The following is a 240,881-nucleotide window of genomic DNA, read 5'->3' on the forward strand; positions in this document are numbered from 1 at the left end:
TTAAAGATATCAGGACAAAGAAAGCAGGAAAGAGCAGAGCTGAACAGTTAAGATTTGAGGCAAGTCTTGATAAGGGACAACCTGCAACGCCAAGAAAACTAGAAGGGAGAACAGTATAGCAGACAGACTTAGCTTGTATTTACCTCCTGAAACAGAATAATAGATGCTACTTCTGTGTTGTGACTACATGAATTCAGCCAAGTTTAATTGTGCTGTTGAAGAATCTAATAGGTCAGGTGCATTCTGGGCACAATAGTTTCTTTAAGACTGCTCACTCATTACTGCTAATTGACAGGTTGTGAAAACTGAATTACAACACAAGATTTTTGTAGACACAAAAGTGGAAAAAGAATCTGAGGACTGACATACAGATCAGTGCTAAGGCAGACTATGTTCATTAGCATTCTCCCAAGCCTCTGGGTGCTCAAAGACAGAAGAATTTGCTTCCATGCATTTCTTCAGCAAGAAGAAGGATGCATCACTACCGATATATACATTATATGTATATATAATGCCTTTGCTTTCCATCCAGGGAATTCTAATCCCAAAGATAGAACCCTGGAGCTAGAGAAATGAGCAGTCACTTTGAAGTTAACCTTTTAGTCAGGGTTAGACAGAGTCAAAATTCTTCATTGCTTTTTTTTTTTTTAAAGAGGTAGCACAATATTTCATGTTTGCACCACTGAATTTAAGTGTATATATGTATATATTTTGCTATTAAATGTTTTGGTTTTTTACATACTGAAGTAGTAAAGAGGCTGGAATTTAGGACATGGGTATTCTTGTGTTGTGGAAATATTTTGTGAGCAATTTCTACCTCTAAGAACTTTCTCTAAAAGGCAAGAGTCTTCCTTCTTAAAATCTTGTTCTTATTCAGCTTTCACAGTTAAGCATGAATATTAAACATTTTTGATTTGCAGTAGTTTCTAGTTGCCAGCATCTCCCAACAGTATTTAATTGTCTGGTTTCAGAATCCCTTCCTTCTTTTGCTGTTCCCCCTTTTTCTGGCACGTTTTCACAGTGTATTTCCAACAGAAAATCTATGTCCCAATGCAGATCATATACAACTGCCCCCACACAAAGTGATTTCACTGTGAACACATCAAACTTCAAAGATAAAGTAGAAATGCTGGCATTTGATTTACACTCATGCTAGTGACACAGATAGCAAACACTAGTACAAGGCTACCACTCTTAGAAATATTTTCCTGCTAAAGACTATGCTTTTGAAGGCAATGTAATCTCTAGCTTCTAAAGGTAAGTTGTATTTAAAAGAATCACAGCTGCATTTCCATTTACTAAAACCTCTATTCAGTTATATCCAGGATCTTTTTGCATTGCATCTTTTCCTCAGTAGTCATTGTGGCCTGAAAGCCCTACATGCTCAGATTCACCTTGAGCCCACAGTTAGTAAGATGCACAGAAGCTAATAAACGTGCAAACATACCCACATGGTCAACCCTTTTTAGTTCCTCACCCCAAGAAATATTTGGCTGTGCTGACAACTGACTTCAAATTCAAAATTACTTCCTTACAATGGCACCGGTACACCTATTTTCCACACCTATTCTCTATTGCCTCTCATGAAACTGTGCAAACAGTGGCAAAAAGTTATTCTTCAGGTTATTTTTTCTCACCAAAATAAATATATTTTCAACCCTACCAAATTCCAGTGGTATGAAAGGAGACCCCATCAGCTGTCAGGTAATAAGGTTGTAAGGTGTATCACAACAGCCACATACACATGAGTTGCTGCATCTAACTTAACTTACAAGGTACCAGAAAAATCATGAACATGCTTCTAAATGCAGTGAATATTCATTGAGAGCCTTCCAGAAATACCACTGCTTATGTGGTGCCGGTGGACCTCAGACAAATGATCCTGCTTATGTATATTCTGCCTAATGGTGTAGGATTTTTTGCAATGCTTTGTTTTATTGTGAAGGATCCAAGGCTACTTATGCATTACTGCCAAGAGGGTTTTTTTAAAAAAACTTGTCTTAGATTAACTAAAATTGTATTATGTTTCTTTCAGTAGCTATAGCTCTTGGTTTGCTTAGCAGGATAGCCAAAGAAAATGTAACGGTGTTCAGAAAAACAGATGTTTTAGGGGAACAACTACTTGAACAAAGCTTTTGAGGAAGAAATACCAAATTATTTCAACTTTCTGATTTGATTTTGAGGTGCTAGAAGTAGTTAATTTTAGTAATGGTAAAAATGACCCATATATTCTAAATGTAATGAACATAACACAAAAAAATGATAAAGCTGAATAAAAGTAGGGGACAAAATAACATGATTCAGTGTTTTTGAGATAAAACTGTTCTACTGGTGTTTTAAATTTCAATTTTTCATTCTGAATTGGAGCGAATGCAACAGCCATTTGAATCCAATCAACAGGTCTTTTAGGCCATTTTTTAGGCTTTTTAGGCTGTCAACAGTGCCATTATGTAGCTCAGCCTCTTTGCAAGAGGAACAGTGACAGTTAGGAAAACATTCAGAGAGAAGAAAAACAGGAAAGGTCAATCATATCTGCTATCAAAGCTGTCAGGTTTTAACTATAATCTTGTCAGATTAAAATCTGCAGACTGATTCCCAATACCAGCACAATAGATTGTTACTAAATTCATCTGCAAAGATTAAACATCTTGCTGTTATTCAAAGATTGAGATTGTGAAAGCTTTTATCTATAAATAAAGTGTGGAACAGTATCTTTCAATTCCTTCTCCTAGCCAGAACAAAAGCACAGAAATAGAGAAGTAGGTCTTATTGTAACTAACTAAAAATAAAACCAAAAAAAAAAACAAACCAAAAACAAAAAAACCCCTCAGTTGATCCACATTTCCCATGTCATTTAATTTATAAGGTTTTATCTAAGTATTGGAAATCATACTATTTTGGGCAGCAATCATATCTACAAAAAGCTAAAATCCAAGAAAACATTTTATAAACAAAATGTAAAGCCTTTTCAATTCAATTCAATGCCTTGGAATTAGAGAAAATTACAGCTTTTTCTCTGTTGCACTAAATGCATTCTCTATGGTCAGTTTCTTTTTACCTACACCTTAATGCTTTGAGCATACAAAACACATTTGGAAACATTTTTTTGCAAATACAAACAGGCATTTGCACACAAATGATACAATCCCACCCGTTGCAACAGCCATGCTCATAAAGGGATTTAATTACCTTATGCCCCGGTCATGCGGCTATAATTTTGACCCAGTGGGGAATTTAACAGAATAAAAGTATGACATTCAGACTGATTTGCATTAAGTTAAAACTGAAGAACAACGTTAAGGAAGTATGGGTCACCACTCTGTTCAGCACAACTAAAACAGCATGCCTGTAACATTGGAAACTGGTTATCAGCTGGGTTTCTATATGCTCAAGTATCAGGAAGTACCTGATAATAATATAGAAATGGGAAGAAAAGCCAAAAAGAAATCTTCCATCGTGTTGTGCATCTATACAAACAATGGCAAATAAGATCTAGAAATTTTACACTTAAAATACAGGTCTTCACTGCAGTTATGAGACTTGACCTCAGGCAGACAGAAACCTAGGAAGCATAAGGACCAGGGATCAGCATGGAGCTTATAGAAAAACGCCATCTAAGACTGCCATCTTGCCCCGCAGCAGGTTATGTTGGCTGAATTCTGACCTAATTTTCCAGAAGTAAGGATTTATCATTCACTGCTAGTAACACAGGGAATATGCAAGATATTGCATATTGCACAGACTTGAGAATGAAGGACACCACAGGGACTATTTAAATGTGTCTAATGAGTTAATACTCATTTGAAACTTTGTATTACGCAACCAATTGCTGATCATTGTTAATTTAAAAAGATACTGAGAGCCAGAAAGATTCTGCAAGAGATGATTTTATGTTCTGCAGAGAGCGCTGCCAAGCCACACAGCCAAATAAATGAACCGACAGTCCACGTCATTGAGACCTGCTTCCTGCTTTTACAGACTGTTCAAAAACAGTCTAGATCAGGAGGATCTGTGGAACATCTGCACGGGCCACTGTCACAGACCACAAAACACCATCCACAGTGTAATGAACTTAAAACCTATAGTACAATTTGAAAACCAAACAGAATATTACACAGGAAAAGTACAGGAGTGAGAACACTGACAGTGGTAGCATCCTGCAGTAAGAAAATTTGTTATGAGACTGGACTGTCTACAACACGTACAGGACAGAGAAGGGCAAAAAAGCCAACCAATCACCACGTTAGCCTGGAGCACATGAATGGTGTACCACACCCTGATACCTGAGGAGACTTAACATAATGAAAGAAGTGCATCTTGTCTGAACACCAGGAATAACAAATGTACAGTGCTCAAGACAAAGGAAAAAGCCCTAATGTTCAGTTATAAATAAAACATTCCACTCCAAAGTGAAATGAAAAGTTCCCATCGCCTGAAATCGATTCAGTACACAGATGTTAAGACCCAGAAACTGAAGAAAGGAGGCATTGGATTCCTTAGATCTCAGCAATTGCCTTACATGCCTTCCAGCGAATACTAAACCTCACTGGTAGAAACATTTGTAAGCAGAGAATTAAGTTTGAAGACTGAGCTTCAAGTTGCTTAATACCTGTGCTGGAAACTAGTCTGTGTGGCAGTGTGTTATACAGTCTTTGCTCAAAGCTGTTAAAGGCTTGCATAATAAATATTTTCAACTTTTACAAATGTGTGATACAGTATGAATCAATAAACCCAACTTATTACAAAACCTGTCTGTTTGCAAGTGTTTAACGATATGTTTGAAAATCATTCAATTTGTAAAAGGTTCCCCTCTGCCATCATACTGATTGCAGAGGTTGTTTCTTATGTTGAAAGTTATTTTGAACTACATGAAAATATATTGGAAAAGTATCACATGGAACATTGACTCCTGTGGGGGATAGCCTTGTCACAGTTTAGAGGTATTACCTCACAGACTTACACATATCAGATCTCAAAATTGGATGAAATCTGAATTGCTGGGTTGCTCAACAGAACGAAGATTAAGGTACTACTTAAAAAAAAAATAAAATAAACCAAACAAATTCTGAGCTAAAACTAAGCCTATTTTAAACAGAAGAATGTCACACCCTAGAAATATAATAATATAGGCCAAATATGCCTATATTGACTAATATTCATAGTTACTAACTTTATACTGATGATGTGTGTAATTAGCAAGGAGGCAATCCAATTTGAAAACTATTTTCTTCATGTCAGCCAGAAGTGAAGTACTGCAACTTTGCTATGATGGTAATGTTAATATTTTTGACATTTGCATAACCATCCCTGTACTGCTATTTCTTCTGACAGGAGAATGTAAACATGTTAGCCTACTGGTTGTATTCATGTTCTTCACATTATGCTCAGTCTAAACTTGTCTTTAAAAGACAAACATAGCGAGTTTCACCAGCCTGCAACTCGTTGCTCTTACATTAAGACAATGTAAGTACTGAAGGTAAGGAACAAGTATTTAGCCAAAATACCAGATCTGTGTTCTAGCTTCCTTGGGCTCCTTCCCTTTGCAATACTGCATTTTTCTGTACCTTCACCTTTGTGCAATTTGCATTGCTGGGCTTCCATGTTTATACTAGTTCTGATCACATTACATGTGAAAATGGGATTCTGAGACAGTAAGCGCATGCAAGATTATTGGCAGTTTAAGTTTATAACATATGCTGAGCTTCTAAAGGTAATATCGTAGGCAGTAGGAGCATTTTACGTCTTTGCTCTAATAGTGGCCAATCCAATACGCAAAACCAGTCGAGAATTTGTTTTTAACTGTCCAAATATTGAGTCCACAATTCTGCCATTTTATGCATCTGTCTAACTAATAGGTCAAACTATTTGGACATCCAGGAATTTAGGTGAGAAATGAAGATTCAGTATATCTAAATAACCTACTTCAGTTCAGTATGGATAGCTGCTGTCAAGCATAAGGTATAACACATAGTGGGGAAGTAAAGCACATATGCTCAGTTGCCTAAAAGGGACCTCACATCGACTTTCCCTTTTAATAACACCATCAAATTAGGTGTTGTAAGATGCTCTTTTGCCAGGCTGGTCCTGACCATCCTGGGAAACCCTCTGTAAAATGAAGGTCATCTATCTATATAAACATGTCCATAAGTGAAATTCATTTCTCTTCGAGGGAAGTTCAGAACCTTTAATCTATCTGCCAATATCTGTACCTATAACGAAAAGAGATGCATGTGTATACAGAATCAGCCAGTGTCTCAAAACAGTTATTTGTATCCCCCAAACTATCCAACTTAAATGTTTACTCCAGAAGTGATCTCTCTGTACTTTGTAAACAGACAGTAGATACTATGCATCACTTCTGATTTGACTTCCTTGTGTTAACAGTATTGAAAAACCCTTTCAATTAAAAGTATATGAGGCAGCAAAGACAGATTTGATCATATATGGCACTACATGGCCAAATACCTAAGTAAATACTGAATAGGTTCGTTGACATTCCTTTTAGCTTTTGAGACCTAGGACTATTAGTCACTGCTTTATTATGGTGAAGAGCTGATGTTAAACCAGATTGCTACAAAAATAATGTATCCAGAATATTTTTTAAATGTTTTTGCATTGCATTATTTTGCAACTGACCTAATAGCAGAACTACGAGAAATATTATATGTCAGGTATTTTGATTATAAGAAAGTTAAGGGAAATGCATTAAATCACCTATTCATCTTTTCTACATAAGACAGTAAAATCATATGAAAAGCACAGAATTGTTATCAGTACCATTTTTTGTCCTCTAAATAAAGCTTTTTATAACAGAAAATGTGACATTTTATTCGATTTTGAACAGAATGCATCGAAGTATCAGGTTAGCAATTGCACGTATTCATCAAGCCATCACATTTGTCCGGGTTTTGTACATGCAATAAGCCACCACCAGATGTCAGCGTGAACTTGCTGCAAAATAAAATGAACCGGTTAGTTTCTGTTTACGGCTCGATACAAAGCCATAAAGTAGGTCATGAAGTCCGATGTTCCTTAAGGGAAACGTTAACTTAAGAGACTGATTTTGTAACTGGTTCAGGAGCAGGGCCGTATGGTTGCCACAACTAAATTTGTTAAACTAAATTTAGAATTACAAAGAAATTCCACATTCATATCCTTAATGTTTTATATATATAAAATTTTATACATATAAAATGTATTTTATATGCATAAAATGTATTTTATGCATATAAAATGAATCACTTTATTCAGCTTCAGCTAACAAAAAGCCAAGCTCCCAGCTTTGTAGAATCTGGTATATGTACTGCAATCACTACTCATAAGCCTGCTGCTGCTGCTGCTGCTACTGAATTTACCAGGGTTTTATTTAAATAAGGAGTAACATAAGGAGCTAACTGTATTTTAAGAGCTTTATAATAAAGTAATTCCTACAAAATTCAGACTTGCATCATTATGACAGAGATACCTGAAAAACATGGCTTATTACTCCTAATATTCAAGCCTTAACCTTTCTGAAGACTGCCCACAAATTATTTATCATTAGATTTTTTCTAGTGGCTGATTCATTAAAATTATGGGGAAAAAACCCCAAAACCAATACCACAAACCACCAAACAAGCAGAAAGCTGCAAGCACTTGAGACTTTTTTGGCAACTGCCAGGTATCTGAGAACTTCTCTCCTGATTCAGTTAAGTGTGTCTTCCTTTTGCTTACTTTGCTTATTGCCATGAGGACACATGCCTTATTAAAAAGCCTTTGACCTGTTTTTCCTTTCTGAATTCTTGTGCTTATTTGTAGAAGCAGGCAGGTCTGAACACCAAATATGAAAGTCCCCCATGCAGGAACACTGGTACTGCAATCTAGACTTTTACACTGCTTTTCAAAGCAAGTTATGAAATTGATTCACACGTGGTAATAAGTTGTTTTGAATTTGCAGAATAGGTAATGAAACATTTTTGGACATAGGTTTTAAGACACATTCCTGTATTTAAGAGGAGATAGATTGAAGGGAATAGTAGTGAATAATTTTAAATTAATACTTTTGTCCCAAACAATGTAAGTAGGAGATTCATGCTATTAGTTTGATTGCAGCTGAGGGTAAAAGCAAAGTGTGCTGCAAATAGAATGGAGATCAGAATAAATTCTATCCTTTGATGTTCCCCTACAGTTTTAGCCTGGGCAGGCTATATTACTACCCTTTTATCATTTTCCCTTACCTATACATGGAGGTGAAACTTGGTTTTCATTTTCAGAAAAGACTTGGGCATCTGCAGATAAAATATACTGCATATTGTCAGCTGCATTTGTTGTGCATGCAATCAGAAATCAACAGCCTAGAATCTCACTAGATTTTCAGATCAGATCTTCCTATGAGATTTTTGCCACCTGTATTGAAAATTAACTGACCATGGAGTTCATAGCCTTAACAGTTTCCTTAAGCAGATTGTTGTACTGATATTTCCTCCATTCTCTCTTGTTCCATTGAAATGACTGTTACAGGCAGTTGGGTGTTGTTAAATTAAGTTTTAAGTCCTTTAGCAAAGACAGTATCTGAATTTATATAGCACCTGACAACCTTAAACACTAGGCATTAGTGTTGGCTGAAAGATTTAAATCTGAAATGTAAAAACATCTGAAAAAGATGTTACAAGCCTGCTCCAAAGGGCAGGTTCTATAGTCTTTAACTCGAAGAACACGTTAACGTGTGCAAGAGCACTGCACTAGTTTACCTAAGTTACAGTAGTTGGCCATACCTAAGCAAAACTATTTGAAGCAAATGGTGCTCCTTTGAGCTACACTGTTTAACCTTTGTATCATTTCTGCTGCCAAGGCCATTACTGTAGATATTCAGGAAACAATAGGGAAGAGACAACAAATTCTTCAAATTGCAAATAAAATAACTTCTATCAAGAAGCAAGACAATTCACAGTACATTTCTGTAACTTGTCTACCTGGTAGATCAAGTCAGCAGTGAACTGCAAAAAAAATAAAGAATGAGGGAGGCAGACAAACTACTGACAAACTTAAAACCAAAGGATTTAAAACCTTCTTTTAATTGTCTAAGTCACCTGGATTATTTTTGCTACAAATAGTTATCAGCAATAAAAGGACAAATTTCACAGAATCTAAATTGAGTTTTATACCTTGAGATAATGTTTGTTTTCAATAGGTAACTTAAAGTTGAACAAGTGCAAAAAAGAAGCTGCTGCAGAGAAGCACATTTCACCAGTATTGCCGATTGCAACCATTATGCACACATCATTTGTATTCCCAGGAAACTTGAACTTGGCTTTAAATTGACCTTACTTCTAGAGTAAAACTTTGGTGGTAAGAAAGCCTTATTAGTTTTGCATATTAGTCCAATTAAATTGACAACTGTCAGCTCCAACACAAATATGACAGCTAATGACCTTCCCTCCAAACAAACCGAGATTGTTTTTAAGGAAAGAATTCTTGAATCCGTAGCCTGAAAGACAAAACAGTGAGACAAGCAAGAAAGCTGTGAATCAGGAACACCAAATATACAAAACATTTTTAAATGTTTTTTTCTGTTTTAAAACTTCTCATATGTTTTTTAATTATCTCATGCCTCCTGTTAGAGACACCTGTTTGTACATTCTCAGAGCAACTATTCAAAAGCAATTTCTCTCTATTGAAGCCACACTCCTCGCAATATTGACAAGGTCAGTGAGGTCCACAGGAAGTCATCTGCTGAGTAAGTGCTAGTCATGCAATTTACAGCTGCTTGGATGAGTGGTTTTAATTTACAGCACATTTTTTCAAGTTGCTAACCTGTTTTAAGGAAAAACACCTGAATTATTCCCATCTTTTTTTTTTTTTTTTATCCTCTCCATAAGTGAGAATGTTACCCAGATTTTTAATGCCAGATACAAACAGGATTGTGTTTTTATATACCTCAAGTAGTGCCCACTTCACATAATTACAGCCACTTCTCATTTCTGTCACACCCAATATGAGATGAAGAGATAAGATATCACAGCTCTGAAAGTAGTTCAGGGACATAATTGAACGACTGTTAATGCTGCTGCACAGAAAGGATCTCGTTAATCATTTGGTTACAGAATAGATCATGGCTCTTTAAAAATACTTATAGTGGACATTAGAACACTGTTCTCTGCCAGTTACCCTGCCCTGTTTCACAGAGGTTTTACATCAACAACTTTAAAAGTTGACAAGGGGAAGAAAGAAAGTCAAAGGATATCAAAAAAGTGATTTGTTCTCCTAAGCAAATAAAATGTTGTGTGCACAAATACATTCCTGTACAGTGCCTGGAAACACATCACAGAAGGGTTCTCTAATAAAGTGATCATATTATTCATTAACTATTATATATATATTATTCATTTAAAAACTATTCCAGCATACTGCTCTGTGGTATGTTCTCAGCCTGCTCTGCTGCAGTTAAGAAAAAGGTCCAAGGTTCATAGGGGAGGGCTTGTAAGCAGCTCACAAACAACATGCTTGAAATTCCTTTCTTTTGTAGCAGGAGTGCAAAACTACAGTTGAATAATTAAGCTATTGAACCAGGATTTATGCCAAAAAGACTAATTTGTAAGCTGTGCCCAAAGTGTCTGGGTTTGAAGTGATTTGCATATTTCTTCCTCTGTTATTCTAGGAATGCTATGGGAAACTTGCTACCCCAGGTCTCAGCAGTAGGTTTCTCATGCATACCTTTCCAAACTTGTCTTTGAACACATGAAAGTAAGGAGTATGACAAGCATCAATGCTATATTTGTATAGCTTATGAATATAGGTATTCATGAAACAGGAAGTTAACTTGAAATTTCTCACAATGTACAATGAGATTCTATTTATCTGGGTTACATTAAAAATTAATCTTAATGATTTATGCAAAAGCATAAGGGCTGTGATAAACATAAGAAATGAAAGCCAGCCAAATGTTTGTTTGCTAAGATAAAGAGCAGACTTTATAGCTGTGAATTAGGAAATAGTGATGACACTGCACAGAATGCAGGGCAGCCCTGGGCATTCCCCTGCACATACTTGTTTAGTACTTTAGTACAAAGCCAGCTCTTGTAGCTGGAACTGAGCAAAAAATAGAATTTGTCTGTGACACTTCAGTATTCACATTATATTCCTTATTTCGTTGCATAATAAATTCATTAATTTAATCATGGGAAGTCATTAAGCTATTAACTTAAATCTCTCATCCATATGAAATTGCTTTTAAATGCTAGTTTAAGGAATGCACATAAATTATGGCAGAAGAGTTCACTTAGATCAAGTCAAACGATAGTGAATGGGAAAACTAATGCAATGCAGTGGGTATTCAGGTTCAGTAACAGAGACAAGCGAACAAGCTAGGCACTAAAGACACTGCTAGATATAACATTTTTTACTGCAATGTACACATCCAGATGTATTTTCTTCCTGGGTCTGACACTTTATGGGTTGGGGTTTTTTTGTTTCTGTCATACTTATTTCTGGTATGAGCCATTATGTTTGTATCACTTACCATGACCAAAGCAGAATCCTTTGGAAAGAAAGAGGAAAAAGGCTCCTTTGCTAAGAGGCAACTGAGCATGCCTAATGGAAAAAGGGCTCAGGACACTGCAGGCTATACAGCTGTATCAGAGGCCCTACTGGCATTCAGTGCTGCCTCACTGCACTTGCCTGCCAAGCACCAGAGACAGTGAACCTCTCCAGTACCCATGAGTGTGGTGGGGAATGCATACAGTCACCTTTGGCAAGCCCCTGAGACATGCTGAAAGAGACCCCTGCCATCACTCCTATTCACTATAAACTTTATTGTGCTGTAACAAACCCTTCTACCAACCACCAATCATCAAGCAGGATGGAATCCAGGACAATATCCTTGACCTCAAAGCATAGCACCTTTAAGGCAATCTGCTTATAACTAATGTAAATATAGCTCATTAACTTGTTAAAAATGAGAAAGCTTCTATCTCTGCATTTAAACCACTGCTTGAACATTTCAATTTTTCCTGGTACCCTTGGTATACTTGACTTCAGAATGTCTAGAAAAGATGCTTTTACCGAGGTTATTGACACCATGTTTGCCTTCAGATGACAGAGCCACATAACAAAATCAAATTACTTGCTGCTTGTACAGTGTTTTACAGATTTTTGTTGGACTGAAGCAAGTGGCTTCATTTTTTATTGATCAGCAAGTTTTTCCACAGGAATAGCTACTTAACCAAACTTTCAGTACTTTTGTCAATGTGTAACCCACTGAAAAGAATGAAAAGAATTTAGGGCCTTAGATAAGAACAGTCATCTCATTCCTTAATAGCAATGCAGCCATATTAAGTCTTCTCTATCTATTCAAGATTCCTGTGCAAATCTGACATTGCAATAAACACATACTCTGTGGCACATGCAACCTGCTTAACTAGCTGGCTTTTAAACTCAACTTTCATTTTGATACTAGATACCTTTGGAATGACATACAGGAAAGAATGCTTTCACTTATGACTACAAAGTAAATTCTGGGTTTTTTTTATACTAGGCAAATGAAACTACACTGTAGCAAGCATTAGTAAAAGGGAAAAAACCTCTATAGATGCACTTACACAAGAACAATTTTCAGCAGGCCTAAGTACAAATATGGCAAGCAAAGAGGAGCAGTGACATTCCAACTATTATTCAGACTGAAAGCATAGCCTAACCTCATGACCAACAGCTACATGAAAAAAACAAGCTGTTCCAAAGGAAAAAGTCTAAATACAACATACGTCATTCCACTAGCAGTCTGGAAAGAAAACATGATTATATAAAAGTTTAAGGAATTTTTAATAAAGTTACATAATTTCATATGCGATATAACACAGCAAACTAACCTTGGCAGTCAATCATAACTGGAAAGAGTACTTAGGGCATACCCTAATTGGGTTGTTCAAACCTTTGTCTGTTTGGAAGCAGACACCCTACATAAGAAACTGATTTTAGATATCCTAACAAGGACATCTTTCTTTGGGGAGAGGGAATTTTAAGGGTGATGTTTGTGTAAATATAACCTTTGCAGAAGCCAGAAGCTCATCATATGGGTCAGAAAGAAGCAGTCAAAGATGATTGCTTGAATGGATTTTTCCAGGGTCAAGGCAAGAATCCAACAGTAGATAGCATCAATGCCACCCACCTACAGCACTGCACAAAGCTTCAGAAAATAATCTCTCTGGAAGAGACATTTAGTACAAAACTATGAGCCCTCACATGAAAACTGTATTTTCTAGAAAGTAATAGGCAAATACATGCCAAAATCAGGACAAAGTGACTGCTTATAGGTCCGCATAAACTCATTTTACATCTGAACATACCCACAACCTTTGATTTAAGGTTGTGTTATTTAGAGGTGGCAAGGTCATGATCTGTTTTTCTGATTCTCATAGACATACCCAAATCCAAGCCATTTTGCCAAAGACATATTCAGAGAAAAACAGGCTAATCCTGTCAGGATTAGCCTAATTTCTAAGGCTAATCCTGACAAACCAACATGTTCCAACAGAAATGCAAAAATTCTACACCTGAGGAGGAATAACCCGATGTACCCAAACACACAGGGGGCCATTTGGATGGAAAGTGGCATGGCAGGGAAAAAAACAAAGGTCTCATAGAAAACAAGTTGAACACTAGTCAGAAATGCATGTGTGCAGCACAAAAGCTAACGTCTTGGGTTGTATTAGCTAGCAGGCTAATGGAGGTGGTTCTTTCCCTACATGCAGTAGTGCTGAGACCCCATCTGGACCACTGTGCACAATCCTGGACTCCCTGGGTACAAGACAGATATAGGCACAGCAGAGCAAGACCAGTGGAAGCAACTGAGGGATTGGAGTTTTCATATGAGAGGCTGAAAGGACTCTAATTGTTCAGCGTGGAAAAGAGAACAATCAGGGAGGATTGCTGTGTGCCTAAGTATCTGATGGGAGGGTATAAAGAGTTTGAGCCAGACTCTTCTCAGTGGTACACAGCAAAAGGATGAGGTAGAGGACACAAACTGAAATACTGGAAATTGTTTAAACAAAAAAGTTTTTACACTTCAGGTGATGAAACACAGGAACAGGTTGCTCAGAGGTTGTAAAGCCTTCACCCTTGGAAATTAGTCAAGACCAGGCTGGACATGGCCCATATCAACTTGCTCTAGGTGACCCTCCTTTGCACAGAGGTTTGACTAAATAGTCTCCAGAGATCTCTTCCTTCATCCTCAACTATTTTATGGTTTTACAAAGAATCAATGAGACATCACATCATCCATTTCAAAGAGCTCAGGCCAACCTACTTTTCTTTTAATGGATTTTCACTTGGTCACATCTCTAAGTCTGATTAAAGGAAAGCGCCAAATGTAATACAGTGAAAACTAGTTTCAGGCCTCCCTTTACATTATATATGATACTGGAAAACATTCAGTGATAATAATGTTAGAAAGTCATGAGCCTTAACTGCAGATCTTTACACAGTGCTAACGGGAAACTGAAACACCCTGTGTCAACAAGCATGCATTTAATCAGAGTTAGCGTAGACTATGCCATACTGCAGCAGACTAAAAGGAATTGGTGCAGAGAGGCAAGCTACCTTTGTATATTCAAATTTAGATTTTAAGCATAGTTGGTCATATTCCAGCAGGAACAACGTCTAATTGTTCCTTTGAAATAAAGGGTGAACATCTGCTCTAAAGGAGCCTGACAGCTTGCTGTAATCCATTTGTATTGTATTGTCCTAGTGGCTTAGAGTGGAAAAATAAATACTCCTTCCAGTGCCTGTCAGTAGGTAAGAATTAAAATGTGACCTAGAGTATGGTATTCTTTGCTTCTCAGAGCCCCATTTAGGCTAGAAGAGGGAATAAGTTATATAGTGCTGGCATTTCATTAGTCTGGGATGTTAGAGAGGTACTGAAATTAGGGCTACTGTTGACTATTCTCTCTGTCAGAAATGCTGGGTCCAGATTACTTTGCCTAGAATGGCTTCTGATCCTTGGACATTGCTGTGAGTACAAATGCCTAAACTCATTAACATTCTGTGACTTATAGCGTCCATCACGTAGAGGTCTTCAAACTCATGAATAAAGAAATAAATTTTTTAAGAACATACAAGTTAACATCATTAAAAGAAAATAACTACTGTAATCTTGCTTTAAATGCTTTTGCACTAGAAAAAGGTGAGGGGGCAAGAGGGGTTTTTTCCACTGTCATTTTTCTCATCGTTTTAGCATTCAACTAAAATACAGGAAAAATGATACTCTATATATAAAAACCAATAAATTAATATATGTAAATCAACATTAGAGAATTTTTATGTAGGTAAAACTAAAAATTTAGAACATTTGTAGGATGCAAATGTATTCAAATATATTATGTGCAATACCTTTGACACTCATCTTCTTATGCTCATTATATATCCTGAATGATGCACATACGGAGAAAAGTAGGACATGATCATGTGACTGAATGAAATTCTCTATATTGGCAAAGCCAATAAATTCAGGAGCTTTAGACACCTGACTTTTCAATGGAAATAACCATATTTACTATGAACTTCTCCTTACTTGCAAATGTTTTTATTCTTTCCGAAGAAAGTGATAAAGTAACTTCTTCACAGGCAACCATAATATGGTGCCTTCTTTGTCAAATTTTTATCTCTGACCAGTCTACCACACAGGACTAAGCAGCCAGCATGCACATAAGAAACCTAACAGTTGTTTTCAGTCCTAGAGCTGGGACATCTTCTGTTCCATCTTCTCTGAGCTGATATTAGCTATTGGCTCTGTATGCTGGACCTGGAAATAAAGATAGAGGAAACAGAGCTTTCCTTGGGGCTCTGATGATCTAGAACTTTATGAATGCTCTAGCACATGAAAAATCTCATTTCAAATGATTGACAGTATTGGCCAGGCTGACGATACTTACCGAGCAGAGAAAAATTCAATTTATCCAACATCTACAGCGTGCTGCAAGCAATGATATGGCAGCCACTCACAGAAAATATTGCAAGACTCCTTTACAACAAAACCTGGAAACAGGATGGTAACAGCTCCCTATTCAATCTCTTATTGTATTATAAAGGCTCAACACAGCCCTATTGGAATCAATGGAGGTTATACCTCTTTGCATCAGCAAAGGATCTGGCTGCAACTACTTAGCGATCAACAGCAGTTCAAGTATATTCTAAAGAACTTGTTTGTTTTACACTCTTCTGACTTTGAAAAATGTTCAGTTCATGTATAAAAACTTGCATTGTGCTGAAACATGGATCTGCTTGCAAGAGGTGACTCATTCTTTTGCTGGGGACAGCATTAAAAGTAAAGGAAACTGGACTTAAGGTAGAAAGGAAATAAATACACTGGCAGACAGGACTAAAAGCCTCACTGGTGTCACACTATGAAGTCCTAGAAAATTACTCTATCATTCTCCTGCTTGAGCCTAAGATTCTTTCCTTTCTTCTTAATTTCACTTCCTGGATATTATCCAGCTTACTTGATTCACCTCTCAACTTGTAGCCTCTGTCAATCTTTAGAAAAATAAACCCTTTGGATTTTTTTTCCTTTCTTCTTGTTGCCAAGGATTCTGTTTAAAAAGCATGCTTGCTTGACTTTCAGGAATTTGCACCAACATAGAATAGCGATGAGTTACACCATGTTCAAGAAATGCACACACTTCCAGCACAGAAAGAACTGTGCTTGAAGAACCAACAATGCAGCTATAGTATCATGGTGCACATATTGCACCACTTACTTTTTATCTGCAAGAAGGTTTATAAATATTTAGTTATATTGGTTTGAAACCAACCCAGATCCTAATAAGCCTGACAAATATTTCAGTATGTGTTATCAAGTACAAAAATACAAGCCAGGTGGGTATAAAAAGTATGTCTGAGAAATTGACAAATTTCTGCTTAAAAACAATACTGCAGAGGATTTCAGTAGAAGTAATTTTTCATGCTAATCCTCACAGTAACTGGGGATGCTGTGAAACATTAGCTCCCAATCTCATGTCTATGTATTTCATATTCCACAACTTCTCATTAAGCACAAGCATAAATCAGATGTTCAGTCTTTTGGGAAAAGGGGGTATAAACCAAAAGAAATGGAGAGAGAAGCAGTTTTCCCTTGATTTTTGCATTGCCTAGGACAGCAACCTGTGCCTGCTACAAAGGAGGATGACCCTATGCGCCACACTTCGCTGGAGTTTCTCCCCATGTCTTCTCCTGGAACTATTCTTCCCTATACAAATTTTTCCGGCAACAATGACTTGATCCTGAACATCCCAGAACCCCGGACACAGCTTGAAATTAGATTAATATCCTCATCAGCCATTATTTTATTTCTGACTGCAGTGCTACTTTGGCCCTCAGACTTTCTTCCTTGCCATTCAAACCCACGCTGAAAAGCAAAATCTGTTGAAAAAATCTTTTCAACTTTTTAAAGTTAGCATTTTATCCTGAAAATTCTCACAATACACCCCACCTGTTACATATTTTAAACACAGGCTTCCACGCCACGAGCCAAAATGCTGCTACAAAGTACCAGGTGAAGTTTGGTTTTCAATGCAGTTCCTCCAATCACTCTAATATGTGAGCAATGTCACCAACGCTAAATTTCATTACCAGACTGTGGTTTAGTGCTCCCTGCTGTCTGGCTTTCAGCCTCTAGGTATGTCCAATAGGACATGCTAGGCTCACGGATTTAGGTGAAAGGCATTGGCAGCTTCCTTGGCTTTAAACCTTCTTCTCACCTTCATTAGTGTAACAGTCCTTTCCCCAGCATCTATATCGCTTTGTAATCCTGATAAAGAAAATGTTTTTAGTTTATGGTACAATTCAGACACTGATACTCAAACAGATTTCTGCTGGGTTAGAAGCAGGTTAAAAAAATGGTTCAGAATAACACTCTGAACAGGAAGTTTTTAATGTTAGTTATTTCACTGTCAGGTGTGTATAAACTCCCCACCCGCTCCTCACCCCAAGAGTACTGTGTAGACACGTTCCCGTATCACGAACACAGTTTTAATGTAATAAAAGAGTTTTATCAGGGCACCCACCTTCCTGCCAAATTTGCCATTTATGAAGACCAGAGTAATATACCTCAGTTTGTCTCCCATCATGACGCAAACTACTAGGTAGGTTCAGTAGGCATAATACTTTTCAGAAGCAGTGTACTTACTGCACAGATCACAACTTCCTTTTGGTCTTTGGCCGGGCAAGACAACCAACACTTTCTCAAAATGGCAGTTGAAGATAAGCAGCTGCCATCAGAATATTGATTTGGCCTATGGCTCATTCCTTCGCCAGGCCAAGAAATTCCTGGATGGTCACAAGCAGGGTGCAGACCAGGTAAACTGCTTTGGCAGCCTGAGATATGGCCCACAGGCTATTACATCACTGTATTTATGTAAGTTTAATGTTATTTAAGGAGTACAAGCAAACATCTGTGCTTAGGTAAAGCCTGATAAAAGCTAACAAGATCTTTCACTTTCTGCTGTGTTCATAGCTGTTGTATTGTTCCATTAGCCAAACTACAATATTCCAGATTTTAGTACTAAAGCTTAGAAAGAAGCTTTTGCTTTCCATTACTCTCAAGGCACTTCAATTTCTCCTTCTAAAATAGCATCTTCCAAACTGTGTTGTGCAAAAAAAACCAAACAACCCAAAACAACAAAGTTTCCTATCCAGAACATATGAACACAAATTTACTGAATTGTCATATTTTGCCTGCTACTTCTATCTTTGCAGATGATAACATTTCATTCATAACTTCATTCAGAGTGCTTAATGTCAAACCAAATCTTGCCTAAGAAGAGTTTCATGGAAACAGATTGCTCATGCATAAAGATATACATTACAGGGTATCTCACCCTACCAGAACTTCACATACTTGCTTTAAGTTTCAGGGTATTTAACTACATCCAGAAGCAAGTCTTAAGAACTGTTTTATTTAGTGAAATTCATCTCAGTTCTCATTGGGTAAATTACTTCAAAAATAAGTCAAAACACTTTGAAAAAAGCCAAAACAGCTTTGAAGCAACCCATTGCGAACAACACTTAATCTGGTTTTGTTCTGTGCCAAGAATCATTCTGGAAAATATTTTGAGGATAATATGCCTGACTGTGTATTAGATAACTACTTAAGATACCGTTCTCAAATGATATTGTGAGTCATGCCTAAGGGCATGCTTCATAGAACTGAAGGAGTCTAATATGGACGCCTCACTATGTTTTCTAAAGAAGGCAAATGTAGCTGTTAAATTGAGTTAAGATGAGGGCAAGAGGTAAAATTATAATGTAACTCATCACAAAAAAAGAAGAACTAAAAGTATCCTATTATTCTTTAATGGGACATTTGCAAGCCACCATTCAAAATTAATCCATCATCAATAGCAAGGTTTTATTGAGACTAGCACTCATAGCAAAGTCACCTTTATCTGGCACGGTGAGAAAGTCAATTGTCTTCAAATGTATCACCATCAGTTACTCATGTTATTAGCCTAAAAATCCCTGAACCTTGTTGTCAAGAACCACATTTTTAGATATACTTCAGCAAAACACAGAACTCCAACTGTTAAGCAAACAGTACGTCTGGTTTAGAGTTTACCCTGTCTTTCAAAGGCGATGTACAACTGTAGTGATCCTGGTAAAGAAAAGGGACAGAACATAAAGGTTGAATCAGTGTGTGCTTTCCTCATCTTTTCCCCCTTGTATACTTCTGGTTTCTCTCTTATTACTGCTCATACTAAGTGACAGCTAATAGCAAAGACAAGAAAAGGAATCTGGAATTCTAGGCAAAGGGTCCATTGCTTTCTAAACATGTAACTAAATACAGTCTACAGATTTTATCTGTAATTGTAACACATCACTGCATCCTTCCTTTCTGTTATGAAACTTCTACAAAAATATTATTTAATTGCAATGTAAAGATCTTTAATCAAGCAAACACTTGTAACTCTGAACACCAAATTTAGTGTCTCACTTGCAGATTCTATTGGCTCATGAAATCCTGCATGTACTGAAAGGTCAGGCTAGCAAAAACGTCACAGTGCAATACCATCAGTCATTGTTCTTCACAGGAGTCACTAATTGTGGTACAGAAAGGTCAAGCTGAAAGTAATATATGATAAGTTTGAGGGCCATCTTCCTTTTCATCCAAATACTGCTAAAAGATTAAGTAGAACAGAACACAGGAGACTTTTCAGTTAAAACAGAAGATGGCCAAATACTGCTTTCTATGGAAGCTATATTACTGCACATGTAAAGAATCTCAAAATCTACATTATCCAACTCAGAAAAGGATTCTTTTAGTCTTATTTGGCATCAACAAAGCCAAAACAGCTTCAGAGAAAGACAAAACAGAGCCTACTTTCCCAGAAGAATAGTAAGAATATGTGCTGATTTGAGAAGGAAAGACACCTTTGAAAGATGGTAGATTTCTAAACTGCCTCAAAGAAGTTTAAACGGTGCTCTCTGCACCTTATGCTTCACCCTAGTCACAGTATAAATGTAAAGGCTCCTACGTTTTTTTGCTGGAGCAGGGAAAATGGGTATTTTTGCAAATCACTGATTGCTATTTAGAAACAGACTAAGAAGGCATTTAGGCATCTATAGCAATACATATTTACATCACTTCTGAACTGTTCACCAAGACAGTACTGCTGATGGCAGCAGTATCTCCTTTTCATAAGCTCATCTTGCTGTGGTTCCAATCAAGTCGTTCACAGACTGCTATCTTCCTAACAGGCAAGGGTAGACTCAACAGCTGTCTCACAGCTTTCTACCTGACTCAGTGAAACACTTGAGAGTATAGCGAAGGCAACAGGTTGTTCACTCTGCTCTTTTTTAGATATAAAACTCTGGAAGAGGAAAGCAATCTGTTCCCATTAAAAAATAAATAAATAAATAATCTCATTTAAACAAAACCATTGCATATCTTCCCACTGACTGCTGGATCATGAACTGTATCTGCAGTCACTAAAGTTGCCTGACTAGATGTGAGCACAGGCGTACTCACAGGCCTACTGCATGTGCAAAATTACCATAGCAATTACAGCTCCCAGAAGCACTAACTTAAGGCATTTCAAGATAAAGCTGGTTTTGTGGGAACAGAAATTTAGCAGTACGTGCCAATATCACAGCAGTTCAGAGTGCACAACACCATGCAGAATCAAGCTTAACACCTCACAGGACAGTTCTCTCTTTCAAAAAACTGGGTCAGTATCTGCAATTCAGAATCCAGACCTACAAATCCAGCATAGCTGAGAGAAGCCTTCAAAATAGTACTGGTAAGATAAGAACATCGATATTAATTTCTTAAAAATCAGTGATCGTAATGGTAGACAGATCACATCCTTACCTGTTGCTGCAGCACACTTTTATAATTACGTCTAAGAGAATTCTAAGCAGTCATGAAAAGTAACTTACTGTAAAACAAAATTATCTTTTAAGGTAACATAACAGCATACACAGTATCTTTCAAAACCAACGTATCTATACAATTATGAATTGCATATTTCAGCATAAAGATACTTTGTAACAATTCCTCCAGTGTTATTATTGTTAGTAGGTTTCCAGAAGGGTGAACTTACATCTCAAGTAAAGAGGACATAGGAGTTAGAGTACTACACTTGTCAGATTTTTCCCCTTCTCTTCATTTCAACTTTTGCCCACCATCTCTTTCCTCTACAGCAAACAAAATTTGGACATTAATCAGTGACCTTCGCCCTGACTGTGAATAGCCCAAGTATAAAAGTGTGCTTGGCACAGTGGGCAATATTTGGAATGAACATAGTTTCATACCAATCAAGTTAAATTATAACCTAGACTAGCCTCAATCCAAATTCTAAAAAGACCACCACCATTAGACAGAACAACATCAGGGATCCCTAAACTGGGAATTACAGCCAGACACCAGTAGAGCCTTCCAAGCACCACAGGGACTCACAGCTTCAGAGAATCAGCTTGCAAAAGCCTAACTGCTCAAGTTCATCTTCGTGGTTCCATCTGGATGTGGCCGAAAGGCAACAGCAAAGAGAAATACCTGCCGAGTTGAAAGACCGAAAACAGGTAGGCACTGAGAGATGCGAGATAGATGGGCAATGTGGAGCTTGTGCCTCTGCTAGGTAGTAATAAAGTAGAGAAGGATGGGAAAGAGAAATGACAAATCAAAGTGTAATAGTCCTTAAAACAGGTGTTCTAAAGCAGGAAATTGGAAGAGAATAGTCAGAGTAGAAGCTAAAGCCTGAGGTGGGCTACGGTAGTTCGGTGTTTTAACAACTTGTTTTAAAGAGGGGCTCAAGTGGATGAAAGAGTCCGGAGAAAGCTGCCTCAGTCTAAGAGGCAATTAAGAAAAGCAGTACTGAAAAAGCTCATAGATGGTAAGATAACATGGGATGTTAGCTGCTGCTAAGTTTGTTGCTTGCTTTACTTCTCCCCCAAAATAAACCTAAAATGCGGGAAAGGCAGGTGGGATGTTAACCACCCCTTAGGAAGAAGATCAAGCACAGAAGTTCAAGTCCTCCTGCAGCTTATGCCATCATTGCAGGCATCTGCCACTTTCACGCAAGGGTCCATCCACCACCTATCCCCACTTGCTAGAATGACTTTTTTTCGAGATGAACAACCCCCTGCGCCCCCTCCAACATAAATCACTGCCCTCATCACACTCCTGCTGCCTACAAAGCCCACACAGCAAATGCAAGCTGCCCAAAGACGAGTGGGCACTCCAGGACAAGGCCTTCTCCTTCCCCTACAGAACATGCTGTTTTGCATAGCTACAAGCCTCCTCATATCTCACCTCACAATCCCCTGCAACCTGTAGACGAGGCTCTGCTCAACACATTCCCAGCCCTCCACCTGAGGGTCCCTTTTCATAGGACTACAAGCCTGCTCAAACAGAAAGCATTCAAGCTTCTGAACACTGTTGCCATCACACCATAGCCACAGCAAGTGGAAGCTGTGCACTGTGGGACAAGGCTTTCCCGCAACGGTTCTCTCCTCATAACCACAATGGAACATGAAACACTATGCTTGTGAACACCATTGCCAGTGCATGCTCCAAATTCCCTCGTTTCCTTCAGATACTGTCCTTGGAGAAAGATTTGGCCCTCGACAGATGGTTCCCTGTGGAGAGTATAAGCTCCCACAAACACCACTCCTTTTGCTTCTAGTGCCAGTGCTGCAACATATGCCTGCTACCTACGTCATCTTCACAGAACATGGAAGCTACATACAGGCTTATGCCCTACCTAGGGCTGGCTACCCACCTCCAAAGGGCCATTTTTCACAAGATTATAAGCCTGCTCAAACATAAGGTGCTTAACTCATGAGTAAGGACACCCCACATAACAGGTCCTCTCTTGGAAGAGAAGCACACCCAAACACGAGGCACTCAGCTCATGAATATCATCACTGCACTCTCCTGCCACCCCCACCACCTTCACACCATATGGAAGCTGCACACATGCATGTGCGAGTCTTATAGAAGAGCGCTGCCCCCCCAACACCCCATCCCACAACTCCTCTCTCACAAGACCACAAGCCTGCCTGAATACCTCACGTCATGAACCCGTGCTACCACAGCACACTTCACCTTGCCACCCCCTAAGGCATCTGCTCCTTCTGGGCAAATCTTCTCCCCCCCACCGTATCCCTTTCCAGAGACTGCAAGCCCACGCAAATGCCTCTCATACAAGGCACTTTGCTAATAAACACCAACAGCACTGCACATTCCTGCCAGCTCTACTGCCCTCACAGACCTTGTAACAGTCACACAGGCATCTGCGCCTCCTTGGGGAGTCTAATCTTTCCTGCGGTGGACACTTTCACCATACAAGCCTGTACAAACTATGTACTTTGTAAACATCATTGCAGCCAAACTCCTGCCACTTCCACAAATGGCAGCAGCACACAGGCTTCTGCTCTCCACCCCAGCTAAGGCTCCAACCCCTGCAACAAGTCCGTTCTGCTGACATGAGGCCACCTGATCATGAGACATTCAACCTGAAAATGCATACGCCTGCTGACCCCATCACCCACACAGCACATATAAGTCACACGGGCATCTGCCGCTCCTGGGCAAGGCTTTCCCCGTCTCCCAGGCAGTTCCTATTTTGGGAGATTAAGCTCACCCAAACATTTCTCAAACTTTGGGAACTTCACTTGGAAACACCTTCTGCTCCACATGCACTCCCTCCTCCTACTCTCTTCACCCCCCCCCCCCCAAAAGTGCACACCTTTCTTGCCATCCTTCAGTGGGTATTTTCTCCACTAACACACAAGTCTGTTTCAAACAGTAAACACTCAGGCTCTGAACCCTAATGCAAACATACTCCTCCTGGTCCCACAGCAACTGGAAACTGCTCACAAGTATATGCCACTCTTGGGCAAGGCTGCGCTCCTCACCAGCAATTTACTTCCCACAAGAGTGCAAGCCTGCACAAAAACTAGTCCCTTAGTACCTTATGAATACCACTTATTCGCACCTGCGACACCCACACAAGCATCTGCCACTCCTTAAGGATTCTGCCCCACTCTCACTTTTCCCCTAGACTGCCCCACTCTCACTTTTCCCCTAGACTGTAAGTTCCCCTCAAAGACAAGGCTTTTAAGCTCCTAAAGGTCACTGCCACCACACGCTCCTCCTTTTCATGTCCTCTTCACAGCTACAAAAGCTGCACACAGTCACTGTCCCTCACTGGGACTCTACACCCTATCCAGGAGCATTCCTCTTAAAAAGGCCATGAGGTTTTTGGAGAAAGGGAATTTAGACACTCCTGCCACCTCCACAGCAAATAAACTGCTTATCAGGTATCTGCTTCTGTCCAGCAAGACACTGCTCCCCCACAAGCTCCTCTTCACAAGACTATATACCCCACCAGCACAGAGCACTTAATTTAGAATGCCACTGCATAACCACATACATTCCACAGCACACAGAAGCTGTGCATAGGTGTGTACCATTGCTCACAGAGATTTTCCCCACCTTCACTTCTACAACTCCAACCCATCACAAGCTGCTGCCACCACTGCGCACTCCTGCCTCTTTCATCACCCTCACACACCCACCACTCCTGGACAAAGCTCCCCTTCTCCATTCCCTTTTATTAATTCTGTAACTTCACAGTTTACTTCAGCTGTGAAAACCATCACCTGCCACCCCCACAGCAAGCTCAGGTCATGCACAGGTCTCTGCTCTAGGTAACGCCTTCTACCCTTCTCCCTTAACACATGCCCACACCAGTGACTCCCAACAAGAGCACCTCAGCTGAAGAACACAGGCTCTCCATCACACTGTTTCTGCCAGCACCACTCTCAAAGTGGATTAGCACTCCTGGGAAAGGCTCCCCTACCACAGGCCCTTTTTGCAAGAATCCTAACTGCCAAGACACCTCCCAAAACCAGGGCATGCTGTTTGTGAACAGCACTCCCACTGCACACTGCCTCTACCTCACCACCATCACAGCATACAGGAGATGCCCACATGCATCTGTCCCTTATACCAGCTTCCACGGGGTCCCTTCCATAATCCCAACTGCAACCCTGCACCTTTCTGTCACGACTATAAGCTCGCCCAAATACAAACCTGCCACTCTCCCAGCAGAGGCAGAGCTCTGAGGCACGCACCTCTGGGCACAGCCCTCCTCCACAAGAAATTGCTCTTTTGCATTATTACAAGGCCTTCTTAAGGTACATCAGCTCCCAATACAAGGGTCTTTGCTCATGTACACCACTCCTATTACACACTCTTCTGGCAGCATGAAGGCTTCTCATGCCCTAAGGTGCATGCAGGCCCAGAGCCGCCTAGACAGTTGCCATACACAAGACATTCAAGTTGCAAGCAGCACCACAAGCTTCCAGCTCCCTATCACACCCTCACTCTCTCCCCCAATTACCCGCCGCCTCTTCCCCCCCCCCCCAGCGAATCTCCCTCTTAACAGACTGCAGCCCTCAGCAAGACTACTGACAGTGGTACCATAGTCAGCCCCAAGGAGCAGCCCTACCACCCAGTGTGTTCCTGTAACAAGTACCTCTGTGTGGGGCTTGACTCTCTCGCTGTGTTTCCGAGAGGACCACCGACCACCACAAACCAACCCCCACCCCAGGACGAGGCGCGCACACCGCCGCCTGCCCCTTTATGGCCGCCCCCCGCTGGCCGCCGCTGCTGCCTGCGCCGCCATGGTGGCTAACAGTGTTCGCCGTCTTCTGGTGAACTATGTATATGAAAAGGCAGACCAACTATTTCTGGTAAAAAATTGCTTATGGTTGTTGGAGAGATGCTTCTTGCAGCTCCTTTAATCTTACAACCCTATGGCTATAGGTCTGATCTAATTTAAAATCATAATTAAACCCCTTTTCATGTTTTGTTGTTTGTTTTTTTTCCATGTTGTATTCCCAATCTTAATGTCCAAATTGTTGGAGACATTGAGGAGCTGCTTGAATGCAAAATAGTTATATAGAGCTTTTTGTTGTTTCTTTCTATGTACACAGTTGCAGAATAACTGTAGTTACAAAAAGCATAAGAAGTGATGTAACTTTATTTTCAGCTGTTCTTGGGGCACTAATGATTAATTCTTTATGTTTCACACCTCCCCCTTAAAATTTTTAATATAGGCTTGAGAACTTCAGAGTAGAATGAGTAGCTCTTTGATGATTGTTAGTAAGCTGTTGTTTTACTAGGTGTGATAATAGCTATAAGGAGGCAAACAGGATACACAGTAAAAACATGTTTGTGGAGAGTATTTTATCTTCCTTCTTAGAAAGATTCCAATGCTGCTTTACTTTATAGCTTGTTTCTTCTTGTTACCTTTCTGACCGTTTCTTTAGAAATCGTTTCATGTTAGAAAACATTAATTTTTTAACCTTTTACTGTTTTCTTAAAAGTTTGAATCTAGTAATGAAATGAGGGCTAAGATTATGAGGATCTTAAATGTGGAGAAAGATAGCATACAGCTATTTGTTTGAGTTAAAGAGCCACCCCAATTTCTACAAGCTAACTGTATTCTTTCTGCAACATGAAGGAAGTGAGCTTTTGGTATCTTTAAGGAAAGGTGAATTATCTTAAACGCTAGAGAAATTGAATTTCTTAGTGACAACTTAGTGGGTGTTGCTGCAGTGTTAAAACAGAGCACCTGTTCTAGTCTACCAATAAGCAGAGCATTTAAGTTGGCACTATTTGTTGTTTGTGGAAATGAGTTCAACTGTTCACTGTAATGTCTGCTCAAATAATGCACAAGTTCCAGAGCACTAATAGCTATGAAACCTTGTTTTCAAATCACAAACACGCAGGACCTTGTGACTGAATGGTAGGTGTGAATAAAAGTTTGCTGTTGCTAAAAGTGAATTCTGTGATGGGAATGAGGCAAGGTTGTTTCTGCCCAGTTTCCTCCTATTTCCTGGTTTTCATATTATGCAGCTGTGTGATTTTTACCTTGTTTTTTTTACCACGCTTTCCTGATGAGCTTGAAGAGAGTCTTATTTTTCCTTAGAAGGAGAAAAGCCTTATGAATGAAAAGTTAAATGTATTCCATATTAAGTTTTTAATTTGCTTGCCTTGGTAATTTGCCACCTACTTAACTTTCAAATGCTTGATTGAAGTCGATCATTGAGAAATTACTTTGTGAGTTTTCATTTCAGTGCTGAATTGTATTAGTGATAGAAGCTTTGAGTTGGGTTGAGAACATAGTCAAGATGTCTTTTTTTCTTTTTTTAAAAAAGCAAGTGTGGCTTGCAAGTTTACTACTGAGGACCAGAACTGCTTCAGTATTATCTTCCAGACTTTTCCCAAGTTTTTTATTGCTGTCATAATATTGGATTAAAGACAGCAGAGTCTAATAAAATACCACTAATTGGATGCTTACCAAAATACAGTAATTCAAATACTGAAGAAAAACTTTGCACATAACAAGACTAGGCTTCACACTAATTAGAACCTACTACAAGTAACACCACTGTAATCTGTCAAGAAATAGTCAAAGTTGTAGTAAGAACTACAGTTGACTTGATGCTGAATAAACCATCTGTAGACAGAGTTTAGTTTTGCTGCTATGAACTTGCTGTCTATTCTGTGGCAAATGTGTTTTAAAAACTAGCTCATTATTGCTAGTAAAGGGCTCTTGGTGCCTGTGGCTGTTGAGTAGCTGAGAGAACATTTTATGCATTTGTGGTGCTTATAATGAAAATGAGAGAAAACGAGCAGAGCACTAACTCTTTCACTGTTGCAAGTTTGAAAATGTGAGCTATGCTTGGATTATAAATTAAGGTAGAAGTTAACCATACCCATTGATCTCTGCATAACTTCTCTGCCTCATGCTGCTGGGCAAGGCATGAAAATGTAGCCCATTTATTATGAAGTAGCTAAACCCTGGTTGAGAGGAGAACGAGCTGGAATTATTTGCACAGTCTTATTGGCACAAGGCTAGAGGGGAGTTTGCTTTTCGTGCAAACTGTATCAACTTTGGCAGAGGTACAGAACTTGAATTTCTGAAGAAAGTCTTAAATCTTTAATATTTTCATTTCTGAAGAAACAGTGAGCTGTTTCAATGCAGATTTGGTGTATGTGTAAAAAATATCAAGCCAATCAAATACCAACTAGATGCCAAACTAAATTATAGTTACAACCGCATCTACTGCAAGAAGTGTAAAAGTGATCTTTCAGAAAGTCAACAACTCATAAGTGAAAAGCCTCTATAGTAGCACTTTATTTTTAGATATTTCTGGATGCATGTGGCTTAACCAAAGATTCTCTAACTCTTCACTGGGAATTCAGTGAAGAGTTAGATAATCTGACTGATTCAGTCATACAGCTGTAACAAAGTTAGTTAGCTGCCTGCTTTGCACTTCTTGGGGCTATAGTACTGGAGTACAACCCAAAATATGGATTTGGAGACAGCAAGGATTAAAACTACAGTGGTAAAATAATTCCAAGTTAGATATGATAGGATACAAAGTTACTGTTAATCTTGGAATCTGGTGTAGTATCTGCTAACAGGTAAAGATGAGACAAAAGCAGACTTTGAAGTCCTGGTAGCCTCAGGTAGTCCACTTCTGTTTAATAATGTAACTAAATATTATGAATAATTCTTTCTAATAAACTGCTTTCTTTAATCCCTTCTTTTGAACATCACCTGTATTCTAGGAACTTCCCATTTAAGATATTGTTAGAGAGAGGAGAGATAGAACTTTCCTGCTCTTGATTTGGGAAATACAGTTCTGGGCAAAAGAAATGCCAAGTGTCTTTTGTAGTATAAACGGTGTTACAACACAACTGGCCTCTCTGGCTTACTGCCAAGGTGTTCTTGACTGGGACGAAGTGCTACAAGTAGGGTACCTGCTGTTCCTGTAGTTACCCACTCTGCAGTTATATTCCTTGTTAACTCCAGGGCATTTTTATCTAGAGTGACCCCAAAGCTTCTGGGTGATAAGGGAAAACTGATGTAGAAGAAGCAAAGCTGGGAGCAGAGCAAGTATCAGGTCTGTTCTGATGTTTCTGCCGTGTGAATTGAGAGGTAAAGATGCTTCTGAGGAAGGGCACAGGTTTTACTCTAGTTTCTGTTCCAGACTTTTTTTCTCCTTTTCCTCTCAGACACAATAACAGCTTGCAAGTCCTTCCAAGGCTCTGCCAAATTTGAAGTAGGCAGTGAAGGTATTAGTGTTTTTTCTGCCTTAAGCCTTGTGCCTTACAGTACTCAGCTGTGACTAATATTGAGTGGTGGGCTATCGTGAACAACTGGAAGCTTGTGCAAGAATGTTATTTGAACCAGTGTGCTATTGCCAGTATAAACTCAGATACATTTAATGCTATCGTAATTCCCTAGCAGCCTTCCAAACTGGCTGGTAGACTCTGAAAGCCCTCTTTATTGTGACTTTGTAAAACCCTGGTATGTTAGATTAAATAAATGGAGGTTGTGCTTTTAAGCTTTTTTAATGGAGATTAAAATCTCTGTCAACTTTGCTTTCTGCAGTGTAGCCTTACATAAACCCACACGTTGTACTTGAATATGCTAATGAGAATCTCTCAGATTAGAGAAAATGGCAGTCCCCTGAAGATATGAGCACCTTTTAGGGTTGTTTTTTTTTCTTTAATCTCATTCATTGAAGTAGCTGGGGTTTTTTCTGCCATTTTTCATTTTGACACATTGGATATTAACACAGACCTCTGCTTAAGGCTTTGCAATCCAACAGTGTTGGAACCTGTCTGTTATGTATATTGTGGGTCCTGTGGTTAAAGTATAGAAACACTGTATTTAGTAGTAAGGTGCTAGTTCCAGTAGTTATTTAATTTTCTGAATGGTAGGTGCTATGAAAATAAGTGAGAATGTTTTAGAAGAACTTGCCATTTAAGAACTACACAACTCCGTATTTAGTAGGCAAAGGGTGTGAGAGAACAAACATGTTTGCGGAACTGAGCTTGCAAGAGAAGGCTACAGCAGAGAAAGGAGGCAACTGATTCTTCACTACAAATGTGCAGGTAAATCTGTCTTTGCTTTCTTGAAGAACAACTGCCTCTTTCCCCTCAAGGTCTGGTAGTGCTTCAGGTCTTGAAACAGGGCTAATTCTTATGCAGAATGGAATCTGCTGTAGGACTGATGATTCAAATAGCAGAAGCATGTAGATGCCACGAGCTTTTAGCCTGTTAACACACTAGCTGGGATTTTTCAAGTGCCCTTGAAATAGCACGTAACATATTTAAAAGACAAAAGAGTAGAGCCTACAAAAATAGTGGAATGGGGAAAATTACCTAATTTTCACTCTGTCAAATATTTGTAACATTTGCTTGATTGTTTGCTTCAACTCAGCAACCTAACTTCTAAAAAATCTTGCTTTCACTGGAAGCAATTATTTTTTAACAGCCAAAGCTTCTAGAATCATATAACACTTGACACTTGGTTTCTATCTTAAAGAAGTTTCTAGTTTTATGGCTACACTGAAAATGTAAACCAAAGTACACTATAAAGGTGCTGCAAAGACTTTCTAGGTTATTGCACACCAGTTATTAACTTGACCTGTTTGGCAAAGGGAAATAGCTGATCTTTGGTTTTAATGTTGCGATTTTGAGAAATTCTGTTGTGGCACATGGTCTTTCTTGTTTCTGCTGTCCATTTGTTGTGACTTCAGGGATGTCACTTCCTGTGTGCTTCCAGAATCTGTTGTGATTATGGGCTCCTCTTCACTTCCTCATGCTGTTCTCCAACCTCTGGAGAAAAAAAAAAAACAAAAAACAAACAAACAAAAAAACTTTCTGTGGAACTTTTTAGATTCCTTTTTTACAAGGCAGGTTTAAGAAAAGATACTGTTCTTATTTATTGGAACTTCATGAGGAAGACTGCCATAGCTTGTCAGAAGTCACTTATCAGTCAGCCTAGGCTTTTTGAAAACTGGTGTATATATGTCATGATACATGCGTAGAGAATACCTTTGCCGAAACTCCTAGGATATGTGAATGATTGAGAAACATCTTTAACTAGAATAATAGAAAGTAGCAGTGTACCAAGATGAATATACTAGCTCTTTCTGTATTAAAGTTTATGATAGGGCTTCTATAAATAAAAGCGTCTTTTGTCGTGATGTTTTATCTTTCTAATGAACCTGTGACTCTAACTTTTTCTTCTGGTTCTGTAGATGTTTTCTGAGCTGTGCGTTTTAATTTTACTTTATGTACTTGCTTTAGCACTATGTGTTTTATCACTGGGGAAGATTCCACTTCATATTCTCCACCGAAACTTTCTCTACTGAAAAGAAAGTGTGTATGTAATCTACCCAACACATGTTTAGAATGCTAATTCTAATCCTTCTTCCCTCTGAGTGCTGATTGAATTTAGTCTTAATGAATTGTACCGCTGTTAGATTTCAGTTCAGTTACTTTTAATCCTGCTGGATGGTTAGAACATGCCCAGCTATTATCAGTGTCCCGTAGTTGGGCAAACGGAGCCAAATTTTTAAGTAAATGATGGTTGACCTAACACAGCTTTGTTATACATAAATGCACAAGGAAAACTTCAATTATGTAGATTTCCTTAAATAGTTGAGTGTAACTTATAGTTGAATAAAGTGCTTTGTTTAATCTTAAAAAAAACAACAAAGTAAACAAATTGATCCCTGGTTACTTTGTGTTTTCCAGTACAGCAAATGTAGTAAAGATGTGGAAGTTATTTGTGAATTATACATTGAAATAGGTGTTGGGTCATTTACTTTCAGAAACGGAGACACTGAAGAATTTCGGAGCGCCTCGGTCTCACTTTCAAAACTGACATTTACAAGCCCAGGACTTTAGATATTACGTGCTCCCACTAGATTAAATTGTCCATTTCACCTTTCACCTTCATGCTGGGAATCCTTGAAAATAATTTCCAAGCTGATTGCAAAACAGGATTTATTTGAGTATAGAGATTGAAATTGGGAAAAGTGATTCTGGGAGCCAGAGCTCAGCTGTTACTTGATCTTCAGGTAACCTTGAGAACTGGGATTTGTTAGTCTGGGGATTATAAAGTGGCAGGGCCAAGGGTGAAAAAAGGATATATGGCTTTTGTACATACTGAAAAAGCATTGTAGCTTTAGCAAGGCTAATACATTAGCACCAGTACACACCAAAACCCAAATAGGATTCATAAGTTATTTCTCTGCTTGGGCACTGGTTCTGGTGCCTCTGCTCTGAAAGCATGTTTAACGCTGCTGCTTGGTTCAGTGTCTAAACATCCAATTGCCTTCCATAGAGAAAAGTGCATAAAGATGCCTTTGCAAGATAGCCCAGTGCTAAGAATTCACCTAGTGCATGTGGGTTAAGGCTTTTCTCCCTCTGATATGAAGAGACTCTTAACCATGTTTCTCACTTCATTCATGATTCCATGCTCTAGCAGGCTGTAAGATGCTTTGGCTGCCTCTTGAGAACTCTTTAATGAGCTATGTTTCACAGGCAGGAAACAAGGATCTGTACAATAGCGGAGGCTTGAGTTCTGGTTCCTACTCCATTCGTGTACCTCAACCAGTGGCTATCATAGATGTTTTTATCATAGCTACTGTGGCAAGAATGAGCTCTTAAAAGGTATTCTAGTAACTGTTGCACTACACTTTGCACAGGTGCCCAATAGCAATGTGTTGCAAGCTTTGAAAGGCTTGAGACTTTGGGGTTTGGTTTAGAGGAACCTCTGAGAACTCTGTATCAGAATACCTAAGGCTTTTAGTGGCAGAATTCTTATTCTCTCTAAATGGACACAAAATGATGATTTATAATATGCTGATATATTGCACTCATTGGGAGCATTCACTATGTGGTGCAACATCAGGAGAGATCTTTGTTGTTAAAAGATCTGTATGAATGCCTGTTAACATTAGGAAACACATTTCTTTCAAAACCTGAAACTAGTAGTTACATGTTATGTGCATGCCATTAGTTACATTATGTTGGTAATTTTATTTAGTCTTGTAAAATCTAAAATAGATGCAAGAATGCTATTCTTGTTTAAGTAATGCAATTCATAATACCCTTCTAAGATGGATTAGGTAACCTTATTTAACTCTATCCTCTAGAGGTCTGTAATAACCTTAACATATCTGTCATTCCCATCTGTTTTAATTTAAGGCTGATTATGCTAACATGCCTTAAAACTGGAAACCACCTGACCATTCAATATTGTTTTAAGTAGATACAGCTTATAGTATTTTCAGAATATAAACACAAAGCTCGCTATTGTGAAGCCATTCATTTTATTAGGCTTGTCCTTGTTTAGTCTACATGTAAGCTTGGAAAGCTGTTAACCTTTTTTGAGAAGCTTTTCTTGGTTTGGAATTTCCCCTCCCCCAAACCAGCTCTTGCTAACCTGCTACTGTTCTTGTAACTGCAGGTTTTCTGAATGTGTCCCCTGGGAAGTAACTGAGCCCGGCTGAAGGGTAGGGTGGGAGCAGTGAGCTCAGCAGCCATTCTGTTGGACTAGCAAGAAGGTAAAAGATGAATGCTTCCCAACAACTGATAGATTTGATAGTCCTTCTTTATTGTGCATGAATGCAACACATGTTGTAAATTCCTTCTGTGGCAGTAAAGGCTACCAGGCAGATCAGAGAAGAAGGGGCAACACTGAAGAGATACAAGCATATGTTGTATTATAATCCTACTCAGTATCTGGCAAGCAGACAGCAGTGTTTCTGTGCTGGGGTGTTCTCATTTCAAAGTGTTGATATTTTCATTACAATTGCATGCTTCATTCAAAATAGAAGAATTACAGGGATTGCCATAGTATTGATGCATTAGGTTAAATGATGTATTTCAAGGAATCAATTCTGTTACGTAAACTATCAGGTTTTTAAATGGCTAAATGACATGTATTGCTAATTGTTCTCCATTGGGGATTTTATCTCTTGTAAGAGCTGGCAAATCACAGAAATCTGTTTCTGCTGGTTCTATAACTTGGTCTTGCATATTGCTGTGGGACAAGTGGCATTACTTAAATGTATTAGCAGAATCAAAAAAACTGCTGCTGGTGTGAAAAGGCATCTCTTATTGTACACTCATGTATCATATCTACATGAGTGTATTTAAGGACTGTAGACTGCAGACTAATGGCTGAATTGCATCATGGTGAATGCCATCTTTTGTCTGTAGCATCCATCTATCAGCACAGATAAGTGTAGTGCATATGAATAAATATGGTACTTTTAAATTGAGGCTGGCATTTCTTGATAATTTTGTTTCTGCCATGCTGGAAAGCAGTAACAATTGTATTTGATGTAAGTGTTCATAAATGTGAAATATGATTAATTATGTTGAGTCAGTCCATGTATGCCACATCATGGGCTTGTGGGTAGTGAATATAGGTATAAACACACAAACTGACAGCATGTTCTGAAATGATAGGGGCAAATCAGAGTTCTGATCTTGGCAAATTTGCTGTGATTGCACCTGCTAAGTTCATCTGAGTTTGTATCCTGATATGGTATACAGGAATAAGTTGGTTAACTGCTCGTGTTCATGATTATCTAAACTGTAACTACTTCATAATTTTGCCACGGCTCCAGCATCCCAGAAGTTCAATGGATGCAGGTTGTACTTTGTGTAATTGGTCAAAACACCTTTTATGCCAGAAGTTCACCGATCACTGGTAGATTTCCAGTTCCAGTTGCCATGCTTTTAAAGGCTTACATACAAACTAAAGTATTCTCTCTAAAATATAGCCATGCAGTATAGAAATAATATGTTCGCAGCTGAACTGTTCAGCGCAAACAATTCCATTTATTTCCCAGGCAATGCTCTCATCACACCTTTTTGTTACCTTGCTTTATTTATGCTATCTGTCCATTTCCTCTTGTTCAAATGCTTTGTGCTTTGTACCTGTTTTGTGGATTCTCTACAGAAAAGGTGACCTTCTCAAGATGATAGTAAAGGTAGGAAGAGTTAGAGATAGATGGGATATCAAATAAGTTATATCTAAAAATTAGGTTATCAAACTAAGTTAGGTAGCGAAACCTGAATAGAATCATAGAATCCACTAGGTTGGAAAAGATCCAAAAAACTCCTTACAGCTTCAGGCCTTTAGTTTCTGGGGTCTTCCTCCCTGCCCTTTTTGTAGAGAGGCGTCATGTTGGCCAATCTTCAAAATGTTCCATTCCTTCTTGCCTTCAGATAGCTTCAATTGTAAAAAAAAAAAAAAAAAATAAAAAAAAAAAAAAAAATTGTCTGAGTGTTCTTCCAGCTGTTCAGTAGCACTTTTGACTATTTTGGTTTCCCTAGTGTATGAAAACACATATATTGGAGGCGTTCAGATAACAAAAGGACTGGGCAAGTACCTTAAGTATGTTAGCGGCTTTATTTTTTTCCAAACTAAGAACAGTTATCAACTATTTACAGTTCAGAAAAGCAGTGCTTGGAGGGAGTTTCTTGAGTTTCAGTAACTTTGAACTGCATATTTATGTTAAAGTATATTCTTTAAATAAATCCTTGATATTTTTCCTCTTAGAGTAACATTCAACTTTTTCTAAGGATCAAGTACCTTTGGCACTATGCAAAATGGAGAACCTGATCTTAAATAAAAAATAAACACTAAGCAAAGCTATGCATGAGCTTAAAAACTGATTCCCCAGGGAGGATGTGGTAAGGGTGAATATGAGTTCTTTAGAAGAACAAAGGGGAGAAAATAAACAAAAGTACTAACACTATTTAGAAAAGTTAATGCACTTTGTAATGATTTTGTAATTGTATTTTTCTTCAAATGTTTTTCTTGGCAAGGGAACAAGGTTCATGGGAATTGACTTGTGAGAAAATTCAGCGGACTGACAGGCTGTAGGTGCGCTTAGGGAAAGAGCTTGACATACCTCTCTCCTTGTTAATGGAGGAGATGCCATAAAACTAGTGATTGTTTCATAGCCCTCTTTTATGGATGTGTCTTTCTACATACAGCGTCTTCAGTTCATAGGCTGTTCCTGTATGGTTGGGATTTCCTAAAGTACTTTCGTGGGTGATTGTCTTGCCTAAATTTTTTATGAACCTGCCCCTCAGAGTGAGAATGCAACATCTTCATCAGTCAACCATATCCTTTCATTCTAGTGAGCTTTGTTATGCTAGTTTTCTTGCCTATACTCCTTCAGGCATTTGTTTCTGGGCCTGTACAAAAATAATGAGATGAATATTCTTTTGCTTTCTTCTTGTCTCTGCCAGTTCACATATGTGGGATCATCTTTATTAAAACCTTATTAACAGACTCCGTTAGAAAAGAAGGTTGAGGCAGCTGTTCCTATTTTGTCTTTAAAGTGAATATTAAGACCAACAATATTTCTTTATAGCTCTAGTGAAGATCAACACCAATTTAGGATCCCCTTATTAATGGTACATAAAAAATAATTCATAGAGGGTTTCGGCTATGTTTCCATTATCAAGCAATGCAGCTAGAAAAGATGGATCTGTAGAATAGAGTACATGATCTAGTATCCATACTGCACTTTAGAGTGGAAATACTTCACAGGATCATGCTAGAACTAGCCTGAACTGAGTGTTGATGAAGGGTCTGCAATACTTTAGTAACCCTGTACCTAGTCCAGTGTGGTGTGACATAGGATCAATGGTATCAATGCCCCATGGATATGTTTAAAAATCAGTTTCTTTAGCAATTATTATATTCTGTATTTCCCTACTTACAAATTAATGAAACTTGCATTAAACTTAGACCTGAGGTTTGCATTCAGTAGTACACTTGCATGTTTCTCTCCAAAAGTATTCCTTGTATTGTGAAAAGTTAACAATTTACATCTTTGCATAATAAATTGAAGGAAGTATCTTTTCAGGAAAAAATAGACCAAGATAGTATATCTACCCAGAAAATAGTGTAATTGGTGTTCGAGTGATACTTATCAGTATTAGCTGATAAGTAGATAAAATTCAGACTTCCAAGCATATCACACACTTGGTAGTCATAGTTCTGGTAAGAAATTAGGCTTTTTAGTTTTCCTTACATATTCTTGCCTGTGTAGACTCATATTTATTATTACTCATATGTCTATGTTTACACATATAAGCTGATGTATCAGAGATTTAAGTCAGTTTATAATGTCAATTACTTAAACTAGAATACCAGCTAAAAAGAAATACCGATAAATGTGTAACCAAATTAAAACTAGATAATTGGTGATCTCAGTTTAGTTGTGTTAGCTATATTGTTTGAGAGAAGATACTAATGGATGGTGTATAGAAATAAGTGAACAAAATAACGACTTTATCTGGCAGTCCTTCAAATTTACTTGATTTTAGCTGCTTGAGTAACCAGGTTTCAGGTACAGTGTTTCTATTAAATGCCTTGCTTGAAAAATATACAGTCTTTAAGTAATTTGTACTGTTAATAGTTAAGAGAAAGGATAATGTCAGGAGGGGAAGAGTAATCTTTAGAGCAGTGAAGGATCAATTGACATAATCACAAATGCCTCGAGGCTATCACATAAATACATTACCTCAGTTAAGATGAAGTCAATTTTTTATAAAGTTATCATTTTAATTTCTTGTGCTTGTAAGATTTAAAATCAGAAAGGGGTTTTTATAGACATATACACATTTTGTATATACATGTTTGGATATTGAACACATGTTCTCTTTCTGTAGAAATGTGGTTGCTTGCAAGTCTGAATGGTATGGCATACAAAATGTGCCAAGCTGGTTTTGTATGAAAGCAGTACTTACAACTGTGCTGTAAAAGCTTGAAAACTGGGCCCTGTGTTTCACGGCAGCAGACATGGGGAAGCAGTTTGTAGCTCTTGCCAGAAAGTCTGTGAAACACCAAATACTTCACAAAACTGTGTGAATACTATTTATATAGAGTTCTAGTGCTTCAGGAAGTCCTTTCATTAAATCCTGTTGGCATTTGGCACTAGTGACTCTGTAGTGCTGTGTCAAAACAGCATTTAGATATGAAGGAATTAATCCTCAAGATTATCATATGAAATAACTATTAGGAATAATGTACAAATATTAATATTACTATCTGCTGTATCTGAAAACTTAAATGCATCATGAAGATTTAGACATAATAATTTAGAAGAATCTAGAAGAAGAAATCTGCTTTAGTAGTCCATGCAAGTGCTGTGTCTTACTTGAGATAAAACCATGAGGAAGCTTGCCAGTGTTGGTCGGAAAATGATCTGTGTCTAGGGATTATCAAAATATTTCTCAACTGTTGGATCACTTTCTCTGTTGGAGTGGTTAGGTAAAAGTATATTTGGGAGGAGCGGTGAGTGAATGGTGTTCTTGATGAATGGTGTAGCAGTTCTTTCAGTTTTCCCATGTGAAAGCTGAAGAGTTTATCCTGAGCTGTAAGTGATGTGGAGAGTGATTCAAATGTGACATAAGGTGTTGCCATAACTTGGTGAAAAAGAAAAGCTGCTGCTTATTAGATCTTGGTGAGTGAGGGGTGAAGGAGGGAGAGGAGAAGGGGAGAAGGAACTGTGTATTCCTTCAATATATACCTCAATTCTCTGCAACAGAAAATTCTAGCGAATCTCCACTAAAATGAGGAGATATCATTTAAGTTGACTTACTTTGTTATCTCAGACTCTTGAAATAACAGTGTTTTTCTGAAATAGTCATAATTCTTGCAGTATTGCTGAGAAAAGCTAAAATAGACTGAACCTGTACTATATAATTATAATACATTTTACAGTTCATTTTCTGTACACTTAATATAATCACATCTTGTCAAATTAATGGTAAATGCTCTTCTGCAGTATCCTAATAATCAGGTTCTTTATTGTTTATTTTACATTTCTCCAGAAGCTATTTTTTAACTTATGCTATGTCCAAAAATACACAAATCCTGTTGTGGCAGGGGCCTATTACCAGTTGCTGTGAAGTGTAGGCAGGCAAGCTATACTGTCTTGTCTTCTCAGCCACATTGTTAGGTATGCCAACATCGAAGTGATTCAATATGGTGTTCATACATATTCTGAGTTCTATTACATATGTACATATACATTTTATGTAGTGTGCATTGGCCGTGTGCATGCTGTACACAAACACTAAAATCGTAAGTTCTTGCTCCCTCTCACCATTCCTTTTAGTGTGTGAGGTTTTTGCGTTTTCATCATGGTTTACAGATTTCAGGATAATGCTTGTATGTCTTCACTGAAGAATTTGGCTAAGATGCTAGATCAGAATATAAGGGAAATAGAATATAAATGCACTGATTTATCTAAAGTTTGGTAGTTTTGTTTATAAAAACTTTATAGATAACTATAAGCAAATGAATATGGATGTGATGCTCAGATTATCTGATGGCGTAAGGAATGCATGTTAACCAACTACTCTAAGCTGCCTGTTCAAAGATCCTGTAAGATCAGGTTAGATGACAGTTTTGATTAGAAAAATGCTGTAGAAGAATATAGAGCTCAGTTCCACCTCCACCACAGAATTTTCAACCGAAAGCCACTTAGGATTAAAATCCCACAAACTAGACACCCTCTTATTTACTGTAATGCCGTTACATTTAGTGCTCTGTGATTAGTCTTACTTCACAATGTAAAAGAAGACCTTGAGGCCTTAGAAGCAGATCTTAAATTAGACAATCCATTTTGCTGCGACTGGAGCTATTAGTTAAGCATTTCCTAGGATGATAGGAAGGTATGTTGACCTATGAACTAAGGCATGCCCAAAAAAAGCTGGTTTACGATTGAGAATTAAGGGGTGGGGGAGGGATATGACCTTTTCTGAAAGCCTAGTAGAAATGGTTTTATCTAAAATAGATGACCTTGGCATCCTGCCAGTGTACTACAGTACTGTAAACACATGCTGAAGGTAATGTAAAACTGATTAGGATTTTTGACCAGAAATGTAGAAATACACAAATGTGAAATATACAACTGGCTAAAGCTTAAGGGCATCAGTGAATAGGAACACCAGTAATGTCCGTTAATGTGTACATACTGGATTGTAATGCTTAGGACTTTAAACAGTTCTCAGTAGCTCAGTTGTTGTTTTTAAAGTATTATTTTTAGAATTTAGGCTTTTACACAGCAGTTGCTCTCAGATTTTTGATCTCCCTTCAAATTCCATACTTGCTGTTTTAAATTAGAGTAGTTGTAACTGGTTTAATTTCTATGGTTATTTCACTTTAAAAGACTGAACAGAAATGATATTTGCAGGCTCCTATGAAATGAGAGAGGGTGTACTGGAAAGTTGAGGCTGAAAAGAATTTGCTGCTTTCAATGCGTTGTGAATTGTTGGATTCAGATTACATTAAGTAGCTATGTAATATGTTGCAAAGGTGAAGTGCTAATGAATACACAGATTCCAGGACAGAAGATACTGTGTGCTGAAGAAAACTGATATTCTCAAGCTTCTATTAAACTATTCCCCTGAAAAGACCTGAGCTAACATCAGAAATGGTGGGAATTGGCTTGCATTCAGGGTTTTGTTCTGGTCTATTCATATTTTGTGAAAAGGGATGGATTGAGAGAAACTCTTTTATAGGCCGTGTAATGGTTTACCCAGAAGGTATAAAAACATGAATAAAGATATATTGAATTCAGATGACTGAATGGAAATACACATGCTTTTGAGACTGATGGTAATAAGCATCTTCCAGCCTTATGTAAGCATTCAGATACACTCAGAGAACTGACCTAGCTTCATATAAGCTAACACAGGACTAGAAGCACTTAAACAGAATTTATACTGTACCTTTGCTAGACCAGTTGGTTTCATTGACACCATCAGATTGCATCTAGTCTCTGAATGCATGACCTCTGAAAATCATTTATTTTGCTTTGGGTATTTCTAATGATATTTTTCTGCACATTCCTTTTCAATGCAGCATTCTGAAGACAAAGTATGAAAATATTTTAATAGTGAGAAGAATTCACTTACAGTAATAGAACTGTTGTTATGGTTCTTTCAAACATAATTAACAATTGACATTTTATAGTCAAAACTTGGGTGCACAGACAGTTGTATGAGTTTCAGTTTGGTGCTGACACTTTTGTGATCAGCTAGTACTGGTGCAGCTGAAACCTGTAGCACATTAGACTTCCATCCCTTAATCATGCTGTGTCTCTGAATTAATCTCAAATTAGCTTTTACCTAGGAAGACAAGCTAAAATAATTTCAACACTGTTATACCAGTTTCTTCTGATAATTAGCAATTTTCTTTGATATGTGAACTGTTTATTGACTTGTCGAAGCCAGAGTTATTTGTGGGATGGAATAGTTTCCGAGTTCCTCCAATACTGGGGGTGAAGAAGGAAAAGGAAGCATTAGAAACCTGACACTTTCTAAAGAGAAAAATCACCTTAAAATTGAATACCAAGCTTACATGATTTCTAAAACTAACAGTATTGAGTGATCATGTTGAACATGAAATTAAAAGCTGTATGAAACACTTACCGATTTTGGTTTGCGTAAACCATTTTTTTCCAAGTTATGTTTATAAATGTCATTTGTCACCCTAGGATATTAAATATACCACCAAAGGGGAAGACTGTGTTACCCAACTCACCTGAAATGAGCTTGAAAGCAGTTTTCTCATTTGAAACAGCCTTCATTAGAATGAGGCCAATAAGGCTTCTAGGGTTTGATATATCTTTGGTAGAACATAGCTGTGACCTCATTCAGTGTGCAAGGATAATTAAACAGTCCTGTAGAGTTGACATCCATGCAGGTGTGTATCCCTGTAATGACCAGACACATTAATGGATGTGTCCCTGACAAAACAGGAGCAGAAAAATCCTAGTTCTATTATCAGATCTTTCTGAGCTTACTTTTTAAAGGAATGACTTTGTGTTTTGCTGTAGCGGGTTAACCTTGTCTGCCTGCGGGATGCCCAGCAAGCTGCTCTCTCATTCCTCAGCAAGGCGGAGGAGAAAAAAAAAAATGAAAAGGTCATGGGTTGAGATAAGGACAGGGAGATCACTCACCAGTCAGTGTCATGGGCAAAAGAGGCTTGCTTTGGAGAAAACCAATTTATTGCCAGTTAATAATGGAGTAAGACAGTGAGAAATTAATACAAAACTAAAAATGTCTTCCCCCATCTTCCCAGCCTCAGTTTCATTCCTGGCTCTTTTGCCTCGTGAGGCAATGTGGGCTCTCCATGGACTGCAGCTTCTTTCAGGGCATGTCCACCTGCTGTGGTGCAGGGTCCTCCATGGGCTGCAGTGCGAATTTGTGTTCTGACATGGTCCTCCATGGGCTGCAGGGGAACAACTTGCTTTGTCATGGTCTTCCATGAGCTGCAGAGGAACCTCTGCTCACAGTGCCTTGTTCACAGACTTTGGTGTCTGCAGGATTGTTTCTCTCACACTTTCTCATTCCTCTCACAGTTGCTGCACAGCAATTTTTACCTTTTCTGAAATATATCACCGAGGTGCCATCAGTGTTGCTGATGACACACCACTGGCCAAAGTGAAGCCCATTTTGGAGATGGCTAGAACTGGCTTTGTCTGACATGGGAGCAGCCTCTGGTTTCTGCTCACAGGAACAACTCCTGCAGCCCCCTGGGCTACCAAAACCTTGCTATGTAAACCCCCAGAAAAATACAATTACATTTTACCTTTGTCTTGTGTAATACATTGCTCCACAAAGAAGATAATTTAAATGTTGGAAAATAGTTTTCTCACAATACATTTTCTGAAAGGGCTCTTTCATGATACTGCATTCTGATTGTACTGACCTTTTTTCACAGGTAACTGTGTGTAGAAATATAGTTGTTATTGGAGCCCACAGAACTTTTCAAAAAGGTGTCCCACAGATGAAAATTGCAGTAATATCTCTAAGCACAGTCTCTGTGGGGAGAGTCTGATACGAACAGCATATCAGTTAAAGCTAATTTAAACAATTAAATAGCTTGACCTAACTGCTAGGCTGTTCATGGATCTAGATGAGCAAGATATTTTTAGCCTGTGGAAATCACTGTTTTTCAGGCTTCAGATTATAATATTAGACTGTATGTAATAGCTCTGTGGTTTGTAAAGATGTATCAATTACCTAGTGTCTAACCTTGGCCTGTTGAAGTTGTACATGGAAAGCTTAGTTATATACAATAACTCAAATATTTAGTACAGGCATCCAGACAGGTGAGCCAGGATTTCTGTATGTCACTCCACAGTTAAATTAAGCCAAAGTACTACAGAAATATTCATAGCAATATCGCTTCAGTTTGAGTATTCTTAAGATGTAGAAAATAGATTGTGTGCATATTTTTTAGTCAGCCTATTTAATGTGAAATTCTGCATAAGGTGTCAGGAACCAAAATGAGGAGTTGCTTTAGATAGAGATCTGCCTGAAAAGCTGGAAGGATTTAAAGATTTGTTTTGAACTGATTTTTTTTTTTTTTTTTTTTTTTTTAATTATGATTAGGATATTATTGTAGGAAATCTGTATTTTCTGTGAGATTTATTGGTGTGAGCCATGTGGTAGGAGTGTTGATTATTTTGTACTTTGATATGCAGTACACCTGGCATGGCTGTTCTGTAGCTTTTTCTTAGATTAATTCCAGCAATATTAATTAGCTGCACATTGTAACATGAATAACATCACCGTACTAAGTGCAGTACCAAATCTCCGTGTAAAGATACAGAACACCTCTATTTCTTATATAATAAAGTCTTGCGTAGGCTTTAATGTTCAAAAAGGAAGCGGTATTTCTAAAGCTGTTTATCTTCAGAGCACAAAGGAACAGAGCATATGTTGTTATAAGTTACAATACTGTAAATCTTTACAGAATTCCAACAGCAGGGGTGTGACCAAGAAAGCTGTGATTACCAGTTATCTGGTTTTCAAAATAGTTTGTGCTGAAATCTAACATAGGATTTGGATTTTCTTCATAAACCCTAACATTCTTAAAGAAGTTGATTAAAAAAGCCCAAAAACCAAACCACAAACGGAAGTACATATTATTCATGCTGAAGGTTTTTCCCCTGCAAAGGGCATAAAATGTACATACAAATATACTTTCTACTTTTCTTCTTTTTCTGCTTTTCATTTCTACTTCAGGGGCGTGTGTACTGTCATAATTACATGCAAAAGATGAATGTAGCAGAATCAAATTCGGAATTCTGCAGCACTAATTAGGGAGAATGGGCTTTAAAGGAAGCTGGGATCAATTCTGTCATGAGAATTCTTTCTCCGGGTGTTTTCTCCTGAAGGGTTACTTGATTATGATGATGACCCTTAAAATATAATGAAATGCATCTGTTATAGATAGAATTACTTTGTGTCCTTAGTAACTTAATTCAGGCTCAGGATTATTTTGGCTTCTGCTATTGATGGTAATGGTAATACAGCAGAATCTGTAAAAACAGACAGAGACAGTGGCAGCCTCCTGTATGCAGTCAGGCTGAGAAAGCTGGGGCTGTTCAGCCTGGAGAAGAGAAGGCTGCGTGGAGACCTCACAGCAGCCTTCCGCTATCTGAAGGGGGTCTATAAGGATGCTGGGGAGGGACTCTTCGTTAGGGACTGTAGTGATAGGACAAGGGGTAGTGGGTTCAAACTTAAGCAGGGGAAGCTCAGGTTAGATATAAGGAAGAAGTTCTTTACTGTGAGGGTGGCGAGACACTGGAGTGGGTTGCCCAAGGAAGTTGTGAATGCTCCATCCCTGGCAGTGTTCAAGGTCAGGTTGGACAGAGCCTTGGGCGACATGGTTTAGTATGAGGTGTCCCTGCCCATGGCAGGGGAGTGGGAAGCAGATGATCTTAAGATCCTTTCCAACCCTAACTATTCTGTGATTCTATGATTCTAATTTCAGTATAAGGTAAATTCCTAGTGGAAATTGGGCAACTTGTCATTGTAACACAAGTTGGCAGGAAGATGGTTGAAAGTCAGTTTCCCAGTTCAGATGTTTCCCGACCAGTTGGAACCCACCCCTTTTTCCTTGTGTGAACAAGTTCCAGAAGGTAAAAGGCTGGGAGAGTTCTAATAATAGCAGACCAACATGGAAATGCTGGGAAAGGGAATGAAGTGGTTTTATTTTCTTGTATAACTTGCACTTTTCTGACATTTACAATTTCCTGTCTATTTTACATAGCTGTGAGCAATCTGGGATCCATAAATAGTCATAAAAGAAAACGTATCATCAATAGTGCATTGTTTCAGGTATTAACTAGCTGATAGGTACTGCTAAACAGGTATGCCTCTCTTGAACTTTCAAATTTATCATTAACTTCAATCAAGGTGTTTTCTGTTGGTTTTAATGCTTTCATTATTCTGTTCCATCTTTGCTATCTGTCCTCTGTGACCTTGGTTATCCTTGGAGGAGCTTCCAGAATTTATTTTCATGTTCTTAATTATGTCAACTTCTTACTGTAACTCAATTTGCTTCTTCCAAAAAGATCAGATTCTGACTTGCTGCTATAGATTTGAGCTTCATTTCAGCACAGCAGGATGTATCTGAAATTAAAACTTGTGTTAGGAATTTTTTATTAGAATCAGAATTTGACGAAAGCCTTAATATTTTCCCTAAGGAATGTGTTGCTGTGAAATAATAGGTGTGTTAATCATGAGGGCTTGATGGCTTTATATGTGAAATGAAGTCTCACAAAAAGAAGGTATTACTTCCTGCATTACTCCATGAGTTCATATAATCAAATATTATCCATGAATGGAAATGTTATAGAATCATAGAATAGTTAGGGTTGGAAAGGACCTTAAGATCATTTAATTCCAACCCCCCTGCCATGGGCAGGAACACCTCACACTAAACCATGTCACCCAAGGCTCCATCCAACCTGGACTTGAACACTGCCAGGGATGGAGCATTCACAACTTCCTTGGGCAACGCATTTCCAGTGCTTAACCACCCTCACAGTAAAGAACTTCTTCCTTATATCTAACCTGAGCTTCCCCTGCTTAAGTTTGAACCCACTACCCCTTGTCCTACCACTACAGTCCCTAATGAAGAGTCCCTCCCCAGCATCCTTATAGACCCCCTTCAGATAGCGGAAGGCTGCTATGAGGTCTCCACACAGCCTTCTCTTCTCCAGGCTGAACAGCCCCAGCTTTCTCAGCCTGTCTTCATAGGGGAGATGCTCCAGCCCCCTGATCATCCTCGTGGCCCTCTTCTGGAGTTGCTCCAACAGCTCCATGTCCTTTTTATGTTGAGGGCACCAGAACCGTACACAATACTCCAAGTGAGGTCTCACGAGAGCAGAGTAGAGGGGCAGGATCACCTCCTTCGACCTGCTGGTCACGCTTCTTTTGATGTAGCCCAGAATACGGTTGGCTTTCTGGGCTGCAAGTGCACGCTGTAGCCGCCTCCTGTTAAGCTTCTCATCAACCAACACCCCCAAGTCCTTCTCCTCAGGGCTGCTTTGAATCTCTTCTCCACTCACCCTGTAGCTGTACCTGGGATTGCCCCGACCCAGGTGTAGGACCTTGTACTTGGCTTGGTTAAACTTCGTAAGGTTGGCATTGGCCCACCTCACAAGCATGTCAAGGTCTCTCTGGATGGCATCCCTTCCCTCCAGCGTATCAACCGAACCACACAGCTTGGTGTCGTCGGCAAACTTGAGGGCGCACTCAATCCCACTGTCCATGTCGCCAACAAAGATGTTGAACAAGACAGGTCCCAACACCGACCCCTGAGGGACACTACTCATTACTGTTTTCCAAGTGGACATCGAGCCATTTACCACAACTCTTTGCGTGCGGCCATAGGGCCAGTTCTTTATCCGCTGAGTGGTCCATCTATCAAATTGATGTCTCTCCAATTTAGAGACAAGGATGTCGTGCGGGACAGTGTTGAATGCTTTGCACAAGTCCAGGTAGATGACATCAACTGCTCTGCCCCTGTCCATCAGTTCTGTAGCCCCATCGTAGAAGACCACCAAACTGGTCAGGCAGGATATCGCCTTAGTGAAACCATGTTGGTTGTCACCAGCCACCTCATTGTTTTTCACATGCCTTAGCATGCTTTCCAGGAGAATCTGCTCCAAGATTTTGCCAGGCACAGTTTCATTCTAAATTATGAAAGCTACCTAACAGTTCAGAGTTCATAGCATGTAAAAGGCAGGTTTGGCAGTCAAACCAGTCTAAAACATAGCAATTGTTAGAGCAGATAGTCCACTTGCTTATTTTTTGTTTGTTTTTACCCCCTTCTTCCCCCAAGTGGTCATTATATTTGTAGGTGTAGGTGAACTTCTATGACCCTAAACTAAAACTCTTGCATTGATGGAAAAATTCAGGGCTTTTTGTTGAACCTTTGAAAATGTTTTTATTAAACCACAGATTTTTTTTTTTTTTTTTTTTTTTTTTTTCATTATCAAGAACTGAATATTTGTAGTTAGGGAAGTTTTGACACAGTTTGTAAATCTGCTACTGCAGAATTGTAATCCGGCACCGAAATAGTAGGAGCTTTCAGTAGCTGGGGATTTAGGGCACAATTACTTTAACCAAAAGTATGAAGCTGAAAGAACAATTTTCCAGCTTCAGTTAAATTGTTTGTTATATATGTGTGCACTAAACTTGGCAGCTGCTCATACAAGAACAAAGTATGTTCTTGGCTATGTTGACCCAGCTGTGTAGTGTTACAGCTTGTGTGCAAATTTGAAAGAAGAAAATAATCCTATTACATACAGTTTATATAAATGGTTCATTTCAAGCAAGATGACTAAACTACTAATGCATGCTTCCTTAACAGGTGGATCACAGCCATCAATGTGGGTAGAAGGAACAGGCCTTACAAAAGGAGACCGCTGCTGAGGGGCATAGGTGTCTGCTACGACTACCACAGCTAATTGCCTGGATTTTTCTTCTGATGAGTTAGCTGGTTGTGAAGCATATGGTAAGTGTTTTTATTTTCAGTATGCCTGAGGAATTGTTTTGCTTAATGAATGGAAAAAGGAGTTTTGCTCACTTAAGAGCAGTGATTTGGTTAATGAAAGTTAGCTCCTAAATAAAAACATGTCAAAGCAGTTGCTCCAGTCTAGGGCTGTTCACTGAGTGTTGCTGTTTAGTACAAAGAGCCTTTTGGAGTTTTCGAGGAGGAAATGATCACTGAGGCTAATAAAAAGAAAAAACAAACAAACAAAAAAAAAATGCAGGGGAGGCAAGGACTTTCACACGGAAGAGTAGCTGGTTAACCAGCTTGATAGTTTGATGCATTTGCTCTTCCAGCAGTTGAATACTGAACCAAGTGAGGACAGATACATAAAACAGCTCTGTGACATGCTAGTAGGGTTACTTCATAGTTGAGTCCAATGGCGATAAAACCTTGCTATAATACTTTGAAATAACTTTGCAGTATTTTCATGTGTTAATTTTTATTCTCATGCAGTTAAGTCTGAAATTGATAGATACGAATTACAAACCTGTGAAACGGAGTCCAAAGAAGAATTTAATCATAGTAACTGTGTTGTAAGAGTGGACCTAGTGTACCATGAGTTCACTGATTTGTATTTTCTACAGTTATAAAAAAACAATGGATTGCGTTAGAGCTGGTACCCAAAGACACTTTACAGCAAAACAGAATTACAAAATGTCACAGTTAAAAGGTAATATTGTCTCTATATATGTCCATGAATCCTGCCATTTTTCCTTACGCTTTACCTCTCATTCACCTTATTGGATGTAATAAATACCCAAATCACTATTCTGTAGGTTAGTCTGTTGCAGAATGAGATCCACAATTTTAATGGGAAAAGCACTCTGAAATGGCATAGCATTTTTATTTTCCAAGTGAAGGTTTTTTCTTGGTGTAGGTTTTTGGTTTTGTTTTTGATCTGTTTGTTTGTCAGGTTTTGGTTTTGGGTTTTTTTTGGGGGGGGGGGATTGGGAGTGAGGGAATGGCTCGTTGTTGTTGTTTGCTTTGTTTGTTTTGTTGGGGGTTTTTTTAATCCAGAAAGTAAACATAGGATAGAATTACACAATGGTTGACATTGGAGGGGATACCTAGAGATCTTCTGGTCCAACTTTCCTGCCGTTAAAGTACATACAACTAGAGCAAGTTGCCCAGGACTGTGTTCAGGTGGGCTTCAAGTATCTCCAAGAGTAGAGATGCCACAATCATTCTGGGCAGCCTGTGCCAGTTCTGATTGTTCTTGAAAATCCCTCTGCCCTTATTTGTGGATGTGACCAGACCACCTCCAGAGGTAACTTCCAACCAGAATTTTACAGATATTTTAGTTCTTTCATTGCTGCATTGAGGGATGCAAAAAATGCTGGTGAAAATGTCCACTAATACTTCCTGTTGCATGGAACGCTTAGCAGGGCATGCAAATAACCAGACAGCCTGAGCAGTGCTTTCAGTTGTTTATTGCTAAGTGAGTAATCTGGGAATGCTGTCAGAGCCACCAGAGGGTTAAAAAAAAATAATGAAGTAAGTGTTGAATTAAACTGGCAGGAAAGAACCTACATCCAGTGTACAAAATGTTCAGGAATGTATCTCAAAGCATAGTTCTATGAGGTTTTATATAACGTTCTCTTAGAGTACATAGCTTCAGTGCTGTAATACTTCAAACAAAACCTGTATGCGAGCTTGCAGTGCTCCTGCAGACAACAATTGGTAATGCTTGAGTCTTGGGTTTTGGATACTGAAGGCTTTTACTGTATTTCACTTAGTTGATTGTCCTAAAGCTTTTATACTTGAAGTGAAAGGCTGTGCCAATTCCGGGCATGGAAAATTCCAGCCTTTTCTAAAGACTTGAGGAGTTCTGCTGTCTGTCCATAAAGAGTTTTGTTTAGTTGCATGTATTTTGGAGCCTGGTATTTGAAATCTGGAAGGCATGTAGCATTTATATCAAAGATTTGCCTTTTGCGGACTGGGAAATCTACCTATGCTTAATGAAGTTAGAAAACTTTAGGAAAACTCCCAAGAGTAATTTCATTTACGTTTTCAAGTTTTAAGTGCGCTTAATTTTAGTTCTTTCTGGTTTTGCCTGTTGAGCGTTGGCTTTTTCAATGTTTTTAAAACTATTATAAGGAAAAGTCTGATGTTTATATATATATATATCTAGGCACCACTCATTTGTATTTGACCATCAACTTTTTTTTTTCCATCAAGAAAATATAGAAAACTACTGAGCATTCTTCTGTAAATACTGGACATTCTTAAAGAAAAATGAAAATAAAACAATTAAAGAAATACAAATTGTTCTTGTCTTAAAATAAAACTCATGGATATTTTATTCAAGCAAGTACTCAAAATTTTTTAGATGTAAATATTTAGTCAAGTGTGTGATTTTACAGATGTGGGCTGAACAGTTTCACGTAGTTACTGTTGTACTGCATGCCCACTGTGTAGTTCTAGGTTTTTTTTAAGGTTGCTGTTCTGGTTTTTAATCAGAAAAGAAAATGTGAAGCTGTAGATCCTATCCTGGAAGGGCTGCCGCTTTTATGGAGTGGGAATCAGTTGAAAAGGTTCTCTGTATAGCAGGCACAAACACGTGCACCATTCTACTTGCTTCGGCAACTGGTAGAAAGAGATTTTGGGGGATAGGCAAACAGTGCCTAAATTATTCTTTGCTAAACTGAGTACAAACAACAAAAAAATCACTACAACAAAAAGCTTGTGATGTTTTCTTACCACCATTCAGACAGACTTTTCAACTATTTGTGGTTAGCTACAGCAAGGAAGTTAAAGGGGGAGAGTTGCTTTAGGCAAATGTTCATTGTCCTGAAAGGTACACCTGCAAGCAGTTGGTTATACGTGCTTGTGGGTTTATTCTGTGTGCTTTTCCTATATGCTGTGTGCTTTTCTATTCCTGTGCTTTAACATGTGGATGAATTAAATGGTTTTATGAAGTATACTTGATCAAACTGAAAATGTACCTAGTCTAGTATCCAGCTTCTTATTGTGGCAGACCATCGTGGCTGTACTTTCTCACTGCTTTTTCATCTGAGGTCTGTCCACAGTCACAAGATGTCCCCACCAACCTGCATTCACAACGGGAACAGGAACAAGCTCAGTGTGGAGTACATGACTTATTTCCATCCCTCATTGTCATGTCTCTGGGCACAGCAACACTGGGTTACATGGATGGTTTCTGGAGGTATTGGGCTCCCCTTCTACCTTCAAGCCTCTATCTCTCAATACCTCCCTGTCATGTGCATTCCCTTTTCCTCTAATTTGTATGTTCCATTTTATTTTCCTATGCCCTTGATCTTGACAGATGCAAGCTTGAGCAGAAGGCTTGCTTATTACAGAAGTCAGCTTTGGTGTGCAGTTGTAAATGCTTAGGAAAATAAATGAAGCAAGTACAAGCGCTCTTTGCTCTGTGCACTCAAACTTGACTGTATTGCACCACTTGCTTAATGGTTAACTAGTTCAATTTTGTACCTGATTTATTGACTATATAGAAGGGTTTACTGGCTGAAGATTTAACTCAAAGTGAAGTGGATTGAGGAAAGTGGCTGGAAGATGAAATAGTGAAATACTTTTGTATTTTATTTAATTCTTCAAGCTGTGGATCTCTGGCTGATGAATAGATACTGAGCTGATTCTAATCTGATACAAATTCTTTTAAAAGGATTTTTCATAAAAAGCAATTTTGGGTGTTGTTGCTGACTTGATCCAAAATAGCTTACACATCTTGACACTTAGAGCATACTACAAAATATCTTCACTGAGTTTTGTTATTAGTAGGGAATGATGCTTTGAGGAATGGGACAATACTGGATGGGTTAATATTTATGATGAAGTGTAACTGGTTAATATAACAAAGGCAGAAGGAGAGTGTTAAGTGCATCACTAACAGGAAAATGTACTGGGATGTAGAACAATTGATTGAAGTGTTCATATATGAATTCTTCATAAATTATTACATTAGCATGATACTTGTTCTTTTTATCATGTGTTATGCTTGATTGCCCTAAATTTCAATTAATTGCTTTCAAGCTAGTTGCATTAAAAGCTCTGACTTCATAGTTCATCCCAATTTTCTTTCTAAAGAATTAATTCTTTGTATTTACTAAACTTTGCAAAGTTACACTTTGTTCTTTATCGTAAATCAAACATCTCTGCTTCTGGCACTGTGTGGCTCTTTTATTCCAGCCCGAACAGTCTGTGTATTCCATTCTATGTCTCTCTCCTCGAATTTATTTAAATAAATGGGAGAACTTTCTTTTCATCTGTGGTTTCTACACTACTGTAATATTCCCTTTGGCTTTCTTAATTAACTTTAGAAGGCTAAATTTCTACCCACCAGTTCTTTGGGTGTAGTTTTAATTTGTTCTTCTTTGTCCTAAAATCTCTGGGAAAGCACTATGAAAGCTGTACTATTGGTATTTGAGTGAAATACTTGCTCACTGTTCTTTTCCCTGGTGCTGATTTGAGTTTCTTAAATTGTGCGCTTCACGTCAACAGTTTTTTTAAGATAGTATTGGCAGTCAGCATGGAAACTTGAGTTGCTGATGACTTCTATGGTAGTGAAGGATTTCTAACCTTCATTTCGTGTAAAATTATATCTGTAGCCTCTGAAAAACATGATTTAAAAACCTGAATTACTGTCCAAGAAAAGCCAATACCACTTCTGGTTGTGTATACAGTTGGAATAGTCTCCAACAATAGCATGGCTATGCCTTGCATCATACGCCTTACTATGCATATGTGGGTCTAGTTGAACAGAATGATGAGAGTTCACATAGCACAATAGTAGAATAATTCGTAATATCAAAAATACAGACTAGCTTGTGCAAAACTAGGGATGTGACCTTTGATCTGTAATTATTTTAAGTGTGTGAACACACTGTTCTGAAATATTCTTATCTAATCATACTTCAGGTGATTTTCCAAGGGCAATCACAAACTACTGCATCTAGCTCTTAAACTAGAATGAGTAGATTCTAAAAAAGATACATAGTGGAAAAAGTGTTTAGCCTTAGATGTGTGGCACAGCCTTGTGTGGATGTTTAGTATCCAAGACTGGAGGTCACACTGAACTGAGATTTACTGCTTCTTGATGAGGGTTGATATTTGTTAGCGGTTCAGCTTTTGAAGAATCCTGGAAAACAGTGGGGACCAGAGCACTGTTGCAAAATTGATGTATAGTAAATGTACTAGTGAATGTAACCAAAAGTCACAGCAGAAGGCTCACACTCGGAAATACAGTTCTTACTGTTAAAAAGACCTTTTTCTTCCTTTTGGCAGAGACTTAATGAAGCCAATATGGTGTATTAGACTGATTTCCAATAGTCTTGCATTCTGCTTTAAAATAGCCTTAAGTTTTGTGATGGAAAGACAAGCAAATATGCAGTATTTGACCAGTTCAGATTCTTGTAGTGCAATGAAACTAACAGGAAAGTATGAGGTAGTGAGGGAGAAATCAATATGATCTCTGAACGAGATGTAGATCAAGTTCTCTTGAATAAACTAACATCCCTCATTTTGTGGATACGGTTGGACATTGGAGAGATACTGCTTTTATTTGGAAAGTGTGACATTTAGTGTTAGAACTGAAATGTGTATATGGTTGTATGAACTGGAGATTGCTGTGTTAGGAGAGTTTGGAAAATGCTCAGTGAGACCACCTGCAAACAAAACTTTATTAAATTCAAGTGTTAACAGAATGGTGTAGGGTGGGTTCTTGTCTGTAATCATAATGTAATCACTACATGCACCAAACTGGTCTTAAATCATGTCTTATGCTAGCTGCCAAGTATACAGTATCTGAGAATTGATGGGCTATGTAGTTAGAACTGGTGGCTGTGGTCCTTGATGCTCTTAATCAGGGAGGTTAACATGATCAGTCTTTAACTCTGAGAGAATCCAGAACTAAAGTGAATTTCTTTTTCTTCTCTTCATTCTTCATTTTATACTTCTTGCCACCCTTCCAAAAAGGAGGATCTCGCCTACTTCAGTACCTTTTGTCTAGTTCATGGTTTTGTCAGTCATCTTTCTTAGATATTTAGCAGGATGTCGTGTTTCTCTACAGTCCTTTGTGTTTATCTTATTCTCTATCTCACGATTTTCACTGTAATGCCTCAAAAATGCCACTACATCATTTTCTTTACCCTTTTGATGATCATGTTGCCCATAACTACATAAAATGTTTTTGTTTGGCTACACCATCAGTTACAAGATACTTGTGTGTTGCTTGCTATACTTTCTGTACTCTTGCATTTTACTAATGCCACAGCCCTCTGCTTTTAGCTATGCAGAGAATAACAGAAAACCTTGTGTATATCAAATTTAAAAATTAGTTAATTTGAATCTCCTGATCACTTGACAGGTTGACTAGTAAGTGGACCTTGGCTTTTGATGAATAATAACCCGAACTTGAACTCCTTGGGTGACGTTGTGGTTAAAAGCTCCATCTTTTAGGTTCTGATAACAGTAGATGGGATTACTTCTGTGTATTGTAAAGACCACAGAGTGCTGTGCCCAGTTGTGCCTGCATTTTATGAAGGAATTGAAGTGTGAGGATGAAACTAAACATGGTTTAATGAAAAAAGTTTTCATTGCAGTACTGGGAAATAAGATAAAGCTGTGCCTTGTTCAGAGCCTGTGTATATAGGCTCAGAGTGTATGTGTGCACATTATATATATTTATGGGCTCTGCACCTATATACGTACCACAAAATTAAGAAAATACCTGGCAGTGGTCTCTCTCTCTGCAAAAATGCAACTAGTACATTCTCTATCATGAGGAAAATGTTAAGTTATGTTTAAATGACTATATTAGCAGTTGTGGACCAGTTGTTTATGCAGAAGCTGCTGGTATGTGACAACTTATAGTAAACTAGATAATAGACTAAACGTGATGAGTTAATTTAAATATATACAAATTATTTTCATAGCAGAAATTCTTGTTTTATATCACGTGTGCAATGGGATAATGCACAAATTCAGTGAATTGAAGGTTAAATTCTCCTTTTTAAATATTTCAGCAGCAAGCACCTCTGCTTCCTTTCTTCTGGCATAAAATTGTAAGTGAAACAGTCAACAAAGCTGTGGCATCTCTTAATGCTTCCCTTGCAGTTACTAGAAATGCATCCTTATGTGTCAAACATAATGAAGCTTAAAGGCTATAATTTGCAAAAGTAGGCTTCCATTTACCTTCACGTAAAATCCGTAACTGGAGGAAACAATACTTGTATAAGCAGCTACGAATTTAGTTATCTAATGAATTTTATCAGATAAATACTTAATAGGTACAAACATGCTTATATTTCACTGCTTTTTCTGTCCTCAGCTATATGTACGATCCATTGGATATAATGTGTTGTGTAATTGGGAGACTATATAAAGGTACAACAGTCTTTAGAATATCTTCCATGTGGGCAGATCAGACGATAAAATTACTTGTGGTTTAGATTGTAAATGTTAAATTAAAAACTGTATGTAGTGCTAATTATTTAATGGGACTTTCACAAATACCTTGATATTTTCACACTGCTTCTCCTATCATGTAGCAGTTCAGAATTGTGCTCCTGTGATATTAAAATCCATGACAGTAGAACCATTGATAGCTTGTCATTTACAAGGTCAGCTAAATTTTGTCTTCTGTATTTTTTTTCTTTAGATACTGAAGAAGGAGCCCTTTATTTTTTTAATTGAAATATTCTGCTATATGTTTATACATCAAACAATCTTGAGGGATTTATTTGTTCTTCACACTATTTTGGAATGCACCAGTTGATGTGCACTTAAAGATTTCTTTGACTTATCAATCAATCCTGTCACTTCAGAAGTGACCCCACTGTTAGAGCCATTTTTCAAATTTTATTACAACTTTTCTAGTTCAGTGTCTCAGTTTCTATGTTTAATGTCAGAATACTGAATACATAAGACTACATCTGGAAAACAATGAGAATTAGGCATTTTCTTTAAGCCATGATCTGTCTAATTGAGCTTTGCTTTTTCTACACTACTGTAAAGAATCACTTGCCAAACCTTTTGGCCATAGAGTTTTTCCAGCATTTAAAGACAGCAATTCTTAGTCTCTGGGATAACATGAATTCTTATAAATGTAAGTTCTGTCTGCTTTATACAGATCAATATAATTATCTATGCAGGGAGAAATAGCCTTTCTAGTTCACTTGTTTAGTCAACAGAGCCAATAATAGCAGCGTTTGCTGTGTCCTTGTTCTATCTCAGCCTTTGGAAAGGCAGCCTTTCCTTAGATTGTGAATGAGATGAATCAGTGGGATGAGTAAAACAAGAAAGATCTTTAAGGCCAAACAAAGAATAAGACTTGAAAGAATTCTATTTCTAAGCATGTACTAAATGCTGTGGTGTTCAGCTGCCAAGATTTCTGATCGGTTCCAGTGGTGTATTAGGTGCCTGTGAGTTTATAATTGGCAAAACATACTATTATTAGATAATTTAGGTTCCGTCAGGCTTGAATAACAGGTAATTATGACAGTTCTGGTCACAATTAAATTTTGGCCACGCATTGTTTTGAATCATGTAACTTGTCGTATGCATACTGTACTCCTAGCACTGATATAGCTAACAACAAGCAAGTTTATTTCAGTATTACACATCATATCAGACTTACACTATTATAATAGTTTAAGAAACTCAAGCTAGAACAAGAGCTGGCCATGGGAAGAGCTAGAAAGGACCTCGATAGGCTAGAGAATTGGGCAGAGGAGGAACCTCATGAAGTTCAACAAAGGAAAATGCAAAGTCCTGCGCCTGTGGAGGAATAACCTCATGCACCAGTACACAATGGGGGCCAAACAGCTGGAGAGGAGCTCTACAGAGGAGGCTCTTGGGATCCTGGTGTTCAGCAAGCTGATCATGAGCCAGCAAGTCTGCACTCATAGCAAAGAAAGCTAACAGCATCATTGGCTGCGTGAGGAGTTTTGTCAGCAGATTGAGGAAGGTGATCCTTCCACTCAGCACTGGTGAGACCACACTTGGAGCACTGGGTTCAGTTCTGGGCTCCTCAATTATGAAAGGTGTGGACTTGCTAGAGCTAGTCCATGAAGATTAAGGGACTGGAGCCTTTTTCATGTAAGGAGAGGCTGAGAGAGTTAGGACTGTCCAGCAGGAGAAGATAACGCTCATGTTGGGTGATCTTACCAATGTGTGTAAACAACTAATGAAGTAAAGATTCTTCCTGGTAATGCTCACTGACTGGACAAGAGGCAGTGGGCATAATCTGATATGAATGAAATTCTGTCTGAATTCAAGAAAACTTATTTGATGAGAGTGATCAAACACGGGGAAAGGCTGCCCAGAGAGGCCGTAAGATCTCCATATTTGTAGCTATTAGACCCAACTGGACGTAGTCCTGGGCAGCACTGTTCTAGCTGACCCTGTTTAAGCATGGTGTTGCTCTAAATGAGTTCCAGAAGTCCCTTCCAACCTCACTGTTGCTGTGATTCCATGAATATGTTATAGGGATCTTGAGGGTTGAAGGAGCAGAAGACAACTAAAAAATAATATAGTGCATCAAAGAAATGCAGTTCTTTCATCTAGTTGCTCCTGTAGTTGCTTTTGCTCAAGACCTTAGTAGTGCTAGAAACAAAATTAGTACAGCTGATGTGGGAATAAAACAAATAATGCAGTATCTTCACCTGGGGATGAATAACGTGGTAGTGTTTGACACAAAAATACAACATATGGTCTCTTTTTTTTCTGGGCAGATAACATAATTAAACATTAGGAGTAACAGCTTTAAAACTTGTAACCACAAAGCATCACTGTACTTATAACAATTTTAGGCATTGCAGAAAAATTTCTACACCGACTTTGCATAATATGTTGGAATTTATAACTTAAAAATATCAAAGATAATCCTTAAAAGCTTACGAGATGCAATGTACTCTTTGAGCTGTAATAGGAAAGTATGCTCCAGGATATTTTTTTCCAGCTCAAACAAGCTGTGGGCTTACTGGAGGGAATATTCAATAGTAAAACTGTTGCATAGGAAATGAAATTAATTAAACCACTCTCCAGTTTTCTCCTCCTTTGAGCTCATATTTTCAAATCACGTCATCTTGTTTATTCTAGCTGTTTTTTGCATACAAATTTCAAGCAGTTACTTCCTTTGTTGCCTCCAGTTTCTAACGGCAATTGTGCAATTTATTTCTTTATGCACCAAACTTTAAAATGTGATACTACTGTGTATTTTTGACAACGTGTTTGATGTATTACATTAGTTTTTCATCTAAATTACATTACATGCTTCTTGAGGAAGGCACAGATAATTTATTTGTACAATATCAAGCCTGTTCTCAGAGCTTGGTAATCTGAATAAACTCAAAGTTAAATACTCTTTAAGGGTTTGTAGTATAGACAACAGTCTATAGATAAGGGTATGTTCAAGGTTAGATTTTTTTAGAGGACTTCTGAGGAGGACACTCTAGAGTTCTGTGAATATAAATAAATAATTTGAATTTACCTTCTGTATAGCAAATGTGCTTAGCACAACAGCTACAGTCTTTAAGCAGGTCCTAATTTTCCAAAGTACAGTTTTAAACGTATTTATATGTTTACAAATCTAGTTGGCTATAGATTTCTGTAAGGTGACCCTGCTATTCGACTTGACAAATTCTTTTCTTTGGGCTCTAACAGCAAAAAAACCAGTTGTCTTAATGAAATACTCCCACCCTATCCACAAAAGGGTTTGGATTAGTGGGATACTGTAATGATAGCTATTTCTTTGGCGTGTGTGTGAAAGCATATTTATGGGAGAGCTTTAACCTACTAAATCAAGTTGTATTTGAATTTTTAATTGCCTTAAAGTCAGTCTTTTATATATGCTAGATTAAATAATTCATTACAAAAGTCTTAATTTTAATCAAGACTGATTAAAACAGAACTGAAATTATTTTTATTTAAACAATTTACTTTTTAATATTGTAATGGAAAATTACTGATCCAAATTTTAGTCAGTTTAAGTAGGGCTTCTTGAGAAACTCATTTCTCTACACCTTTCAGAAGTGCATACATTGATGAAGGTTCAGACTTACTAATTGTAACAGGCATTTGTCTTTTTAAGCATTAAACTTCCTGCAGTCCTAGAGCTGTATTTCCAAGTAAAATAATACTTAAGACTTGATTCTTAAACAAAATGAAAAACTGTCTTTACTTAGAAGCAATAGCCTCAGTGGTTGCATCCCACGCTTAAGTAATCTATCCTACAAATGCTATTTATCAGTCCCAAATAATCCTGAGCACAAATGTTTGAGTCAATAAAAATACTTCAAGAACCTGAACAACTCAAAACAATAGTACTCAGCATCCATCATGCACTGTCAACTGCTTGGCACTTTCATGTAGCTTCCTTTACTACATTTCTGGGATTTATTTGGGCATCCATTTGGGTACATTGTCAGTGTACATTTTCATAGAACTCCATATAAAAGATTCTACCTTACTATGGCTCTGTTCCCACTTTATGATTTTAATTTGGTACGTATATTATGAACCCAAATCAGGGTTCATACACCTAAAAACTTGTCTGACAGTAGATTGTCCTTCAGTGGTACTAGTCAATATATTCCTATGAACTCTGCTTTAAATCTGAAGCATTGCTAGCCACTGGATGCTGACTTCCTGATTATTCTCCATCACTGTGATTTTACAGTAAGTTGTAATCACCATTTATACTATCATTCAGAAAAATAAACAAATGTTGCTGGGGGTTTTTTGACTTAGAAAGTGCTGGTAGTTATTTCTTTATGACATACTTCTGTAGGCAAGATTCTGGAGATGAATTGTTTTCAATGTGGTCAGTCTATAGTTTGACTTAACTTACTAATTAATTTTTGTTTATTGATTACAGTGTATCTTTCTTTACCAAATTATGAAGTTGTTTCTCCATTAAAGTTGAGTTTATAGGGACCTGAGTTCCCACTCATCATCCAGGAAAGATAGTCTACATTTCACATTTTTGCCATTGAATCATTATGCAGAAATATTTTAACTCTCAACTGTTATTTTTGCCTAGGCTGTACTTAAAATAATAAGCAGTTCTCAGTTCCCAAAAGATCAAGTGTAACAGCGTGCACATAAGCAGTAATTCTTGTGTGGATTCTGAGGCTTCTGTAACAGCTAGGAAGGAAATACTGGTGCATGAAATAGGGAGGGACATAAGCACTCTCATGCCTTGCAGGTTTTTCCTCTTATCACTTTCTTCGCTTGAGCTTGTGTCTTCTAATGTATGAGGTCTGATGATATTGCTTGATTGTTAGATACCAAAGAATTCACTAGTACAATCTGCATTCCTTCCAAGAAAGCTCTGCTTCTAGTTTGTAAAGCCTGTGTACCATGCTTAAAAAAATGTAATTATCAAATGTTGTTTCTGTTTGACTATGGCTGAAATGTTCCCAAGTGAGCCAGCTACTCCTATTGTGTTTACTCATATTCCAATACACATTGTATATAGGCTATTGCATACACTTGCACAGGGGTACAGGATAATGCAGTACATAGCCTACTCTTGATAGTCTGTGATTAGGCAGGTACTTGCTCAGACTTGGATGTACTTCCCCTGAGGCACATCTTTACAGTTGTAAGTCTGAAGCAGTAACTTTATTTCCGTAATTCAGAGAATCTTTCATTTCTACTGTTTGTGCTGATTAGTGTAGCTAGTTGGAATTCCTATTAGTGATCTGAGCTTAATTTTCACTAAAAAAAAAAAATATAAATTGATTCCTTTCCTCAGTTCATTAATCAGTTATGTACACTTAATGTTTTCAGTTATGAACCGAAAAGCCCTAAAGTTTGTATAGTAAGCAATACTTTGTGAAATGAATCTACGTCATCAATATGCTCAACAGCACAGTTTGATATTACAAATAAGAAGTTATAATTAGTAAGCTCTTACAGGTAACAGAGGTTTTAATCATTAAAACTGGAAACAAATACTTGCCAGTTTTTTGGGCCAAATGTCTATTTTATAATAATCACTGGCGGAAGTCCAGTAAATATTGTAAGATTGAGCAGTTTTAATACAGCCAGAGTTTAGTCCATATTCTATGAACAAAAAAGCAGAGGCAGGTGGAAATGTGGTAAATCGTGTGTACATGCATTAATCGTAGTATTCTCTTAGTTTTCTTGAGCTTAAAATGCTGTTTCTGTTCATGGATATACTTCAAAATAAGTATACTTATAGTCCTATCTCCATATGCTAAATTTGAATGTTGCCATCTGAGTTAACAGTCCTTTAATAGCTGACATATGTCTCAACCGCATCCAGCTGTAAAAGGAGTAACAACAAAGAGGAGAGGGGGAGAAATGTTTTCAACAGAGTTATTACTATTTCCTTGTAATACAGCAACTATTTGTTTTTAACGGTAAAGATAAATAGCTTATTTTAAAACCAGTTAATTTGGAAGTCATTATACAAGAATTCATTTTAAAAACCTATATATTACAAATCATATTTTCTTGAGAGAAGTAACATTCAATATCTAGATGAAAAAAACAAGTTGCTTATTTATTTATGACAAAAATGCTGCTTTTGTGGAGGCAGTTTCAAGTACCAGAGAGTTTTAAAGCTGTTTCAATAAACACAACAGAGTTGTAATTTATGTATTATGTAAATAACTGTAAAGACTTCTGAAGCTTTGATATTTTTAGGTATAATGTGCCTGAATTCTGCAAATGATCAACAACTGGAGACAATTCCATTGTATGTTGCAATTTTATTCATTTTGTTCGTTCTGTTCTGTAAAGAGTCCTTTGATTATTTTTAAGACCTCTCCTTTGTAAGCTTCCTAGTTTAGTGCTAACTTTGATTTTTCTTCTGAAAATTAGTATTTAGATTTTTATTTTATTTTTCAGTTTCTGTGTTCTTGTGTGTAGTGAGTGTAAGAATACAAGTGTTCATTTGGAAAAGAAATTCATTTTTTTCCTTCCTGTTGTTTGGCAAAGCTTAAAATGAGGCCTACAAAAGCCTAAGAAACAAAGCTACTTTGTAAAACTTGTTTTGAGTATTGTGACTAGAATTACTGGTAGTATAATTAGTTCCAAAATTCTAATACTTCCTTCTTTTTGTATTTGTTGTAATGAAAATGAACTGGATAGCACAAGATACCAGATATGTACTGAAGCATTTGAACTGCTTCAAGGATTGCTAATTCTGTGTGGAGAACTGACAACAAATTGTTTGGTCTTAAGTGGATCCACTGGGTCTCTCTGATACATAGGTCACAGGTTGGAGTGATCTTTGCTATTTCCAGTAGGGATTCTTTAGAGAACACCTATTTCTAAGCTGGCTGTCCCTCTGCAGCATACTTAACATATGAACTGATTTTATGTGTAATTTTAGAGCATTAAGCTGTTGAGAGAAAGCATCTAGTTATCCAGTGTCATGTATTTCATCTCAATATAGCATTTGTCATGAACTTGTAACGAATCCCAGGTTGTGCTTTTAGGGAGGGGCAGACACGTAGTACAAGCTGAAGAATGTTTTACAGCATCAGTGAGATAAGCAGGTTAGTTTATCACTAGCCTGAGCAAGTAAAAATCACTGAGGCTGAATCTGATCAGCTTAGATTCAGACTATGCTAGTCCAATCACAGAGCTCTTTTTCACAGCTTGAATCATGAGATGAGTAAATTTATGCTGGTTTGCAGTATGTAATCTAAGCGTATTTTCTTTCCTGTCTAAAGGCCCGTGGCAATTTATTAGCAACAAACAATATCAGGATTTTTCACAAGGGTAAAGGGTATCTCTGGTACCTGAGTACCATGTTTTACGGTGCCTTATCTGGCCTAAGTATTTTATAAGCTGTGTGAAGAGCAAACTGATTTTAGAACATTAGGACCCTTTTGAAATTTTGTAGTATTTGCTTGGGTCTAGGAATTGGGGGAGGAGGAAGCATCCTGAGGTGAAAAAAAACCCCCAACATAATCTTTTGCCTTTCAGTCATTAGATGGGTTAATACTTGAGTTTCTGGTTTAGGAGAAAGTGGAGAGAATCGTTGTCTGAAACTTCCTCTGAGTGCAACCTTGTAGTCAATCTTAACAAACATTTCATTCTCTAAAAGAGGCCTATCTTTGGTTTTCTGTCTAATAAAAAAAACCAAAACCCAGTAACTAAATAAAGTAAGTAAAGTAGAAGTATAAACTGTGTTGGCTTCAAAGAAGCAGATTTTACGATTAATACTGTATTAACTGGTTACACAAAAGGAAAATCTGGCCATAGAATATTAAAGGCACTCTTACTTTTTCTAGATTACTTCTGTGGAAAATATGCTTGCTTTGGCAACTAAGATAACCACCTGCAGATCACAAACATTCATAACAAATGTACTAAATTTAGTTTTTGTTTATTGTCAGTCTGGTTAAACTGCTGTCTGCTTCTTTAAATACAAGGGCATTTCTTCTCACCCACACACCTCAAAGCAGTTGCCCTAGAATGCTTAATACTAAATAACCGACAGTGGTATCCATGTTTTGGAAAATCAGGAGTGCTTCCTGAGTGTTTAGTAGGTCGTATTTGTTTATTTCTTTTTTCTCCATAGGACATAGGTCATGAACTTTATTATTGACTGGCTGGACTTGCTTGGTTGATTGCTTCTTAAAGGAAATGAGGAATTTTTTTACTGTCAACATGTAGTCACTCTGCTTTTTATCAGGCATTGTCTGCGCTCTTTCTAGCCCTGACAGTCTATTGAGGCTATTGCAGTTGTTGGGATACCAGTCATTCAGGGCTTTCCAGGGCCTTGGACATTCCCTACAACTTGGTAAGTACAGCAAATGCCAGAATAACTTCTGTTGGCTTTCTGCCTGCGCTCCAGTAAACCAACCTAAAGAATCACAGGATTGCAATAGAACTGATGTTTAAAAGCATCTCTGGAGGCTGCCTAGTCAAATCCACCCTGCTCAAAGCAGATTGAGCTAAAATAGGTTGTTCAGAATCACATCAAGACAGATTTTGAGCATCTCCGAGGTTGGAAGTTACGCAAACTCCTCCAGTGTTCAATCACAGTAAAGTTTTGTTAGGTTTACATGGACTTTCCTGTGTCTTGGGTTGTGCCTATTGCTTTATCGTTCTTTCACTGGATACCACTTAAAAGACAAGGGGAAGGGAGAGTGAGATGTCTTTCAACTTCTGTGCGTTCACTAGCCATATTCTCTGCAACCAAACACTTAGCCAGGTTAGACTTAATATTTTTCAAAACCATTTCTGTTATGTTAAGTACTTTAATAGTAATTTACAAAAGTTATCTTTAATGTCCTAAGTACTTCCAGCGCAGTGCTTTGTCTTGTAGACTTAGCTGACCATTTTATCACAGTGATGCAGGTTTCATCTTTATGATGATGAAACACCTGCTTAAATCTGATAACTGTCTTCATTTTTTATGAACAGCAATACCTGTGCTGTGAGGCAGATGAATTGTCGTGGTTTAACCCCAGACAGCAACTAAGTACCACATAGCTGCTCAGTCACTCTCTCTACCCCAGGTTAGGATGGGAAGGAGGTATGGAAGAAGGTAAAACCTGCATGTTGAGTAAAATATAATAATAATTAAAATAATAATTACAATAATAATGGGGAAAAGAGAGGAATAAAATTCAGGAAACACAAGCGATGCACAGTACAATTGCTCACCACTCACTGGCTGATGCCCAGCTAGTCCCCAAGCCGTGATCAGTGCCTCCTCCACCAACTCCCCAGTTTCTGTACTAAGCATGGCGCTCTGTGGTATGGAATATCTCTTTGGCTAGTTTGGGCCAGCTGTCCTGGCTGTGCTCCTTCCTGGCTTCTTGTGCAGCATCTCACTGACAAAGCATGGGAAACTGATTAGTCCTTAATTTATGGTAAGCACTACTTAGCAGCAACTAAAACACTGGCGTGTTACCAACCTTGTTTTCATATAAAATGCAAAGCACAGCACTGTACCAGCTATGAGGAAGTTTATTAACTCTAGCCCAGCCGAAACCAGGACACACTGTCATAGTGAAAACCATTACTATGTTTTCTAGTATGGGATCTAGGATGTGGATACTTTTGCACTTCATGAATCTGTGTTCTCATAGCAGGGTCCTGAAGCGTAGAGGTCTTTAGAGTTAGCAAGATTGCAATGCTTATGTCTAGCTGCCTGTGGGCACAATATGTAAAGCAGGCTTTTATGCAAGTTTTGGCTGAATCTTTTAACTCACAACTTTCAATCTGGAAGAGAACATTTTCAGCCACGTAAGCAAAGTAAATGGTGAAAAATAACATGTATTTCTAATCTTAACATTTTCTACAGTAATGAGTACATTGAAACAGATACTGTAGGTGAGTAATTTACATCTTTGTGGTGTGTATTCCCTTTAGCGTGTGGCTAACAACTAAGTGATTTCAGCATATTAAGAACCAACAGTAGAACAAAAGTCCAAGTGGAATACAAAATGCAGATAAGAAAGTTCCTTTAAATATTGAAAAACTGCAGCTAGTAAACTGATGTCAAATTCTGTTAGCAAGAATATTACATATATTTGGTTATGGTAGAGCTGGTAGGCAGTTACAATGCATTCTTTGCTAATGACTTTCAAGATAGAGACTGTAATTTGAATGTCCTTTCTGAGATTACATTGTATAAAACCTAAAAGCAAACAGAAACCTTATATCAGCACAAGAAACCTTAAAGATGGACAGATTTCAGGGACAAAATACATCAATACACGAGCACACTCATTTTACTAACTCGCTCTTTTGGTGGAAGTGAATGTTATATATCGTATCCAATAACTAAGCAAAGAGAATTAAGATATAATACCCATGAAAGCTGAAAAAATCAATGCAGTTTGGCCTTCTGAAAAATGCAATCCATTTCATCTTCTGTTATTCAAAATAACTGTTGGATTTCTCACATTATCACTGAGGCAATCACACATAGAAATACACCCAGGTTTTCAGATGTGGGTGGTGTTTTCAAGATCAGGAGCAGAGAATTGGAGTTGTTGCCATGCCAGTGACTACCTGCTGTGAAACCTGGCATGCATTTGCCTTCATTCTTGGAACTGCTTCTATAAAAGCTGTGCTTCTGAGAATGACACGAATGAGCTGCTCAGCTAGGAATGCTGATTTGCCCAGCATAGTGATATACTCCATAGAAAAGCTGCCTTTGTGTTTGAGGGATGCAGATTACATAGGTAAGAATTTTGAGTAAGCTATCAAATACTAGTTGTCAGTTACTCACTTAAATATTTATCACATGAAAATGCAGCACACTTTGCACAGTCAAAATAAAAAAGTGGAAAGTGAAAAAAAGCTGGTGTGTCCGTCAAAAGATCTGACATTATTATGGACCTTTTGGACCTACACAGTTAAATTTCATTCCAACCAAGTTGCTGGATATTTCTCTATACGCGCTGACTTCCCTCAATTCATGTTAACTTCGCTAAATATAAAGGATATTTGTCTTAACTCAGACATCCCAATATCCTGGTGGTACACACAAGGCAAAATAGGCACTGTCTGAGTTCATATGGCTTATCACTTAAGCATAAACAAACACATTTTAGTGTGCTTAATATTTGTATTTCATTCTGAAATGTGTATTTTACTTAAAAATTATGGTTTGAATGGTATAATGTCATTGGTTGGTAGTGATTACTGAAAGACTTCAGGGTTGTTCAATTTCCACGTGTATCTCAGCTCTGGAAGCTTGCTGAGGGCTGAAGCTTGTTTGTAAATGTGCCTCCAAGATGAGATTAACTTGGAAATAGCAGCTATATTTGACTAGAAAATGCTTCATAATGAAGTTGTAAAATTATTAGTGTGATTGGAGGGGAGCCACAGTGATCTGTCTTGACTGAGAAAACTGCTGAACACCTGCTACGTCAGTGTTCTGACTTACCATGTGAAACCATAGACAAAGGAGTCTTGGCCATGATCGATGATGATCGCTTGTTAGAGCTACCCATCATAAACTAGGACTTCGGTAATTCAATTATATGGGTGGAGAAAAGACTTCATGGTCAGGGTAGTTTCCAGCTGAGGAAAAGCTCTTCTAACTTTTATGGCTTTTGCCAATAAAATGTGTTAATGAAAAATCATAAGTAGACATCTTTGTGATGGATTATACCAGTGTACCTGTATTGGTAATCATAATTCTGGGAATCCTGTTACCTCAAGTCTGTAGAAGATAGAGCTTTCTTCTTATGGCAGGGGACATGTTGTTTTATTACTTTACACTGGCAATACAGAATATTTCTGAGGGGAGTTCCTGTCAGGCAAGACTAAGTTTAGCTACAAGCTTTATGTTTTTTTCTAGTGATGTTTTACATGTATTTTTTTAACTTTCGGATTAGGATATTTTAACTCAGATTCAAGACTGGCTAAATCGAAATAATCAGTGAGAGAGGTGACTTACCTTTATGCTGAAAGTTGTTCAAAGATCAAGGATTTTATTTTGCTAGTCTCTCCCAAACATATTCTGTTCCCTGAAGCACAGAAATGTACAGTGCATGCAGGAGAAATGCTATATATTAATGATGCTTCATGAAACTATTTGGTGTGCTAGAAATCTTAATAGTAAAAGCTTTGAGGCATCTTAGTTTTCTGACCCTTAGCTGCTATACTACCTAAAAAAAAAAAAAAAAAAAAAAAAGTAAATTCCCTGTAATTTCCTATATCTAAATGTATTTGTCTTCTGTTAAGGCTTGGGTCCTATCTCTTGAGAGGAGCAGGGGAGCAAGAAAGTGAATTAATTGCTTTAAAGAAAAGAATCAAATTCAGAGATCAAGGTTAATGTTCATCTTCTGCTCATTTGGAGTGTGCATGCTCTCACAAAAATGAGGTGGTGATTCCTTATGCAGCAGGTAAGGAATAAAAAAATACAAATCCACATTCACTCACTGATTTGAAGTGATTAAGTTAATCTGGTGTTGTGATGTTTCAGTCCATGTCATATTGCTTTATTAATACATTTAGATTGCATTCTTTCAGATAGTCTTATGTATTCATACACTACAGAGTGCAATGGCATCCTTGTTTTGCAATGGACATAATATGCCATTGTTACACAGATTAAATACTTTCCCCATTTACAGTTGTTCTTGAGCTACAAGTGTTAAGAGGGAGTGAATTTTTTTTCTGCATCTTAAATCAGTTGATGTATTTAACTGCAGTAATACTTAGGCCAACCCCACTACTTTGAATTGTACATCTCAACATATATTATTGATAAAAAGGGTAAATGCTTGCACTGGCTAAAGACAATGATTTTGCACAGATAGGAGCTGAGATGATATTTGATAATATAGGATGTTTTCTGTGATTATGCAAGTAAGTTTGTCCATAACTGTAGCTTTCAATCTCATTACACCAGAAGACCTGGAAATTTAGAAAACAAATGTACTGGCAAAATGTAGTGGAAGTGATCCAGAGTAAAAACAGAACTTTATTATATTATTTTTATAAGTATTTTTCATAACTCCCACGTGCAGAACATTACCGTTATGAATGCTGGGTACCCACTGAATGCTTCTCAGTGTATTAATAATCCAGATTTTTTAAATGGAACTGTAACTGTTTCAAGTGTGTATGTAATGTTATTTAAGAGAATTAAATTATCTGTTTGGAAAAAGGCAAACTTATGTCTGTTTTAGGATTGCATCAGCTTTCAGTTATGCCACAGCTTTTTATAGCCTGACTGGTGCTAATGATCTCATCCTGTTAACCTGATGATAATAATAATGGAATCCCTTGATTAACATGAATGGCAGCTTGTAACTGATAACGATGGTTAAAATTAACAGCAGTGCAAGAAGTTGCCACGCTGTGCTTTGTCTTACCTTATACAACCAAATAACTAGAATAGGATGATAATCTGATTTTAAAAAAGAAATCATCGGAGAGTGTCATAATAAGGCTGTGTGTGAAATAAAAAAAGTCTGTGCTCTGTATTTTTCAGAACACTTAAAAATAAGTGAGACAGATCCAATACAGATGCGACCAAAAATACCACCAGTATTCTGACTTCTCTCCACAGACCATATATAGTGCGGGCAAGAGAAGCACTACTGCTTTCAAGGATAGCAGAGATCCTGCGAGAGGGAACAGACTGGACAAATTCGCTTGTAAAGGGAAAAACTAGAATTGTTACACTGTGATCTGGATAACTCTTTTAAAGCAGGTAAATGGCTTTAGAGATTGTAGAAATTCTGTCGCTTTGGCTGAATATTGTTAGCTTAGTTTAAGTTGACATACCTGGGGAAAGGTTAATATGCTGTTACCAGTTCTTCAGGTTGACTGCTGCTCTGAAGACCACCCCATCCTATTTTGTGCCCCACCAGAAAAAAAAAAAACAACAAACCAACAGGCAAGACTTGTCAAATTTATAAGCTAACTGGTTATATTTCTGTATTTGCTGCGAGCTTTGAGATGCTAAAAATGTAAGTGTGAGAATATAACTTTATAGACAGTTTATTAGGATGGAGCCAAATTCTTGTTAAAACAGATGAAGCTCTATGAGAAGACTTTATTATGGCTAAGCTTCTTTTTAAAGTGCTTTTCTGCACTTCAATTTACTTTAGACCATCAATTCACGGTAAGAAGACGCCATTAAGGAGAGCAGAGGCTCTTCAATAGCTTCTAATAACTGGCAGAAGGGATCTTAACTGCATCATCAGCTATTCAGATATAGTCTGAACATTCTTATAGCGAAATGTAAATCAGTGTGAAATTATGAAAGGCAAATATGATGGTACCCTTTTACAGTAACGGGAAGACTTACAGGTGAGTGTAAAAGGAGACACTGATTTCTCTTGCTGAAATGATGCTAAGAGGAATTTTGCGAGAGCATAATGAGAACATCAATTCACACAACTCTGAAGTGTGTGAAACTTGAAGGTACTAAAACTAGTGCAAGGCTTTTGCAGAAATTCAGAATAGGTCCTTTTGAGTTTAGCACATCAAACACTGACTTCTCATCATAGTTTTCTATACACCGATCTAGCTACTTACCCAGTTAAGGCTCCTACCTACCACTTAACCAAATGTTAGTGCTAATTCTGGCATCTCCTGTAGGTGGGAGCCCTCACAGTAGAAGAGGCTGAGTTGTTTTTCTGTGCTCTTCTAAAGTATTCTCTTAGCAATCCAGTCTTTCAACAGACTATATATAAGTTAAGCTGATGAGTCTTAAAAATGTACATATCACTTTGTTTATAGACCTTCAATGAATGCTAGATCATTGACAAAGTGTGAAATTAAAACTTTTCATCTAAAAGACTGGGAGTTTGCTCATTTGTTTGGAATGTACAGTATGTGATTATGTAACTTGCTGAACAGGTGACATCACTGATGACCAATCACAAAAACTACACTTATGACTATGATTCCTGTTTGTAGTGTTCCAAATATCAAAGATGAGACCATACATTTGGTTCTTATGGTCATATTATCAACACAAACTGCCTTAGTGTTTTTGAATATTTCAGATTCTGGCAGCAAAAGTGTTATAAAGTTTTGAAACTAAGTTCTGACTGCAGAAGAATTTCAAGAGGAAAAGGTAGGAAAATCTTTAAAGAAGTAGCTATTCACTAGAGTATAAGTGCTTGACAGCACTGTCATCTTTTAGCTTAGCTGATGTAATGGACCTGTGTGCCTCAGGATGTGGTTAGTAATGAATGGATGCTTTTCTCGAACAGCTAGTGTTCTAAAAGAACATCAGTATGGGGCAAGCTACAGTAAGTTATAAGAAAATAAATTATTCAGCAAAGCTTGGCATTTTATTTGGCGGACTTTAGCTTCCTTGAATATTCCTTATGTTTATCAATAAATCTCATGCTGCTGTCATTTAGCCTTCTAAACAGTAGAGCTTTCTGCTTTTTCAAAGAGCACAATAACAGATTCAGATTTCCTTATGAGGAGGCCATACAGTATCACTCAAACTTCATTCCTTCATTGTAGAATGCCTGAATGCTTGTTGGAGTCCTTAAGCCAAGAAACCTGCTCTGAATATTTTCCAGCTCTCACTGGAAGTGTTAGAAGGGCAGCTAGGTGCTGTGTTACTGCAATTTTTTGACTCTTAGCAGTTCTCAAAATGTATACGTTATTGCAATGTGAATCTTCAAGGTCTCAAAGTAGATGCTTATAGGCAGGCTTTGTCACTGGGGTCCTGCTCATGGAACTTAGGGCACAATCGTGTTATTGGTAGAATATGAAAGAGTAGAGATGGAATGACTATATTCACACTACATACATTTTGTGCGGAATGACTATATTCATACTACAGATATTTTGTGCAGGGTCGTTTTGTTTGGTACATGATCTTTCTCCTGTCATTTGCCTGGTCCAGTGTGACAGGACGTGGCCTAATCCATAGATAATAAACTATTTTGATGCGGCTTTATCCTTAACAATTTACGTGCTTCAGGGTAGTAGTGAAAGTCCTGGTAACTGTAGTGCAGTTGTCGAAGATAGTCAGCTCTTGTAAACAGGTTTTCAACTACTGCACAAGAGATAAGTGCAAGTTCTCTGCATTTTGAAAATTATCTTGCATCAGCATGGAACGCCAAACCAAGTTTTATCTGGAGCATGGGAATACACGTATACCCACCTAGTATTGCCTTGAAAGGTATTAACTGTCCAGAATCAGAGTAACTGCTCTGTTCAGAATTGTTATCAGTAATTAAACTGTAGCTGATAATTACAATTAAAAGCTACTATCATGACCTATAAAAGTTCGTACAGCTACTGTAGTTAAATAGAGGTCACACTTAGAGTACTCTTGGAACACAAACCTTGATGCCTTATGAAGACATCTATAATGCATAAGGTCTTGGACTTTATTCTAATACATACCTCAGATATGGCTCAGTGTAACTTCTGTCTCTTTCACTTCAGCTATTTCTGCTACCAGTTGTCATTAATGAGGGTATATAAAATGTAAAGTAAAATATAAAAGAATGGAGAAAAATCCTGAAAATCATGGCCTCTTCCACATCACTTAAATTTTTTCATGTATTACTTTATAGCGAGACATGTATGTTCAGCTGTTCATTTACTAACTGTAGCTTCTTTGGGAAATAAATGTCTATGAAGCAATGAAAGGGTTGACTTTAAAATTTAGCAATGTTATTACAGAATGTTGTCCTGAAGTTTCTTGGTACTTTGATAATTTTATTATTAATCATGAGATAAATGGCTGGAACTTAAGGGATTTAATAAAAAGCTTTAGAAAACAAAAAGAAACAAAAAATTAAAAAAGCCAAAACCAAGCTTGTGAGATTAATTAACAAGGTACCCTTTAAACCTGTGCTACTTTGAATTTCTATTTAAGTAGGAAGACTTAACTTAAGGACTTGATGGCAATGCACAGCTTTGGAATGACCTTTTTTTTCCCCCTCAAGTTTCTAACTTCTGCCTAAATTCTAAATCTGAAAGATAAATTTTCAGTTTCATACAGCTAACATCTACCTCCCACATGCTCTTGTAAATTGCTTTTCTCATAGGGAAAAAAAAAATCATCACCATACTATCACTTTTAAGATTCTTCTCTATGCTGTGAATCATGCTTTTCTTATTCTTTTTAACAAAAAGAAATTCTTTTTCTTTCAATTAAAAAAAAATTGATTCATGTACATGTACTTTGGGAACTCCATGATTACAGTCAGAACAAAAGCATCAAGTGTACCTCAAAGTATACCTCAAATACTTGTTAAAAATAAGCTGTATTGCTAATTAGCTGTAAGTGAACTTCTAGTGCAGAAGCCCTGAAAATAATTGGCTGTGGAATGTGTTTTTCATTGCAGTCGACAAAAATATGCTGAACAATGGATGAAACTGAAATTCAGTTTTTTGTGTTTTCTTGAGACTGATTCACTGCAGCTTATTTTCTTAATACCACAGTTCTTAAAAGTAAATTGTCCAGCAAGAAACAACATGTAAACAGGTGACTGAGATTTGTCTTCAGTCAAAATGTCTGAGTCATTCCATAGGCAATAAAATTTTCATTCTCCTTGAATTTTATTTGCATATAGATTTGCTTCCGTCATTCTTCATAGCGCTGATAATGAAGTCTCACTTTTTCAATAGTGTATTAGGTGGTTCTAATTGTGAGTACTTGATGATCAGAGAAAGTTCAACTTCTACCACTATCTTTTTATTCTGACAAAGTCATGGCCACTCTGCACCAACAAGGTTACAAGATGTTTTTTAAAAGCAGAACAGTGTTTTATTTTTTTTCCTGAGCTGTTAGAGCTTGTTTCACATATTTGTAACTAGATATTTTAATTTTCAAATAAGTTCTGGGTAAACTCAGAGAAATAAGATAAGCTTACAGGCCTTGTGTCTCAGCATTACTGTTCTGTAAATGCGTATAAATCAGATGATCTAGCTTGGCTTGGACCAGTTCGACAGAGCAGCATTTAATAAGTGGGAAGAGACTAATAAATCTGGGTAGAACATGTGCATGTAATGATCTGGAACCATACAGCTGTAGTTCAAGTCCTAAAGCTGACCTGCTCTTAACTTGGTAATTACTTGTGCCTTTGCATTGAAAAAGTGGCATTGTGATGGAGTACAGCCATGCGCCTTCTTGCTGCCATTAGCAGAAGAGTCAGTATTTGGGTTTGCAACCTGCTGCCAAATTCAAGGTGAGCAGCGACTGTACAATGCCTTTCTCCTTCCCCTCCTGGAATGCTGAGAAGGAGTGGAGAAAATAAGTGGTTCCTGTTTTCTGTGTCCTTGAAAGGGACTTATACAAGCTAGAGTAGAAGAGAAATAATATGCCTTGTTTTCCTTCTGTGTCCTTGAATTTAGAGTCAGAATCTGGTAGTTTGAGGATTTGCATGCTGGAATGGGAACTGGGAGTGCACCCTACAGTTAACTGTATAAATGCGAGCTGGCTATGCGATCTTAACTGGGAAACTGAACTATGTTTCAGTTTGGAGAAGTATACTGAAAATAGTTCTGCTTAGTCACACGTTTTCAAAATTCTAAAGTCTTGCTTCATTTACATTGAACATTTCCTCAGTTTTGATCTTAGCCAATGGAGAAAAAAGAAAAACAAACAAACACCAACCAAACAAACAAAAAAACACACAATCAAACTCAACTTAAAAACTTGGTGCTTGTAAAAGTGCATTCAGAGTTTCTCTATGTAAAAAAATACACCACTGGGAGGAGAAGGAAGAAATAAGTCATCAAGCTTTCTGATACTAAATAATTAAAAGCGAATACTTGGAATTCTCCTCCAGACTAAAATGTTATAAGATTTCCCCTGTCACTTTAGTCAGGTTTATTGACTGTACATCAGAGTTTTCATGGGGGAAGTTAAAATGTGAAGAGCTGCCATTGGAAGCAGTGATGGCTTTAAGGGCAAGCAACTGGGTCTGTTGCTTAAGGCCTCGGCCAGGATGGAGACGTCTGCTGTCTAAAAGAGGTAATAGTCCAACTCACATATCTCTCATCATGTGGACTGAGAGAGGAACCTGACGTTGGCAGTGGTGTAATGTCAGATTGCAGGAGCTGTCTGGGGAGATCGACAGAAAAATGGTGAAAGATGCAGGAAGCTGAGATTTCTTCATGTGTCAATTATTGACCCATAAGAAGATCTGGGGCACATTGCTGCTTTACGCTTGCTTATCTGCCTCAAAAGTGGTAGTATTTGTTATCTTTGAAGTGCTTCTCTATCGTGCTAATGTTGTCCAATTATTTTTTCAGTTTCATGTATTTTGAAGTTACTAAAAATCTCTAGCTCTGGAAATCTTGCACTCTATTAATACTAGCTAGCTAGCTACAAAACCAGGCTGAATGCATGTTAAAATTGAGTCCCAGACACTGACAGCTAGTCTGAAAATGATCTTAAGATATAAGTATGTTGTAGATACATTCATACATTTTCACTTCTAGTGAAACCCTTAGGATTGGTAAATTGAGTAGTACTACATTTAGCCTGGCTCTGGTGAATTGCATACTTAACAGCTGGCTTTGCAATTTAAGAGACATTATGGAAACCTTGTACCTGATTGTCATCTCTTGCCATAAAATTTAAAGTCAAACTTTTCTTTTTTTGGCACTGAGACAGCTTTTAGTTCCTGAATGAAAAATAAGCTATTCAGAAAGGATACCAAGATTTTAATCTTCCTTGTCCTGTTCTGTGACGCTCTGTGAAGAGGAGGTATGATAACTTCCTGCTTGTTCAGGAAGAAACCGGATAACTCATTGCCAGTTTTGTATTTTCATGGGTAAAGTTACAGGCCTGTCACAAAACAGTAGCGTATGCAGTGCCACTGTCCTATAGTCAGAGGCAGAAAGATTTGTTAAGCTTTCTGCTTCTTTAGCTTTAACATTGTTACACTGGAATTAGAAGTAGTTATTCTACTTAATAAGCGTGAGAGTGCTGTAGCTTCCAATAAGCAATGAAAATACTGTAGGCAAAAGTCATCAGTTATAAATTAAAACTAGTATTTTTTTTTTTTTTTTTTTCTTTTCAGTTTTTCCAGTTACTTGTAGAAGTTATTGAGGTTTTAACGTAAAAATACTTGTGGATTGATTCACAGAGTCTCTGCTGAGGAGAACTAAGAAAAGTCATGTTTCCTTTCAGGAGTATCATTTTGCAAGCTGCTGCTTCCAAACTTGTGCAAAAAACAACAGGAGCCAGAGTTCGGTGTGCTTTGTGAGCTTGAACAACGCAATTATGCAGTGCACATGGGCAGGAAAGGAAGGAAAGTTGATAACCATTATGCACCAGGACTACTAGCCCGCATAATTGTATTTCTCCCTGTTTTGCTAGCCTGAAGTCTTACTAATCAAAACTATTTTCATTATCTGGAGGTATAATGAAAACCAAGCCTTTGATTTTTCCCTAGCAAAATACATTTTTAGAAATGTGACCCTAAAACCCAAGAATTTGCCCCAGAACTGCTGCTCTGGCATGAATTTCAGAGAAGGGAGAAGACCAGATGGCTGTTATGATTCTCTGGACACACCACTCCTCATCATCAAGAGTGGTCGTGTCAGGATTCTTCATTGCAGTCTCTCATTAATGTTTGAGTACAAATGTACGCGTAGGCAAAACTGGAGCCAATGGCATTTAAATGGACAGCTGCAGAACTGCCTAGGAAATTAACTGTTTATGCTGCAAAACAAAATTAAGTCCATACATAATCTTTCTGCAGTATCTTACTGACAAGAAAACTGCAAAGAAAAAAAAAACCACAAAACTTGTTTTGCAGTGATTATAATGTGTATGTGCAAAGTTACACAAAGAGAAATCCCACTTAATTTCTTATACAGTTTATTTTAAGGATTTTGTTAGAAAAAGCTAACCTGTTAAGTAGGGGTGCATGGGCGTATAGATTTCTTCCATTCTCGTAGTTCTGAGGTTCAAATTGAAGGCAGTGTTATTTGGAGCTAAGTTGCCTAAATTCCACTATCTGGAAAGTCAGTAAGTGGATCTTAGGGGTGGAATTTTCATTTCACGTAATGCACAACAAACTTCTGAAGGGACATACAAAATAACTTCTGTTTTGGGTTATTTTTTATTTCCTTGGAACACTGAGTGTCCTGGTAACAAATCAGTTATCAAACAAGATGTATCATCTCAATCTGGGTTTTTCAGCTGCAGTAATACTTACAATATGGTATGACAGCTTTCATCTTTTAAAAGAGCATTTCCTGAGACTCTGGCAAACAAATTTCCAGGTTTTTGAGGTACTGTAGTTTTTAAAACACGCAGTTGGTTCTCTGTTTTCCAGCTATTTTGTCGCAGCTGCCTGTCTGATGCTTACTGTATGCAGTTTTTTGTTCAAGAGAGGTTTGTTTTGTTAGAAAAATTAAATACATGTCCTGTAGAAACTGAAGACTTTCTGTTGGAGTTCAAACCTGAGTTGGAATTTTGTGATGTAGGTGCTCTTTTTTTAGGTCTTTAAATGCAGAGATCACACTACGAAGTCACCTATTAGGTACTTAGACAGTTGTCTCTAGAGAAATTTTTTCATCATTGCAGATATCTAGTGTAACACTATTTAATGTCTTACAATTTACCTACTTTAAAAAGACATCTGCTGTGCTGTGTTGTTGAACGTTGCCAAGTTTGATTGCTTGCCAAGGCCTGCTTGTCCTTTAATCACTGATGGTTTCGTGACTGCTCCAGAGATGTGACAGATAATCAGCTGCTTTATGCAGTTGGTAAAAGGTAACCCTGACCTTTCCTACAAATAATTAGTGTCAATTATATTATTCCCCACCTACATCCTTTTCTCTACCATGAGGGGGGAAAAAAAAAAAAAAAAAAAAAGAAAAAGAAAAAAACATCATGCTTTTCCTTATTTTGTTCTAGTGACATAGTAAAATTAGTCCCAGTGCCAGAATTTTCTGCATAATTTGAGGACTGAATTATATCAACTGGGAAACTGCTGTAGATTTTGTTTTAGGTATTCTGCTTCTTGCATGAATGTTAGGGTACTGTTTTCTAAAAGAAAAAGGTACTTGAAAGAAATTCTAGATGAGGAACAAATCAGCTGAAGTGGTCCTGGGTAGATGTTGACTTTCCCTGTTGATTATTGGCATAACACTTGAAAATTACTATTACACCAAACCAAGTATTTGAAAATAGTATATTGAACTTATTTCACTTTGTAGATGTTAAATGGGTAGCTCTGAGGACCCCAAGAGTGTTGTTAACACCCTTCTGAAACTTAGCTTCAGACTGATCTTTCCATGGCTTTTCCCTTTTCATGATAAGCAAGAAAGTCTTTGCAGTCCTGTTCTTGAAAAAGGCAGTTGCAAAGGGGAGAAGTCTGGCACTTGTTGATTCTAAATTCCTTTGGCCATGTCCTTTGCCATGTGTGAGGATGAAACTGGGTGCAAAGAGCTGTACTAAGTGTCTAAATAACTTGAAATTGGATTCTGCCTCCCAAGTAACTTTTATGCAGTTGAAAATTCTGAAGTTGTACTATGTAGTACAGAAATCTACAGTTCATAACATTTTTCTGCCTTTGCAAAAGCCATTTATTGAGTCTGAGCAGCGCTTAAATTATAAGCTTACGTCGTTTCATTCGTCAGAAATGTTGATAAATGGGAGAATTGTATACAGGGGTTTAGTTTTTCAGGGTGAGGGGTTGATTCAACTGGACGTTAGAACAGTTAGGGGTCATATGCCTATCACTATTTACTGTGAAAGAGACCAACTAAGGCCTTGATCTAGCAGAATTGTAGTTCCAACTTCTCCATACCAAACATTTTTCCAATGCTAAATGTTATTTCTAGAACTGATACTGTCTTCTTTTGTCTTCCCTAAGATCAATAAGCATGAATTCTCTCCTTTGCCTGTATTTTTTTATGAAAAGGCCAATTACATCAACTCTCAGCTGTATAGAAAAAAAAAAGTAAAAGAGTAAGCGTTGCAAACCAATTGAATTATCTGATTCAGCTTAGTGCAATGCATGCTGCTGCTTCTTCACTGTATCATGTCTTTCCTTGGGGTCACTTAGGTCATTTATTCTGACCAAGGAGGGAGATAACCTTGGACACCACTTTTCACAGTGAGTAGTGAGTGCATGAGGCATAACTGCGTCAACTGGTAGTGTACTGTTCACCTTGGGTTTAGCCTGGTAAAGAGTTAGGAGATAGGCTGTCAAGTATGAGGGGTGTTTTACTGTGCTGTTGTTACTCTTTCACTCTTGTTTTGTTAGAGGATAGTTTCAATGGAACTTGATTCTTTAATAGGTGATATTTCTTGTGATAAACTGCAAGTTTATCAGTCCAAACCTCAGATCATCAGTTGGTAGGCAGTATCTGGTTTTAGTTTCTACGTGGTGCTGTCCTTTAAAATCCTCACCTGTTTTATCCCTGCTTTGAAATATATTAGTTACTATGGAAACATCATCAGTGTTATGAGCTTCTAAATCTTGAATACATTTGAATTGTCTTGTTTTCTTTCCTCTTGTGTGTGAATGCAGTTGTTCTTTTCCTCCCACACTGTATCTGCAGCTTGTTGCAGAAAGTGATGCTGAGCAAACTCTTCACTGCTATCTCATTAAAGTTGTATGCTAGGAGATTGCAGTATCCAAACATTCTCATATTGGAGATTCTGATATTGCCTTTAATGTTTCTGCTGAGCTGAGTCTGGTTCTATTTGGAGAAACCAAAGATCCAAGGTTTTGTGCCAGAGAGGAATAAATACCAATATTAATTGAAAAGCAGAAAGTTGGGCAATCTTTTGTTGTTGTTGTTGTATCTCAGAATGGTTGAGGTTTGGAGGAACCTCTGGAGATCGTCTGCTCCAATCCCCTTGCTTAAGCAGGGCCACCTAAACCCAATTGTTCAGGATGATGTCCAGATGGCTTTTGAATACCTCCTGTGACAGAAACTCCACAACCTCTCTGGGCAACCTGTGGCAGTGCTAAATCACCCTCACATTAAAAAAGTGTTTTCTGATGTTCAGACAGACTCTTCTATGTTTCAGTTTGTGCCCATCATCTGTGGTCCTGTCACTGGGCACCACTGGAAATGACCTGGCTCAGGCTTCTTTACATCCTCCCTTCAGGTATGTAAACACATCAGTGAGATTCCCCCCTCCAAGCTTTCCCTAGGCTAAGTAGTCCTAACCCTCTGAGAAACACAGGAGAGACGCTCCAGCCCCTTAGTCATCTTTGTGCCCTTTTGCTGGACTGTCCAGGGTGTCAATGCCTCTCTTGTACAATGAAGCCCAGAACTGGACACAGTTCAGCAGTACTGAAGGTGTGGCCTCACCAGCACTGCATACAGGGGAAGGCTCATCTTCCTACTTGAATGTTTCAGCTTTCCCCTCTTTAGTGCTAAGTCTAGTTTAAGTTTCTATGATAATCTCCTGAAATGTAAGTGGAATACTTGTACTTGATGGAAAGCTGGCAGAATACTTTTTAAAATAATCCTGTTTCATAATTTTATACCTACTGCTTTAACACTGTTCAAGACCAAAAATAAAGACAGAGTTGAAAATCACTTAATGAAAAAGCGAAGTGAATGTTAATGTTAAGAAGCCAAATCATGGCTTAAACTATAAGGCAGCTGGAATCTAGAAGTTTTATCACAAGAAGTTGATTCACTTCCTAGGATAAAGGATATATTTGGAAGGTGATCTGCTAAAGTTCCTAATGTGTTATGTTACACTCTAACGACAATAAATAAACTACCAAAAAATTACAAACTGTTAACCTCTAAGCTGAGGTAGATGTGCCGTTATTTGTTTAAGCAGTACTGGAATGCTTTGGCATTATTTCACTTCCTAGCACAAAAGAAGAAATGACCTCTTCATGAAAAGAATGCTGTGGATAAGCTGGTTGGTACCTTATCAACTTTGCTACTGTAGTTATGCCAGCCAGACATGTTCGTGTGACTTAGACATACTTTGCTGTGGTATTTATACTTTGTCGGAGGTGTTCTGAGATTGATTTGTGGCCTCCTCTGGCACAGAGAGGGGCTGCCAAGTTCTAAGAATTGATAAAATGTAAGCCTACTTTACAAGGAGCATATTTAAAACTTCCTGGCTTCAAAAAACTTTGGAAAATATGAGTTTACTATCTTTTTCCTGCCTATTTGCTATTGATGCTTTTACTCATCTGCTCTTCCCAAATCCTGCTGCTTTTAACAAATGATGGTGTGAAGTATCATAGCTGATGGCTTTTCTTTCGTTCTTGATGCTTTTGAGATTGTTTTGAATAGTTATTTTTCTGTCCAGGACAGCAAAGTCCTGTATGTAAGGCGTGTGAATTCCAGTCTGTAAGGAAGGACAAACTTTTAAATGTCCTCTGGTTAGCTCTGAGGAGTGTCAGAGGCAGATAGGACTAGCCCAGCAAGCTTTCCATCACTTAATAAGCCAATCTAATCAGGCAAGAACAACTTTTTCAAGTTGAGAGCCACAAGTATGGTTGTGTGTCTAGGGAAGTGTTCTCTATTTTTAGTAAACTGGTTATCATCTGGCTCTCAGCATCACGCAATGTTGAAAGTATGGGGTGGGGGAACTGGAAAGAGGCTGATTTGGGCTTATTTTGTTACTTAATTTCTTCTTTGTTTTTCCTATGCCAGACTGAACAAAATTAGATTGGTCAAAAAAGGCATAATAAGAAACAGACTTACAGTTTGTTGGGCAGTAGTTCATGGGGTAGAAAAATACAAAAGCATGAAGGTGGCTGAAAGAGATTGAGGCTACAGAGGGAGAGGAATATAGACATGGACGAATTGATCTTTAAAAAAGCAACCAAACAAAAAAAACCAACCAAACTAACTCATCCTAATTATTAGCAATGACTCAGCTATCTCTATATATTTCAAGCTGCATGGAAATGGAACAGTTAGAATGGATTCCTGTTGGTTTGGGCCCTGGTTCCAAGCAGGCCTGATGTACAATTTATGAGGAGCTCCCGATGTGTTGCAAAAGCCTTTTGCAAAGCATTTGTGCCAAGAATTGTGGGCAGCACTTGAAAATCCATGCTCCTGTTCCACTTTCCCATCAGCAAACTCTTTTTCCTACCATTTTTTTTTCCATTTCCAGAATCAATAGTCTATAAATCTACATTTAGAAGATTGAAGTTTAGATTAGAAGTTAAGAATTGTTTCTCAAATTGGAGATAAGGAATGCATGTCACAATTACTACAGTATGAGAGAGAAGTCTATAAAAGTAGTGGGAATAATGTGAGTATAAGAAATATACTTAGCAGTATCTATATAATTTCTTATAAATAAGAAATTACATGAAGTAGGCTATTGAAATAAAGGGACAGCAATAGATTGCCAAATTGAGGGTGTCTGGGCCTGAGCCTTTCTGGCAGCTGCTCTCAAGGAGCTGTAAATTCAAATCAGTGGTTTAAGGAAGAGAACATGCTGCCAGTGAAAAGATGCAGTTCAGCAGAACACTGGCAAATAGCTCAGGGATATGATTTCAGTTATAGGTAAGGAGAAGGTAATGAAGGATAAAAATAGAGAAGCAGCTGTAAGTTTTGGATTTACATATTATAAGTGGAGGAAAGAAGAGGTTTGGAATCTGAGTGACAGCTCATCTTCCTAAATATCTAACAGTGATGTTTGAGAAATACTCACATACTTTCAGCCTAGAGGAGTTAACTGTTGGTGTCTAAGCATGGGAAGAACTGGGTATTTGTCTATTTGCTTCTCCTATAAATTGCAGTATGTGAGGAACCCGTTACTGAAGTTAATAAAATTTTCACTTTAGAATTCTAATTGCCTTACTTCTGTGGAAAACATGGAAAAACAGTTAATTCTTTCAGTCATGTAGCTGTCAGTCTCATATTTGTACATTTTATACACAAGAGTAGAATATACAGTAAGACTTCATAATGTATGCTGCCATGTTTGTTTTTCCAATAAATGGAGAAGCAGAAAACTTATTGTAAAATTCCAAATTTCTTGCTTAAGTAAGTGCTTAAAATTCTGGCACTGTTAGCATTTCAGGCCTCTGTGCATTTTGACAGAGCATTACTGCTGAGACTGATGTTTGATGTTCACAGGAACTCAGGCTTGTAGGCATCTCCAGTTCAGAATGGAGAAAAACACTTGATTTTTGGCAGGTGCTGGAAACCAGGTGGCCTGGGGTGTTCTTCAGAACTTAAATGAGTTTAATCTGAGTTCCTACTTAGGTCTATGAATTAATGTAGCTATTTAATGGAACTGTCAGTACACAACATAATCAGGACTGGAAAACTTCCCAAGTACAAATTGACAAGCTAAACCATTAATTGTCTTGGCAATATTCTTGGCATACTCCAAAAGCACAGTGCATTTCAGTTGCTGTTTCTTATTTTTTGTTTTGCTTCAGGTTATAGGTGATGTCTTGGTGATATTTCAAGATTTGGGAGGATATTTTAAGACACTTGCTCATCTGTGCGTTAGTTTTGAAAGTTTGCTATTTTCTGTTAAAACTGAACATTTAAGCACTCATTTTGGGAAGAACCTTGTATATTATGCTGATTTATACTATAGTTCACATGATTCAATGTCTGCTCAATATATCATAAAATTTGAGATGTTTTCTTGGGATAAGTGAAAACCAAGTATATAGGTGTTATAATATATGATGTTAATGAATCCAATTGGTAACTAAGCAAATAGAAATGGAAAATAATGAGTTTCCCTCTGGTTCAGGCTCTTTCTCATCTTTACTTAAAATGCAGCTGAAATTAATCTCAAACTATATGTACAAACAGCTAAAAAGCAGCTTAATGTAATTTTAATAATATTTCATATTTGAGATTAAGCAGTGATACTTTCACTATTGCTTTTTTACTAAGTTATATTGGAAAGTAAAATACTAAATATAGGATGCGAAATAGTATGGAAATTGCTCCAGGAATTCTACAGCATCCTTAACACTGTAAAACATGAGGGATCTAGACTTATTAGGTTAAGACACTTTCATCTCTAATTACAAAAGGGCTTCAGGCTTTTCTTTTAAAATTTTTACATATTTGCTTTTCAGAAAATCAGAGTTACTTTTCTCGTCTTTTCTATCCTATTTTATGGCTGTATTACTTGTGATGAGTAATATCTCAAAGGGCAACAGGTTATACTTCCTGTGATTAAACTTTCCCAAATATTCCTACAAATATTCTTTCTGTCTACCTACGACTTCTTTGCATTTAAGTAAGTTGTCCCAACAATATAGGAAAAAAAAAAAATCAGTCTTTTTAAATTAGAGATCTTGTAGTGTGTTTTATTGATAGACAATGCTTTCTTTATGATTAGAGCAGTCCAATTTGCGTTCATAGGGCCTTTTCAATTTAAAAATGCCATCAAGTGATTGCAGAAATTGAATGAGGATCAGAAAGATCTGTAATTGTTAATGATATTCAGGATGGATGAACAGTAGGTGTTTTCCTATTTGGATAGTCAGATATATCTAGGAAAAAATTACAATGCAATGCAGGAAATAAAATGCTGATTTTAATATAGTAATTGCTTCTTAACTAGGATCTGGTCTTTTGACATGTCCTGTTCATGACTGCCAATATCTTTTAATATTTCTTATAGTTCATGGTTTTAAAACAGTTCTAGAATGCAGATTTATTTTTCAGAAAACAATGAATTTTAATGAAATGTATGCAAATATCAGTTCTTGAGTTGATTGAAAAAGTCTTAAGAATGAAATGTTGCTTTAGTAGAGGTATATGTCATATTCTGTGGAGCTGGTTTGAGACAGCTGGAAACTAGTTTGTGAAGGAAAATAGCGGGAAGGACTAAATTATAGTGGTGAATGATAGGCTGATTCAGTATCTGTAGCTAAGGCTGGGAATAATGCTTGTTATTTCTGTCTCAAAGGTGAATATGGTTAGCATTTTTCAGGTGAAGGATTGGCAAGTACTAGTTTTCTTTCAGCCCTGTTTTTTTTTTATGTGAGCAACTGTCCTCCAGGTACTACAAGGAGATCAGGAAGCTCATTGGAATTACCGTGGGAGTAGGATTTGAGCAAAGATGCCAAATGATGTGTTCTATTTTCAGCTCTGTTTTAACACAGCAGGGAAGTGGTTCTCTTTAAGTGCTTAAATACTCATTGTAGGGTCAGTATAACTCTATGCCTGTCACTTAAATTTTTATCTAAGGGGAGCAGGCTAGCAGCCACCATTTCAGTCGCCTGACTGTGGACCTTTCCTAGACAAGCAGACAGACCAGTGTAACTGAGCCTTGGATCCTATCAGAGGTTATTCAGTCTCTAGCAGCTGCACTGTGGGTCCAGTTCCCATCCCCGATGTCATGATTTCAGTGGGCTTTGCCAGGAGAAATTTTATGGCTGTGCAGACCATGGAGCAGAAACTGTTTCTAGGACTTCCATGGATCTTTTAGGTAATCTTGGACAGGTTAGGTTCTCATGCTTTGTGTTTTCATTGTTTGCTGAATTGGAACCATAATCTGCACTTGGATTAAGTCTCTTCTAACTTCCACCTAATCACTTGTGACACTGTGGAGAAGGAAAGTTTTCATGTGCAGGTATATTATTAAGACCTATGTGCATACCGCAGGCAAAAGCTCCATCCCTGTTAACTGGGTGGAAGTGTGCCTGCATTAGACATAGTTCTAGATCCCTAAAGATTGAAGTTGAAGTTGTAGTCTTCAAACAGCTTTTTACTATTAAAAGAAAAAAAAACCAAAAAAACAAAAAAACAAAAAAGCAAACAAAAAAACCCCCCAAAAACCAAACACACAACCCCCCCAAAAACAAACAAACAAACAAAAAAACCCCCAAACAAAACCCAAAAATGACAAACCAAGCAAAACCTTCAAGCACATTTTCATGGAAATACTGTGCTTCCACTTTGTGTTAAGATGCCTGTATAATGTATAGATATGGACAAATATCTTGAAACCTTTGCAGACCTCTAATCTATTGTCTAAAAACTCATGATCTCTACTTTTTCAACAGCAAAGGTTTTATCCTGCCTGTAGAGAGCATTATGACAGTAACCATAGTAGGTTAGTGCAATAAACTGATAGGAAAACCTGCTTGTGTCTTCACTTACTGAAGAAGAATTTTATTTTCTTTTCGTAGAGTCAGTGACTATCAATGCATTAAGAAGCAAGAGAGTGGATGTGCAGTCTGCTTATAATGTTGCTTATTAACAAAAAAGTTAATGAACTGATCACAGTGAAATGGTATTCTGGTAGTGCAGACTGGTTTTGTTTTAAAACTTAGTTTCTGTGTAAATAATTAGTTCAGTAGTTTAATGTTTTCCAGCTAAAAGCTTCAGAATCAGGTGCCAAATCAGCAGACATCCTTTTTGGGGGGGTGGGTGGTTTTGGTTTGGTGGGGGTTTTTTTGTTTTGTTTTGATTTGATCAAAAAGTGCTTTTGGACAATAATCATGGTACCGAAAGTAGGTGTTGGAGTTATGGAAGCTGGGGGTACTTTTGCCTGAAGCTAGCACAGACTCTTAGCCCCCAATGCAGTTTGAGAGACATGGACATCCATCCATATTTTTATGGAAGGCCAAGAGAGGAAGAAGCAAGACTAAATTAGTGTTACTGTTGAAGCACATATTTAAATGCACCAGAATGTTTTGACTCTGACACATTAGAAATCTGAACAGAATTTACCTACTTGTTTCCTGGTGAGCCCTCCCAGGACACATTCCTCTTGTAGCACTCACTTTCATAGAAACTAGTGCTTACGCAAGGGAAGCAGTGTAAAGATGCTGAGGGAAGAAATGTGTGAAGTGGACCTTATCTCTCTGTCTGGGACTCCACTGAGACACCACTGCCCTTGGACCCCTGAGAGCAGAAATTCGACTTGGAGCGGTGGAACAGCAGAGCTTTATCTGCAAGCTGTACTTGGAGGTGAAAAACCTGCCTTAGCCCTAGGAAAGTATGTCACTGAACAAGGAAATGCCATGATTTGTTACATGTACTGAGCCAATCCCTGTTAATGGATAGGCAGGGGTGGAAAAACCTTTCTCAAACCAATACTCAGAACTTTTGTGTGTGAGATACAGCATGCTCAGTTAGACATATTAAATGCTTCTGAATTATTTTGAAAGAACTTTAGGTTGAAGAGTGCTGCATGTGCTTTCTAGCTTTTATACCTGACTTCTGAGGCAGTTGAGATATGAGAAAATGACAGCTCTTGAAGAGTTGGAATTTTTATAAGCAGTTTTAAATTGTTCACAAACGTCTCCTTTTCTTCCTACTCCTAATTGAAATGAAAAATCGTGTTATTCTATGTAGGATAAAATTGGTTTACATGGTGACTGCAATGTGCAATCTTTGAAACTCATCTAATAAGCAACCTTTAACCCATAAAGATCAATAAAATGTGTTTATAAACACTGGGAGCAATTGTGATAAGGTCAAGGGTTAGCTTTTTGTAAACGAGTGGGGGATTGGGCTTTATTGTTGTAAAACTAGCTGACTGTGGTGATGGTTATCCTTGCTTCCTAAATAAAGGCCGCTGTTCACTCTGAGTGCTTACACTGTGCCCCGTCGAATAACTGTCGTGCTTAAATGTAGCGCATCCAAAGCGTGTTCTGCCGTACCCGTTCATAAGGTGACGGGCAGCCTGTCGGCTTGTACTGCTCGTAGCGGGACCTGGTCGCCGCTGCAGTTCTCCCGCCGCGCCCGCACCGCCCGCACCGCGGGCATGGGTGAAGGCAGCCGCGGGCGCAGCCGGCGTTGGGGAGCGGCGGGCGGGGCGCGGTGGCGGAGCCCGGCGGGGCGCGGTACGGGGCTAGGGCCGCCCCTGCCGCCGCGGTGGCGGCCCGGCGCGGCTGTTGGCTGTTGCCATGGCTCCGGCAAGCCGGGGGAGCCCAATGAGGTGTCTGCGGCAGTGCTGAAAGGACCAGCCATTTTGCTTATGGGAAACAATGTGACATGTAATGCTGTGCTGTACCGGGGAATAAACAAAATTCTCGTCGGAGGAGGCAGAAGAAACGGGCACGTTAGTGAGTAATTGCGGTGGCTTAGCGTGCTTACAAGCTGCCATTTTGACAAGCTGGTGGCTGCCGTTCCTGCTAGCTGGTCGGAGGAGGTGGAATGCAGGGTGATAATGCTGCATATCTGCTGTCAGGCAGCGGAGTAGGGTTTTGTCTTGTAAAGGCAAGGTTTCTCTGCAATGTTATCTCAGCAGCTCGCTAGCTGCTTCGAGTGAGAGCCTGTGATCCAGGAGAAGGGTGTTGCCCTTCTTTCTGCTGCTCTGGCGTGCCGCTGACCCTGGGAAACAGGCACTACTGAGGCGCAGGTGTGCGGTTCAGCTGGGCTCGGTGCTGCAGGCTGGGCTGAAGCCCCTTCTCAGGCTTACGTCCTGCTATTAGCAGGTTTGCTTCGGAGCTTTCACCTCTGGACTCTTCCACAAAAGGAGGCTGCTGTGCATCTCGTCTTGTGTGAGAGAGGTACGCCTTTGCACGGACTATTTTGATTTGGTAAAATAAAACTGAGCAAAACTTTATGCAAGAAATAAGCTGCTGAAGGTATCTTTGCATTTAAAGGTTGGCTTTGGCCAGGGGCTTGCTTAGGGTGGTTGCTGAATTTATTGATCTGATTGCATTTCCATTAAATATTTCAATGTGATGTTCCATATGGTTGCTGATTCAGAAGGATGTTTCCAATAGTTGATAAAATTTTTTGCTTGCATTTTCTACTAGAAAGGAAGGATTTTTGTTTGTTTGTTTTTCATTGTGCTTGTTACTGTCAGGATAGCATAGGTGAAATAAAATATTAGAGAACTTGCAGGTATATTTGAAAAGCCTTACATCATCATGTTCATTGTTAGTGGAATTCATGCATTGTGTTCAGCCTCGATGTAACTAGGTTTAAATTGTCCAACTGCTGCTGTGCAGCATGTAGGTCATAATAAAATGCAGCTTTTTCACCAGCTTTCAATGGGCTGCATGCCCCAGTGCTGTGGTTGATTAGTTTGCGGTACTTGTACTGTTAAGAGAAGTGGTATTACAGCCAGCTCACACCTCCTTTTTAAAGATATCGCACATACCGTGCTAGACAGAGCACAACACGCCCATTGTGTCCCTCGGTTTGGCATTCAATAAAAGGAAGGAAACGAGCACTCCACATGGAACGCAAGCACATTAATAGCGCAAGACTGTTAAACTTTTATTGAACAAGCTCAGCGATTCTGAGATAGGCTAGAGAAGGTAGAGGAAATAAAAATATGAAGACAAATGCAAAGGAATAATTGAAATGGGAGAGGTCTTCCAGTTGGGACTGTATGTTAATGCTGTACATGCTCATTGCAAAATGAATTGTTCTCAATAGTTATTAATCACAATACATCTGCTTCAGAGATTAAAACTGTAGTTAGACCTGGGTCAATAAAACTGCAATCCCTTGGTATAAATAATGTCTGTATTAAAAGTAGCATTTATTAACTCACAACTCTATTCTCACTGAGAATACAATTTCTGAATTAGCTAATAGTGAAATGCATTAAATTATTCTGACAACTGCACCAAATGTTCAGATTCATCTTGCATCTATAGAAAATGAAATTATATTTTTGACTTAACTCTTGTTTAACAATTATGTTAATTTGATTTAAGTCACACTGAGACGAGCCATTTGTTTGGACAGTTGAGCGGGTGTGAAATCAAGAATCTGAGGTCTGGTATCTTTATAGTTAAATTAGTAACCAGTGTTCTGTAATTAGGACCCAAATTCCAGTGTGTTATTTCTGTGTATATATATATCCTGCAAAGCTATTTGGACAAGCATGTTCAGCAACTGTACCCCAAATGAGACATTGCATTTGGAAACAGCAATATATAAATGGATTACTACTGTGCATTTTCTCCATTAGAAAAGCTCCATCTTACTTGAATCATTCCAGGATTTTGATATTCGGTGAATGCACACCCCAACTTCTTTCTCTATATCTCTGTATATCTCTATATCTCTCTATATCTCACACAGTAAGTTGTTTAGAGAACTGCTTTCATCTGTGTTCTATAAAGTGGAATGCACATTTACAGTGTGGTACTACATGAATATTTATGATGGAGTCTGTAATCACAAGGAAAATTATAAACAAGCAGAGTGGGTATTTTGTTTAAGGTGTTTGTAAGCCTTTAACAAAGAGATAGAGAGCTTTTGTTATAACAGTAATATGGATATAACAGTGTGCAAAAAGTGAATGATCTTCCAGTTCAAGGTGGACATAATCTCACTTTGAAGAATGTGTAAGAAAACAAGTGAAGACTAGCTATGACTAATCACCAAACAGTGTGCACCCATTAGGTGCTGATAGATGCATCTTACTAGTCTCTATTATTTAAAGAAATATTCTGTACTCCTTCCACTCTGCTTTTTCCCTTTGTTTTTCTTTTTCTTATATCAGTTCCCAGTTTCCCTTGGTTTTGTTAGTGTCTCTTTGGCAACATCTGATCCCCTCAGAGCTATTTGTAAATCAAATCGGTGTCTGTCAGTAATGACCATGGAGATGCTGCAATAGAATCTGGTGTGGAGGAAGAATTTAAATGAGTTAGAGGTAAGAAACAGCAACTAGGAGCATATCCAGTGTGAACTAATGCCACATGATGTGAGGTATAAAGGCATAGAACTGGGTCACTGATGTAGAAATCAAACGGGGCATGAAGGGAGAGGGACATTTTTCAGCTCATCATGAACTGAAGATACTTGTAAACAGAAAGTTTAGAAGAAGACCTTGACAATTATATGACACAGGACAAATTGGGAATTTTTTTGTGTTGGAAAGAGTGACATCAAGTTCCAAGTGGAAGTTTAGAAGTTTTTCAAGTTTCAGTGGAGTCACAGTTTCTACCCAACATGATTACACATGATTTGAAAGTCTATAGGTTATGCAAAGTCAGGCGCTCTCTTGGTCAGCAGTGATGTAAAAAACATCAGCTGTCATGCTTTAACATTACAGTCACTTCAAATATTTTTTTTTAGTCAGATGACCTTCGAAGGTGACTCTGGGCAAATGTGTTGTGCTCATAAACAGGATACCAACAAAGCAAAAGCAAGCAGATGAATCGTAAAAGGCAGTATCATTGAAGTAGGTGCAAATATTAATAGAAATACAAGATAAGGATGACCAAAGAAGGTAGAATCAAGACGTGTTAACAGTTTTTTGTTGTGTTTGTTTAAAATAATCAGCTTTGAGCAAACAGTGATAAGCATCAAACAACCATGCAGTCTGTGGAGCACAATAACCTTATGAGAGAACTAGTGTGGGACTATTCTCTGTATATGTACATATGTGACCAACCTGTGAGTAACAACACAGATGGTATGTGCCCCAGGAACACACTCAGATATCGAATTTGGATACATTGTATAATGTTACACTGTGGAACTGCTGAATGTCACTTCTGTATCAGAAGGATCAGGTATTGAATATAATACACCAATTATGAGGTTGCATGTGGAGCGGGCAAATTGCATCAGATGTGACGTTGGAACAATATTTCTGCTCCAGTGAAGCTGTCTGCACAAGCATGGAAATAAAAGTTGACAGTTCCTGCTTGTTAGTAAACCAGAATTTTATAAATGTATACTTTCATATTGTGTCCTACTATTGTGATATTGATCCTTTCCTATGTCATTGTTTCAGTATTGTGTTAAGCATCTAATTTGTGGCCAGTTTGTATTTTGTTTCTTTACTGTTGGATGTAGTTTGTAGCTTCCTATTTGAGAGATGACTGTACCATAGGTACTCTGTGGTACCGTTTTTCTTCAAATAGTGTGATGTCTTCATTAAAATGTTTTAACAAAGTTGACCTTTCTGAAATTGTAAAGTTTCTTAACATTTTAGGGCTAAACCAAAAGCTAAAATGACTTTCAAAGGCACTGAGGTAATGGAAAACTTCATGTAGTGAAGGAGAGGGGAGAGAAGTAAATACTTAAAAGGGCAGCATGTATCTTTCGGTAAAGGCATGCTGGATGATGACATTCTAGATCTACTCCTGCTTTCAGTTGTTTTGAAGCATGAAATGTATTTTTCTGTTCAGAAGTATTGTTCCATAAGAATGGTACATCATAGCTAATGCTGCTGTAAAGCAGGAAATTCCGAAGACAGAGCCTTTTCTTCTGACATTACTAACTTCTTTCCCTAAATAGATTGATTTTTTTTTTTCCCCCCATCTTTCTGTACTGAATAAAGATAGTGTTCTGATTCATCCACCCTTAAAAACCTCACCAACCACCATCAGGGGGTTGAATAGCACAGCTGTGGTTCTGTGTTCTTAAGTAACCTGAGTAACATAGTGCAATTTTTTAAGAGTTGATGATGAAGATACCAAACCTCAAAGGATGGTGGAAAAAAATATGATGGCAGGAAAATCCACCTTTCTTCCTCTCAATCTTTTCTGTGATCAAACTGTACAACAATTTTTTTTTTGTCAGCCTTTTCAGAAAATAGCTGTTAAATAATGCTGAGATAGAATAATGAAAGCTTTACTTCTTCTTAGTCTTGCATTTTATGTGCAAATATTAAAGCAGTGTACAACTGAACTATTTGATGGTTAACTTAAACTATCCCTAGTTTATCATCAGTTGCTGATTAGCTAAATTTGTCCACCACAAGCACAGTGATCCTACTCTTGTTTCTTCAGGACTCAAAAGGACAGGCAGGGATGCATGAGGAAATCCAAGAGAAATGGAGTCAGTAACTGCAATTCTTATAGCCGAAAATCAAATACATTGAGGCTTATAAAAACAGTAAAATGCATTGATTTGTAAAGGCTGCATTTGTTTATAGGATCAACAGTTATGCTAATAAGAAATCATTAGTTGAGACCGAAGGTCAGAATAGGTGGAAGGGTCTTTGAGGTTTTTCAAACAGTTTAGAAACAATGGGTCTGGTTCCTTAGGATTTTATTTATTTGTTTATTTGAGCAGCATCAGTAGGTGAGGTCCCAGTTCAACTGCAGCAAGACTGAAAGGTAGTTGTCATGCTGCCAAAGAGGCTTGGGGATGAATGGTGTAGGTCAGCATGAGAAGGGGTAGGGAGTTGTGTCGAGAGCAGGACAGCCATAGAGTGTTCTTTTCAGCACATTGCCATGTTGTCTAAGGACTCATTAACTGTATGCCTGAATGTAAAGCTTCATCACCATAGTGCACCTTGAGTGTTATCATGTTTAAAAAAGGCACATATCTCTCAGTGGGATAGGTACAAGTGTATGAAGCCACAGAAAGCCCAGCGAGCACCTGGGCATAGATATTATTTAGACATCATGTCAGTAGTAAGTGATGAAGGTGCAGAAGGTACGAGTTTTCCTCTGTCAACAAGTTATAAATATTTGTATCTGAGGTAAGAATTTGAAAGACAAATTAGCTAATTATGGAGATCTGATGGGTATTCTTGATGAAAAATAATGATCTGTCTCTAGATTTAGCAATAAGGAATACCAGTGAAAGAAAAGAAACAAGGATTTCTGAAATTTAAGTTGTAGAAAAGATATTAGTACTTGAGTTTATCATATATAGAAAGGACAGAATAAGTTCTGAAAGCAGAGTGGTCAGATCTGTATTTTTACTGTGATTAATGAAATTAAGTGTAAAAGCAGAAAAGACTGCCAAAATGTAAAAAAAAAAAAGACTGCCAAAAATTTCAAAAAAAAAAATTGAAATACAAATTTCAATTCATAACAGTATTAAGTTTGCTTTTTTTGTCTTTTGATTGGCATAAACTGCAAATATAAATAAAACATTTCATGGCTGTTTGCAGCTAATCTCATAAACTAAAAGCTAATATTTCACCAAAGTTTAGTTTTAGCAAATGAGAAGGGGGGAGGCTGTCCATGATTCAGTTATCTGGATCAATTCCGATGCCTGAAAAATGCATGAACTAGAAATTACATATTACTACAGAGGTCTCTGAGCATATGAACAATATTTTCACTATTTGAAATGACCAAATGGGAAAAGTAGTGATTCAGGGCAATAGGACAGTGGCATAGACAGTTCAATTGGATGCTTAAATGTTGTCTGTCTCTGAATGTTCATTTTCTCTTAATCTTAAAAAAAAATTAGACATGATTATTAACCCCCAAATATTTCCTTTTTTATACATATAATCTGAAATCAAGATTATTGTTGGCACCAAGTTCTCAAGCGGGTGTAGAATGACATTTGTAAGGTACTAATGCCTGTTCCTCATAGAATTTCATGTTTGTTTGAGAACCTCAAATCCTCTGTTCTCTCTGTTACAACCCTGTAGTTTATTTTTTTTTTCTACTAATACTATTTAGAGACAAGCAAGCAGTAGCAACCCAAAGGGATGCCAGTGTAAAACATTCAGTATGTGTCAGTTAAGTAATATATTGATCATGTATTTCACGCTGCTCCTCCTAGCCAGTTATGCATTTTACACATTCTAATAAGGAAATTCTGACAGAAGCCAGCTGTTGCCAGCACAACCTTTATCTACCTTCTAGTGAATTTCTAATGAACAGGATATTTTAAGCAGTGATATTCTCCCAGATAATCAAATACATGGTAATTGCACTGTTTTTCTCTTGGAGATATCTATATTTGTTAGGCATCTTGAGGAAATAATAATTTCAGTGTGACTGCTGCAATCAAATGGTTTATTTGAATAAGTAAAATACAAAAGAGGCTAATCAATGAGGTGCTACTGTATGAGAGCTGAAACGCTGACAGTTTGACAGTAGAATAAAGACCAAACCAAAGACTTTGTTTTGGCATACATGCAGATAATCAGGCAAATTCAAGTCTTTTATCAGACCTCTTCTATAAGGGGTCACTTTACAGACACAGATCATGTAATGTGAGCCTTCCAGATTACCATTCTACTTTTAAACAAGTGAAAAGAGAGAGGTTTTTAATTCCTTATTTGCATAGCTGTAGATTTACGTGTCCACATGCTTTTGCCAGTGGCATTGGATTTGCAGATGACCGATTTGTGGTCTTGAGCAAAGGCCAGATTCAGGACATGCTTTATCACCAGGACTACAAACTCTACAAAAATTGTTTGGAAGTCTGCACCTGTTCTAGTTAACACATGCTGTTGTGAAACATTAGGAGGATGACTTCCAGCTTGAGGCAATCGCTTTCTTATGAGCATGGCAAAAATAGTTGCAGAGATGTTACACTAAATCCAGATGTGAATTTGTTTACTTTTATAATATTTAGTGGTGTAATTATCTTAAACATAATTCTCTAAAATCAGTCACTGCTTAGCTAAAAACCACAAATGAAAATAGACATGTCAGTATGACTAAGAGTTACAAAAAGTACAACAGTAAATAGGTTTTGTGCCATTTCTGTGTAGATGCATTCCACTTTCAGTTCTCATATTCACTCTATCATTAGCCATCAGAAGAGAAAGGGCAGATGAATTATTTCCTAATGAACAAGTAAATTGGAGTTGCTAGTTGAAAGGAAACGGATGTTTGTTTCTATCTGTATTAGATCATCACCATGTTAAGAAAGGTTTGGGGTCAGGTTCTCTTTGCAGTAGTGCTGAGCATAAAATGTGGAACACACATGACTGCAAAGGTAAAATGAAGATCAGGTTTCTTAACAAGTGGCTTTGACGACTACTTGACCATGATACCAGTGGTTTCCTGATATCCTATAACAGAAATTAAAATTTAAAAGGAGTTTGAGGAACATTTGTAGATAGTAGCTTTGTAGATAAACTTGGGAAGTGTTCTCATGATAAAAGGCTACTGCTTCTTATGAATGGATGACATTATGTGGGAAAATCTGAACAGATATTGTCCAAAGTTGTGATGAGTTTTGGGAACTGCAAGAGACAGGAAGACAATTTATGAAAGCATTTGAAAAGGAAGAGAAAAAAGATACACTTGTTGCAGAGAGAACACAGGGAGCCAGCTGTATGTACCCACTGTTCTGGGGCAGAGACGGGTATGATGGCTTCGGAGCGAAAAACTAGACTGGTCTCATGGGGCGCGTTTTGCGTAGATGAGAAAGTGTTACCTAAAACTGCGAGCCCAGGTACTGTAGTTAAATTGTGTGATGACAGAGGCCTAAACAATAGCATTGCTGATGGGGGACCAAAAAAACCCCAAAAAACAAAAGCAGACTTCAAAAGTGCTGTGGAGAAATCAGTGCTTTCAGGAAAAGCTACAACATACTGCTTAGGAGAGCAAAGGAGAAGCAGATGAGGAAAAATGAGCCAAGTCCTTGAGGAATTCACATGCTTGAGTATCCAGGGTCTTTTGTGGGGTTTTTTTGTTTGGTTGTTTTTTGGTTTTGGAGGTTTTTTAAAGTAATTATGTTTGCATTCTAGTCAAAGTTTTAACCTATGCACAGTGTGCCAGGGCCCACAGATTTTAATGTTTTTAATTGCTTTTTACTCTTCATACACTTAAGAATTCCAATCCCAATTTGCAGATTTGAAAACAAATTGATCTCCTTCTGTGGTTTTATTCTTTGATGCATTTTATTCTTAACAGACCAAAATGGTCATGTCTTGGCTGTTCATAAGCACCTTAGATGAAACATTTAAAGTTTGGCCCATGTTTTCCAATAGATATCTGAATATCCATTGTAGAAATGGGATTCTCTCGAACTGTCTTCCACCAGCAATGGAATAATGCGATTCTGGGGATAGGTGTCAGGCTATAGGTAGTTTGGAGGCAAGAGTAACACTTCATAAAAGAAGTTGCGGTGCTGCAAAGTTTAGCTGGCCATTGTAAAAGAGAACTTAATTCTTTGATTCTGAAGTCAGTACCCCAAACCATCTATGTAACAGCTATTTCCAGTCTGAGCTCTCTGCTCCTTCTGCTATGTCTGTACATTTGCTGGCAATTCTCCATTCTAATTCCTGTCCATTGGTTTTGTACCAAATTACTGTAACTGGGGCAAATTGTGTTAGAATATTAGTGGGATATCTTGTGCATTTTGCTTCATATAGACCTGTGTATAAGGAATGCAGATTCTTTCTGGAAGGTGTCCATTTCTCAGTACACATACTTGGTTTTCAAATTATCATCTGAGCTGGAGGGTTTTTAGCTCTTCAGTGTCCAAAAATGTATAGGTTTGTTAATGAGCATTTGGTAAGTTTGGAACTATACTCTGAGGCCCTTACACTCTTTTGGTGGGTACAGTATAAGATTGTACAATTTGTATCCTTAGATTTGCAATACTGTGAAACCTAATTTCCTGTTTCTCATAATCCTAAATTAGTATCTGCTGCAAGTGCTGAAATTGATTCAAGTTTAGGCTTGTAAGAATCTAGTCTGAATAAGACTTTTAAAAGCAAGGTCATGACTTCAGGGTAGTTGTTCTTCCGTGACTTACTTCAAACGGGGTGTATATAGTGTTCTTTCCAAAGACACATTCTAAACAAGGAACTTAGAATTTATTTAAATGTTTGTTTGAAGAGGGCAGGGATAAGTTCAGCAGAATGAAGCTTACAAATGAAATTCTTACAGACTGTGGTATAGTCTTCTATGGTATAGCTCTTCTTGGTCTGTATTCTCCCTTTAAAAGCAATGATAGAAGTCCTCCCTGAATTCGTTAAAAATAGTTACAGGGAAATTCTGCGCTTTTAAAATAGCACTGAAAAGACCTAAGCATTTTACTATTCTAGTTTCAGATTCAGCCCAAAATGCCTAGTAAATGCCTTTTGGAGAGTACTGGGAAGATTTAAATTAAAAAAAAAAATAAAAAAATCAAAGTGTTGCACTCGTGTCTGTTTCTGACACTCACAGTAATGTTTGGGGTTATTCTTTTTTTTAATTCATGTAGGCATTTAAGTATTACTATCAGTAAGATCTGCGCTCAAAAGGTTGGCATGATCTTGAATGAATCTGCTAACCTTATTTACAGTATATTTAGTACTGGGAATGGCTTTACGTGTTTATGTACACACATTTTATCATATTTTTTGGATGTCCTGGTAGATACATTATTAGTTCTGCCTCCTAAGACTTGATCAATATCAGAAGTTACTTTCAAATTATGCTTTGCATTTTAGGTTGGGATCCTACAAATGCTAACTAGACTTGAAAGTTAAGGTCAGTGTGGTTTTGGTGTTTTATCATGCTTAACTTTCTGTGTGGCCTGTGTCAGACACACCTGAAAGTTTGAAACGTCACCATCTAAATCCAGGTGAGGGGTTACCTTAGTTTCATGAAGAGAATGAATCAGGAAATAGAAGTATCTTGGTATCATTACAAGGGCAGCAATGTTTCAATATTGTATCATAAAAAGATTTCATATGTTGACTTCTTTAGGTATGGATCACGTAGCAGTTTTAAGCATAGAGTTTTGTTTATATTTCAATGCTATTTCTATTTTTTTAAGTACTAGAAAAATGGTTTGAAGTACTCAATTTAGGGACAATTTAGACTTTGATCTTGACTCAGATGTTTCTAGGTCATGCGACCAGGCTGTTGTGAGCTGCTATTGTTAGAAATAACCAGAAGCTGTACAGATACTACATGAAACTATTAGTGATTCCCCACTCTACTGTTGTAGTCTGGTTCCAATCTGTAGTCTTCAGAGAAGTATCTATCATATGTCATTTCTTTTCACCCTACTGATCAGAATGCAAAGGCTAAAAAATTATCATTAAATGTTTGTAATGTTTTCTTTATGAGCAATTTGTTTAATTGTTGTAGGAATCAAAAGTGCATGAGCTTAAATTGCAAGTAAATGGATTCGTAACAGAAGACAAGGCCAAGCAGGGAGCTTAATGTGTTTTGGATGCTAAATTTGTGATTCTGCCAAGATATGTCTAATATGTCGACTTTTTATGGGTTTAAGCACAACACTGTAATTTGATAACTTTTTTCTCTACATTGGGATGGTTAACTGTCATGTATAAATTTAATAGAGAAAATTTACCTTTCAACTTCTCAATTTCCTTTTTCCATATATGTAAAGCTTTCAAGTCATTTTCAAAGCAGAGGGTAGCAGAAGTCCCTGACTTTATCCTTTAGTTTTTTAAAGTGCATTCAGTAGTCCATTGTTGCTTGTAGTGATCTTCATCTAACGGTGAGAATTTCTGTTTTGAGCAAGACTAAGCTGCTGAAAAATTGAAAAGCCTTGAGGCAAAAAAGGGTCTTTTAACTTTTAATATTAATAAGTGGATAACTTTGACAAACAGAGGATGTTAATGTTCTGAGGAAGTAAACAATTTCTAGGAAGGGAAATCCGCCTTTCCATATGTTTATTTTTCAGAGAGGAAATTACCTAATAAGTGTAGAACTTCAGGGATATAAAATGGAATAACTACTCCAAATTAGATTACCTTTGACTTCCAGTTCTTGCATATCTTAAGATCTGCCTGAATGTGATTGTGATGTTTTCATTTCTGCCTTTCAAGCTGCCTTCTGTGTAATTTCAACTGCCATAGATATGTGTTTATGGTATAGATACAGGTGCTGCTTCCTTTACCCAGTGTACAAAATACATAGAGTTGTATTGTTCCAACTGTCACTTTTGTTGCTGTTTGAGAATATTTTCTCTCCACCTGCCTCATTGGCACTGGCCTCTGTTATATGAATTGGGATATCTTAAAAGGCCTGATTTTCGTAAGTATATTCTGCATCTCTTGAAAAGTGTGTGTAGCCCTTCATCATTTGTCATGCTGGCTAACAAAAATGGAGGTAGCAAGGAAGTGTTATTTTAGAATTGCATCGGTAGACCATCTTACTTGTGGAAGAATTTTTCTATACAGGGAGAAAACCTTTGGTGGAAAACACGGTTACAGGTTTGGATTCTTTATTAATTAATGATGTTCTCTGAGCGGTAATGAAAGAGTACTAGTGAGGAGAATTAGGAAATTGCTAAAAATCCTGTAAGTAATGTCATCCATGATGACTTCTGTCTTGCCATCACTGTACTTGCCACTTAAAGGAGCGTCTAGTTCTGTTAGCTGAAAAAGTAGTTCTGGCCTGCACAAATAAGTCAACATAGAGCAATTACCTGGCAATACAACTGCAACATCCTCTGTTGCCTTAAACACAGCAAACATCAACTTGTCTTTCCCTGGCTAGGAAACGCATGAACATAACTCAGACAAGTGTTTCAGACCAATAGCCTGTTCTGCAATTAATGGTACTATAGAGAACACAAATAGCAAAAACTGTACAGAGCTCTCGTTTTCACTTAGCTGAAGCAGTTCATGATAAATGACTACACACTAAAGTGCTTCTGTTAGCAAGAAGGCAAAACAAATGAAAGTACAGCACTGATTTCCTGAGCCATTCTCCGAGTGGCATAGGGCTAATTTGAGCACAGAATATTCACTAGGGTATGTTGGCATTGTGCTATAACTTCACCTTTGGAAGCTGAAGAACTTCCTAGAAGCCAAGTCTTTCTTTCCAAGCTACCAATGTGAGGAGCTGTCAAATCTCTGGGGAAATTATGATCTTCAGGAATAAAGAGATTTGAACAGGAAGGTATCAGTTTTCTGCTTTAGGGACTTCCTGTTAGTCATGATACTTCATACTGCAGAAGAGGAGATTGCCCAGGTGATTTGCTACCACCAAAGAAGGAAACATTGTTTAGCAGTTTCCTGCTCCTATATCATTCCTTTTCTTGAGCCTATAACTGATCTGTCCTTAACATTACAACAGTCTGTATTTGGATTATTTGGAAAGCACCAGTTTCAATAATATCGCAATTGGAATGTCAAGATTTTCAAATCCAAAAATTCAGTTACAAGTTCTCCCAGGGAATGGAACTTTCTTGTACAATTCTGAGTCAAATGTATGCAGTTAACAAGATACCATAGCTTTGGCCTTTCAAGACAGTATAAGCATGCTGCTATGAAATGACATCCAGCTGTATACATCCAGTGACGATATTGCTCTGACCAGTTGCAGGTGGACTTCAGTGTTGAGTCCTTGCAAGTCCTTATAGTTGTGCTGTCTGTGTGCAATGCAATATAAAGAAGGTGAAGGCTGGCAGTTGGGCAGCTCTGGTCCTACTTTGACTTTCTGAGTATGTTTGGAATTTGAGCTTGATTCTGTATATCTAATTCACCTGAACTCCTACATTTCAGGCTTAAATTACAGGAAAGGACACTTTAGTTAGAGCTAGGAAAAAAATATTAGCACAAAGAACAGCAAAGTATTGGAGTGTCTAAAGGAGTTGGGATATCTTTTTTGCTGGGTACCTTCTGAAAAAGGCTGGTGAAATGTCTGTCAGGAATGATACACTTACTGTTGATTTTGCTGTTAGGAAGCAGATGAACAAGATGACCTGGAGATCCCGTCTCTTCGATGATATGAGGGAACATAGGAGAACTGACTCAAATTCAGTCTGCCACTTCTGGTACTGCCCAAAGTCAGAATGGTTTGTGACTTCCTACGGGTTGATGTGGCTTGGTTTATAGCCAGATCATTTTTCACACCCTTCGTGAAAAACCAGCCTGTCACTGCTATCCCATCAAAAATCCCTTCAGAATCAGTCTACAGAAACAGCTTGTGTGAAAGTGTAGGAATGTGTGGTTTGGGATAGAAGCATGTGGTCATAAGGAGATTTCAAGTTCACTTCAGATTCTGCCAGAATGTGGTGCAGATAGAATCATAGAATGGTTTGGGTTGGAAGGCACCTTAAAAGTTCTTCTAATCCCGCTCCCCTGCAGTGCGCAGGCACATCTTCAACTAGACCAGGTTGCTTAAAGCCCTGTCCAACCTGACCTTGAACACTTCCAGGGATGGAGCATCTACCATCTTTCTGGGCAACCTGTTCCAGTGGCTCACCAGCCCCAATTGTGGAAAAAAAAAAAAAAAAAAAAATATTTCCATATATCTAGTCTGAATTTACCCTCTTTCAGTTTAAAACTATAACCATTTGTCCTGTCACAACAGACCCTGCTAAAAGGTTTGTCCCCATCTTTCTTTTATGCCCCTGTAAGTATTGAAAGGTCACAGTCAGGTCTCCCTAGAGTCTACTCTTCTCCAGGCTAAACAACCCCACTTCTTTCAGGCTGTCCTCATAGGAGAGGTGTTCCATCCCTCTGATCATTTTTGTAGCTCTCCTCTGGACCCACTCCAACAGGTCCCTGTCTTTCCTGTGCTGAGGACTCCAGAGCTGGATCCGGTACTCCTGGTGGTGTGTCACCAGAGTAGAGGAGAATCATCCCGTGACCTGATGGCCATGTTTCTTTTGATGCAGCCCAAGACACGATTTGCCTTCTGGGCTGTGAGCACGCATTGCCGGCTCAAATCCAGTTTTTCCTCCACCTCCAAGACCTTGGGAAAAAGCACGCTTTAGATCTTGGGGCTGCTGTATTTGCCTGATTGCCTTGGTGCCCTCAGGCATGGAACACTTAGCCAGCTCTCTGGGCAGCTCCTAGTGTGTGGCAGGTCCACCTCTTAGGAACTGATGGTCAAGCTTTCCTTGAGATGTGCCAGATAACGTTTGTTTCCAGTGATATATTCTGTAATGTCATTGAGAAAGGTGTTCATGATGCCTATGGCCTTGGCTAGGATATTGGTCCCACAATGGATCTGCTTTCAGCACCCTGTACTGATGGATGCAGTAACTCTTCTTTCTGCTATTCTTGTGTTGCTTGTAGCCCTTCTTTGCAGCCTGAAGGACTGATAACTGTCATGATTGTGTAAAACTGTGAAGCAGCAGACTGAGGATTTGGTGAAGCAATTGTATCTTGGTGATCTTTGTCTGACTTTAGCTGTTTTCATGATATTAATGTCGTGTGTTGCTATTAGAGGTAGAAAACCCAAATGCAAATATTGGGTCTTGGTGAAAACCAGACACTGTCTTTGAGATCACTCTCTTGAGGAGGGAAAAAAAAAAAAAAGTCAGAAAAATATCAAACTCTGTTGGTATTAGATTGTATTCTAAAATGCTGAAGTGTTATCTAACTGTAGCTGGAAGCCTTTGAAGCTTTGCACAGTTGCTTATGTCTTCAGCTTGTGTTTTAGTTAAGTAGATTATAGTAGCAAAATGGCTAAACTGACTGAAGGAACATTTAAGGAAAATTAGTTTTCTGCTGTACTTTTACCTGTTAATTTCTAGTGAGAGGTTTTGTACTCAGTTGAGGTGACAGGTATCATTCCCTTTACCCTGGAGTTCAGTGCCTGAAAGCTTTACTTGCAGTAGTTATGCTGACTCCTACCATCTATGCTACAAGTAGCAGAAAACGTTAAAATAAGTTGGTTGGTAAAGCTAAGGACTGTTTTTCATATAGGTCCCTTATTTGTTCTTTACTAAATTGGCAGCTTAGCAAATTGGCTGAACACCATTGTGTTAATTATTGAGAGACCTAAATTCCTTTGTGGATTTAGTCATGGTAATTGGAACGGGAACTCAATACAGAGTGCGGAGGTGTAAAGCTGGCCTGGCCATAATCTGGTGGTTTAAGAAAGAGCAGAATGGCATTAGGCCTTGTGTGCTCTGTAACATAAATCTTTGTGAAGTGAAAGGAGGGAACTGGAACTTGTGTTTCTTCTGTGCATTTCTATTGCTTTGCACGGATGGGCTAGCTTGAGACTGAGAGCAGCAGCTGTGCACAGGAGCACGCATGGCCTCAGAGCCTAGTAATGGCAATTCTCCCTTGGGAAGGGGTCACAGTCTTATCCATGGCCAACTGTCAGAAGGTGTTAGTATTTCAGAGTAAATTGTTCAGGTGTTAATATTTCACAGTAACAGAAGGAGAGGCTGTCACTCAAATTTTCCTTTCTCCTAGGTAAGTTCTCTTCATTAAGCTAAAGACAGAGAGTCAGGCTCTTACTCTGTGAGCCACATAAAGTGTATAATTATTCTATGAAAGATGGGCCAGTGTCCTCAAAAGACCAGACAGTAGCTTGATGCTTAGTATTCCATGCCAGCAAAGTGCGAGATGTGGCTGTAAATCCTTCTTGAAATTTAATCCAGGCTTTCAGTATCTGTAGCAGATGTTTTAACGACCATCAGAACAATGTTTTTAAAAATAAAATGTGGTGGATTAACACTATCATCCATGGTTTTTGTGAAGAGTGGAAATAACCTGAGAACATCTTATGAAAGTTTGGGTCTCAGACGCAAAGTTGATAAAACATAAGTTTGTATATGACAGCTGTCGCCGAAGTGGTTTCCTCAAGGTGAGACACCGCTTGCTTGGTCCAGAAGAAGAATTTTAGGTAGTTGGGAACTTTACTGCTAAAAGACAAATAGATGCTTAGGAAATTGGTTATATGTAAAATGGGTATTTTAAAGATAGTCACACAGATTTGGGCTCAGAAATTCTTTTGAACAACTAGTTTAGCAAAAGCTGTTGTTTGAGTTGGCAGGTCACAATAGGCATTGCAGGTTTTAGAGTCCTAGACTGTTTACATGTCTGAGGTTTAGGCCTTCAGGGAAACCCTACTCCCTAATGCCCCCAGCACCCGTCCCTCCAACCCCCCAAAAAACCCCAAACACAACCTAACACAGTAGTTCAACACGTTCTAGCAAAAAAATGAGTCTGAAAGACAAATAACCTTGTACAAAGGTCTTGAAACAATGGACTAGGGGTGTGTATCAAGAGGGAGGAAAACAATAATCTTCTGTTCTCCATTTCCTGTAAAGGTCTTTTCATATTTATTTCCCCTTACATTTTTAACTGTTTGCTCTTGAAACAGAGGAAGTTAGTTTTACTGGCAAAATAGTGCTCTTAGCAGGCGTATGATTCTCTTGGTCCAGTTTCATAGTGATAGCCGCAGTGACTGTATTTGCTTTTCACATCATTAGGAGAGCACTTACCTGGTTTGCTGCCAGTTCTATGAAATTGGCATAACTACTGGAACTGGTTACAACAGATGACCAAGCAGCTCTAAATATTTAGGTAATATGCTTTTGATAGTTGGGGTTTCTAAATGCATGTGATTTCACTTCAGGCTTGAGACTCTCCCTATGTTTTAATGTATTTATTTGTTGCTCAGTTAAAGGTATTATAGTTTTTAAAGGATTCTATATTATAATGCTGTTATTAAACATATTAAAAAATATAACCATTTCAGTGACTGACATATTGTTGGGTTTGAGTCCTTAGATATCAAACTAAATCTGCAGCAATAAATTCAATCCAGTTTTGCCAAAGGTGACTGACAGAAATTCTGATCCTAGCTGTCTTTCCAGCTTCTATTTAGAAAACAAATTATTTTCCAGAGATGTATTGTCTTTATAAGCATCTTAAATTGTTTAAGGTTTAGTGTATTGTATCTCTAAGAAACATAAAGAAGGTCACAAATTCATAGATGCTGACTCTATATCAAAGCTTTTTACATCTTCAGAAACATCAAGCAATAAAGACAGTCAGTGACACTTTGTAGCTTTTGTAAAAGTTCTTAGGTACATCAAGATTCCTGAAAAGCAAATTTTAAGTTGTATGGTAAATTCATCTTACTGTGGTGGCAGAGCTGCTTATTTACAAAACATCTTTCACCAAAATCTGACTAGGGATTTCAGTCTTACATATTTATTTTTTTTTCTGTCACCAGACAAAAATTTAATATGATTGGGTGTGAGCAGACTTAACGCATTACAAAGTAAGAAATGAGAACTGAATATAGCTAAAGACAGATGATGCCTTTTAAAGAGAATGCAGATCTGCTTTTCTAGAGAACAGCAAACAGCAGAGGCAACTCTTCATCAAACATCTGCCATTTTGCACAAATATCAGCTGACGTTAATGAAGAAAGAGCATGATTCTTCGTACTTGATGTCTTGATCCATGTCTTTCAAATGTGTGAGTTATCTGTGAAACACTTTGTAGCAAATTCAGAAGGCTTCTTGGATACTCCGCTGGATCAGAGATTGCCTTATAACTCCTGGCCAGCTGTTGTTTGGTTTTCCTTCCCAGTTACCAAGTTTTTCTAATGAGTTATATAGGGGTGAAACACTCTGATACCAAACCTGGAGAAAAATGTTTAATAACTTTATTATTACCTAATGATATTGGTGAGGTGGGCCATCATCCATGAATTGTTTGAAGGCAATGATGGAAAAAACCTTGTTTGGCAGGGTGAAGCACCCTGGTTTTTGAATGTGGAGACCTATTTTGGGATATATTGAGATACTGGAGAATAGAATTGCTTATGCAGGAAACCAGTGTGCTAACAGAGAGATTAAAAAATGGCTGTCAGCAAACTTCACTTTCCTTTGAAAGTTTTGTTAAAGATGAGAATTCTCTAACCAGAGCTTCAGTATGGGAATTTAAAGCCACAAAACATCTAAAGGAATGTAGATAATTTCCCACTTCTTGAAATGTCTTGAACAAAAATTCTATTGCCATGTGTTCTGGGACAGATACGTACGTAAGAGGAAGACTGTTTTGTAGCCACTCTGGGAGAATTTTTGAAGTAGTGTAACATAATCACCATGGGTAGTTCATTGAGGTAACGTGTTCTTTAGAGGTAGGAAAAAGTGTCAGATGAAACTATCACAGTAACTTGGCTGCCTACATATTCCTTCTTGCATTGTTGGGATTCAAAAGCTGTGTCAATTTGTTTTTTCAATAGATGAGCCACCTTTTTCAATGAGATGTAATACAGACTGAAATTCAAGGTTTATTGTTTATGCAGGTTTTTTAATGCTGAAGGTTTTTCGGGAGTTCTCTTTCATATGATAGTCTAGAAAATTTCCAAAGTACCTTTTATACGTATCCAACTAAAGACAACTCTGTGTGTATTTTTAATCATTGTTATATGTGCTGTCATTCTAAAATTGCAGTTGTTAAATCTGCAGTGCAGCAGGTATGCAATTCTTTTGTCTATTAGCATGTTGAACAGTTTTCTGTATCTCTCATCTATCAAGATTCTTTCTTCTGGTTTGTCAGAATTCTGTCCCATAGCATCTGGTCATGGAGATCTTTGAGATATGCACCAAGTACCTACATTAGCAGTGTGAGCTGTACACTTCTTGATCATGTTTGAATTGCGTAATACCAGCCGTTGATTAAATTGCATTGCATTTGCCACTAAAGAAATTATGTGCTTGATTTCAGTGTTGCAGCCAGCCACAAAGTGGGACATATGATTATCATTACTCTCTGAAAAGCGTAAGGTGATAATCTTGGTAGTAGCGACATATTTGTCTGGTTTACTAATAAACATACAGATATATATTTCTTTGAGACCTACATGGTATATATTTATGGTATCTAATGTTTCCTGTGGATAAACATCATCCAATTTGTATCCAGTAGTTAAAGCACATCTCAGTATATGCTGAGGGAGTACTTCTGTCTTGTTTAGTAAATGCTATGAATACTAATAGGTAAAATTTTATTTACACAAAAACAGTTGCAGAGAGTGTATGAAGAAACAAGGTACCAGAATGAGTAAAGCACTCATGGTAAATCTCCCTTCTAAGAAAATGCTTCAGTAAAGAAATGTTATGCTGCAAAGTGTTGTGTATTATATTGCGTCAGTAGTAAACTGATACTGCTAATAATAATTTTAACACATTCTTCTATTTTTTTATTTGTGTAATATCAGTATTTGGCATATAGATATTTGTTGATTTAGCTTGTCACCACCAGATGAAAGTGTCACAGATAGCAAGGTAATGTAGCATCTGACACTAATGGTCTGGTACATACAGGTCTTGTGTTTATTTACAAACTGTACTGCATGTTCCACCTGGCCATGACAGCTCTCAAGCTGGCTATAATTCACACATTGCCTGAAATTTAAGCTATCCAAGTCCTAAAATCTCTTTGTTCATGGATCTCAAGTTAAATATAAACCGAACTTTGTAAATTCTGGGAACTTGTTCTGTGGTAAAATAATAGTCCTAAACTACCTATTGGAAAGGAAGCAGCAATAATGATTAATTTAAACAGTTGGTATTCAGTTTGTGGGGTAGTGTTTTTTGTTGTAGCTGCTTTTAAAGACAGTAACACTAATGGGATCAAATGGAAGGGATGCTTTTGAGCTAATCCACAAAGAATTTTTGCTGTATTTTCACATTCAGCAGCTTTTTCATTATTGTAAGAAGTGTGTTATAGCTAATGATTTTTATGAGTCTTCAGGAACAAATATGCTTTTTGTGTTTGTTTTTAACAATGAGCATTGCTTTATTGTTTTAATTGTTTAGTAAATGTTTGTGTCTGGCACCTTGTTTCATGTGTCAGTATAACTTCCGAATAGTTATTGTTCACAAATAAATCAGAAATTAAGGTGACCTGTGGCATTCTAGAACATTTTGAAATGTGTATTCTTAAGTGGACTTGATTGGAAATTTAATAGATGTCGAAACATTTTGTAATTTTACCACACCGCCTGGTTTAGGTTTTGAGTTGAGAGTAACTTCAAATTTTATAACTTTTCCTCGAACAAAGGCATCAAGTTTTTCGGTGATAATGTCTAAGAGTATGGACATGTATGAGAAATTTTTCTGGTGAAGCAAAGTTATATCTGTTAGAATTGCTGAGATATATATGGGGGAAGATACATAGAGAGACATCTTGGAAGCTTCTTCCTGTACCAGAAGCAGCTGCAAAAAGTTAAATAACAATGGTGGTTTTCCACTGACTTAGTTTGCCTGTGTTGTCTGAAACTTCAAAATAATTAGCTTTTATGTACCCTTCAAGATGCTTTTTGGTCTTTTCCTACAGCCATTAGTTTTTGTTGATACTTTACATTTCCCGGTATTTTTACGATATGGGAGGGTCAGCTGGCTGGTTGGGGATGTGGCAGAAAAGGGCAGAGACACCTTTGTCACTCAGTGGCCCTGGTAGAAAAAACAGAGAGCCAGCAGCTTCCAAAGCTTTCACTAAGATTCCAAAATAGCACTGGTGCTGAAATTGGAAACTTAAGATGCAAACTGGAAATTACTGGCTTCAGTCTTTGTAAACTGATTTTTCCTGTCCTTGGATGTGTATACCAGCCAGATATGATGCACTTGAATGCAAATAGGAGTACTTTCATCTCAGATGAGTCCTTGTGTAAAGAAGGTAAAGCATCTTCAGAGATAACCAAACTCAAAACGTGTTTTTTATGTAAAAAAAAAAAAAAAAAAATATCCATGGTGGTTCATATTCTGAGCTACAGGTCTTCAGGGTCCCAGATTTCCTTTTAACAGTATTTTCTTTCGTTATCCACAGTGGTTGTTCCCAGATCTTTCTGTTGCTTTAAATAAAAATTTGGACAATGAACAAAGGTTTTTTGCTATGGGTTTCCTGATTTTTTTATTTTTTTTATTTTTTTGTATTTTTTTAGCTTGGATTGGGAGGCTGGTTATTCTGTATTGCATTTTCATTTTGATTGTAGGCAAGCCCATTGCTGCTGAAAATAGCTCAAATGTTCTTTGAACAAAAACATCAGCCAGCAGCTCAGATTCTTTCTCCCTTTCTTTTGCAGACTCTTGCATGTGAATTCGATTAATTTCTTGAGAGAAACCGTCGTAAAGGGCTAAATAAACAAGATCTACATATACAGAAATTTACTTTCTCTGCATTTGAGGCACAGCTAAAGTCATCTGGCTGGTAAGTCGTATTTTTCTTAAGGTTTTGTCTTTCTTTCTGCCCTTATGACTTGCATTCTTGAGTTTCTAATTAGTGCTCAGAGAAAACCAGCTTCTGTTTGCTGGTAGTTCTGCTGCATGTGCTGTATGCAGTACGAAGGCATTACTGTGCTCGTTTACATACTTCAGATAGTACCTATGACACTGTATGGTACTTCGGTGTAAGTGGGGTTTTAACAGTTTATCTAGTACCTTGTTCTCAATTTGCTGTGATGAAATCATTAAATGTTTTAAAGCAGAATTGGTGATTGTTCTGTCTTGAAATAATTTACCTGTTTGAATGTTCTGAATTTAATGAGTTAACTTCAGAATTTGTATTGCAAAAGTATTTTTTGTGTCAAGTCAGAGTTTAAAAATAAACTCTCCCAGCAATTCATTCATGTCTTTTTGCTTGCTAGTTTCATCGTGTGTAGATAAAACAAGTTGATGTTATTGATGCAGTGGTATTGTTTTCCTGGTGATGTGTCTATTTCATAGGACAATAAGCATGCTTGTCAGTAGTTTTTGATAATATAATTCTGTAACAGTTCTATTAAAATATTTGCGCTTACAGAATTTCTTCAGGTTTTGATTGTACTGCTTTGAAACAAATATGTATTTTTCTTTGATTATGAAATGTTAACTAAGTACAACCTAAACAAAAGCAAGTTGTATCCTCTGCCTTCTATTTTTATTCTTTACTGTGATTAAAATGAAAAAAAATCTCAGAAGAGCAAAAGAGTTTTTGCTCAGTGCTGTGGCTTTTCTAAGCAATTGGCTGGCATTAAGTGGCAGCCTATATATAATACCTAGTCCATCTGACCACATGTGCTGTGGTGCTTTGGCTTACCACAATTGCTGTGTACTTATGTACTGCATGCCCTGGTTCTGCATAGTTCATTTTGCAGGCTTTGCTATAGCCTGAACATTAGTTTATTTCAAAAATCTATTAAAAACCTGCAGCATATTTAAAAGTAGTTGTATATTTAATGTAAAGCAGTAGTTATGCATTATATTTTCATTAAAAAAAAAAAAAATTAGTGCTTTTACATAAAAGCTGTCTGGGGGGGGGGGGGGTTCCAATTCATTTAAGTATTATTAAGAGGCCTTCCAGCTTATTTTTGGAAAAAAAAAAAAATCTGAAGTTTGTGTGTATATTTCATATAACGTTGTTTTTTGTTAAAAATCTTTTTGTATGGGGGAAAAAAAAACCCCAAACAGGAATTTTATTTAGCCATTTTTTCAGAAAAAGTAAAACAAAGTATGGTTCAGTTGTAATGTTTGCAGTAATGTTTTATACTGATATTTGAGAATCATGGATTTAATTCTGCTTGTTCTTCCTTACAGTACCAGATATTGAGAGTGTAATGTAGGTATCCTTATGGAACCATGGGAATTTTGGTACCAGGCATACTTTTTTCAAATTACATAGTCTCTATTCTTTATCCTCTCTTATTCTAATGAAATTATATTCGTCTTGGATTTAGATCTTCCCAGTTCCTGCTTTGCTGTCACATATAAAGCTGCTTCCCTGGTCCTGTAGATCACTCACCCTGTCCTTGTACTTTTGACCACACGCAAGTGAATGCTTGTCTTACATTGATGGTTTTCATATAAAAAGAACTTGTCACCTGAGACATACTTCAAAAGAAGCTGAAGCTTCAGAGGCCATACTGTAGTTGCTGTTGGAGCAACATAGAGATTTGTAATCCCTTAACATATCCAAAAGACACAGACAGAAGAAAAATCACACAAAATTAGGCTGCATAATAGGCGAAACATTTACCAAGTATTTTCAATTAAAAGCAGTGCTTGAATCGTGTAAAGTAAGGGCCAAGATTGTTCTATTAATAGTCGTTTTCTAATTCATGTGAAGTCACTATAGAAGACCAAGTTTTTGCTTGGCACTTAATTTGTGACTGAGTTAACAGACCTGACTTACAGGAACTTGTATCTGGAATGCTAACACAACCCAATCTTTAGCTGAGTGAACTTGGCACTAAATTCAGCTAAAGGAAGGAAATCTCAGGAGAGCAGTGGGATTTCTTTCATTGAGTTAAGCATATCTCTGCATTCGTGGGGAACAAACGGTAACATTTTGTGCAGATTTTTGCTTTTGACAGTGTGTCTTTGTTCACTTCCCAAAGGTGGTGTCAAATATATTGAAAAAAATAAACTTTCTTATTTGGATTTTTCATTTTACTTAACAATATGGTCCCAGGGAACTCAAGTCTGTAATGGCCTAACACTGTTGTTTGTAATTCTTTCTGAAGAATAAAGGCTCACTCGAACAATTTAGGTTACATAAATGTGCTCCATCCTTATTGTCTTTGTAAGCTCAGATAGAAGGGTCAGAGGCAACTGTATCTGTAAGCATTTGATGATGCAATAATTTGATTAGAGTGCCTGAGAAAATGTTTCCTTCTTGTCAGTACCAGTGTTACTTTGAGAAACAGTAGATCATGATAGCTTGGATTTCTTGTCAAAAACTTCATGCTGATAAAGGTCTTAAATTAATATGCTATTTAGTCACAGTAGTCACAGTGTGTCAATGCTGTTTTTATTATGTGGTCTAAGTTCAATTCACTTATTGATGGCAACAGGGTTTTATGGTATGGGATTGTGAACGGGCTTCTGATCTACAAGCAGAATCCCAAAGTGGCAGGATTGTACCAACAGATCATAGCAATATGTTGAAACTGCATGGGTTTAATATGTGAAAATGCTGGAAGAAAAAAAAAAATGGTGGTTTGAAAACTGCAGAGCAGACCTGGTGATAACGGAAATCAAGCTGAGTGAAAGGCCATCATGCAGATGCCTCTTCCCGACATCGGCCTCAGATTGCGGATATACCAGATAGGAGGTGCTGAGAACATGTGCATTCTTATGTGAGCCCTTTGAGTTGTGTCTGCACTGGATTTACCTGGCCATGTGCTATTCTCAATTGGCAATAGATAGCTCTGAAAAAAGTTTGTGATATGGTTCTGTGTGTAACTAGCTGCTTTAGAGGGGTCCGATGCTTATGTCATCCTGGTCTGCAGTAGTGAAAGATGGCAATGCCTCTTTATTGGTTCCAGGGCTTAGACTCTGCTTGACCTTTTGATAGATCAAAATGAACTAGGGACTGTCAGGATTCCCAGATTCTCTAACTTGTGTTAGAGTTTGAAAAATATTGATTTGGTAATGAAGTTGCATGATACATAGTAAGAGAATTTTCCTGTTTAGTCACCTGTGCTCTTGTGCTTCAAAGAGAAAAGCATGTTTATGCACTGTCTCTTCCTAAGTAAGCACTTAACCATACAGCTAATAAGTATGCTTTCATGTGTTTTCAAGGTGGCTCATGTAAGGCATTACCTGCTTACGTTTGTATGTGAGACTGCATTTATCTCTGTGTATAAAGTCTTAAGAATTGGTATGTTTCATTAGTGCCTTATGTCCCTAGATGTTTAACGCTGTTTAGAAGGCTGTCATCTTTACGGTTAGAGGTAACTTGGGCACTTAGGCTGCTTCCACTCTTGAGACTGCTAATGACTTATTCCACAGAAAGGTTGGGTTGGGTTTTTTGGTTGTCCCCTATCAAAAAATCATTCACTATAAATGCATCTTTTAAAGGAACTAACCTAGTGCAAAGGGACTCTTCACATGCATACCTTCCCTAGTTTGTGTAAAAACAACAGGTAACAAATGTAGTAGCAGCTCCATCCTTTCAAAACTAGAAGTGTGAACAACAAATTCCTGTGTGCAAGAAGCCTCTCAACTTCGGACATGCTCTGTGAGGCACCTGTATAGGATTCGCTCACTTGTGTGATACATCTCAATAAATGTAAGTGAACGAAGAGGTGAGGTTCAGTTGCATGCAGCAGAACTGTATGCGTGACCCTGAATCCCTATCAGGTCTCTGGATCTTCAGGAAAACAGTGTATTTCTTCTCCAAAGCCAAAGAAGTAGAAGCGAGAACAGGAGATAAATAGTATATATCTAATAAGATATATTATTGTATCTGGGGGGGAAGGGAGAAAAGGAGGTGAGAATGGGAATATAAGCTATGTTGCTCATGTGAAGAGACAGTTGTTTTAGAGAGCCAGTTCCTCAGTCTTGATAACACTTAGTCTTTCAGTACACTCAAGTTCTTCTCAGTAGGAGGAATTTTTCAATAGTTTTCATAGCCTTCAATATATAGAATTAGTTGATCTTTCCACTGTGATGGTTAGCCAAAAAAAAGCTGTTGGAACTGGCTGTCAGGGGTCCCTTGGATCTCCAAATGGTGTAAAATCACCTTTTTGTTTCTAGTTCCCTCCTGGCTCCTCTGCAAAGCTTGCCAGTGCTGAAAAGGGAAGATAATGGCTGATTTTTGGAATGTTGCAGCCCAGGCCCAAAGTAGCAGTTTAAAAATGAGAATAAAACTTATGTAAAACTTTGTTTAAAATGAGCATATGAAATGTGTGAGTTGAATAGAAAAACTTAGATGCTATGGCTTGAAGTCTGGGGACATTCTGATGTACTTACTGAAAGACTTTACTTTTGCCTGTGACAGTGATTAAAAATGACCTTAGACTTCTAGCAGCAGAATTAAGCTGATACTGAAAGCTTTTGAAAAATCTCCCTTAAAGTTTGTCCTGACTGCATCTGCGGACAGGTTCATAGAAGCCTACCTGCAGAATGTTTAAAGCTAGACCACCTCTTCATACTGATACCTCTTAGAGTAGCTAACAGTAGTATATTTACACAAAGCATTTTACAGGAATGGCCTTGCATGAAATGAGAGATGATTTTTAAAATTGAGCAGATGTACAGTTTAATCTACTGTTTGAACTGGAATTCAGTTTTGTCTTAAGGGTGATGCTTCTGGAAAGCACCATCAACTGCCCATTTAAAAATAAAATAAAAAAAAAAAAAACCCAAACAAAAAACAAACAAAACACAAGCTTGGAGTTCAAAGGCTCAAAAAACGTAACTAGGCAAACATTCCTGAATTCCTAAAAAACATATAGATGTATTGCAAATGGGTCATACTGAATTGCTTCAAAGTCTAGAACTTGATGTTGTGTGAAGTTTGTATATGCTAGTGGCAAAGTTTGCAATTCACTGGCCTCTCCACCCCATCTGGATTTCCCTCCTTTATGTAAATAGGATAAACATAAATTAATTTACTTGGAAATAATTGTGCAGTTTTTTGCTTTGTGGCAGCAGACTCCATGGTGGTTTTCTAGCAAAATACTTAAGTGACAGGCGGCAGGTCAGCATGGTGTTGATCTGTCTTCCTGTGATCTTGGATGTCTCATCCAAATGACTTTCAATGCCTAGATTTCTGTAGTAAGATGTGCCAAATACTTGCTTGTAAGACCAAATGATTGGTCGAGAAGCATTTGAGTGTGTCTAGATACGTATTAAAATATACATAGTAGTAGTAAGGAATGGGTAGAACAGCTGAAATTAACCAAGAGGTGACTTCTAATCACAATTTGAGCAAAACCTGTCAATAGAGTTTAGAGTTGGAGAACTGTTTCCAATAGAAATCTGGGCTCCTGAGTAAGTCCTTTACAGGCCAGCAAACACAATAGTGCAAGTTTGAAAGACCTTCGACTCAACTGGTTGAACTACTTATTACAAAATGTTTATTCATTGAATTTAATAACTTGTCTGTTGATTATCTGGCACACCAGACTGATCTGGTCAAAGATCATTCTTATTCTGAACTACTTAATACATTTTAAAACCTGGATCTTTCATAAGTGACTCCTTTGATTTTGGCACACTAGGCATTGAATGATACTTGGTGTTTTGTTGAATTGATGGAGTTTTTGTTAATTTCCTCCCTCAGAAAGGGTGAGGAAAAATTTTAATTACATGGAAGTTGTTATATCTAAGTGTTATCATGCACAGTAGCGGTAGGCTATGTTCTACAGCTAGCAGGAGAGGAAATTCTGAGAAGGAAAATTCAGAGCAATAACTCTTCAAGTGAGGGGAAAAAAGTGATTGCATGGATTAACTTTTCATAAGTTTGTGTAATGAGCAATTATGATAACATCTCCTAAATGCACTCTGAGTTAATGGAAATGCATTGATTCTAGCATAGTTATTCAAACGATACAAAAATTTTCATATCCCTTATATGAAACTGATAAAAAATATTCATAGAAATTTGCAGTAATACATGATTAAGTAAAAATCCATCCTATCTGTTACTGCTGTAAAGGTAATGAACTAAGAAAACTCGTATGCTCTTTTTTTGGACAATACCAAGTGTGATGGTAGCCCTGGCACTGAGAGCTACTAGTGCTAATAATCAATACCAAGCTTGGTAGCATAACCACAAAAATCATTTTCCTGCTTTGTGCAAGTGGACAAATAAACAAGCTCAAAGCTCCCTGTAAGAGCATTCAGTTTGGACCACAGTAGCTGGCTTGGCCCTTCAGATATAGCCGTGCTACTAACGTGAACTATGACATGTCAAACCTTAATTTTTCAGTCATCTTTGACAGCTTCTTCCATTGGCTTTCACACACTGATAAAAGTCACTGTGTGATTATTATAGTCACTATGTGATTATTATAGGCCTAGGTTGCTAGTTTTGGTGTAATGCAGGCAAGTAATGATCACACACGGTTTACGAAAGCTTAGCAATTTGCTCTGTGCAGTCAATTAAATACTGTAGTCGTTTCTACACAGGCACTTCTCTGCTGGCAAAGCAGTATCTCCTGAGACAAGACCTCATGGTGTTTCAGTCTGGCTGTGACCTCTTCTGTGTCTGGAATAAGCAAGGAATTTAAAACTACACTCTCTCTCTCTGTCCCTACAGAGTCAGCCCAAGGTATATTTATCAAGCGAAGCTAGGATGGCTTTGTTTTTACTATTCATTCCAAACATTTTATGTGGAATAAATACAGCACTTAATTTTTTTCCAGGCAACATATGAGGCATAATTACATTTCAAAATCCAAGTGCATATTTAGAAGGCGTATGTTGGACTAATTGTGATTAATCACACGGGTTTGCACACAGTTGAAAGAGGTGTAGGTACAGAGTATGGAAAATTAAGCTGATATCCCTCAAAATCTGCAATATAAAAACCTCCTTTTGAACTAGATGTTTTTGGATTTTTTTAGACTTATTACTGACCATAACGACCTGCACGAAAATTATCTGATTTCTGAATTAGAGCATAGATGTAGCTATGGATATGGATTTACAGAAGGAGAAAAGGACTGTTACCAAAAAAAAAAAGAAAAAATCTATTTCTCAGTAAGAATGGGCTTATCTTGATAATTCAGTTCAGGCTGCTCATCAAATATCTTTTTAGAATAATTGTGCCTTGACAGTTGCAATAGATATAAAACTGACAAATACTGTGAATTATTGTTTTTCTTGCTTTCGAATGGACTACAGAACTTGATGACCTTTGCTGAAAATAACTTGACTAGCTGGAGCCATAACAAGACAGAACTATTTGAGGGCATGTGGTGAAGGCTCAGCTGTTTGGATAGTGTTTATCATTCCATGGATATGATAGCTAGGCAAATAGAGGAAGTAAAAAAATCAGTCATGAGGGTGAAATGTAGAACTGGAAAAATCTTCCCTAAATCATTATTTTTTCCAATTACTGATTATCTTGAGGAATATTTCCACTACTAAAATATTGTTACTCAAATGCATGCTGCATTTTCTCATTTATATTGCAGGTGCATATTGCAATGTTTATTCTTTGTCTGTGTTCATGGTGAGGGCCATGATAGGTCAGACTAAGTCTCTAGGTTTTTCTGGTCTAGAAGTAAGTCAGTATCCTAACTTCAGTGATGACTTCATCATTTTCTCTCAACATTACCATTACTGGTCAATGTCCAATGGCAGTTTCAGTCAGGGTTACAAGAACATTACCTGCTGAGAAAGCTTATCATAGATCTTTGCTTGTTAATAATTGGCTTTTTGCAGTACAACTGCCAGTGAGAATGTTTAGCATTCTTTTGATGATTTAAAGGATTTCCTTCACTTTTCTTTTGCTGTGCCTGCCTACTAAGTTTGTAGTTAAAAATGGTTTTCTTGTAACAAAAAAAAATACACTGTTCTAATGAAGAATTTTGCAAGAGATGTTACTGCTAGCTGCTTTATTTAAATGTGGTAAAGTGCTGCAGAACCAGGTGAGTAGGGAGCTGGATCCTAGAGCTTTCATTTGGCAGTGGTATACTTAGCTAGGAGTTATTTTCTACCAGTGTTGGATTATCACTGGAGGGGTCTATGGACTTGACCTGTTGTACATCAAGTTGTCTAAATATGTTATCTCTAGTGCTTGAACTGACTGATGAAGAGAGTTGACAATGGTATTGCTTATTGGATAATTTTTTAGAAGCTGTGTCTCTTATCTTTTTGTTCATCTGATAGATGAATTTTGCTCTGTTAAGGAAAACGTACAAATGCAAAATCTTTTTGCTGAAACATGCTAAAAATTACATGTACTTGTTATCAAAGGCATGTGCTGGTTTTGATGGGATAGAGTTAGTTTTCTTCACAGTAGCTAGTATGGGGCCGTGGTTTGGATTTGTGCTGGAAACAGTGTTGATAACTCAGGGATGTTTTCTTTATTGCTGAGCCGCGCTTACACAGCGCCAAGGCCTTTTCTTCCCCTCACACCAGCCTACCAGCAAGGAGGCTGGGGCTGCACAAGAAACTGGGAGGGGACACAGCCAGGACAGCTGACTCTCACTGACCAAACGCATATTCCATACCGTATGGCATCATGCTCAGCGTGTAAAGCTGGGGGGAGAAGTTTAGAGTGATGGTGTTTTGTCTTCCCAAGAATATTACATGTGATGGAGCCCTGCTTTCCTGCAGGAAGTGGTGAAAGAATTTCTTGTTTTGCTTTGCTTGTGTGCCCGACTTTTGTGTTACCTCTTAAACAGTCTTTATCTCAACCCGTGAGTTTTCTCACTTGACTCTTCCAATTCTCCTCCCCATCCCACCAGGGAGAGTGAGTGAGTGGCTGCGTGAGGCTTAGTTGCTGGCTGAGGTTAAACCATAAGGTAAGGTGGATTCAGACTCTTTTGAAATGAACATATTTGTAACAAGACAGTCCTATAAGAACTGTTAAATCTTTATTAAAAATTGAGTCAATCTTGAGAGAAACTCTGTCCTCTACTTCAGTGTGTTTTGACACACTTGCTTGACATCAGTGAGCTTATGGAGTGGGATGGATGTTGATCAAGACTGTAAGAAACTTTAGTTGCTCTTGTGGGAGAGGATGTTTCTTAGAACATTTGAGGGTTTGTGCTGAATCATCTTTAATTTTGGCATAATCCATTTCTGTAATGGAAGCCTACCCTAGAAAATACTAAACTACACTGTCGTGGTACTGTCAAATATTCTGCTCATTAATTGCCAGGATGCGATTTCATTGCCTGAAAGAGTGAACTTCATTAGCTTTGTTATGACCTTTGGTACAGTCATCTGTTTTTCTGTGCTGATATTCTGCCTGTCAGCTTGAAAGCTGCTGAGTGGCTCACACACATACACTGGCTGCAGCACAGAGGGACAGCTTTAATCTTGATTGAATTTACTTTTCTGAAAACAAGGAGGTTTTAACCTTATGGTGGACATGGTATTTCAGCTCTGAAGGAATTTGTCAGATGCTTCAGGGATAGTTGGATGAATAGGGACACAGTTGTAAAGTAGACTTTGTCAGTTAAAGCTTTCAATTACTTGATTCTTGCAGGTGCAGTAATTCCAATTTTCTGCCATGTTCGTGTATTGTGTTGTGAATGCCTCAATAGTCTAGAAAAACTAACCCTACATTAGTCAGTATTTAGTTTTCAACAGGGTTCCCTTTCACATTGGCAGATACTTAATACTGGGAATTAAAATTATCTTAGTGGGAAATTTGTTCTGTTTTGACCAGGCGGCGTACTTGAATTCATTCCTTATTGCTAACTCTGCAACTTAATTTTAAGTTACCTTTTAAATTGGACCTTATTTGGTAACTTGTCAGTTTTCTTGTTATTTTAGAGATTGGGAATAGCTTTAATGTAGCAATGACGGATCTTCAGTCAATACCAACGATGAAAACAGTTTTTAAAATTGTTACTGTTTTGGGCTTTCTGCTGCACTTTTGTAACACATGGACAGACCATTCTTTTTTGGAAGTGCCAAAAAAGATTTTCCTTCTGAGTATGGCTGAGTAATGTTGTTTGTTCCAGTTAAGATGTCAGAATTTATCATAGAATCATAGAATAGTTCGGGTTGGAAAGGACCTTAAGATCTTCTAATTCCAACCCCCTTCCATGGACAGGGACGCCTCACACTAGACCATGTCACCAAAGGCTCTTATTTGAATACCTTCATTCACCTTTGTGTCCATTTCCCAATCTCCTTTTTTTGCTGCTACAGAGCAATAGGAATATTATTGATGTTAGTGTCTAGAGCAGCATAAAGGTTGTATGGCTAAGAGCAGAATTTTTCTCCTTTATTAATATTTGTTTGAAGCTGCAAGCTATAGAGCATTTTATTAGAAAAAAAAAATATTAGGGTATTCTGTCAGGAGATGGAATCATTTAGAATATTAAGGGAAACTGTCTGTCAAAATTATTCAGTGCTATATTACTGTGTGAAGCAACTCACATGGCTAATCAGTTGTCATTGCTAGGCTTCCTTGGCTTGCCAGCTCTTTGGAATGGTGAAGGTCTTCTGACCTAGTCAGAAATACTAAGTTGACAACTGATACAGGTCTCAGACAAGTTTGTCTGACTAGTTGCTTGTTTTCAGTGGTGTAATTAAGCACATTAGGCTAGAGATATAACAAATAGAGATATATTTGAAAATGACTGGCTTGCATGTGAAGTCCATATGGACTGCAGGCCAACTGTTCCTTCTATTTCACAATAATTTTTAAGTCAGTATAACAGTTATCTAACTGAAAATGTATGTGCAAAACCAGGTGGTAGGTTATGGTCTTAGTTGCAGGATTAGTTCTCATTTGGACCAGTAGATGAGTCTAACCCCACAGCAAGTGATCAGTAGACCTGACACGGGGGAGCAGAAGTGGCAGGAAAAAGAGATGCACCTTTCCTGTGGTGAAGGCAGACCCTAGATTGAGTTGAACCAACTTTAGAACTGAGTAACTTGTCCTTGGTAGCCTTTGTAGGAGATGGGAAAATAACTGTTTTGTTCACAACTTTCAGACTTAATGACTTAAAAAACTTCAGATCCGTAGTCTTAACTATGTGTATGCACCATGGAGTGTTCATTGTAAGAATCCTCAGAGATGTAGTTTAACAGAATCTGCTTCCTGAGTAATAAAATTTAGATTCCAGTAGCATTTTTAAAATACTGCATACTATTAACTTTTATAGCAGAAGATAAGGGTGGTATTAACAAATGATAACTGTAGCCTACTTAGGCTGTTCTCAGTGGCTGCTTTAATGTGTGAAAGAACAATGTTGTCAAAGGGCCAGGCAGGTTCTGGTGTTTGCCCCCAGTTGCCCTCTGAAGAAAGCTTTGTTGGACTCTTTCCATAGACAGGGAGGAAGGTAGCTGTCCTCACCAAAAGTTCGCCTGAGTTGATTCCATGCATGCCACTATATGGCCTAGACAAAACTTTTTCTCCTTTTACTTCATAAAGAACAGATGACTTGAAGATTCAAAGAAATCACTGTTATACAGTATATGCCACCATGACTGTCATGCAGAAAATACCACTTTTGCTGGGGCCCAAACAACCATGTGAAGTACTCAATGTGAAACCTTGCAGCTATGCAAAATAGTTTTCTTGTATGTTTTACTATCTGGACACCCCTACTCGGACATTTTCAATCTGAGAGGCTTTTTCTACACTGTGAGGCAGGGTACTGCATGAAGTGCTTCATGGCTGGCACATGGATCTGCAAGCCATAGTGGTGGGACATGCCTTGTTGCTTCATTTGCACATGTCTGGATGACCTGGGGATAAGCGCATTTCATGGAGAATGTGCCCCATGCTGTAAAGACCCAGTAACTTGGAGGCCAGAGTCTTCACTTTTCTTGAGTTATGGAATCCCTCTCACCTGAAGTCATTAATGGCTTTTGATTAGCCCCAGAGTGTTGAAGGGGGGAAGGGAGGTGAGAGGGATTGGAGCGGGCGGGTTTTTGGTAGTGGTCTTTTTTGTTTGGTGGTTTATTTATTTATTTTTTAAGCTGTTACAGTTGTATTTTATTTTTCTCTCCTGTCAAAGCCATATCTGAATCTTCCCTTTTCCTCCAAATTTTTTACTCATGTTTCAAAAGTTATTGTTCCTAATGTTGTTAAAGTTTTATTAGTAAAATCTGGCTTCACACAGTGTCACTGCTTGTGCAGTACTTTGAGTACAGCTCATTTCAATGATGAGTTACAACCTGATTTCAGAAAAAGTTCTGTTACACCTGTTAAGAAGGTGATGGACTCTAGCACTGGGATTGGAATGACTGAGAAGGCAGACATCTCTTCAATAGTTCTGCCAAAACAAGTCCGTTACTTCACTATATATTTTTTTTCTTCCACTGGGAGAGTTGTTTTCCCAAAGGACTGTATTTAAGGAAATATACAGTAAGTTTGCTTTATATGGAGTGCATTTATTCTTTTGTTCTCTAGGTGGAATCTAGTTGGGTGCTGATGACCTCTACTACTTGACCTACACATAAATAAAATTGCCAGCACGACTCCTTTCTCTGTTTCAGCACAGGCAGAACAAGAGCAGTGCACAGATAAAAACAGTCACGAGGTACAGGATTACAGAAAGTCAATAAAAGCACAATGGAGTAAGTGGAGAAATCCCCCAAATAAACCACATCTTCCCACATTGTTCAAATGCCTTTTTTTTCCTGCTGTAATTGTAAGCTAAGAATGATCAAAGTGATTGTGTTTAATATGAAGTGCAATTCTTAAGCTGCTCAGGTGAACTCTCGGTGAACTAATACGATGGAAGAAAACCTGGTCTAGACAGTCATTTTACATCACTAAACATTAAAAATTAGTGACATATGGGAAGCAACGGGATATTCATCACAGTAGGTAACAGATGATTGTCAGCTTTCCCAGTTCCCTGAGCAGAGATAAGCATCCTTTTATTTGTCTATCAAGGCAACTGTATACCACCTCTTTTATTAGATTAGTTACAAGGCTGCTATTTAATCATAAATGTGGTTGTTCTTATACTGCTTCTTTAACAACAAAGATTTAGCCAGCTTTTGTAGCAAATCACAAAATAGTTATGCAAAACCAGTCTTTAGCCGTATAGTTTCTTGATATATGTAGCTCACTAATGCAATAGCAGATTAGCCATTGTTTTCTTGAACAGCAAAACAACCACCCACCACCACCGTACCTTCTACCACCCTAAAAAGCAGAATGGGTTAAATATAGAACTAAAAAAAAACCAAAACAGAGCAATACATTTCAAACCCCAAATTAAATTGTATTATGCAGCAAAAACTGGAGAACAAGTAGATGTAAATTACTGTCTCCCTCTCTGGAGAGATTCAGAACCCAGCTGGACACATTCCTGCGTAACCTGCTCTAGGTGACCTGCCTTGGCAGGGGGGTTGGACTAGATGATCTCCAGAGGTCACTTCCAACCCTAATGATTCTGTGATTCTGTTTTGATAATTTTCCATTGGAGTTTTAAAAATCGAGAGTGTTCCTAGAATATACCAGTGGCTTATGTGGACTTTTTGGAATCCCTTACACAGATCAGGTACCTCGCAAATTTTACTCTACTCCAGCGTGTTCATTGACATTAAGTGACTTCATATACTGACTTCACAAATCATCTTGAAAGTCGTGTCAGATACCAAAAACCAAATCTTTTTAGGCTTGTACTAAATGCATGCTGCATTTACTTCGTATCAGTCATAGTAGCATTTGCTGTTGCAGACTTCAATCCTGATGAGTACAGAAACTTTGAAAGGGATAAGTAGGAAATCTGGTGTGTTCTGCTGTAGGTGAAAGTCTCAACATGAGAAATGAAAGAAGAAAATATATGCAGAAAAATCTGTTAATAACCTAAAGCATCTGAAAACAAGCAAAGCAGAAGCAGTTTGGCAGCGTTTTGTTAAACCACAATATGGTACTAATGATAGTGAAGGGAATTCCTCCAGTGTTCTTCCTGCTTGTTTCTTTAATTTCTGCCCAGGACAGTATCCATGCTAATTTATATCTCATCAGGATCTCAGGTGCATCTAGCAAGAGGGAATAGGCTTAGGGTACATTGTGGAATCAGGCTGTCAGTAGTTGTTGTGGAGGGTTGGGTGTTGTGGGTTTTTTTTTTTAGTGAAAGCTAGCTTTAGTTTTCAATTTTGGGGAACAAAGAAAAGAAAAAAGTGACACTTAATGTGGACACCTATCTTGTGAATATCCCTAGGAAGGCCTGTTTTCTTACATGTTCCAGCATATAAATGTTTACATTTACGCTATTATCCAGGAAGCTGTCTCAGCCATTCTCTTCAAGTCTCATAGAATTAAGAATTTATTGCATTATTTTTTTTATTGGATCCTGAGTTTTAAAAGCTAAAAATGGGTTACATGCCTTCTTTCCCCATTTTGGTTTTGTAAGTACTAATAATTACTGTCACTACTTTTTTATTTTAATACCTTATTTTAAGTATCAGGTGCAGCAGCTTTACTGATGTCGTAATAGCTTCTGCTTCTACCTTGTGAATTTCTTTTTATTAGAGAATGTGTTTTTTTCAGATTGTTACCATTTATTAGCAAAACACCTTCCTGAATGAATTTCTGTGGTTATGCTTATGTTCATACTAGAATTCACAGCTCTGAAAGCTGTATCACATCTTGCTAGTCCTAGTCCTGCTACAGTTGAGATGCATATGCATGAAATAACCGTATAACCTTTGCACAAGAAGGCAAATGCATCTGGATTCTTTTGTGCATTGCAAGCTAGCTTGGCATTTACTCCTATCCAGCATTCCTATCAGAAGATTACTAGCAAAACCAGAAATGCAACAGATTACTGTTAAAAGCAACAGCCTATCAGGGAAGGTGAAATAGGGAGGAAGATGCTGTCGTTGTGAAATATTTTTTACTATTAGAAAAGTACAAGTGTTCAGGGAGAACTAAGGCCAAGGTTTGAAATTCTCCTAAAGGAAATCTCCTGGCAGTATTTAAATGGTGTAGGAACTAGAAACTTATTATATTAACCCTTTAAGGAAATGTAAACTCTTCAAGAATTAGATTATAATGGTAATATTTGTTCAGGCTTGGGGCAGATGCACAGTAGGAATTTCAAAGGTATTAAAGCCTGTAACTCAAACCATTGCGATGAGCAGAGATGCTTCTTGAAAATGGACTGAGAATCCTGTTAAGAAATGTTTTTAAAATTCTACACCTGTAATTTGGTATTTAAGCAAGATTCAGGTTGGATCAACTGAACTTTAGGCCCTTCACTAATATGTCAGAATTGGGATTCCATATATAGTCAACAGCAGCTCAGTCAGAAGGCAATTTGATCTGGAATGGGCTGAATCATTCCTTGGAAGTGCCTATATGGCTTACTCAAGTAAATAGGAGTTCCTAACGAAATGATTCAGGATTAAATAAATGCAGTGAACCCAGCCCTTAGTCTGTGTTGCCATGTCTTGCTATTTTGTGCACAAGTGTCTATTTATTTCCCATGAAGGCTCACTTCTGTATGTCCTGGTATTACCTGAGAATTTCTCCTTTGTTTAGATTTGAAATATCTAGCCAAAGCTTGAAAAAACATTCCAATTGTCCCCTAATCAGAAGTGAGGCTAGCTCCAGGTACAAAAGATATAGTATTTCATTTTAATTTCTTTTTAAATTTTTATTTTGAAGTTTTTAACTGCCTTGGTCTAAATTCTGATACTGACAGTACTGCTGAAATGTGCTGTTTCTGGAATTGCTAGATGCATGCATTAAAATAAATTAGAACTCCTGCAGGTGTCTGATGAAACAATTTAGAATGTTCAGTTTAAACTAGTTTTAAGCACCCATTCCTGCCACTATTACTTTACCTAATCGATTGAGACAGAACTGAGTCCCCAGAATAAAAGTTCTCTCAGGCAGCACCAGAAGTCGCAGAAGCATATGATGCTTCTCCCTTGGACATCACTATAGAGTGTGTCTCAGGGGAAACTTTTTATCTAGGCAAGCATGCAAATCCCTTCTGTGCTGGGGCCACCAATTAGTGCCAATTAAGATGGCAGTTCTTTTTTTGATAGCTAGGAAATAAGCTGTGTACAGACAAATTTGAAAAATTGTGAATACATTTAAGTGTGGAAGGTATTAGTAATTGTTCAGCATGTGAGGTTCTGAACCTGATTGCAAGGTGTAAAATAACAGCAAAGAAAGAGCTGTGAAATTAGCTTAATACATGACAGAATACTTACTACAGTGTATTTGACTTCAGGGTGCCAGAGCCATCCCTGGAAGTGTTCAAAGCAATATGTTAACATTTCTTCTGATGGTAGAGAGAGCTTCAGGCCTTGGAATTTCTTTCCCCTCTGCCACCTCCAATGAGCAGTGGTGGCATTTTACATCCTGTGTGCCTGGCTTGGTTGAATGACCTTTCTAGTCTTAATGCTAACCTTCCTGCTTCTAAGGGAAGCAGATGAATTTTCACAAAGCTGGAAGAAAGCTTTTATTAACAGAAAAAAATTATGAAATTTAAAGAAAATTCAAAAATCGTATTTATACACAGGTAGAAATCTTTAAAAAGAAAACCTCCCTCATTTCCTGATTAAACAGAACACTGAAGATTGCAAGTGAATGCTAAAATACACATGCGAAATCCAATGTTTCTTCCTTAATTAAAAAAGTAACCTGGCAAATCAGTTTAAAGTAACAAGCGATCTCTTCAGTTGTAAATGCATAATCAAGTATAGAATATGTTGAGGAATTATTTTTTGTATGAATACTTCAATTTCATTTCAAGTTGCCTGGGGTGCTGAGTGGCTTTTGGTTATCAGTTACAGTTTTTTGGTGACAGAGCTGTATCTAATGCAGTCTTCTGGAGAGCAACAGGGTTTACGTAACTAACGTTCCCCTTTTAGAATCTCTTGATAAAGAAAACACGTGTTTTCCATGTTCACTTATCTTTAAACAGAATTCACACCAGGCTCTCAGAATTGTGTTTTTAAATCAAGTCTTGTGCTTAAAAAGTCTCTTGTTGATCTGCAGCAGCATCTCAAAGCAGAGAAATCATTAGGTTTAATTAGGATCAAATATTTATTAAGCTCTGGTAGATGAATTGAGTGTATTCAGTAGTGGAGAAATTGTTCGTGGGTAATTTGTTGTAGTAGTAACACAACGCATGCATGATTGAATAAATCTGCACAGAGATTTTCTTCCTTGTGGATTGTTTTTCATCTAGAGTAGAAGTTTTATTTACATAGTATGTAATTTTTCCATCATTCTTAGATATCTGAATCAAAATTCATTTTGAAGACTCTCTTGTTACATTGATAGATAAAGGTGTCCAAGGGCATTGTATCTCCTCATACATTCTGAAGTATCATTTCCCACCTGTAGTAAATGCAAGTTCAAGGAGATCGGTGAGATGATGAGAAATGGCTTTACCATGAAGAGCTTGTGCACTGCATCTTTAGTGTCCGAGTATAGTAGTACTCTGTGATAATGAACCAAAGAAGAAGCATCATTGCTAGTAAAGCAATGAGTTCAAAAGCACATGAAAGACACTGTGCTAGCTGTTAACTTCTTCTCTGGGTAACATCTGGGGTTGTCAACAATTCACTATGAGTAGTGCTGTGATCCCAACAGCAGTCCTGTTCAGCATTTAAGTACCGCATGAGAAGAGACTGCACTTTTTAAAGTTCAATAAGGGCTCTGTAACGTAAGTGCTATTTTCAGATAGACCAGTGCATACAAACCCTTAGATATTTTCTCACTGGGTAAATCTTTTGTGTGTTCTGTTTGTGACAGCAGCCTAGCCGTTTGCATTCAGATCCCCCAAATGTATGCAGTCTGGTAACTGATTTAGCACAAGGTGATTCTTAGCAAGCCAGAATAAAAGTGCTTGGCAGTGTTATGTCACTGAGGATTCTTTGTTAACTAGGTGTTCCCAGATGCTCAAGAAACCCCAACCCATGTTTTTGTGTAGTGCTTTTCATCCTGTTGCATCTGATTCCTGAGTGCTTTCCAGTTAATTGTATTAACTTTCTCCTAGTGCACCAGGCTAGTGACATTAAGACCTCTTCAGAATTAAACCTGGTCAAATAAGGTAACTGCTCAAGAAAAAATGGGCATGGGAAATTGTTTTGTGACTGTTGAAGAAAAGGTATTTCCAAAAAGTGTTCTGTCACAGGATGGAAATGTTTTTATTAAGTTTTACACAAATATTATTCTACTTGGCAAACTCTACCTGAGATAGAGCAGATGCATGCTTTATAACTTAGTAATGATGCCACTCAAAACAGGGTTTGGTAGTTTGTCTAGGACACAAACCAAGCAAATGCAGAAACTGCATGAGTGCTGACAGTAGGGATAGAGATTTGTGTGTGGAAGTTTTCATTATATTTTGGGATATTATTTGGGTAATACAAATCGGTGGTTAGAGGCTTGCCACCTCTTCCAAGCTTGGCAAATGTTTCATTGTTCCTGGTGTCATAGTCAAGATTCACTTTATGGCCAAAAGGTGAATATGTGTGCAGAAACAGGAGTTTATTGTTAGTCTGCCAATGTTTTAAGTTTAATCAGAACATATCATTGCAAAGTCTGTTGCTTTTTACTAGTGATTGCAAGAATTTTATTTACGGGGCTACGGTGGGCTGGGCAGGACAGGCATAGGAATTTGAAGTTTCCTGTGGCTACCATCTTCAGCTTTGGGATGAAGGACCTACTAAAAGACACCTCTTGTGTGCATTTAGAAACTACTCCTATTAGAGTTGTTGGCCACCTACTGCTATATACAACCAGATTGCCTTCCCTTTCATGTTTACCAAAGTGAATTTCATAAGAGATTTTCTGCATCAGTAAAGCTAGCAATTTTCTAATTCCTTCTTACAAACATGTGGTTATGAGGCCTCCAGTTATCTCAGGGGTTTTGGAAACAGTTCATTTCTAATTAACCTTTCAATTGAAAATTATTCTTTTCATAGCAAACCTCAGATTGCTGTTATCAACAAATTGATCACTGTTCAGGACAGTAATTCTGAGGGAAGCTTAGTTACAGACCTTAAACACTTTATGGCATCCTGTAAGTCAGCTTTAATTGTACTGACATTTAAAGAGAATTTAAGTGAAAAATAAACAAGTTTTACCAAGGAGGAAATAAAAAATGCAAAATACTGTCCAGTAAGTACTTTTAAGTAAAATTATGTACAGATTAACTAACATAACAACTGAGACTGTTGTTATGGTGAAAGTGCCCTTTAGTAGATAATAGTAATAAGTTTTCTTTCACTTTTTTTTTTTGTTTGGATTGGGGTTTCTGGTTAGTTGGTTGGATTTTTTTGATTTGCATATTGAAACTGCATAGTCTGTAAAACAAATACTATATTTCCATGTAAAATTAAGAGGAAATTGTCTTCTCCACATTTGTGGACATTCTTCTATGTGGAAAGAGTCTGTGTTAGAGTTTCTGACATTGCAGCCTTAGGAGCAGAAAAATATGACAACTCAAGACCTCTGTAGAACTGAAAGCAGACATGTCAAATTCCTCTGCAAGAATGTCTTTTGCATTAGAAATATGGACTTAATATCATCACTACTTAACAGCTGCTGCTTTAAAACTCCACATTGAGGACAGCAGCTGAACCACTCCAGTCTAAATTGGAATAAGCGTGTCTGAGCCTCTCAGAATGATAGCTGGAAGGCAAAACTCATGACAGCTGGACCAGTGAATATAAAGTCACTCATGCTTAGTGTACTGCGAAGACCAGCACTTAAGGTCCTGGTGAGTAGATAGAGAGCATAGGAGCATACAGAAGACACAAGATGCATTTCAAACATTGGCCTGTAATTATAAGCACCATTTCATGTATGTGATGCTAATTGCATACATAATATCTGCCATGCTGGTCCTCATGTTTACTCAAGTGCAGAATTTACATGTGACCTTTCTTTGTGCATATGCAAATTTTACTTACTTTTACACACAATCATCTGAAAAACAGTAAGGGCACGTTGTTGTATGTACCAGGGGTACTCATCACCTGGGTCAAGGATCAAGGCTGGGTCCAGCTCTTACAACCTGGGAAGAGTATATGTTTTGGTTATGAAAGAAATTATTGGACAAAATACTTAGTGTGGTCAAACCATAATGTTGGTTTTAGTTTTGATTTTTTTCTCAGTTCTTGCATGTTCCAGAAAAAGTATGTCAGAAACTGCACTGATTTAAAATAGATTCTTCAACTAGGTATTGGTAATAATCCGTACAATTCAGTGTGGCTAATGAAGCACTGTGTGTTACCTTCAGGCCTGTTGCTATAGCATAAAAATATGACCTTGACATGCTTTGAGCTACACAATGAGCTAGTCAATAGGAAATGACTACAGTTTGTAATCCTATATAGTCACAGAGACATTATGTCCAAAACACAGGGAGATATAAAAGCTGAAGAGTAAAGTGACTTATTACTCTCAAAACATCCAGATAAACTTTACCTTTCTATTTGCCACTGTACAGAATACCTCTTGTTGGCAAGTTACATATAAATTGAGATGATTGGACAATCTTTTCAAGTATTTAATGGAATAGATGCAATCATATGCTAGATATTACAGTAAGACTTGATTCTGGAAAGGTACGGTTCATTGCAATGCCTTTTATCATTGTGGGATAACTTCCTGGTCAAGTCAAAGTAGGTTGCTTCCAATTTTGCACCACTTCCTTTTCTCAGCATCTTAGAGGCATAAGAGAAGTTAATCCTGAGTTTAACCAGCCTGTGAGATTTGATTGCTGTCACCTGAGTGGGAGCCATGAATTGTTAATGATTGTGTGTTGTCCCTCGCCTGAAAGATCTGTAATATGTTAACTCGTTCTGTGCTGTAAAAGTGTTAAAACCTCAGTTAGAGTTCGTAATTGTAGCCAGAGATTTCCCTAAGGTGATTGGAGAGTTTTAGGTTTTTTTTCTCCAATACTATGCTACATGTGGCTTTGTCTCCTGAATAAAAAATACAACATACATTGTAGTAAGTAAATCATGACCACGGTCCTGGTCTTTCAAGCAAGTCTGATGTTGGTATGCCATGTATCAGTTTATTAGACTCCTTATATGCAAGTTTCCCTTGGAAAATATTTATAAATATTTTATATATTTTGAGTTGCAAGGTGCATGTAGATGCTGTAGTCACATTAACTGCAGTGAATATTGCATAGAGTTGTTAAACACAAACTAGTTTCATTTATACTTTTTAAGGAGTTCAAATTCAAAACCCTAAGATGAAATCTCACATTTAGGAATCCATGGAATCATCTAGTAGAGTTTGTTTACATTCCCACACATTTGACATTTCTGCTGTATGCAGGGAGATGCATAATTCTTCCTTGCTTCAAAAAGTCACACAGTGCAAGATGGGTGAGTTGCGACTTTTTGGTTGTTTTAGAAACACTTGTCTAAACGCATAGCTTTGTCGTTAATTCTACAGTCTTAGTGAAGAATTTGGCTAGACATTGAACATCTGCGTCATTAGCTTTAATGAAAAATGCAAATGAAGACAAAAAGGAGCTCTACAATTTAGCTGTGACGCATTTGCATGCTTTCTCCCTCTTAGGCTGCTCTGACTGTTTAAAGTACAGAGCAACTCTTCCCTGTATAACATAGGCCAAACTGCTTCCAAAATGGTATAGAGCCAGGATCCGAGTCATAACTTACTTCAATGTAGAAATCCAGCCTCGGCTGTATGCTATAGGGAACCTAGATGGGATAGTAAGCTTGACATTTCTGAAATTCCTTAAGGACCTGTGGAGGAAAACTGTATGTGAAATGAGGGTTCAGATCCTGAACCAGCAGTGCAGAATTGTGCTCGTTCTAGAACAGAAAACATGTAAACATGGCATCGTACCTGAGCTAGTAAGGTGCACTTGGGTAAAATGTTGGGGCTGTGCTACTCTTAGGATGAAATTCTTTTATGCTGTAGTATTCTTTAGAAACCTGAGAGTTTGGAGTGATGCCAGCTTGAGGTTTCTGTGCAGTAGCGATTGAATATTACAAACATACAGTTAGAAAGCTGGATACACTAAACTCAGCAGTACAATTATTATATGTCTGGGTTCTTCAGGTGACTTGGAATCCCAGTCTAAAGATTGTATCCCAGTTCCATTGGTTCTGTACTTTCGTGCTTGGCCTCCCTGGAAATTCTGCAAGAAATTGGATAGCTGGTGTTGGCATTCACACATACATCTCTTGTTAGAGAATTTACTTGTGCGTGTTCTGTCTCATTAACAGGCAGCACTGTAGCTCTGATACTATTAGTAAAACTTAAATATTTGTCTGTTTACTCTTTTTGGCTATTGTGTTCTGAATTTGATTTTATTCAGCACGAGTTTTTCAGTGGTCAGTGTATTTGTTCCCCTTGGTTTCTCTTGGAAGCATATCTGACATTCATGATGTTAATCAGTTATAGAAAGCAATACCAAAAGAATGCACAAAAGCTGAAGCCACCCTCCCACACCCATAGTTTTGAATTGTCCAATTCTTAATAGATAAGTATTTGTTTTCATTTTTTAAAATGAACAATCCTTTTTGTTTTGATTACTTCTTTGAGCAGCTAGTGAAATACTTGCATGTGATACAAAAATACTAATTAAACAGCTCATTCTGTATATGTGCATTGTTCCCACAAATACTGTGTGCTGCACATGATGCCATCATCTTGTTCTCTCAAAGGCTTCAGTTTTCCATCATCTATATTTTATAAGTTTTGTTACTTAACCTATTGCAGAAGGTAAATGGGGGAGGGGAGGTGTCTGTTCTTGAAGCCATCAGAGTCCTCGCTCATTTTGTTAAATGTATCTTGCTGCAATTTTTTATTTGAAATAGTAGTCAACATAGCAGTCTATAAAAGCATAGCATTTAAATGTATAATGAGCAATTCCTATAGGTAAGATAGGAAGGACAAATTAAGAGGCTGGATAAAAGTGATTGTATCAACAAAGTCTGGCATTTGGAATTTATCAAAGGCAGAGAATATTAAATGTTAGCAAGCCGTCCCTGTTCAGCTGAGGTTTTGTCACCTTGTCACTGATGTTGCAACTTTCTTGGTATTGCAGATACTTTGTATGTGAAATAAGGTGGGGAGAGGGTCTGAAGAAAACGATTTTTTTTGTCAGCTCTTCAAATGAGCCAGGCATCCTCCTCTACATCTGCTGTCTTCTTTTCCTATTACCATAAATACAACCTTTAATATACTTCATAAAGACAGAAGTGAGTCAGTACCGTGCACACCAGTAGCAAAAGGTTTTGTGTTTGAGAGCCTTTGGGCAAAAATATAGTAATAAAGGAACCTACATAGTATTTGGTATAATACATTTGGTATAATTTTCCTTTATTTCCTTGTGTATGTTAAATGCTTCATTTCTAAAATTACTAGTATTTGTCAGCAGAGAATAGCTATAAACACATAAATGGCCCACAATATGCATCATGTCTTGGTTTAGAAATCATCTATTAGGCTTTTCCATGTGTCAGATGCTTAATAGCATTAAAATAAATTACTAACTTCTTAATGCATAACATCTTTATTACTGAGTGGAAGACTATCTCACCTTTCTGAATTCAGAGGTGCATTAGGCTTGTGTTAGGTTTTTTGATTGCTTCTGGTTTGCAATAGATGCAAACAGTTTTCAGTATGAACCTGATTTAATGTTTACCATAAGGCAGGATCAGTAATGCAGTATCAAATGTTAACTGCCAGCTTCTTAAATCATTATTCTTTTCATTCAACTTGACAGCTAATTTGCAAGCTCCCTCCCCCCATCTCATGTGATGCTACAACTTTTAATATTCTGGTGATTAAATCCTCTGACTTAAGCTGGAAATGCAAATTTAATATGTTATCAACAGGAATCTTTTGCATAAGCAACCATATTCAGTGTTTGAGGAGTCAAAGATATAAACGAATTCCATTTAATGCAAATGGAAAAAAGAGAAAAGAAGCAAAGGAAAAATAACTTGTGGTTTCTACTGGAAATTTCTGTAAGTATGTCCAATCAGGTATGTAGGGAAATCTGACTTGATATGTTCCCACCTAATAGGGCTGCCCCTCTGTAACCACATACCAGACAAGAAGGCTTTGGATGCTTTTACTATATAAAGATATGTTCACGTCAAGGAGTTTGACTGACATTTTTGTAAACTGAAGTATTGTTTATTCTTAGAAAAGAAACAACATCTTGTGGCTAGATATGGAAAAAATATTTGGAGTGAACATTTTTGGAATGAATTAAAGAGAAGAAATAGTGTGTATAAAATGCTTGTTGAAGCAGAAAGTATAAAAATATCCCCTGAACTTGCTCCATTGCAAAACTGCACAGTTAAAGCTGCTTTTCCAGTTCTTACAGTAGCCAAAAAATTGTTTAGGCTGCTTTTAAGATAAACTGTCTTCAATTAACTGTATGCAAGAAGAAAATGTCTGCTTTCTAATATGCAAAATCAGTGCTGGAAATCTGTTTAACAGAAGGTTTTGTCCTTAGGCCTAAATCTATCAGATTTCTACAGTGCATACTTCTCTTTTGGGAATGATCCCATCCTTATACAGAAAGCACATGCTTGTATTTCACGTAAGACTATGGATTTTATGAGCATATATTGAGGATTTCGAATCAGAGCCCTAATGCTTTTCAATGAGAAAGCTCAGAGTGGAAGCCTTACAGGTCTGGTATGAGCCAGTATTACAACTTCAGATATTTGAATCAGAAAACTGAATTTTCCTCCACAGTATGCAAGCATTCGTGTCTACTAAATAAACCATAGCAATGTCTATAACAGGGAATACATCAACAGAGTTGTTAATAGCAAAAAAGATATCTGAAGTCAGTTGTTTTTCTTTGCCTTGATTTTCTTAATTACTCAACTTCTTGCAGATTGTCAGAAAACTGTTGTGTCATATGGAATAATAATTCTAATTTCACTCTAAGCTGTTTTTTAATTGGGCTAAAATTGGTAAGTATGCAGTTCTTAAGCTGCTGATTCTATTTACCACTTCAGGAGCAAAGCTCACCCTTGGCCTTCTTATTCTGTGTGCAAATTCCACATATTGTGCCTGAATAATTGGCAGACACAGTGGGACTGCAAGATGCCTAATGTGGGGTGCACGAAGCCCAAGACAGTACTCTCTTGCTTCAGAACAGATGCAGCCTCAGTACTGTGGTGTTACTGTGATGCTGCGGCATCATAGTGTAGCGTAGCAGCATGACATAGGATTAGTCACAAAGCCTTGAAGCTAGTGCCCTCATTTGAGAATCTGTGGACATCAAAGGTTATTTTGGGACCTTTGCATCCTTCAGATACAGCTTGCAAGATGTGTAACAGCCTCATCTGTCTTAAGACAGCAAAGGAAACTTGCTTCAGGCTTTTCTATCATCCAGCTCCCAAGTACCCTCTTTGCCTATTAGGGGAGGGTGGATTTTCAGTGAAGATGACTGTAGTCAGAACACTAAGATCTGCTGTGCCCTTGAAAGGAGATAATCTGCCTAGGTACAGTGCTGCCTGAGCCATGCAGGCTGTAGAACAAGGCAGGAGAAGTGTCTTGCTGTCTGTCCCGTCATCTCACCTCTCTTTGGCCAACATGTCAGAAGGCATTGCATTGTTTGACCGATGCTTGCTTATAGAAAATATCTGGCAAAGTGATTGTATGGCATAAACCAAGAAAGTCTGGAAAGTGCTCCAGTAGTTGAAATTTATTCCGTTACTTGGAGCAAAGTCAGGTGACACTGAAGAGTTGCTGTAGTGCTTGGAGATTAATACCTTTTCTGTGATGTTGCATTTACTGTGGGAAGGAAAGCAAATTATTGTAAATATACATATCTTAGCATGGCTACTAATCTTGCTTCTGGTACCTTGTGGCCTTCCTCTACATTGGTTTAATTTCTTCTTTCATGAGAAAATAAAAATTCAAAACATGCTTCCCTGCTTTTTCTTTTAAGCCTGTGCTTTTAAAGTTGTGTGGGACTGGGACTTTCTGATAAACCTTTCTCGAGTATGATCTTAACATTTCCTCTTAGTACATGCAGGATGAAAAGATTTTAATGAAAGGGTTTAATGAATCTCATGAAACAATTGTTTACATAGAAAAAGCGATTCGCACATATGGGGGCTTGAGATGTTTCTGAATAGGACCCACAGTCATCTAATTAGACACACATGGTATTAGTAGGCATCTCTAGTACTCACAGGACCTGTCCAAGGACAAGGGATCCCTGCTGAAAAATCTTCCATTAAAAAGATAATTGCATAGCACAAGGTCTTTCTAAAAAGCCTGCCTAAAATTTTTCTTGTGTTTGATTAGGTGCTGAGATCTAGACCTAAAAACAATGAAAATAGGAAAAAAGGTTTTCTTTCCTGAGTAGTGGAACTAAACATGCTGGTAGTGATTGTCAAAGGGTGAAAGATTCAAAACAGAGGTGCTTTGCTTATAGTTTTATGACATATTTTATGATCTGATGATCCTGGTAGAATTGAATGTTTGATATATAGTGACAAATTATTTCATATTTTGCATTGCAATATGACAGACTTGCACTTGGTTAGTTAATAACTGCAGTACCTAAGTGTATGTTACCAGTACTAGGCGGTTCCAAACATTATTTTTTCTTCAGATTATATTTCTGGGAAACTTTATTCTCCACCAGCATACTATTGGACACAGCTGCATGAAAACGTAACAGAGGGTGAGAACACTGTGCACTCTGGTGTGCTTCTTAACATGGGCTGACCAGAAAATATGGCTGGTTTGTGTATTAAGTCAGAAAAAATGTGCTATGTTTACAAAAAAAAACATACAAAAAACCCCAAAAAACCCACAACAACCCACACCCAAACAAACAAACAAACAAAAAAAAACCCAAAACCAAAAACCCCAGTACCGACAAATAATCAGTGACTGTAAAAGAGGCTGTTAAATGGGTTAAAATATTATCATCACTATGGCTGATAACATCAGTATGAGTTACTAAAAATGGATAAATAGCTGAAGAGGATCATCTGGTCCAACCTTTCTAGGCAAAACATGACCTAGACTAGATGTTCCAGCACCCTGTCTAGCCAAATCTCAAAAGTGTCCAGTATTGGGAAATCCACCACTTCCCTGGGGAGATTATTCCAATGGCTGATTGTTCTCATTGGAATCTTTCCAGGAGTAACTTATGCCCATTACTTCTTGTCTTTTTCATGTGACTCCTTGTAAAAAGGGAGTCTTAGTCTTCACTGTAGCCACCCTTGAGTCTTTTGCTTTTAAATACTGGAACATGGTGATAAGGTCTTCCTGAGTTTTCTTTTCTCAAGGCTAAACAAACCCAGTTCTCTCAGCTTTTCCTTATACAGCAGGCTTCCCAGTCCTTTGATCTTCTTTGTGGCCCTCCTTTGCAGCCTCTCCAGCCTGTCCACATCTTTTTTTGCAGAGCAATGATCAAAACTGAACACAGCATTCTAGATGTGGCCTGGCTAGTGCTGAGTAGAGTGGGACAATGGCATCTTTATCTCTCCTAAGTGATGCCCTTATTGATGTAAGCCAGCATCCTGTTGGCTTTCTTTGCCACAGCTACACACTGTTCATTCATACTGAGCTTTTGAAAATCCTAGGAAGGTACTTGAGTAACCCTTAAGTCATAAGAAGCAAATTAATGTATATATTTATCATTTTTACACCTTGGAATGTAGTTCCTTGCAGTAGTTGGCTCTTCCACCAATTTCTAGATAGCTAGGAATAGATGTAAAAATAGAGATGTCAGGAAGATTTGGGATGGCTTTAGGATGTTAATTTTTCTCTCTCTTAGAAAAGAGATAACCTTAGTCACAACAGAAGAATGCAAATGTAAAGGCTGAACACATGACAGCAAATGGGTCCCAAGAAAAAACAAAACCAAAACCCACATATTAGGCCAGACTTCGATGAGCAAACTGATCCCAGCTGGTGAGTGGAGGAACTGTGAGTTAAAGCATTTGACAATTCTACTGAGAAAAAGGAAAAATAGTTAAACTACCTGTTTCTGTCTTTGCTGCTTTCAAATGTATGTGATAACCTGCAATGTCTTTAGTCTTCCCTTAATCTTAATTGGACCCTTGGTTTAGCAGATTGAAAAAATTTGATAACCCCTCCTTCAACTCTCCCTTCCCCCCCAGTAAAAACAGGCTTAATGGTCTCTTTTAATTAGCTTCATAATTAGTAAGTGCTTTAGATGTGTTTACTGAAATGCAGATAACTTCAGGCTTGTGTTTCAGTTATGTTTTGTCTTGATTCAAGCCTTGTATCTGTTTTCATCTACCAATTTGTGACTGAGTGGTTGAGTTTTGTAACTTACATAAAGAAATCAAAAAAATAGTCACTGTCAAAAATTAATCAAGGTCCTTTCATCACAAATGCCCAGTGAAAATACATAGTGAAAGCTAGCTAGGACAATTGTTGTATCCCTGCCTTTTGCCTTTCTTTGTTGCTGCTTGTACTGCCAGATGTTTACATGATGTGATAGCTCTGGCAGGTAATAAAGTAGCTGCTGAACATGTGTCTCAAGCTATTTGCCAATGTATTTATGTATCATTACAGGGGAGAATGGCAATCTTTCTGAATTTACTCTCACTGGGTATGTCTGTACGGCCTTTTTGTCAGAAAGGCTAGAATGCTATAATTCCTCTAGTGCTCAGATTGGTCCAGGCAGGATTGTATATGGTGACAGAAGCCAGTAATCCTTTATCAAAAAGATAGTCTGTAATCACAGATTTTGAGTCTTTTGCTTCATGACTTTTCATGGACATGTCTGCAGGAACTTCTGTTGGCTAATGAAAAAACAGGTCTAAAAAAAAAAATAATAAAAATTACCATCTCATGTACAGTAGACTTAAGCTCATGCCAAAAATGACCTTGTACTTATTAAAACTTCATGCCAACACATTATAAATAGATCCTGGTATAGTTTATTGTAGATGAAACATGGAAGTCATATTCTAAAGCTGAGCTATAGTAAATGCAATTCTCCCTTATCTCTGCAATGTTCACTCTCACTCTGCTAATGGTAGTTGTTTGGGATGCACCCTAGGGAATGGCTAAACCCATTCTTCTTCCCAAGCTTGTGTATTTCTGACAGCCTTTTTCTTGGTGCGATAGTCAAGGTAATTTTATGCCAGTTCCTCCTCTCCTGCAGTCTTTTTTTCCCTTTTTTTTTTTTTTTTTTTTCTTCTTTTTTCAGCAAAGCGGAAGAGCCACTCTTGGGTTTAACACTACATCTTTTCTTTCAGTATGTAGTTCAAACCTGAAGTTCTGGACCTTTCTGAGTTCAAATAGGCTGCCCACCTGGGTTCCCAAACCACAAAAAATGTGCAGAAGAGTTAAACGATGTCTGCACGTCCAGCCTCTAACTTTTATTCGTTTGTCTCATTGCTGATCTCCCCAAGCCCCATGACTTCAAAAGACTACTCAGAAGATGTCAGTTAAATTCACTTAATGGCTTAATGACTGGTGAAATCAAAGGGGTTTTTTTCAAAAGGTTTTTCTCTGTGAAGAGAGCTGAAGTATAACTGAAACCGACCTATACACTTAGGGTACTTGCCGATATTCTTACAGTAATGTATCTAAAATGGAGATAAGAATAGTAAAAATATTTTACTATTGTACTTTAATAGGTTTCCTTCTGCATATTTAATAACATTAAATTCTGTTTGGATTCTGTGTCTTAAAATGAATAAAACATGAAACACTCAACAGTAGTAGCATATTTCAGTAGAACCATGAAGAGAACCACATCAGTCATAGAATAAATTAGGTTATGTAGTACCTCTGGAGATCATGTAGTCCAATCTCCTGTATAAAGCAGGGATAATCTTGATTAGCAGGGCTAATTGGTTAGACCAGGTTGCACAAGACTATGTGTGGCTCAGCTTTGGCTGTCCCTAAGGATGGAGACTGCCTGGCTAGGCCCGTTCCAGTGCTTGACTACTGTTGTGAAGCTCACTTTTTCCAAGTATAAGATTCATAATAACCTATGTTGCATTTTGTCCGTTTACTGGCCTTTCCAAGAAGAAATCAGACTCTGTGTTCTCTAAAGCTCTTCTTTGAGTGATTAAAGATAGCACTTAGATCCCCTGGGCTTTCTCTTCTCCAGGCTGAACGTCCACAGCTCCCTCAGGCTGTCTGCACATGTTTGTGTGCTCCATGCCCTGAGCCTGTTAGTTGAGGATTTGCTGGACTCAGTCCGGTTTTTCAGCTTTAATCTATCTAGTACTGGGGTGGTCAAAATTTGATGTTCTCACCAGGACATGGTATGAAGGAAATGACCACTTCCCCTGACCTGCTTGCAATGCTCTTGCTATTGTAGCTCATGTGCAGGTAACCCTCATCGCTCTAAAGACATGCAGCCAACTTACATTCAGCTTGATGTCCATGGTTCCCAGATCCTATTCTGCAGAGCTGCTCCCTGGCTGTACCTGCTGCACGGAGCTCTTTCATTTCTGGTGCAGGACTTTGTTGAATTTCATAAGGTTCCTATCAGCCTATTCCTCCAGCATTTGAGGGGTTCCTTCACTGTAACAGCAACTTCCCAAAGTCTGGTGATCTCCGTGAACTTGATTTTGTTTTGTATTTTTGCCAAAGTGCCTAATGACCCATAAAAAAACCAGCTGCACTTAGTTTCAAGGAATGTTTATGCTTTTTAATAAAGAGCTGAACTTGTAAGACTGGTAACCTGTCTTTTTGTGCCAAATGTACATGAAATTCCAGAAAGTTCAATGCAAAAATTTCTGATGAGGCTTTTTTTCTTGCTCCCTTGCAGAGCATTTTGTTTCATATATTTAACAAACTGACACTGCCAGAGTTCATATTGATTCTTTGTTCTCACGTAGAGAAACAGTTTTAGGTACCCCAAGGTGCAGTCCAGTACTAAAACCATATGGTTAATTTATTCTGAGATCACTTTATAGATGATTTGTTTAAAGGAAACCTTAGCAGTTTAACACTGTGAAAAGTTCATTAGCATGTGCTCCACATTGTCCCTTGCGGCTACTGTGAGTTAGTTCATGTCTCAAAGTTACCACTTTTTTTCCCCGTGGGAAGAATTTTCCAGGCTCGTCTCAAATGCCTTTTAAAAAGTCTTATCAAAAGCAGTGCAGAGAAAATGACTCTTATAAAACCACTGGCTGCCTTCTCTGTTATTAAACACTTCCCATGTCTGCCTGCCTGGAAACAACAACAAGAGCTGCAAAGATGAATCAAACACGCAATGGAGTAGCATTGCTCAGCTAGCAGGACACTATGACGGCTCTGACCTCTGAATGACTTGCTAACCCTGCATCCAGTGGAAGCTCAAAACAATGAGTGTCTGTCCAGCTACACCCAGATTTGTTTCCTGCTGTGGTACTTCAAGGAAGTCTGCTCTGTGTGGGACAGCAGCTTGTGAAATGTTCTGCAGCGGCCAAACAGTAGTGGCTGAAAACAGGGTGACTTACGGGCGTTAATGCCCATCCTCTTCATGTATGAGTCATACACACAAAACTGTGAAATGAAATAGTCGCTAAACATAGCCCAGAGGCGTTGGAATGAGGCAGTTCAGTATAATTTAGGTTTCTATATACCTAGCCTAGCATTCTTGGAGAAAGAAGCAAGTGGTTGGATAACCTTCTTGCCCCTGTGGGGATGTATTATAAACCCAAAGTCCTGTGGTGTGTAACTTATTAAACAAAAAAATTCACAAGCATCATTTTGGCAAAGGTAGAACTGCTTTTCTGTGACTCTCTATATGTGAAGTTTCTTAGAGTCCTCTAGCTTGGTAGATGTGAGGCTTTTTGACATAGCAATTTTCTTAAATAGCTTATTGGCTCATATATAGTACAAAATTTGTCACAGATAAGAGATTGAGATCAGTGGAAGGGGGGACTCTTCATTTTCCCATGTCTTGGAACAAGGCTTAAAAGACAAAAAAAAAAAAAAAACAAGCAACAGTGCTTTTTTGTTCCCTATGTGGTGATGTTTATGTAACAGGCAACAAGATCAATCTTGGTTACTTCAGTAAAATAATGTTTTTACCAGTGAAGTCTTCAAGACTTGGTTCACATTTATAGATACACTAATAACGATTAGCTCTTTAAAACAATGAATTTGTATATTAGAAGTACTGATGAAGTTCTTAAAATAAGCTGCTATAGTTAGGTTTTCAAAGCACAGAAGTTGATGGAGTGCAGCAATGCAGGAGTTCATCTGTTTCAAGTACCTGCTTCTCCAACTGTCCTCACTGCATTCAGTTAAAAACTGCATTGTTTGTTCTTCTAGAGTGTAAATTTTTAGTTCCGGAATCATATATTTAATGGGAGAAAAAGAGTGATAGGGTTTGCTGCTTTGAGATAGCACAAACAAAAATGCTTTGACTCTGAATCAGGCTGTGCTCATGTTGTCAAGTTGGGAAGTCATTAGGTATACTTGCTGGTATGGAAACAGTACTTCTGTAATACGAAAAGATTGAACCAACATAGGAAATTTGCATGGATTTGATAATCATCCTATGTACAATGTGTTTTGCTCTTGTATACTATACTAAAAACATAATTGCTTTCTGATAGTAATTGATAGTCACAGCATTTTTAGAATCATAGAATCATAGAATCATAGAATCGTAAGGGTTGGAAAGGACCTTAAGATCATCTAGTTCCAACCCCCCTGCCATGGGCAGGGACACCTTGCCCTAAACCATGTGGCTCAAGGCTCTGTCCAACCTGGCCTTGAACACTGCCAGGGATGAAGCATCCACAACCTCCCTGGGCAACCCATTCCAGTGCTTCACCACCCTCACTGTAAAGAACTTCTTCCTTATACCTAATCTAAACTTCCTCTGTTTAAGTTTGAACCCATTACCCCTTGTCCTACCACTACAGTCCCTAACGAAGAGTCCCTCCCCAGCATCCTTGTAGACCCCCTTCAGATACTGGAAGGCTGCTATGAGGTCACCACGCAGCCTTCTCTTCTCCAGGCTGAACAGCCCCAACTTCCTCAGCCTGTCTTCATATGGGAGGTGCTCCAGCCCTCTTATCATCCTCGTGGCCCTCCTCTGGACTCGCTCCAACAGCTCCATGTCCTTTTTATGTTGAGGACACCAGAACTGTACGCAGTACTCCAAGTGAGGTCTCACAAGAGCAGAGTAGAGGGGCAGGATCACCTCCTTCGACCTGCTGGTCACGCTTCTTTTGATGCAGCCCAGGATACGGTTGGCTTTCTGGGCTGCAAGCGCACACTGCCGGCTCATGTTAAGCTTTTCGTCAACCAACACCCCCAAGTCCTTTTCTGCAGGGCTGCTCTGAATCTCTTCTCTGCCCAGCCTGTAGCAGTGCCTGGGGTTGCCCCGACCCAGGTGTAGGACCTTGCACTTGGCTTGGTTAAACTTCATAAGGTTGGCATCGGCCCACCTCACAAGCGTGTCAAGGTCCCTCTGGATGGCATCCCTTCCCTCCAGCGTATCAACCGAACCACACAGCTTGGTGTCGTCGGCAAACTTGCTGAGGGCGCACTCAATCCCACTGTCCATGTCACCGACAAAGATGTTGAACAGGACCGGTCCCAACACCGATCCCTGAGGGACACCACTCGTTACAGGTTTCCAACTGACACAGGTCAGTTGAATTTGATAATGAGGTGATACTTGGGAGACTTCTGCATAAATATGAACATAGAACTTGATTAAATCACTGAGCATGCCCTGTGTATGAGAATTTGAGACAAATGCTGATCCCTTGTTGCAAGTGTATTTATCACAAACTACAATTGTGAATTATCTGAAACGACAAAATCCCAAAATTTATTTTTGCTTTGTGGTGCTTCTGTTAGCAAGTCCTAATATGGCAGCATTCAAAATATCACATGTACATCCTGTATCTGCTCTCTATAGGCAGAATGGTAGAACTTTTGTATCATAATAGTTGTTCTGTCACCTTTGCTGTATGGTAATACAACAATATATATTGTTCCCCATTAATATTGACAGGCCATTACAAATTGTGATTTACCAAAGAACATTAAATGTAGCCATGTAGTGCAGTGGATATTCATTGGTGGCTTATTAATGTGTAAGAGTAGTTTGTATTTCTGTAGTCTCTTAAGGCTTAAATTAAAAAAAAAAAGCAAGCCTGCATTATGTTTGGTGTCGTAAGTGATGAAAGAAATTCTGTAGCATATAACATCTATGTACACAGGGCTTTTTTACCTGAAACACTTAAGAAAGGTGCAATGATTAAGAGGTTGGATCCTAGAGTAAAGGGGCACTATTGACCTCAGTTGAACTGCACTGGTTTATAACCGCTGAGGGGATAGCAGGAACTATTTGCATTCTTTACTGTTTCCAAGACTAGAAAATAGAGAAAAGAGCTGTGACTAGAGGAGAAACAAACATAGTTCCTTTTAGTTTGGGTTAGGACTCTTTTATTGCTAACATTATCTAAACAGGCATTTATTAACTCCGATGGCTCACTTTTTACTCTCTAATTCATTTAAGCATTGCTTATGTACCATTTAAATGAGGCTGATAGACTGCTCTTGTGCAAAACTTTTGAGGTCATCACATTTAAGCAGAGTTTCCTTGCTTTTTTAGCAGACTTTAGAGGACTTGGTGCTGCATGTTTACACTAAGCATGCAGCATCCCTCCATTTCTCCTTGGAGGGATCTAACATGCAGCATTTAGTTCTGTGTGCTTATGGAAATGAAGAAGGTTTATGCATGCACGGGCAGCTTTTGTCCAAGTGCAGTGTTTAGAAGAGGTTTGGCTGATGCTCACTAGAAATGGGGTGCATAATAGTGGCCTTCAACAGCCACTTAATTGTGATGGAGGATGACTGAGGTATGTATTTGTGTCTTTCTTGCTCATTAACTGGGTCATAGCTTCATCTGGTATCAGTACTTCTAAAATCTACTGAACTGAAGCAAATAATCCAGTCTTTAAAGATGCTGGATGGAGCAGAAGAATGAATTGTATTTGCCAACCAGCACTGAGGCCATGAAAGACAATAGGATATTCAGTATAAAATAGGAATGCCAAGTGCACAAGTGAATAGATAGTAATTCTTGCAACCTACAGTTCTGGTTCGCTTAACATTCAGAAGCATTTGCTATTTTAGAGTTTGTGTGCTTTCACATTCAGTGTTTTTTGGATGGCATGGCCTTGGTTAATAATTCACTGCTGATATATTTGTAAGGCCTTACCTTCCACTCTACTTTTTGCTTACGCTGCTGTCACTCAGCTGAAGACGGTACAGAGCAGTCCTGCACTAGAGCACAGATCCAGCTTATGGCTTTCCTTAGACACCTACAAAGGGTGTAACTGCACCTACCATGTCTAGTAATGGAGTGTTCTTGAATGTGACTTTTGTTTGAGAATTGCAGGCTTCCTTAGTGGGAGAATGAATAATAAATACAAACATCTTGAACTGGTGCTAAATAAATGCTAGCATTAGGAAGGGGAAGGATTTGTTTACATAAAGATTCTTTTCACTAAAACAATTTATATAAAACATGATTTAAAACATGATTTTATTATTTCCCTCCCTCCCCCCATTTTTTAATTGATTGACTGACTGGTTCACTTTCTGAAAACTCAGGGTGTGCAGTAAGTTCACTGACCTGATCGCTAGAGAGCATTTTATGAAGCGCTCATTCTTGAGAATGCATGCTTCCTAGTATAGCTTCTAGGTAGTCTTGGTGGTTGTTGCCTTCATTTACTCATTACAAAGGAGACAATCCTCAGTTTTTTCAGATTCTCTGCTGCATTCTTTCAAGGGCAATATGTGTATTCAATATGCATGATCCTTTTGCTGAAGCTACGAGAATCAATTCTTTAATCTATTAAGGGGATCCGTCCGGAAGCTGTATTTGATTAGGCTCAAGAGAAGTTTAAAATGAAAAGACGAAGGAGACCATGGAGAAAGACTTGAGAACTTAGTATGACTTCCACAGTCACTCCTTTCGCCCACCCACCATAAAAGTGTAAAAGTAAACTCATCATCTGTTAGGGCTGCAGTGTGATAGCTTGCTTCCATCTAAGAATGCTGAAGGGTAAAATGAAAATGCAAACTTTCCATCCTTTTTATTGTGAGGAAAGTGTAGAATGCAAAACAAGCATCAATCTATGCAAATCAAGAATGCTGGTTCTTTGGATTAATTCCATCTAATCCCATACTATTTCTGTGACTTTGTCTAGGAGGAAGTCTTTTAGGGAGGTGTAAGACGGGGTTGAGGTGATCCTTTCACCAGTATTTGCGCTGAACTTCCAATTATCAATAGCTTAGGAGCCTCTTACAGCAGGTTTTGCATCTGGATATGCATTTTTAATAGCTACTTATGGTTTCATTTTCAAACATGTACTTTGTTATAGTTTATGTAAATTTTGAATAAATTATCCTCTGCTCAGTTCTTTCCCACTTTTTGTATTTTTATGTATCTGTGGTCCAATTTAGTACATAAAATATTTGTGTATAACACATAAGTTTGACTATATATTTGGTTGTACAGTATACTACTTTGCCAGCATAATAAGTTTTTGAACAATTGCAAAAGATGAAAACATTATTCTCTTTATCTGATGCATATTCTAATGTCTTTAATAAGATGGAGTAAGTGTTTTAAAATACTGAGGCTTCACACCACAGTAAGAATTTTATGCAGCAGTGTTGTTTGCTTTTACTAATGGATCCAATTTGATGGCAGTTGTCAAAGCAAACTAAGAATTCATGTATTCCCCCATTTTTTCCCTCTTTAGATCAGAGTGACAGTGTTGATTTTCAAAATACTCACTGTTTTGTGGTGTTAGCATTGGCTGCAATATAAAAATTTCTAGCAAAAATGATTTATCTGTTGTACTGTCTTTCATTGTAGTGGGTGTGTTGAGAGAGGCAGTTTCGCATTATTCTCTGAAGTAGTCAGCACATGTGTTTCTTTAATAAGAAATAATATAATTACACTGAAAAACAGTGTGACAGACACAAATGAGTTGAAAAATGTATAGAAAACAGAATCCCCTTTCCCAAGCAACTGAGTTAAATTACTTTGCTGTGTCAAAAAATACCATGTTCAAAACGATGTACCACAGGTGAAAGCAGTATAGAAGGTCTTTAAAAATTAACATTAAAAAAATCTGAAGCAGTTGGTTTCAAGGAGGTAGAAATTATGATAAATAAGAGCTATAGAGCAGAAGTGAGCAGGATAAAAATACAAAGCTCATCTTCACTTAAAAGTGGTGTTTGCCTCGTGGTTTCTTATGGGTAACTAATGCTACATTAAAACACGCTTGAAGGCAAGATACTGTTGCTGTATCACTACTGAAATGGAGGTGGATCATGGTGCAAAGCTACAGAGCTGAGTGGAGTGGCATGGGAAATTGCTTCCTTGGTTTACAGCAATTGTTTTGAAATTTCAGGGGCTCTTCCTGGCTTCCCAAGAAAATCAAAACTTGAATGTCAGTGTCAAATTTCTGCAAATGGAAAGACCATGTTAAGATAAGTTTTTTCAAATAGTTTGTGTTGTTCTTCTGAGACAGTTTACTGTAAGCTAAGTTATTTCGGGGGGGGGGGGGGGGGGCGGACGGAAACCCCACAAAAAAAAAGCCCCAACAAAAACTTAGACTAACCTAAAAGTCAAACCTGTCACTTTGGAGGAGGGGGAAAAAAAAAACGCAATGCCAAAACAGGAGCTCTCAATAATTTTGCAACTTATGTGCAAAACCATTTTCCAGAATTGCTAGTCGTCTTTACAATAATTTTTCTATGAAACAGCATTTTTCTGCAAAACAACTGATGTTAGATGATAATTCTGGCCTCATTGAGTTTGCAAGAGAGAGACATAAAATGTTCATTATCAAAAATCTTATAAGCAAGAAGTGTCCGTTCTTTAGCAACAGAGGTAATACTTAAGAAAGGGGTTTCGAGTAAGAGAGGGAAGCTTCCAAGGGGTAGGGCAGAATGGGATGAAATTATAGCCAAAATACCAGAAAGTGGGGAGATGTTCACAGCCATATCTTTGAGATGAAAGGACTTAATTTAGGAACTGCTGAACTCATGTCATTACTGGTACTCAGAGCTAGTGGAGAGAAGAAAAATTATTTGAGGTCAAGTATCAGAAATGAGGATAAGATGTCAGAAAAATGAGACAGACTGGGGTTTGAGGCATTGGTGAAAACCAAGTAAAAAAAAGTTTATAGCACTGGAAAAAGGAGGTAGAGAATCATTTATTCTCGAAACACTTACTTTCTTAAGAAGTAGATCAGCTCATTTTTAAGTATCTGAAAAAGATATGAGAACATTATTCTGTCTTGGTCAAAAAAAAACTTTCAAAAGCAAATGGATTGCTATATGCTATGTTTTGCTTATGAGTGGACTGTCAGAATTAGCTCTCTTTTTGAGTGGAAGTGCTCTGTTTCCATTTTAATTAGATGGGGGAAGCAACATCTCACTACCTCGAATGTTACTGACCTTCAGATGAAGTATTTACATCAACCGGGACCAATTGTAACGTGATGGCTTTGTGGAGATATTAAAATAGCTTTTTACATTTAAAAATTTCCTTTTTTAGGCTTCTGGATTCTTGTACGCCATGTTTAATAAGCAGCACCAGCAACTGCTCTAAGGAATGAAAAAGCAGTTAAGTTTCCAGTTCATTAACTTTATTAATTTGACAGCTTTTCACAGATAGCCATTTCATGACTTCAGGAAATGTCAAGGCTAGTTAGCATAATTTCTTTACTGGAGGAAAAAAGATGTATTTTTAAAAATAAGTACAGTGTGGTTTTAAGCCCTCTTCCCTTTACTTAAGAAAGTTCAGGTGAAATATCAGTAACTTAAGTTCCTCTGAATTCCTTAGCTCTGAGTTAATGGTGGTCCTTTAAATGTTGAGTGATTGGTTTGGTCCTTTAAGAAAGCAGCAGCTTATTTCTGTGCCATATTTTGTCTTACTGTTTCATGAAAACATTTATGCATTTTTAAATATAAGTGAAATTTAAAAATATATTTTTGAATTGAATGACTGTGAAATAACGAAGTTCTAAATTATGTTACTGTAACCCAGACTATTAAATAGAAGAATCATAAAAAACCCAGAAAAAGAACTTACTGATGAGTTCCACAGTTACCATCTTTCCATGCCTATAGCCCTGTGATCTTTGAAAGATGTTTAAAAATTTACCAGTCTGCTATAGGACCACCATTTGCAAGATAATCAAAGATTTACCAATTACCTCTGCAGATCTTGGCATTACTTTTCTGTCTGCAGAAAAACCTGGAAATAATAACAGATGCTGTACTCTGTTGTGAGGATCGCTGGGCTGCTGCTTCAGCTTGGGAGCCTGTGTAATTTAAGAGTGCTGAGAAGCACCCCAGAAAGCTGCTCTGCAAACTGAGAACTGCTAGAGCACCCCAACACTTCTTCTTGACAAAGATCTCATGTTTTTTGCATATGGCTAAGCTGAAAGGAGGACGTGACAGGCTGCCATGACAGTATTGAAGGAAATGCTGTTCTCATCACTGACCACTCTAAAGAAGGCCTGAATCCCATTTAAAATTTCAGATTTTCATACAGTTGGGATAAAAGCAGTAAAAAGATAACAATCTTGCCCAATTGCTTTCTCAGTGTCTCTGGTTTGTTGATAGTGAGATTTGTTTACAGCTAAATTTCCATTTTTCAAGCTATTCGAAATAGCTCTTCAGAGAAAAAATTAGTGTCACTTGTTATGCCACTTAACAAGCAGTGTACTATTTAAAATCATGGAATGTCATTTACTTGAATGATAGTTTCTTTTTCTGAAAGTTCCTAAGTTAAATCAGTGTGCCACCATGTTAGCTTGCACACATTCACAGGAAATACATGTGCTGAAGTTGAAGCCTGTCTTCTTGTCACACGAGTATGGATTGGCATACAGTCCATGTAGTAGAGCAGTTTAATGAGCAAGTAACAGTGGCTTTTAAAATGACACACTGCAGCGCACTGTATGGTAAGTAACTGTAGTTCTAAAACTATAATTAAGTGTGTGGGAACTGAGAACATCTGCTAAGGGAATGGCACTTACTGTTGCCAATTAAAAAAAAAAAAAAAGAAAAGAGGTAAATAAAAATGCCTAATGCTGTAAAAGCAGCATTAAAATATTACATACAACAGATTAAGCTGAGGACATTATTTTGATAGTTATATTAAGTAAACTGAGAGGTCGTTCATGAAGGAAAATACTTCATCATGCTCCATTATGTTACCTATCCTCTATTTGTTACTCACACTGCACTTGATGAGGTTGAATAGCTGGTATTATAGCAAGACATGTAACTGATCTACACATTTTCATGAAACAGATAGCATCTCGTGGCAGCACGCCCATGAATTAGTTGAGTGACGCTCACAAAGCAGAATAGTGAGCCCTGAATAGCACTTGTGGTGGCATTGGAACTGGGGCTGCTGTAGGTACATTTAAACTAATGTGATAACCTCGAAGTTACATTTCATTTGGGACCAGTATTAAACCCACTCAGTCAATTAAGGATTCCTGTTGGCGTCAGCACTCCGGGAGACATAACCTTGGCAAAATTTCACTAGGATAAGAAAGCAAAGCTGTCAATGTATTGTGATACTAATGAAACAAATTTTGTCTTAAAACTTCAAAATATACAAGCATTTTGTTTAGAACTGCATTATTAGCCTCTGTAACCTAGCTGAAATGGACTGCCTACTATTAATGAAATAATTCATCATTTCCCATTGTAAGATCCTTTTTTTTTGTCAAAAGCTAGAGTTCATGATTCTATAATGTAATCATTTTGTTCATATTAAGAATTCTGGTCACCTATAGGTTAGCAAGGTTTGGACTTGGTGGGTGGAACACAGTTGTAAACTTTAACACAGCTTTGTTAGGAATGTGACTTTTACCTCCCATTACAAAAATTTTGTGCCACTAAAGCATCTGTTTGCAGGTGCTCAGTAGAGATTTGGCAAAAGTGGAGTATCTGAAAATCCATTCCCATCACACATGAGCGGAAAATTAGAATTGTATACTTGAATGCTTCTAAGTGCCAGGGGTGGTATAGGGAATGAGTGAGACTATTCATGTGGTTGCTATTGCAATGAATGCTAGAGCAAGCTGAAAATAAGGTGACGGTGTTTGGTATTCTTTCAGACCCACTATAGACCAATTTTTGCAGAGGAAGAGGCTGCCTTGGCTTGAAGACTGAGGGAATAAGAGCAGTAGACTGTGACAAATTGCCTCTGGCAGGGGAAGGGGGACTTTGGTTTGGAGCGTAGCTGCAGGAAAGCTGGGATTTAAGTGAGTTAAACAGACAAAGGTAGGACTGGCTAGGAAGGAATGTGAGCTGAGAGCTGAAAGCTTGCTGCAGCTAACTTCTTTAGCTGAAAAGGTGGAGGTTTCTCTTAGTGACTCTAGAAAAGTTATTCAGGTGTCCCTGTGGTGCCATGTAATGAAACTCCAGTATTTCCCTTCCTTTCAGAAGGAAACAAAATCTAGAAGGTGACATAAGATTTACCTTAGTGTTGTCAAGGCATTATGAAATGCCTGTTAATGTTACCTTTGCTGCTCCAGTTTCTTCCCTCTGTGCAGATGCAGTTATTTCAATAGGTTTATATCCACTCATTTGCAAACCTGTGGCGTCATCCACAGCACAAGCTGGGTCTCATCGTGGGATGCGGGAGTAGGTTTGGATAAGGAATGGAGTCAGTAACAGACTCTTTAGGATCCTTCTTCTGTTTACTAACACAGTTTGTGTTGGTAGTAGGGGGTGAAGTAGGAAACTGAATACTCGTCCTGGTTTGTGCCCCTGCCACTTTGTTCCTGTGGCCATGGGTGTTGTGCATCACTGTGGAGGGGTATGGAAAGCTCCCACCTGTGCCTGGCTAGCAGGCAGCTTGTATTGCACTGCGTAGCCATGCTTGACAGCGCTGTACAGGTGCCCAGCCACTTCTCAAGTGATTCCTGACTCTCTTCCTTGTTGGCTGCATGGCTGGCACAAACCTCTGATCTGTGAAAGTGCTAAGCGCGTATGCCCACAGTTGCAATAGAGGGGGAGTTTGCTTAGCACTGTTAATGGTCAAAGTATTCTGACCATTTGGACCCAAAGTTACTGAAATAATCATCTTCAGCCTATCTATCACTTCAGTGAAGGTACAGTGGCTTTCTAACCCAAAGTTAATTTGTTTGACATGCTTAGCTGTTACAATGAGCAATGTTTAGGGCAAACCTTGAGGAAAACTAACAGTTACAAAGACGGTTCAAGGCTGCATGCTGGATAATGGTCAAACATGGCATAGCTCCTTACAGGAAGGACATCATTCTTTCTTTACATAGGCAAATTAATTGGGTGGGGGAGGAGAGAGTGGGAGAGAAGGGGAGAGAGCAACCAGATTTTTCTGTTACACCATTAAAATTCTTTCATTATAGTTTATTAAAAGTTACATTTATGTATAGATTGCAGGTGAAAGATACAGGCATGTGGGTATACACGTGCATGTACGGGCACCTCCTGTATGTGTTATCCATGAACACCTTTTCTCACTAAGAAATATTGAAGGTTATGCTGGGTGAAAAAAAAAAAAAAAGAAAAGAAAAGAAAAAGACTTACAAGTATTCCTTAGAGACAGGTCTGTAAATTTTGCAGAATATGTGTGGTCAGTGCAATTATGTCCTCTTTGAGCTGAATGAGAATTCCATTTAAAAGTTCTTGAGATGATTATGAATATAGGATATGGCTCATAGAGTTATCTATTATTCAGCCTTTTGTTATTATACAGTCAGAACAGGCAAGAGGCAGTCTTGTGTTGATAAAGGGTGATCTTGTCTCTGACCTCTACTGTCTGGAATGCTGAACCAACGCATTGAGAGATTTCTTTCTCATTTAAGAGCAGGAAGAATAGCAAGAGTGACAGTCGCATGGTAGCACACTATCCCCACACTGAAAAATCAGATATTGGAGTAGTATCTTCAGATAGATGCATATAAAAGCATGAACTGAGCAAGAGGTAATGAAATAGCATGATTAGTGATTAACATATTTAACCAAATGATTTAGTATTTTACCCAATCAGTAAGAATATATTATCCGTAATTCCTGGAGAAAACTGAGAGAGGGGAAATCAATCCTCTGATTATGAAAGTTAGATCTGATAATTGTGAATTTGTCTCTTACAGCAATGAATTTTAGTTGCAGGCAGAAAGTACAATCTCTCTAAATTCTAATAGATAAAACGTGTATGGTTATATGGGTAACAATTTCTTGAGTAGAAACCATATATAGTATAGGTAACGGTTAGATGAATTCTTGTCTAAAGAACCGTAATAGCAATAATCTTGGTTTAGTTTTAAAAAATTGTTTGTAACAAAGTTTTATTTCAATAATGTTGGCACAGAGTTATGATTGTAGAATTTTGCAGTGATTTTATCAACTCACTAATGTCTTCTCTTAGCAGCTGGTAGCTCTTAGAAGCTGCTTTTTATCCAGTTATCAAAAGGATGAAGATCTGTAGTTAACGAAACTTCAGATAATTCCTTTGTTAGCTGATGAACAGGGGTTTAAAAAACAAACAAACAAACAAACAAAAACCCCACAAGTTTCTGTAATTTATTGGTTTTCTTTGTAATTTGCTTGACCACCATTCTCTTGGTTGGCTGATCTCCTCACTTAACATTGTTTGCTATACTGGTTTTTACTGTGCCTTATTATATATGCTATCACAGTACATAAGGACCTCTAAACCTCTAATCAAGGACCAAGATCCCATTCCTATAAGGCATACAGAGACAGAGGTAAATTAGTCTCCTTTTCCACAAATTTACAATCTAGTAAGAAAGAGGAACAGATGAAGGCAATGACTGAAATACAATGAATCAATGTTTCTTGGTATTAGTACAAAGTAGCCTCCAGCCATTGAGGAAGGGCTACATCTTAGCAGAGACTTACATATTTGTGGAAACAGCTGAGTGGAGTCAGTCCCTCTCCAGAAGGGATGAAGGAGGGTAAGAGAAAGCTGAACTCACAAAGGTAAGACGATCTGTCGAAAATCAGTGGCAGAGTCAGGTGTAGAAACCACATGTTAATGCCCTATTATAGAGGATAATCTGCTGTTCCGTATGGCACCTGGCCTAAAGAAGCCTTGGAGCATGTAAGACTGCATGAGAAAATAATTCAGTTCTGTCCTTGAAAGGTCACTAAGAGGTTAAAATGACAAGGAAATGGTTAGAATTCATGAAAATGAGCAAGTTCAATGCTGATTCTCATAAGTATACAAAGAGATTTGTTTGGCATGTGAAGCCATGAGAATGGCTGTAAGTTTAATAGGTTTAATAGTGCACCCATTTCATGAAGCCGCCGCCCACAAACAGATCTTAACTTGCAGCAGTGGGAACATAAACGTCCTTTGGTTTCTTGTTCTTTTTGTTTAGTGAATCACTGGACAATTGTGAGAAGATGGGACCTATTCCCAAGAGTGGTTGTCAGCAACAGGAGCCAGGGGTCTGATGGTCTCTTTGCCACTGTAGAGGCAGATTCCATTTTCTTTTCAAAGCCTGATTTTATTTTTTTTCCTGAGGTCTTCAAGTTTTCCAAGTTATGTTAGTAACTCCTCCTTCATGATGAGAAACAATCCTAGAACAGTCTGCCTTTGGAATTAAAATTGCCAGATAACTGTCTCTCAATAATAGAAATCTCTGCAATATATATTAATAAAATGCATTGGCAATTTTAATATAGTGTCAAGGTGCAGGTGCATGAATAGCATGTGGACAAGAACTATTATAATTTTTTCTTTACCTTTTTAAGTGTGTTTCAAGTTGCTTTGTACATTCACATTTGCCTGTGAGTCAGTTGTCAGCCTCTCAGATATCAGGCAGTATCACTTGGGTTTCTTGTGTGTTTGCTTGCTCTTTCCAGCTGTTTCTGTCAAATACTGCTTTTTTTTCCCCAATTTAAAAATTATTTTCTTCCTGTGAAGACTGAACTATTTCGTGTGCTTTTTTCCTAACTGTTCCTATAGCACTCTGCTTAACCTTTGTGAGTTTTAATGTTATACTGTTTCTGGTTTGCTCTAGGATTATTAAAGGTTGAGCTTGGTATCAGAAATCTTAAGTCTACCGGTGGACAATTAAGAATCGAAAGGGAGAAAGAGAAGCACCCAATCTTTAACCAAATCTCTAGAACTTTTGAAATTCAGTTAGCAGGCACAGCTAGCTAGTATTGACAGTTCTCAGTTATGAGAGTTTAGTTTTTCTACAAATTATAATGGTTAGTAGTTCTTTGGCTGTTTTTATTAGGAAGAATTGTAGCTTTCTTGTTGTATATAGCATTGAGGCATGTTGGACTTCATTAGGTATGAAACCAGCTGACAGTACAGTGTGGGTGCTAGTGATGTAAACAGTAGAAGTTACAATATTTTGATGTGTAGTATATAGAAAAGGGGAGCAAAAATATTTGAAATGGAAATTTGTGATTGTGCCCCTTGGGAAAGGGCAAAATACAGCATCAGCAAAACATGCAAATTCAAGCTTGCAAAGGTGATTATTCTGGTTTTCATGTGTTGTATATAAGGAGTTTTCCTTTGGTATGAAAGCACATACTACAGTGTGCTGCTAAATATCTTCTTTCCTGTAAACAGTTAAGTCTCTAATGGAGCTACAGTTATGCAAAGCAATGCTAAGAATCTTCAGAAATGGCAAAATGTGTTAAGAGTTAATGACATAAATAGTGCGGTATAAGGCAGGTTTTATAGCGGGGGGAGGCGGGGGAGAGATAGAAGTTTATAGCATTTGACTTGCTTTAAAGCCTCCAAATGCCAAGTCATTTAGATATCAAAATCTTAATATTAACAGAAGGTGAAAAAGCTTACTTGTCCAAAAGACAGCTGTGAGTCTTGATGAGTCTTACTGCTTTTTAAGTACAATGCCACATAACTGTCAGCAAAGTCTGATATATGTCAGTATAAAGATTGAAAGGCTACAATTAGTTCCTTGAGTAGCAGAACCGAAGAAACATTAAGTCTATTCAGATCAACAGTAAATGAATCTGCTCTAGCTTTTGCTTCACAGCTGTGCTTCTTAACCTCAACTGAAGTCTTCTGATCATTCCCCATTTTGTTGCTCTTTGGTTCATGTCATTGTGGGTTCACAGAGTAGATCTGAATACCCACCAACAAAGCTAAACTGGAAGATAGGCTTGAGGAAGGTGCCTGACATTCTTCCTCTGCTAAGAGGCACCTGGTCTGCAGGGCCAGAGTAGAGCTGATCTGAGGTCAAGCCCTTCTGTGGATGTCAGGCTTCAACACCCACTCTTTTGCTGTAGGAAGTCACTCATACTTGGTAGTGTTGACACACTCTTTGGAACTGAATCACACCAGGGCTGTTCTGTGAGTTCAAATTATGTTAGTCATCAGAGAATCCATGCAGAGCTTGGCATGAATACTTTCCTAATGGGAAAAGCTTGAGTTCAAGCCTGCACCTGTTTAGACTACAAAAATCTTTTGCTTATTTTTGTTGATTGCCTGGTGTCTAACAAGGCAAATTAAATTGGGGGGAAGAGGGGGAGAGTTTTGTGACTAGGATCATAAGGTATGTGCATTTATCCACACGCAACTCTTAACCCTTCCTGTATGAATTCACTTATATCTAAGAATGGTAGTGTATATTGCTCATTTGGCTTTTATAAGGTCTGGGAATTCATCATGGAACTTGTAAACTTTAGATGTTATTAAGACCTCTCCATCTCTGTCAAACTAGGGCAAAATTGACTGAAAGTTTTAAGTACTTAGTAGTGGTACTGAAAGTTGCCCTGTGTGATCCCATCAAATTTTTATCTTAGAAAATAGTAAGGATTAAAATATTTCAGTGAGTATCCTCTTAGGTAACCTTTTAAGTTATAAGTATTCTTTTTATCTTTATGAGCATGTTACAAAAAGTTCAAACCAAATCCTGCTACTTCAGCATACTTACTAAGAATAAGTTAAGGAGTCTTATATCACCCCACACATTACTCTGACTCTGTTAGCTAGATGTAACATTATCTAACTGTAGTTCAGGGAAGCATGTTTTTATATTTAAGACAAAACCAATGGAAGGAAACAGAAAAGGATTTTTCTTTCATGAATGAACACTATTCCCGTTGGTTCTATTGGGAGTGTTACTGACTCACGGAAAAATTACCTATGGGAAGGAACTCTATTTAGGTGATTTATGCATATTTAGTCTCAAATTGGTATATATTACATACCTAGTAGAAAGGATCAGGAGTGCATTGCTGGTCATACTCCTAAGTTTAATCAGAGCAGTTGATAAGTGCTCCAGAGCTTAATGACTGTCATGAATAGAAATTACCTTACGATTTTTAACTTACGTACAAGATAAATGAAATGGTTAATAGTAGCTCATGTGCCAAAATTGTTCCTTTACTTCCTCCAGTTATGTGCAGTCCCTTGATGTCTTTGTAAAGAAATATCAACCACAGACTCCTCTGATGGATTTTCCTGTACCCAGTGCTCTTTGAACTCTTGCTGAAGGGAACTAGAACCGCTTGCGATATTTCAAGACAAGATCTTAGCAGTGCCTTGAACAACAATGTTAGTATTGTATTTTCTAGGGGAAATAGGCTTATGTCAGATATCCACCTAAGTTAGTAATACTGGAGGCAGCTGGAGTATCTTTGAGTTTTTATTCCTAATTGCAACTTGGCATACACAGCAAATGTCATAAATCCAACTTCCATGTTTGTTCTGCTTTCCACACTGCTCAGAAATCACCTGTTTCCTACTAGGATATCACTCATAATCAACATTTCTTGACAGCTGTAGCGGCGTAATTACCCATCCCCTTCCTACCTCTGAAAGAATCCCTGCAAACACAGATACGCTCAGCTTCTCCCAGTCAGTTAAACCAACTCTTTGCAGCACAGACATGTCTCCTAGTATCTTGTGTCTCCCTGGAGGATCCAGTAAACAGAGCTTTTGTATGTACAGATTGCCCTGATCACGCACTTACTGCTGCTGACTGCAGTTGTGTCCTATCTATTGCATTCCAGTAGCAGTTTATGACCATGTACAAATTATTCAGACATCCCAGTTGTTTAATGACCCTATCAGTACATTTGCAGACAATGTGCATAAGCGACATGTGCACAATGACACTACACTTAACATGAGGATGTCTTCACAATCCTGTAAACAAAATTTAAAAGTTAAAATTACAGAAACTGTGATGGCAGTTGTCTGCCTGTGTTTTTTTCTTTGTCTATCTGAAAACAATTTAATTAGAACTGGAGTATTTGACTCCTTATAGGGTGAGACAATAGGATCTAGGGCAAACAGTATTTATGCTTATGTTTAACATTAGGCATACAAATAGGTCTGTGGGGCCTACATAAAGCATATGCTTAAGCACATGCTCAGCATATGCCTTGCTGGGTTGGATCTTAGTACAGGCTCCCTACCATTTTATTGTCTTCTTGTTGCATGTTAATGAAACTGAAACATGGTGGAACCTTCTTCAGTACCTTCTCAAATTTTTATTACATACCATCTACCTATGTTCCATCAAATATTTGGGGGGGGGAGGGGGTCATATGAGCAATAAATTTGCATATACACTGTCATTCTGCTTAGGGGCTCAGCAGGAGAGACCTCTGCTCCCAGGGAAGCTTTGGGACAGTGGTTTCTTCACGTTAGTTGCTGTTGCTGCATTTTGTGGTCTATCAAGCTCTCATTGTATTCTCATTTCCATAGTTCTCCTGCTACAGCTAAACATCTGAAACAATTTGTTTTAAAAACTAAGAGAAATAAAATAGTCGGCTTCACTATTTTCCAGAACTAATGCTTCATACTTCCTCCCCTCACCACCCCCTTCCTTCACTGGATGTGTGAGTTGGCATATAAAGTATATTGGCCTGTTGCAGAGATGAGAACAGGAATGCTCCACAGAGTCTTAATGATTTGGGTTGAAAGAATTTACTACCACATGCAAATTAGGATGTAGAATCCTGCCTGGTAATAAATACGTGTTTGTAGATCACCTACAATGTTTAAACTGACTGAATAAACAATCCTTGGAGTAAAGTCACAGACTGATTTGGCTCCTTAATTTTGCAGATATTTTCTCAAGTAGATTGCTCTCTCTAGCTCAAACTGTGAAACTGGCAGGCAACATTAATGCAAGTCTGACACTCCTTCTCGCACAAATCTGGGAAGCTTCTGTCCTCTCCAAATATCTGGGCACTGCTGTCTACCTAGGAGAATGAAAATCTACCATTTTCCAGCCAGATCACACACATATCTATCCTGCTGTTGATCCATCTGCACTCTGTATTGTAAGCCAATTGCTCTTCTCACCAAAGATACTTGAGGTAAAATTCATTATGGAGGATTGTAACTATAAAGAGCACATACTAGAATTAACTTTAATATAAGTACTATAGAAGAAAATTGCTTTTTAAACCTGCTTTTAATGATATCTTTTGTGAAATGGCAAGAAGTAACAACAGGTAACTTAGAATCTGTTAAAAAAGGTCGTTAGTCCATTAACACTGTCTAGTTGATCTCTGCCAACTTTTAAAAGTTGTCTGGAATACCTTGGGGGAAAATACTTAGTTCGAGTCCATCAAACTCACAATTTACCCATCAGTACTCAGCACTAGGAATGCCCGTGGGGAAAAAAAAAAAAAAAAATCTCCTTTACCTCCCAGCTCTGTACAGAATTTTACATGAAAACGATATCGTAACTTCTGATGTTCTCTGTCCTTAGGTAGTTATGGGTTATGGTTAATAATAATGATTAGCTTAATTCTTTGATTAAGGTGCAAGCAGGTAATAGCATATTACTACTCATTCAGGCTTTGATTCACAAAGCACTTGCTCATATTTATTTAGTTGATGTTTGGTTGGATGTTAGAGCTCCCACCTTAGAGCTGTAGGTTCTTGAACATCTGATCAGTAATGGAATTAAGCCTCTAACAGTAAAGACACGCATCTTGTACTCATGAAGAAACTGAGGGTGGGGAAACCTCTCTTGACTTCTCACTAATGCTTTTTATAGCTCCATATAAATATTGAACAGAAGGGGTGACAGAACAGCTCCTTGCAGCACCCCACACTCCAGAACTTACCAGGAACAGAAGAAGCAATGACAACAATCTATCAGGGTCTCTTGAAGAAAATAGAGCAGGTGTCAGTGAGATTCCCACAAGCCTTTTCTGTAGCTTCTCTCAATGCAAAGTGTTGCTGAGCTGAGGTAATCTTGTAGTGTTATCAAAAAATATAGGAGTTATCAAGAAGTAACACAGCAATACATTTTAGGTATTTACTGAAACGGTAGCAATAGACTGCAACTGTATTCACCCTGACAGAGCATTTTTTTGCATTAGCGCAATCATTCATTTCTTACTGCATTACCTCTGCCAGATGAAGCCAACTAAAGAAGAATACCATGAAGATTAATCCTGGATCTTCCTCTGCAAAAGTTAGGCATGCTACTGGGGTTAAACTTAGTGTTCTTTTACCTCAGCATCTAAGACCAGGCACGAGCTTAGTAGAAAACCTGCCTGATCTAGATGACTGAACAGCAGTATGATTTTGCAAACATGCGTTCCAGTAGTGCTTTGTGTCTGCACAATAATTATGGGCATCCCTTCTGTCACAGCATTCGCCAAGAGCTGGGTATCTTAGCTCATCATTTGGCATCCTTTTTGACAGGGAAGAATGTCTGATACTTCCAGTGGAACATTGATCTTGCCTGTGAGGGGTCTATATTAAAGCTACTTACAAACCCATTCACGAAGAACAATTTTCAGGAGGCAGTGAAGTAGCAACAAAAGTACAAAGCAAAAAAAAAGCCCTTTGCTCCCCTCTTCTTCCCCCCACTTTCTTGAAGTAAGGATCTCAAAGACTGCTTGAAGTGATGCTGAGCAAAATACTTTCAGGCATATGGCTGTTAAGTTCATCGCATTCATTTGGATTCTACTGTCAGTATCATTAAGTATTTGAATGCTACTTTAGCTACTTAGAAGCAGAAAATTTCAGATCATTTTAGTATTAAATGCAAGACCTGCTGTTTGTATGAGCGTGATTTATATTGCCTTATTTACATGCATACTTTGCAGGTATGCAAGACTAATTTGTTCTTCAGCAAAATGAGATTAATGTGGAAATGTTAGTGGTTTGTATGCAATCCCTTGCTGAGTGTCAGCAACTCAGCTGAAGCTGTCCTGATAGAAGAACTTTTAGGAGGGCAAAGCTGCAGTGCTAAAACTGAGTGTTGTCTGTTAAAACTTGAGCAAGAGTTAAGTATGCCTTGTGTAAATACATCAGAGCCACCTGCTAGAAATCATTTTGGTTCAGCAGTGTTCCAAGAGTTCTGTACTTGTTGGGTCTGAAAATAAATATCGTGTTGCATTTCGTAGCCTGTGTGTGGTACCATCAGTGATTCAGTTCCAAGCTAAAAGAAGCCTTGAAAATTGTATCTCCTCTAGCAATCTGAAAACACCATAGGAATCTGAGGCTTTAAGAATATTCTGTAGCTGCTATAGAAACACAAAATTTCAGTCAAAGACCATTTATTAAAATATATATATATAATTTGCCTTAATTTTTAAAAGATCTTTTAGAAGTTCTGTTAGAAATTCCAGTAGTTCTCAAGAAGTGTAACGTGCATCTTTTTTTGTCACAAAACTGACTGAAAATAGCAGCAGATCTCAGATAATTTCTGGAAAATGGTAAGTTTTTCCAGCAGTAGAGAATCTGGCATCATTATAAATACTGCAATATACATGTTACATCAGGGGTACAGGTAATTCAGGGTTCCTGTTGAGTCGAGCTGGAACTCTGTTTTGATATTTTGTGTACTTGTATTAATGAGTATCTTGAGTCTCCCAATATAAAAAGGGTCCTTCCAACATAGTCAGGCAGTTTATAGTTTTAAGTTGTTTTGGGGTTTTTTGGGGTTTTTTGGGTTTTGGGTTTTTTGGTTTGGTTTGGTTTTTTTGGGTTTTGGTTTTGTTTTTTTTTTTTTTTTGAAACTATATTGCATTAAAAATTTAAATTTTCCCTTTATTTTATCCTGAATTTGATGTAGGAAAAGTGCAGAGGGAGAATGACTTTTTTTAGCCCTCAGTATTTTGGCCTCCAGTGTGTTTGTCCACTGAGTAAATTATAGTGGGCAGCATATTTGTAACGATACAGCTGAGACTGGCCAGTATGCACAATGCCATTGGAAAGCTTTTCTGCATTTAGCTTTTTATCTCTAAAGGAGCCTGAATAGAAGAGGTATTAAAGCTCCTGTTCCTAAGATAAAGCTGTGACTTAAACTGGCAGTAGTTGGAAATTAGTGTCTAGTTTGTCCTGTTACGTACCATCAATAAGTGAAAGTCGCCTGTTAATGTAGGATGTCATGCTTTTTCTATAGGTGTGCTTTGGTTTTGTGGGGGTTTACTATTTGTTTGTAAGTACAATGTAGAGTTGGGATCTCTAAATAAACAGATTCAAGCTTTGCATGCATTTTACACTATTTTGGTCCAAATTATTACCTTTTAAAAGCGCATTGATGTATGGTGACTTGATTCTCTACCTGTTGACTCCATTGGGAGTTTTGAAATGGATACCTGTGGATGCCGAGACACATGCCCTATGTCTTGTGTGATAGAGATACAGTGAGCAGCATCAAGTGTCAGTGTTGTTTTTAGAGACACATCAAATCACTGGATGAAAACAGACACATGTCCTGCTTATAAACAGTTGAAGAAGACCTGGTAACTTGGCTGCTTAAAAAATATTCGGAGAGACCTAGTCATTATGTCTTTCAGTTTGCGCAGAGGAGTAAAGTATATAAGCAGCTTTTAAAAATATTTCCCCATTCCTGTACGGGAATGATTTTTAGTTTATAGTTTCAACACCAAAAGTCAGTCACTAGGCTTTTATCTGAGAGCAAATGTTTACAACAGAGATACTAACACTTGAAAATAGAGTAGCTTATAATGGAAGCAACAGCTCATCTTTAACTTTGGAAGGACAAGCAGTACCAATTTAATTAAAGCTGTGTTAAAATAGGACTGTCATTTGTATCACAGGGATTCTTCACCCCTCCAAGAAGTCCTGCTGCCATTTTGTACCACACATTCTTGTCTTGTGCAAATTAATAGATCATTTTATTTTCCACAGGAAATCTGAAGACTTTTATAGCAAATCCTCCAGTGTCAAAATGAACACAGGTATGCTGCTTCCATGAGATTTTTCTTTACTCTTATGTGTTGTTTAGTAAGCAGAGCAGGTCCCAAATTTGTTTAAATTTTCATGAACAAATTGTACTTAAGTTGGTGCTGAACTCAAATTAAGCAAGATATTTTAATAGTATGTCTGCTTATGTAGACACATATGAGGCATATATGTGCATTTGTATTCAACATATAAAATTTACATACATGTTTTTCTATGTATGGAAATACATGGATGTGTGAAATATACATGCATGTTTAGCTTTCTGTGTGTAAGTTACAACTATCAGTTTTGTATGTGTATGTTTTATGTAAAAATATGTAGTATGAGGACATAACAATTATGGAAAAGTGGTATTAAATCACATTTTCCTAAGAAAATGTACATGCTTTAAAAATGCTTTGTTTCCATTCTCTGCAGTCACTAGATTAAGAAGCGTATAAATACTACCATATATGATTAGCTACACTTGCATAATCAGATGAGGATAACTATTTTGTACCTACAGGGATTTGTATTTTCTCTCAAGTTGTTGTGATAAATGTATTGACAAAATTAAGTACTCTCTAGGAAGTTATCTTCGTGATCTGTGACAACATACTAATATTTGCTCCTGAATCATTGAAATCAATAGATAGTGCTGCTGGTTTTGCTGGAAATGGGAATAGGCCTCTCAAAAGCAGAATGATGAACTCCTGGCTTCGCTTATGTCAGCTGTAGATTTTCTGTTGCAGTCAACTCTTTAGACGCCATAGGTGAACTGTCTGGTTTGCAGACTAACTGTGGCACAAGGATAGACATATCCATCCTTCCCGAACCAGCTGGTTTTATCACTGGTGGTAGTGCTGCACTATGACAGCTGACATGACAACTTGAAATAATCAAAATGTGTTATGTGGACCTGAGGGCCTGAACTACCTTTGAAGCCAGTGTGGGTGTTTCAGCAGCACGCTATAAATCAAAGGGATTAGCTTTTCCATGGTGTAGGTTGCCATTATCTAGACCACTATATTAATCAGGCTTCCTGGCTTCCCCTTGTCTTTGACAATGACTGGGACTCAGTAAGACCAGATTCTTGGACAGACTTTTTAATACAAAGTTTAAATATATTGGCTCACTTGAAACCACTGTATTTGTAAATATATAATCAGGAAAAATGAAATTTCTCAGTTAAGTTTGTGGGGTTTTTCCCAAAGTTTTGGTTATTCTTAATTATTTCACAGATGCCAACGTGGATAGTGTGTTTTTCATTTACGGAAATACTATTTGAAATCTGTGCTATCCTCTTGCATTTTTAGTGAAGACGTGTTCCCTAAACATGTCAGTCTGTATGATTAAGGTAGTACTGAAAGACTGCTTGCTTCATAGAACTGTAATTTCAGAAGTAACTCAGCTGATCATTGTATATTTGACTATGAGACATTGTGTATTGCAATCATACGAGTTAAAATCATGATAGATGTCATTTTATAGCTTCTACTTTGAAAAATGTGGATAGAGCAGCAAATTGCCAGTTTGTGCTACTGCAGCTCTCAAGTATGACTAAGATTGTACTAAGATTTTTTTTGTGTAAGCTAGAAATTGGCAAGAGAAATAAATGTAAGATTTAAGTAGCCTGCGTGGCTGTGGCTGAGTAACTTCTATTGGGATTGGGAGTCTTATGATCACACAGGAGCCTTGAAAACTGACTTAAAATACCTGAACATACCTGAAATCCTTTCCAGTTACCTAAGGATATCATGATTGTAAGCTGAACTTTAATCTACTCTGCACTTACACAATGAAAACATTTTTCATCCTGTGTATGCTTGATGTAAATGTGCATGTTACCAGCCACACTAAAAAGAGGTATTGACAAAAAATGTGGCATTTCCTATCAGTTCTATTCATGTAGATTTTTTCCTGACTGTGAGTAGGGTGTAAAAATTAACATCTTGCACCTATCTGTTGATAAAGCATCACTTCACTAAGGAGACAGTGACTGTGGTGGAAGCTGTTCTGCATGGTGTTCTGGTCTAGTTGCGTTTATTTTTTTCCTTTTTTTTTCCCCCACGTTGTTGTCTTTGAACACTGAGTGCTGCAATTTTTGTATGTGTATACGTATTTCACTGCTTTATAGCAGGAATTTGTGCATGACACAATTGGAGGTTATCAGATTCTATTGATTTGCCAATAGTTTGTTTTATAAAATATGTATTTCATCAATTACTCCTGCAGATAAATGAGCATTCTGGTCTGGTGCCAGTAACTACTGAAGTGGCAAAGCTAGCGTATATGCAGCTTTAAAAAGAAAATCTACTGCTTAGAGTAGGCTCCTCTAATCCAGTGTTCCCTGTGGCTGCAGACTTGGCAGTCTGTCTCGGCAAACCCTGCAGAAGATATTTTTGTCTACGGAGAAAATGTTTTGAAGAGCTTTGATTTTCAATACTCTACCATATATGGGAGGGATTTTTTAGCATTTGATGTTAATTCTGTACCACGTGTTAGAAAGGAATATTCAACAGCATAAGGCAATGAAACATGTTTGCAAAAGCAAAGAAATAGATGTCAGATATAGGGGAGGATTTCAGAAGTACCAAAGGTACTTCAGCTCATAGTTCCTTTTGGTGTTCAAATGGTGTCATAATTTAAAAATAGTAGTCTTTTTAGTGTGCTTTTTTAAACCCTAAAGACTAGGCAGTCATTGACAGAATAGTATTTTAAACTTTTATAGGGGTTTTCATCAACAAGTTCAGTACTTTTCAGATTCTATGAACATCATTAACTTGGTGAGACATTTGGAGAAACTAAGTCACAGAAAACCTGGGCTACCCATGAAGCTCACATCAGCTTAAAACACAGGATAAATGTGTTTATTCATATTACATATGTGCATGCATAGCTGATGTTGGGGGAGAGGTAATTGCATTGAGGAATAATGAAGTTAATGGGCTAAAACAGATTCTTAGTATCCACCTGTAAATATTTTGGCTGTTTGCATTGGATGAAGTGCATAAAGAGCAGCCAAGAGTAGTGAAAAAGTATGTAGTTCTGGAAGAATGCAAATATTTTGTGTTTGTTAAAATTATTAATGGAAGTCATCACATGGACTAATGTCTTACATTCTGACTGCGAGACAACTAATTCTTGGGTCCCTGCAGAATTCCTGAATAGATTGTGAAGCCACTTTTAGATCATTAAAGCAAATTAAGTGGGTTTCAGGCATTCTAAAAAAAAAAAAAAAATTACTTTAAAAATCATTATTTGTTGTAATTTAGCAGTATCAAATAGCCAAATAATAGTAGGCTCACCCCCACAAAGGAGTTCAGAGAAACAGTGACAGGAGGGGAAGCCCAAATAATAGCCTGCCCTGCCATGCTACTCCCAGGCCCACCACAGGAGCCATCAAAGGCCCATCTGCACAAACCTAGAGGGGCACAGGGGCACAAGGACTTCAAATCAAGGAGTCCTGAGGAACGAAATTATGGACGAGGGCCTCCCTTGTCCAGGACTGTCCCATGAGAGCGTCAGCCCTGTGGTCCAGGAATGGAATGAATGGCAGACTCAGTGGCTGAGCCCAGTTGCTGGAAGGACCCACCTTGTACATGTGCGCATATATATTCTCACTAGTGGACCTTCATCCTGCCCATCCAGAGAGGAGAGGGGGCTGAGGCCATTGTGCTGTCTGTTAGTGTGAGTGCCCTGAGTGTCTGTGATCTGTGTGGCCACCTGTACGTGGTGTATACGCATGCTCATGTGCGCGTGTCTGCTGGGAACACGTCTCCAGACTCACCACCAGTTGGACCTGGGGACATGGAGAGGCAGCAATTTTGCCTGTCTTGGACTGTTGTATCCAGCACTATATATTTGTTTCAGAAGGACAGAATGAAAATAGGGAGTAAGAATCCCTGGTCTAAAGACTTCTAAACTTGCATTCACTCTGCAGACAAAGGGGGAAATGATACTCTTCACAAGTATAATGAATAGAATAATGATGTAATAATGATCTGATAATGATCACCCAAACATTATGTTTGGGTGCCATTTTTCTTTCCTTTGAGCTGTAAAAGCTTATTAAAAATTTCCTGTCCCCTGGCTGCCCTCTCTCTCACATCTTCACAAGAGGTCACCATCCTTTCATCTTTACCAGCTTGGTTTATGCCACTGCTTTTACTGACTCTGAAACAGCCTTTTCAAAAAGGAACCGCCCAATGTTCCTAAATTAAAATTGTGTTGTTTTGAATTGGCTCCATTCTGCTTTAGAGCAGGACCTGACCAATAGACTATTTATAGTTAAATAGAGATACAACTCACTTAAGGTGTTGCTGCCTCTAATGTGAGCAGTTGTTGGGATTGTGGATTTAGGGGTTAAAGTGTGTATTTGTGGAGAGACACAAAAGTAAGGCAGGGAGAAAGAAAGAAGTGAGGAAAGGTAAGGAATGGAGAAAGGCTGAAGAGAAAAAATTTAGGAAGGGAGTTGGCAATGGGAGAGGAATTGAATGGTGAGCTAACAAGAGGAAGAGAGCATCCAGAGGATACATATGCAAATACACACATCTTGGCTGGAGGGCAAGCCACCACCTCCACCTATCTTTTCCTGTTAGTGGGTGGCTCTTTCTTTTTCTCTCTTTAAAGATAAGTCTACCACATTGATCCTAGCATTCAGGAGGTTATCCCTATGTGGCTCTTACTCTGAAAAATACTTTCAGAACTATGACTCACCAGATGATAATCTTTACCTCCCCTTTCTCTTTCATTTTCTTCAGTACCAGCTAAGGATGCTCATTTGTCTTTTCATAATTTGATTGGAGTATGGAGGGCTTGCAATATCTAGGCAACAACTGTGTTAAGTCCTAGTTTGAGCTGGGCTTTCATTTTAAGCAGCTGTTTTGATTGTGAATTATCGCCCAACTTCGTATTCTGTTATTGCCTGCAGACTTTACCTTATTCAGGTTGTCTTTGCCTCAGTGTTAAAAGAATATTTAGGAAGACAGGACTCTCACTCCTGAAGAATTTGTCATGTCAAAGGCACAGAGAATTGTGCATATGTGTATTCATATTTGCACACTTTTTTTTATATATATGCATACATTTTGTATAGTTTCATATATCCTCATTTATTCCTGAGAAACAGCTGTGCAATATTAATTGCTTAGAGTTTGCAAGTCAAATGATCAGATGAACACTATTTCAGCCTTCCTTACTGTTTTTGAATTCTCTGTTCTCTAGACTTACTGCTTTTTGATGTTATTGGGACTTCAGGAATCTGGGTGAATATAATTAGTATTTGCTGGAAATTTGATGCAGCCTTGAAAAAAAGAATACAGACTGGAATAAGCCTCTTGAAGTTCAATGTGTAAGGCTGTGCAAATAAGGGAAGCAGTTGGAAAACTGCCTCTTTTGAGGCAGCGTGCAGATTCTTCCGATCCTAATTCAGATACGATGCCCTTAACTTAATGGGAGCCTGGCCTGAACAAAGGTGGGAAGGTAGAATCCATCATGCATATGTATATGTGCTTGCCCCCATGCACTTGTATTTTATTAGAAATGTTGCGCAACTCAATATGGTTTATTTGTGTGATTATGTCTTAGAATCATAGACTCTATGTCTTGATGAGTGCTAACTGCCTCTCATTACTTTGTACAGATACTGAGAATGTTATGGGAGGTACAGACTTGCATATGGGATTCTGTGTACAGGGGTAAATATATGCTTAGATGTATATAACCACTTAAACATCTGTTTTAGCTATCTTATATGAAGCCATGTCAAACACTTTTCTAGGTGATGGGTCCACTAAGTATAAAACTCTGACTCAGTTCAGTTACATTAAAAATTTATTTGGAGAAGAATTTCTTGAAGTTATAATGATGAAATATTTGTAGTAAATTTTCTCATTGTCTTTCTTTTTTACCCACTTCAGTTTCTCTGTCCTGAAATTCAGGAAGGTAGCTCTTGAAAAAATGCAAATAAAGCATCACTTTGTTTGAATAAAAGATATGACAGTACAGCGAAATTGTTTGCCTGTTAGCTTGTATGAAATAAACTATGCTGTCAAAGTCTGCTCGTATTCGGAGAACAACAGAACTTCAGTATCAACACATCATCAAATCTCCTTGGAATTACTTCTGGTGTATTTGGGGGAGGGAGGGAATACAAGAATGGAAAATGTGATTTTAGTTATCATTGCCATTCTATATTTAGGCAAGCAAACTGGAATGAATGTGCAGGTTTGATATAGCCATTGTCTTTGTTTCACATGTGCAGCATCAATAATTAATTGCAGGTAATGTATTGCTTTCAACTATTGCTGACTGAAATTATTTGGCCTTTTGCCTTGAGACTTCGAATTGGCAATAAGTCTTTGGAACTGCTCACACCTGAGGGAGTGGTTCTGATGTTAACAGAACATGCCAATGTTAACAACTACTTAATGCATATCCTGCAAGACCTGTGGCCAGAGGGCACAGCTATTTAGGGGGAATATTGGAATGAGCAAAGAAATACCAGGAGCTCAGTTCTCCTGCAGATGTAGGTTAAAGATGTCTCTGTAGTTCAATTACTGCTGTCATAGGAAATACTTTCTACTAGTAGGTTGCAGGTCTTCCTGAAGAGTAATTTTATAAAATTTTCTGTCATAGGACACAGATATAAAAACCTTAGAGCCTCTACCATAATTGTGGTTCTTCTTGACTTCAGTGAGGCCCTGTATGAAATTTCAGTAATGTAAAATATGAAAATTAATTATAGTGAAGAGCAGAAAAATATCCTAGTTAAATATAATCAGGATTAATATAATCAGGAATAATATTTATTAACTTGTTTTTACAACTATGATAGAGTTGCTATAAAGCAAAGTTGTGGGAATACCTGCCTTCTAATAATAACAAAGTATTTATAAACGGGAATGACAGCTAGCTCCAAGTGGGAGAGGAGCAGAGAGTAAGGAAAGAAAGGAGTCGTGCAAGAACCAGAAGGAAGGGGTTTTTTCTGTTCCTGGCTGTCCAGAGTGATTTTCCATTTCTGGTCGTTCCCCTGGGATGTTATTGGGTTCCAGATATATATATTTTTTTATCTTCCATTAGATAAAAAAGAAGAGGGAAAGGTAGGAGAAGGATGTTTTACTAAAACAACAAAAAAATTGCCACTTATTTTTCTTGAGCTTAAAGGATCCAAAAGACTGAACAAAAGCTGATCAAACATAAGCTTAGTTTATGAATGGTGTCCTTCTAATGCATACAATGAAATGATTTTACAGTGCAGATAATTGATTAATATTACTCTGGAATGCATAATTCTTCATCTTGAGTACTTGTTTGGTTTTACTAATTAGCTATAATTAATCAGTCTTTCAGGTGACTGAGTATATATATCTCCCTAGTGGATCAAGTATTAAATATTGCTTTCTTATTTTCTGTTTTCTATTGTTGTTTAAAACTTGTGAAATTTTACACATTCTGCTAATCTGCGAAATTTGCAAATTTACACATTCCTGCAGCACTTCCCTAACTGCATGCTTATTTTCATGTACGTTCGGTGTACCTCACACTGTGATATGTTGCATGTGCTTGCTCCCTTTGTCTGGGGCTGCTGTCTGTAATGTTTTGTGCTTCCAGATAGCGGTGGGTGTGCTCGCAAACGTGCTGCAATGTCTGTCACATTAACAGCTGTGAAGAGAGTTCAGAGTTCTCCAAACCTATTGGCTTCAGGTATAACCACTTACCAGGGAGATACTGCTCCTGAATGGCTTTTCTATTGTGTTGTGCGTTCCTGCAACATGACTCTGCAAGGAGGAGAAGGGTAACCCTATTTTCTATTCCACTGACAGGTCTGCTACTTAGTTCTACAATGCTCTTTAAAAAGTAGTCTTAATTTCTCTCTATGTATAAAAAAAATAGAAAAACTTAGGAAAAATCAGTTATTTATAAATCAGTTTTGTCTTTGATACATATTTTGGGTCTCATGTCCCCTGTTTTTTTTCAAGATAACATAGCATGAAGACTAGGTTTTGTTTCTAGCAAACTTTGTTTACTGGAACTTGCTTTAAAAGCTCTTCTCAAAGGAAGAGAATCTGAAGGTTGTGAAGTGATTGTCAGAAGCCAGATTAACTTTAAAAAATAATTAATCAAGCATGTTTTCCTAAAACTGGTAAAAACAATAAAACATACAGAATATTCAGTAGACAGGCAGAACTGCTTCTTAGCAATACTCATGTCTGGTTTAATTAAATTAATATTATAAATATAATAAATATAAATAATTGGTATCAGCTGCCCAGGTTCAGTAGTGAATTAAGTAGCTGTAAAATCAGTAAAGAATCTTAAGTAGTGTAGACTGAGTTACATCAATCTGAACATGCAGCATTCATAGCAAGCAAGGATAATACAGGAAGCTGAATAGAGAACAAGCCAGAAAATAGTTGCAAGATAAAGTCTTTGTTTTGTAGATTTTTCCAAGTATAAGACTGATAGAATTATGAAGCAAATAAATAAAATATGGTTGCTGCTCTTTGTAAGGTCAGTGGAAGGGTTATTGGGATTACTGCATGTATGTAAATATAAGAAAAGTGAGTTCTTATTTCTTAACAATGCTTCTAACCAATTTTTGTCATTTAAGCACCCAAAACAAGACTCTTACTATCTTGCTTTTTTGCACTTAAAATTGGTGATAAGGAATGCTCTTAGTACTATTATTATTGTACATTAACAATATTTTTAATTTGTTTAGAGATGTCATAATTTTAGTTTCTTTAGGAGAAAAAAACCCCGACAAACATATCTACAAGTAATCTAAAAAAGCACCAGACTTTCAAATCTGTTCTGTGCTGGCAGTATGTATCCATCAGTTTCTGTGTTTTGCTTTAAAGTGATGAAGAAAGCGTCACACATTCTAGTGTGAAGGGGGAGAAAATCCTAACAGAATCTGTAGGCATCTTTCTTGGTTTTGAATTAAACCTTTTTAGCTCATCTGAATGGAATTATATTTCTTTTGGTAACTAGATTTTAGATGGTAGTGTATCACAGTATTTACTAGAAAAAAAACAAAACACAGCAAATGTTTGTTTATTATTTGCTGTCTGAACCAGCTGTGATTAAATAATAGTAACTCTCAGCACACCATAACCTTCTGTAGAACTTGTGCAATAAACATTGCACAGTTATCTATGCTGTAATATTCTGAGGTGTGCTTAGGTAATGGGAGGGAATTAGGTAACTGAACAAAAAGACTCCTACATATTTTTCAAGTTGTGTCATCATGTTTTTATATCTAACACAAATTAATGCTGGATGTTTCTTTTTCAGGGTCTGATTCTCAGTCTCCAGATTCAGGTAAATAAAACACTGTGTTATTTATGCATCACTGTAGTACCATGTAAGTGGATGAATTATAACAATCTTCCAGTTATTTGATATCATTACTCCACATTCTTTAAGGAAAGCATTACTGAAATTGTAATAATAATTGCAAATGGTTAAGAGCTCAAATTCAGATGTCATTTGAAAGCAGTATTTCCTGTGACACTGTATATGTAATCAGAAAATTGTCTGGGAGAATACAAACTACAAATTTGCCACCTTTAGCTTCAGTGGCACTTGCAATTTCATTTATAGTGCCTTACTCAGGTTTGCAAGTTCTGCCCACCCCACTTAGCAGCCTGCTCACATAATGTGTTACTTTTCCCAGTCTCTTCCAGTATTTTGTCTTCAAATCTGTAACTTGTTGGGGCAGGATAGTATCTCCCTCTATGTCTGGTCAATGCCTTGAAGGCTTTTCAGAGACAATGTATGGCTGGTTGGAAAGTTGAGGTAACATTCAGATTTGGAAATAAGATGCATTATTGAAACAACCGATCAGGTATTGTGGCGAAATTTGGTGAAACTGCCCTGACCAACTAACTTCACATGAACTGGGCTGTTTTTCAAAATCTGTCAGAGCTGTGAAGTTGAAGAACCTAATCGGTAGAAGTATTCAGCCTGCTGTGTACAGGGGCTGAAGCACCAACACCTCAAAAGGACTCCCAGGGTTAAAATTCATAGTCTTTATGAATAGTCTTATGGGGAGATATCACACTGTTACCCACAGTATTGTGAATGCTTGAGTTTTCTAAATTTTTAAGATAATTTTTATGTAAAGTGGCAACTCTAGCCCTGTTCTTGTAACTTCCATGGCGATAACAGCAGCAGTGTCAGTTCTGTAGTAGCTGAACTTTTCCCCAGTTTGTTTGATAGCTATGATGATAGCAATATAGAGATCTACTAATCACAAAAAAAATGTTTGATTCTTTTTTCCTCACAAAAGCTTGGAGATCTTACAATGATGGAAGTAGAGAGACACTGAATGGAGATGCTAGCAGTTCATCTCTCACGGCAAAAGGTTTTAGGAGTGTGCGGCCAAATCTGCAGGATAAAAGATCACCAACTCAGGTAAAACTGAACACATCAACTTTCATGTTTTGGCATTTGGAGGGGGATTATTCTTGGGAGATAGCATATATTAGATGGGATAGCTCTAAGGAACATTGTCCTGATGTCTTCCAGGTAGTGCAAATCATCGGTTTATATGGGTTGTTACAAACTGTTTTACTGCATAGATAGATAAAGCATACTCCACACAGGATGCATGCCTCCAGGTTAATTACCAGAAATTGCTTTCAATGAACAAGACAGCCAGCTAAATAAAAGTAGGTCATACACAAATAAAAGCTTTCTACAAGTGTTTCCAGACTTCAAAGAGTATTTATTAATTTTTTATACTCAGAGAAATGCATCAGTCATCAAAATAATATCTGAGGATAAAGGTTTATTAATTATAACGTAGGCAATGTTTCTGCCTGTTTTGCTGAACAATATAATTAGATCACACTAGAAAAACCCCAACAAAAACAACAAAAACAAAACAAAACAAACCACCAAAAAGCACTTAACTTGGAAGCATATTTATCTGTCTAAAAAAGATCAACATTCCAACATCAATACTGTCTCTGTTATTATTTTAATTCAAAAGTTTGAGGTTCTATGTGTTTAATATATGTGTGTTGTCTGTGAATAATAGCTTGTTATCTAAGATTATGGAGTATATTTTGGAAATTACTTATATATCTGAATAATTTCACAGTAATAATGCTTATTCAGTGTAATAGTTGTTTTTTTTTAAAGAAAATGGACTGTTGTGGGCTCCCTTCTGATCCCAGTTTACTCTGAGCAAATGGAACATCTGGCTTTCTAAACACAAGCTGTACAGCCCTGCACAGCAAAAGGTGGTGGGAACCTGACCAATTCAATTGTCTATTGAATTGAGCAGTGTTGGGATGAAGCCCCTTAAGTTGCTATTCCTTTATTTAGATAAAAGTCAAGCTCAGTTTATCTCCTGCTAACATTTACTTTCTTTCTGTTTCTTCTTCAATGTTATTTTGCTGTGTGTGGATGCTTTTGGCAAATAAGGCACCTCTGCCACCCCCTAGAAAAGAAAGTTTTCAGAAAGCAAGAGTAACTAATCACAAGAACAAAATTAACCTCCAGGCAGTAACAACTGGTCCAGCTAAACACCTTCCCACAAATACTATCTATTACACTAACGAGAAGTCTGTCCAGGAGACAATGTCTTCTCAAATATCTAACATAAGTGTGTCCTATGCACAAAAAATCATTAAACCACTGACCTCAATCTCCAGTGCAGGCACAAGCACAGTAGCTGGTATTAGTACTACTCTCCATCAAGACCAAAGGCAGCAGTCTCAAAAACGTAAGGTATCTACCCTGAAATTAACCCGGACATGCGACCCAGTGAGTAGCATTCATTGTAATACACAGCAACAGCTCAAGCCTGTTGAAGTGCCAGTATTTCCACAAAGGCCTGTCTCACCTGCCTGTAACCCCATGCCTGAGACACACACAGCATCTCTTTCCATTCAGATAGCTCCCACCCTTGACAATAAAGCAGAGCCTGAAATCCAAGAACATCCACCTAGTATTTCTCCAGACACTTCAAAGATGTCTTCAAAGGATTTGGGACAAAAGTCTACAGTTCTTCCTTCTTCACAGGCTGCAGAATGCCATGTGGTATATTTAATTTTTCCATCTTTTGTTTTAGATCATTCATGAATCATTTAATAACCGTCTGTTTAGTTATACTTACATTACCAAAGTCAGACCTTGTATTTTCTGGGTAAAACTACCTGTCACATGGATCAGAACAGGACTGAACAAAACTTAAAGTTTTGTTCAGAAAGAAAGAAGAAAGAAAGAAGTTAACCCAGCTGAGCTGGAAAGTAGACTTCTTTGTTCTTCTGTGAGCACTTTATGGAGTACAAATGCACAATAGGAAATAAGTGGCTTGTAGGTGATGCATCTTCATCAAAAACTTTTTTTTTAATCCAGAATAATACTCAGACTCTAAGCAGAATGACTAATTTATCTTCTGGGTTTTTTGGGGTTTTTTTTAGAATTTTAAAATACAAAATACATTTTGAAGTTTCTTTTTATTTTAGAATCAGTTTTAGCTTCACTGTGAGCTGTCAGAAGTCAGAATAGCTGTGACTCATTCAGCAATTCTGCACTAATTATTCTGCCTTCTACTTGGCATCAGAGTGAGGGAAGAATGATCAGAAATTTGGCAACTGTGTTTCTTTGACTAAATACAAATTTCAGTTGCATTCATTTATTGATCTCTTGCCTGCAAAATTCAGCTGACATCCTTGCTGATGCTCAACATTAATATGAAGACGTGTATCTGTCGTCACAATGCAGTCATGGAGCCAGTTTGCTAGCTCTGTGTTAAAATACATACCTAATCTAGAGTACAAATTGACATGTAGGTGGTGTAAAATTCTGCATCAGGGGAAGTCCCAAAGCCAAGATGCCATGGGCTGCAGTTAGAAATAAAGGCTACAGCTATGCATCTGAAAAGATGTATTTTCTGGCTCAGATCTCTGGTTGAAATATTGGAACTGTTCTAACTAATGCCAAAAATTATGATCCCCTTTAGTGGTATTTGCAAATTTCACAATTCCTCTTACATAGACAAATTAACTTTCAGTATACTGTGCATGGGAGTAATTTCACTTTTTTAATTGTTTTAGATTTGCAAGCTCTACAGGACTTTGTACAGCAGTTAAAATACTTTTGTATGTGCAGACTGTAGGTTGCTATGTTAAGTTCTAGCCTTCAGGGATGTTCTCCAACTGTAGATTAGGCCCACCAGAAACATTCAAAGCTCTCACAGAAACTCTCAAAAAACAAATGAGTTTAGAAAGGTGCTGTAAAAACAACTCTCCCTCTGTATCTGGGTTCATGTATGTGGAGGAGAACGAGGTAAGATTGGCTAATCATCATCATTTCTTAAGAAGTGGTGAATGAGAAGTTCTGTGCATGTATGAGTATGTGTGTAGAGAACTTGTACAACTATATTATGTCACAGAGTATGGAAAAGTACAGCCGAAAGAGCTTGTATGGTCCAAGTTCATGCATAACAATTTTTCAGTATTTTCTAATGCATCTTGTTATGTTTGTGCTCCTATTTGCACTTCATTTCAGAGCTTATCTGCTGAAACTTTAGGAGCAAGCAGAGTGTGGTATGAATCACCAAGTGAACATTTTGTAAACACTCCTACTCAGAGAAAGGTTAAGCCCCTCAAAAGTGTATATGAAAGAGAAGAATTCAAGTTACTCAGTATTAGATTTTTTTATACTATTGCAGACTTCAGAGATGCTGCTGCTCTGTACCATACTACAGATAGGGGAGAAAGAATCTAATTATTTCAACAGAGAAATTAGCATTCATTAGTACGAGACCAATGGAGGTAAATTGTTGTCCAAATTTCTTGTAAGAAAAAGTTTTAAACTGATGAAAATCCTGAGCTGCATCTTCCGGTAATAAATGCCTGGTAATTTTGTTGTTCATTTGTTTCTTGGGTTTGTAAGTGTCCTCTTGTGCTAGATACCACTTTCTAAAACTGAGGATGCAAAACATTTGTCCTGTTTGTTTGAATTCCGTGAATGAGTGAACACTTTCTTTTAGACCTGGTGTCCTGAAGGAATAAAAACTAGCATACTAGATGCTTATGAAAGTATTTCTTTTGCTAACCTTATAGCTGTGGACAAGTGGATCAAGGAAAATAAACCTGGAATTTAAAAAAGAAAATAATAATAATATGAATCAGTTTATCAGATACATTAGTTTGTTAGGTATTGACAAGACATTGAATGATGTAGAAGGGGGACAAGGCAGGTTTCAATGTTTTCAGAACAGATGGCAAGCAAAGAAAATCAAGCAGATAATTTTCATTTTAAGTTCTGTATCTTTAGTGTGTTTTTTCACAAGGGCTGAACTCCACCTCCTTACACTGAGTTTAGAATAAGAGGGCTACTAGGTAATGAAAGTGGGCATAGGAATATAACTTGCAGTATCAGTTTGGAATTTTTTACATCAGCTTTTAATAATTAAAAATAGAGGTATTTTTACCCATTTGTGCAAGCGTATGGGTGTAATTCGATTGCTGACTACTAAACTCTACTATGTATTAACAAAATGAGTTTATTCACTTATGTCTAAGTCTCTGTCTGTGTCTTGACTGTTGAAGCAAGGCCAGCACTTTGGTGTCGTTAGTAATCTCACACCACTCCCCAGAGATATTGCATTAAAATGATAGATGGCTAGTTTTGAAACCCATATGAGGGTCACCTGTCTACTTCATGTAAGTTGGGTAGCAACTATATTCTTCAGTTTTACTATTTGATGGAAGGTGAAGATTTCTAAGGACCAGCAGAAGGCTGTGCTTGAGATCTTCAGTTCACTTCAAGACTGTCATGACGCTTCTCTCTCAAGCGTTGCTCCACAACTCAAGATAATCATGCAGTCTAACTAGTTTTTCATCATTCTAATTGATTAAGTACTTGTTTGGCATTTAATGCGCCTGACTTTTGCAAGTGTTTCTTGCGCTATAAGAATAACAAACCTAATCTGAAGCACACTGAATGGAACTGGTATTAAAAGTTTTCTGGAGTTACAGTGATGAAAAATAGGGATTAATAGTAGCCAAACCTATCTAGTTAGGGTTTACCAACACTCCATGTTTTTAAAATGGTGTAATCAGTTTTTTAAAATAATGTGGTTTTAAATCACCATTTCAGCCACCCTTTCCCAGAGTGATGGTTGTACCTATGACAGAATTGTAGAACTAGGCAGAATATCCAAGTTTTACTCTACAAAGCTGAGAAACTTCACGTTGGGAATCAGTACCTAGAAGTGCTGCATTCTTTCTACCCACATTGTAAGAATGATAACTTTATAGTCTTTTTAAGAATTTGGTTTGGTGAAATCAGCTATTATTTGCCAAGCACAATTAATTTAATTCTTCAAGAACTCAATTTCACTAGCTCTCTGGATGCACCCTGAATATCTGTTCTTGTGTTGTCCATCCCTTTTCTCAAGCATTCAGGCAATCTTCTCAGTTCAAAGCCAGAAGGCTTACTAAGTTTCTTAAGTCTCCAGAATTTCCTGTTATTTTAACAATTTAGAGATCACTTTACATGTATTGGCCTAGTCATATGTAACTTTTCTTCTTGGGGATGCTGAGAGCGTATCTGGTCTCAAGAACTCGAGAGCTTCATACTGGCTTTCCCTCATAATTGCATTTTGATCTCCTGGTTCATGTCTTTTTCTGGAGAACTTGAATTATGAGATGGATGATGAAATTCATCATGAATGATGGTTCTGTCTTCCCTTTATGTGTCTGTGAGGTGAAATGTTTCTTGTATGTGTATATAAATGCACACATATTAAACATATTATATACTAAGCTGTATGTCCAGCTGTTTCACATCTGGATATGATTGCTTCTTATGAAATTATTTTAATAGTGTTACATTGTTCTTTTGAAGTTTCTATTGGCAAATTAGCTATTGCTAAAAATCATATCTCCTTTTACACTCATACACTCAGTTATTGATTTACTGATTAAGAAGTAATCTGTTCAGATTTATGCTATGGAAAGATTTCCCTTTTTTCCCCAATCATAGATTTGAAACACTGCTGTGAATAAGATTTGAATTTTAAGCTGACTAAGTTTCTTCATGATTTTAACAGAAGCTTCTGTCTATTTTTGTGTACCCCAAAGGTCCAGTAATGCCAAAGGGTTCTTTTGAACTATTTGGAACAAGTGATGGATATCTCTTCACATGCTTAAGATTTTTGCCTGAAATGCTTATTCATATGGGTGGTATGAATTGACTGCAGTAAGGTTATTTGTGTAAATTCTGTTTGATCTCAACAAGAATTATGGAACTGGACCCCCAGTGACCTCTCATAAGTACCACAGTCTGGGTCATGTTCAAGTCATCCATAAAAGCTTTAGAAGATATTTTCAGATTTTGGATTAAAATGCCAAAATGGTATTTTAATCTGGTGGCTTGAAACATTTTTTGAATTATTAGGGTTAGATATCTGCCTATTTCTGAGCATAGGAAATAACCATAGTATTATTTGTAACAATGTTGCTTTTTAATGTAGTAATTACTGCACATGGTATCTTACTGTCCCCTATTTTACCTAAATCTAAAATCCCAAATGCCCTTCCCCTGCAGCTATTCCAGAGTTCCTCAGCCCTACCAAAAATTAAACCATTAGGCAGTATTTTGACATACTTCGGGAATTGATTGAAAGCTTGTGGCTAATAGGCAGAATAGAAGGGTTTGTGCAGCTGTTTAATAAAGATTGGATGCCAACATGCTTTTCATATATCTTCAATTCAAAAAGAACCTGCAGATGCAAAAAGCCAGTTTCTGGACTAGTTTAAACCCAGTGTTCTGTGTCTGACTTGAAATAACAAAATATAAAGCTCATACATAATGTGGCAGTTTTCAGAAGCACTCTTATGGTGGTGTTCCCTGTTTAAGGAATGCTGAAGCCAAACAAGTAGCATGTTTGTTTCAGTACAAAGTCACCCCTGTCCTGTTCTTGTGCTCCCAGTCTTTGTTGTTCCTCAGATTCATACCAGTAATCCTAACAATCCTTGTGTCCTCTAATGTTGAAAAGGCTCCTATGCGTACACCTTATCCAGTAGGCTGACAGGGTGCTTCCAGGGTGCTTGGAAATTCTAAGGATCATCCAAACGTTTTTGTTACAGAGGCAGTGGAGAAGATGTATTCAGTCACAAAAGGCAAAAAAGTCCACAACCTATTGCTTGCAGATGATATGAACATTCAATATTATTGTTTCCATTTAGCTTGCAGTCCTGCCCATCTTGTGTATTACATTTAGTTTCAAAATGATACCTGTCCTTTGACAAAAACAGAGTGCAACATATGCAGAGATCAGAATTGCAGATCCTTTTTTCCTTTTACAAACAAAATGAACTTGATGTTCTCTAGCCTCATATTTATGTTAAGTACGAAATAGTGTGAACCTTCTTGACACAAAACTAAGATCATTAATAATTGCAGTACGTTATGAATATGCATCCCCAGCACACTATGGTTTCTGGCATTGCTTCCACTAGTATTTGATGCATTAATTTCTTTCATGTTTTCCTTCTTTAATGTAGAGCGTGGTTGATTTATTTCCTAATCCATGTGAATGTGAACTTCCTTGGGCTGCTCAAAAACTTACGCTTTTTGTAATTCTCCTACACACAGCAAGAGGCAAAGGGAAAAGTTTTTTATTCATTTGGTAATCTGTTTCTTTTCTTATTTTTTTTTTTTTTTCCTCAAATCTCAGCTTGGAAACCAGAAAGTAACTGCCCCTGTGATGGAGGTAAATGCTTCACAGACACACAGACAAACAGCAACAGAAGCTTCTCCACTGCCTCTTCCTCCTCCTGTGGTACCAGTTAACAGAGCCTCTTTCTCACCAGACAGTGGCACCCATCTAGTACCATATTCTTTGCCAATGCTTGATGATTTTTTGCCTTCACGCTTTTATAAAACCCCAGCCCTTTCACAGTTGTCATTTAAATACCCATACCTAGCTTCTGAAAGTATTATCCACAGGAACGAAACAGCCTCTGTAAACACAGATTCTGCCATGAGTGAGTGCTCCTCCCGCACAGTGAGTGAGTCCTCCACAGCCATTCTAGATGAGCTGCAGACTTGTAGCTATGATACTACTGACTGCTCTGAGACACCTTCCCCAACCTTGAGCCAGATGTCTGCTGTGTCTGATGGCACCACCTTAACCAACACTGCTGCCACTTCTCATGTAATTATGCTTCCTTTTTTCCTCCTCCATTTGTTCATACAGGTTGTCAAAGGGGAAAAGAATTCAAACTTGTGTTATCCCGTTATACAGACAAGTGTTCCGTTAGTATTTTTTTGTGTGTGTTTGTAGTCTGTCAGTATGTTTTGCAACAATTATTAAAAAAAAAGTCATTGGTATAGCAGCTTTGGTAATAGGAAAATGATACTAAGTTGTTGTACAGTTGTATGGTCAGCTAAAGGTATATCAAACACTTTGCTTAAAATAAATGAAAATAAATTCAATAAATACCTGTTCCAAATGGATTAACAGCAAGCAGTATGTAGAGTTTGAAGAGATTTGTTTAAAATATTGTTAACAGTGTACAGGTCTGTGGAGTTTGTAGCCTCTGGGCTACTACTATTTTTGGTATATACTGAGGTACAGATTTCAATAGTACAACTTGCAAATTCATAGTAAATGTTGGCAATATTTAACGTGGTTTTTTCCCCAGCCATGACCCCTGAATGCACGAAACTGTTTTTCTCTCCTCTAACTAACCTTTTCCTCTCCTAAGCACAGTTTCTTATAGGAGTGAACTTCATAATCTTGTAATACCCAAGTGTCCTGTTACTTTTGTCTTGGTTAAATCAAGGAAAAAAACCAGCACGCAATTAGACATTTTATATGTACGTTCACTTTTCTGTACCTTAGTACACTCATATATGGGTAGAAAGAAGGTATGGAATTTGGGTCAAATCCAGATCACTTCTGATTTCTTTTGAGATTATCTGCATGACTAAAATGAGCCAGAACAGAGCTTTCATTTAAATTGAGCAATTTGTTGCTGAATTGCGAAGTGGAAAGATGTTCTGAGACCAAAGTTTTACTGGGCCACAACAGTGTTCAAACTTTATACAACTCCTTGAGCATGTTATCATTTTCAAGTCTGAAAAGAACAAATAGTGTATCCATTTTTTAAAGTTTCGTATAGATTTTACAACAACTGTTCTAGGCCCAAACTTGCACATAGTTACCTGGAAGGTCAATGCTCTGTTGTCAATGCTCTGGATGCTGTTAAAAAAAGTAATATTAATAACAAGCATGTAAAAGCCGTCATTCCTAACTCTCGTAACACAGTTCTGCAACTTTTTTTTCTTTTTACTTTTTTTTTTTTTTAAAGAGTCAGTACTGTGAATCTGCATACAGCAGTTGTAACCAAAAATACCAGAACTGGTATAGTCTGGTACATGTAAATGAAGCATAATCACTACATGACCATTTAGTAGCTGTGGGAAGCACAGAACATTTATATTTTCTTCTAAAATAATCAGCTAACTGTTTTTGTTTTCTTTAAGCAGTATTTTTGCGAGCTGAACTAAACAGTCCTTCCTTCTTTCCTTTTTTGGATAGTCTCCCTGTAGACGGATATGTTATGGTCAGATATGACCACCACTTTCTCTCTTACACATGGCAGGGATGAGCATAACAGTTGTTCAGCATTAACTGACAAAGAGAAAGGATGAGTCTCCCATCAAAGGACAAAAATCCCCAGACAGTCCTAACAGCCCCACAGAAATTAAACTGCTGGCAAGACCCCCCTCTGCAGTCTTCATCTCCCGTCCTCTGTAGAGGAGGGTCAGATGACTGTAAATGTATCTGTGAAATGAGAAGATGATGGGGAAGCTGGTGGTACACACACACGTGCTGCTAGTGGCTCTACTCCTGTAATGGTCTTCACTGTCAAAGGAGACTCCTGTTGGTTTCGTAGAGGAAAACCACTGAGAGAACAACAAAAGTGGCATAGGATTGTGCCACCCAGCACTGTACCCACATAAGACGGAAACATGCTTTCAAAGGCATTATATCCACATTGGAGATGGTTGTTAATTCTTGAGGTCCTTAATGAGAGCTTAGACAGAAAGGCTTTCTGAGAAGAAGAAACAGTGTCAGGAGGAGCTGAATCAACAAAATTGTAAAATGTTCCAGGCAAAAGGCAGAGCTAAACATAAAACTGTGGTTTATTTGCCATACTTTTAGTCACAGATTACAGCTTCTTTGAAGAAGTATGAGAATTGTAATTCTTATTTGGGCTTATGCTTAGAATTGGAGTTATAGTCAGAGAGCTGCTGGTTTTGGAAACTATTTTTTCTGATTCTATTCCAATTATGAATATTTCCCTTATAAAGCAATTTTCATGGGTTCTTTATGGGTTCTTTTTTTTTTTTTTTTTAATGTAATTTAAAATTGTGGAATCTAATGGAAACTTGGAAATGGGAGTACACATTAGATTTTTGCCTTTTCCCAAGTTCCAGGACTGTCTTGAGCTTTAAGAATTAATTCTGAGTATTTTAGCCTAATTCAACGTCTGGAGGCTGTGGAGCATGGCTGCGCAAAATTGCCCGGACATCTATAATGGGACCTTGTTACCTTTGCTGCCTGCCTCAGCAGAGAGAACCTTAGAAAACTGCTTCAGTCCCACATAGGTGCTTTGCTCTGCTCTGATTCAGAATTCCAGAGACCTGCTCTTTCTGATGCTCAGCCAAATTAAAGGAAGCTCAAATCTGGTACCTAAGAGGAATCTTTACAAGAGACTGATTATCTAGAAGCAGAAGTAGTAGGCTCTGCTAGCAGATGAGCACAGTGTACTGGAGGAAAAACTGTAGGAATTTAGGGAAATGAACAGCGTGAAAGAGATGAGGATCATCTTCCCAGTATACTGGGAAATAAGTGCATTTTGGTGAAAGTTATTTTCTGTATCATCTTATTTTCCCACAAAGGTGATTACCTAGGAAAGTGAAAGGTCTAGTTCACAAACAGGTGTTTAAAAGATTTCACTTCCTTTGCTTCCTTAAAAGCAAATCCAAAAATATTGTATATGGGCATGCCATGGATACATTTATGACTGATGTCCATCAGCTACTTATGTGGATTCTGTTTTCATGATATTGCGTACTACTTAGTGTAAGAGCCTTATTGTCTAACCCAGTTACTTGGTAAAGCCCAGCACAGGAATATTTTAATTTTTTATTACAGTAATTCATAGGAGTTGCTTTCCAGTCTACAAAGAACTTAGACTAATTCTGCTCCTCTCTTCAGTGAAACAAAAGCCACACAAATTGCATAAGAAGGTGTAAAGAATTCTTTTGTAGGAGAGGATGGTGTGAGAAAAGCCAACTTAATTAACATTTTGGTTCTTAACTTTATTGACAAAATATTTAAACACAAATTTTTAATGGAGACATTACCACAACACGAACCCTTCAGCTCAGTTCTGAAAACAGGCATCCTTAAAATGAGAAAGCCTGAATGCATCTAGGAGTTCACATGGTGTCTGCATAGAAGCCAGAATTTGGTTTGCTCTCAGCTATCAGAGGCCGAGGCATTAAAAATTTCAAATCAAACCAGTAATCTCCAAAACACAAACGTATACAGGAGGTCATGAACTGTTTCATTTTTAAATGAAAAAATAATATGTCTTTTAATACATTTTTTACTTAACGTTTTGCTGCTTCAGATAGTTTTATGTTTTATATCTATAGCAGGTTTTAGATGGGGTTTTTTGTTATATAAAATTGAGCAAAGTTTGTAGCAGTTCTGATTTTGTTCAGATTTAAAGAGGGTTCTGCATTAAAAGAGATGTTAGAGAATTTCTCTCCCTTTTCTGCTGAAATATTCACCACTCTCTAATTTCATTCAATGCTTTCTCAATATCTCTAGTTTAATCCTTGCAATACTCCCTGTAAAAGTGCTACAGCCCAGATGTGGGGATTCTAAACCTGGGGGCAGGGCAGCAGATTGTTTCAAAAGTACCTCTTGTGACTGAAGCCTAAATGGCTTGCGATGCTGCTATCCTGTCAGTTTACTTAGCTTCCTCATTTTGTTTATTCGATTTTGTTCTGTTGTGGGGTTTGTTTGGGGTTTTTTTATTGGTGCTATGTTTATTTTTTTTTTTTTTTTGATAGGTTGCATATCAGCATCCCATAATCAATCCACCTGGCATCCATTTTTAAAAGGAGCTTTGGCTCACTCTTTCTAGCTACTAAAAATGAGACTTTTCCCTTTAGTCTGCACATAAGTTCCCATTAATGCCCATAGGGCTTGAGTGGGTGCATTAAGGGAATATGTCTCTTGGAGTGAGTCATATGTGGCAGGCAGCCTTTGTCACACAACGAGAGGAACTTTTAATGCCATCTTCATCTTATATTTCTGTCAAACCTCTTCACACCTTGTTTGTTCCATCTTCATTGCCTTGACCATGGTCTTTCTGTCACCTTCCCATAATTTCAGCATGCTTCACAGACAGTACGTACAAGGAGAGCAGAGGGGAGGTACAAGGTATATAAGGAACACATTCTGCTCCCCTTGTGATGAGTTTTGTATTTCAGTGAATGCAGATACCATTATGGCTAGGGTTCCTGAGAACCGGTAATCGGTGTGCAGATGACAGTCTTGCATCGTTCTTTGTTTGGATGAGTCAGAGGGCTTTGTGTGTAGTTTAATGGCATGTTGTTTTATTTCTCTCAGGCTCAGATCACAGTGAATGGGAACTCTGGCACTGCTGCCAGCCCAGTGAGTTACTTTCAAAGGCCTTTTTCCCCTTCTTCAGCTTACCCTCCACCAGCTTCGCTCAATTCCAACATTGTTATCATGCAGCATGGCAGGATGATGGGTAAGCCTCACACAGAATGTTTGCTTTATACATTATGCAACATATTCCAATTCACATGGCAAAGACTGCAAACAATTGCAGAGTGCTTCACATCCATAATAAAGATATTGTCTGTTCATCTACCTTGGGAAGTAAATGCAAATAAATAATAGCATTTATTGTTAGATACAGTAATGATCCTGAACTGGAGCTACTATTAAGTTTTATTACTTATGTCTGTGAGAGTGACCTCTTGTCACCTTTCTGTTAGTTTTGCCAAGTAAAGAGCATATATCAAAATAGCTCAATCAGTGCAGCCCCAGATTTTGCCTCCTTCAAGAAACCAAGGGCCAACTTTGTACATTGATTTTCCCCACAATTTCCATTATCTTCAGTAGCAATGCTGCCAACAAAGGGAAGGGCTCTGGGCTTTTGTTTTTTATAGGACACTGGTTGGGTTTTTTTAAAAATGCATGATCAGCCTTAGAAGGGCACTTTGCCGGCATAACCTGGTTTGCCAGAATAATCATTTGCTTGCTGCTTTTTCTACCAGTGTTTTGCATATTCAGATAAGACTATACAATCAAATAATTTGAGTGTGATCCCAGAGTTTACTCTTTTGGCTTGTGTGCGGGGAAATTAGGTGACAGTCTCACTCTGAGACTTACGGCCTACACAAATGCTGCTATCCCTATCACAGCAATAAGTACAAAACCTGAATACATGGGTTTCTCCACATCCCAGAATTCTAGGTTCTTTGATTGCTTCCAGTTTGATGATCTAAAGACCTACCAATTCTGTTTTGGAAATACCTGAAATAAGTAGAGTGTTTTCCCATAACTTTTACTCATGTATGATGCTGAAGTTCTGTGCTCCACAGTAACAGCCTGAGGTAATTCTCCCTGCTCGTGTAAAAGTCCCACTGATGGACTTAGTTCAAGGCCTACAAAGAATGAAGGATCAAATCCAAAATGTTTTCTAAATTTAACATCATGTATTTTGGGAAAAAGGCCCAAATATTCAGCTGTTTGCCAAGCAGAGTTGCCCCTCACCATATATGTGTAGCACTGGATTATTTACAGGGTTTCAAACTTGAGTCAACAGCTGAAACAGCCATTCCAAATCCAGTTCTCTGCAGTAGGAGTGAGAAAAAAATATTCAAATTAAAATTAGAGCTTTCAGTCACTAGAGCTCCTTTTGCTGATTTACATTACGTTCAAGTATTTTGCTTCAGAAAAATCAACACATGTTAATGTGACGCGAAAGGCAATTGTAATCTTCACCAGTAGTGTTAGAATTTATTTTTATTCCCTGCATTCATTTATCCTGCAGTGGAAATGTCTCACAAGCACTGTACCTGCTCTAGCAAAAAAAAGAGCAGCCCACTAATTTACCGAAACATGCTGCCTAAAGGAGGAGGGCTCTTTTTCCTGTATATAGGAAAGAAGTACATTATCTGCAGCAGTACAAACTTTCACATGACACATCCCAGCAGTGAGCTGTTTTTTGTTAAATAAACTACTATGAATTTTAGAGGGAAATGGTAATAGTAACATGTGAATTTCATTAATTATATAGGAAGAGGGAGAGGGGTAGAAATATTGCAAGTCACCACAAACCAGTAGCAGCCTGCATGGTTCACTGTAAGTACTGTCGGTGGATCATCAGATTGCTGTCCAGGTGCCAAGTTACTATCATCCATTATGTGGAGGCTTTTAAGCATACCAATTTAACTTTAAGAGATGAAAACTGTATGTCAGAATTCATTTTAAAAATATTCATGCATCAAAACTTAACGTTTCTAAACATGTATCATAAGTTTTTGTGGAGGGCTGTTTGGAATCTATTGCTGTGCTTACAGAACAGCAATTTTCTGTAGTTTGCTAGACTTGGCGGGGAGAAGTTTTGAAATTGTATCACTAATTTCAAGGATAGGAATGGTGCAAGAGCTTCGTTTATAAGGCAGCGGCTGCTGCCACTTTCTCAATAGATTTTGCTGGATTTGTGGAGGGTTTTTTCTCTTTTTGGGGAGTAAGATGCTGTGAATAAGTACTTCTAATCTAAGATGATCTGAGTTTAATAGCTTGTCTGGTCCTTAAATAAGTTTTTAATGTAACATTAAGTAGGGCAAGGCCCCAGCTGAGTTTTTTTCTTTAAGCATTGTATATGTATATGGTTAAGATTGTTGTCAGTCTTTGTACAGCATAATGAAATGGGGAAGCGTGATACAACTGCCAAGTATGATTATTGTAATGTTATACAATATTCTGTCATGTTATCTTTACAGAGTCCACAGAGACATACTCACAGCATGTTGAGACTCTTGGCAGTACCAGCACCACCAGTACAATACCAATCTGTAGATCCTCAGAAGAAGAAAAAAAAATTACAGTCATTAAAGCTCCACATTATGCAGGGATTGGCCCAGTGGATGAATCTGGAATCCCTACAGCAATTAGAACGGTAGGAAATTCTGGGAATCTGTGTATGAACTCATACAATGAATTGATTGTTGGTAATTCATTCTTCTAGTCTTATATAATGTGGAATACAGTGTGCGTAATCAGCGAGCTCATGAATATAATATTGTGTGCTGACGGAAAAGGAGAATGCTGATGGAAGCATAATTGGGCGACCTCCTGTTTCTAGTTTTAATTAGAAGTAGCCAAAAATTCATGTCTCTTTCTTGCTTCTCTTGTAGTTCTTGCCTTTTGGAGATAGGCAGTAATTGCATTGTTTTTTCATTTCTAAAATAAACTTTATACATATTCTATGTATGCATGCAAGTATACATATATACTTGTGTGTGTGTGTATAAAAATCTCATGCTTCTGCATTTTTGGGGGCAGTGGTTCTCGTGTCATCAGGGTAGTGTGGAAATGAATGGTTTTGTTCTGATAATAATGTAAGTGACTAGCATTTTGGTGGAAGCACAATATATAATCACTGTGCCCTTGAGTGACATTTAGACGAACAGCGTGGAAGCCCTTTCATTGTGCCTAGCCCAATTTTGATCATCTGGCACTAGTTACTGCTTGAGCGGTCCCAGGATGTCGAACTGAGGAGTTTTGTTTTCACTATGCTGAAGCATTCTTTCCACTCTGCTGTCAGGGCAGCCTCTTCTGGCTGGTCCAAAGAGCACAGTGGCAGCTGCACTAGGTCTGGGGAGGAGTGCTTCCTGGCCTTCCCAGCCAGAGAAGTGCTGTGCTAGACGGAGAAAGAGTAAGAAGAGTGGGAGCCACGATGAAAGCGGCAGAGCCCTTGCAGGTGAAGTCTTTTTGAGGAGCAAGGATGTAGCAGCTGTTGGATGTACCCTCTCTGCCAATACTGACATAGGGGGATGTGTTGCATTGCCAAGAACTACTTCAGTGGATTGAAAAATTAGGGGGGAAATGAGGAATTGATGGAGAAAAGCAATAGGAAAAAAATCAGAATAAGTGGTAAGATGGGAACAATTTTGATAAGAATGGGGGGAAACTGTGGCATTTCTTGCTTTATTTTTGACAGTAAAAGTAATGCAATCAGAATCTTTTAAAAAGCAAATTTCTTTGCAACAATGCTCTAGCTTCTTACCCCCTTTTTAAGTAAATAGTCCCTATGCTTTATATAAGATAAAGTAATTATTTTTGGTTTTTTTTAATAGCAGAATGATCTAATAGGGTGTATATCAGTTATATAAGATTATAACAGAAATCCCCCTCAAGTGTCCTTAACAGAGTTGGCAACCTGCCAACCTATATTTAGCTTTCGGATTGTGTGGTCTCAGTCTCTCATAGATTTCCTCCAAAAGTGTAACTTAATTTGAATGAGGACATTCTTCACCTGGATTTGCTCTGGTTTTTGTTATGTTTCCATTTCAAACTATCTTACAGCTTGTAAACTTAGTATTGTAGAAATGATTCGCACAGTGAGGTATGAGCTAAAAGATTATGCTAGCACGTGTGTGTGAATGTGTGTCTCATGCCACTTTGTGTTCTTAGGACTTAGCTGGAAGTGAGATTGTTTTCAACTTATTTATTTGAGATCACATTTTAAATGTGCATGAGTATATTTGAGCCCTGTATACCCCAGTCATGTAAGAACATCTTTACACATCTCAGAAGTGCAATACTGTGCAAAATCATGCAAAAATGTTATAACTGCATTTCCCACGAACAGTAGAAGGTAGGATGTATCATTCACTCTTTCTCCAAGGTCAGTGAGCAATCCAAAAAGGAATCTTCTGCCATAAAATTCAGCTTCATTCCATCTGGAGAGAGAGAGAGAAGTTTTCACATTAGTTGAGTTTATTGTTGCATGCAAGGTTTAAAAGTTTCTTATTCTTTCATCTTTATGAAAATAGTGACAGTCTATGAAAAAATCAGTAAATGCAGATTCATGGGTGATAGGTAACATACTGTGTACCAAAACACTATGCTATTCAAAGGTAAGCTTGTACATAAGAAGTTGGGAGTATCTGTTTTCCAGCTTTGGAGTGCTTTTCAGGAGTAGAGAGATTTTCAAGCTGTGATTATCTCCTCCAAGTCTGTCTTTACTCTCAGAACATGGTTTGAGACAGCTGTTTAGCCAAGGAAATCAGAGTGATGTTCTCTTTCTATTCCTGCAAACCCTCTCTGCTCAAAGCTGCTCAAAGGGGAAGGATTCCTATAAAGATTTCCCTTCTCTCAGAACCTTGATCCCATGTTGGCATGTTCCCTCCATACCACTTCAGCTCCTCCCAGCTCTGGGAAGTGCAATTCTGAAGCTTGAAAATTCAGATCATTGTTAAGTTCTGCCACCATGCCAAGCCCTGCCCCAAAGATGTTGAAATTCTAAGGCATTAAAAATGAAGTCCTTGGAAAAGAAAGGACAAAATACTGTTCACTCAGAAAAGTATTCAGTCAAATGGCACTACCAGACTTTACCACCGACAGGATCCTAGGAAAATAAAAAACAGATTCATGGAAAGCAGTATGACTGCAAACACAGAAGGCCCACTGAAAGTCATAAATGCCTCCTTTAATTGCATAATTTCTGATGGATTATAGGAATACTGCAGTGATTATGGACTTTCCTAAGTACCAACTGCAGGTACTACTTCTGTCCTCTCTTCATGCTATTTGGCTGATGGTTCATTCACATATGATGATACCATATTCCAACATTTAATTGAAACAACTATAACGTGTGCAAAGCAGGATGGCATCTGAATGGCCTGGTGCATTGTGAATGCTGGTAATTCCTCAAAGAAAGATTGGTATGTGGGATTAGTGAATATAAATTGAGTAAATGTATTTTTAAATTAATTTATTCCTTAACTAATCCTATCTGGCTTATAATGTAAAGGCAAATTATTGGCTGAGGCTTTAAACCCCAAGGTAAGGAGGGAGATGATGAGAGAAAAACGTTCAAATGTCCAGAAAGATGTTGAGAGGCTGCCTTCTCTGGTCACCTGGGAGCTTATCCATACCTGATATCTGTGCGGAAGCCTCCTGTGGATTTGTGGAGGACCTGACTGATAAAGAGGATCTGGCAAAGTGATATCTATGCACCTTTGTCCCTTGACAAACAGTAGGGTCACAGCAGTTTACAGTTTATTCACTTATCACTGATTCAGGCTCTACTGGAAGACCCTTCTTGGCCCAATACAGTTAGAAAGGAAGTTGCAGTATCATGAGACCATTGCAGGTTTCTGTTGCTGTGGGAAATGAGTACCACCACAGAGATTATGCCCATCAACATGAACTCCTTGAGACCTTCTGGACCTCCTTGTAAACTTTTGAATATATGTGATATTGGAGCACCAAACCAGCATACTTGTTTCAAACCCAGCTAAATTATTCTTACCAGTATTCCACAAGTATAGATGTTTAATACCTTTAGGGAAACAACGTTAAATCAAAAAGTGTGATTCACTAAAGATGGCATAGTGCCAGGAGAACGCACTCAGATCTGTAGAGCTGAATTAGTGGATTTTCACTTTTCATGGTAAAGAGGAGTGGGCAGAGTGTTTGCAGATTTAGTACTAACTAATGCAAGATAATGCACATTAAGATGGGTCCTTTGAATTACCCCTGTGCACCATGAGGCTTCAAGATAATTTTGTACATCTGCATTAAAACTTGCCTTTCTGACTACAGTGAAACACGCAAAATTTTTAGGACCTAAGAAGGACAATACTGAACAAAACTGAAAACATGTTTACCTTTGTGTTATCTCCTTTTCTGAAATATTATCATCCTATCAAAGAAAATGGCAACAAAAGAGAAAATGCAGAAGAGTAACAGATAAAAAGAAGCACAAGCAAATATTGATATAAGTAGAGTTTGGGAACTTTGGGACTGCTTAGTTTACAAAAGTAAGGATGAATACAAATTAATGAGTGGTTATTAAAAGGTATGTCGTATTCAGTGTTCTCAAAATAGAAAAATAATTTAAAATTAAGTTGCCTGGAAAGGGAATTTAAAACTGATGAAAGGAAGTACCATTTGTTTACAATCTGAATATTAGCTCTTAAATATAGTGTTGTCTTAATTCTCTTCTCAGTAGCATTCAAAAGTTTTTCTCCATTATTTATGATTACATTTTGAAAATAATCTATGTTGGAAATTGCCAGGAGTTCAAAAGAAGCTTTTCTTACACTCTTGTAATTGCTGAGGTGTTTGCAAAAAGGTGTATTTTACTGTAAAGTATCTGGCATTCATCATGGTCAAATATAGGGCACTAAGAAGATAAACTCTTGATCTGGCACTAATTCCTATATTCCTAACCGCTGTACCCTCCAAGATCAGACTCCAAAACTGACTCAGTCTTCAGTGTCTTCCAGAACTTGTTACAGGAACTCCTAGATGAAAAACATAAATACACCATTTGAAATAGATGGTATAAAAATCATTATATTAAAAAGGGAACAAACCACAATAGACTTTGTGTCCAGAATAACATTAAATGTCTGATCAGATCTGTATGCACAGGGGTTTTGTTGGGTGGGGTTTTGTTGTTGTTGTTTTTAATAGTTAAAAATTATGTTTTATTTAGACAGTCGACAGGCCAAAGGATTGGTACAAGACAATGTTCAAGCAAATCCATATGGTTCATAAGCCTGGTGAGTATGCTTTTGTCATGGCTGGGTGATTCTCAGTGGCATTAAAAAATGCGCTTTTCTGCATTTTGATTGTCTGCTATGTGAAAATGCAAGTGTTCAGCAAGTGTCAGATAAGGAATCAAAGCAAATGGGTAAATTTCAGTTTTATGCAGAGAGTGCTTTTTCCTCTGCTAAAGGCTGAAAATTTCTAATGCGTTTATTACTAAAACTAAACAAAAATGAAAGTGATTAGGATACCAGTATGATTCCATGTCACTGAGAGCTCAATGAAGTGATCCCCATCTCCAGTTTGAAGGATGAGAAATTGGTTGCTGCAAATCTCCTACCCTACGAGCTTTCTTTTGGAGACCTCGTGTTAGAACAGCTGAATATAAAATGTAAGCAGGAAAATTTTGGCTTACAAGATCTATTTTGAACACTAGTCACATAGTAGATATTTGAGGTTGCTTTTTGTGATAGGAACAACAGTTTAATAGTCTCTAGTAGAGGGGAGCTGACTAAAGGAAGAAACTGAGCTTGAGGAAGGGAGAAGAACTGGTAGAAAGCTATAATCTGCAATTCAGTGCTAACCAGTAAGTATGCAATATAGGTGATATGACCAGAAGACGCCGTTTTACCAGTAATATGGTAAAATTAGCCTATAGTAAGTATAATGGGACAAGAGAGTCTTCAGAAAACACTTATGAAAGAAGGAAAAGAAATACAGAGCTTGATTGCCTACCAAGGTGCTGTTCGTATTTGCAAAAACAAATCTGCATTGCTGTGATAGACTGACTTGTATTGCACTATTGTAACATGTATATCTTTTTGTAGATGACGACACAGACATGTATAATACTCCATATGCATACAGTACCGGTAGGAATTATTCCCTCTCTTCAAAATGAGTCTTTTGTTAATGTCAGCAAGTAACAGGGGTAGTTAACTATTCATGTTTGCTTTTATAATGCTTATATAAACACCTTTTATCATCTTATTTGATCTGTTGGTGTTTTTTCATGCCTTTTTTCCCCAAATGAAACAGTTTAATTTTGGTTTCATTCTTACCACAGAAATGAATTGCAGCTGTGAGCCTCTTACTGCAGATGGGATACAGTGTAATACTGCAGTTTCTTGATTACATTGCATTTATTTTCACTAGTGATTGTGAGTAATGCAGCCTTTCCTTATCAAAATGGAAAAGGAACTACTGTGTGAAAGTGCAAATGCTAATTACTGACGTGGGAAGACAAAAAGGTTGTACTGAAAACAACTTTTAAAATATGCAGTAAGAGTGTCTAATAAAGATGATTCTGGTTTATGATCTTTTCATTTTTGCTATAGGCACAGCTCTTGACGTTATTTGGCTGCAAAAAAGACATATTCATATAAGATATATAATTGTGTCTTTCAGAAGATTATAACCATGTGGTAAAATTATTTACAAAAACAAAAATGAAAGTGTGAGTGGATTATATGTGCAAAACCCCCGTAGTGCCTCATGCAAAAAGACCATTAGAAATTCTTCCATTTCAGTGTTTGTTGCATTCGATGTGCTCTCATACTGCCTTTTTCTGCTTTGTTGAGAGCATTTGTTGTGGGTCAGTTGTTTGAGATCTGTTTGGATTCTTGTGATCCTCTTCAAGTTACACTATTGCCTAATTGTCTCAGATTAACAGTAATTATTAAAACAATGGGAAAAAAATGTGCATTTCCTGCCTCTTCCTTCTGAACATAGAACAACTGAGGGGCAGGATGAGAGGAGTAATTACAGGTTGTCATTAACAGTTCTGATGGATATATGCATCAGAGCTGTTAATGAATTATTAATTAACATCTAAATTAATCATTAATTTGTGTTACCTCTACTGCACTTTATCTGTGTGTTTGTAGATTTATATAGAAATACATTAAAAATATTCTAATGAGCTACATAGTATATAGCAATGTGCTTTCAAAAATGCATTTACACACTTTTGTAACCTTGCACCTTTATTGAGTAACGGTGGATTCTTGTAACATTCCATGTTGTGTTTTATTAAAACGCATTCTGATGCTTTGACTGTTTCTGGTTTTGTTTTATATTAGGTTCCTACAGTCCATCCTTCTCTGCTCAGGCACACCCAGCTGCAAAGACACAGACATACAGACCATTGTCTAAAAGCGCATCTGACAGTAGCTCCGATGCCTTTAAGATCTCATCCCCTTTACCACCTCCACATGTGCCACCTCCAATACCACCACATCGTCTGAGGGAAAGGTCTACATCAGAAAAGTAAGTTGCATATTTTCAAATAGTGTTCTTGGTATGTACAGTCATCCAATTACAGGGTATCACAAAGGATAGAATAGGTGTAGAACAATATGACTTCAAGGGCTTTATTCAAGGGACAGTCCGATGAGAGGGGTAATCTTCATCACTAATCACACGTAGTGCTGCCATTTCTTCAACATCCTAAAGAAGTGCTTATTCTTACCAGTGATACCAGCATGAGCGTTTAAGATTTTCATTTTTATTACCACGATTGTCCTGCTTGTTGTATTTCAGAACAATCCATGCTCTAGCAGCTATCTTGAATAGTTAGTCTCTTGAGTAGGAAAAGCTATTTATGGTATCCAGTAGAAAAGAGAAGGGATCTAAAAGATGTTGGAAACTGAAATTCAAGTAAGAGCAAAACTGTAAAAGTGCAGCAGTCAACCCACTTTTCCCCAGAGCTGAGAAGTGCTTTATATCCCCATTTTTTCAACTTCCGTCTCCATTTTGGTAGACCAAGAAGGTATTTACAGATTAAAGGGGCATTTCAGATTTCTCATGGTTTTCCAGCTTCAAACATGCTGCACAAAACCAGGTCCGTAGTTAGAGTCCAGTCTGGAAAAGGTTAATAATAATTCAGGAAATAAATACTTATCCTTCTGATAAAACCATGCAAAGTGCCACGCACTCAAACTCTGTAGACTTTTCAGCATAACTGCACCTACTAGCTCAAGCAAAAATCTTTTTCTTTAGCATTTACATTCATAAATACAACATGTTAATATAATACTATGTCATCATACATTTTTATATATGTGTATATATATTTAATGTACGAAGAGGGTAATTTTTTGTTCTATTACTGGCTACAAACACATCTTTTTTGGTTACAGTCAAGCAACAAAACATAATTTGCCGATTTTTTTAGCTTGTACATTGTAAACATTTTTATATGTAGAAATTTAATTAAACAGTTTCAAATAATTTGCAGTCTGAATAAAATAGTGTGAGAAAATACCATACTAAGTGTTTAGACTACAAATTGTAGGTAGTGGCAATCGAGCAGGTACACATACTGCAGAAAACGAGATTGCTCAACGGTTACTGATTTTTGGCTACTCCTGTTGCTGAGGGCAGGTTGTCAAGAGGAAATGCTAAGGGTTAGAGTTGGGCTGCTTCCCAAAGGCCATGAGGTTTGTATTTTGTTAGCAAGTCATACAGAAGTGTGGATTTTGTTAGCAGGGCACCAAAATGTGGACCTGCTTAGCTTTGGTCTCTGAAGTTATGTGAGTCATCATCCTGTGCTAGGCCAAATGCCTTGGTCACAGAAACTGAGGCCTGTTGCAGTTTCTTTCGTCAAGCTTGAAAATAACTGCTTCAGCATTGAATTTGGTTGTTTAGCCTTTCCTTTTAATCTCATGCATGGTAAGACAGGCAGTGGAAATCTACGTTCTCCAGCCCAGGGGATGCCAAACACGTTAGTTATGCTTTGCCTGCTGCTGACAGTCTAGCTCGTCAATCTTTTCCTGCCATTGGGAGATTTTTTTTTTTAATTGCCTATAAAGCCTGAGTATTTAAAATCTCACATAAGAGGCTTAGGTCCACATGTACCACAGTTTTGTAGCTGGGAGGCAAGATGTGGCTTGCGTTAATAGTCAGGCTCAAAAATATAGTCCATAAGGGATTACAGGCTGAACACTGCAAATTAGGTGAACTGAATGAATTAGAATTTCAGTAGCATCCTTTTTACTTCAGTGACTTGCAGCATAATGCAGCTTTATCAGAACATTTCCATTTTCCTGTTCATTCTCAAAAAATACAACCTTTTCTGCCCTAAAACTAATTTTTTCCTCAGTGAAAATAAACAACAGAGCCATGTAGAACCACTTCCCTTGAAATGTAGGGCATTTTATAGAGGTGCCTCTGTCCCAGAAATTGCACTCACAAATGTAATGTAAACAAAAGCTACCCCATAGATTTTTTTAAGGCACTTGACATGTGCCTTATTATGTCAGGCCACATCAAACCAAGTCACATCAGAAGAGCTGATAGAACTGGCAGAATTTCATCTGTGTATGCTCTTTCTTATTGTAAATACAGACAATAGCTGATAGGATTACCCTTATCCTTTCCCCCATTCTTTGAGTTACTAGTATGTCATTTTACACAGGGCTAAATAAAAAGATGTGTGAGCTACAGTTTTCCAAATGCAGTGTAGGTAGCAACTACAAAAACTGCCATGAAAAGGTAGTTCTCACTGTGATAGTAACTAAGTAACTATCCCCCAAAAATGCATAGGTAGCTATGAATAATAGCATGGTAAACGACTGAAAAAAATACAGTAGTAGGGGTTACTTTTTATTCTTTGCATAGCACTATTAAAATGCTAGCAAGTTTGTAACTGTAGAGAAAGTGGGTAAATTTCTGTCTCAGAGTCAACTGCCAAATTCTTGTTCTTGTTTATCTGTTTGAATTTCCAAGGAAACAGTATACTGCTTACAAGGATATTAAGGAGCAGTTCTACTACAGATCAGGATAAAGAGCATCTATTAGGCTGTCAAACTGTCTTTTAAAATAATTCCTTGGTTTTTGTCTCAGAAAATTTTGTAATTTTTTCAACACAGACTTATATTGTGTGATGACAAAAATACCTACCTCTTGCCTATATTGATGTGGTGCACAAAACAAGTATAGCAAATTTGCAGTTTGAGAAGGAATCCCATGGTGTTTTGACACAGTATGTCAGGGAAGTTTTTTAACTGGTCTACCAGTTATAACAAAAGTATGAGTGATCCCATAGGCTGGACATAGCCATAGGCTGGACATAACCATAGGCTGGAATGGCTTTAACCTGAAAGAGGGGAGATTTAAATTAGATACAAGGAAGAAACTCTTCACTATCAGGGTGGTAAGACATTGGAACAGGTTGCCCAGAGAAGCTGTGGCTGCCCCATCCCTGGCAGTGTTCAAGGCCAGGTTGGATGGGGCTTTGAGCAACCTGATCAAGTGGAAGGTGTCCCTGTCCATGGCAGGGGGGCTGGAATTAGATGAGCTTTAAGGTCCCTTGCAACCCAAACACTCTACAATTCTATGATACAATTCTATGGCATCTAGTACTTTTCTCAGTACTCTGCAGTACTGAGTATACTTGCTGTAAATGGTTTAAGATGATACAGTGATTAAAACATTTGAATTCTAGGCCAGACATTTCAGAACTGACATCTGGAAAGAGAAGCCATGGTGAAATTCATTTGGGTTTGCATGTTTCTCTTGCACAAAGATGTAAAGCAGATGGTGGTGGCAGCAAATTGGCTCAATTGCTCCTATTTTTTATTTAGAAACGACTGGGATCCCCCGGACAGAAAGGTAGATACCCGCAAGTTCCGCTCCGAACCAAGAAGTATTTTTGAATATGAGCCGGGAAAATCATCAATCCTTGAACATGAAAGACCGGTAAGACACATAAGCGGAATGGGTAATACAGTAAGAGCTTTGGTGAGGGGTCATCTTTTTATTATTTACTACTGATTATAAATATTTACATTAATTTTGAAGGTCCTTTTTCAAATGATTTTGCAGCAGTCTTTGCTCTTTCCTGATCACTGTGATGAAAATGGAGGTTTAGCTTATTTGCTAGCCTTAGATCTTCTGCTATTGCCAAGAAATCAAGCCACTACTGTGCCAATAAGCAGAACTATGAATTAATGGAAACTGCTTTTCTAATTGGCATGCATCACCAGCACTCATTTTGAGTAGCATTGACAGCACATATGATGATTAATTAATGCATTAAAATAAACTAGTTGCATTTTCAGGATGTGCCTAATTGTACACAGAAGGAGATTTTGGTCAAGTACTGGTCAAGGTTACCCAGAGAGGCTGTGGAATCTCCATTTCCAGAGCTGTTCAAGACTCACCTGGACACAGCCCTGAGCAACCTGACCTGATTTGACCCACTTTTAGCAGGAGGATGAACTAGATGACCTCTGGAGGTCCTTTCCAGCCTCAATTACTCTGTGATTACTCAGTGTACACTAACATGTAATTAGAAGTCTTTATTCCTGCTTTCTGAATAATGATAGCAATTGTGGAGTTTTTCATAAGCATGTCTGATAGAGCTATGCTTAATGCATGTAAAACTACCATTAACGGAAGAGTTCATTTACTGAAAGATACATTCATTCAGCCTTTCTAATTTGCCTTTGTGCTGTCTCAATACTTTCGTATTTTAGGAAAACAAAGACATTCATGTAATCAATACTGAATTATTATTTGCTTCTGTATTACTGTATTACATGTTTGTTCACAGAATTAATTTTACTAATATAAAATTCATTAAGCAGATAATTGAATTCCAGAACATGTGGTATTTCAACAGTGTGAAACACCTTTACTAATTACCTTTCCCTTGTGTTTTTATGGGCTTTGCAGGAACATAATTGTCATTAACTAGAAAATACTAAGCTGTGTTTCTGTGAAATTAAGTTCTTGCAGAACTGACGCATTTTTCAAAGAGGAAATTGGCACTTCTATAGGAACTGCTAATTACTCAGTATGATTAAATGGGACTTAGTATTTATTGTGATGACGAATTTAACAAATAATTCCATTTAAAATGTAGTGGCATTTGTTCTGAGCACTTTTTTGATTGCCATGGCTGCATTATACACACTGAGGTAATTTACTGGCCTTCCCAATGCCAAAGCATAACAGCAGTCTCAAGTTTAAATAAGAAAATTACAGTGGTATTTCAAGAATGGCCTCAGTTTTCTAATAAATCATATTTTCAACTAATGTATTGTGAAAAAAATCATTCAAATGGAATTGCAGTGCAGATATATTTTTTCAATTTTAGCAAACCAATGAAATTAAAGAAAGTGAGCTTTGATGACTGTTCCTGAATCCTTTTTTTTTTTAACTTGCTTATGCAGTTTTTTATGTTCTTAATCAAGAGATTGGCTTTTGAGCTTTGGTCCTTAAAATATTATCATGCAGAAGAGCCTCAGTCATGCTGTACTCACTCAGCAGCATCAGTCAAGGCCAAGATTACACTTTATCAACTGAAGACTAGACTGGAAGTTTAAGACGTAGCTGATGTAAATACAAGGAAACATCTCTTTGTAGGACAAATTTTAAAAGCTGAGGAAATTGTATCCATGGACAAAATGGAGAGGATTTTGTTTATGTATGATTCAGAGCCTTAATGATTGGAAAACAGGAATTAATACAAGAGATTACAGTTGTACTGACACAAGTGTAATGTTATTAACTGATGTAAAATAGTTGAGGTGAGCTATCACGTTTTTATCAGTCTGGAATTTCTGCTGTTGATAAAGATGTTTAGCTTTATGTGTTTAGGTACTTCCTTTAAATCATGTTACAGAAAGAAATAGATTTGGTTTCACTAAAGTATTTGCTTTCCTTGTGTTCACTGAATGGGATGTGGAAGGTAAAACTCATGACTTCTTAAAGGGTGATCAGCAGAGTAGGTCAAAAGACTTTTCTCTGTGTGTAGGAAAACCTGACATCTGAAAACAATGCATTAATTCCAAATTAGGTTGAAAACTCTGAATTCTCAACTCTGTCAGAATTGCATGAGTTAAGTCTTTCATCCTGATAATCTCAGAATTCCTTATTACTTTTCATGTCTTAAAAATTGTTCTGATGATAGTGAAAGAAAACACTAATCAAAATGTGGAATATAAGAATATAGTTCATTAATACTGTAAAAGATGGACATTTATGGCATCTGAACTAGAAATTTTCTTACCTTATTAGTTTTGCCAAAACAGAAAAAGTCAAAGGGAGTTTCTCCAACACTTCAAATCTTAAAATCTTTTGCTGAAATGAAATAATTTCCATGTCTACAGGATTGGAGTTTTGATATCAAAATGATCACCAAAAAAAATTTACCTTACATGATGCTAGACAGGGCAGATGAGGTTTGAAAGATCAGCATTCCCTTTATTGATGTAGGTACTACGCTGGTGCCAGTCGTGATTAATGTCAAGGTTAGAAACATGGGAAGAATATAATAAAATGAGATTCAATGTAAAACTAACATTTCATGGGAAATGTTATTCAGCAGATATCATTCAGCAGGTCAAAAGAGTGTGAGAAATAATAAACCTGAAAAATTACCTAATAATAGACATTAAATGGATAGATTGGTTAGGGATTGATGATTATCGAAAAGATGAGTGTAACTTCAAGCTTCAGTATCATCGTGTAGCAACCTACTGTCATAAAACAGGAAATTAATGCTTTTTCTTCTGTAATTTCAACTTGTAAAAGTATAAAACATCAACAAAAGGGAGAGGCTTGAGATTACAACTAAAAGTAACTGACATTAAGCTGTTGAATAATCTTCCAAGCAACGATGTGTCAGCTCCTTTTTTCCTATTTCAATAAGCTCATAAAACATTACCTTTTCTTCTAATATCATAGCACTGATAAGATGGTACATAAGCTGTTCTGACATGTTCCTATCTATCTCTAATATCTGCAATTCAATAAAACACTCTTCTTTTTCTCTAATATCATCTGAACCATGGATTTGTTTCCTAATATAGATGTTTACTTTCAGTGAATAAGTAAATTGAAGTGTAATAATTTAATCTTACTCATATGAAGTTAGATTTTTATTCCCTACTAGTTTCAACCTTGTATATGCGAAGCAATTCCTTCATACATGTACATTTCTCTATTTCTGCAGTAAAGCAGTAAGCAAAGATCTTACTATTGCTGTAAAAAAAGATTTTGTAAAATTGGTACAAGCAATAGATGCCTTTATTTCTATTACCTGTTTTAGACTGAGCATGAAAGTACACGTGTGCTAGTCAGATAAAACTTGTCAGGTTCAATTTTAATTCTATAATTTTTTTTTATATATTCGTATAAAAGTCTTCTACAGAGTTTATATGCAAAAGGATTTCATGATCTGAAAGGACATGACTGTTTTGTCAAACACCAGAAGTAGCCTGGGCTTGCACCATGATGTACATCTGTTGATTTGGAGTTGTTTGAGGTTTCTTACTGTAGTGGAAAATTTGAAGTTTTGTTTAGAATACGCAAGTTTTATCGCAAGCTGGTTATCAGAGTATTGTGCTCCGTGTTAGTTACTTGGGTAACAGTCTGTCAACTAAAAAAGAATTTCTCAACATGTTTTAGAAAGAAATCAGGAATTCTATATATAGGTTTGTTTTGAAATTACATTAAAAAGTATGTCTTCTCATAAAGATATGGAGAGATGAAGTCAATCTGGACTTGGAGCCACAACAGCTATTTAAAAGTAGTCCAAAAAGAAAAAAGGAAAAGTACAAGGAAACTTTAGAGCTAATAAAATGTCAAAGCCAAATTTACAACAGACATTTCAGTCCATTGTTCCAAAGAGGCTTCAGGCAAATGCAAAATACTAATTTGACCACGCAGATCCATGGTTAATGGTGAGAAACATGTAACTCAGCAGTTTAAATGCCCACTTTTGATTGAGCGTCTACTTGTGTATATCACAGGCAAAGCTAAATACAACATTACGGATGTAATTTTTTTCAATGACACTGTTGTTCTATACTTGAGTATGTTGATGCAGTGCTGTGCTGACCATCTGATGCAAATGCCAGAGAGAATGAACTTACTTACTGGTCTTTAGTAGTATATTTTCAACAAGTAATGAAATGTTACTAAATAACTAGATGAAGGATAGAATATAGGAACGTGACTTGGTTTGACTGACAGGTCATAAAAAAAATTTACGTACTGCTTTTACCTTCTATTCAAGCAGTTTGGGAGATATAAGACCAAGCTCTGTTCACTTTTTAAAGTCAAAATTATTTCTTCTTTTTAAGTCTCTTCGAAGGGGAGATAATAGAAAAAGGTCCATCAGCAAAACTGAACCCGAAAGCCAAGAGAAATCAATTGCCTGTGTATTGATCTTGGTCGTACAGGGAATGCAGAGTCCTCTAAAATGCCTGGCAGCAGTGGACTTGCAGACTTCAGCACTCAGTTTCTTTTTGTGTGCTGCCCTCTGCAGTCTAAACTGTAAGTAAAAGTAGGACTGTGCGCATGGAGTTAGCTTTAAACACTTTCTTATGCTCTCATTTTATTTGCACACTACTACATGAGAAGAACTCAAAAACTTAGAAACTCCATAAAATGCACTACCTCTAGCTTTTTCTTTACAAGCAGAAAATCGGGGGTGTTAAGCTTTCAGCTAATTGCAACAGTCTTTCAAGATTTAAAGGGAGCCAACTCCCATTCTCATGTTATCTCCTTGGCTAAATGGTGGAAACCCAGCTGCTCTGATGGCATGTTCTGGCTCCCTGCAAAAAGGGATGACAGTCTGTCAATATGTAGGTGTGGAGCTGCTGCTATCCAGGGGACCTTGAGGCTCACATGGCTGATAGTTGCTACCAAGCAAGTAATGTCAGTAAGCCTGGATTTGTAGTGCAAACAGCTCCACAACTTCAGTGCCATATGCATTAGAAGGGATTTAGTCATTTCTTTTATGTAGATGTACCCAATTGTTGATATTAACATCTCTGTGAAAATTAATTCATTGATATAATGAATTAATGAATAAAGATGAAAACATGCCATAGATATTTCAACACACTGTTCGGAAAAATTATGAAAAGCAATTGTTTAGTACTGTCCTCTCAGGTTATCCAGATCTAAATTTTAGGGGTTTTGTCTGGTTTTTTTTAAAGTAAGCAAAAACCTCTGAGTACACCAAGCATTCTCTGTAATGGGAATCAAGTTGATATATAATGAAGTTATCTTCTGCATTGTGACTTTGTCATTTTTTGCCCTCATCCTTCTGTGGAAGAAAATCAATTGTAGCCTCTCTTAAGGTCTCAAATCTTTACTGATCCGTTCATGAAATTAATTTCAGTGGTGGTTTTCTACAAAAGACTTGGGTATGTATAGTGTGTTGAAACAGTTGTTGTTAGTATTGCTGAATTATGGCTGTGGATGATGGAAACATCAGGGCAAAACTCCAGAGCAGCTTCGCTTCCTAACCCTGCTATGAAGCACAGCAAGTTGTTCATCACTGGCATTCACTTCCTATTCCATTCAGAGGAATAATACTTCCCTTACTTGAAAGGGACATTGTGAAGATAAACCTATAAAGCAGTAGCTGGTGTCCAGATATTGCATGAACAGTGCACAGATGTGAGCACCAAGGTAGTTCAAAAGGGTTGTTGACCTTTCAGTAGAGCAAAGTTGGCAGTCTGTTCCAGTAACATCAAAGGCAGCAAGAAAAGTGCTGTAAGATGTTTAATTACGTGAAATGGTGAAGAGCACAGTGTTATCTCTTACAGAAATAGCTGTATGTGATTGCTCTGGTGTATTGGTGACAGCTTGACTCAGGAGGCAAAAGTGTTACATACTTAATCACAAGTATCATTCTTTATGCAGGACCCTGTCGTTTTCTTTGAGGATTGCTTTCTAGGTCACACCATAATTAGTGTCTGAGATCTGGTAATTACAATAGTGAAGGACCAAATTTAAAATTCAGAAATATCTTTAAGAGGAATTCTCTGTTTCAGAGTTCTTTAAGCCAACAGTTCACTGTAATTCTATGCTGCATGACAGCTTACATAAGATCCTACAAAGGAACTGGAACTCTTTAGAAAATAATTAATGCAGCCAAGTTTGCAGTTGATTAGATATCCCATTGGGAGCTCTACTGTTTTGCACTGTCATATTTTCATGCTACTTGAATAAACCTGACAATTATTCTTCTGTTCATTGAAGAATTTTCTTAATGCTATCTTCAATTGCTACTTTATCCCTTTGCTGTGAGAATTTTCAGATTAAAACAATGTATTTCATTGTGGGGAAAAAAAAAAGCTTCATTATTCCAACAAGGCCATGGGAGATAGAGCATTACAAAACACTGCTAAAATGAATATTATGGAATGCATATTTTTCCCCACCAGTTCCATTTCATGTGCTGAAGTGTCTTTTTAGTACAGTCATGCCTGCATGATGCATATTCCTTATCTCTGCTCAGCACTTGCTTCAAGACAGCAAGATCCAGAATTAACATGCTTTGTGAGAAGACAAGCGATGACCAAATGCAATACCAATAAAGTTATGCTCTTGCTGGTCAGATGGGTAGTTTCTTACTTGTGCTGAAGATGACAATCATTTAAACCATCTTCTTAACAAGGAATCTTTAGTAGCATTAAATGTAGTTAAATAATGCAATGATGTTTACAGAAGTGGTCAGAGCCCTCTTAGCTTTGAAAGAGTAATTTTAAAACATTTAACATCTTCCTGTATTGGAAGAACAGCAACAAAAAGTATTAAAGCTACCAGTCAGTGACAGCTCTTGAACAAGAATATTCTCTATCTTAAATACCATCTTCATTCTTTGATTTTATTCCTTTCCTTTCCCCATATTTGTTTTGTGTTTGTGTGTGTTTGTTGTTAAAGTGACATGGCATTTCTAGCACCTTGCTCAGTGTGTGCCTTTTCCTTCCCTTTTCCTTCACAACTGTTCCAGCCTGATCGCATAAACCCAGATGACATAGATTTAGAAAACGAACCCTGGTATAAATTCTTTTCAGAACTGGAGTTTGGACATCCGGTAAGTGAGGAACCTTAACTTGCCAGAGTAGTGGCTTTAATAGCTTTAATACAGACTACATATTAGACAAATAGTAGTGTGTAATATTTAAGAACAAGACAAATAGCATGTTGAATAGGAATCTTTACTAGTCTCCCTAAATCTTTTGCATTTGGCTGGATTATTTTTGAACTCTTTCAAAACAGAAAAACATGTCAGTTTGCATTAGGGATGCTAATTTATAAATCCTGTATTTTACTTCAAGGAATATGTCTAAATTTAAATGCACACAGCCGTATACAAATTGCTTATGGCATTAAATACTAATACAAATTGTTTTTCCCTTTTTATCCTCTCCTGTATGCATACATGCAGAAAACGTATTTTGTACATGAACACAGAGATACAGGTTTGCTGTTTTCAAGCTGGACACCTGCTTGAACAGACAGACTTCAGTTCTGCTTCAATTTTCATAAATGGCCAGGTCCAAAAAAAGGACTCGGGCAAACAGATGCTAGCTTATTCCTATTGCAAGCATTTTATGTTTACAGTTATAAAGCTGAAAAGCTCCATTCGGTTGAAGCACCTAAACATCAGAGATCTCTCAGGTTTTCACCTTGAGTTGCCTAGGCACTCACAGTTCTTCCGCAAATACCACAGGCTTAATTGGACATAAGTTGTTTATATGTTTTTTATAAAACAGTAGCATTGTCCTTGAAGCAAGCTGAGAACTAGGTTTCACTTCCTCCCTGCACAGTGCCTTAACAACTAGGTTGGAGATGCACCTGCTCTGCTTTTGCACACACCCTCTCTGGCTCCTTGAGCTCAAATTGCTTCCTGTACACTCTAACATCTTTAGGGAAAGGGGTAGCAAATGTCTTCATCCCAAAAGAATGTCTAACACAGTGGCTAGTGTACTTTCCAGACAGGGAGAAGACAGGAGTTCAAATTCCCTCAAAAAGATGGAAGTAAACCCATGCATCCTTTCAGTCTGGTTAAGTATTTTCGTAGCTCCCCAGGATTCTGCGGAGCTTGAGAAAACAAACAAAAGCAGCTGCACACAGGCAGGAAATCCCAAATAGACATGCCATTTGAGCTTGAGACTATCAGGATTTAAACATCCCCATTCTTATCTTTCCCTGTTAGCTAGCAGTTCTTTGGAGCCCACCTCAGCATGCCAATTACTGACATGCCAGGCCACAGGAGGAGCCTAAGCACATGATGCAGGGCCCTGGAGAACCAGGAACCAGGTACCTTAGTCCCCTTTTTTAGCTAGCCATAAACCAAAGTCAGAACTCCCAGCTACTTCAGTGAGAGCAGAAGAAAAAGCAAATCACACACATTCTTTAAAAACTTTAATTTTTTAATCATAACATTTAAATAATTACCTTTTAAATACCACCTGCAAATAATAGGAAAAAAATCGTTAAATATATCTGGGTTTAATCTGTTGTCCAATAGTCTATAATGTATCACATTTTCACTGATGACCTTTTATCTCCTCTTATCTAGCCTTTCAAGCTGTTTTGTCATTCCTCCCTCTAGGTGGGCAGAAAAAGTCCAGATATTCTTCTGATGAACAATATGTCAACAATATTTTACTGATTATCATAACCTGAGAATAGTTTCTTCTGTAAGATAAAATACAGTGAGATTTCCCCAGCAGAACGTAACTATGATGCTTTACACTCTTGGGTCTCGCCAGTATTAAAAACTCCTAGTATTGATTCAGCCATTGCAGTTGTAAATTTTACTACCTAAAGTTACTAACATTTTATTAAGATGCTTATAATTTAAAAAATATTGTAACACATTCTTCCTTCCATTCTACCCATATGTGTCACTCTTTGTATCTGACGCTGTCAACACTTAGTTTCTAACTGTGTCACCTTCTCCACATGTTTCATTCCTTGCTGCCATTGATTCTACTCCATTTCATCTCTACACTTCTGCTTTTATGATGCAGCCACCTAAAAAGCTTTTGGACTATGTTCAAGACAGTTCTTCTGGTGTTTCCAATGAGGTAAATGAATGATTCTTGTTCGGATGATTCTCTTGGGAAGAAGGGTTGGAATGCTCACCGTTTATGTCTTAAGTGTGTTAAAGTTTAGTGGTTTCCTTCTGATAGCTATGAGATGTTTCTAATTCACAATCATTGTATCTTTGTCTTCATATCTTTCCAGATCACTAGTGCATTTGGATGTTGATCTTATTATCCTAGGAACTGTGAGTCCTTATCCCAAAACATCTCAGAGATTAACACTCAGAATTACACAACAGCCCATACGTCTCTAACTCTTTGACAAATTCCCACTTCTTCAGAGTTGGGCAAGTGCACTGCACAATTAATTCATCAGCACAGTAGTATTTCTTTAATTGAAATATTTGACTACAAATTCTGTATCTCAAGTGAAAGCCTTTGTGGCTAAACTGTCATTTCTCCTATTCAGTATTTATGACTAAGGTTGCTGATTGTAAATTTATAACTGTAGGATTGACAGTCACTGTCATTACTCCAAATAAAATACATCAAGATGACGTAGAGGGCTGTCATTGCCCTACTCTGAGTGGGAGAGATTCAGGCTTTCATTCCTTCTCCCATCCCTCCCCATTTTTAGAGTGTTAGGGTGAAAGTCAGTGAATCCAGTAATGATTTCATATGGCAGCTTTACTTCATTCATATTTGTGATTCACTCTCATCTTTCGTAGTCTCTCCAAAAATTAAATGCAAATTGTGGCCTTAAATTATTAATTGTTTGCAAGTTATCCACTCCAGTTTGGTTTAAAGCTAGCATGATTATTTGAAATAGTATCATGTTCAGTAGGTCTGGGTAAAATTACTATTAAGTAATACTGGTTTTATCTTTTTACAGAGATGTTTGTATTTTATTTTGAAACTTTTTGTATCTTTGAATTTTATAAATTGTGTTCACAAACTTGCTAAGTATTAGAACCATCATGCAAACAAGCCTGTTTACAACTTTTGCCTACTTTTCCTAACTTAATTTTCCACCACCATGGAAACTTGATGCATGAAAACAGCTAAAATATTGGTTTAATTGTAAATATCTATCTGAGGTTTTGAGTAAAACGGCATCAGAGTATTTGGCTGTATTTGGTAGTTTGGAGTGGTTGTCTTCAATATTTAATTATTTTTGTCAGGCAGCCTGTATCCATATAGGGCAGTGTTGAACATTTGGGAAGATGCCTAATTAGCTTTGGAGGTGGGTGAGGGGGGAGATGCGTTCTATTGGGCCACCTGGATGTGGCTTGGAGGGATCATGGGTCAATAAATTCCCAGGAGCTGTTAGGACAGCTACAAGCAGTGGTACCCACTCTTGGCAATAAAAAGCAACCGTATCCACTCTTTGCTTTCACTTTTCCCCTATGCCTTATCAGTACAGCTCTACCTGTGGTTAGAAGGTATAAACTCCACACAGCTTGTATATATTATCATATGCCTGTCGTAAAAGTATTGTAGAATGTGCACCCTACAGTATCTTTCATATAGAAAAACCTTCAAAGAAGGTATCAAAGAAAGAACAAAAGGACATTAAGAGTGATAAAGGACAGAAAGCAAAAGTCACATAGTAACCCAGCAGTCAATTTTGGCATGACACACACTTCTTGTTGTCTTAGGCTGATCACTAACATACTATTTATGTCCTGGGGAATGCTGTGGATAAAGTTCTCTCTGGTTTGGTTTCAGTTGTGTGATTTAGCCATTGCCTTCCATAGGAGGCAATAGGGATCTATCACCACCCTTGAGATTTACATCATGGTCCGTATGGTCCTGGAGCCATTACACGTGGTGGAAAGTAATCAGTGTCTCACGGCTGTTTGGCCAGCATCATGTGACAGATGGTCTTGGTCCAGTCTCTAATGGAGGGGGTTGGCACCTGTGCAAGAAACCCCGCAATGACAATTAATCTACAAAATGTTTGTGTTGCCTCATGCAACAGTTCTAACAGAGATGGCCCGTGAGCCCAAGTTTCCTTCCTCTGCTGGTACCGCACTGTGGCAGTGACTGGTCAACAAAGATGAGGCTGATAGTGGTGGTCAGATTTGAAATAAGACTCTGAGGCTTTCCAGAATAGGCTCAATGTGTGTTTTGTGTGTAGTGCTAGGAAGCACACAGACCTGAGGCCTTTGCTTCACTCTGGTGTGTAGAAATGTGAAAACTGGTTACACTAGCTGTTGGTGTAAGCAACCCTGCTGCTGAGTTCTATGGTTTTATTGCAGGCAGACCTCATAATACCAGGTATTTATTTTAAAATCATCGAAGTTGGATAGTGGTGGAAGAATTGTCATAAAGTAATTTTCAGCTTTCAGAGGATGTAAAGAAAAACTTGAAAATATGAACTGTATGAACAGCAAAGACTCAGGAATAAATACCTTCTTCAGAATATATTTTAAAAAACAAATACCATGGTAAAAAAACCCTGTTCTTACCAGAAATATAAGGTGCTCAGCAACTGGCCACAAACATCATGGGATTTGCAAACATGTCTGGCTATAATTTATATATGATTGTGGGATTTTGGTGAGTAACTGCAAGGGAGGAGAAGCTCTGCAGACCTCACTTCTGCATGAGGAAATTATTTTCAGATTTTTGTGGTTTTAAAGTAAAAGTTCATTTTGGCTGTTCTGTATCTATTTTTGAAGAAGTTATAGAGAAGCATGACTTTGGATCGTTACTCAGCAGTGCTTTAAAGGAAAAAACATTACTGAAGTAGAATAGGAAATTAAATATAATGATGCTTTGTAAAAACTGCATAACTCTTCTCATGAAACATTCTAGTAGCTATGCTGAAGTTCCCAGGACATTAACCATAGCCTATTTTTATAGGATTTGTCACAGATTAACAAAGTATAATCAAACATGATAAGCAGAAATCATCACCGTTTTTTCAAATACAGATATGTAACATATTTATGTATTTGTTTTCACAGACTTCCTTATATCATCACTATTCAACAGACAGAGGCCTGGACAGGCCCTCTAGGTAAGAAATACAACATATGATTTCAGTAGACACAGATTATACAGCCTGAAGGTTTTTTCTGTGACCTGAAACCATCAGATGTTCCAGAAAGCCACATTTTAACATTCACCTTGTGAGCTGACAAAATAGAGCTGCATGGAGAGGGTGTTCATATTTTGATACTGGAGTGTAAATTTTACTTTCGTTTTACAAGGACTTAACTCTTTACATTCAAAATAAGCCATGCTGTATTCTGGGTCTTTCCACGAACAACACTGAGTTTCTGTCTCAACCGCAGTGATCTGTCAGTTAACTTTGCTGCCTGCAGCACTTTCAGTGCTGTTTCCCTAAGCATGCTACCTCATCTGTTCTCATTCTGTCTTTTTCCTATCTTTGCATTGAATTTATAGTATCAAAAGTAAAAAAACCTTGGTGCATTTATTTCAAAGCTTTCGCTATTAAAAAGACATAGCAATTTTGTATAAAACTGTAAAACAATCAGATGAAGAAGAAATTCAGCTTTTCTCTGTGAAGTATGCTGCAAGATGCCCAAGACCAGTGCTTCTCCCCTTTACATGGTTTTGATGTATTTATCCTGATATTGTTTAATCTATAAACCAATAATATAAATTTACTTTTTAAATCCCTGAATTCTGACCTCAGAATTAGACTGCTGCTAATACTGCTTATTTCTGTAGTTCTGCAAGTACTGCAAGTGACTATAGAAAACGAAGGAAGTCAGAACCTGCTGTAAGCCATCAGAGGGTGCACAGTGATCAGAACGCAAACAGGCCTAGCCCAGGCCATACAGATATGCAAGGCCCATATACCACCCTTCGAAAGCCTTTAACTAGCTCGTCTCCTTCTTCTCCATCACGAGCAAAAGGTAAGAGAATTATATTTGTTAGCAGAAAGCTACTGATGATGTGTTGTACAGTACATTGGTAGTAAATGCAACTGTCTGCTGTTGCTCAGTGCACTTCACTGAGAGATTTACTATATGAAGGAACAGCTTTGGACCTTTCAGGAAAGGCTAACTTGTTTACTCTTACGTGTGTAATTTTAAGCTGAAAAGCTGGATTTGTAACAAGGATTTTCCAGTTTCAACTACTTATTCTAACAAAAGAAAATTGACTAAATGAAGACTAATATTTATACCACAATCTATAAACCCATAAAGTTTTATTAACTCCACTACTTTCTTATTAGATTGATAACTGTTTTCACTATATACAGAAAGTAAATCAAGACAAATAGCATGTAAGATTTAAGATGTGCTTCCAGGATAGTAGACCTTTACAACATCTATAGCTGATGTAGACATTGTCAGTTATCAGGACCTAAATTAATCAAGCAAACATCCATTTTTGATTTTGTAACTCCTTGAAGTATTTAGTACAGCATATACAATCTATTTAGCTTCGTTTTCCAAGTAACTCGCCACTCTATTACTGTTCTCCGGTGTTCTCACTCTATTACATATCTCTCCAGAAAAGAGAGAATTGAATCGGTTGTTGGTTTGGGTTTGAGGTTTGGAGTGTGTTTTTTTAGCAAGACATAAGGTTTCCAGTGAAATATACAATAAAAGTCATATACAGAGTAATATTCTATGCAATAGATCTCCTTCTGTTTAAGTTGTTATTATTCATTTAACTGCTGTATTTCATAGCTATGCTAATCACCCTGTAGCTGTATTAGGGACTGTTTAGACCTTTGTAAAAGTAGATTCCCACTGAAAAATAATAATATCCAGGCTGCAACAGAATGCATCAAAGAAAAGCAGCGAGGAATATAAAGAGTGAAGTGACGGAAAAGCAAATGTATTTTAAACCCAGTGGTATAGCGGTACTTTAAAAACTCATCCATTTGGTGTACTAGACCAAGCAGTGAAAAGTTAGTAAACTCCATTTACCTGCATTTATCTTTGACTACACCACCAATAATGACTACTTGCCATGCCTTAAAGACTTCCTGTGTTTGAAAACCCTTCCCTTGAGAACATCTACCACAGCTAATTAACTTTTGGAAGGTGAACTACCTGTTTAGCTCCATTTTTGCCCATGAAACCTATTAGAATGTTAATTTTTCTTAAAACCATTTTGTTAAAGCAGCAGCACATTATAAGCTGTTTGATCAGCAAGGATTTTGAACACAGCTTCAGTTTCTGATGAAGATTCAGGTTGTTCTAGACAGCAGATTGACCTGTTTTGAAGCATGTGTCCTGAACTGAATGTTGCCACTTGAGACCATTTTTGAAAGTTCGGAGCAAGTATGAGAGATCACAGTTCAAAATTTGTCTCACAGTGACTTCTAGATCCATCATGCACATAAAAATGTCTTAAAACTTGCTTGAAAGTTCAGGCTTTGTTATAAGAATCAGTCTAACGGTTATTGTTTCTTCTACATGTTGGTTAGGCTCAGTAAACTGATACATCTTCCTTTACACCTGTATAGCAGTTCCTCAGCCACTTTGTTCTGCTGTCCATAAGCTGTAGAAAACACCACTCCCTTCAGTGCTATCACACAGGGAAAGAGAGGGCTGCCTATGCTACCTGTGAACAACTGGGGGACTTTCCCACTTGATAGTATATATTTGCCTGTATCTTAATTATCTTAGGATATGCAGGTGCTGTGAACTTTCTGAACATTATTCAGCTCAAAAATCCTGAGCAGTTTCTTTCAGAATGACCAGATAGAAAAGTCAGTATTTGACTTGAGGTCTAGATTTGTTGTTTGGCTTAATCTTTAAATCCTTTGCAGCTTCTATTGTCTATTGACCTGCTTCAAAATCAGTATTAATGCTTGTTTTCTTATGTTCCTTTGGCAGAGGGGTTGCTGAGGGGGTAACAGCTCCACAGTTGTGCTGGTTTGAGCAGGGGTAGATGTTCAAATTATCATGAGTACATTTTTACAGGTGGAAAATTAATTAGCTGCCCCAGGATGTAGCAACCTGTGTACTGACCTAAGTTGATAGATGCATTAATTGCTGTCTCTTTTCTAATCTTTCTAATACTTACTGATGTTAATTCCAACTTTCTGAATCTTTTAATTTCTGGCAATGTCTCTTTTTTACCATGCTGCTCTATGGATTATAAAGGTGGGGATATTAGCAAAGTGTATCCATCCCTTTCAAGTTACTCAGTGCACAACCACAACACCTCAAATGAATTAGATTACTGTAGCACTTACAGACAACATTTAGCTGTTCCAAATGATTCAAGAAGGGCAGTCAGCTACAAGAATGGCTGGCAAATGACTCGTCAAAATGCAGAAGTCTGGAGCAGCACAGAAGAAACTACTTCTCCAAAGAGAAAATCTCGTAGCTATGATGATCTGTTAACAGATGATCACGATAGTTTTCCTGATGCACAGGCCAAGTCTGAAAGCATGGGCTCTCTGTTATGTGAAGACTCCTCTAAAGAAGTTTGCTCAATGAACTGGGCCTCCCCGTATGTTGAAGGCCGTGGTAGTAGTAGGTCAAGGGTTCGTCACAGATCTGCACACGATGCCCCAGGCTTCCTGAAAATGTACAAAAAGATGCACCGCATCAATCGCAAGGACTTAATGAATTCTGAGGTGATTTGTTCTGTGAAGTCCAGAGTACTGCAGTACGAAAAAGAACAGCACAAAGGTATCCTTCAAGGCTGGAGGGAGTCTTCTACTGAAGAGGTGCCCAGAGACATGGTGCCAACCAGAATATCTGAATTTGAAAAATTAATTCAGAAGTCAAAATCGATGCCGAACCTAGGTGATGAAATGTTGTCAACTGTTACACTAGAGCCTCCTAAAAATGGCTTATGTCCAAAGAGGCGGTTTTCTATCGAATCCTTGCTGGAGGAAGAAAATCAAGGCAGACATCCCACTCAGGTACAACGGAGCTACAAGTCTAAGACCCTGATGCCAATTCATATTGAAGTGACCAGTGATGAGCCACAACGATCACATATGGATTTTTCAGACAGTGATCAAGATGGAGTGGTTTCTGACCTCAGTGACTTTATCCAGATAGAGGGTTCATCCTTTTGTAGTGAAAGTGACTTTGACCACTTTTCCTTCACGTCATCTGAAAGCTTTTATGGATCAGGCCATCACCACCATCACCACCACCACCACAGGCACCTCATCAGCTCCTGCAAAGGGCGATGCCCAGCATCCTATACCCGTTTCACCACCATGCTAAAACATGAAAGGGCTAAACAAGAAACCACTGAGGATCCAAGGAGACAGGAAACAGAATCTGGCCTCTCTAAGATAGCATTCCTAGTCAGTCCAGTGCCTTTCCGGAGGAAAAAAAATGCAGCTCCTAAAAAACACACTGAAAAGAAAAAATGCAAGTCATCTGTGTTTGAAGCACTAGATTCTGCACTTAAAGACATCTGTGACCAAATTAAAGCTGAAAAAAGAAGGGGAAGCTTGCCTGACAACAGTATATTACACAGACTTATTACTGAGCTGCTTCCAGACATTCCAGAACGGAATTCATCTCTTAAAGCTCTGAAAGGGAGTCCCATGCACCAGCCTTTTCATCCACTGCCTCAAGATGGTGCTATCCATTGCCCACTGTACCAGAATGATTGTGGAAGATTACCTCTTAGTGCCTCTTTTCCAGACATGGACGCAACTAACAACAATGATAGTGCACTGTGTTTCCAAGGTGGATTAACTTTCTTTCTCTGTCCTTGTGATTTATGTATCCAACCTTACTCCCTGTATTTCCTACCCTTTCTCATTACATTTTTATTTGTGTTGTCTGTAAGAAGCTTTCATCCCATAAAATTCTTCCTGAAGTCATTTTTACATAGGTGATGAGGATAGATATATTTGCTGTCTATTCACAAAATACAGTAATCTGGACAACTGGAGTAAAGATGGTTTTCAACTAATATTATTATTACTATTAGTGCTATATGTTACAAATTAAGCAATGTGGGGGGTTTTCCCCAAGAAAAAGACCTTACAGAAAGTGAATGCATGCATCATAAGATGCTGCTCAAACAGAAAACAAATATGCAGATAGCCCTTCCTTTATTATTTAAAACAAAAAACAAAACCCAAACCTGTATCTAAAACATGTTGTACTGTATAGTTTTGTTACATGTAGGTGATAAAAATGCTGTTAATTCTACCAGTATCATAGAAAGTTAATTCTCTTTTCTTATGAAAATACACTAATTCCACTGCTTCATATTACTTTTTGTGAATAGACCTTAAGGTCATTTTAGGAAGTTTCCATTTCCACTGTTCAAACAATACAATTTCCAATTTCTGTGGCAGCAAAATCAGTTATTCTCATAGAATTTTAATGTATCTATGAAGTTTTGAGAAATTTCCTATCCTCTTAGAAGGGAAATTCTCAGTAATCAAAATTTGACTGAAATTACCTGTGTGAGTATAACTTCTAAAAAAGTCTGTGTTGACCATGATCTAGTTTGCAAGCTACTTTGAGTCGTTTGTGGCTCTGCTTCTCTTTTTCTCAAAAAAATTGCTTGAGCTTAAAATGTTTTTGAAGTTTGCAATATTAAAAGAAGCAAACTAGATTCACAGCAGGAATGCACAAAGGAGTATCCCAGATGATTTAGACTGTCTTTGGCAAATCTTTCTCATTTTAAATGGTAACATTTCTGTTAAAGAATTTTGTTTCTGGAGATACAGTCCTCTGTGACTGAGCAGCTTTGAGAATTTAATGACATTACAAAGCTATGCTTGAAATCACAAATGGATGTAAGAGAATGTCTTTACTATATCAATTATGAAATATTTGATAAGACCCATCTTACTTCTCTTTAATTTCACATCTTCTTCTGTAACTTTTGCAAGTGCCACACTAGTAAGTATGCATTTCAAGAGAAATCAGATTGAAGCTGTTACCATCTCTTCTTAACCAGATAAAATAGACATATTGAGAACAGATAATTTGATTTTTAAAAAAAGCTATAAAATGCAGTTCAGAATTGAATTAGTCATACTTTTGAGGCCTGATAATGATTAGCCCTGGCAGGCAGTACTGAAGTTGTTGGAGATTGAGCTGGTCTCATGTCACAGTTGCTAAGTGAGAATTTTCCAGTCCTTGAAAATAAGGAAATCCACAGTGCAGAGTAAATGTGGATCCCTTACAGCTTCTGCAGCTATGAAGGAGCCTGACATAAGGGAAGTGGTACACTGCCAGCATTAACATCCCTGAAGTAGCATGGAGGATGAGTACAGCAGAATATTCATTGACTTCCATCAGCATCAGTCATGGCTGAGCTCTACTGCTGATGAAGTTTCATTTTTGTTGAATCTGTGTGTGTCTCTTACAGCCACCATCCACCCAGAGACTTCAAGGTCATAGCAAAACCCACTGAAAACTAGAAATACTGACTGCATAAGCAGCTGTGTAAAAGTAAAGGAAACTGTTCTTCCTAAAGCATTTTCATGCCTTCCCTCCCATGTCCTTCTCTTTCTGCTAGAGTTTGAAGAAGAAAACCAAACCAAAACAAAAACAAACAGATGTGTTTGGAGGCATTATATCTCTAGATTTGTGCAGTGAGTATAGATCCTTATTCTCAGACACATGCCATATCAAGAAAGCTGGCCAGAGCTGGGACTGTGATGTAGGTGATGACACGCTTGCAACAATTGACATAAATTGACATTTTTTGCCTCCACTGCGTTTATCAATAGCCTCAAGTTTTTGTGGCTTCACCACTGGAGACCATTTGCATCTTTCTTCTGTAATAACCCAACATAATGGATGAGATGCTCTCAGTCCTCTTTTTTTTTTTGTTCCACTTGTACTTCTTTAGAAATGTATGAGCTTGGTAAGAACTGATTATGTGAATGAAGTCAAAGGAAGACAAACATCAGTCATAGGTCTCCACTAGCAGGTAACATTGGGGCAGTAGGAGACTGAAATAGTAAATCTCAGAAGTCAGGAGGCTGTTCATTTCTTCCTCTGGTCTGAAATAATTCTACCATATTTTCATTTCACACTAGCAACTTGCAGAGCTATAGAGTGTAAGATTTTGGTTTTACTGAAACATGAAAAGATGTGTTCACCATCATGTAATAAACATTGGTAAACTGCTTTAGAGAAAATCTGCCACATAGATTGGTGACTAATGATTTGTGCTCCATCTCTTACAACAGAGTTGTGTTTATGAAATAACATCCTTTTAAATTCCCTTGCGCTGCTTAACACATGTGCCTGGTAAAGTAGAAATACATCTTAGATCACTTAGGAGGAAATATTTTTTTTTTCCCATTGAAGCATGCTTTAATCATGTTTTGTGCATGCAATTATGTGTTTATAGTGTTGGCATTCCAAAAGAGTTTCATGCAGACTGATGGAGTCCCAGTACTGCTGTCATGTCTTCCATTTAGGCCAGTGGGGGGCATCCCTTCATACAGTGAGACATTATTTTGTGCTCTTGATCCTCTATCATATTCTTCTGCTGTGGATCAGAGGATGGCCTTTGCTTGACAGTTAGTACCTTTATTTTGTTTAAGGATGCACTTTAGCCCTCCCATCATGTGCTTTTCTTTCTATTAAATATAAAATAATACATTTCAATCTCTTCACCCCCTAAATGAAACCAATCAGCATCACAGAGTTAAATGGTTTGTTTAATTTACCATAGTTTCACATAATTTCTGTTTTCAGTAGACCAGGAGTCTCCTGGAAGCTATTCTTCTGCTTTCACTGATGTGGGACGATGTACTCCAAGGGAGAGAAGAGGAAATTCAGACAAAGAGGTAGCAAAATAATAATAAATAATGCAGCAATATCCATCCATGGATATATAAATGGGTAACATATCTTAGACAAGACGTGTTGGTTTTAAGACAGTATAATGATACAGACAAAAGGAGCAATTACTTATCATTAGATGGGACAGCATCCTTCTTTTTCATTAAGGAGATTGATACTCTAAAATTTCTTGAAGTAGCAAGCTTTGTAAGATAAGCTGTAGCTTCTATTATGCAAAACTTACAGTTGTCTGATTTTATTCCTCTTATAGAAAAGATGTGAACCTTTACATCATTACAAATAGTATTTCTCAGAAATAGCATAATCAGCTCATTCTAGCCACTAGTATGAGAGAGTTTAAAAATATAGCAAACTTATCTGTGCAAGTACTTGCAGAGAAAGACTAAATCACTTTACCAGATATCCTCACATAATACTGGTCATCACTTCTTGCACCTTCCTCTGAAGTATCTAGTGCCGGTTACCCATCAGAGGCAAACACTAGATGAGTGATGCTCTCGGGTCACATCACAGTTCATGTTTCCAGCACGCCTTTGAAAACAGTAAAATGTGTCAACCACACAGGTGAGGAGACGTAGGCTTCTTTTACAGTCTTATTTTTGAAACAAGATTGAGTTTACAGATACTTGGTGATAGAACTTGATAAACATATGAAAGGAATTACATGATGTGATTGTCTGTGATAGCAAGAGAGCTGCACAGATATCTTGAGATCACCTCCAGTCCTGTGTTTCTCAGACTTTCTTAAAACTATGAATGTGATTGTAGAAATTTAAAATATTCCTAACCTTTTCCAGCTGTCAGAATATTTTTCTTTTATATATATACTAAAAAAAAAAAAAAAAGATGCAGTATTTACAGTTGAAATTAGCCTAAAGATAATAAATTTAACAGAAGAGACATCTAAAGTATTAGAGAATATTAGGCATGTGAATTTCCATTGTACCTAAAGATCTAGTTTCCTATATATCACATCTGTATTTAGTTGGGGTTTTTTTTTACTTTTGTAGTTGTATTAAATGTAAAATTGCAAAGCAGTCTGCATTAAAATCTAGTATTTTAAAAATTGAAATAGCAGCTAAGTCCCAAACATGTAACTGCCTTAAAAAAGGAAGCTGTATATTTTTTTGCCTATTACTGCAAGAACCAGAGTAAGGCACATGTTCTTTCCTTTTTGGGTCTTGGTTTTAAAACCTGAAATATGTTTATTATACAGTAATACTACCTGAATGTATTAATCACTTTGCCTACTTTTCAGAAACTGCCAGCTAGAGCTGTATATGACTTTAAAGCTCAGACTTCTAAGTAAGTACTAGACTTCTGTTCATTTAAGAATTCACAATTCAAGAAAAATCTTTCTAGCACTTATGGCAGCTAACTGCTGTTCTAGCCAGTTTCAGCAGCAAATGCCATGGAAGCAGAGGACCCTGCTTGCTGGGTCATTGCCTGTGCATTAGCAAACTGTGTAATAAAAATGTCTTACATTATTATATTCTCCACTGTATTTGTTTGAACACATGAATGGCTGTGCATCTTCAGCCTTTTAGAGCATGGGTCCTGAGAGTTACCCACTGAACACTCTGTTTTGAATTGTACTTAGGTTATACAACGTACAGTGCTTAAAATATTGTCACGGATAATGTGCTTATCAAAATTCTGTATAATGCTTCAGCATCTTCCTGTGTGTCTTAACATACTCAGGCTCTCTGCAGGATGTAACATGTCCAATACCAAGACAGATCACAGCAGTCCATAAGATAAACAAAATTGGGAAACACTAGTTTAGGATACGAAAGACTCAAGGTAGAGTGCCTGTATTTCATTCCTGCTGTTGTTCAAATACCTTGGATCATCAGAACAATCTTCACTGACACTAGAATTACACTGGCTGTAGAAAACTCAAAACTTAAATTATCAAACCAGCAGATGAACTCTTGGAAAAAAAAAACAAACCCCAAACCAAACAAATTAATGATACAGTGAAGAACTCCCAGGCTAAGATCTGAAAATATGCTTAATTATTTGGATAATTCCCTTTTTTGGTATCCAACATCAAACATATCACAGGCCCTGAGTATCAGAAATGGTGAGAACATAATCCTGTGTTCCTCATGTTTCTACATAGCTCTCTTGGAAGAAAAATGCTTAGAGCAGAAGCATGCCAAGCTGTCCTGCTGCAAAAAGGTAGCAATAGGCCATAGAGACATGGGATATATTCTATAGTTTTCCCTACTAATTTCAAAAAGAACACCAGATACCCCTCAGATGCCTGTCATAAAAGCAGCATCTAAACAGGTGATCCAAAAGACATCATACTTGCATGCAGACCCTATATATACTAAGTACTCCAGTAATAACTGGCAATACTTTCTTGGAATCACAGTGTAAAACAGGCCTACATAACCTACCGATAGTACCTGGGATTCATAAATGTGAATTGTTTCATTTTATATGGTATAATCAACTGGTAAGTGCACCACAGCTGCAACACTTTTTCTTCACATGTTTAGTTGTTACATTCTATTTCAGTTCCAAACTGTAAAGTTCTCAGAAACTATGCTGGTAGAAGAGTTAAATGTAAAGCTGTAAGCATCTGATTTAAATAAATTTGTTACAGAGAGCTGTCCTTTAAGAAAGGAGATACTGTCTATATCCTCAGGAAAATTGATCAAAACTGGTATGAGGGTGAGCACCATGGAAGAGTTGGAATATTCCCAATTTCTTACGTTGAGGTTTGTTCCTTGTTTTAATTCATTGAATTAGTTTGGGTAATACGGCCACAAACTGCATGAGAGTGATGAAAATCTGTGGTTTTCCTTTTTCCTTAGAAACTTTCTCCCCCAGAAAAAGCACAGCCTGCCAGGCCACCTCCCCCTGCACAGATCGGAGAGATTGGAGAAGCTGTTGCCAAATACAATTTCAGTGCAGACACAAATGTGGAGTTATCGCTTAGAAAGGTACATTTTAGAACTACTTAACAAATATTATTATAGTGTCTTCTGCTGCACAGAATTAATATATAGGTAAATGCTGTGCTTTGGTGCACTCTGCATTCAATATTTGCTATGCACAAAGCAACGTAATGGTAGGAAAAACTACTAACATAATAGCTTATTGGCTTGCAGTCTTTCACAGCACGGCAGGGAAAATACTACTATATGTTACAGTAGTTTCTGCTATTCAAAAAATTAAGTTAATGTATCTGCTGCTAACTCATTTTCATAATGATTTCAGGGAGACAGAGTAATTCTTCTAAAGCGAGTTGATCAAAACTGGTATGAAGGTAAAATACCAGGAACCAACAGACAAGGCATCTTCCCTGTTTCCTATGTAGAAGTCATGAAAAAGAATGCATCAAAAAGTCTTGATGACTACCCTGATCCTCCAATACCCCAAAGCTATTCTAGTGACAGAATACATCATTTAGGTTCAACTAAGGTAAGGAATTTTTTTTTTTAACTTGCTGTCACTCCTACAGTGGGTTTAGAAGGATTTGTAAGTTTTTAATTATTAATACAATACATGATTTACTCATTGAGTACACTAAATTTTCTTTCCTGCATAGATAGACTTGCGTTACTAACTTGTTATTAAAATATTTTAACAGTCAAGTGTGTGTCTTACATTCCGCCACAATTTTTGCTCTTTTCTTCATTAGCTATTACATTATTGAGAGTAGGGCCAGGCAAAATTTGGGCAGAAAAAATCAAGCCAACAGAACAAAACTTACTTTGGGAATCTTAGGCAGAATGTGAGCATAAAGGGTATGGCTGGCAGACCTTTCATGGCGCAGGGTGAAGCCATTCCTATGACACAGCTGTCCTGAAAGCCTGCAGTCCCATAAGCATGCACAGGGAAAGAGAGGGCAGTTCGTGTGGGGACTCAGATTGCCAAGACCAGTTCTGTCCCTTTCAAAGTAAAAGAGAACTACTAATGATTCTGTACTATAATGTTTTGCCATTCACATCCAAGAAGGAGGCTGTTGGTATAACAGAGGTTCTTTGGAGTGGTATGACAACAGTGACAGAATTGTTTCATTTAGTAGTGAGGCAAATGTCATCACATTGTCAATGAACTTGATTTCAGACCTTTATAGTTGTAATTTTTCACACCAAATGTCTGTTGTAGGTTCTGAATTCTTTTTCTTCCTAGTGTATAACCACCACAAATCACACCACAGGATTCTGCAAAAAGATTCCTGTATTCCAATTTATCATTCATTCATGAGATTTCACAGTCACCTCTGTGGGGGACATAAGCTCTTTTGTAGCAACAGAAACTAAGAAAGTTTCTTAATACAAACTGTGATCAGCATGAATGTATTATCAATGATTTTGTGTGTTCAAGATGGAAACTTTTCTAAATTTTCCTCTTTACCTTTGTTGTTTCTCTCTTCAGCATGGGTGGTAGGTTTTGTGTGTAATTGTAAACTTCTTATCCCGCTATTAATCTCACTTTCATTAGATTTGTCCCCTTTTCTGCTTTCATATACTGTCATACTAGTGCTCATGCACATGCTTCAGCTTTGAGATAAGCTCCACATTTATTTGCAGCTTTGGAGACAGCTACCAAAAGATGTCATTTATAGACAACAGTGGCCTCTGAAAATACTGCTTACAGCTAAACAGTATTGGCTGGGCTTGGATAGCTGCTACAGCAGGTCTTGTCTGATTTTCCAGAATGTGTCACAGCAGGGAACTAGCTCCTCTCTCTTCCATTCTGACAAAACTGTAGAATTGAAGTATCATCAAATTCTATAGCTGCAGGCTGAGATATTCATAAGCTAGGGCCCCTTATGATTATAGGAATCCAGAGGTTCCTGAAGGCAGGTCAAGAGTATGAGGCAGCTTAGGTGCTCCATGTTACAGAGCTGTCTCTTGGTGTTTGGAGATGCCTCTCTCCCCATTTTCTATGGAGCAAGCTTGTCTCTAAGGCATCCTGCAGCTAAAGCTGGTGTTTGTGTAACCCCTATAGCCAGTGCTGAGTGTAGGAGATGTTTCAGAGCATTTATATTCAGATTACAAAACTGGCCTGCCACTATTATTTAGTTAGTTATTACTAAATCAGTTCCTCCAGGGGAGGAAAGTGGAAGAAGCCTTCTTTGTAACATGGGAAAAAGACACTGACACTCTTAAACAGACATCTCGTTTCTGAATTCAACTGTATTCAGAAGTGGCAATACCATGGCAGAAGACATCTTGTTCCTGACTATCCAGAAGGACTTTAGCAGTCCTGAAGGTGTTCTGGAGTTTTCCACAATTACTGATACCACTTTTCCTATTCCTTTGTAGTTTTTTAGCACATATCACTCCCTGTTGCTAGAGCAATTGCACTAAACTTCTCTGGCCTAATAGCAGTAAAAATAAGTAAGCAATACAAGCCAGGAGCACACTTTGTCCTCTGTAACTTGTGCAAGACCATCTATGTCTCTAGCTCTAGCGCAGTCTTTAGCCATGGGAAACTAAAAATGGCAATGTCTCCTCAGCAGCATTATTGACCTTAAAACCACAGGTTAGAGACCATTGTTCAAGAGGAAAGATGAGGGGAAAAAGACTGAGCATTGCTTTTAACAGCATACCTCTGTTTAGCAGACTGCATTCTATCAGTCTATACCGCTTACTTTGGTACAGAAGACTCTGTAACAAAGGTTTGTCTAGCTATAAAATAAAGCTATTTGCCTCAAGAAAACTCAAGCAGAAGGTAAGTAAATGAACCTTCTTATACTGTGACGTCAATTTGTCCTTTCGAAAGTATTTTCCTATTCTAGAGCAATACTTAAAGTCTAAATTAGTCCAGGTAACTTAGAGATGTACATCTAATTATTCTGTATAATTCTAACAATGAGGTCAAAATATTTTTCACTCAATTTTAATTTTGAGGATTGATAGTAACAAAAACGCATTTTCAGTATTTACTGAAGCAATGGATATCTACTGATGCTGTGTACGTATGACTCACCAGTCTCTCATTCTTACCAAAGGACGTTTCTTTTACCAGAAGGATACTTCAATCAATATTATGTAACGGTACTCAAAATATACTGCTGTGTACTGTGCTGTCACTATTTTAAAGCATTGTTGAATGCCTACATTCAATTAGAATTGAATGTACCTTTCTCAAATGTTGAAATAATTTTGAACTAATAGGGTTACTTCTGAAAAAAAAAGAAATGCATTCTGTAGCTGCTCATGCCTTAATAAAAGTATGCAATGTATTCAAGATGTTTCTTAAACATTTACTCAGAGTACTAAGAAAAAGTAGAAGCGTAAACATTAGGATAATTAGAAATCACCTCAGTTGTTACAGTTTAAAAGAAATACTTAATGATACCTAAAGTGTACTTATGAAAATGCTAGTTTCAAAATAGCAGTAATGGTTTGGACAAAATTACATTAATATTAATTGTATGATTTAGTAACCTGTGACAGGCTCGCTAACAGAGCACCATAAGTAACATAACTTCAGCAGATCAAATGCAGGTCGCCTTCATGAATGTAATGATTCAGATGTGTCTTAATGTCTGACATTTAAGCCCCAAGCCAGAACCTGATACAGTTTCAGTTTTCAAATGTCTTTCCTGCTGTTCTGATTCATGTAGTAATGATTTCAAACAGCCGTGCTCACTGAAATAATATCCTATAATCCAGATGATGGCACAGATATTTTTCTTTTCCAGTCTACTCATATCCTAGTTCACTGTCATGCTTATTTATTTAAGTTCCCATGTTTTTCTTATTTTTGAAGTTGCCTTCCCAAGCACTGTCCCCACTTCCCAGGCACCTTTCCTCCTCTTGGCCACACATCGATCAAAAGATTCTCCAGGCTGCCACTAGTGACTGGTTTCCAAGAACTGTTGGGTTTTCACCTTCAAGCGTATACATCTTACCTTCTCCACCATTTCCAGACAGTTTTCTTTGTGACTTAGAAGAACTCAATTCTTTGGCATTAACAACCTCCCAGTCTGTAGCGATCTCCCCAGGTAATAGCAGTCACCACTTTAAGGATGATCCCATTATTCCAAATACAGAGGTGTCTCTCAGCTCTCCTACAGCTCTTCCTATGTCCTTTCTTGTATCTACCTATGTCTCATCTTCAGCCAGCTCACCTTATGACATAGCATATAAATACACCAGCAACAATACCAAACCAGGAAAAGATAAGGAATTGAGAGGTATACTTGACTCTTCTTCAGTTATTGAAGTACCTAGAGACTTGTCAGACACTACAAGAGAAGGTGAACATGTTGGCACTATCTGTAACATCCCTCCACCACAAAAATGTGGCTCCATCTCCACAGTGCTAGCTGCAATTCCTGAAAATGAAGAGGAAATCTGCACTGCAGATCTGTCAGTTAATATAGGGGATCAGTCAGAGCCTCAAGAATCAGATGTCTACAGCGAAGCACAAGATACAACAGAAGAACTGACCAGACTCTATATAGAGGAGGAGGATCTGGGACATGATAATTTAGAATTCCCAATAGCAAGTGGAGGAGATTCCATGGTATGTCATGAAGGATACACTTCACCGAATATCAATAAGGTATTTTAATTTCTGAAAAACCTGGCTTCTGTGTTCAGTTAGTTAGTGTAATTATTCCCTGCCTCGTTTGTTTGTTTGGTTTTGTTTGTTTTGGGGTTTTTTTTGTCCAGGTTGGACAGGGCTTTTAGCAACCTGGTCTAGTGGAAGGTGTCCCTGCCTGTGGCAGGGGGGTTGGAACTAGATGATCTTTAAGGTCCCTTCCAACCCAAACCATTCTATGATTCTATTTCCATGTTCATATCATGCAAAGTTTTATATTATTGCATTTGATAAAAATTGTTAGGGTATATCCCCTTCCCAGAAGCAGCATAAACACCATTATAAGTTATAAGGTGTATCAGTTCTGCTGGTCTTTTCCCTTCCAGCCTTTTAAGCTGCCATTTTGCTTCGGATGCTGAAAGCCAGTGAACCATTTTCCTCGCTGGCCCATTACATGCCACCCTTTTTGAGCCAGAGGCCCCAGCAAGGAAATGCTCTCAACAGCCTTCAGAGGGAGCGACATTCCGCCTGCAGAGACTCAGCAGTTTGTACTTCACATGTGTCACTTCACGGGCTGATATATTTATAGTAGACTCTGAGAATGTGACTAATAATAACAGATCAGATTATGTTTGGCAGTTAAACAAATGCTTCCCCCTAAAGCCCTCCCCAGTTCCTCTCTGGGACAGTACAACACTGAATTAACCCAAATGTGTGCTAGCCATTAAATGCCACATTATTGCTGCACAGTTTGCGTGGTTTCTTGGCAAAGTTTTAGAACAGATTTTTTCTGTCCAGCACTTATTTCAACAGACTGTTCAGGCAGTTGCTTTGGCTGGGACATGCAAACATGTAAATCAGATATTTAGGACAATACGTTTTAGGCCAAATGCAGGTTGCCTCTACCCTTACTTGACCTGGAAAACATAGGAGAAAACTGTAAGAGTAGAGGTGAAATCTACAGCCACAAATGGCAGCTTGTTGTGATTTACTGAGGGAAGGAATTTTCTTCCAGAAAAGTAGACTCACTAATAATAAAATTAGCATCACACTTCTGGCTGTTCGAGTTAGTTACATGACTCGTTATTGAGCATTTTACACCCTTCACAGCTGATTTTATAGCACAATTCTCAAACTTTCAAGCCATTTCTACTTACTGCGGGAACATCGGGACACTGTGATCCTCCTTTGTACCTTTCTTCTAACCTTCCATTTCACTCTGCCAAGGCACCAACTTCTCACTCTGTTCCTACAACATCCCCGTCTACTGCTTCCCTCTCACCTCCTCTCCTTTCTAAACCCTTACATCAGCAGGAGAAAGACTCACCAAAGTTAAAGGTAACTGTACCTCTGGAGTATGGATTGTTGCAGATCTTCATGTATGTTAAATAACTGCAAGGCTAACACTGAGCTCGATATTTTCAAATGTATTGTTCCCTTTACTAATATTAAATAACATAATACTCCATGTGCTATGATAGGACTTTTTCAAATGAAACACAAGGTAAAACTATAATCAATATGATACAATGAAATACCTTAAGGAGATAGCAGTGATAGGAAAGCAGAACTCAATTTAAAGTGCATACCAGGGCATCTGTAACTCTTATTTAGATGAAAGAAACCGAATCATATTCAAATACGCAGAAACTAAGTAACATTTGTAGTTCACAAGTGTGAACTTTTCAATTTCAATCCAAAGCCTGGGAGAACAGTCATATATTTCACAGTGAAGAACCACTGCTGAGGGTCATGTTCTAAATACCAATTCTATTAGTCAGGGATTGGACAAAGATTATTCCCTCTTCAGGACTACACTTTGTGTCAGCACTGCAGCTCTGTGGCAGAAAAATGAAATCTGGAAAGTGGGCAAAGTCAGTTTCCAGTGCTGATATCCAGAGTCCATCTGCTCATGGAAAGGAGAAAAAGTCATGTAAAAAGTTTGAGAAACTATTCTAAGAAAAGTGATCATTAATTCTATGGCAAAAAAACACCTTTTTTTTTTTCTCTCAAAAAATCTACCACATTTTACAATGTGTGTTCATGGCAAACCCAGGCATAATGGACTCAAAGAAGTCTTATGGTCCACCAGATCTGATGGGGTTTTTTTTCCTGAAGTAGGGAAGAGACAAAGACACATAAGGATTCTTTCCAGGGCTTAGGTATGTTTCACCCCAAAGAAGGGGTAAAACACAGTACTGCATTTGTTTCTGGAACTTCAAATAATTTACCAGTTGAGTGGTGCTTTTGATGGGTACTTTTTGCTTAGGCCTGACTGACAAAATTCAGAAAATTCCTCATCTACATTGAAATTATTTTTAGGTGACTCTGATATTCCTTTTTCTTGCTTGAGCAAGGCATGTTAATCCCAGCTGAAAACAAATAGAAGGAATATCTGGTTTGAGAGTTAAAAGATCTGCTCCTGGGAATCTCCTAACAGTGTACTGCTCTTCATTGGGCATGGCTGGAAGCAAGGTACTACGTAACCAAGGGAGATGACTCCATTTTGCAGACAGGAGAGCCTGAGTACTGAGAAGAACTGGAGGTCTCAAGGGGTTACAGAGTTCTAGCTGTTAATTATTGTTTTCAAAGCATTTCAAATCTGGATTATTTCTTAAGTCTAGGGAACTTTATAAGATTCCTTTTATACACTTAATGAATGTAGAGTTATCTATCTGAAAATTGTTGAAATTACTAGAATACACTCCTACCAACAATGTATTTTCCTTTGGACAGTATTTCCAAAATGAGATAAAGGGTAAGCAAACCGGTTTCAGCAGTCAATACTGACTATATCGTCAGAGTAAAGAGTTGGTTTTGGCTGTCACAGTTTGTTGTGACGTAGTCTACAGGCTGGACTTGAGAAGGAAGGACAGTTCCTATCCTCTTTCTGCATGTTGTCTGTGATTAAAGTCTGCTCTCAACTCCTACAGCAGAAAGGACATGAGACATTTCCAGGACTCAAATATCACAATTGAAGGGAGATTCTTCAGAGAGTTCTTGAAACTGTATACTGATACTTTGGTAATTTTTGTTAATGTAAAAATACATACATACATGTGTACATGTATATATTTGGAATGTGGCTCAACTCTAAAGCATGACCAGGGATTTGGGTAGTAGAATACAAGGAGCTATGGGTGGGAAGTGTCACTTTGCTCCAGGTTGGTGAGAGGGATGTGTCCTCCAAAGGAAAAAAAGAAGACACTTCCCAAGGAGAAATGCTGATGTTTTCCTGCCTCCTCAGCCTCCCTTGGTATCCTTTTTTGTTTGTTACTCACCCTCTCAGCTCCTAAGAGGGGGCTGTTCTTCTGTCTTGCCATATTCTACTGGCAACCAGTCACAAATTCCAATGTCAGCACTATGCATTCCCCCCAACTCACTCCTGCTCCTGAGAACTCACATTTGCTGTGCACATACCCCAGCTGAATTCTAACAAATATTTAGCTGCTTTAAAGTGATAACAAAACAAGGAGTTTTCCTTGAAGTACTTTCCATTAAGTATTTACTTGCTTTCTAAATGTAGATTTAAGGTCTGTGGTCTGTTTAACAGCAAGGAATTACGACATTTGTCATTGGTATTTCTGCTCGGTGCTGTTGAGCTTTTCTGTATTATTAACCAAGCTACTTCAGCAGGTACACTTGCAATAACTGTTCCAACTGCATACACTGTGTGCGATTGGTCTTTTGGCTGTAATGTGTATGGGCATGTGCCAGAGCAGCAAACCCTTGGAAGAAAGATACAGTGGCAACAAAGAAAATACTGAATACTAATAATGGTACCATTGTTTGCACCTGCAACAGTTGCTTTTTGTTATCAAGAAAAGCATGTCCAGTTTGCATGTGTGAATGAAGCAACAAAAATCCCAAGATGCTTCATTCTTAAACTCTCACTTGACACCGTTTTTGTGATTTTTCTAGGCTAATTTAAAGAGAGAGATATTTGTTCTGGGTAAACCTCCTCGTAGCCCAGAGATGACTAGGAGATCCTACAGCAAACCTGTCAGAGGTCACAGCTATTCACACAGGGTATGGTACTGGATGCCCAGTGTGCAGTAACAGCATTCCCATACAAAAGGAGCTCAGTGTCTAGTCTTTAAGTATTTTGCTTTTGCCCAAGTGTCTCAATACTATCAGTATGCCATGTTTTCTTCCTGTTGTGCTTCTGTGCTATGTCTGCGTAAAGCCAACAGGTCTGTGTGTGACAAAACTTATTTTTTAAATCCATTAGTCTGTTGTATCTCTGCAGTACTGCATAGTATTTCCAGTGCTACAAGATGTAAGAGATCAAAGTTCTTTACATTTAGCCTGTTTCTTCCTAAGTTACTCCTCTATTTCAAAGCATTTCTAGTTTATTAAAATTATAGCTTATAAGAGTCAAAAATTATACTTCACTGCATGTATACAGGCTTTTGTATACAGGCTGAATTCCTGGGATTGAATCCGTGTCCTTCTTTTCAAACTGTTTTGTTGCTGCTATATCATGTTCACTCACTACTCTCCTGCTTACCCAAGCACTCGTATTCCAGACTGCCATAATGTTTAGCCTTTCCCTTCATATCTGTAATATAACAGTAACATAACTGTAACACTTTTACTTAGCCAGAAAGTCAGGGTGTTTAGACTTTGCATGTATTTCACTCAAAAGGTGATCTAAATTATGGGGGGGGGGGGGGGGGGGGGGGGGCGGCAGAAGGAAAAAAGAAGAAAACAGCCTTAAACTATAGATGAGAATGAGAATTTTTGGTTATGTTTTACTTTCAGGTTACGACTAAATTATTCTTTGCATCGATTTCTTAACATTTGGCTCTTAAAACTGACAACGCGATGAACTCTTTTCCATGCTGTTGCTGCTGGTCTTAGGTTATCATATTTCTGTTGGTTCCCTTTTAAGTGAAAGATAAGTGAATTTTAAGTGAAGGTAGGCAGGTCTGTGTAACTGTCAGTCTTGGCTTTTTGACAGGCCTCTGTTTACTCTGAAGTATGGGGGGACAGTGCTGTCATCACTAAAGAGAGCAGTTTCATCATAGAAAGGCCAGGATCATGTAGTAGCAGAGCAACACCATCCCAAAGAAAGTCCAACTGGGAGTAAGATCCATAAAAAGGGATTAAGCCCTATTTTAATTTTACGTGTCTCTCCAAGTATGTAATCAATATATTAAGGCATGCAATCAGTATAATAAGAGGACTGTACTGGTCAATGTTTAGTGCATTAATGATTTTAATTCAAATACTACAAGAGCACAAATTGTACACCTAATTTGCACGTTCTGGACTATACTGAACTACTATATGCAAGCACATATCAATCATACATGAAATTCAGGTGTCCAGCTGTGACTATTGACTTGACTACACCCTAATGTTCTTTTGATTAGGTCCTACAATTTTTTCCAGGAAACAGCGTAACATAGTGAACTGAGTTATAGCTGAAAACTAGAAACTAGAGCTACCCAGAGTGATGCATTTCATTGTATCTCTTGAGCACAAGCAGCTAGATATTGCAACAGTCCCCCTTCTAACCCATTCCCCCATGTGGGAATAAGATCTTAGGGAAAGAAAACAGGGAGAAAGCTTCTTGGTGGCAGCTGGGGTACTACTGAGGAATGCATTCAGATACAGAGCGAGCTCCACGGATTACTTCACCCCAGTTTACCCAGATTCTAATTCCATCAAAGTTTTCTCTGTGGCAGTGAGTTGAAAATCTTCACTCACCTTGATTTTCTATCATCCATTTCTACATAGTTAACTAGGAATAAAAAGTTTTAAAGTATTGAAGCATACACAGAAAAAGAAGATAATACTGACTTACCCAGTTTCTTCCTGGCTTGGTATTATGTTCAAAGCATTAAATCATTTGTAGTATTGCTTAGGATGTTGACTTTAATTGTTTGCAAGAAAAATCCTTAACCTCGGTTGAGTTCTCTTGCATCTTTGCCATTCAGTAAAGTTATGGACCTGGTGAAAGATTAGCAGAAAATAAGGTCAGATGCCAGTCCAAATACCAAGCAATCTGCCCAATGGAATATTCTCTTCTTGCCTAACAACCCAGCTGCTAAAGGGGATTTACTGAGAACAAAAATGGCTAATTTGCAATCTTTATTGTTGGAATCTTCAGTAAAATTTATCCATCTTTCCTGTACACTGGCAGAGGAGAGTTGAATGAGGGAGAGAAGAGAGTCAAGGAGTATCAACAAATTTTGTTGGACTTTGAAAACCTCTTTCCAACCTAGATGCCATAAATACAAATAGAATTTCTGCAGCCTACCTGCCTGCATCTTTAGGCATCTTTTTAAAATTATACTCTATAGACTGTAAAGATTAAGTGGAAAATGTTCACAATATTTTCTGCATGTACACATACAAGCTTGATGAAAAGAAATTTAACTACTTCAATTTCATATGGAGATGTTGTGAGGAGCTGGGGTGTGAGAGGAGTTAAAAAACCAAACAAACAAGAGTGTGTTTTACCATTCCATTTATATCATCAGGCTGTGGATTGTTTACCACTGCCTTCTCTCATGGAAGTCTGCATCATCTTCAAGAGTAAAAGGAAGCATGATGAACTGAAATAGTTAAACCTGGGAAAGAGGCAACCATGGAGTAATAAGACAAATCCCATGGCTTCAAAATCAGTTTGCACATTACTCAATTCCCAAAAGAAAGTGCTATAGACTGGATTTGATATCCACACTCCCAAAACAGAAAGAGTTCCCAGACTTGTCTCTACAGTACAACCGTAGGGCATCCTCAGTCATCAGAGAATATGATCACTACTTGCATCAAGAGCTCTCCCAAGTAGCTGCTCCTGCGCTGTTTCTGGACTCAGCCAAAGTCTAATCGGAAAAAGTCAATGTCTTTCTAAGCAGGATGTGGTTTCTGTAGGAGATTTATGTGTTCTATTTTCACTGCATCCAGATTTATTGGATATTGGTGGTGGGTAATGCTCCATTAAGAAGGAAAGTAGTTCCTTTCATAAAGCTTTGCACTGGAAATACAAACAATGTTCTCCTCTGAAGTAAAAGTGTTAATTGTTATTTTCACAGAATTACATGTATTCTTCCCAAATTCTTTTTGCTCTTTGGCTCCCAACAGCCTGCATGGCTTTGTGCTCCCCCTTGAGATGAAACAGAATTAATTAAAGCATAGCATGTTATGCCTGCCAAGTTAGTACTGTGTGTGTGTAATGTACATTGGTATGTTGTCTATGAATATCGTAAATTCTGCCATTATGTATAGGGGGTTTTATTTCCGGTTATCTAAAAATATACTTCACTTAAGGAATGTCAAATGTTCATGAGTTGCATCTGATTTTTCTAATGCTGTTTCTGTTTCACAGTGAAGAGGCAGCAGGGTTCTATTCCAACTTTCTACTATACTATAAATAGAATGGACTGTTGATGAAGTTCACAGTTTTACTTTAGTTTTCATTATGTCCTCCAAAAATCAGATCTTTAAACATGCCATCATTCTGTTGCTTGACATGTCTCTTAAGAATTTATTGTGAGTTGGCGGGTGGGTTGAGGAGAGTGTTGTTTTACTCAATGTAGAATATGAACTCTCAAGCAACCATGTATCATGCCCCTATCCAACTATTTGGACCTTACACTATAAATCTTGATTACATTTCAAATCATTTAATTTCAGCCACAGCGCCCTGTGCTTGCTCATGAAAACATACACGGTGGGGGGGAACCGTAAGTATACTTCTTGTCTACTAAACCAAAATGTAACATTTAAGCAATAGCCAGCACTTCGTCAAATAATTTGGTAACCTGCCAAGTGCAATTATGAAGAGATTTCAGAAATTTACAGATAACCACATGATGTAGGAAAATATCCAAGAAGGTCCCAGAGGGCAAAGCCTTAGTTGTTTAATTTACAAGCTCAGACAGGTGTGCCAACTTACAGTTCTCCATCATTTCAACTTAAAGGGGGATAGTAATTTTGTAAAAATAAAGTTTGACCTTTTTTTATTCTCTCTATTTTTACATCTCCGCGGAATGCCAATTAAAGATTTGACATTGATTCAACTCATTGGCCTTACTGACTTGACACAATTATTCAGAAACAGTTCTGGATATGAATAGAGAATAAAAAAACTATTTGATATAATCACAGGAGCAACAGGCTCATACTTTTTGGTGTAATTCACATGTACAATTTAAAAATTAGATACAAGAAAGCCATTCTGAAAGCTGTAACTATACCACAGTAATACATAACAAAAATTGGACATTTTAGATTCAATCTCACTGAAACCACAAGCTCCTGTTGGTATTGTTGAGCAAACTCAAGCACCTAAGTCTGTTTCGTAATTAATTTTGTTCAATATAGTTTCAGTAGTTCATGACTAAAGTTACTTATTCCTAAAAGTAGAAATAGAAATATATTTAAATTGCCAACCAACCATTCTTTGTCTTGAATATGTATTCTGTTAGTGATATAAATGGCAGTGGAGTTTTCATATTTAAGAAATTATTTGATTAGCAAAGAGAAAATGAAATTACTATAAGAGAGTTGTTAAAATGGATGAGATTTCTAAAGTACAGCGTGCTAATTGGGAAGTTCTCGTTACTGTATTTGAGTAAGTAACTGGTTTGAATCCTGTTCATGACACATTATATCTGCAACTCTGCACCTTTAGAAGCTGCATTTAATCAGTTTTCAGAGTGTCAGCATAGCTCAGCTTTCCTGGAATAATAAGCGTGACAGAAAATGTTACTGCCTTTTAATTCTTTGCACAGCTTGTTCTTACTCCTGCCACACAAATTAACAGAGGTAATTGCTTAAATAAGCAGTCCCGTTCCACTTTGTTAGTGTGATTAAAATGTAAAAATAGACTTTTCAGATTTGGGGAGATAACTGCCAGTCACAAGACACTAAGTCTTTGTTTTGTCCAAACCAGCAATGTGAAAAATAAGTGTAGTTTATTCAAGACCATCATTACACTAAGCCTCGTACCAGTCACTAGATAGGATTTTCAAATGGGACTTTCATGAACAGGAATTTTTCACTGAAACAAAGATCTCATTCAAGCCATGGAAATTTTGCCTGAATGATACAGACCTAACGGAAATAGTCAGTACCAACACATCAAAGGGGGTGCTACTTTGTTTTTATTGGGGGAAGTGTAATTGCATTATGGTTTTAAAATGGTTTTAAAGTCAGTGAACTGTTGTTAAGAGGGAAGAATGGATGTGGTTATGTTTTGTTTCAATATTTTGAAATTAAAACCATTTCCTTTGCACAATTGCTGCAGCTGTACCCTGCCCCTTTACACACAGTCTGTCATAGCTGGGGTACAGACAGTTAGAAAAAAAGGCAGATTCTGACTGTACAGGACTTCTGCAGCAACCTGCAGCCCAGGCACCTTCAGTTCGCCCTATTAAGAGTTTATTGGTATTCTTTCAATTCCAAGAAACCAAATTAAAAGCTGGTGAGGAATGAAAGATAATTAATAAATTTATTAATCTCATACCTGTTTCCATTTATCCACCTTACATCCTTCAGTCTGCAGCCTCTGACCAGGGTGGAGGCACAAGTCAGCGTCTTAATACTGTTTCCATTTCCATCCTTTGTCCCCTGATTTGATTAAGCCTCTCCCTTTTACTGTCTGAGATAGATATATGTTTTTTATATATACAGCTGGGGCAGTTTTAACCAGGGAAAGGGTTATGGCTGTATGTTTCCAAATAGCAATTACTCTCAGCCTTTCCCCCAGAGGAAGGCACCTCTTCTACATGCAGTGCTCCTGCAGTGCCAAGTCCTAGCTGAGCAGTTGCTACTGAGGAGCTTGGGAGGTCCCTCAGTTGCAGTGGTAGTTGTGTGAGCTGCTCTCCTGGGTACCCTCCTCCACCCAGTACAGAAGGGCACCAGGCACCTTGCCTCTGCTGCATGACACATTGCTCTGCTGCGGCAGAGGACACGTACACTAGATTCAGCTCTTCACGGCTTGAAGTCAGAGCCACGGTTTTAGGTACTGATCGGGGAGGTTATGGGGCTAGTGCCTCTACAGGCTCCCTTCTAGAAGTCCTTTGACTCAGTGCCTCAGCTATAAAGTAATGCAAAAATAAAATAAATACTAGAATTCTATGTTGAAAGCAACTAGTTGAGGAGCCATCAGCCTTGTCTTGCGAGTCCCCAGTCTTTCATGTCTGATGAGTTACCTCTCAATAAAGTTTTATTTATTTACTATACAAAGTACCCAGCCCTGATGTCCATCAGGCAAAATAAACCCTTTTCCCCTATATTTGCAAGAAGCATTACTTATTAGTTAATATTTAAACCAGCTCCTTTACTTCAGCAAAGGTGTACAGAACTCTTACTTCTTTTTAAAATGCATCATTTGTCCTGTTTAAGGTTTCAGGCTCTATATAACTATACTCCTAGGAACGAAGATGAATTGGAACTCAGAGAGGGAGATGTCATTGATGTGATGGAAAAATGTGATGATGGCTGGTTTGTGGGTATGTTTCATTTGGTTGCCTTTTCTGCTATTCCCCCCCCCTCTTCCCCCCCCTCCCCCCGACCTTTGCTTCCCTCTTTGCTCCTTGTCTTCTAGTTAATTAATTTTTGGTCTTAAATGTAACAAACTTAAACCTGGCTTTATCAGGAGAAATTCAAACCAAAATCCACTGAAATTAATGGGTAATTTTTCACTTGTGTCCGTTGAAATTGATGGACACGAGTTGAGACATGCCTCCAGTTTGTTGTACAGCACTGTTGTCATTCTCATGTGACACAAAATGGACTATGTATTACTGCTCTCTTCATAAAGACCAGCTAACATAAAACTTACTTGCATGAATACATCTACAGAATTGACTACCTGTGAGAACCAAGTATTACTGAACAGAGATTTCATAACTATGCTTAGATAAAGTGGCTTAATCATTCCATAAACCCTCATGCACACAGTGGCTAACCTGATCATTTTGTTAGTCCTCAGCATTCTGAAAATGCAAGTTATTTAAACAGACAATGTTGTTGAAATTAAATTCTTTCCATGTCAAAATCCAAGTCAATTTTAGCACAGCTTTTAATCAGGCCTAACAATTTGATCAACTATGCCTCTCTATTTGCTTTTTCCTTCCTGCAGTTATGATTTGTTGAAACTCACAACTCGCAAATGAAATTCCAAATAACTTTTCGAAGCAATATTATAAATAATATTATATAGTATTTCTGATTGCGTAATATTAAACATAAAAATCTAAAGGCCATGCTTACATACTATTTCCTGTTGTTATTCCCATCTTTCATCTATTGCTTCTAATTTCAGGAACCTCAAGAAGAACCAAATTCTTTGGTACTTTCCCTGGAAACTATGTCAAGAGGCTGTGAATTTTTTTTCTACTTATTTATGCTGCATCTCTGCAACACATCTGCATAAGCTGCTAGAAAACATGCTATGCTGGTCTTCTGTTTTCTTGCTTGCAGTCTCAAATAGAGGCCATCTAGTTCATCCTCATCCCATCCCACCCTCCAAACCCTTCAGCAGTATTACAGCAACGACCACGGTGTGAATGACTTAAGCTTTTCTGAAACAAGAGGAATCGTTTCAACCTTAAATACTCCCTGCTTTAAAGTCTTTTCATTTGAAACACAACACGAAAAGCCTGAGGACAGGTACACAGATGAATTTCCATGGGGGGTGGGGAGGGGGAGAAGCTGTTCTTGGTTTAGACACTCATGGTCCTGTCATGAAGCCTGATGGGATGTTTCAGCATGCACATCATACAGAGGAAGTTGCTGTTTACTACTTTTGAAAAACATTGTTTGAGTTTCCACATTCTTATTAGCCTGGCAGCATTTGTTGCTTTCACTTTGCCGTATCACAGGTTTGCCTATTGTACTGGTTTACAATATATGACAAATTATAATAGAGATTTTTTTTGCCTGCACTTGTACGTTGTAACATATACACAGTGATTGTAAAATCTCAAGCAAGCGTAGTGACAAATGGGAGAACTGCAAGTGTTCTGAACAGATGCAATGGTATCGGCTAAACCTTTTTTCCCCCCTAATAAAGCTCTAGTGTTTTCTGTTAAAAGGTAGGAAGTGCAAGAGGCATAAAACCTCAGGAAACAGAAGTTAATGAAGAGACAGACTGATATAAGCATAGACAGTAATAACCTGACATTGTTGATTACATTGTCTGACATTTTGATTACAACCATTTAATGTTGTAATAGTAAGCAACATGGAATATGAGAGGTTAGTGTTTTTACGTATCAGGAATTTTAAGCAGCAGGAAGTAAACAGTGTTAGTGCAAAGGATTGTTGGTTTGGGGGGTTTTCCTAACATAGCCACCTGAAAAATATTCACAAGTATGATGTACCAATTTACTTCACTATATATATGTATGTATGTATGTTAACAAAACCTGAGTTACACATTCTTTAGGAATTTAGTACTGAAAAACAAACAAAAAGAGTCACAAGTATTAAAACTGATACATTTTAGAGGTGGGTTTTTCTTTCCTCCCTCTGAAGGAAACAAGTATTTGAAAACACACATTTTCCATAAGCAAAAGCATAAATAGCAAATGAAATTAAGGCATAGGATGATAATGACTATGGCTTTATAAACATAAAAATTCAGATTTGGTTTCTTCAGCACCTTATAGATGGCAAAAGCTTCTACTGCATTTCTTATGGGTAAAGGATTGAAATTATCAAAATGTATGTAGTCTCTGTAGCATTTTGTACATATGTTTGCTTTTTTGTACAGAGCCATTTGGTTGTTGATTTTTAAAAAATTAAGTAAGTTCCTTATTTGATCTTTGCCCTCTTCACAAACAGAACATTTCAATGCCTTTTTCTTTTCTTGCTCTATTTACCATAAGAACATCTGGATAGTGCAATTCTGTAAGATAGCATTTTATGCAAAATTTTATTAATTAAAATATGGTTTACCAGCCAAATCTAAATGTACATATGTCTTTATTACTGAGAAATGTCATTAAGACAAAGGTAAAGAAACATCTTTGTGCAGCATACCTTTATTATTGCAGATTTCATGGCAAAAGCTTTATATTTCAAAGGCTTTCAATTTTAAACTAGATGTGCATGCAGCTTTGCTGTGAGATTAATACCTATCTTTAATGCCATTTATGATTGAAGACTTAAATATCTGTTGCCTGTGATATTTAAAAAGTACTGTTTCTACTCTGTATCTGATTTTAGAAAAATACAGGTTTTTCATACCTGGCTTTCAGGTAACTGACTTTGAATTCCTACAAGCAAAAGATCTCTGTGGTTTTTTTTCTTGAATAGACTTCTAATAAATTTTGCTTGGAGTACACAACTGTTTCACCCATCATTTCTCAACACACACATAACGTTTAACTTTAGTAACTTTAGTACTTTTAGTGCTGCAAAGTGCTTAACTCTTCAAGCTTGACACGCTTGTGAGGTGGGCCGATGCCAACCTTATGAAGTTTAACCAAGCCAAGTGTAAGGTCCTACACGTGGGTAGGGGCAATCCCAGGCACAGCTACAGGTTGGGCAGAGAAGTGATTCAGAGCAGCCCTGCAGAAAAGGACTTGGGGGTGTTGGTTGATGAGAAGCTTAACATGAGCCGGCAGTGTGCGCTTGCAGCCCAGAAAGCCAACCATATCCTGGGCTGCATCAAAAAAAGTGTGACCAGCAGGTCAAAGGAGGTGATCCTGCCCCTCTACTCTGCTCTTGTGAGACCTCACTTGGAGTACTGCGTACAGTTCTGGTGTCCTCAACATAAAAACGACATGGAGCTGTTGGAGTGAGTCCAGAAGAGGGCCACGAGGATGATAAGAGGGCTGGAGCACCTCCCATATGAAGACAGGCTGAGAGAGTTGGGGCTGTTCAGCCTGGAGAAGAGAAGGCTGCATGGAGACCACATAGCAGCCTTCCAGTATCTGAAGGGGGTCTACAAGGATGCTGGGGAGGGACTCTTCCTTAGGGACTGTAGTGGTAGGACAAGGGGTAATGGGTTCAAACTTAAACAGGGGAAGTTTAGATTGGATATAAGGAAGAAGTTCTTTACAGTGAGGGTGGTGAAGCACTGGAATGGGTTGCCCAGGGAGGTTGTGGATGCTCCATCCCTGGCAGTGTTCAAGGCCAGGTTGGACGGAGCCTTGGACCACATGGTTTAGGGCAAGGTGTCCCTGCCCATGGCAGGGGTGTTGGAACTAGATGATCTGAAGGTCCTTTCCAACCCTTACTATTCTATGATTCTATGATATGCAAATAGTTTTGCCTCATACAGAGATTTTTCCGTGCCTCTAAGCATACACCAGTCCTATACATTTGGACAACTGGCATTGGCCACACAGCTCGCAGTTGGTCCACTTTGGTGTCATCCCTGAAACGCCTGAATGCAGCTGCTGAAAGCAGCATTATGGACTTTCTGCATTGACTGTGCTAATTTGAGATAATTTTTCTTTTGTCAGAACCACTCTTCACTCCAGAAGCACAAAGGTAAAACACACAATGGTAAAACCCTTTATAGCTGGCAAAAGCTCCCACACCCCCTAATCCTTCAACAAAAGGAAAACAAGATCTTCTCTGTAAAGTGACAGCATAGAAGCAGGATTTAATGAAAATATGGGTTTTGGGGAGCATCTTACACCTGAGACTACTGTTACAGCCCTATAACCAAATACTGGAGTATACAATCTCAAAGGTTGTGTGGTTTGTCCTTTCTGGTTGCAGGGTGGTATCTGTGACATCCCTGGAGCACTGCTTTGTCCCATATACCGGTAAGAAGTAGGAAGTACTGTGCTTTAATAGTTTTTTTCTGTAAAAACTAGCCTAATAACACCAACTGGTTGGTGTAGTCTCATATAAAAAGATTCTGGACAGGTAAGGGTGAAATAGCATCCTCTGCTAATTGCAAAGGGGATGAAAAAAAGGAAAATATAGGTCAAGGTAGTAAAAATAGCAAGTCACTGACACTTCAGAAAAACTGTAATATTAATGTTTTAGTCAAAAAGTAGAGACATATTAAAAGTTACATCCAGTTAACTGCTGAACTCCTGCCTCCACTCTTTGAGGAACAGACTGGAGGATTTTTTGAGCTTCATTGTATAACCCCCTATAAATTCATGAAGGAGACCCCACAGAAACTAGGTGGTGCTTTGGTCCTTAAAACCAGAGGAAAAGAGCCCTGGTGAATTAGAGTTTAATATCTAGGAAGAGACCAGCACAAATCAATTAAAAGCCTCAAATACTCACACGTTTTTCTAGAAAGTTAGTTATATAACAAACCAACTGCCCTTTATTTTGTCAGAATATGTAGCGTTCATCTTGTTTTCTGTTAGGATTTTCCTTTAATGTTAAGACATGGCAGCTGTGTTAGATTAGGACAAGTCTGTATCAGTCCACATGAAATCAAGTTTGTTGCAGAGCTGCACTACATTACAGATAAATTGGTAACAAGAGCATGTCCCTTAGGAAATGCTAGGTTCCCCTACCTACCCCACAGCGAGCCATGCATTTGCTGTTGATTCAAAGGGCACTTAAAA

At 37.8% G+C, this 240,881-nt stretch overlaps 1 protein-coding gene across 23 annotated transcripts; it reads left to right on the forward strand.

Moving 5' to 3' along the window:
• The first annotated feature begins 87,427 nt into the window (after window positions 1–87,427).
• SORBS2 (sorbin and SH3 domain containing 2) lies at window positions 87,428–238,681 on the forward strand. Of its 23 annotated transcripts, none has more exons than XM_030493013.1 (27): window positions 87,428–87,631; window positions 88,001–88,078; window positions 108,956–109,080; window positions 162,371–162,420; window positions 170,021–170,113; window positions 171,707–171,733; window positions 172,704–172,828; window positions 174,317–174,463; window positions 180,117–180,596; window positions 185,100–185,244; window positions 187,511–187,686; window positions 192,241–192,307; window positions 193,121–193,165; window positions 194,375–194,561; window positions 197,879–197,993; window positions 210,070–210,122; window positions 210,800–210,987; window positions 213,199–214,755; window positions 217,744–217,835; window positions 219,110–219,156; window positions 220,469–220,583; window positions 220,680–220,808; window positions 221,086–221,289; window positions 224,596–225,393; window positions 233,020–233,069; window positions 235,735–235,841; window positions 236,657–238,681. In XM_030493013.1, the coding sequence occupies exons 4-27, from the start codon at window positions 162,411–162,413 to the stop codon at window positions 236,716–236,718; spliced, it is 5,019 nt and encodes a 1,672-aa protein (XP_030348873.1). In that variant the 5' UTR covers window positions 87,428–87,631; window positions 88,001–88,078; window positions 108,956–109,080; window positions 162,371–162,410; the 3' UTR covers window positions 236,719–238,681. The 23 variants fall into 23 exon arrangements, with proteins under 23 accessions (XP_030348873.1, XP_030348872.1, XP_030348875.1 ...); XM_030493012.1 differs by having other exon boundaries at window positions 88,004–88,078; XM_030493015.1 differs by having other exon boundaries at window positions 87,428–88,078; window positions 235,765–235,841.
• The last annotated feature ends 2,200 nt before the right edge of the window (window positions 238,682–240,881 follow it).

The sequence above is a fragment of the Strigops habroptila genome, chromosome 7, assembly GCF_004027225.2.
Source record: "Strigops habroptila isolate Jane chromosome 7, bStrHab1.2.pri, whole genome shotgun sequence".
NCBI classification, from domain to species: Eukaryota; Metazoa; Chordata; class Aves; order Psittaciformes; family Psittacidae; genus Strigops; species Strigops habroptila.

Bases quoted from the DNA above. Each gene is read 5' to 3' on its own strand.
- SORBS2 (XM_030493013.1), top strand. The intron at 197,994-210,069 runs GTAAGACACATA...TTGTTTTCACAG, and splicing joins TCCTTGAACATGAAAGACCG to ACTTCCTTATATCATCACTA. The intron at 219,157-220,468 runs GTAAGTACTAGA...AATTTGTTACAG, and splicing joins TTTAAAGCTCAGACTTCTAA to AGAGCTGTCCTTTAAGAAAG.